The sequence below is a fragment of the Sturnus vulgaris genome, chromosome 3 (genome assembly GCF_052056855.1).
Source record: "Sturnus vulgaris isolate bStuVul1 chromosome 3, bStuVul1.hap1, whole genome shotgun sequence".
NCBI lineage: Eukaryota > Metazoa > Chordata > Aves > Passeriformes > Sturnidae > Sturnus > Sturnus vulgaris.
The window spans coordinates 97,311,406-97,599,763 of record NC_142245.1 but is presented as its reverse complement, the minus strand read 5'-3'; the positions used below and the strand labels follow the sequence as shown (position 1 = coordinate 97,599,763).

Below are 288,358 nucleotides of genomic sequence, written 5' to 3'. Positions count from 1 at the left end.
GGCATGATAATTGAGCTCATTTGGGCACGCTTCTCACTTCTTAGTCAAACCTCCCACCTGAGAATTGGACTTAAAATCAGTGCACGTTTCTTTATAATAATTCAAAATAATCTTTTCACAAAGAAAAAAGAAATGAAGAAGAAGAAAGCTGACTAAAGACTTCGGAGCTGGGAAGTCAGTTGTTCAATACAGCACCAGTGATTGCAGCACAGTAACTGATGCAAGCAGAAGCAACTCAGCTCCTTCATTTTTACTCTTCCTGCCACTAGATGATAGTATGGTAACACCTGTATGGTTCAGCTGCATGCCAGACCTTCTGTTGCTGAATTCCTGGCAGCATTCACACTTTTATATGTAAAGAATATCCAGAAGCTCATCAATACTACATAGCTAGCCTTTGAATAGCAGTTCTTAATTATATCCCCTGTGATTTCATGCATTAATATACTCAGAGTGTGGTGGATGCTATTATTTGTCCATAGACCCAAACTGGGCTTTATTTAGGCACAGATATTACGCTAAATTGGTCACCTCACTCTATTTTTGTGAGTTACCCATCCAGAGCTATAGTGAGACATTTTGACGGAAAGGGCAAGATAATTACATTTCCCTAGCAGGAAGCAGGAGAATGGCTGGAGGTAACATTTACATTCTGCCTCATGGGCATCCCACTCACTGCCAGTTCTGCACATCCACTCACTGCTTCTTCCACCCTTTCCATTTTGTGCTCTCCCTCTTGAGAGGATTCCCTCCTCATGCAATAGAAAAGCTCTGGGCTAGGAGGAGAATTGCATCTGGAAAAACACCTTGAGCAAACAAGTGTGTCCTCTCCACAAACCCCTTCTCTTCCATTTCACATAGTTTGTACTCTCCTATTACAGCAAAATTAAAGCCAAACTGTTCTTTCTCACAGCTACTCAGTAAAGTAAATAGTCAAAACCCTACACTGCACATTTTTTTCCCTAGGTAAATCTTAAAACTCTGTTTTCTTTTTACCCACAATAACATGGTCAGTTTTTCTCTTGGTAGGCTGGAGCGACTCTCCCTGGCCAGGAATGTGCACCCCAAGGAAGGGGTGAGTGGTCAGCTCCAGCTTTTCACAATATCTTTCCCATCACAGCCAGTTTTACAAGCACTTCCAGGTCCCCACAGTGGAAAAAAAATCCCATATCTTTGCACATAATCTGTGGCAGACATGTAGAGTGATGAAACTGTTGGTACCACAGGCAAGCCAAAAACTGAAAACCACAATTTCCAGTGAAAAGACACTGACCTTTGGACCAACAAGGGCTAAGGGGATGCAGTTCAGAAAGTACAAAGGGTAAAGTCACACATCATTGCATTGTTCACTAATTCTCTACTCAAGGATTTGATTCCACCATGACCATCACAAATCACTGAGTTTCCCATAAAAACTAGACCTGGATATAGACCTAGGAGAAACCTTGAATTCCTGCTTTACTGTAAATTTGGTTACTTTGACAAATTTTTGATTTAATTCAGGATGAAAGTAGATTTGAAAGATTTTCAGGCTTCAAAGGGCTTGTATTTATCTCATATAATGATTGGTTTGGACATTTGGAATCGTGCATAAACTACTAGTTATATGGGATAATACTTAAATGAAAAATTTTCATAATCAGTAAGAATATCTTCTATGTAATGTAGGTTGAACTATCTATTGTTTTGTACTCAAAACATATTAAGTGTCATAGGAGGCTCAGGAGGAAAAACAATTCCATGTCACAGTCTTTCAGCATGGCAAACAGAAGTCTCAAAAAGATAATGTGTTCCCATTGGAAATCAAGACCTGAAGAATAAAGTAAAATATTTCAAACATTATACAGATAAGTGCTACTGACATGGTGTGAAGCATATGAACAATATTATAAAAATCAAATCCCTTTATGGGCCAAAATAAAGCTTTAGAACTTGGAAATTAAATTCTGAAAAATTCTAAAAGTAAACATCTTGAAAAATGTCTACTTCAAAAGTCTACCTCTGATGTGAATCTTCATCATATTTTATAATTAAAATTATTTTAATATCATCTTCTTTCACTTTTCATCAAGAACTGTAACAAAAAAGGTCCAACCAGCTGCTATTTTGCAAAGCATATTTGAACTGGCATTTCCTGAGCTTATGAAAAATGAAGCACTCCATTTTACTTGCATGAATAAGGATGCTCTATATCCCACATATGAATATTAATTTTTTTACAGTTCCTCTCTGTGATATAAGGATGTTTAAAACTCACAGTCAGGGAGAAGTTCTGCTGCTAACAAACCTGTAACAAACCCATATTTCTAGGGATAATCATGTCAGCTGTCAGAGCACAGTGAGGAGCAGCTGGTTCATGAGGGATGGTGAGCCAGGAGCTGAGCAGAATAACAAGGCAAGTGGGAGCAGCCCTTCCCACCAAGCAGTGAGGTTGTGGAGTGGCAAATCTGGATGGTGATCAGGATCAGACATGATCCAGTGCTCTCCCAAGATGTCCACAGTGAGTCAGAGCTCTCACAGGCAGTGGAGTTCCCCTTGGACTCAGCCCTGACATCAATACCACAACACGCAGCCCTAGCAGCTAAAGGTGCTGAGTACAGTTGAATGAAATCCACATTTTATGGCAAGAAGTCATTCAAAAACATGAATGGGTGACTACATTAAAAAAAAAAAAAACCTGCTATTGTTGCCTTTTTAAAATGCCACAGAATGCCCTTTATTCAAGAATAAAATTAATAAGGGCTATGGAGATATATTTATGAGGAAAAGTATCCACCAAAAATAGAGCATATAAGAATAGTCTGAGAAACAACTGTACTTGCCAGGCAGACATGTTCCAAAGGCTTCTGCAGAGCTACACAAAATGAGCAATTATATTACAACGGCAGGTTTTAATGCACGTAGAAAACACCCCAGGTAAAATTAACTTATCACTCATTTCATTTTAAAAAAGAAACAATAGTTCCAAATTCTAGGGAGAACAATGGAAGCCTTACCAAGCATGTCAGCAGGCTTCATGCAGGCTAAGCACTACATGCAACATTGATTTCTGCCTCCAGCAAGGGTCTACCTACAGGCATCAGCAACTAGAGAGTGAAAGAAATTATGAAGGGCTCGTTCATTTCCAATGCCTCCATCATTTCTCACTCAGTTCCTCAAAGGGGTAAATATTTGATGTGCTGTTGTTGCCCCTTGCAGGGCAGCTAGAGACCTTACACACCAGCCTTGCTCCTTTTGCCCAAATGGTGAAATAAGGGCTGCTGCAGCCAGTGTACAGGTATCTGACAATGAAACTAATTTAGTTTGTACCTCACATATCATGCATTGCAAAAAAAAAAATATCCTGAAGAACACGAAAAATAGGAAAAATAAATGTTTTTTCCATCACTTTTACATTTTATCCTAAATTATAATAGAAATTGAGGCTGTTTAAATGTTCCACATATCAAGGCAATCTTTAAAACGTGGTGTGGCTTCAGCTAAAATAGGAGCATTTGGCATCTCAAAAAGCTTCCCATCTCCCTAAAAAGCCTCTTTTCATCTTTCTGAGGAAACTGAACAATATAACAGAAACTTCCAAAACCTAGGTGAAAAACTGCAACTTCAGCACACATAATGAGGGAGCTTCAAATATCTGTATCTCAGGTTTAGACTGTTTTAATATAGCAACAATGATTTGACAAAAGTATGTTCGGGATTTAAAGGGTTTCTGAGGATTTCTATAGCAGGCAGGAAAAAACCATGATATTCAAAAGGCTCTGCTCTAAACAAATTGCTCTACTGGAATTGTTAGCTCCCTGCAAATTCTATAGAGTCTTTGAATATTAGCATAGAAAGAGATTCACATTATTTAATAGATTTCAATATGCAGTTGGAAGAATGACTAACACACAGGTATCATACCTATCTTTATTAAAAGAAAATAAAGCAATCGAAGGACCCATTCATTTTGAGTGATTGCTCTGGAGCTGGGCTGATAATGAAATACTATAGGATACTATAGTACTGCTAGTGATCTTCAAAATTAACAGCAAACATATATAAATATATATAGAAAGGATTGAGATTTACAGAGTAAATATAGCAAGCAAAAGTTCTCTTAGGTATATAAATCAAATAATGTCAGCATCTGTGGATATGAACAGCATTGTGTGGTCATTGATTGTTTACATGCCACAGCACAGCAGAGTTGACAGGAGCTGGTTTCCCTGTTGTAAGGAAATCTCTGGGACCACATGCCATATCCACTGTGGGTATCCTGTATGCCAATCTGCCATAATGATCGGATATGCATTTTGATCAGAATGTTATGCAGGGATCATTTATCCTTAAAAATCATCTTAAAACACTGTGCAAGGTATTGCTAAAGAAACATAGAGATTTTGTAGATTTTTCTGTGCCTAACAGTGAGATGAAGTGGCATGGAACTGGCTCCTGGGAAGATTTAAAGTAATTCATCATTTCTTTTGTGAAATCATGCTGGTTTGGTTTTTTGGGTTTTTGTTTTGTTTTGTTTTGTTTTTTGGTTTTTGTTTTGTTTTTAATGTACATCACATTTTCCATCACATGCAATTGTAAATTTGGTACATAAATTATTTGTGCAAAGTCATTTATTACTGCTATATACATAATCAGGAAAACTGCAGAAACTTTTCTGCTTTTCAGGGGATTATTTTAACAATGTGTGTAAACATGAAAGTTGTTTTCTTACTAAAAGGAACTGATAGCTAATGTGCTTTCATGAGCTTAGTTGCATATATATGAAGTCTGCCTTAGATTGTGGAGGGCTGGTATTTGCTTGTTGTGTAACAAGATGCACCAAGATTATCTTTAAAAAATGTGAAATGTTCACTTTAGGGAATCATTTAGGGTCTGAAGCACTTCATGCACTGAATCCTTTTCAACTAAGGAATGCAGAAAATCGAATTGTTACTTTTACGTTTAGCCAACCCCAAAACACTATCTGGGTGGAAACACTCTAAGTACTAAACTATAAGAATTTTCATAGCTTAGGATCATGGAATCATAGAATAGTTTGGGTTGGAAGAGACCTTAAAGATTACTTAGTTCCACCTCCCTGCCATGGGTGGGGACACCTTTCACTAGACTTTGTCCTCCCTCAGCACTAAAATTCAGTTTACTTAAATGCTTTTTGGTCATACATCTGTGAACCATTTAATAAAGAAGCATTACAAAAATTGGTAGGAATCATAACTTTTTGGTTTGATTTGGCCAGTTAAAAAAAAAAGAAGTATAACATTCAAAACACCTACAGCAATATTTGTATTTATTAATTGGAGTATACAAAATATTTGTCTTGTTGCCAAAATATCCCTGTAGCACTGCCAGTAATTAGTATTTATAACTACAAATTTTACTAAGATAAAAGAATATCAGAAATCTAATTCTAACCATTCTTACAACTAGAGGCCAAATTCTGCCTTCCTTTACAGTCGTTCATGTAATCACATTTGTTAACTGTTGTAAGGGCAAAATGTAGCCCAAAAGCATATTTTTATCTAAATAAACTTACTTTCCTACATAAAAAAAAAGCCAACCAAGCTATGCCTTATTACTGCTCTTCCCTTCTGAAGGGTAAATTCTGATATTCGAAACACCTAAACTGTATTTACAGCTGTACAACTCTGATGCCGCGTACTTGCAAAATTCCACTTGTACTCTATAAGACGTGGAGTAACTCGTACAATCGCCTTAAACATTTGTCTTAGAACAAAGAAAGGGCAGAGCAGCTTAGACATTTTCTTTGTCAAATTCGCACACAAAATACATGGTAATGTGGCAGGCCACATCGTTCCAGCCCCCGGACGCCACCATCTCCACACAGTCCTCCTCGTCGTAGGCGTTGTTGGGCTCCCCGCTGCGCCATTTGTTGAAGGTCTGCATGGGAGACCGGTCGGAGTAGACGAAATTCCCCTCTTTCTCCAGGTCGTTAATCCCAATGAAGACCCTGGTGAGCCCAGCTTGGTTGATGTAGGAGGCAATCAGGTTGTTGGCAGTCTCATCCTTGGGCATGCTCAGCGTCCCTCCTCTCCCGTGGCAGTACAGCTGGGCTTCCTTGTACCTCTTCTCCTCCTTGACCAGCAGATAGATCTTATTGTCTGTCTCACGCACGCCGGCGACAGCTGCGGGGGAGGGCAGTGCTGAAAAGTGAGCACTCGCATTTCTATAAACCAACTCACTGCACACCCCGACACGGCCGCACAAATCACAGGTGGAACGGCGACGCTCCTTGCGAGCGATTACACCGATACAATGAGGCGAAAAGAAAGGAAAACCGTAAAATTAACCTACCATTTTTTATGAATTTTAGTTCTGTCGTCAGCTGTGCTACTTGAATGTCCATTTCACCAATAGCCTTCCTTAGCTGACTGCACTCACAAGGGATGCCTGTGAAATGATATAGATACACCCAAATCAAAAAGCTACCTCATTTCAACAGTTGTCTCAAAAATTTTAAGAAAAGGCCCAGCGTGGCAGCCCTGGGAAAGCTGTCTTGCAAGTAACAGAAAATTAGAGCCTGTGCTACCCTGCACCATTATATGATTCTCAGGGGTGTCTGGGCCTGTGCAGAGCAACTCAGTTCAATTCCTACAAGTCTTCAGCCCTTAATAATTAGCACTAAACTAAACATAGACGAATATTCTCTGCAAAACACCCATTACATTTTTTAACTAAAAATATTTTCCAAAAGTTCCCACTTTCAGAAAAATTATTTTCTTTAGTTTTCTCAAAGACTTCTTTCACAGCAAAAAACGTTCGCAAGTTTTTCCCAAGGAACATATCACAGCAGATCCAAAATTCCAACCACATAATGCACATAATTACCTACAAAATGCAGTTCTGTGTTTTTGAAAGTACACAATTTACAATTCTTCTGACAATAAAATTAGACAATAGAAAATCATCTATTAACCCAAATTGGTCTCAGTTTGACAAAGATAATCTGAATGTGAGTACTAAAAGGGTAATTGTCACATCTCTGACCACAAATCTCAAAACGAGCATCAATTACCATTTGCATTTATTCAGTTTGCAGTTCTGTATGTAATTATTAAAATCTGCATTGGACTACCAATTACTCAGCTCAGTTTTGTAAGTCAGTCAAAGCACAAGGTACTTGCCCTGCAAAACTCGGCATGCTGGCCAGGTGCATGGTATGCAGGCTTAGGAATTAGAGAGACAAGTTGTTATTATTATTATTCATGAGAAATCTAATCTGTGCACCTCCAATGCACTCTGCCAGGAAGGGATGAATTCAGACAAATCCAAACCTGCCACTCTTGCAAGGCTTGCACTTCTTATGCTAGGCTGTTTCTCTAGAACATCTGTATATTTCTGGAAGATCCATATACCTCCATATAAGAATATGAGGAGGGGCTGACAAGAAGACCAAGCCAGGCTCTGCTTGGTGGTGCCAGGTAGTAAGACAAGAGGCAATGGGCAGAAACTGAAGCACAGGATGTTCCTCCTGATCATGAGGAAGAACTTCTTTACTGTGTGGGTGACTGAGCACTGGAACAGATTGCCCAGAGAGTCTGTGGAGCCTCCCTCACTGGAGATAATCTAGAACTGTCTGGACACAATCCTGAGCCATGTGCTCTGGCATTACCCTGCTTGAGCAGAGGTTACACCAGGTGACCCAATGTGGTCCTTTCCAAGCTCACCCATTCTGTGATCTGCATTCTTGACAATCTCCTGCTCCTATAACCATAATCCATGAAGGGGCATGGAAGGCAAAGTGAGTATGCAGAGATATCCCTTTGCCCTGGTGATGAATGATACAGACAGTTTGACTTCACTTCCCACTAGACTTCTGGAGAGATTACTCCTCTGACAAAGTATGAGATACGGTTTTAGCACATACAATACAAGTCCAGCAACCGCTGCAACTTCAATCATTTTAAGTAATTTAAAAATATCACAGTGAAATATTACAGTATCTATGAAAAAAATTATCTATTATTTCCCCCAGTATATAAACAGATGCATTTTTAATGATGAAAAGTCTTTCACATAAACAAGTGGTGTTATGGATTACCTGGGTCACCATTAGGACCTGGTGGTCCTATGTCACCATTATCTCCTTTTTCACCTGAAGACACGAAAAACAACATAATGTTAATGCAGCCTTTTCTGTCAATAGTCCATTTAGCACTTATCTATTTTTTTCTCTAGTAAAATTCAAATGTGGAAACTAGAAATATGCCCAAGCAAAAATTAAGATTTTTCCATCCTAGTCATTCCACACCAAAGGCCAACCAAAGCTATGAAACTTGAACCCAAATAATATGTACCAATATCTGCCTCTGCCTACAGAAGCAGTAAATTCAGATGCTGTAGAAGGCAAAGGGCTGGATATACCTAAATTTCGAATCATAATCTAGATGATTAGGTAAAGACTGGTCCAAATGACCTAACCAAAGTCACATAGGAAGCCTATGGAGTAGTCAACATAAGAAAACACATCTTCTGACTCTTCAAAATCTGCAAAAGTACATCACATCTTCCCACTGCTTTAACCGTCCACACTTGTGTGATAGTGCAAAGTTCTTTATTTACCCTCAAATCAGGATACTCACAGTGCTTTAAGAATAAATATACTTTTGTCACAGCAAAAGGTAACTGGTTGAGAGATCTCAGTGACCTGGCTGACTACAGTGTGAGAAAATTCATACTAAGGTAAGTCAGCCATTTTCAAGCCCCTAAACTTTTCTCAAACATAAATGTATGTTCTCAAACACACATTTTTCACCTGAAACACAAATGGAGAAACAATTGAATTAAACATACCTTTTGAACCAATAGGACCAATTTTTCCATGCCGTCCTATGCTGCCTTTCTGTCCTTTGTCACCCATTTCTCCTATACATAACAGAGGGATGAAAGACACAAGGTAGCAATGTAGTCTGATTCATTCTGATTCTGCTGCGTTTGAAATATCAGTTTTTACAATGAACAAAACCATGCTATATCCCAAATATTCACTGAACTCCAGAGATCTATCTCAATCCTTGTGAAGAACTTACATATAGCAATCTAGACAGTGATTTTATCTTTGCTAAACAATTGACATTAACAAGGCATGAAGGTGTAATTGTCAACAACTCTTGGCTGAAAACCACTGGAAAAGCTTTTGCAAACTTTTTTCAGCTAATCATGACAATTATGCTGCAAATACAGAGGATTGTTGCATTCAAACATGGATTATGGAGTTGAGAAGACATAAAGGATCCAAGCACAACTGATATTTCATCTCAGACAGTGACTCCACTGTAACTGAGGGCTGGCTTTGGGCTTAAGGACTCATTTATGCAATATAAATACTGTCATAAGAGATAGGTTTCCCTCTGTACCACACTACGAAAGGAGAGGGGGTATGGAGGGACTACAGGGATGAAAGCCTTCTAAGGTTCCCATCTTACAGAAATCCAAGCCCAAGACTGCTTTAGGAAATATTTATGAAGTTGTTTTCAATGACTGTTGAAAAGATTGCTTCTTTGCTGAAAGCAACGTCTGCTATGCACAGGTCGACTACACAGGTGCAAGGAATCAATGAGACAAGCTAGGAGGAAAAACTACCATAAGGATCCAGCAAATGGACTTGTGCAAACTGTCATAGCTCAGACTCAGTTGTGGATCTACGACAACAGAAGATCTGTTGCCCCTTGTTGCTATGCAGCTGGACAGATATACATATTTTTGAAAGCTGGATAATTTTATGACCCATTTTGTAATCATTACCTTTAACTTAAAAGTTAAATCAATAACAAGTTTCAGAATATAAACTGATCATTGCTGGGTTAAGAGATGTTACCTCTATTACTCCATGAAGTCTCAAGCAACCCTTGTCATTGATGGCATGAGCCAGAAAGAAACAATTTCCTCCGAACTGAGAGAAGCTAAATGTATGTGGTTTGTTGGTCTAATTAATTATTGGCAAGTCCTACAATCAATGATTTTTCCTTTGTTTCTAATAAGTATCAAATTCAGACACTACTAGACACAGTCTTTCACCAGAAACCAAAAATATTTTTCTCTTATCTATTCCTTTTGGAAGTACCAGCTTGTAATCAGTTTATCAAGTTGCTCTGAAAATGATGTCTCTTGCTTTGTATATTAATGAATTGGGATTACCATTACAGATTATGAGATGTTTGAGTGCTTTCTCTTTTCATGCTGCTACACCTGAAATTAAATAAAATTGATCTAATGCATAAATAAAATAAAATAAAATAATTTAACTTTCTTTCTCATAGAAACTGCCCAGAAAATGAACTCGTTCTCAGTCACAGCCAGTAAAACCTATGTGCTCTGCTCAGAAGTAAAAGGAAGGTTGTTATCTCAAGCAATGAAGACATACATTAAATCTCCTTTCCTCATTAAAAGAATTGTTCCCATTTAAGTTTCTCTTACAGTGACTAACCCCTGCTTCCACTTCAGGGGCTTGCTTATTCTGCTTCTTCTGCAGAATAAATCACAAAGTTTCAAGAGACACCCATCTGCCTTGAGGGTTTCAAAAATTTTAATACCTTTTGTAAAGCCCTTTTTAGTGGCCCTATGGTTGTCAAAAATGCAGTCTGAGGAGTCTTAATGAAATAAGGAAGTGAAAGCTGGAAAGAAATGGGGACAATAAAAGAAATTAAGTCTCCATAGACCAAAAATAGGAAATCAAACACAAAGAGTGAATAGAGAACTGAAGAAAGTCATCTGTCATCTCTCAGATGAAGTTGGCATACACTGAAACCAATTATAGAAGATTTAAAGGATTTGGTAAGGAACTGAAGGGAAGGAAATTCTAAATTATCTTCTTGGTGGCTTTTTCAGGCCTACAAACAAGTGAAGAAATAAAATTCCAGAGATGAATGGTGGGCTGCAAAACAAGTGAAAAAAAGGGGGGGCAGGTTGACTCTGTGCATTACTATAAATTGGGTTCAAAGAGTATGGGTAATCTCTTCAGGATTAGTTGGAATAGACAAGAAGGTATGAAACTACCTAGAAACAGAAAAAGGCATCAAAAAGACAAATCTAGCCAATATGCAAATTCACCACGACACAGACAAATTTAATTGAGTCATGTTATAAAGAAGAGAGCAGTAGTTTTCGTCAAAAACTTAAGGATTTTAAGACAAATCAAATCAAATTCATGATTTGACATAGAGGACATAACAGACACCTACCAAACAAGGAAAGTAGAAGTGTACCAAACCACACCAAAGGCCTCTTGAATCTAGTGCCATCTTTGACAGCAATCTGCAGAGGATACTTAGAAAAAGAACATAAGATATAGATGAAGATTAAAAAGCCTTTCCCCCAGTGCACCTCTATAGTCTTGCAGCAGTCAGCATTCCCAATGCAAATAGCTAGCCTGACTTGAATGAGAATGATATTTTTAAAGGATATAATGATGCTATAGTAGTAATCTACATTCAGGACACTTCATTTAAAAAAAAAAAAAAAAACAAACAAACTATTGGCAAATGGAAATCAGAAAATTTCAAATATGTCAACAGGCTACAGAACTGCTTTACATTGAAAAATCTGAATTATCCACACCAGGGAAGGTCAGTGATTGGTGTGGGAACAGTGGCTACAATAAGTTACATCGTATCATAGAATCATGAAATGGGCTGGGTAGGAGGCAACTTTAAGATCATCTAGTACCAACTCCCTTCCATAGTCAGGGACACCTTCCACTAGACCAGGTTACTCAGGGCTCCATCCAACATGGCCTTGAACACTCTTTGAGGGATGGAGATAGTTTCTCTGGAAAACTTGTTCCAGCATCTCTCCAAACTCACAGTAAAGAATTTCTTCCTTATATCTAATCTAAATCTGCCCTCTTTCAATTTAAAGCCATTCTTCCTTGTCCTATTGTTACACGCCCTTGTAAACAGTCCCTTTCCAGCTTTCTTGTAGGTCCTCTTTACTGGAAGATGCTCTAAGGTCTCCCTGGAATCTTCTCTTCTGCATGTTGAAGAAGCCAAACTCTTAGGCTGTTTTCAAGGCAGAGGTGTCCCAACCCTCTGACCATTTTTGTGGCCCTCCTCTGGACTTGCTCCAGAAGGTCCAAGTCCATTTCATGCTGGGGGCCCCAGAACTGGATGTAGCACTCTAGCCAGGCTTCCCATGAGAGCAGAGTAGGAGAATCACTTTCCTCAACCTGCTGCCCACGCTGCTGTTGATGCAGCCCAGGCTGTGGTTGGATTTCTGGGCTACAAGGGCACGTGGCTGGCTCATGTTGAGCTTCTCTTCAACCAACAACTCCGTGTTCTTTGCCTCCAGGCTGCTCTCAATCCATTCTCTTCCCAGGCTGTATTTGTGCTTGGGATTGTCCCAACCCAGGTGCAGGACCTTGCAGTTCGTCTTCACGGGCCCACCTCAAGCCTGTCCAGGTCCCTCTGGGTGGAATTCCTTCCCTCCAGTGTATGTTCCCCGTGCCACATGGCTTGGTGGTGTTGGCAAACTTGCTGAGGGTGCAATCGATCCCGCCATCTGTGTCACCAACAATGTTAAACAGATACTCTTATATGAATGAACAGTGCATAATCACAGGAGGCATTTCATATAGCTGGGGCAAATCAATTTCACCCAGCATTAACCATCTTAAAGTTAGGGTTTTTAGTCTAAGATGTTTATCTTAACTCCCACGGTAGGCAATGGAAAAATAAACACCTCTCAGTAGTGATCCATCCCATTCGTGTTAGACAGGTATCACAATGATAAACTGAAATTTTTAAAGCCTTGCATAACAAACAGGAGGGAAAAAAAAGAGTAAACTATTATCAATCTATACTAACTATAAATTAGAATACTTGGAAAATTTGCAAAGGAAACTAAAGCTAGTGAGAAAACATCCAATCAAGGAAGGCAGCAGAAAACTTTAAAGGATTTAAAAGTACATTAAAAACAAAAATGAAAATAGTATGGTACATTCCTGAATGGATGAGTTTCTATTTGGAGGCAGGCAAAGAAAAATAACTGCCCTCATGAAATACTGTCTTGCTAGAACTATGTTAACAATACAATACCAAACTTCTTCAAACCAGTGGTCCCTCTAGCCCAACACTTTGTTTCCTGTGGTGGCAGCAGAAGGTGCAGTATGGGAAGACCCCACAACCACAGCCACTATCTGCAGGTGGAATTGCTGGATCTGTTCCCAGCAGCTTCAGAGAGTGCCTCCAAACTCAGGTATGATGGCATCTGGTGATTCTGTAATCTTGATTATAACCTCCTCAGAGTACTCTGTATAAATGTAAGAGTCTCAGTCTGTCCAGTTTCTCCTTATGAGGCAGCCCCTCTTTTTCACATTTTTGTTTCCTATCTGTCACCTCTCAAGTCCTTCTTGAGAGACAGAGGCCAGAAGAACATTCTTGAGACAGTGCATGTCAGGCTTTTGTACAGAACAATATCAGCTGCAAAAAGAAGCTTCCTGTTTTGTCCTTTGTCCTTTTGCCATCCTTTTGTGATGATGAGCAGTGGTCTGTTGGCCTTGGGACTCTTGCTAATGACTTCAGAGCAGTCCTTGAGTTTTAAGTGACAGTTTGGGGTTTTGGCATCATTTAAGTATGGATTAAATCATGCATCCCTAATTTCCCTAGGCAATATATTTATTTACATTGAAGCCCATCTGCCACCTTTTTGTCCACTCAGTTTAGCAGGATTTTCTCAAAATCCTATTGAGTTCAGGTGAAACTGAAAGACAGTTTTGAACCAGATACCCACTTTGTGAATTCACAGCTGTCAATGTCAGGACTTTTATATGGAATACTGCCTGCAGCACTCCTTAGCGAGCAATAAAGTCATGTAGAAATTGACTCAGAAATGCAAAGGATTGATTGATTACATATTAATGAGCAATCAGTAATAATAAAATATAAATTAAGATATTATTACCTCTTTTTAGAATTTGATTATACAAATGACTGAGCACTCTGGCTCTAATCCAGTTAAATTAATGAGTCTTCTCTTCTACTTAAGAGGCTGTGCTTGTATTAGTAAACTAAATGCCCGGGACTATTCCCTGGAAATGGGTACCAGGTAGTCAAGAATGGGACACTCCATGATTCTAAATTGTCTTACTCTTCAAGCTAGGATAATCTTGCAAGCTGCTCTTTGTGTTAGCTCCCAAAATATACCCAAGAATTGCCTGAGAAAGTGCTAGTTGTCAAAAGCCAAAATCACTGTGCTAACACTGCAAAGGTAGAGACAGTTGAATTCCAAGCCCAAGAACAGCAAGTGACTCTTTTAGCACATATCATTGTAGTTGTATATAAATTAAGTACAATGTATAAAGGCTGAAATTAAAATATTAAAATAATATACATTTTAAATGGTTATGGGGCTAAGAAAATTGAAATATCTTGAAGAACGTATTTTTAATGTTCTATTCCTTTGATGTTATATTCCAAGTGTAAATCCACTTTGCCCTCCTTATTTTGATTACTATAAGGCACTCTGGGAATATTCACAGGACAGTATTGTTACTGAACTATTTGTGTGGAATTTGAAAACATGGAAGTTACAGCCTCACAGACTGCACCAGGACTCAGTTAAATAACTGAGTTTACTCCCAACATGGGAGAGCACAGTACAGCCATCAGTGCAAGTGGGGAAAGTTAATTCTGTGAACTTCACAGCCCAAAATGTGCACTGCAGTACACACTGCTTTCATCTGAAACTGCCATTGTACTTGACCCAGTGCTCTGTGCTTTACATAAGGCCAACACAGTTTTATATTCTGCTGACATGCTATGCGTCATAATTGACCTATACAATTAATTAAAAGCAATGAGGAAAGTAAGTGGAATTTAACCTTAATCAGCACCCAAAGACATCAGTATTTCTGATGTCACCCTGAAGCATCAGAACAGCCAGAACAAGATTTATTTCAGGTAAGCACCAGAAAGTTTTAATTTTTAATTTTTCTGAGTTTCCAAATCTGAACATACCATGAGGAAAGGATATGATAAAAGCATTTACAGAACTTTCTGATCTTGAGCTGTTCAGGTCAAATATGCCATAAGAAGATAGTTTCTTTTGTAAGCTATTCTATGGTTATTATACACCTATGAAGTTCAAAGAAACTAAACATATTTTCTTGAACATGATCTTGCTAGAAAAAAATGAAACAAAGAAAGGGGAAAGAAAAAAAAATAAAAGAGATTAGTGTGAGTTTGATAATGTAAATTAAGATCAAAATTAGAAAACTCTACAAATGTTGCAGAAAGATTACAGTTTCTCCCTCATGTAAACCATCACTTACTTAAAGAGGAGAAAAATAAAATGAAATTTAGCAGCTTTCATCAACAGAAGGAGCCAAATATTAGACCAAGACAAAAATTATCAGGCTTCAAGAGAAATACAAGGGGTTGAACACATGCTAACACACTGACTGAAATTCAATAGGCTACTGCATAGAAGCAGGGTTGCTGTCCGTGGGTGTTTTTAGGGGTAAATGCAAAGTGAAGTGATTTTTGCCAAACATGTTGTTATATTTTATTTTTATCAGAATGTTCCATCTTCTGGATAAGAAATAGGAAAATCCTTAGTCTGCTGGAAGAGAATATACTCAGTCTCATGCTGCTTGAGAGTATAGAAAAGTATTTATGCATGAATTTACAAGTCTGTATACTACATACGGTCTGTAGAGGTTAACCAGAGACTGAAAGGTTTTTCCAGTTCAAGGCTGGATATTCTTCTGTGTCCTTTCCACAGACTAGAAATTACATCTGTGAAGTCTGTTTGCTTATCCAGTCAACACTGTGACATTCAAAGTATACTGGAATAGTACCATGATGAAAAGTGATGTCATATAGTCCAAATTGTTCTTAAGGTATCTGTGTTTTTTCTTTGATGAAGCACTTGTGGAAAGGAGTTGATGAAGACAAATATCTACAAAATGTACAGCATTAATGAAAAGACTAGTTAATTAGAACTTACTTTAAACAAGAGCTTGTTTGTAGAAATTTCAGGATGCAAAAAGAAAAACAGAAAAATATGTTGCTATAGAAGTAATAAGAAATTTTGCCTGTGTTTAGTTGAAAGTACCACCTGGAAAAATTCCAATACAGTATGCATTAATATTCAATTTTTTAAAATCTCTTTTCTGTTTAATTTATGTTTTCTTGCAGTGTTTCCACTTCAGTGTTTCTTCTTTCAGTCTAATCAGAATTTTTGACTTTTGCAGATATGAAAAACTAGAAAATTACCACTGTTATTAGCATTTATCAAGCATACCTTATGAGAGCTATTTTCCAAACAAATGCAATTTTGCAGTATAAAATAGATAAATGAAATGCTACATCATGGATGAAAAAGAGTGTGGAATGGTCCTTAGGTGGTCCAAAGCATTTTGAAGTGACATGATGAAATGCCAAGACAGAGAAGCATGCAGGACAGCGTGATGAGAGGGTTTCTCAAGAAGTTGTCAAGACAACCTCATGCTGAAGGACACAGAGAAGGCACTTAGTGCTTTCTTTGCCTTTGTCTCTGCTGGCAAGGTCTGCTCTCCCAGTTCTGCATGTCTGGTAGCAAAGATCTGGGGAGGACAAGCTACTCCTGGCAGCTGACAATTGAGTGAGGGACTACACCTGGAGGTACATGAGCCCATAGTCCTTCCTGCCCACAAGGCATCCAAGGGGGCTGAGAGGGCTAGCTGGTGCTGCTGCAAGGCTGCCAAAGTCTAACCAGCAGCTGCTAATGAGTCCTTCACTCATTAGGGAGGAGAGGGAGGAAGAAGTAGAAGATGCTCCACGCTGGCAGGAACAGTTGGTGCATTGGAGGATGGCCCTGCCAGTCAGGAGGAGCTCAACAAGCTGCAGGAATGTGTGGACAGGAATATCATGGGTTCAGCAAGATCCTAAGTTCCTCACCTGTGATGCTTTGATGAAGTCTGGCCAATGGCTGGGTAAAAAAAACTACTTTGCCTAAGAGGATCCAGAGATTTTTGGGCCCTCATACATGAGAAGGAAACCGAAATCCAGCTGAAGAAGATGGTTTTATTTAGCTTGGAATACAGAAAGGTAAGGAGGAACTTAATTGCAGTCTTCCACTACTTACAAGCAGTTTCTAGAGAAGATGTAGCGTTTTCTTCTCAGAGACACACAGAGAAAGGGCAAAATGCAAAGATTACAAGGTACAACAGGTCTTTCATGATTATACCAGTGAAATAGACTGATCAAAATGTATGTGGAATCTCCATCCTTGGAGATTTTCAAAAGTCTACTGGATAGGGCCCCGAGAAACCTCCTCTGATATTGAAGTTTGCCCTGTTTGAAGTCAGAGATTGGACTAGATGAGCTCTTTACAACCTTTTAACCTAAATTATTCCATCATACTTCACTTCATGCTCCATTGCTTTGCAAGAGCGGAATTTTTATTTTCCAATATTTTTTTACAAAGAGTCATCCTTGAAAGTGCATTTACATAAGAGAAATACACTGACTGGACACACACACCTCATGGAAGTTATGAATTTTTCAATGCATTGTAGGAGGAAGAGCTCTAGCTATGGATTTTGGTCCCAGGGTAATCAGTATCAGACTTCCAAAAGTGCCTAAAAGAACAATATAATGGATCGTGCATCATCCTAAGGAAGTATAAATTATCACTACAATTGCTTTGAAAGAAAGATTGTCAACTCAGTTCAGCAAAAACTAACTCCAACCTTCTAACGACAGGAATGTCAATCTTTACTTTCAATATTGAAATCAAAGGATTCGACGACTCCTAATTTGAACCTAAGAGAACACAAACCTCCCAGAAAACTTATGAAGGTCAAATTTGTTTTCAGGAGGAAAACAAATGTGAAAAGACAGAATTTCCTGCAAGACAGAAATGCTGTGCCTTCTCTCAGCTGCGTAACTGAACACTGCTGAGCACTGTTTCTCTCAAGAGCTCAAAATATTTTTGAATTACAATGCAAACAAATTTATCACCATTTTCCCATATCCAAAAAATGTGGGAACACTCATGTTCATCTTTGCCTATTATGGCCTACTGACTTCCCTCAATGGTTTTAATTAAGATATTTTGAGTGATCAAATTCACCAGAAAAAAGAAAAAAAGAAAATCGAGCCCTGTGAATTTTTTCCCTCTGATCTAATAAGAGGTTTTCATTTGCAGCGGGCAAATTATGAAGGAAACATTATGATGCCTTTCTTCACATATAACTTTCTTTATATTTGAGATTTGTGACCAAAGCAATGTTGATAACACACAAACATATTCATTATTGCTGAACAGTGCTTGCACAGGCTTAAGGCATTTTTTGCTCATCACCCCACCCCACCAGCGAGGAGGGGGTACAGAAGAAGCTGGGAGGGGACACAGCCAGGACAGCTGATCCCAACTGACCCAAGGGAAATTCCCTAACCTATGGCATTCTGCTCAGTATTAAAGCTGGGGTAAGAAGGAAGAATCGAGGGCATTTGGAATGATGGTGTTTGTCTTCTCAAGTTACTGTTGTGTGATGGGCACTGCTCTCCTGGGCATGGCTGAACACCTGCCTGCCTTTGGGAAGCACTGAATTAATTCCTTGTTATGCTTCACTTGTGTGCATGTGGCCTTTGCTTTCCCTATTAAACTGTCTTTATCTCAACCCATGGGTTTTCCCACTTTCACCCTTCTAATTCTCTCCCCCATCCAAACCAGGAGATGTGAGTGGCTACATGGGTCTGAGCTACTGGCTGGGGTTAAACCACGACAGCAGTAAACAGAAATGCCTAAGGAAGAATTAGTCACCCAGATAAGGGAGCAAGGATCCCCATCATCATCATCTCACAAGAAAAAGCAGCATTTTCTCAGGAATGACTTTCAAGACACCTTTATCAAAGTTACCTTTTTCTCCTGGAGGTCCAACTCTGCCTGGACGACCTGGAGCACCTTTCTCCCCCTTTTCTCCTGCCTCCCCTGTAGATTAAAAAAGTAAACAAAAAGAAGAATCATATTAAACCAGGACTATTTTCTGTTGGCAGAGTGACAAGAATGCCATTCTCTCCAGTGAAAAAAAACAGAAGCAGATGTGATCTGATTTTAATAGCTTTACTTGATGGACAAAACAGATTTTTCTTCAATTGATGTAGACACTGGTAAACTTTGTCAAGGCATTACTGAAGTTTTATACAACAGGTCTAGTTGTGTGGATGTTACTCAAATCACTGACCTCCAAAAAGCCAACAGCACAACTCACTTAAGTAGAAGCTTCAGAATTAGACCCCAACTTAGCACATAAATTTCTGTGTTCACCAAACTCTTTCTGAGCCTCTGCTAAGACAAGTTAAGTCTCAAGTGAAAACGGCTTATCTATTTAAGTCAATGGCTTAACTACGACCTCAAATTAACAGAAAAAAAAAAGCCATTTTTGAGACCTATAAGAAGGCACTGCTACCTCCATAATTAGAGGACCATTTTTAAACATAGAAGCATAAACTCCTTACTCCATATCCTCAGTTATATAGTTTTAATCTCTGAGGTATGAACCACTATGTAGTATATTTACATGCATGAAACTCGTGGTGCATCATTATATTCAGCATATTTAAACATCACTTTCTGTAAAAAGTGTTTGCCTCCTTGGTGCCTTTCATTAAAAATTTGGGGATGCTTAGCTTGTTTTGCCCCCCACAACTGTACTACTACTGCAGTCTTCCATTGACATAAAATTAAGATCTCTGACAAACAGAAGTATAAACAATGATTTATACAGCCACTGTGACAAAACAGGATTTATATGATGAAGGAGAAGAAAATTCTATCACTTCCACAGAAAATAAAGTGGTGGTATTTAAATTTCAGACTTAGCACAGCAAATATGATGTCCCAACTCTGTATTTCTATGGAGGAGAGTGAGCACTAGCTGCCCTCCAGGAAGCTGATGGGAGCACCACAGCAGGAAAGTCAATGCACCTCACAAGCCCAGCTCTCTGAGATAGCTGGCAGCTGGTTCAGAGAGGAGTCACAGAGATAACATGTAAAAACATGTCACACCACGGCACATTTCAAATATGCAGCCTCCAGCTCTCTTTATTGTAGACCTAGGTGCCTGTGAGCTGAGCTCAGCCCTCCATCTGTTATATTTTCATTCTTCAGGCTGCTCCAGACCATCTTCCCTGCCTTCAGACATGCAAAAATAGGCCATTCTCTGACCTTAATGAGGACAAACTTCACATAATCCCTAGTGAATAATATTGTTAGTATGAAACAGGCTATAATTTGGCACATTTGGGAATGTCGCATTTTTATTATCAAGTAACCAATAGGCTTTGTATGATTGTCTTTCACCCCTCAGGGCTGGTTATGAGTTCTTTGCTTCCCCAAAGATAAATCCTGACAATGACTTTTCCTTGCTCTCTGGAGGCTGAGAGCAGGCTATTACAGCCTATTGCTTTACACGTTCTTCAGAGTGAGAGCTGTGCATTAGGGATCAATAAAATAGATCACTCTTGCTTCAGGCCATTACACTTGCCTGCATTTATTCTGATAATACGATGACACCGCATTCTTAGTGTGGGTGTTCTAAAAACTTTCTCCAGGAGGAGATTACTCCATTACAGGCCCAGCTACAGACCAGTCGACAGCTTTTTCTTATCAGCTGTTTTGAGGAGCAAGACCTTGGCCAAGAGGGGCCGATCAGTAGTACAGCTCAGCTTTGCCTTGTGTAAGTCCCTATTCTTGCTGTTTGCACCCTGACCATTGTGCAAATTTAGGAAGTAAAGCCTGTGCAGGTGTTATGAGCAACAAAACAGTTTTCTGTCAAGAAATTTCAATCAATTTAATTTTTCACCAATAAACAATAATTTTAACTTATTGATTTGTGATAAAGAAAGACACCCCTGTGTCTCCTTTCTGGTCTCCAGTCCCTCAGTACAGCCAGGTCCCTTCAGAACAGGAGGCTGGGATCTGTGCATTATGGTCCCTACCCAACTGATCTGTTGTGGCCTCTTGCACCAACCACAGTCCCTTAGCACTTGCACCTCTCGCTCAGTTTCCTCTCCATCCCTTCCTGGGTATTTGTTCAGCCCCACTGCATGAAACAGAACTTTCTTTGTCAGCACAATGCAGCACTGCCTATGCAGCTGAGACAGGGTGAGATGTAGCTCGTAATGCTCCACAATGTTGAGATGCCCCATTCTCCTAGAAGAAATTTACCCTGTCACCAAAATAAGCTGTGGTAGGATTATGGGTATCAGGCCCTGACACTACTACAAGTTCTTCCTACATCATCTCTAGGAGAGATCTTTCTTAATTCAGGTGATATATCCTAAAACTGCTGTTGATTTGCCTCCTTTTATGAATTCTTTGGGACAGGATTTGTCTATGTTTATATTTGCAACTTCCTACCATAAACTGTACCATCTACAATGTGCAATGAAAATAGTACACCAAATATTAACTATGTGAGGTATTAATCATTCCTGGCTGGTGATGACTTCTTTCCATTACTCATATTCCCTGTGTGAGTAGATGCATCAAATGTGGGTGTAAAAAAAATTTATTTTAACGTAGCATCTACTTTTTTATGTACTGAACGTCATTGCGACTATTAAGGCAACTCCTACTCTAGAAGGGAGACAAAACAAGATGGCAAACTGAGAATTTAAGCTTTGAAAGATTGTGCAGAAAAAAAAATATAAAACAACAGTAATAACTTCAATTTCATGTGCCTATAAAAAGAAACTGGACTTCAGGAAGAATATGAGTGAGCTGTGTAGTGAGGCTTCATCATCCATTGCTTTTTCACACACAGCACACTTTTCTTATTATTATTATTGCTAGCTTCTAAAACATGGTTCAGTCTGCTGTCTGCATTCTCAGAGCCATGGCTTTTCACTTTTCATTTTACTCCTTTATACATATATATATATATAATATATATAAAAATATAACCAACCCACCAAAACCTGCCCACCTAAAATAACCCACAAAAATAACTACAAAAGACAAACAAATGAGCCAAAAAATCCACACAAAAAAATCAAAACAAAACAAAAATGTCCCAAACATACAAAAAAAAACCCTCAACCCAAACCACTGCAAACCACCAAAAACAGTCCCTAAGACCTAAGCTGCCAACCTTCATCTCATTTGTGCTTCTTCTATTCTTGATGTTTTTACTGGCGTTCTTCCACATCCATTTCCACCTCCATTCTCATATCATGCCCCTTCTGATATCCTCTTTTACTCTGTGGGATCTTAATTGATTTTGTGTCATTTGACATTTATTTAGCTTCCAGTCTCTCCACTGAGTCTCATTCTAGAGCTCTTATTTCTTTGTTTTTTCCCTATTTTCTCTTTTTGTTCTTCAAAAATTCCTCCTTTATGCTCCCCTGCTTTTGCATACTTTTCCCTGATGACTTTCTCCTTCATCACCCCATTTGGGCTCCACTTTTTGCACCACCTTTTAAGTGTCTATCCTCTGCCATTCACATATCCCATGGTCTCCCTAATTTCTTGCATTTTTCCCTTCTACCTGTTTTTCCCAAATTCTGACAGAGCCATGCCCAGCAGCAATGTGGCACTCTGTTTCTCCACCACTGGAGATGTTGCTGGCAGCCCAGCAGAGGAGGAGAAGGTGCAGATCTAAAAGCTGCAGTGAGCAAATCCTGCTGCACAGGAGCTGAAATTTGGGCATGTGGCCACACGTGTGCTCAGTTTAAAGGAAGGCTTGGCCAGTGAAACGTGTTGGAGTTGTGCCAGTGGGGGACAGCAGTATCTCATCACCACATCTGAGTCCCCCTGACAGCATAGTTGGAGCATTGAAAGCTTTTTAGGGATTTTACATTAACTAGGTCTGTATCAGGCATTTTGTGCTTCACTGAATTTGTACATCAATCTCTCTCAATTTTGCAAGGCTTATATCTTATGAAACTGAGTGAAATCATTAACACACAGTGGTTTTCAGGCCTCTCTCTGGTTTCCAGGCTCAGAATTGTCTTCTGCCAAAGGGTCCTGAACAGTTTACACACCCTAAAAGCCTCTGCTGCAAGGATCTTTTAATGCAAGGATCATTATTATTAATGACAATAATGATTCTTGCATTAAAATGATAATCATGGATGCTAATTTTGACCGATTACACAAATAAGGAAACCAATGCAAAGAAGTCACAAAACTCATCCTGTCAACTTCTTTGATATGAAAAATATTTTCAAAGCTTAGGGCTGTGGATCTGACCTTTTGGCTGATCTTTCATGCAAATTTGGACAATATAACTTGGTTGTGTTCTCCTCTGTTGATCACATTAACAGCACTATCTTATGCCTCTTACACAGTAAATATATCAAACAAATTAAACAGTTTTGCCCAAGCCTTAGTCAAACCTCAGAAGGTCTGGATAAAGTGTTGTTCTTTCTAACTAGAACATCTGCAGAAGGTCTAAATAGTATTAAGATCAAAGCCACATATTGAAGTAAATAGAAAAAAATAGCTTTTGGTTGAGTTCAGGCATCTAAAGCGCCATTAATGATGATGATGATAATAATAATAATAGCATGCAAAACAATAATAAATATTTTAAAATAATCATATTCTTAAATATGTTTATTTTAAAATAAAATTTTTAAAAATTGGCCAAGCCCAGCCCGCATCCCTGTAGCCCAGCTCTCTTGCCTCAAGCAGAGGGCAGCCACACACAAATTGGGCAATGTCTGGAGAGGGCAGTTTACACCTCAAACCCATGGCCCAGCTGGGCTCGCATTTAGCTGTGTGAGCAACTGTGGAACAGAACTGAGCCTCACCCTTCCCATCAGTCACCCAGAACAGACAATGCCTGCAGTCCACACTTTGCCCTCAGGCAATTCGGGAAAGCCCAGATTTGTACAGATAAGATTAATGGCACCAGTTCTGGTTAGATGGGTTTTGTGACACTACAAGGCATAATTGCAAGGAAAACTGAAAGGTTTGTTGTGTGGTTCTTACACTTTTTTTGTTGTTGTTGTTTTTTTATTGTTGATGATAAACTGGTGGTTTTCATGGGGTTTCTTTGCCCTCAGTTAAAACGTATTTCCCCATGTTCAGAAGTGTTATATTTCAACAGAAATGTCATAGCATCCACAACGGGAATTATTGTTATTGACTAAACAGGGCTGGGATTTCAACAACCATAATAGATGCTATTGCTTTAAAATGTTAATTCTTCCCAGTGGTTGATTTCTTGTGCAAGATATATTTTTTCCTATGAGAAGACCAATAATTTATTACACCATCTTCTTTGGGCAAGAGTTTGGGGGCATATTCTGTAAAAATGTTGCCTTTTCCCACAAAAGGTATAGAAATGCCAAAAACCTAACAAATGTTTGCTTTCTTCTACGAGGTATTTGAGCTTTTAAAAAAATCAAAAGAAGACAAACAAAAGTCAAGAAAACACAAAATAATTCCGATTACATTGCAAAATGGAAATGAAAACCTCTCCAGGTATAAAGTAGTGCCTGCTTTTACAGTTTTGGGGTATGTGTACCACTGCTCAGTATAAACACAGAGAGAGCAACCAGACGATGTAGAAGAGTAACAAGCACTAGTGATCACGAGTAAATCTGGGAAACTGGCATGCATTTTCTGAACCATTTAATTTCACTTAATGGACCTTAAAATTCCATTTTTAAGGAGGCATTTAAACAGGGGCAAATAAGAGGACAGCTGAGAGGCACCTTCTTTGTCACTGTTAAAACTGTCAGTTATGCAAATAAGCCTATTAGAACTAAAAGATTAATATTTGAATAATAGAGTAGGCTTTCACATTACCTTTGAGGCCTGGAACAAGAATCTGAACAGAGCAGGACTCCTCTGCAATGTGTTGAGGATATCCAGATCTTAGCAGTGACAGGAAGGCAAGGCTAATTAGAGTCACCAAGAAAACCAGATCTCTCTTCATAATGAGCACTTACAGGTCACTGACTCCTAAACAAAAGAATGAATAAACAGTTATAAGAATTCCAAAGGCTATCAACAGTTTCTGAATACATGTAGCATCCCACTACACACCCAATATATATTTGTGTGCCATAACGCACACAGCTTAAGAAGCACATGTGCAGCTCCTCCAAGCAGGTTATGTGTTCCTCAGACACACATGAAACAGGCAGCAGCACATTTAGCAGGTTTTCCTGATGTTAGACTGGATTGAGATAAGCTCAGGAGAAATTTAATTAAACAAAAAGGAGATTAAACAATGCTAATAATAGGCAATTCTGCGTTCATGATTTCTCATTGGAGGCAGCAACCTGCAAAGGTGAAAGGAGATAATACAGCATGCAGGCTTAGAATCACAGAATTGCTTAGGCTGAAAAAGACCTCTAAGATCATCAGCCAGTCATTAACCCAGGACTGGCAAGTCCACCACTAAGCCATGTTCCCAATTGTCACATCTACATATCTTTGAAATATGTCCAGGGATGGTGACTCAACCACTTCTCTGTGCAGCCTGTTCCAGTGCTTGACAACCCTTTCCATGGAAATATTTTTTCCTGTATACAATCTAAAACTCCCTCTGGCACAACTTGAGGCCATTTCCTCTTGTCCTATTTCTTGTAACCTGTGAAAAAAGACCATCTTCACCCTGGTTACAACCTCTTTTCAAGTAATTGTAAAGAGCAATAAGGTCTCCCCTGCACCTCCTTTTCTACAGGCTAAACCCCACTCCTCACAGGACTTGTACTCCAGACCCTTCACCACCTCTGTTGTCCTTCTTTGGACACACTCCAGCATCTCCATGTCCTTCTTGCAGTGAGGGGCCCAGAACTGAACACAGGATTTGAGGTGTAAACTCACCAGTGCAAATTACAGGGCAAATCCCTGCCCTGATCCTGCTGGCCACACCATTGCTGACACAGGCCAGGATGTCATTGGCCTTCTTGGCCACCTGGCCTTGCCCTGAAAGTTCTCAGTACTAAGTTCCCACTTAGAGTGGATCCTGCTTTAAAGAGGCAATTCAGTAAGAGATGAGACCAACTCAAAGGCCTGAAACTTCACTTCCCATCTACCTGAGCACTGGAATTGTGCCCAGGCAAATTGTCTGATAAAATAGCCCTCATATAAGTCATTGAGAGTGGAAGGCAGGTAATATTTCACTGTATCATTCAATAAAGTTGAATCAGAGTCTTCAATAACTCCTGAAGAGAATCACCTTTGAAACATATCCTAGTCTAAGCTGACAAGTGAAATGGCTTGCCTGAAATTAGACTGTGAAGAGATGTCTCAGAAAACAACCAAACAGAAATGGAGTGTGTGTGAAAGGACTGTCAAAAGACAGTATTTAGGGGGCCTGTAAGAATACCTTGACAAAAGTGTTATTTATGTATTTCTGATATGCTTTTCCAGTCTGTCCTTAACCAGAGCTCTGTACTACACAAATAAGCTGAAAGTCATAACAGGATTTTTATCATCTTTTATAGCCACCATAAAGACATGTTCATTTTACATCCAGAGCAAGAAGATTGGGCTATATTAATTTCCACTCCCTGAATCCCTTAAAAATAAGTTAAGTAGGATTAGGCACAGGTGTGGGACCAGTATGCGGGTCTGTATGTCACAACATATTGGGGATCTAGGAGAGCCGAATTGTTATTTTTGAGATGGCCTGAAGGTATTTACTGGCATAACAGATGTCTTAGCAGCAAGGCCAAGATGATTTTGGAGTTGGGGGAATAAATTGTCCCTCTGAATTACTGTCCTGTTTGTGCTTGCATTATCCCCTAGGAGACCATAGCAAGGGAATCTGATGGGAGCAAACTTTGTCTCCTTCCTCATGTGTGGAGGGCACTGTGTGAGTTACAGGCCAGGTTTCTCTGCCTCACAACCCCCTTGCTACACCATCTGTTGTTAATCCACATTGCAGGACAGGGGGATGCCACAATACACCCCTGAGTTCTTACTGATCATCCAGATCTGGTGCAAAGACTTGTATATGCTATGAGCCCCTTTTGACCCAAATCTTTTCCCCAGGTTTCTTTCCAAAGGTGAGAGACCTGCAGCTGGACAACCACACCTTAAAAGGTGGTATCTATGCTTAGAGCTGGGAAGAGCTGTTGGGTCAAGAGATCTCAATACAGTCATAGTCTAATGGGCTACAGCAGGGCAGAAAACCCTAGGGGAAAGGTAATCGGGTAATGCTGGATAATTTTCCCATGCACCAAGGGAGGAGCAGGAACTATCTGAGGATTTCCACAACCTGCCATGCAGTCCTGTAATGGGTCAGGCATAAAATACTTCATAGGCAAGCTTTACCAACCAGAAAGAATACCTAGGAGAGTGTGGAACTGCTGCTCAAATATTTAAGCCATTATAAGGTTTGTCACAATTGCAACAATTATCACTCGAGGCTTCTCAAGAGTACAGGGCAAAGTTGACTTTTACCACCCAAGGATGAGGAACAAGAGCTAGAGGAGAAGGTGCATCATAAAGCCATGCATGGATCTGTTAGAATGTGTCCAGAGGAGGGTCACAAAGATGATCAGAGGGCTGGACCACCTCTCCTACAGAAACAGGCTGTGTTGCAGCTGCTCAGCCTGGAGAAAAGAAATCTCAGGGGAAACATCACTGGGGCCTTCCAGTACTTAAAGTGAGGTTATAAAAAAAGAGGGCTAGGACAAGGAAAAATGGCTTTAAACTGAAAGAGGAGATATTTAGATGAGATAGAACAGGTTGCCCAGAGAAGTTATGGATGCCCCATCCCTGGAAGTGTTCAAGACCAGATTGCAGAGGACCCTGAGCAATATGGTGTAGTGGAAGATGCCCTGCCCATGGCAGAGGGGTTGGAACTAGAAAATCTCTAAAGTCCCTTCCAACCCAAGCCTTTCTATGATTCTATGGGAAAGGTGGACATAAAGAACCACAATAGTCAGGGAGGAAAAGTAATGGAAATTTGGATGCCATGGAGAAGCAGCAACCAGGCCAGCTCCCCAGTGCTCTGACAGATAAAACCAGCAGGAAAACATTTGCCGTATTGCTGAACTCTGCTTTTCTGGGCTACAGCCTCCCTTGCCTCTGCACAAGGGCCAGTCACAAGCATTAGAAACCAGGTCAGGTCACCAGCTACTTTACAGCTATTTTCTAAGGTTATGCAAACTATTTGACCACAGTTTGAGATAGTTTCTTCTATTTCTTCTTTCCAAAATACCTTCATGTGCATACTAAACTTACCTCAGAAACATTAAGCTAGAATCTGGCTACATCTCCCCAGAAAGAGATTCCTAACCCCAGGATACAAGGAATTTGTCCACAGTGGACAGTCCTGCCTCTTTTTAGTGTCTCTGATTCACAACAGTCAGCTAGTCAACAAGAAAGGTTGAGGAAAAGGGTGTTTTTCCAGATCCTCAAAGGTTTCTAAGGCCAGTCTTGGCACTTGAATAGTCAATACTGATTAAATGCAAAATGAAGGGGTCCCTGGTAGGAGCACAATTTGCAATGCCAAATGAGGAACCAGTGCTCCCTTATGGAGGAAAGCAGTGAGTTGTGGTTGCCTGAGCCAGCCAGGAGGATGTGCCTGGAAGTCTCTTTCAGACACCCTCAGCAGCAGCCACTCTTGAGAGACAGGGTTTGCAGGCTGAGCAAAAAGAGGATGTGGGTCCATCCTGCCTTCGTCTACAGGACCCACCCTACACCCCAGGAGAACCCCTGGTCACCAGCCTGCAGGACATCCTAGGCAGGATATCCCACCTTTTTTATGTGGTGGGAGCACTTCAGGATTCAGAATATCAGACAAAGAGGCTTTCAAGCCAAGTGGTTCAGATACCCAGCTGAAAGCCTGGAAATTAGGCAGCTCCAGCATGAGCACCTGGCAGACTGGTGATAAGGATTCTTGATGGACAAATTGGAGAATAGAATGAAATGGTCTGAGATGGAAGAAGAAATTGAAATTACGATGGTGCTCCAGTCTCTGCATTAGTGAATAAAAGGCAACATCATCTCTGTCTGCATTTTATGAGGATTTAGATATATCCAGACTCCAACTGAAAGATCAAAGGCTCCAGGTGTGTTAAATATTAATCTGCCTTTACAAATTCCTACACACCTCAGAGATGAGACAGACATCAAGCAGCAGAGAACTGTCAAGGCTGCTTCTTGGCTCTGCTCAGCAGCTACATATAAAGGCTTTTCTGGGGAAAACAAAATCTCCAACAAAGCTTCAGCACATTCCCTGCTGTCTGCTGTTGGGCTTACGTGTCTCAGAGACAGAGGGGATACAACCCCACCCTACCTTGTATTAACTCACAGAGGAAATGGACTTGTTCTAGAAAAAACAGTTTCTTTAGTGTCATTCAGGTAACAATACCCAGATCCATAAGAATACTCAGGGAAATTACCTTGGGCTGAGAAGAGCCACTAACAGAAGGAATCTCTGAAGAGGTTGCACATTAAAGACTCCAGAGGAATTGTGGCTGCAGTAAAGGGACACATTAATAGTAGAAATCAAATCAAAAGCACTTTGTATATAATTTTATCCATCTCTCCCTGCTTTCAAAAGAAACCTTCTGCAGTTAAAATTTCTTTCTATGACTGAAATAACAGTTTGATCTCCAGGTATGTGCTACAGCACCTTTCACTTTAAAATCCTAGAAAATTTCTTGTTTCTGACCTACTTTCAAGCCCTTTCAGACCCAGATGCATAAAGTCATTTGAGAAAACTAAATCCCACTGAAACTGGTCCTCTGATAAAGAAGGACTGGCCTGTTTTTTCAAACATTATTTTGGCCCTGGTATTGGGAGTATCTTTGCATCAGTAAAACCAACACCAGTGAGAAATCTAGATATGCTAAGCACTTGTAAAAGTATGAATATTTTCTCACTGCCTATACAGGGGTCAAAAGTCAAATTTATGGCCATTAAATCAGTGAAAGTTGAAAGTATTGGAAAAAAAATTAGAAGAAAGCAGCAGCACTTACTTACAAAATAAAAATTAATAGAGTGTCTCTCTTTCCATTAGAAATGAAAACATATCAATGCAACCAGTACAATAATTTCAAAACAACTTTTGAGACCTCTCAGCTTTAGGAAATCTGCCTCAGTCATCAAGAGAGAAGAGGTTTCTCAAGCCAAGCTCCAAATGACAAGTCCTTGAGAGGTCATTGGAGAATCCCAAAGGCTCACTCAAAACTGCTGCAGGACAAGCCAGGCCAGCTGGCACTCACTGAGTTCCCACACTTCCTCCCAACTCTGGATGGAAAGCTTGGAGATCACTTGAGCCAGCTAATGCCTCATGCATGAAGTCCCTGTATCTACCAGTGGCTCCACAAGTGCCAGGGGCTAATTCCACGCCAGTATTTTGGACCTAGAAGAAACAACACAGATGATCTGCCAAGCTGAAAACAAATGGATGAAAAATGCAGAAGACAAATGATGCTCACTGGCATTAATGCTCAGCCAGCCAACAGCTACAGAGTAACTGTAATCCTCAGTATAATCCTATAGAACCCATCTTTGAGCTGGTTTTTCTTCACTGAGGAGTTTTCATGTGATGATTTTTTTCTTTTTTTGCCGTTATTTTTAAAACTATGCTTCATTCTCAGGTGTCTGATCCAAATTATCTATATTCTGAATTGAGTATGCTTCTGGTACAAACACACAAATCTGCAGAGTCACAGCCAAATTTGGTGAGTGACTTTCCCAAGCCAGTTTGAGTCAGCACTACAGACGCTGCAATAACTTTCAAAAATTTTCACTCTCCTGACTTTTCAAGTCTTCGTCATCCAAATCTCAACACCTCCCTGGCAGAACTCTCTGGCAGCTCATGTATCCTCAAGCACCTGCAGGCCCTAAGCCGAATTCTAGGGGATGCAACACATCATCAAATCATGCCCACAAAATAGCAGACTGTGACACAGCCCTCATGCTATTTCAAACATTTTGAACAGATAAAAGACCAAAAAAAAAAAAAAAATTAAGTCCCAGGGCTACCACCAGGCCCACTGCAGACCAGGGACAGGTTTCTGGGGGAAGTAGGAAGAAGCAGAAAGGACAAGCTTCCATCACTGTTGACACAAGCTGTGTTTCACCCCTTGGCCCAAGGGATGTGGATCATTCCCTGGGGAAGAAGCTTTTCACATTGGAGATGAAACCTGTGTCACTGACCTCATCTTTCTCCATTACAACCTTACTAATCTTCCTAACCTACAGATGTTTTGTGTAGCTATGCTTTTACTTTATCTAAGCATTTTCTCATTTGCCCTCTCAGTTCCCTTGCACATTACCTTGGGTAATCAAACATTTGCCATTTAGCTAGACTATAAAAATCAGAATCAATTACAAAGCTGCTTAAACAGTGGGTGATCATTATCATAACATTGCAATGCTCTCAAGTTAAATCCTATGTGTTGATTTAAAGGTTAAAGCAATGGACTTGAAAGACTGAAAAAAATCCGTAAATATTAATACTGTAGAATTGCAGAAATGAGGACCATAACTGCCATGGTTACCAAGTCTCTGTGAAATCTATGGAGCATGGAGTAGCATAAAGCAGAGACATAACACATTTCAGCTCCTGATCATGCTGAAGAACAGCGAGGTTTGCTGTAGAGGACAAAAGAGTGAGTCTAAGCTGATGGGAAGCTAGCATTACCTAAAACCCAAACTGATAGTAAGTCCTTGGTTACTCCCCAAAGTACACTTAATACTGGCACAACAGAGCCCTTTCCTCAGACAATGCTTGTGAGGTGTAAGGTACAATTAGTTTATCAACATAGATGCCCTTATCAAATGTAGGCATAGTAGTCTCAGTTTTCATCAAGAAGAATGTTTTTTAAAATTGGAACAAATTTCTTCCTGATGCTGTTCTGCTGTCTCTGTCAATGAGTTCATGTTAGAATTAACTGTCATCTGTACTGAAAATATAAAAACAAGGCTTCAGCAAGAGTGAGACGAAGCAGTTCCAAAAAATGGCAAGTTTTCAAAACTTTTAACTAGAGGGATATGGGACCTGAGTGCCAAACCTTTCACAATAGTTCTCTACGGATTTTTAGACAATCTACAGATTATTTTGTAGAAAATAACATTCAAGTACATTTTTATTTTTATGTAAGTTGGTGGTCAGAAACAACTAGAAATACTAAACAGAATTTCTCATGCAATGTTTCAAAGTCCCGGCTAGATTACAAGATCTCTTCTGCCTTCAGCTATATTTTACAAAAATAGTAAAAAAAAGTGTTGAGGGCTCTAATTTAAGTATCAGGTCCTCTAAAACCGGGGTCTAAAATGTCTCAGTTCATTCCCACTCCTACAAAGCATTTACATGAGAGCCTCATACTATCCCCACACAGCTATCTGTAGGAAGTAAAAAAACAAGGATTCACCTAGAACCAGTGAATGATGTGGAGAATGCTGCAGGGAACATTTCCTTACATGAATAAATACATAATGTGAATTTAAAATGCATGTGTAGTTTTATTTATGAAGCTTTAAGGCATTGCTTTTCAACCCTTCCCATCCACAGAGACTTAGGACTAGCTGCAGAAGTCGAGATATCCGTGCAATACTATGCCCACTCTACCAATTTACACTTTGCAATATGTTCTCACTCTTGAGGTGTTTGGAAGTTTTCCTTGGTGGGCCTGACCATTTTCTTCTTGACGGTACTGGACAAAAGAGTGAAGCAAACTTATTCTTTGAGCAGGAGAGGGTTGTCCCAGTCCTGCAGCTACCTTTTGGGAGGTGTAGAGAAGAGGCAGAAAAGTCTCTCAAGGCCCCAACCAATCATCCCAGCCATGCCAGCAGTGGCACCTGCCTTTAGCACAACAGAAATGCCACTCATTGATCCAAAAGGTGTGGAGTAACAACTATGAAACAGCCTTAACTTAAAAGGATTGAAACACCCAGCTCCAGCTTCCCAAGAGTAATTGCTCACATTGGATGGACACAACAAGTGAAATTAATTACACTCAGGCATGCTACAATAAAGGATGAAAGGAAGCAGAGAAGAAGCCTGATGATGAAGCCAGCTCAAGCGTAGTGGTAGGACACTAGACCAAAACTGGGTAAAATAAGTATTCTGATTTCTGCTTTTTATGTCCCACAAATGAGTCATGTACAAACACAGAGACAGGTCAGGAATATCCAGAGAGAAGACAAAATCTAAGAAAAGCAGTTTATGAGGTTAGACGAAGAATAAAGACAAGAGACAAGATATAGGATATAGACTACTAGCAGACATACAGCAGAAGTGAAAAAGCAGAGGTCTGACCAGGGGAGATTAGCAGAAAAAGGACAGAGGAGCAATGGCACCATCCCAGAGGGCAAGGGGACAAGAAAAAGGGTTTTTTTTTTTTGCTTTTGGTTGTCACAATATTCTACTCCTCATTGAGGAGAAAAAAAGAAAGAGCAGAAACAGCTTTTGACCCCCTTTTCTCACACATTAGATAAGTGAAAACTACATTTAAAGAAGGTTCTAAGAATAAAGGGAAGCCACTTGACTGCTGCCCAGTTCTTCCCAATGCTGCAAGTATGACACCTCAAAAAGTGAGCCACAAGACAGAGCACAGCTGCCATTAGCAGAAGCCTATTTATCAGGACAACTCCGCTGAGGTCCCGACCCCAAGCTAGCAGAGGTTAGTTTTAAACAGACCCTTGGGGGGATTAAACTGTTCTGGCTTAGGAGGGCAGTCTGAGAAAGTCATTCTGGGCATTCTGTGTAACCAAGTCAGAAAAAGGCACCTTGGCACAGGGATTAATTTCATCCCAGTATAGAACAGACTCAGTAATTGACTCTGAAGTAGCTATTCATTGCCTAGTAGCACCAGTTCAGCCTTGCAGGTATGTGCAGTTAGGTCAGGGGTATCCCATCATTGCTAATTAGCTAAGTCAATCTACAGGAGGGATAACAGCAGCCTGGCTTCCTGCTGCAGTCACACATTAGCCTCCCCTTCTCTGTACTGTCACCAATGGCCAGCTGATCCCAGCTAGCACAGACTGCTATTCCAGCAGTAAGGTATTCCTCTGCTTGTAATGCTGTTTTTCAGTTGATTTAGTTCCTTGGTTCCCGGCGAGGATAAAATGGCCATAATTCCTGTGAAAAATTATGTCAGCCAAGGAAAGGAATGCCCTTGGCAGCAGCTGAGATGTGTGTTATAAAACTGTGCCATTGCATGCCAGCAGCATACAGAAAAAAGGAAGATGCATAAGTGAAAGAATTCAAGGGACTATATTACCAGACAAACAAATAAACAAACAACAAAAACCCACAAAACCCCCCTAAAAAAACCCCTAAACCAAAACAACAAACAAAACAAGACAAAAACCACACACACAAAAAAAACCCAAAAAAACAAAAAAACAAAAAACACAAAAAACACAAAAAAAAACCACAGAAAACCCCCACCAAAAACCAAAAAATAACCCAGCACATAATTAGAGTGGGAACATTTTAAAAGAAGCAAAGATATGGCAAAATACCAGGCTGCAATGGAAAATAATGACCAGCAAAAGATACAGAACATAGGAAATAAAACAATATCAGGCATTTCTACTAGCATGCAAGCCACCAAGAGCTATGGAAAGGATCCAAGAGTGTTATCCTCAAATGACAAGGACATATTTCTTGGACTGATATCCTCAATATAACAAAACACTGTGGTACGTAAGCATTCATAATCAAAATCTTGCATTTGAAACGGGGCAGTGTCAATGCTATTTCAACAAAATATTATTTTTACTTTCAGGCTGAAAGACCAACACTCTACACATGATCCTATATGTGACTACACCAGTGGACAATGGAAGAACTATGGATGTAATTTATCTGGTCTTCTGTAAAGCCTTTGACATGGTGCCCCACAACATCTTCTCTCTAAATTGGAGAGTTGGATTTGATGGGTGCAGTGCTTGATGGACAAGAAAGTGATTGGACAATCACATCTTGAGGGTGGTGGTGAACAGCTCAGTGTCCCAATGGACATTAGTGATAAATGGTGTCCCTCAGGTGTGTGTATTCAATATCATCAGTGTAATTAATATCATCATTAGTAACATGGATGAAGGGATCAAGTGCACCCTCAGCAAATTTGCAGATGACACCAAGCTGGAGAAGTGGAGCAGTGACACTCCTGAAGGACAGGATGCCATCCAGAGGGACCTGGACAAGCTGGAGATGTGGCCCATGGGAATCTCATGAGGTTTAACAAAACCAAGTGCAAGGTGCTGCACCTGGGTCAGGGAAAAACCCCCGGCACCAACACAGATCCAGAGCAGCCCTGCTGAGAAGGATTTGGGGATGCAGGGGGTGTGAGGGGCTGGACAGGACCCAGCCATGTGTCCATGCAGCCTGGAGAGCCAAACGTGTCCTGGGCTGATCAAAGGCAGCGTGGGGAGGGGATTCTGCCCCTCTGCTCTGCTCTGGTGAGAGCCCACCTGCAGTGCTGCATCCTGCCCTGGGGTCCCCAGCACAGGAAAGACAGGGAGGTGTTGGAGAAAATCCAGAGGAGGCCACAAAGATGATCAGAGGGATGGAGCATCTCTGCTACAAGGAAAGGCTGAGATAACTGTGATTCCTGGAGAAGAGAAGGCTTCAGAGTCATCTAATTGCAGCCTTCCAGTACATAAAGGAAACCCAAAAGAAAGATGTGGAAAGACTTTCTACAAGAGCATATAGTGACAGGACTATAGTGAATAGGTTCAAACAGAAAGTAGGTTTAGATTAGATACTGGGAAGATATTCTTTACTGTCAGGGTGGTGAGGCACTAGAACAAGGCTGCCCAAAGGAAGCTGTGAATGCCCCATCCCTGGAAGTGTTCAAGGCCAGATTGGATGAGGCTTTGAGCAACCCGGTCTAGGGAAAATGTCCCTGTCCATGGCAGGAGGGCTGGAACTAGATGATTGTAAAGGTCCCTTCCCACCTAGGCCATTCTATGATTCCATAATATCTTCACTGGACAAGTGACAGTAATCTTGATAACAACAGTACTACCCAGTGTCCTTTTATTCTTAGAGCTCGGATACACTTTTCCAAATACAAATAAGGGAAACTTACCAAAACAGCTGCCCACATTAATAGAAAATATATGGTTGATACACAGAAATGGTTGTGGAAGCAAAATGCAGTGGGAAAATAAACAGGTTTCTGTGTGTCTGATATGACTTAGTTGAAGCACACACAAAGGCACTCAATTCCTGCACATAACTAGACATTAATAAAGTTCTTAGAATTCAAGGTATTCTTACACTAGTATACTAGAGAAGATTTTCACTAATCAGTCTATATCATTGGCAATAGCCAAGATCCAATGTAAAAGCTATTGCCAAAAGGAACCTAGCTAAAATATGTTTGAGCAGCAAAACCTCTCAGAGCAGTTCTTACACATACCACAACACGTGCACTCAAAATACTTTACCATGTACAATGAACTGGTTCACAAATATTTTTAAAATCTGAGGAGTACAAGGGATTGCATACAGTTTGAGATGCTTTTGATAATCTCATTTGAAAAAGAAGTATGAAATTCAGAAGGAAACAGATAGAAAGTGTAGAACACAATTTGCAAGCAAGGGTGTTTATCTGAATTCATATAAACTGAAAGTGTTGCTTCCCTTAACTGTATGCCATGATGCTTCTGCTACCAAAAGATTCTTGAGGATGACAACTCCCTTTGAAATTTTTTCATTAAAGTCCTTCCATCTAACCAACTGCCCTGAGAGATTTCTGTATTTTAATAATGTACATTTCTGGGGAATAATATAACAAGCTATGTTAAGCAAGTGATAACTACTGGCATTTCCACTTGCTTTGGTACTCAGCAAATTCTCTAACGATAGCAGCAGATGTACCTTTCACACAGCTAGAACATGACCAGAGGGCAGCTGTGCACCAATTAAGAAGCTGCAGAACAGCTAAGCAGTGATCACTTGAACCTCCATGCTTGCCTGCTCAGAATTTATAGGGCACTTACAGAAACAAAAGCTAATGCTACTGTTCTGATTGTGCAGTTACCAATAAAATAAAAAGCTTCGGTGGTTAAAGAGTACATTGACATGAAATCCCAACATCCACCACTTGACTTATGAAAATGAACAATGAAAACAAAACCAAGACTTGACACAGTTACTCAGTACTGCCAAAAAGATACAGAGACATCAGTTCTATACATAACAGAAAGTCCATGTACTCAGCACTTCTCTGAAATCACGGAACTGTGTGAATGTAATCACTTGTCATGAAGTGTAAATAGGCAAATGCACGTTTAAATACAGAATTGTTTAGGAGACAGTCTGTCAGACATGGTGGGTTGGCTGGATACCACCTGCCCACCAAGCCCCTCCATGGGCTTTGTACAACATAAAAGTAGAGAACAACAATAGAGACTTTTTGACTCTCCACAATTACATAAAAGGCAATTCTGACATATCATATCAATCTCATATCATATAATAAATAATATTTTTCTAATATCTAATTTAAACCTGCCTTCTTTCAGTTTGAAGCCCTCTCCTCCTGTTCTGTCACTACAGGCCTTTGTAAAAAGTCCCTTTCCATCTTTCTCTTCAGGTACTGGAAGGTCACCCCAAAGCCTTCTCTTTTGGCTGAATAAACCAAAATCATGAAGATACTAAAGAGCAAAGGAAGATAACCTCCAGTAAAGAGTATTTTCAGCTGCAGCTCATAGCATGGCTCTCATTACATCATCTCTACATTAACTTTAAACTGCACGTTCTTTGCAGTTTAGCTGGAGAGAAACACTGCAAATACATCTGTAGGTGCTGCTGACAGATCCAGCGCCCTGAAATCTTCTCAGCATGCAGCATTTTGTCCTTCTCTTGTTCTGCCACATGTTCTCAGTATCTGTTTCCTTAACATTTCTTGAACATAACTCCACTTCAGTGAGACATCAAGAGATGTTTTCTTATTAATACCACTCTGACAAGAAAGCTCATTGATACACATTTTTCTTTTCCTATTTAATAAGACACTTTTATTTTCCTGTTTCCTGTGTTAGGTCTTCATTAGATTCTTATCTCGTGTTTTCAGTTGATTGGCTATTATTACTGCACCATCTAACAATGCCAGTTATTTCATATCAATTTTTAAAGCTCTTTTAATTCCTAAAAATTAGATCTCTTACAAAACTTTCTCTGATGATAATAAAAAAACCTGTCTATATAAGCAAAATTAAAATTATACAATCACTTATATAATTTTGTCCTTCCAAAGAGCAACTTGACCCTGGCATTCAGACCAGGATGGAAATCAAATCAACATCTCATCCATGGTCTCTTGGAGGCCCATAGACCATTTCCAAAGAGTTCAGATGAATACATGCATACCTACTGTCAGCAAGTTTTAGTATTTGCTAAAATCATCAGCATCATCACAGGAGATTTTGGGGTGATCCACAATTAAGCCTGAAAATCACTCAAACAGATCTTAGAATACTGTCTGAAGGATTTTTGTTGTTGTTATTTCGCTAATTCTGCAATTAGCAAACAGGACAAAAAGAAAATAATCACAAAGAGAGCCACGCTTAAGACCAAAGATAGGAACTTAAGCATATCTGTGGGTACAGCTTCATTCTTCAAGGTCCCTATTCAAAATCCAGCCAAAGTTGAAACAGTTTTTCTTTCCACTCTCCATGCTTTTCCCCCATTTTTCACCCCTAAACCTCCAAATGAGAGCTGCTTAAGTTCAATACAGGTAACATTACCTCTGAATCACTCTCTGTAGCCTCATCCCAGGTTCAAACAAAGCATCCAGAACCATCTCCTAACAATTCAGCCACCTTAAGAGGTAGGAGGTTCCTGTGGTTTTACTGGAAAACTTGAGTGCCTAAGCTTTTCTTACCATACAGACCAGAGATAGTCAACATCTTGCCTGAGGAGAATAATAAGGCACACTTCTCCCACTTAGCACATTTCCATCAAGGAAACACATCCAAAATCATTCAGTCTCCTCCAAGCACACCAAATGACTATGTTGGTTAGTTACAAGGACACCTTTCCAGCAGATGGGAGGTAGAGGTTTGGAGCACTGCAATGAGCTGCATTTAGACCTCCTTCTTACCAGGAAAGTGGTCCCAGACAGCAGTTGTTATGCGACAGCTGAGTAGAAACAGTCTATTTCTCAGAGAACTGCAGAAAACACTTTTCCCAGAGCCATTTTTCAAAATCTCAGTGCTTGAAGGACAACTCAGGACACAAATTCAAGGTAAGCTTCCACCTCCATCACACACTTGTCTGACTGTGGTGAGTCACTTTCTTCAGCACTTAGCCCTCCTCCACTCACTCCATATTGCACATAATCATAGCCAGCTCTTGGTTTGGAGTCTGGTATCCAACTTGCAGCACTGAGAAACTATTTATTCGTGTCTATGTCTCATTCACATGCTGTTGGACTAGATCCTTAAAAGTCCCTTTGAACCCAAAACATTCTATGATCCAGTGCAAAAGGAAAACAATGTAAACCCTATAACTCCTCACCATTTGTCATACTGCTTTGTCCTGGCCTCTAGGACACCCTATGGACCTCTTAACCAATCTTCTGATAAAGTTCTGAGGAAGCAGCATCCAAATAGTTCCAGAAGCTAAGAATCCTTGTATCTTAAGGAAAAATTAAAGAGACTGGTACACTGATGAAGTGCTCAAGCAGACCAACTTCTGTTCTTCCCTTGCCTATAGACATCTTATACAACTGTAGGCAAATGACCCAGGGCTAGATTTTTCTGAAGATGCACCTAGATGAGTGATATGACATCTTGGTGGATTTTCAAAACCACCTCTTTCTAAAGCTTCAGGCTCCTAGTAGGTTGCTTTCCTTTTGACTTAAGAGTTCTTAAAAGATCTTTAAATCCAGCCATACTCCCTCGCATTTTTCAGTTCCAAATACATAAAATGGAACACTTTTAGCACAAAAGTTGGCAGAAGCATTAACAAAGCCATGTAAATGTTATTAAATGTTCTCTCCCTTGTACAGGTGTTTGCATGGCTAAAAACATCAAAAGAATTTAAACCTTGTGCTGACACGCTCTTGAAGGGACCTACTCTCATGGCTGAAAACCAGGATGGCCTGTGGCTTGTGCAGATCAGAAGAAAACGCTCGAATTTTAAGAAGCTGCCAACTAGTTATCAACCAGCTGATGCCTTATGAGCCCAGTCTGGGCCTCTTTCACGAGACTAACTTTTCCAAAGTACACCCTAACAATCCTTTCATCAAGGAAATTAAAATAGTGAGACCCTGACCACACAGCCTTATGGGAAGCATGGTTCAGCTGTGAAGTTCAGCCAGTAGTGAAATGCAGTGCATAGCACAAACTACACTTCCCAAGAGATACCATGAGAATATTTTTGGCTAAATTGTTCTGGTTTTCAGCCAAAATAATTTGACAAAAGAACTGAACTATCCCAGAAAACTGACACTTTTCTTTAAAAAGCTACTCTGCCAAAAGTCTCCCGACTTCAAAAAGATTCTGGTTCAAGAATTTTTGGACAGCCCTAGAGATGACTAAAAAGAGCTTTAGAGATAGTGTAAAATCACTCAAAATAATCAGAAAATAAAAGAGCCTTGAACATAACATACACTTAGAAATAACATAGTAGATTCCTGCTGCTTCCACAGAGCAATTCTCTATTGACTGTAGGACTATTCCATGTTTAAAATGCTATTTTGATTATGAATTTAACTTACACATTTTCTTTGATGTATGAATTAAAGCAATGATTTCATTTTAACAGATACATCTAAGAATTTTATGAAAGGTAGTCCAGACATTGTTAAAAGGAATACTCAGCTTGGAAGTCTTACTTCTTGTCTACAACACTGGCACACCTTATTTATGCGGCATCAGTAACATACTAAAATTTTAGTGATAGTATCATTGCATGATCTTTAAACAAGTGTTTGTTTTATATTTTCTGATTACTATAATACCTTAAATGTTCATATCATGTAAACAACCATATAGATATGAAATTCAAAGATCTCAGGTACTGAGAGGAAAACATAGGGCAACAGTTTTTACATTTGCAACATTTTAAAAATCTTTCAATACCCAAGAATCAAAGAGTATTTGTTTTACACCAATAGACAAAGTGTTAGTATTTCCAGTCCAGTTGCTCGGTTTCACTGTGTGACATGTAAAGTTAGGTATTCAGTTCTGCACAGTGATTTGATTTTGCTAGAAATCCAAATCCTCTCCAAAAAATCCTCTCCACATGGGTGCTTCTCAATAGAAAAGTCCAATGTTATCCAACAGACTCGAGCAAGCTCTTTTTTCCTTTACCTTCCCCTTCTATCTGGAGATTGTCAATCATATTTTGCCATATACAAAGCAGCCCCCTAACAAACATCCAGATTTTTCCTCTATATGTTTTTACAGAGTGAAAGCAAAAAGTCTCTTACCTTATGGCTGCTTAGAGAATGGGAGCTGCACAATGCTCTGTGCCTGCAGGGAAACTGCACAGATGAACCTCATTGCTGCTGTTTACAGAAGTCTGACAGTTTTTAATTTGAAAAGAGGTTGTCTTTTGCTTTTCGACAGTTCAACAAATCAGACAAAACAGTTGCAAGTGTTATCTGTAAACAGCTTCCTGTTTGAAATAGATCAGCTGTCCTGCAGGACAATAATTAGGGAAGAAGTGTGGGAAAACTGAAGAGATCCATGATGTAAGCTTTTTATTTTGGGAATGTACTTTTTTGGGAATGCACACTAACTTTCCCCTCCTCCTCTCTAGCAGAGAACCCCTTTTTAACCATTTACATCTACTCAGCTCTAAGCCATGCATGCACACTGCCTCAGCACAAAACTCTTCTTACTTTGCTTCAGCAGATAAGAAAACACATGAAACACAGCACTGAATGTGATCATCTTGTGTGGATAATTAACACACTCTCCCTTGCTGAAATTCTCTCTATTCTTGCAATTGCAAGAACATGCTGCAGCATTCTTAAGTAAAACAGGCAACTGTTTCAGAGCCATGTCTGAACACCCTACAACGAAAATGCTAAATTATCCACATAGCAGGCATCTTCATGAAATTTTGTGGAGTTTTTTAAACACCTTTTGATACAACTTTAGTGCTATTTCACTACAGCTTCTAAATAGTTGCACACCTCCAGTTTTTACCTTAACAGCTAGACTAGCTTGAGGTCTGGATAAACTGCAGTACTCCACAAGCAGCATTCAAGCAGCAAAAAACTGGGGCTAGCTGATTCTGGGAAGTGGGATTTTGAGAATACCCCCCTCAGTTACAGCAGCTTATACTTCAACAGCTTCACTCTAGATTTCCAGGGCAAATAGAGAGTACCACCAGTGACTAAATCAATTAACACCCTCTGATAAAAAGCTGCTGTATTTGTAAGACTGTAGCTCTGATAGCTACAAAAAAAATCCTGTGAATCATCTGTCTCTATCCGTATCATACTACGTTCCCTCTTCCCAGTTATTCCAGGTAATGTTTGAGGGGTCATGCTATAAGCAAGTACCCAGTGGTTTGGAAGTCTGGGTAACCCCCAATATGTGACCTCTTCCTGGAAAACCAGGACAGGAGCTAAGGGCAATAGTGGGAGGTTCTTTTCCATCTTCCAGAGTCCCAAGATCAGGAAAGTATCAGAACACAGAAAAGGTTTTAGACTGAGGGGCTAGCAGAAGCTGAAGCAGTATCATCTGTACGTTCACTTCTTTATCACTTTTCAGATCTCTTTTGAGGTGCAGGTCCACTCCATTGAGAACTTTGTGCTGTGGTGGGGCTCGCAGTACAAGCTGATGACACAGTACTGATGTACCCTCTTCCTGATTTGCTCTTGACATTACATATATCCTCTCTCCCTGAGTCTGGGGTGTGCAGCCTCCTTGCCCACGACAGCTCCTGTTTTGTTAGCCCACAACACAGCACATACACTGACCAGCTTTAACAGCAAAGACAAAAACAGGTACAAAAAGAGGTAGTGATGCCTCATACCCAGGACTCCCTGTGGACTATCTACATTCAGGTTTCCACGTTGGACTGGAATCTAGTCACCCTCCTCTGCTGCTGTGGACTCCTGTATTTTAACACACACCAAATGGTATGAGAAAAAGTTAAGAGCCAATGATCATTTGCAGATTACCTCAGAAAGAACAAAATGGTAGAACATGAAAATAACTGTGTAAGGACCATGCAACTCTAAAGTTCATTTTTTATGCATACAGGCCCCATCAGTTCAGTGGGAGCAGAAGGCAATTAGCAGGACTGGGCCCTTGCAGTACTCTGTTGGCAGAAACTTGCCAAGACAAACATTTTATTTATTTTATGTAAAGAATGCAGCAAAGTGACTGTAGTCCAAGCCTTTGAAGATCATATTACCATGGCAAAGACAACTCCATTTACATACATATCTACTCTCCCTGTAAACACAGGCAAATAACTTTGAGGCCAGAAACAGAATTCAGTGGAGGAACAGTCATTCAGGGAAAGTTGGTAGAAAAGGTAGGACTCAACACCAGGGAAGCAGAAGTGAAAACAAACATAAATTACCAGAGTTCAAAAGGAAAGGGCAAACACTACAAATTCAGTGAAAGTGCTTTCTCTAGGGAAAGGAAGAACAAGCAAGCACATGGTTTTCTTTCTCATGAGAGAAAGACACAGTCCCCATATAGAAGGGCATAAGTAACCTTTTCCGGCCCCAAAAACCAACTGGAAAATGTGTAGCCATATTGGTGCATCATCTAAATCACATAGGCTACTATGTGCAAAGTGGGGTACTGATGCATGGACCCTGTGGGAGTAGCTTAAGTCATCACCAGGTCACAATAGCTGCTGGTTATTAAGTTCTTTCTTATGTTAACATGCCTGTCCAGGACACTGTAGCACTTCAAGAGCTGATTCCCAAATCTTTCAGCCACCCTTGCTGGATAGAGAAGGACAGCCTTCAGAGGCCACAGTATACCAGTACAGAGGAACAAGGAGCTCCTGGATAAACTGATACACAGAAAGGAAGCCTGAAGTGTGGAAGCAAGAATGGGTAGCCTGGGAATAGAGATTGTCTGAGCAACAAGGGGATCATGTTAGGAAAGCTAACATGCCCTGAGAGAGTTAAATCTGGCCAGGGACATCTAAGGCAACAAGAAAAGCTTTTTTAGGTACATCAGTGATAAAGACTAAGGCAAATGTGAGTCCTTTCTGCAAGGAAACAGGAGACTCATTTAACAGGCTTGAGAGATGGGCCTGTGCAAACCTCATGAAGTTCAACAACACCAAGTGCAAGATCCTGCACCTGGGTTGGGGCAATCCCAAGCATAAACACAGACTGGGCAGAGAATGGATCAAGAAGTGCCCTGAGAAGAATAGCTTGCTGGTTGATGAGAAGCTCAACTTGAGCTAGCCATGTGCCCTTGCAGCCCAGAAATCCAACAACATCCTGCGCTGCATCAAAAGAAGCATGGCCGGCAGGTGGAGAGAAGTGATTCTGTCCCTCTACTCCTTTCCCATGATAGCCTACCTGCTGTGCTGCATCCGGGTCTGAGACCCCCAACATACCAAAAATGTGGACCTGATGGAATGAGTCCAGAGGAACGCTAATGAACGTGATCAGAACTTGGCTGGAGAACCTTTCTAATGAACACAGGCTGAAAGGGTCAGGCTTCTTCAGCCTGGAGAAGGCTCCTGAGGAACCTTAGAGCACCTTCCATTACCTAAAAGGGTAGGGCCAAGAGAAAGCAAGAGAGGGACAAATTTTTAGAAGGACGTGTAGTGACAGGGCAAGGCAGGAAGGCTTGAAACTGAAAGAGGGCATGTTTCTATTAGATACCATGAATTCTTTACTGTGAGATTGGAACAGGTTTCCCAGAGAGGTTGTGGATGCCCCATCCCTTGAGATGCTCAAGGCCAGGTTAGATGGGGCTTTAAACAACTTTATCCAGAGGTAGGTGTCCTTGCCCACAGCAGAGGGGCTAGAGTAGATCATCCTTTAGGTCCCTTGAAAATCAAACCATCCTATGTTTCTATACAGCAAGACACCAGTTAGGCCAGCTACCTCAGCTTGACCCACTAACATCTTGTCCTCAGCCTTTAAATTCAGGTTAAATATCACATTGACACAACTACAAGTAGAACTCTTGGATTCAAACCAAACCAAAACTAAGCAGATAAAATCCAGCTGGTTGTAAAAGGACAATAAAAAGTTTTTAGAAAACAGGAAAAATATGCTTATACATTTTAGAAGCATCCAGGAAAATTTTTCTATACTTTGCAGCCAATTGGCATTATCTTTGTATCTGTAAGAGGATTAAACACAGTATCTATTTAAAAACACAATGGTTATTTAAAAATCTTAAAGAGAAGATGGCAATGCCCTGATTCTCCTTTTGGTTTAACAAAGCATTCAATGGTATCAGCATTTCCCAATCAGATTTTTCCAAAGGATGAAAATTTCCAATACCCAAACTCTTTAAGAAATCAGTATCTGAGCTCAATTACGAGAGCTCAGTTTATTGCAAGCCATCACAAATGCTGTTCTAGTTACTGAAAGTAAGAACTGCCTCACTAACCAGCCCTTATTAGGCCTCCCAGGGCACCCTCAAGAAACTCCTAAAAGTGGCAAGGAGATTCAGCAGATAAAGGGCTCCTCCATGGTACAGACATGCACACAAGCACGCCAGGTACAACCCCTCTTCTGCTTTTGGGGCAGCACAACGATGTGTCCTGTTCCCTTTGCTTCACTTAACAGTATCTGTTTAGCCAAGAAAATAGAAAACAACTTTATTAAGCGTTAAGACAATCCTGGTAAAACACACCCTGTAGATCTGCCCCTGTGAAGATATCCATCTGCCATCTGTACATCTTAGCACTGCCCCCAGCACCTCTGCCCTCTTACTGCTGTTTCTGTGCAGTACATGAGATGTATGGTGGGAAAGATCAGTGTGGCCACATCAATACAGGATTAACTTTATTTGCAACTGTGTAAAACTTGGCCTTCTACTTCATTAGCGATATTGAAGTAATTCGGTTTTTTGTATAAAAATTTAAAAGCAGCATTCAGTGAAGCAATTGTGCTTTTTCTGTTAGTCATCTCTAAAACTGGAATAATCTCCTCAGTGCTTGGAGTTTTTTTGCTGCTCCAGGGGCAGATCATAACTGAGCCACGTTTAAGTCAATACGCAATAACTAAAAATGTTAGCTATTAATCATTTAGCAACACCAAGTAGCAACTGCATGACGCTAAGCTTAAAAATTATTTTCCTGAAATCAAGAAAGAGTAACTGGAAGGTAGAAGAAGGGATACACGAACTCATAGACTTAACAAATCCAACAAAGTTTCTCCTCTTGATGGCAATACCTAAACAAGGTCTTTTACTTGTATCTCTATAAGGAACAGAGTACTAGTACATAGATGTTCATGTCAGCAGGGTTTTCACAGGAGCACCCTCAAGGCAGTCAAGGGGCAGGGCAAAGGCACTTTCCTAAACAGCAGTGAATTATTCACGCTGATCAGTGCTGCAGTGAGCCCCTACTGGAGACAGGGAAACTCACACTCCCTCAGCCTGACCACCAGCCTTCATTTTATGAAGCTTCCAAACTTTCTGTAATCGACATCTTTTTTTCTGTCATTCTGATAAACGTCTAGTGGCCTAGAGAGGACATCCCACAAACGGGGAAAGGTCTAGCTTTTCAGCACTGCTCTGACCTTCAGATGCCCAGATCTCCCACTTGGAAAATTCAGGAAAAACAGAGGAATAGGAAATAGATTATTTCAGTCCACAATGCAGGAGTGATAGGATTTCCTTTGAATGCTGCTTAGCATGAGATGACTACACTGAAACTCACCAGTTGTTCCCACTTAACACTCAGGAGGGGCTACTCAGACATGATGTTATTATATATCAAGTTACCCTATTAATACAAGACAGGTCAAGCACTTACCACCCAACACTTTAAGCAAGTTCTGTTACACTAGAATTATGACACATCTACACACCTTTTCGAAGAAAAATCACCAGGGATCAGTCTTCCTCACAGGCAAAAATATTTGAAGATACTGTGAAAGGATTCATATGAACTAAACAATTGAAGCTCTAAGATCAGGTGAAAGTCTCATGAGCATTTAACAGATGTAAAGCCCTTGCCTCTCATTTGGAGCTATTACAGGAAAGAACTTCAATATATGGCTGTCTCTCCACATTGATACTACCCACATACTACTGCTGCACAGTCTTGGTACAGAATGCCCCACTGCTTTTTCACTCGGAGCAGCTGACAGAACTCGTGATCAATCCCATGTTCAGAGTTCAACTGTGCCAGCACATGAAAGGTATAGGAAAAGTCTAGCATCATCTCACATGGAATTTGCTTAGGTTAAGGTAACATTTGACACTAGCATTCCAGCAGCCTCATTAGCACTTGACCAGATGGCATCAAACTGATTTTCCAGATTGCAGGCATGCACTTAGTATGCTTATCAAGGGACAGAGGGAGTTGTCCAACCCTATCACTGACACAAACACACAAGGGAATCTGTAAATAAAGGCAAACTAAAACGAAAATCTTTTGCAAACACAAAGCCTTGTAGTTTTATGCTACAAAAATTCACCTTTCCTAGTAGCTTAGTTGATGTAAAAACCATAGAGCTTTGACAGCATTATCCTTTCCCTCAAAGAATTTGCTTAGGGGGCCATTGTGAGCCTTTGCATATCATATAGTTCAAGAGGGCTTGCAACAAGAGCCAAGAAAAATCTATAGCCAGCTGGCAATGCCTGGGAACGTTTGCAATCTTTATGTTCAGTTTACTGGATTTCTCTTCCCTCGCTTACCCCCCCCAGTGCTTCAAAAGAAACTCAAATGACATTTTTATTATTATGACAAGATGAAACCTGAGTTACATTTCCCTATAAAACAGGAAATGCTGTCTAGCAAAGCCTGCTGAGGATCACCTCTCCTTGCAGAGGTTACACAGCCCCAGCAGACTCACCCACCTCCAACTAAAGGTACTTAACATCTGGTAAGTCTCCAAATACTCCCCAAGCTGCTTCTTCAGCCCACACCAGCTAAGGTTTATTTGCACAGGCTGCCATCTGTGACTGTTTTAGTGGAAAGCTTAGTAATGTGTCTGACTCAAGACTGTATTTTGGGGTGACTAGACGAGGCGGCATTTCCAATCTGAGTAATACCCATTTTTACAATGAAAACTTGAATTCAAAAGTTGCAGCTCCTCTACTCTAGGATCTTTTACAATTATTCTCCACACAAGCAGATGGGATTTGGGATTATAAAATACCTACAACTCCTCTCGTCTAATTCTAAGGACAGGCGATGCATTCACTTCTGCTGAATCATTAAAAATGAACAATAAACAGTCAAGGAATAAATAAGGAATTAAGTTACACTCCAGAGACAAAAGTTTGAAAAGGAGATAGGAAAAGGCCTTAAGGTAAACAAACTTCTTCAAAGATACAGCCTGCTTTTTGTGCAAATATTCAAGCCTTGTCAGCAAGTAACAGGAAATTAACTACTAATTGCAACAGGGCACGTTTTCCTTCTCTTTGCATTCTCGGCACTAACAGTAACAGCACACGGCTATCCATCCTGCCCTAAGTCATGCCATAACTTTCCAAGTCTTCATTTTTTCAATGCAAAACCAATGAACTTGTTTTAACCTTTTAGCTCTCCACAGCTAAAGAAGAGGCGTCAAATGGGAAGCAACCAAAACTACTGTAAATGGAAAAAGGTACAAAGACCCTCAGTGAGGGGCACTTGTCCGCCATCTACTCTATACAAGTGTTCCTGTCACACAACTTGTTCCCAACTTAGCTCTCCACTTAATAGACTGACTTCAAAGTTGTCTTTTACGGTGTTAAACACTTACTCCTAATACCATGTTTAGTACAATCAAGTACTAAATTCATATAATTTGCTCAGAACTTTACATGACCAACATCACCCTGAGCTTGTGTAAAGTGTTCTTTAACACAGACACTGAAGTCAAAAATGTAGCGCTTCTGAGACACAATCAGCCTTCGGATGCTGATACAGGTAGTCTTTCCCTACCTCTCCCTATACCACTAAGCATGTACAGAACCATGTTAAAACATCACCTAAAAAAAAATAAACATTTCTGAAAGCAAGATCAATACCTAAAAGACTTGTAGTTTTTGTCCAGTGATGTAGCACTCAGAAGTAAAAATTCCTTCCCATTTTGGTCTGAAGAGTGAGAAGCTACAGAGCCTGCTTTCAGCTAAGAACTGATAGGGAATGTTGCCATTTAGAGCAAGTTAAGTTACCTCAAAATCAACCAATACCTCCCCCAACCTATTTCCTAAGAATTCAAACCCCTTATCCACATGTCATTTCTATATATTTCGTAAGTCACACACCACTTGCTGGTTGACTTCTTCCAGTGTGAGGAACATGTAGGTCTCCAACTGATACCTCGTGTGCAAATATGAGAAGTTCCACTGCTCTATAGTAATTCTGTGTATTTTCTCCAGGTGAGATTTGAAATATTTAGGTTTTTCAGTATGAATTCTTTTGCAGACTCTGGACTCTTTTGTTTAGTTGTGTTGAAACAGTGCCAAGAAAAATCTAAGAGGGTTACCATTAAAATGCTGGGGACTTAATACTCTGATTCACAGGTGTCACTCTCCAGACAGTGGGAAAGTCCCATGAACCAGTTAAACCCTATCTGTGTTTATGGAATTCAAAATTTAAATGAAATTACTCTGTTATATGAACAATTGTTTATTCAGCCATTTTTTGCATTTTACAGCTGGAATTCTGGAAATTCAAACACCACATCTTTGCCTGTGAGCTTCTTGTACACACCAGAAAATGTTTCCACCTGTGAAGACAAATAAATCTTGCTTATACATGCTGTGTAAATAAATAACTCAAAGTTAACATACTTAAGGTACTATACGATTTGCCAGTGTATCTTCACTCTCATGCCAATTACTTTCTTCTACATTAAGGCAGCTGAGGATTTACACAAAAGATACGTTTCCTCTTAAGTATTTGGGCCCTCTCTGATTTGCAACAATGTAAGACCCTGAGAGCTGAGCAGGCCCAAACACAAGCCTCCCATTTCCCCCGGCCAGAAAACATCTGTTTAAGGTCAAAACTAAGTGCTTCACTTGAAAAACAACAGAGAAAAACACAAACAAACAAAACAACCCAACCAACCCCTACACATACAAAAAACCCAATAAAACACTGTCTGGTCCCATGAGGGAATCAATAGCTACTTTTTAATCCAGGGGCTTTGGCAAGTTGAACTAGAGCTTTAGTTCAAAACTAAAAAAACTAAAAAATTGTTGCCTCTATTTCAGCACATTACTCCAAATAAAACCAGAAGCATCTCCACAAGCCAAAAGGCGAGGTATCCCTAAGCAGTCTCTTAGGGTTGTCAGAATGTTACCCATACCTGCATGAGAAATAAGCTTATTTACCTTGTGTTCAACATTGTTCTGTTGTGCTTTGTCCAGATGGACTTTTATAAGCCTGCTGCCGTCCAATTTTACGCGGATTCTCTTGCCCACGATTTCACTTGGGAAGACAAGGTCCTCAAGAATAGCATCGTGCACTGCAGTAAGTGTACGGCTGAAATGTCACATTTGTATCGTTAAAACACACCCTTCTGAAAGTTTACCTGTTTGACAAGGTTTAAATCTTCCATAGCATGCTTCGGCTGAAAATTCAGTGTTTTTTTCTCTTTAATGTGTGTGACAATACAACACTATCACAGGGCATGCAAAAAGAAAAGCTAAATTCCATAAAGTGCAGAAACTTAATGACTGTACAAGAAAAAGTAGCCAGGTTTCTGACCTTTTAGAGCACCTTTTAGAGTTGTTTTGTGGCAACAGCCCTGAAACATTCTTCCATTTCTACACATTTAATATTTAAATCAAAACGAAATTGCTCCATCTGCAATTCTGCCAGAGATACTGACTGGAAGAGCTAAAGTGTGCAAATATCCTCAGCTGCACAGAGTACATTCATGGGAGACCTAGTTTTAGAAACACTGGTTTCTTCATTTGCCTAAACCCAAGCAGCTTAGAAGACCAATGTAATACAGAAACAGACTATCTGGTCAATTGAGTCCGTGTTTAGAAGACTGATAGAAATCTACATGCCTGTTGCTGAACTGTAAAGAAGTGAGACAACAAGAGAAAAGGTGGCCCAGCTTATTTTATGTGAGCCTACAGGACTTACTAAGTAAGCCTTCTGATCTGCAGCATCCCGATGTGCAGTTTCAGGGCAGTATCACTAGCAACCAACACCTGTGTCTAGAGCAGCACTTCACACCAGCTGAGACTGGCACAGCTAACGGAGACAGACATCCCAACACAGCAGCCTGATCTCATCTCAGGCTGAGACAGGGGCACACCTGCCTTCCCTCATGCAGAAAGTGGCAGCATGCTACTCAGACACAAGTGCCAACTTCTCTAAACACTGCACAGCGCTAGTTTTAAAATAGAATACAGGCAGAGTCCTCCAAAGGCAGGACTGCAGCTAGTTGCGTACTATGAAACTGTACTTTTAAAATCCATGCCCAAAGACTGCAAAATACAGTAACATATGACACAGGTATAATACTGGGGAGGGGGCAGGGAGAAGCTACAAGACATGCCACATGTCATAAAGAAAGTGAACTTTTAAGGCATGAACTTACATAATAATATAGCAAAGTACAGATAGGGCACTGACATCCAGAGACATAGCAGTGTTGCATGTCTAGCAATCAAGTGACTAGATGAGAGCAGGGAGGCCATTTAACACAAATTACTATAACTACTGCTATCAAATTCATATCCAGAGGGACTAGTACTCGTACCTACACCCCTCCTCAGCCACTCTCTCCCTCATTGCATCCCCTTCAGTGTGCCAGGCTTCTGCACAGTCTAACATGTGATGTGGAAGAGGCTCTTCCTACAACTTAAAAAAAATAGTTCTTGTCAGCACACTGTGGTAACAGAGATAGCAGGTTGGGGTTCCTTAAGCCAGCACTGCTAGCTAAAAATTTGCTACAGCTGTAGCTGAAAATAAAAACTGAGTGCTAAGAAATGCAACACAGTGCCCAAAGGTGAGCTTTCTACCAAACACTTTAGCAGCCAAACGACAGATTATTTCAAATGACAGACTATTTCAAGCAGTAGGAGAAAGGACAAGACCACCCAATCACTTGAATGACTTTTCAAAAACTCAACTAACTATTACTTGACTAAACTACCAGGTACAAAAGAAACCCGTCATACTGAATCAGTATCATTTACAAACCTCCTCGGACGCTTTTGCTTGTTTTTTGTGCGGCTTTTTCTTGTTGGCTTGGGCAGAATCCTTCTCTGTTAAGGCAAGAGAAAAACAAAAAGGCATTTCTCAGTATCTGGAGGTTACAATGAACTCAGAAACATCCCCAGCACATGGACCGTCCCCCTGACACTAGCAACTAGAAATGAATGAAAAGCCAAGAAGGTAGACTTAAGTATGCCTAAAGTTACATTAGCATTAGAAACTAGAGAACAAGAGTTGCCTGCAGAAGATGAAGCGCTGTACTGCTCTATTTCTCAATTACTACTCCTGTATTCAGTGCACTGAAATAAAAGATTTGTACTTCATCTCCTCTCCCCAGGAATACAAGCACAGTAGTTTACTGCGTCTCAGCACTGTAAACACATTTCTTTGAGAACAGAAATCCCAGGGAATTTTAAACGTCTGGTAGACTGAGCCTCCGGTGCAAACCAGAGTTGTGAGCTCAGTTCCACAGACGGCTAGGTGACATCTGAGATTGAAATGCTAGTTTTAATAATAACTATTGTACAATCCAGATCAAACCCTGGCTTAAATAGAACCGGTTCCAAAATTAGGATCTAAATGTCAGGTCAGTAAAACTTAATTTTCTACCTCCGTACTGCAAGAGTAGACGTTTTAAAACATTCTAAACACAGTTTTAGCCACCTGCAATATTTTCTACCATCACATCACAGCATCATGACTGTATTCATGATGGCGTTACCATAATCCAAATTAGGTCAGGTCACACTCAAAAGCACGTTTCCTTCTAGAATACACACTACTGAACCAATAAGGAATCCTCTTGGGATTACAGAATCACAGAATATGCTGAGTTGGAAGAGACTGACAAGGACCAGAGTCCATCCCCACAAGTCACACCACACGCCAGAAAGTATTGCCCAAACATTTCTTGCACTCTATCAGGCTGGTGCTATGACCACTTCCCTCGGGGACCTGTTCCAGTGCTCAACCACCCTGTGCGAGAAGCACCTTTAGGTGAAGTGAGCCAGAGCACTTCCTTAAAATAAATCTTCTTGGCCATATAAAGACTGAGGATAAGGTCCTCTCGCTCTTAAAATTATACTAAAAATGTTCAGCTAGCTTCAGTTTAACCAACTGCCCACTCTGCAGATAGATTTCTAGTCTGTCCAACCCTTAAGTACTGCCCAGAGATCACTCCAACACCTTTTCATCCTAGCTCCTATCATATATTTAGAACTTGCATTAGTTTTTTTTTCCTCCTTTCTTACTAACTTAAATTTTAAGTGCCTAGATTGTCTAACTGTAACAAAGTTCCTATTAATACTTGCTCCCTTTTATTTTAAACTTTGTGCATCAAACTTCTGAAGGAGTAAGAGAGGCCAGAACAAAAATGTTATCTCCTCCATGAAAGAACTTTGCATCTCACCAAGTTTCCACTGTTGCCAGCTGAAAACATTTTAGCTAACATCCACTGGACACTCATTACATTTCCTGCTGGTACAATTACTATGACTGTTACCTTGAATGGGTAACACAACACTGGAACATGCGTGAGCCTGGACTGGACCACCTCCAGGTATTCCTTCAAACCAACATTTTTGTGATTCTAAAGTTTTTTTTTACCTGAGCAATGAACACCACATGCTTTCCACTAAATTTCTTCTCCAGCTCCCGAACTAGCCGCACCTGAATCTTCTGGAAGGACTTCAGCTGAGGAACTGGTACGAAGATAATGATGGCTTTTCTGCCACCACCTACTTCAATTTCCTGAAACAGAAGGGCAAAGTAAACATTAGATGGGGGTTGAGAAGTAATGTTTGGTTTGACTGTGAATCCTCTGAGCACAGGTATGGATAGTCTTGCTTATGACTCTGTGGGGCAGGGAGAGCATCAGCGAGCAGTACCTACCTTAATGCTGTACAGACAAAGCACTGAACAGAAGAGCTTTTATCACACCGCTTGTTTCACAGTGAAGGAGTGATTAGGCAATAAATCCCACCATTCCTTTCACAATCACATCCTCTAAACAGCAAAGCCCATTCTTTCTGCAGGATGAGACTCAGGTGCTAGAACTGTAACTATACTGAATGCTTACCAAGCACACCTGTAGTTGTGCTGATACAAACTTTCAAAAATTACTTGCCTCTAATGCAGACTTCAGACAAGGTTTAGGGGAATAAATCTCTTACTTTTCATCTACTGCTTCATGAAAATCACCTTCTGTCCACCACTTGCCTAGGCCTGCATCACTACTCAATCCAAACATCTGTCACCCCTCCAAATATCAACAGGATTACAATACACTAGGACAAGTTACTTCTCCCTTGGTTTATCTCTCCAGTAGCTGATCAAACCCAAAATCTGCACAGGCTTACAAGGCACTTCTCCCATGGAAGGATGGATTGTTTATCACCAGCAACCTTCTCATACGAGCCATCTCCAATGAGAGATTTCTCACAAAATCAAGCAGCTAAGTAAACAGCAAAGACGTTTCTAAAAGCCCTTCGATAAGGACACCAGGCATTGCTGTACTTCCAGAGATGTGGCTTCTTCTGAGGGCCCCTCAGCTCATACACCAAGCTGCTTTCTGCATGACCAGATTCTTTAACTCAACTCTAAGCAGTCAGGCTCCTGTGTGCTGGTGGGCCTGGGCAAGAACCAAAAGCAGACCATACAAATTTCTGATTGCAGCTTTACTGCTGCCATCCAGTCTCCCAGGCTGACAAATTCTAACACTAATTTTCTTTCTCCTTTTCCAATAATTGCCTTCTTCTTTCTTGATGTTTCAGCTGCCTGCATGATTTAAAATTGAAATGGACAAGCACGCTAAGCTACACGATCAAGTCAGTCTATTGCCTTAATCCACCTACCACCTATTAACTGCACATAAGAAATTCACAACTATTTTTTTTTTTTACAAAAGATATTGCAGTTTAAATTTCTGATTAAGTTTCTATAACACCTACATTTCCAGCCAATATCTACATGCGAACAGCCAGTTTCAGACCCCAAACCCAGTCTGCACACAAAGTAGAATCATCATTTTTGAACGCTTTTATTTAATACACTGAATTGCTATTTGTGCTTTTACAGTGACTTTTCAGACTAGTTCCTAATAAAAACATTATTATGGAATCCTACGTGCTAGCAGCAAATACCAGAAGATAAGCCACAACAGCACATAACAAAACCATCACAGGCCATAAGGGCTTAAGACATCATTCCCCTAGTACATTAACATCCACAAAAATTAAACGTACACAGAACAAGTCACCACCTAGTTCTTAGTGGAGAAGGTCCAGCCTACCTTAGCTGCTGTGATGTTCAACTCCCGCAGCTGAGCCTTTAAGTCGGAGTTCATTTCCAACTCCAGCAGAGCCTACAAAAATGAAGTTACAGAGTAATCCATTACATACACTTCAGTTCACGAGAACACTTGAGACCAAAGTGTGTCCACAGTGCCAAAGAGCAGATATAGGCTTTTAACCACAGTCAGTATCAAAGACAACTTCCTGGAAGACACATCAACATCCAACAAGTTTAACTGATGGAAACAGAGGCTAACTGCCTCAGTACTCAAGTAAAACTAGGAAAGAACACACGTTGACAGGATCAACCTCAAAGTTTAGGGTCTGCACAACTGTCTCTGTAACTTGAGGTGAGTCACCGAAAAGCACAAGGAAAAGCCACATACCTGGGATATACCAGACTCGAACTCATCTGGTTTCTCGCCATTAGGCTTCACAATCTTGGCGCTAGAGCTGAACATGGCCTTTCTGCAACGCAAAAGAACACTTCGGCTGTCACCAAGCACGTGTCACCTGTTCCTAACACAGCCAGGACTGCAATCCGGTTGCGCAGCCACACGCTCCAAAACTAAGCCAGAGAACGCCCCACGGGCCGGGCCAGCGCCAGCGCGTCGCACCAGAGGGTGCCGACCAGGCCACAGGAAAAGCGTCCCAGGGAGCGCGGGGCCTGCCCACCTCGGGGCCCGCTGCAAGGCCCCGGGTGCCCCGGGGAGCGGCACCACCACTCCCAGAGCCCCACGAGTCGCTCGACGGGCGAGCGGCACTCCTGGGCCCTGCTCCCAGCCCCGGCCCCCTCCTCCCGCGGGGCACCGCCGGCCGAGGGAGGAGGGAAATCCCGCCGACCGGTCACCGCCAGCCCCGGGCGCCCCGGCGGCCATCGGGTCCCGGGCGGGCGGTAATCGGGCGCATCCCCACGCCGCGGTGCCGCCGGAGACCCCGCTCCACGCCCGGTCCCATATCGCGGCGGCCCCGGCGGGGAAACGGCGGCCCCGGCCAGGGCACCCACCTCGCTCCGCGCCGGCCGGGAAAAGGGGGAGCTCTCGCGAGATCAGCGCAGATCGCGGCCCGGGAAAGCACCGCCCCGCCCCGCCCACTCCTGGTGAAGCCACAGCAGGAAGTAGGGCAGGGCGGGCGCTGCGAACACCCCGCGAATCCTCGGCAGCGAAGCCCGAGCGGACATTTAGAGTCCTGGCACAGGGCGGGGCGCGGGTTGGCACACGCGTAGTGCAGCGGAGCGTGGCGGGAGCAGCTCTGCTGTCCCGCCTCAGCTGTGGGCGCTTCCCGCAGCACCTAGCGGAGGAGAGGGAAGGAAAGGCTGTTCTGCTCTGTCCCTCGCTGTTACACCGAGCCTTTGCTGTGGGCCTCCCCCGCCGCACCTCTCACAGGCGGAACTCTCGGCCTCTGGTGTCGAAATGCCGCTCCTGTGAAGAGCCGCCAGAATCTCGGCCTTGGCACCGCGGTGCGCTCGGTTTGCGCAGCTCGCGGAGGAAGCGCGGCTCTGCGCCGAGGAGCGCTCTCCCTCCATCCATCCCTCCTTCCTTCCCTCCCTCCCGCCAGGGCTGTGCAGGACGGCCACAGCCACCGCTCAACAACAGTGGGAGTAGTGGATGGTGTTTTTCCCTGCCCTCCGTTTCATCGTTAATTTGGTGGTGTGGTGGTGTTCAGCCCTTTCAGGGTAGAAGAGACGTGATGGAGCAGTGCTGGCACAGTCACCCCTGGCCTGCAGCGAGGCGCTGTGCTGGAGAGCCATGGCCAAAAACACGCTAGGGAGAGTGCTGGCAACTCGGGAATGTGGGCAATTCGCCTGCCAGCACAAGACAGCCCGGCATTGGTTTTTGTTAGCCTCTGTAAACATTACCTCTCTGTTGCTTCTGCTAAGACACTGTCACAGTTGTCAAATGTTACATAGTGTCGTATGGAAATACACCATGGAATCAATGTAAACAAAAATACTGAATCCAAAGTAAAGCGTGGACAAGAGACACAGGGAAATCTAATTAATTCATTATATTTGTTTAAATAACTTTGCTGTAAATTGTTGGCTTTTTGTTTTTATTTATTTTTATTATTTTGTTACTATAATTATTGATTGTATCCACTTTTTAAAACCCGAACTTGTGAAAACATGAACAGACTTGTCACTGCGGTTACCTGCTTGCTAGGAGTATAACCTGAGAGCATGCCTTGTCCAGACCTTGTCAAACCTTGTCCAGACTTAGTGTGGACTTGTAGCCACTGCTGCCTGAGCGCTAGCCAACATGTTCGGGCTTGTTTGGACTTACACCCCAGCACAGTAGGCATGACAAAGCCCACCAGAAACTGCCTATAAAAAGGGCAGAGACCAGGGGTGGGACGGACGTGTTGGTGGAGCACAGACTCGCCGTGTCCCCAGTGCTGCTTGCCTGTTCCTTATCAACCAAATAAATTGCCTTATTGATTGACCAACCCGATTCTGGTGAGTAAATTTATAACACAGTGATCACAGTTACCAGACTGTTATTAGACTAGAAATAATGCAGGAGTCCTTCGCTATGATCAGGTACTAACTCAAGAGGAGTTCTGGGCTCAACATATTTTGTCATCAGTGGAAGCACTTTTTATTATATATCGTGTTATTATCTAACAAAGTAGGCTCTAATAACACTTGCACACTGTTAAATAGAACAAGCTGCACTTTTAATTTTGAAAGAAGTAACTTGCATGTTGTTCCAAGTAAAAGTGCTTGGCTATATATCTATCTGAAGTGGAGCTAAAACCTTGCCTTGACAAGAAATCCCCATCTTGACGCTCCTCTGTTGGCTGATTTAGGTTTCTTGCTCAAGGGAAAGTCTCACTTGGAAGCAGGTGTGCAACTCTTTGCACATACTATCCAGGGATATTAGGCCCAGGAATGGGGTTCAGAGCACTGATTCTGTGCTCAGATTCCCTGGATTTCCTTAAGAGTAGTCAGTTTAACCTTGTACAAACACATTTGCTATTACCATGTAATGCTGTGTGTAGTCTTTTACTTTACAAAATGAAATTGTGGAGTAATAAGCTCTTGTAAACAAAAAACTGACAAAGACACCAACATCCCAGACTTAACAACCTTAGCATCTGCAAAAGGCAGCTCATCGTGTTTTCTAACATTTGTGGATTTTTCACTAAATTTGTGATAGCCAGAAAAGCAGATTATTCAGTGCCCATTTTTCTCCCAAGTCACTCTTTTTTCCTAGTATTCATTCAATTAATGGGAAAAACTGTTCTACTCATACTGATGGCCAGGATTAGTATTTCTAGAGATTTGGATTGGCTAAACAACAGTGATTAGGACCTGATTGAAAAAAATGATAACAAGGAATCATCTCATCCGTCCAGTAGTATGCACTCAGTTTATACTGAGAAGCCATTCATGAGAGAGAGAAAGAACAGGGGATGTGTGGATGGATCAAAACATGACTGTTCAGAGCATGACTGTTAATGAAAAAATATGCAATAGGACTATCTGTAGCTTCCCATCTCCGTGCTGTGAGTGCTCCTGAACAGACTAGGATGCTGTATAACAGCAACGAGAAAAAAGGGTGTAGAGAGACGTTTCCTTTTGAACACTGAATTTATGTTAGGAGAAGGATGTAGAGTGGTCAACGTGCCTGGTACCCAATCATGCCTGGTACTCAAAATACCTGACAGGTTTTTAGGAATTACTGTGGACCTGTGATCCCTAAAAGAAGCTATGTCACCACAAAGTAATGTAATTAAGAAGGTTCTTATGCTGTGCAATCTCAGAATAGGCACAGTGAAGAAGTGGAAAGTATAAATTAGTCAGATTGTGTAACAAAAGTATCCCAACAGCAATAGGATGCTATGAGTATATAAAGTCTCATGAACATACTGGAAGAAACAAGGAAAATGCAGTAATTATATTTTCATACAACCCAAGTTGTTTCTCTGTTCCAATAAGCCTGGAAAAACCCAAAGCTCTTTGGGTTTGGGGTTTTTTTTAAGAGAAGCCTTATCTAACTTATATGCATAATATTGAACCAATTTGTTGGTTTCACAACAAAAGGCAAAATTAACGCTAATGTTTCACTTTCTTGGCATTTTACTGAGCTACCCTTGTAAATCTGAACACAACACTGCAGCTCTGGCACCATGTGGTCAGCTTTGTCACAGAGATCTGTATTAGAGGAAGTACAACAGCAGCTTGGATACCTTAGGCTGTTTCTGGAGGTAGCTGCACCAGTGCCCCCATCTTTGCTACTTCAATCTTGTCAGAAACTGAGGTACTCAATTTGGCATGCACCCATCTCTCAGCTTTGGTCTCCCAGTACAGATGCTAGGAGGATGGTGCCAGACTCAGCAGTGTTATAGATAATAAATAATAGATAATAAAGAGATTTAGCCGAATTGAGTATTATCAGAAATAAGTGATAATTTGTTTCGTGACCGGGATACGGTCCACGACAGCCACAATCGCGAAGTGCAACGCCAAGCCCGGGATTGGTGCGGGGTGCACATGCTATGATCTGAACTCAAAACCGCTTTGGTCAGTCCCGTTTATATACAGTTTTTCCTAGCCTGGAGCAGAGGTCTTTGTCTCCTTTCGTCGCTTCGCATATTCATGTAGTTTCCTTTCTCTGCGTTGGGCTGGACAAAACCATATTCTGGGAGACGATGAATTCTGATGAAGGCAGGTCTTGGTTTATGGGAAGCTGGTATTGAGATGTATTTTTCCCGATGGCTCTGGTCATCTTAATCCGTTGCCACGTCTATTCACTTGTTAATCTGGGCTGTCCTGCTTTTGTTGGTTGTTACAATATTGTGGTGAAGCAATCTGTGGTGGTTTTGTTTTTTGTTTTTTTGTTTTTTTTTTTTTTCCCGTTTGTGGTTTTCTTTTTGGTTTCTGAGTTTATTTTATTCATACAAACGCTGTTTATTAATTTACAACTTTATACGAATTACATCATATATTACAGCAGCAAGATGAGGAGTAGTGACCATAAACAAAAACATGAGAAGTTTCACCTCAACATGAGGAAGAGACTGAGAGTGACAGCTGCCCAGGGAGGTCGTGGAGTTTCCCCCTCTAGAGACATTCAAAACCCACCAACACATGCTCCTGAGTCACCTGCACCAGCTGACCCTGCCATGGCACATGGTCTCCAGAGGTAACTCCCAACCTAAGGACCCTGCGATTCCATGAAGGCGTTTCTCCTCACTCCAGAGGCCACCTCGACACAGGGCTCAGCTGGAACACACGGCGGGACGGCGGGATGAGAACCAGCTTAACAATCTTGTCCCGCTCCAGCCTTTTGGACTAAGTGCTAAACATGTCAACCTACCTGAGAGGTCTCCTTTGCCTGTTAGCAAATGGAACTTCCAGAACGAGCTGGTGTGTGCAAAGCCGCTAAAACCTCACACACCTCATGCCCCACCCCCAAAACAACAGCACATTTAGGTTTTCAAAATACCATTATTGGCGGGGGGAGGGAACAACACTAACCAAACAAAAAAGCCATACAAAACTCCGCGCTGTGGGATTTTCTGGTACTTTGGCCTCTCTGGCGGCCCGTAGGAGGCCCCGGCGCTGCCGTGAGCGCGGCGGCCGCGCAGGCGCAGCGGTGCCGCGGTGAGCGCAGGTCGGGGTGGGGCGGGGGCGCGGATGGCGGTGGGACCGCGCGATGCTGCGCTGGGTCGTGGCCGTGCTCAGCCACTCCTGCTTTGTCCCCAGGGACGCCTCCATGTTCTACGCGGTGCGCAAGGGCCGGCGGACCGGCGTCTACCGCACCTGGTGAGCAAGGGCCGTGGTGGAGCGGGAAGCCCGCCCGGCCCTGCCTCACCGCTGCCCGCTCTGTTGCAGGGCGGAGTGCCAGGAGCAGGTGAACAAGTTCCCCTCCGCTAGCTTCAAGAAGTTCGCCACCGAGAAGGACGCCTGGACCTTCGTGCGCGCCGGCCTGCCGGCGCCGCAGCAGCAGCAGCCCGAGCCGGCAGGTAGCGCATCCCGCGCCCGGCAGGGAGAAGGGGAAGGAGGGCGGGCGGGCGGCGTTCCGCCGGGGGCTCGGGACAGGCTCGCTGTTCGCTGTGCCAGCGCTGCGGCTGCTGCCGAAACGGGCACCGGCCCCTGGTCATTCCTCGTCACTGACGCAGCGCCATGGCGATGGCCTCCGGACACGGTGATGGATGTACCAGTGCAGTGAAAGTGTTTCTGTGGGTGTTAGGAGAGCGTTGCTTGTTCCTTGTTAAGGTGTAAGGGCCCTTGCATGTCTGTTTCCTCTTTTCCTCTTCGTTTTGATTTAGGATGAAGAATGACTGGTGTATTCTGTTTCGTTTCGATAATAGTTTTGGGTGGTGTCAGATAACGGATTAACCTTGTTAATAACCTGCTAATAATCTTTAGAAGCAGTCGTTTCAAATAAAATTTGATTTTGCTGAACTTCTTTTTGTTTTCTTTTAAGGGGCATTTGGTCTTCCATCTGTAACACAAGAAAGTGGTAGCCAAAGAGAGGAGCCAGAATTAAATACCTTGTTTTGCAGTACATGTAAAAGGCCATGTGAACAGTCTGCAAACGAAGAGCAGATTGCAAAGCGTGTAAAACATGATGAAGTGCACTCAGCGTGCTCGACACCAACAGTCAGTGAAGATAAGTTTTCATATATGGGTGAGGTCTATGATCATTCCTTTAATTATTTTAATTTGTTTTCTCTCTGTGATGAGCAGCAAGTGTAACTATTAGAAAGCTTTTAGGGAGGTTTGTATATGGCAACATCAGGCCCATTAGTTATTTTTGAAATGAAAACATGGACCATAATCTATTGTTCACATTGTGTTTCACTGTAATTTTTATTAGTTTTAACGGGTATGAATCTATAGCTTAATCATATTATTATAGGTGTGATTTTATGTGTGTCTGGGCTATAGATTATATTTAAATATTTGGATGTAGCTGGGAAGTTTTGAAGAAGACATGAACTGTAGTGAGAAGTATGGGCCTGGGGGTGGAAGTTCTTGAGGCTGACTGGTCTGACAGCAGTGAGAGTGTCAAGCTGCAGTAGGACTTGTGGTGTTCTGTGCTGCTAATTCACATGCCTTCTGCAGTTACCTTTTGGAAGAATTCTCTGGGGAGGGAAATTTTGGGGATTAAAGTACTGGCAAACATTTCTTCTATCTTAAATAGTGTTCTTGAAGAAGTGCTTGAACTTCTGATTTTCGGTAATTTTTTGTAGGTGACTTTGCAGTTGTTTATACAGATGGTTGTTGCAGTGGTAATGGACGTAACAGGGCACGTGCTGGAATAGGTGTCTACTGGGGACCAGGCCACCCTTTGTAAGTAGCTCAATGGCTTTTTTTTAATTAATATATTCTATTTGGTTTTTATGTGATTTACAATACCAGCCTCCTTTTAAATATGAAACTCTGTTGTTGAGACTCATAATGACATTATGAGACTGAGTCAGGAGGTACTGAGGGAAACTGAGAAAGCAGCATCTCTGGGAAAAATCAACTGGAAATAATATTTTCAGGGGCTGAAGCAAGAATTCAAGTAATGTGGAAAGTTTTAAAATAGCAATCTGTGTGCACAGAAGATGACAAATGTAATGTTATATTGATGTCAGGTCCAGATATGCAAATTGCTCTATGCAGGAGAAAGCTAGTGCTAGAATATCCATTCATAATTTTTATTTTAAAAAAAGTAACACTCTTGTCTTTATTTTTTAAATGTGTAGCCATTATACACCATTCTGAATATTTGGGATAACTAATCTACTATTTGTTCTTTGGACACAGAAATATCAGTGAAAGACTTCCTGGACGGCAGACTAATCAAAGAGCAGAAATCCATGTAAGTAGCAAATATCCTGAAATGCTTCTTCATGTTAGACTACAGCTGCACTTTCATGCCTATTTCAGCTCTGGTTTCCACAAACCAGTATTCTAAGGGAAGTATGCAAAGTATTAAAAGTTATGGCTTCAAACAGTTATCTTCAACTTTTATTGGTCTTTATTGGCTTTGAACTAGGTAATTCACCTTGAGAATTCTCAAATGTCACCAAGCACAGCTATTTAAACAGTCTTACATTAGGCAAGTCTGGCTCTCAAATCTGTATAGATTCCCTTGCATTTTTAATGTGTATGTTTCAGACCTTAGAGTGAGGGCTGCTGAGTATTGGTTAAGAGGAGAGTCAGCATCTTATGATGGCAGGATCAGAGTATCATAATCCTTAGATAAATACAAAAAACAATTCTAGGCTCCTAACTTCTGTTGGCAACAGCAGATTTAGCCCTCTCATCTCCTCTTAATTATGGTATTGCTGCTATCTCACTCCATGTTTGGAGATGAACTGAAATGGGCAATTGACCTGCTTAAAAACTAAAAAGTTCATTTCAGAGGTGGTATTGGTGTGCCAGTGGTCAAATTTGTCACTAAAGAGCTTTTCAGTTTTGCATTCACACCCAGCCACTTCTCCCTGCTGTATTTCAGAACACCAAAAAAAAACCCCAACCTGTTAAGGGTTCCAGACTGTTGGAACTGATATGAATTCTTCCTCTTCAAAGTTTTGGAGAAAATACCTTGGTGTTGATAGAGGTTTTGATAGTTAGAAAACAGGTTAGGAAGTTACTCCTTCAGCACAGAGATGAACATCAGAATGGTACGAGGAGTTGTTTACAACTGAAACTTAAATGTCTGCCTCTTTGCCTGAATCATAAAGTTGTCATCTGCAATACACAATTTTGGGATCCTCTACACTAAAACATGTTGATAACCATTGGTGGAGAGGTTATAGTAATACTCTGTAGTTCTGTGTTAGCATCAGGTACTTTGTTGGTATTTTAATTCTATGTGATCAAAATCTTTTCTGAACTGTGGTTATTTTGAAATGTTCTTAAGGCAGCCTGCAAAGCAATAGAGCAAGCCAAGAGTCAAAACATCAAGAAGTTAATAATCTACACTGATAGCAAGTTCACTATTAATGGTAAGTTAAGGATTTTAATTTTCCTGATCCCTAAAGACACACTGCATGCTTTTTCAGTACATAAGACCCACAGAACATTCTAAGTCCTGGAGAGAGGAATGTAAGGAAGACAGTACATAACTTATCACTCATGAGTCCTTGGAATAAAACTTCAGAGTATCAGATATTGCCTCCTAACTGCATGAAATAGAGGTAGAGTCAAAGTGTCTGTTACAGTAAATGCTGACAGAAGTAACAACAGGATTTGTGTCTTGAGGCGTTTAGTGTGACACAAAATCTAGAAACAATGTTGTTCATGTATAGGCTGTTAAGGCTGTACTTGGAAATTGGTGTGGTAACCTGTAGGGTTTTTGTTTTGCTTCTATTGGAGAGGCTGTCTTTAACACACACACTTGTAAGGCACAATCAAATTCTCTTGCTTCCAAGCTTTTAGGCTACGCTGGAAGACTAGCCAGAGATATGTGCTCAGAGTATGTATTAAAAGACCTGGAAAACTTTATTTTATTCTCTGTAAATACCATATGAAGCAGCCAATAAGACATAATTTCTGAGAAAAACTTCCTCTTTCCTCAAGATCTTCAGATTTTGTTCCTGTGATAATCTGGAACTGCATAAGTATTTTTTTTCTGGTTTTTTTTTTCTCAATTTTTCAAAGGCAGTACATGTTTTTGTTGTTTCCAGATCACGTTGGAGATTGATTTTGTGAGTTTTCTTTGATATAGCATAAAACAAAAACTTAGTGCAATTTATGGTTGAAAATTAAATGTTGCTCCTTTTGGTTTTGTCTTAGTCTCTTTGCTTCTGCTTGCAGTTTCATTTTCCATTTTGGGTCACTGAGGTGCAGGTTCCATTCTTGTTTAACCAAAGTTATTTTGTAGATGTGTCTAGGAGTTATTTTAAAATGCTAGAGAAGAAGGCTTGTAGTTAAGTACAAATGGATGTAATTTGGTTTTTAGGAGGTTTTGTGTGCAAGATTGGAGATTTCCTATTTGGTTCAGGTCATGATAGCACTAAGGATGTCTTACATTGTCCACACCAGCAAAGATATTAAAAAAAAAGAAGATCCTTACTTAAGGAGTAATACAGAAAATTCTCTGGCGAGCTGTAGGCTTTGCTTACTGTATCATCAAACAAACCCTTAGCGTCTAGTTTATTGAAGTTCATGAGATAATTTGTGTACAATGCATATATAAGATTGTAGTCTTTAAATTAAATATCTGTTTGGAAAAACATGGTTGGGTAATTCAGGTAATAATGATAAAATACAATCCTGAAAGACAGCAGCAGAGAACCAAACAAGAATTATCTTTTGTCTCCAGTGTTTTTGCCTGAGACTTTGTACAGAGGTAATGAATTGTTAAAAGGTTGTTGGCTGCAACTTGATCCTTGCTGGCTTCTTTAATAGCACTCTTATGGTGATACTCCCTTTGCATAGGTATTACGAGCTGGGTTGACAACTGGAAAACAAATGGTTGGAGAACAAGTTCAGGAGGAAGTGTAATAAATAAAGAAGATTTTGAAAGACTTGATAATCTAACAAAAGACATAGAAATTCAGTGGGTAAGTTCCTTGTTTCTTTTTCTTAATGACATCTTAAACATGTCTCTGGTAGAAACTTGAAAGCATGATCATAACTTAAGACTTTCGTAGAGCAATAATATTGTACATCCTTAAGTAAAACTGCAAATACAGAGAAGTTGCTTGTGTTTAAAGCAAATTAGCAACATAACCTAGATTCTTGGAACCAGTATTTCATTTATTTAAATTAATATTTGTATTTGTTTCCTGTCTCTTATTACTTCTTAGAAAATGCCTGCAATAATTATTTTTAGTTTGTTAGTGCTGTTAGTAGATGCGATTTCCATTCCTGGAAATCTAACCTTAGAATATAACGTTTTTGTGCCATAGCTGAATTTCTGTATTTGCTTTTCAGAACTCTGTAGGATCCTTGTTTGTTGGAGTAACTCAATCACATGAGTGTCTTTAAACTGGGAAAACTGAGTGTGTGTAGCCTCAAATAAACTAACTCTAGTTTTCTGTGCCTTAACTGTATTTCTTCTAAGAAAAGTTGATATGACAAGGTCTTTAAAATAAAAATTTTTAAATTGTTTTGCTCTCTAGTAAAGAAGTAAACCAACTTCTATAAAGGTATTTCTGGTAAAATGTATTTTTCTGTAACCTCTAATATCAGTGTTTAATACTTCAGGGAATCTATGCCTTTGCCTCTTAAATTTTAGCCTAATTATGGTATAAGACCACTGATTTGAGAAAATGTGTGTACAGTTGACTTTGCAGCTGCTAATGGCAGGTTTACTCACCTTCTGTCTTTACTCTGTAGGAAACAGGATCATGTTGATATTTAATGTGCAGTTTTTTGTTGGGAATTTATTGCAGGTATTCATGTTATTCTGTGTTACAGAGTTGGTGACTGCAATTTACAGGCTGACTAGATTTTCTATAGCTACTCCTATTTCCTATTGAGGAGAAAGCATAAAAATTTAAAGACTAACTAAGTTCAGCTGTTCTTGGGAATGTTTTACATAATTATAATATATTCTTTTATGCACACTTCTTAAACCTGAATCTCTTAAAAAAGGTGGGAAGAATTTTGTTTCAGGGGGAGTGTATGCATACAGAGTCCTCCATGGGCTGCAGGTGAATCTCTGTTCCACCATGGCCCTCCCTGGGCTGTAAGGGGGAAAGGCTGACTGACCGTGGTCTGCAACACAGACTGCAAGGAAATCTCTGCTCAGGTGCCCGGAGAACCTCCTCCTTCTGCACTGACCTTGGTGTCTGCAGAGCTGTTCCTCTCACATATTCTCACTCTTTTTTTCTCTGGCTCTTGTGCAGCATTTTTACCCTTTCTTAAACATGTTATTGCAGAAGAGCCATCAGCTTTGTGGATGGGCTTAGCTGTATTGAACTGTGGGTCCCTTTTGGAGCTGGGTCTGGCCTTCTCTCATGTAGGGGCACTGCTGGTATCTTTTCACAGAATCTACCTACAGCTCCCCATGTGGTACCAAAACCTTGCCATGTAAATCTAAAGTCACCTCACACACTCTTCATCCTCTCAGATCTTGTCAAATAGCAAGCTTGACTTTCTTCTTCACCTTCCTACTCCACCCTTACTTCTGACAAGGAATGCTTAGAGTGTAAAGTTCTTTTCAGTTCCTGACTGATGGATGGACAATTAAGACATCTGAAAATTAGAGGATCTTTTAATATCCTATGTATGTATCCTGAGTGTTGTAACTACTGAGGCTTTTAGTGGAGTAGAGGTCTTTGGCTTTTGGGGAAAGATTAACTCAGTTTAAGCACTGAATGCAGGAAGGTGGGAATTTTCAATTGGAGCTGTTGTCTGCATTTCTTAAAGGATAGGTTAGCTAGTCCTCATGCTTTTCACTAATTCCCATAAAGATGATATTCACAGTTTGGCAGGAGTTTCCCTAGAGGAAGAAAGACAGTGAGAATCCCTGGGAAGAAAACCTGAGGGCTAAATATTAGGTGAGGACCTCTGAGGAGGTGCTCCTGTACTATCAATGACAGAGCATTGCTTGATCAAATTTCATGTATCTACTTCTTCCTGATTTCTTCCATATCTAACACTTCTATATTTTGTCCTGACAGATGCATATTCCTGGTCATGCTGGCTTCCGAGGAAATGAAGAAGCTGATAGACTAGCAAGAGAAGGCGCTGGTAAACCGAAGTGCTGATGTCCTGGGACTAGAGACTGTTCCATTGGGAGGAAAAGGCCTAACATGACAACAACAACTTGAACTGCTGTAATTGTTTCAGAGTTAAACTTTGAGCTGTACTTCTTTCTGGCTTGAAGCACTAAATATAAACCAACTTCTGGGAAGGAAAACCCTATATTTTCTTCTATTGCATTTGTTTTACAATTGAGACAATATTTAGTTGATGATACTGAGTATTTGTTTTTTCTCCATCTATTAGAAGGGCTGTGGTCAGTGTTTTTACCTGTCTTGTGTACTTATGAATTCACCTTAAAGACAGGCTTCTGAATAAGAGATTTTAAATCAAAGTGTTCTGTATTTTCCTCTTAGTAAAATAAATATTTTTTTTTATTATTTTCTTTTTTTGTACAGAGGTCTATATTGCAGCCCAAAATAGCTGGGCCTGGGGCAGACTTTGGGGTTGGTTTATTTGGTAGGAGGTCACTTAACACAGATGTCCATTGGTCTGCTCTGGCATTCGGGTACTGGCAATAAGTGCTCCACGGATGGGCTTTGTAACACTGACCTGTGTGTGCCTCACAATGTCAGCTACAGCACCAGTAGGTTTCTTTTATCATGTTATTTTGCAGGGTAGATTGAACAAAGAAAAAGCAAGGTCACAAGAAGACTTGAACAATGAATCTTTATTGATTCGTGTTCAAGCTCTTAGTCTCTGGCTTCCTATTTCCATTAAGTAGGTTTTGGGGTTTTTTTATGCATACTGTTTCTCAGTTAGCATTGTAAGTTCCTCTTCAGTGTTGTCCCAAAGGTAGTAATTGACCATTTCACCTGAAATGGGATTAGAAGATGGTAAGCTTCTCCATATCTTCCGGATCTCAAGTGTTTGACTGTGTTTTCCAGTCAATTATGAGATTAATGGAATGGCTAATGTGCACTTGAATTGGAGAGTAATTACCAGCAATCAACATGGGTTTATTTTCTATGCAAGTATACAGGAAAAGCAAACAGGTTTGTTGTGTTATTTGTGTCGATGTCTCTGTATTTTTACCACTGAATAATAGGGCTTAAGCTACGAGTCACTGAAATGTTTTTGTATTTGTTAATTTCTGTACAGATGGTTAGAGTTGCAGAAATTTGTTACTTAATAGTTCTCATGCATTACAGTATCTTTCCTGAGGCAAAGTGTGAGGTTTTACGTATTTAGTCACTTGATTGTAGTAGGAGGAAACTGGCTATCCAGTAGTTAATAGATCCATGAAGATTTTTTTTTTCTCATCCAAAACTGCACATTGAAGCTCATTAGGGGTTAGGAGGGCACTGATTGAGCCCCCTCTGCTTCTTTTTATATATGCACACAATTATCTATTTACTTTAGAAGTCTGGCTGCAGAGAAAATACCACCCTAATCAGTAACTTACTTGCTTAACAGAGTATGTAAGATAGGCAAATCCTATTTACTATATGGAAATTGGGGGGGGGGGGGTGTTGGTTTTTTTTAAGCAGGAGTTTTGGAAAGCCTTTAAGACAGTGGGTAACTCATAACTGTACTGAATTTAGGCCACTTGATTACCTACATCTAATAGGTAGATTATAATAGAAAATCTAATAGGACAGAGTTTTATATGATATGAATGTTTATTCTTATTCTGGATATTCAGGACAGAAGAAAGCCAAGAGGAAGGTGACAAGATTAAAGGATGGAAAACAAACAGTACTTCTCAAAAGCACTTAACAGGGGCTCGAGGGCCTGCAGAGGATGGTGGATGTCCAAGTCATCTTTTCAGAGAACTGCAACTTTAGGAGAATATTGGCATTTAGCAGCCATGATACTCAGTGCTGGCTGTCCAAACACCTACTTGTCTTCCGTATGCTTAAGCACAGCTTCTAGAGTATCTGTTTGATAACCAGTAGTGCTTAAACATAAATACTGTACATTAAAATGATCTGGTACCTTTTAATGAGAATTGGAATAGTAGTGAGTTAGACACTTTGGTAAGTAAACTCTTTTTAGGAAGAAAAAAAGGAGGGGTTGTTTAAGTTGCCTGGCCGTTCTTACATTGTGCTTAGCTGGCTGTTGGTTTATTTGCCATATAGAATCAGGGGGAGGCTGGAGAGGACACACCCCAGGGTGTCTTGTTCACTCCAGCTGGGGGAGGGTGCTGAGGCTGTATCTTCACGGATGGAGACAACACAAGTTATCTGTGCAAGTATGTCTTACCACTTTCTTTATTTTTCTCCTAGTTCCTTCTTTATTTTTCCATATTGTGGGGTTGCAATGCAGGCTCATACGTACCAGTATGTTCTGTCAGAGCAGACGCAAATACCATGGCCGTTCACTCGGGTTACCCCGGGGGGGTGGTGCAGGTGAGAGGCCCCGAGCCCCGGCCGCTCTCTCGGGGGGACTCTCGGCTCTCAGCCTGGCTGTTCCCTCAAACGAAAGCTCCGCACCGCTGGGAGCGGCCCATGGCGCCTGTACGGCCGTGCGCCAGGCCGCGGGGCGGGCCCGTCCCGCTCTCTGCCGGGCCCTGCTGCCCGCCGGGGCGGGACGCGCTGCCAGCCCGGCCCCGCGGGCACTGTGGCGGCGGGATGGTGGAGGCCTGGTACATGGACGAGTCCCAGGAGGACCAGCGGGCGCCGCACCGGCAGCGGCCCAACCGCGCCGTCAGCCTGGAGCAGCTGCGCCGCCTCGGCGTGGTGTACCGCAGGGTACGGGGGGCATGTACCGAGGGTACGGTGTACCGCAGGGTACGGGGGGCATGTACCGAGGGTACGGTGTACCGCAGGGTATGGAGGGGAGGGTACAGCGGGAATGTACCGCGGGGCCGGGCTGAGCCGCGCTGGGAGCGCCTTGCCGGGCCGGGCCGGGGGCCGTGCAGACACCCCCGTGTCCTTGTGGCTGCCCGCCCTGCAGCGGCCGGCGCTCCCGGCACCTCGGGATTCCCACGAGTGCCCTGAGTTCCGCCTTTAGCAATGGCGTCCGAATGTTTTTGTTTTTTTTTTTTGTTTTTATTTTGTTTTGTTTTGTTTTGTTTTCCCCTCTCTCTGCCTATTCTTGTAGTTGGATGCTGATAACTATGAGACTGATCCATGCTTGAAAGAGATTCGGAGGGCAGAAAATTATTCTTGGATGGATATAGTGACCATACACAAAGACAAGCTTCCAAATTACGAGGAAAAGGTAGGCGAAGCTTTGCTTTGAGGGCCGGTTTCCGCGCCGTCTGCCGCTGGACACTGCACAGCGGGGCACGGGGATGAGGCTTCCACGGCTAAAACACATCCTGTACCGAAGGCCTGAACTTTAAAAAAGAACTTTTGATATTATTTTAAAGATAGCGAAGGTCCTTTGCTTCTGTAGATTGCCTTCAAAGGTTTTGAGGATCAATTCTGTCGCTGTCATTTCAAAACTAAGATTCCTACCAGGAGAGTTCTGCCAGTGCTGACATGTCCTCAGAAAGCCTCTCTGGGATGAAGGCAAGTGGCTGCCAGCTGAGCCTGGGCTTTGAAGGCTTTTACATTCTAATGGCTGCTTGCATAATGCCTCTTTTTAAAGTGAGTGTTAACCCCATGGAATTGAAGAGATATATTCTTTGTGCAAGAAGATTTTTTTACCGTAGGGAGCAAGTACCTTGACAATTTCATAACAGCTCAACATTGTTCAGGTGAGCCTCCTAGAAGGAGCTTTCTCATCCCAGCCTTCAGGTGCGGATGGCTTGCTGCTCTGACTTGGGGACAGCAACCCAATCATATTTTTATTAAATTTCCATTTACCAGTTTGTTTTAAGCCCAGTGTGTTCTAGTGGTTTTGTCTTGGTGAGAAGGTGAATTAGGTAGTAACTCATTAGGTAGATGGCCTGGCTAGGTTCTATCTGACAGAAAGATGGAAAAGACATAGGGACTTTTGCTCATCTTGCTATGCTGGATCACTTCTGGCTCAAGGATATCTGCACAAGTGTGGCTAAATATCATCCAGACCTGAGCAGGTGGTAGTGGTACCTGGCATTGCACTGCTCACTGTGCGCTAAACCTCTCAGGTCATTGTTAATTGAACTTTTAAAATGTGTTTTTTCTTCTGTGCGTGTACGAAGAATTCACCATTCCAGAAAAAAGAGAATGTTGCTGCCACTGTCATGAATGAGAGACCCTGGAGCTGAGTCTCTGTGTGTGGGCAGGCATGACACACTGTGTACATCAGATTGCTGTAGATGGGCCGTGCTTGGCAGTAACTGCATTTTCACAGACAGTAGTAGTACCCTGTACAGCTATTTCAGCTCTACAAAGAGTAAAAGAGGAGGGATAATCTGTGGCTTTGTTTTGGTGCTGCATGTTGGGGGGAAAAAAAACACAAAATGATCAAACTGAGCAAGCACAAGGACCAAATCCTGCAGTAGTAAGTTTTACCCATCTCTCTTTCAAATAGGTGTAAGCATTACTGTTGTTCAAAGAATGGTTATGTACAGCTAGAGCTGCTGTTTCTTGTCAGAGGAGTTCCTGCCCTCCAGAGGAAATGTAGGAGCCTGCTTAGATGTGCCCTAAGACAGGGGCTGGCTGGTTGGCTTGACCATCTTAACCTTGTTGGTCTCCCCTGTTAGTTAAAACCCAGTTACCCTCTGAAAGCCATTCTCAGCTTCCCTGTGTTTTTACTAGATTTCTTTGCAGTTTTCCTGTGTTCAGTAGTTTTACAAAATATTTGCTATTCCTAGATAAAAACGTTTTATGAAGAACATTTACACCTTGATGATGAAATTCGCTACATCTTGGAGGGATCTGGCTATTTTGATGTTCGAGACAAGGATGACAAATGGATTCGGATTTCCATGGAAAAGGGAGACATGATAACCCTCCCTGCTGGCATATATCACCGATTTACACTGGATGAGAACGTATGTTGTTGTAGATTACCATAAACTCTGATGACAAATCCGTATGAATGTATATCACATTAGTAACTACATGCCCCAAGACTTGCAGTTCATTAGCAAAACATATTAAATATGAAGGAAGAGAATGAAAAATATTAAATAATTCACAGCATCTGAACTTTTCATCTCCAGGTCACAAATTCAGCTTCTCCTCAGCTATAAAGTCATTCCACGTGGTATCTGTGGCATATCAAGCCTGGGCTGTCCCTGCCACAGTTGCCCCAGCTGTCAGTTGAGGTGGACAAGGTCTAGATGGATCATTCTGTATTGCCTTGTTGTGTATTTTTGTGAGGATAGAAGAGCATTTCTGTGTCCAGCAGTGACATTTTTCACAAGTGTTAAATTCACCTTCGGGGAAAGAAAGATTTAAGGGTCCAGAGCCATTACTTGCAACCACTGTATGCTAAGCTGGATGCTGGCTTCACAAGTGGTGACCTCCTTTGGAAAGATATTTTTGTCATTGGGAGTGTAAGATTGGCACTTACAGTCCTGGTCTGTATTTCTCGTCGGTTTTTACAAACCTGTGTGTCACCTTGGCATTACCCCTGCAAAACGGGGAAACACGTGCTGTTGTTTCCTGTGTGATAAAATTGCACCTCTGGTGAAAAGAATGGTTTTGAGAAGGTTTTTGTTTTGTATCAGCTGCCCAGATAGCAGTGTTCATACATGTGAAAAACGGAGATGCTGCTTTGGTGAAAAACACTACTTTTCCCATTTTGCATCTTGAGATCCACAGCAAATAAACTACATTTACTATTCTCGGGCTTATTTTTCACATAGACAAAATGCCAGGGGTTATGGTTGAATCCCCAAGAAGTCTTAAGTGTTTGTTCACTTCAGGAGCTTTAGTCCAGAAGTGCAGTCTTCAAAGTAAAATCTTTAGGTGCTTCTAGACCCTGGCATTTTGCAGCTAAGTTCTTTTGGTACCTGACTTTATTCTTACCATTGCTGAATAGTTGGGTGTAAGATAATCATCTCTCCGTGTTTTACAGAGTAGGTAGGGTCTAAATCTATAGGATAGTGGACAGAAGAAGAAACTTCCCCATAACCCCATGGTTGGAGCACTTCTGCAGGATGTAAAATCCTGTTTGCTGCTGCTGCAGCTGTACCTTGCACCAGGCATACTTTTGTTTAGCTGGTGTTAGAGGCTGTTGCTTTTCCTATTGGATTCTGGGGACTCTTCACTTCCTGTAAGCATTATTTTCTGGGTAGTTCATGCAATCCCCATTCAGTTTTTATGGCTGTGACTTTGACACTTCTAGTATTCCCCAAAAGTATTGTGTAAACATCTAGGGTACTCTGGCTGCTGCTGTTTAACTAAGCAAATAGGATTTAAATGTTGCACTGCTGAGTATTGTGGATCCAGTGTGGCTTCTTTGGAATGGGGAGAAGTACTGTTTCTGTCTCAGCTGAAGGCACTGATCATGACACAGTGTATCTCTGCATAGGTGCCAGAGTCTTCCACTGCAGACATGGGAGCAGGAACAACAGTATAGTGCTATTACATTCTGGAATGTGAAGTTTTCAGTCCATCATGAAATAGTTTCAAAAATTTCTGCAGAAGTGCAAGTGAAACCTTAACTTTGGAATGGAGATCGCTTGAAAAGGAGCTCTTAAATTGTCACTTCTTGTTCTTTGGCAGAATTACGTGAAGGCAATGAGGCTGTTTGTTGGAGAACCTGTCTGGACTGCGTACAACAGGCCGGCTGATGATTTTCCTGCTCGGAAACAATATATGAAGTTTTTGGCTGAAGAAGCACATAATGGTGTCTGAGACCTGACAGGTGGAACATCCTGAAGCCCTGTCAGAATAAATGTGCCTTTTTGCCTCTCACTGATTAAACTTGTATTTACATAGGAAATTGGAATCACAGAATCATAGAAAAATTCAGATTGAAAGGTCATCTGGAGGTGATTTAGTCCAACCTTGTGAATTACTATGCCAGTTTTAAAGCTAGACCAAGATACTCAAGACCCTGAAGTTTGGAAACTTCTGGTGGTGGAGGTCCCACAGCCTGTCTGGGTGCTGGTTCCAGCACTTAGCTGCTCCCATGGCCAAGCATTTGTTCTTCATGGCCAACTCTCTGGTTGCAGTTTGCAGTTGTTGCCTATTGCCCTTTCTCTGCATGTCTGAGGAGAGTCTGGCTCTGTCTTCTTCACAGTCCCTGCTCTAGTAGGAAACTGTAGTTGGGTCTCCTCTGAGCCTTCTCTCCAGGCTGTACAAACCAGTGCCCTTGGCTGGGCTCTCTTCTGTTCACTAAGATGTTCAACATGTTTTGCCCTAGTTCTAGTGACTGAGGGATGTAACTTGTAACCACCTGATAGTTAAGGTTGAACCACAGACTGTTTTGAGCCCAACGGACCCGAGGTTCTGCATCCACCCAGTAGTTTGTATCCCCAGTCAGGCTACAAGGCTGCTGTGGGACAGACTACAGAAAGCCTTGCTGGAGTCAAGGTGAATGGCACCTATAGTGTCCCCTCTGCCACAGAGCCATTGCCCCTGGCAGTTGGTGTCAAGCAGAATGTGCCCTTGGTGAATTGGCATTGACTGGCTGCTCCCCATCACCCATCAGGGTATTTCTTGTGCCTGGAACACCTTCCATAATGGCTGATTCTGTAAAACTCCTGGGGACTGAAGCAGGGGCTGAGCAGCCTGCAGTTCCCCAGATCTTTCGTGCCTTTTTGAAGGTGATGGTATTATTTGCCTTTTTCCACTCAGAAAGGTTTTCCTGATCTCTGTGACCTTTTAAAGATGCCAGCAGCCTTGCAGTGACATTAGCTAGTTGCATTTACAGTTGCTCAGGAATCCATTTTCTAACCTTTTTTTCTTGGTATTTCTGGCAGGTGGAATTGCGAGAGGTGGGCTACATTAATATTCATTTTGCTCAGAATCCATGCTAATGAACTACGTAGGATTCTGGTTTTAATTAAAGAAAATAAACCCTCCTTCATTCTTGTCTAAAAATGTTCATAAGATAAATTTGCATAATCGGCATTTTAGTATGCAGCTTTCCAAGTTCTGCCCTGGTACATAAAGCTGTGGTTTTCTCAGTAAAATGTAGCAATTTGTTCTTGTGAGTTATTAATAAAATTACTTTGACCTGGGTATGTTGATTTTTTTATTGGTTTGTTTGGGGTTTTTTTATTCCTTTTGCTGACATTTAGGACCCATTGAACAACAGTGTTACTATAATTATTAATCAGCTTTTATTCCTTGTGCTGGCACTGATTGGCTCTGTAACATGGGACAAATCACTGACTGTGACTCATTTGCTTGAGCTGTGGAGTAGGCTTAGGCACACTAGGCTGGTTTTCAGTAAATGCCTTGTGCTTACACAGGACATGGAGCTCCCCAGCAATGGGCACTGGAGCGTTTTGCTCTTCTCAATGATGAATTATGTCAGCTGGGCAGGTGTACTGCTTGCTCCAGCTTTCAGTGGATGATGAGCTGACTGCAGCTTGTGTGCTGATTTCAGCCAGATATAATACATGCTCCTGCCTTGCAGTCTCCTAAATAAACAAGTGTAGAAGAAAGTTGAAATGGCCCTACCTGGGTCTTCCTAATGTAGCAGATGATGGATAATTGAACTTTCCCACTGTTCTTTCCTATGAGTGTGTACACAACCTTTCTTTAGTAGTTCTCACTTTATAGCAGCATTGCTGTTAACCATTTCTAGGTGTTTTATTTCTTCAAGTGTTTCTGAAAGTGAAGTTGTAATTTTGAAGTGAAATTGTACTAAACTTACAAGTTGGAAAGGGTGAAGAAAAAAGTGTTTCCTAGGGTTTGGGTTGCAAGCTAAATGAGATGTGGGGACACAGCTGACCCTTTAAGTCTGCCATTGTGGGCTCAGTTTATGGGAGGGGGTACAGGTACAACCCACGCCTGCAAAACTGAGACTCACCGAGTTCTCCATGCAGCCTTGACTGGCTTTTGTGCCGTGGTCCATAAGCTGTCTGAAAAATCCGTGTTACAAACAAATAGGAAGTTTAGCTATAGTCAGACACACGCAGGGGAGGCTGTGCTGTGACATGTGCCTTACTGGCTCAGGGATTTGTGTGCCACTTGTCTGAGGGGAGCACTTAAATGTCCTCTTGTACAGCACACTGGGGCTTCCTGCTCCCAGAACAAACTTCGGGGATTTTTCAAGGTACAAATACAGGAATAAATGACAGTCATTGCCTGCAGCAGATTTTATTCCTTTGATTTATATGCCACAGAAAATTTGGTTTCTGAATGTGAAGTAAAATGACTGCTTTCTCCTGGTGCTGGTATCGGTCCCTGGTATCCCATCTAACTCATCCCCCTTCTAAGCTTTTGTTTCCTTTTTTCCTAACAGAAGTCAAGGTGAGACTGTTCATTCCTCCTATGGGCCTTCCTGTTTTGATCTCTCTCTGCAAAAGGAGAGGTGGGGCAGTAGCACAGGCGCTCAGGAACCCCCAATTACAGAGCAGCCATCCCCTGCCAGGCTGGGGGAACAGCCAGGGAGAGAGAGCAGGTACTGCTTTCTCCTCGGGTGAGATTTACAGTTTGGAGCAGTGATGAGGGACGGACAGTAAAGTGGCTGCCCACAGCAATTGCTTTCAGCAGCCTGCTGATGTAGGATGTGACCTGGGAAGCAGGACTGAACCACCTTGTTTTGTTGCCTCTCTGGAGGAATATATACACCCAGTACAGCTCCCATCTCCTGGCTGTCAAAATAACACACGATCACCCCACTGGAGATCGTTCATCATTTTCATAGCACAATGCATTCTGCTGCTGAGAGGTGGCAGGGGCTGTGGGGGTCTGACTGTCAACACTTTGGAGTCCATGCCCTTTAGTACTATAGGTGTCTTTGAAAGGGTGAAAGCTTTGCACTCTGAAAGTGGTTTTTGTCAGCTAGGAAAAAAGCAATTTGGGGCTAGTATAAAGATTCCACACCTGCAAAGAGGTTATGTGGGAAATTACAGTGGGAGGAAACAGCCAGGCAGAAAAAAAATGTTAATATTAATAGAAAACATTCCAGAAAGCAGAGAGATGGGAAGGAGACCATGCCATTCCTTTAGATGAAAAATGCAGTTTATTTTCATGGTGATTTTAGTGGTTTTTTTCCTTTTTTCTCTCTCCTTCCTTCCCACTCTGCCCACCATCCCCCGCCCCCCAAAGTGCAAAGTGAAACTGATTTTTGGTCCAAAAACATGGTTCTGTTTTAACGCAGCTAGTGGAAAATCTTGGTATATTGATGTAGAATGAAAATTCATGTAAGTAGTTCCAGCAACATCATATTGGCAGCATTAATTCAGGCATGGGAAATATTTCAGCTCCTCCAGGATTAGAGTTTAAAAAAAAAATAATAGGAGAAATGGTACTGAACTGAGATGTTTAAAAATAGCTTTTTTTGGTACCTATGTATTATTTTCTGCTTTAATCCAAACTTTCCCAAAGTGCCATATATCCCATTTTCTCATGAACGTCTTGAGAGAGCTTTCCTGAAGGGGACTCAGTGCAAACTGTGGATGGACAGTAAGATCTTTAATAATTTAGGTGAGCAAATTGGTGGCTGCACTCCCTTGTTATATGTCCTTGGGCAAGTTTCTTTGGCTGGATTTTTTAATGAAAAGACATTTCATGGCCAGCTGGTAGTTAACTAGTAACATCCACTTGGGGGGGCCTAAAAATAGGTGAAGGGAAGTGCTGCTGGTGATGAGTGTCCTGCCCTGGGCTGCCTGAAAGCAGGGGCTGTGCTGCTACCTGCAGCTGTGGGAGCTGGTAGCTGCCTGTCCTGGCTGCTGCACTTGACTAGCATAAATCTTCATGTACTCAGAGCACCGAGTCCTACTGTGCAGAACAGGCACCCTCCTGCCGAATTTCTGGTTCCTGAAACCAGAACTTGAACTGGGAACTTAGGAGAAGGGACAGTTTCCTGACAAAGGCAGTCATTTAATATCAGCTGGCAAACACCAGCACACATAAAGACTGAGATGCTTTGAAGAATATTTCTTTGTGGCCAAATTGTGGATTTAGATATTTGGCCAAGCTGTAGACCTGACTTGTGCTATGCTTGAAAGTGACATCATTTGTTTGGGACTCCTTCCTGGGAAAATGATAGAAGTTCTCAGATTCCCTCCCTCCCCTCCAAATAGGGGAGGAAGTCTGAGAATAGGGTCTCTGCCAGTTGTCTTCTATTTCCTGAAGCCAAATAAACATATCAACTCATTGGGGGATTAATTGGTGTTATAATTTAAATATCCCTGGCTCAAAGATGCAAATTTCATCTGATTTACTGTACTCATTGTGATTTTACAGCTTAATTCCCAAAACATTTTGTGTGGTTGCAAAAAGGTAATACTCTGCTATACCTGCAATTTGAAAAACCTATTTTTGTGCAACTGAGTCATTAGCTCTCATTATTTATTTACTGTATAAATATCCAGATAAGGCAAAGAAGCAAAATTTCACAAACCAAAATGCTTGGGGAAAGATTCAACAGTTAAAGGACTGTGAATCTCTTTCAATTCTGGCCTCCCCTGCTGCAATTCTCTCTGGGATACCTGCATTAATTTTGTTTTATTCTCTATGCTGCTTCTCAGAGTACCAATTAAAAACTGTTGTGCCTGTCAATATTGGCTGGTAGAAAATTGGGCTGGGTATGCTCTGGGATTGCCTTTGGTCACAGACACAGCCCAGAGCAGCCAAGCTGAGCTCTGGGCTCTGGTTTCCCCTGTGATCACAGGCATTTGAGCTGGGAGAATTTGATTCGGGCCTGCCCTCAGGCTTATTTTTTTTCCCAAATGATTCAGACAACTTAAAGCTGACCTGCTGTTCATGGGAAAGAGGTGAGCTGTCCTTGGTGACGCTGTAACAAAACAAAGTGGTGGGGCATAAACAAAGTGGTGGCCGGGTTATGCACAGGCTGCTGCCCCAGCCTTGGGCGGGGGCTCAGTCCTGCTGCCTGCCACTGGAGCATGTACCAGAATTTGAAGTACTTGCTCACATCTTGCATTGCAAATAGTGTGGTTTTGTTGTTCTGTTTTTTTGTTTTTTTGGGGGAGGGGGATTGTTGTGGGTTTTAATGAACAGCTCTAGTTCTTTACTTCAGTTTTTTCTATTTAGTACTGAGAGTTTTGACAGTTTTTCAAAGCCAAAGAGGAACCTTCTCCCCACTTCCTTTGTTGCCTCAAAAAGGTAACATCCAATTTTTTCCTCTCTTTGTGGGAAAATTATAAGCCTTTCAGGTGGATTCATTTTAATGACTCTCATACATAATAAACATCTGCAGATGACTGCTCAAATCTAGGACAGAAAATTTATGTGTTGATCCAGAATAGCTTGGAAAGGCAGCACCTACTTCCTCCTCCCCATCCACACCATTCTCTTCCTCCCTATGATCAGGGTTGTGACTATCTCTCACACCTCTTGAAAGTGAGACTCTTTGAATTTGTAATCCCCAGACTGGCTGGGGGAACTAAGTGGGAAAGCAGCTTTCTGCTACCATTTCCTGAAAGTTAGTGCTGGGGCTTGTTTGCATCCAGCACTACAGAACTGCTGTTCAAATGCCAGAAACTGTGCAGGTTCCTACATTGTAAGGTACTCACTGGTAAGAAAAGTCCTTCCTCAATGTTTAATTAAATGGGTAGAAAGCAGGATGGAAGAAGTGGATGGCATCTTCCTTTGAACTCTTACAGTTGTGAGGTACTGGATAAACTCACTGTTTTAACATCTTTAATTTCTCTGGCTTCTGCTCAGGACAGCAGCAATATAGGTTGCTACCTGAGCAACCTCAGAGAAGTTGACCCTGCCTGCTGTGGGTCTGCCTGTCTGAAATACATTTACATCTGTATTTGATGCTTCAGTCCCATTTTGCCATTTGCTTGGTCGCAAGTTGAAGTGGCGAGGGAATGTGTTTCTCCCTGCAGCTGGTGATGGCAGAACCACACATATCCTGCACTCCTCTTACAGATGACTCCAGCACATGTGGTTAAGTGTCAGCTGACACTCAAATGAGAGCGACAGAACTTAGCTGCACAAAGATCACACCTCACTTATCCCCGAGTGGACCTGCAAAACACCTGCAGCAAAGGCTTCACAGAGGGGCTGTCTGTGCCCCTCTTATTAGGCCTATAGTGCAGAAAGCCCAGCAACCTACCTGGGCAGCGTGGAAATTGCCAGCACATCCTTGTGTTGAAAGGCTCAGGATGAAGATGTATCTGAAGAGGGTGTTAGCTGGCTGGGAGTTCTTCACCAGGTCAATGAGCTCATCCAGCTTGTGCAGAGCACTCCTGCTGACATGAAGGATGGGATAGGTGAAGAAACGACCATCCTTTCCAGTACACTGGCTGAAGTCCATTGTGGAGTTTCAGGCATGTCTGCACATGCCTTTGGGAACACTCAATGTGTCCAATCTGAAAACTGAGGCACCAAGATAGTGTCAGTGACCAGCTGGTGAGTTGATGCCATTGTCACCTGGACAGCAGTTAGTTATTAGAAATGCCAGAGAGATGCTCAAGTTCTTTTGAGGATCAGAGTTTCTGTGCATAATGTAATTATCTGAATGTCTGAAGTACAGCTTCTTTTCTCCCTTTAATAAAAGTGGGAATTTAAATGCAAAACTTCTGTTAAGGCACATTAAGCTTTAAGATTTGAATACAACAATCAGTGCATTCAGGCTCTGCTTTCCACAGCTTTTCTCGCTTAGCCAGATGACATATGCATGCTGTTTTAGGACTGAGCTCTGCCCTCATTTACACCAGGAACCCTCATTAAATTCAGCTGAATTCATTGAATTTAACAGGATTGCCTAGTGTAATTAATGTTTTGAGGACAAAGTTTGTCCTTAGCTTTAATGTTTTAACATCATATAGAGCATTCAGATGTGTAACAGGCAGAATTTAGGGAAGTCGAACACTTGACTTGTATGTATGTTACATCCAAACCATAAAGTGACATTGAGTCTTGCCTGCATTTCATAAACAGTTAACAATTTGCATACATCCAGCAGTGATGGTATGCCTTTGCATTTAAATTTTAATTATTCTGAAAGTCTACCAGGATGTCACTTGTTTAATGGCTCGCTGAGCTTAGAGGTCACCCAGTCCAAGTCTCTCCTCTAATGGCATTTTTATCTGAGTAAAAGCTTATACTAATAAGAACACAGCAAACATGCTGAAGTGAGAGCTACGCAGTAATACACATGAATTAGAATGTAGAGAAATTTGAAGAACAGGGAACTTTCAGAGTGTTTCTTTTATAATGGTTATTTGACTCTGACTAGGATAATAAATTTTTATTCTTTGCTGATGAGAATACAGACTGTCATTTACATGTGCAGTATCAGGCACTACAGAACCAAAAAGGAAGCTTTTAACTTCAGTTTTAAAGAGGCAAGCGGCTTCAGCATGCTGAATGATGATGGATCATGCTACCTTCACTTAGCATTGGAACAGACAAGTGACACTTTTTGGAAGTGCAGGCAACAGTACAATACGACATGACACTTCAGCTAAATGTGTGTGAATCTCTTTTGTATTATTTTACATATTACTTAAAAAAAATTAATGGGAATTACAGATAGCTTGGGTTGGAAAACGCTTTTGAAGCTCATCTAGTTCAACCCTCTCCAAGGGCACAGACACCTTCCACTAGAACAGGCTGCATAAAACCCATCCAGTCTTTGTCTTGAATGCATCCAAGGATGGGGTGTCTCTCTGGGCAAACTATTCCAGTGCCACACTAAGAGGAATAGTATTTTCCTTATGTCCAAGCTAAACTTATCCTTTTAGTTTAAAACTGTTGCCCCTTGTCCTATCACTACATGTTCTGGTAAATGTTCAGTGCTCCCGGCATCTTTGAGAATAATGGTGGTCACATACCAGGAGTTCTTTTTATCTCCAAAGAAACCCCATGACCAAGAAAACAGACTTATGCTGGAGAAAATATACTACTAGAATTAAAAAAAAAGAGTACAGGGAGTAACATACCTGATCAGATTAACAGCTGTAACAAAATGAAAATGACAGTGATTTCAACTCAGTTATCAATGTAAACTGAGAATCTGTCTAATTATTGTTAAACCTTGTCTAAAATCCTATCAGCAATTAAACAAATGTAAAACCTCATAAAGAATAATGCCAATATAACTAATTTTAATTTACTATTTTAATACTCACTGAAGTTATGTAAATAGTGTTTAAGCTCAGCTGAAGCAGGTGGTGCTGAATATTTCATTTTTGAGTTTGGTAGTACCTTAGGACAAGTCTGCCCATTGCTGCACAAGTTTAATTCAGATCCAGCTGTTCAACCTAGAGGCCAAGTCAGAAACAGAAATACCAACTGTTTTAATTTTTTTTCAGTGGAATGGTACACAACTAGCTGTTCAGTGTACAAATATGCCTGTCAAACAGAAATATACTGTAAAAATGGAGCAAATTCTGTTTCTGTATAAGCTGTAGGCTTATGCCTTTTCAGGTGACCAGCAACTTTGAAGCAACCTTATGTCACTGCACGTCTAGACTGCAGAAGCTTTCAAACAAGCTGATTTTTGAGGACAACTGTTTGGCCCATGTACAGTATCTCCAGATGGGCAAGCATAAAAATGAGTTATTGGTTACTTAAAAATACAGGTTGGGGTATTAAAAGGGAGTGAGAATTAATTGATGGATATGGTATTAAAAAATGTAACACATTTACAGAACTGTCCCATGGCAGTGATTTATGACAAGGAACTAGTCCAATTGCTAAGCATTAAATCTCAAACAATAAAACACCCCTAGGAACAGATGCATATATTGTATTCATGTATGAGTGGGAGTATCTGCATTGAATCTTTACAATACAGATGAAGGGAGAAATGTGGGCAGAGTGTGAAATACACTGGTATCACAGTGGTACTCTGATTCCAAAAATCTGTGTTCTGAGGGATGCCAATACCAGTGTATGCTGATACTGCTGCATCACTGATAACTGCCTTGTGTCCTGAACCCCATTGGCTTCCACTCTGTGTGGCCTAACCCTTAGATACCTCTGCCTCAGGCTCTGCATCATTTTCCCTCGGAAATACTTCATGTTCAGTGTTTTTGCTTCATAATGGGAGAGGAACTGAGCTGAAATCCGCTGTGTTTCCACTCCAACTGGCACTGCTCCTTTCTCTACCCAGCAGAATGCCAGAGTTGAGCAGCTTTGCAGATTCCACGTGTTTTAATCTGAACGATTTAACAGTAACACAAAACCAAGGAAGTACAGGGAGATCATTTAATACATTCCCTCATACTGTGGGAAATTGATACTGTGCAGGACTCCGTGACTCCCTCACATGCTCTTGGACATATCCCTGTGTTACTGGGACTTGGACTAGATGGCCTCCAGCACTTCCTCCCAACCTCAGACATGCTGTGACTCTGAATCATGGTTATCAAGCAGCCTTCTCTGACAGCTACAAACACACAAAGGTGTAAGATTCAAGAGTGATGGGGACAAAACGAAGCACACACAGTAGAAGCAAATGAAGAGAAGTTCATTCAGAATTTCTGTAATACATGTACTGATATTGTGTCAATAACTCCTAGCTGATGAAATAAGCTCATGTGGCTTGCTCACTGACTACTGAAAAATCATCAAGACAATATAAGGTTAAATTCAGTTTTTCTCATAAAAGAATCTGAGTAGTTGATTGTATATATATGTGTATAATATATATATTATGGTACACTGTAATGAGGAGTAACTGGACAGTAACAGACCTGTAGGGATGAAGCTGGCTCTAAGTCAGCACAGTTTTTGCAATGACAGGCCTGTTAGAGATGAGGGGTTCTGTAGTAATGCCACTGAATATTCATAATTGAATAGATTTTATTGCACATTTACACATTGGTGAGAGTATATACAATTTAAAAAATCAGCCTTGCTGGAAAAAATAGTTGGAAATGATCTATCCTAACTTGAGACACTGAGTATTAAAGCTATCGCCCTCTTTGATAGCTACAGCCTCCAGAAGTGCCTGCTTCTTCTGCATACTGCGAGATGACTCCAGTTCATACATAGTAGTCAGGTTGAAGAGGACACTCTCGTGTAGGTAGTGTTGAGGGTCCTGCTGAACCATTCCTTCCAACTGCCGCAGGGAATCCTTCAGTTTCCCCAGGTAAAGAAGACAAACAGCAGCATTGTTGTTAGCCTAGTGAAAAACATATTGTAAATAAATAGTGTGTTTATAAATATATATATATGTATTTACAAGTGATGAAAGAGAAGGAAAAGAAGCCTAGCATCTGCAGTTACAACATATTTACTGTATGCTAAGAACTGCTATTCTGCATGCGTGTGCAAACTAAAATATATTATTAATTATACAATGCTATCCTTTTCTTCTTACAATTCTCAAACTTCACCCTCTGCCAGTACAACTTGCTGACTTCTAAGAGCTCAAACTCTAAAAGATGGAGTCTAAAATGAAATATAAATAGTATAGGACATTAGTCAGTTAATTCTGAAAGCCAAGTGAAACAAATTTCAGAAACCACATGAGTCTCTACATGCAGTCATTTTCATAGATTTTTTTAAAAAATTACTTCACTATATTTTCAGAAGTGTTTTTCTCTCTCTCTGGCTCATGTGTCCACATAATCAACAGGAAGATTCTTTCTTATCCCAAAGGCATCTACAACTGGCTTCACACAAATCTAGCAGATAGGGCAGTCTAAATACATCATAAATGATCAAGTCAGGTTCCATCTTCCTTACCACACAACACAGGTTTTATGAGTTAATGAAAGATACTGTACAGAAACAGTACAAAGTGAAATAACATGTTTAGCACCAGAAACTTTCATATTTTCTGAAAGCTGCAGATAAAGGAAGAATATGGCCTTTTAGAAAAAAATATTTTTTGTCCATTCAGGAAACCTTACTGATCTTGTGTGATTTACAATACACAGTATTTTACAGCCTGCAAAATAATGCAATTCATGTGTTCCTTAAACTCAGTCCAGTCTGCAAGTGGCCTTGGAGCAGATTACTGGGGGTAAGCTGTCTGACTTCTCAGGAACACTCTTACATGACTGTGCATTGAAAACTGCCAGGTGTAGGAAACCAAAGGTAAATAAACAGCTCTTTGATCTCAGCTTGTGACAGGAACCCAAGGCTCTGATATGCAATGTGTTAAAAATTTCATGTTTAGAATTACAATATCCTTTCAATGTTGTGTGAAATCAAGTTAATTTTATACACGTTGGCAGCTACTGTTTCTTTTTCTGACATGCAAGTCTATGCTAAAAACAGTGAGTGTAAAAAAAAGTGCTTTTGCAAAGATCCCGTTAAAGAAGAGTGTCTCAGAATTTCTACATGCATGCCTAAGTATTCACGCCCTTCACACAGACTGGTTCTTAATTTCCCATCCCATTTCCCTTATGTATACTGAAAACCTTTTGGCACATATGCCACATCCCATTTTTCTGTAAAGCTCTGAGCATACTCTGGATATTAATTAAATCCATGCATGAAGTATTATGAGAATAATTTAGGTGTTCATTATATATGTAGCAATTTGAAGATTTACCACAGCATTTGATGAGTCGATCCTTAAAATTTCTGTGAAAAATCGATGAGCTTCTGCAAAATTATTCTGACCAAGGTGGAGAAATGCTCTAGAAAGTAAGTGACATATAAATGAGTTCTCCTCAAAAACCCAAGGTAATAATACATTTAAAAAAGAATGGACGCCATTTTTTATTTTTCCTATTACAGATGTGAGAGTTTCTGACATTTGTTCTTCACAGTGTGAAGGAGACGCTGATTTACAGACAAATGGAATGACAACTTGGATCACTCAGCTATTATATTTTCTGCCTACAAAAACAACAGTCTTCATTGTGTTTTTATTAATTCAAATGCAGATACTCTCTTCCCAGAATTATTTCTCTTCATGAAATCAGCCATAAAATTTTCAGAGCACTTTTGAATAGTATCTTCTAAACATATTAAGCCAATGTGCCAACCATTGCGAAGTGTGTTCCCCATCACACAGCTCGATTTACTACAGTGTGTTCAAGCATCCTTTGAAGCTACTGGGTGGTACTTTCCTGGCAGATCTGATTGTAGGATAACTGCCCAAAATAACTTCTCCTCTCCTAAGAGTTATTTATGTAAATGTATATTGAAAAAACACAGTGAAAATATGCAGTGCCTGAAAGAATGAGAAAAAGCTTTGTAAAATCAACGGAAAGGTCACAGTTTCAATGCAGGATAATACAACTGTACCAAGTTATAGAGATCTCCTGAGTCTGTATGCCATTCAGTCTCACTTATGACAGATGAAGTCCCATAAAAGAGAGAAAGTGAACAGGATTGTCTCAAAGGTAGTTTAACAATCACCTTGCATACTTTTAGAACTACATTTTAAGAAGTTTTATTTAGCTATTAAGTTATCTACCTGTTCATTAAAACCATAATTTGGCTCTGTAGTCCATCCAATTTGTGAGCTGCTTTCTCAACGTCTTGAAAATATTTTTCTGCAGTTTTTATGTCTCCAATCTAGACAGAAAAATCGTAAATAAGTAACCACAATAAGAAGAAAAGAGCTACATCATGATTATATCTTATAAGGACACAAAAACATATATAACGTATCAAAGTCCATTATCAGTCTCTTTACACCAAGGTGACTAGGTAATACCTGTTACCAAACAATGCATTTGAAGAGCCACATAAAGGTAATAAAAAGCACCCTAAAAGCATGTTCAGTTTGCCCAAGGCAGTTTTCTCAGCTGGGGACTGTGGAGCTCTCAAGGACTGTAGGGCAGGGAGGCCCCATATCCTCATTTAGCTCCTTCGTTGTAACAGTTCAAAAAAGTAGCTGAAAATGAGAAAAGGTCAGAGTTACTTCCAATGAGATGGGGTATTAGTCCACGGGAAGGGAAGACAGACACCAGTGGCCTTCTAGGTAGCACAGGACTCACACCTGGTCAACCCACAGCCTCTGGGTCATAGCCAGGGCCCACCAGGCAACTTCAGTGCATCACACCACGTGTCAGAAAACAACTCCACTACAATGGGCCACCGAGGATATTGGGAAGGTGGTCCATTTGCATTTACCAAAGAGTGAGTTGAGCAGGATGAAGGAATGAGAGATTTGAAAACTGGCATAAAGAAGTATAGATTTGATGGGGAGTGGAATGGGGAAGGGGATTCCTGAAACAGAAGGGGTATTTCACCTAAAGGTGTGTCACATATATTGCTCTTTGAGATGAAAAAAATACTTGAAGAAGGCCACTTATTTGGAAAATAAGTTAGCAGCATATTTTTCAGGCTGGAGATATGGAAGAAGATGAAAACTTACTACTGGGCAAAATAAATCTATCGGAATATATCAAAAGGAGTAAAATTAAACTAGTTCAGAAACATAAAGCCATGGAAACCAGGCAGTCTTCAGGTGGGGGGCCCATTTGTTTAGGAACATTATGAAAAATGTTTGTGACAAATGTGTTGAAGTCTCCTTAATGCTCTCAGATGGTGGATATTACACATCTGAGTTTTACTAGGAAACTTAATCCAGAATTCTTAAATTGCTCTAGCATTAGAAAATACCTTCTATCTTACTGCACTTTTTACTTCAGCTTTTTGTCCTGGCCATAGTGGTGGGGAAGGGTTGTTTTTTTACAGTCTTTTGCGTACTTGAAAATTTTTTTCTTCCCGTTCTAGAATGAGAATCAATTTTCAGATGAAGCAGTATTTACCCCTTTCTCATAGATAATACTGAAACATTATGTTTCACACGTGAATATGAATTTTGCTTTTAAGCCAAGTATCTGAAAGTCCAGTTTGTTTACCCTTGTGTAGTTTTCTACTCTCAGTTGTTGCTTCTTATTTTGTATTTGTACATTACTCGCAGTCTTTGGTAGCATTTTGCCTTTGCTGTTTGAATCAAAGCCAATTTAACATTTCAGCTTCTCAACTTGTCAAGATTATTTTGCATTCTGATCTCGCCCTTCATAGTGTCTGTACCACTCCCAGCTTTGCATCATCTGTACCTTTTACAAGCATGCTTCACATTTCATCATACAAATACTACCTAAACAAAAAATACAAACCCTACAAATCCTAAAGAGATCCTTGTGGAGAAGATCATCTAGCACTGACTTCTAGTCATCCTCAAATGACTTTCCAACTGTACTTTTCAGAGACAGCAAACATCCATCCATCTGAAGGCTTCATCTACATTTCTTCCCAATTTGCTTATGGGAATATCACAGTGGCAGTACCCAAAGCCCTACTAACACCACTAATATAACAGATACTGCTTCACCTCTAGCCATGAGACTTATCCCTTGTCAACATAAGGAAATTATTCTTCTTTACATTTAGGAGATGATCCAGTTGAAGACTGCAGTCAAAGATGCTACTGTTCACCTACCAAGCCTTTCTGGAATACCCATTAATAATCTTTTTCTAACAAAACAGATGCATTTCGCCCAGATGTAACTGGACTCAAAACAAAATGAGTATTATTCATTCTAAAATAACAAACATTCAGTTATAATGACAAAGGATACAACTTCTCTCTATAAGTCCCATTAAAGATGTCAGCCACCAAGAAAATAATTACATTCAACTAGAGGATAATGCTGGCAAAGTGTAAATGAATCTGTCCTCGAGTATTTTTAGCCTGGGAATCCCTTAACCATGAGAACAATCAATTTCTAAACCAGTTTGCTCTCCTGGGAGCTTGATGAGTCCAAATCTACTTTGCTTTGATACTAATCAGACATTATTTGTGATCATGAATAGTTCTGATTTCTTAGCATCTTCTCAGCAAACATGCCACACTCTTAAAATCTCATTTTCCCACAGAGGGGAAAGTTTAGTTTTTAAAATTTTTTGGTGGGAAAGATAATTTAAAAGAAATAACTAGTTTTAATTAGTAATTAAAGGAATTTAACCAATTTAAGTGATCTTTATCACTTATTAACTTATTTATCACTTTATCACTTATTTAACTGAGTTCAGAAAGTATGACTTCAGTATCTAATAACAATTAAAATTTTCAAATGAAAATGGAGATTCTACTGTTAACCTCATATAATCATATTCTCAACAAGGAACCTCCAATATACTATGTGCTTAACTTTGCTGTTTGTCTGGAAACCAAGATTATTTTTCTTCTAGAAATTTTTTATTGCTTTTTACTCAGTTTTGCAGCAATTTATTGCAGAGGTTAAGGTCAGGCAGCTTTTAAATTTTTTCTTAATGTACTTATTCAAATGGAAATTTTGCATATGTTGGATAGTGAGAGCTACACAATATAATCCTAGAGACTAAAATGTATTCAGTTTCTCTATTTCATGCGAATTTCTGTTTTACAGTCAAGTGAGTGCTGACAAAATTACAGTCCTTATGAAAATTTCTTTGTGATAGCCTCTGTCTTTTCCTCCATTCTGCACTTCTACAATTCTCATTTCCCACTTTTTAAGGCAAGAGCCAAAGGCTGGGCATCAGATCTAGACCTCCTTATGTTCCACTTACATGTGAAGATAAAGAGGACATGATGCCTTAGACTAGTTAGCTCAATTTAATTAAGAAAAAATAAATCAAAGCAGAATAAATAAATAAAGCAAAGTTTTACATGTTGAAAAAGGTTGCAACTTTTTTCTGTTAAACTCCTGAATTACACTTTATTCTACTTTATTGCTTTGTTTTATAAAGCAGTATCAAAACATAAAACAATATCAAACAGTGGGTGTGACTTGTAAGCAACTGGAATCTGGCTGCCTTATGCCTCTCTTGGTAAATGTTCAAAGTTAGCAGCACAGTCTGAGTTATTTGGGAATTACTACTTGTTTTTGAGAAGTTGTGACATTTGAATAAGAGAAAATTGTTTTTCTATATTACCTGCAAGACATTTTGTTTTTTTTCCAGAGAATGCCTTGTCAAGAGTGTACAAGTAGCACAGAGTGATCTTACCAAAATTATGATGCCCAGGACTGCAACACATATATCTTTCTTTAATTCAAATGGCTTGGTTTTGATTACCTGGACACTGCCTATTTCTTGTAATATATCAAAATCTTGCTTCTGTTGCACCAGTACCCCCCAGACAGAGCTAAAAATTTTGTCACAGAAAAAGACAAACCAAGCAATAAAACCTTATCTCCTTAACGTGCTAGAAGAAAGGATGTGCATTTAGAAATTATTCTTTTTAACTTCTATCTAGGTCACATGAAAATATCAGGGACTCCTCATAACCCTTTTTGCTATGTCCAGATCTGACAGTAAAACCCCTTGGAACTGGAGTCTTGTTGTCACAGCCAGCATTGTGGAGGTCAGTGCTTTCAAATGATTCTGTAAGTTAGGAGATGCTTTCCTCACAGGAGTGAAAATTTCTTCATAGCAAATGGAATGACAAACAGACTTTGGGTGTGACATCACAGCAGACACTCTTGTCAGAAAGGCAGTGCCAGTAACATACCCAGTCATTTTCCCAGTAAGACCAGAAGTATTAATAACTTGTACTTCCTTCAGAATTTTGCATACTTACAGTACCCTTCTTTTAATATGCATAATTATTATGTTCCCTATTTAGGTAATAATTAATGCACGCAGCCAGTATCATAAAATTGCTCCATAGTGAAGGAGATCCACTTTAAACTAGAGACTATTAAAGACAGACATGTCTAACACATTGTGAAACTATGCTCCTGCTGAGAACTGAAATTCCATAATTGAATTTGAATGACATTCTATGATTTCAGGCAAGCAATGTTAATAATTATCTACTAAGAGTAAATTTCAATATAATTTTATGACAGGAATGTCACAAATAAGATCATTTGTAAATACCTGACAATCCAAAATTAGGTTTATCATTAATAATAAAAGTAGATAAAAGAGGAAAAGTTTGTATTATTAGTATCAGAAATATGAAAGGACTGCAAAGAACTTGTGAAATACTAAAAATTTTAAAAATCAGATAGCTAATTAGCATCATTTAATGAAAAATAAAAAGACATCTATTTTTATTTGTAATTAAATACAGTTACATGGAAATAAATTATACTTTCCTGTATACTGCTTTTTTCTTTTAAGGTGCCCTCCCCTGTTTACTCAGGGATATGATCTGGACAAAAGAAGGACACTCTTGAATTTTTTCTAGATGAAGATGGCAGTTATACAGTGTGACTGAGAGTTGCATACAGTTCGAGGCAGTGAGATGTGATTTTTAGTGATATTCTGTCTCACTGATGTCAATGGGAGCTTTACCCTTAGTTTTAGGGAAAGCAGAATGTCACTTTTTGAATAAAATACTATCATAACTTTCTACAGCATGTTGTTTGCTAATGCACTTTTAATACTATAGGTGCCTCACGTTTCCTAATTGTACCTAAAATGACATAGTAGAAGGGTTTTTGTTTTGAGTATTGCCTCTACCATTTGACACGTGCCCTACATAAACAGGTGTAGTTTTAAATGCAACGATTATTCTCTATGTTGCTATTAACAGCAGTATCACCTAGCAAATTTAGAATAAAATGCATACCTGAAGGAAAATCCTTCCAATTCCACTCAGCAACTGAGGCTCTTGCTGTGGGTAATATTTGATGACAGAGTGGTAAGCATCTACAGCCAGCACGTAGTCCTAAGGGTGAAAAGCAAACAATTAGGTATTTAAGCTCAGAATGCTTCAGCCTTTGTGTCACCTTCTTTGTAAAGACATAGTCCAACAGAAGTAAAGTATTTGCACCTTGTCAGTGGGACAGAATTTCTATCAATCACTGTAGGCACTAGCAGCTGACTACATTGGTCTCAGTTATGCTGGAACTGCATACATAGGGGATCTTTTTTTTTTTTTTTTTTTTTTTACAGAATCATATTCTTTTTGTAGCTAAAAGCCACAAAATAAAACTCTGAACATTTACTCTTCGTCTTAGATTATGATTTAGGATGAAAGTCAAGCACCTTCTGTGTGACTGGGGGTATACATACTTGAGAAATGTCTCATGATCCAAATATGTGTGTAATTTACATGGTTTAACAAACTATATTCCAAAGCTTTGTGAAGTGCCTGTTCACATGATCTTGTAAAAAATATCACATGACAGAAATTGCAATTCCTGCACATCTTCAGATGACAAACTACCACTACTACCAAGGGAAACAAAACATTTTTCCTTCCTCCACCAAATTGTTGGGTTTTTCACTACGTAAAAGCAGGTAATCTGAATAGAAAACGTATTTGGGCTAAAACTAAGTGAGGGCAAGACTAGTTCTGATCTGCAGAAAGCTTTGCAAGTGACACCACGTTGGCACGAAGGCCATGCTGGCAGGGGGCAGCATTGAGCTCAAGATGGAATGCCAGGATACCTTCCAGCTAAGGAACAGTGACAGAAGATTAAACAAACGGGTCCCATTCCCCACTGGGAAGAAATGCCCATATGACTGGTTCCTGCAGTTCGGCTGTTTCATGGCTGAACTGCAGGAATTCAATGACCTCGAGAGGACATGACTTTCAGAGCCTGGACACATGGTTTGGCAGGCAGAAGTGAGAGGCACTGCCCATGCTCTCTGCTGAGACAGGCTATAGCTGTAGGAATGTCCACTGGCCCAGGGCTGTGCCAGCCTCAGTTGCTGCAGGAGAAACGTGAGCAGAGGAAGAGAGCACCTGCCTTTGCTTATAAGAGCCAGGCCAAGCAAAGGCTGAGGGCTCTCTGTGCTGTAACACTTTGGTGCTTCCCAACAGTCCTGCCCTTCAACTTAATACAAGAATTAGAAAGCAAAGGACAATGTAGAATTATCTTTACAAAACTACACAGACATCTTGGGATACTCTCTGCCCTACCATTGTTCTTAGTCAAATTATAGTATTCATTTAACTTGTCCCTAATGTGATCACAGCTACTAGTAAAGGCTGGTTTTCTTCATCTCCTGCTTGGTTTGAGGAAGCAATGTTCCCCAGATGTAATGAATTTCTTTTCCTGAGGATACACTTAAAAGGAGTAAACCCTGTATCCAGTTCTGAAGTCCTCAGCACAGGAAACAAATGAATGGAGCAGATCCACAGGAAGGCAACAAAAATGGTCAGAGGACTGGAACATTTCTCAAGAAGGAAGACGGAGAGAGTTGGGGTTCTTCAGCCTGGAGAAGAAAAAGCACTGGGAGACCTCACAGCAGCCTTTCAGTACCTGAAATGGGCCTATATATCAAGCCTGTTGTGATAGGACAAGGGGTAGTGGTTTTAAACTAAAAGAGGGTTCATTTAGACTAGATATAAGGAATGAATTTTTTACAATGAGGGCAGTGAAACACTAGAACTGGTTACCCAGAGATACGGAGGATGCTCCATCCCTGGAAACATTCCAGGTCAGATTGGTTGGTGCTCTCAGTAACCCAATCCAATTCCTGAGGTCCCAGCACATGGCAGGTGTAAGTTAGACTAAATGACCTCTAAAGGTCTGTTCTGACCCAAATAATTCTCTTTAAAACATATTGTTTCATACAAACAAAAAATCAAGATAGGAGTCTGGAGTCTGATCTGTATATGAGAGAAATTACATGTCCTGCAATAGTAGGAGATGAGTTAGCCCAAGAAAACCCTCTGCAGGACCTTTCTTTTGCAAACAACTTGTATACTGTGGGTATAATGACTAATTCTGAACAATTAATTATTAGCATTTAGTTTATTACAATTCTAATGTGCCATGACAAGTTCATACTTATTACTGGTAATAAAAAGAGTTCAGAGGAAAACTAACATGCCACATACACAAGTACATTTATTTAAATGCTGCTGTATTTATCATTCACAACTCAAAAGTGATGAAATTCTTTAAAGGAACCCCAGCCGTGATTGTAGTACCTATTAATTCTTCCAAGAGTATAATCTACTAAATCTGAAGGATTGTCTAGGGCTGTGATTTTTATCACAAGCATCAAACGCGTCACTAGAGAAATAATTTTCTTGTATCAAATTCTGTGGTCTAAAGCTGCCCCTTACCCAGTGCTCACTTTTGTGCACACTCTAAGGCTCTGGCTACAACAAAGATGCACAGCACAACCACGAGGGATTGGGACTCTGCAATGACATCCCCAAACTGATGCAGAAACAATTCCCAGGACACCATGCAGCAGGTTGATAGAAAAATGCTTCTGCCAGCTTAGCATGAACTGACTGCAGAAAAGCCTCAGCCACAAGAAGCTGCACGAGTGGGCAGTGTTTGCACCATCACAGCAGCACAGGCTCCCTCGGGTACACAGCAGCCAGCCTTGGTAGGAACAAGCAGCCAAGTCTTTAGAAGCCCATGCTTCAGGGGCTTCACGGGTTTGGCCTAGTCAGGGAAAGAAACCCTCCTCCTTTTTATATGTACTCATCTACAACACCATATGCATTACAACTACAGGTACCTAAACACTGACAGCTCCTGAAATGTGAGACTCGAGGTGAACATTAAGAGTCTATGCACTCTGTTGGTGGTGACTGCATCCTCTTTCCATACAACAGCACAGCACATCACAGCACATCACATCTGTGCTTACCCATCCCATGCCTTGCCGTACGTGTCACAGGAACAGGACCCATTTCTTCCAGATGACAATAGACTAAATTAGATGTCCAAAAGCAAAAACAAGGATGGCCCCAGGATGAAACTGTGAAACATCTTTATTCTAAATACAATCTCATTCTGTGGTCATCTGTGGATCCCATAGTGAGTTTAATATGCATTTATTATTCTCCCCGCACTATGCTGAAAGCATTAGGAGATTTCTTGAATGTATTACATGTGATACAGAATGATACTATTCTGTGGGAAGTTATAGAGGCATCTTATCTGACATCTCCTTCTGATAGAACACATTGTAAAATAGATGATATTTGGTCTCACTAAAGACTGCTGTCATTCACAGTTTTGCTAATGTGGCATAATACAACAAAGATTGTCTGATGGAATGATAAATACACACCGCCTCTGAGGAGTGAAGTCTTGATTGATACAAGGTGTGGTTGTGAGGAGTAAATCATACTAAGTATTCCCAGTAAAAACCCCAACAACTACAGCTTGTGATCTTAAGACTTAGAGATGGGGATGACATATTGTCATGGTCTTTAATCTAAAAAGATTAGGAGCCTTCCAGTTTTCCACACCTTAGTAAAAAAAAACAACCCCAAAAAAGGTATGAAGTTACACTATTTAGGATATGAATGAGAATTAGCCTAGTGTTTTATAACTCAATACCTCTTTTATTACAAAAATTTGGGGCTAACATTACATATACTAATCCAAAACAGTTGTAGTAAGCCACTGGACCTACTTGCTGCAGTGTGTTTTTCCTTCAATGCACCACAGTATAACTGTACTTCCCTTCATGGTCACTGCATTACCTATTTTCATATTTTTCTCACCACCACCTTAAGTACTTAATTAGAAATAAATATGAAGGACCATGATGTGTAGAATGCTGAGAGTAAGTTCAAGAAATCTTAGACTAAAAATCTTAGTTACAAGGAGTGGAGAGTTCATAAATACTTTGTTTTGGGGAGAGAGGACAGGAATAACTTATCCTTCTTCTCTATCTAGTGCAGTTGTGGAAGGGTTATGAAAGCAGAGATTCACAGTGCTATGAATCCAGAGAGCTGTACTGCAGCAGTCAGGCAAAAGACATGATGATTCATGCAGTCTTTCTCCTTTAAATCAGAGAGGAACCAAAGTCTTCAGGCATCAGTCCCTTGTGTCACTAGCACAAGCTGTTACCTCCTTCTTGGTACCATTTTAATTGTATTATATACCCAGATGAAAATCAATTCTAATGCTTTTGTTTTACGAAGGGCAAATTCTACAAAAGCTAACACAACACTGAAGAAAACTAAAAAGCACAAAATGTGTCTTTAATTAGAGTGCATTTGTAATATATATGGAAAATACTTAAGTGTTTATTCCTTAGAGAGATAAAAATCTGGTAAGATAATGTCAAAAGTGATTTTAGCTTTGATGAAAAGAACTTTAAAAGTTTTTAAGACACTTCCATGGTGATTTAGTAAAGTGACAGGCATTTTGCAGATAAGACTTTTGAAATGAAACAATGCACACCATCAGCTGTATGTTAAATTAATATTCCCCTCATGCTGCTATATTCAGGATATGCTTTCATAGTGACATAAGCCCTTGTCCAGTTCTTGTAAATGGAAGTCTACAGTGAGAGGTTACATGGTCTCCCCTTCCCCTCCTGCTGTATTTCCACATCTTTCCTTAAGTTGCCCCTTGTTCACAGGAAATGGGAAAGCTGTTTGATATCAATTGATACAACTGCAATCCACCATTTCTTTGTCATTTGCTTAAGTCCAACAGTGGTGCACAGAAAGAAGGTAGAACCCATTTAAGAAAGATTATAAAAAGAAAGGGAGATGAACAGGAAAGAAAGATTGCCTTGAACTGCAACCAAACTGTCACTGGTCACATGGATACAGGGACACAGCAGATAGAGTTCAGTACCTAGGAAAGATATTCCCAGGGTGTAGGCAACATGACTGATTTCCTGTGTCTGGGTGAATCAATTTGCCTTCACTCACTACCTCCAAAATAATATACCTCTCCATCTCAAAATTTAAAGAGATATTTAACTGTGAAACAAACGAGGCACATTTAAGAAGGCAAAAATCATTGTACTAGATGAAGAGAATTTTTTTATTCAGATAAGTAATGCAGAAAAGATATGACATGAAATAAACTTAATAATTAAGAGTTGAAGATAAAGAAAGTAGATTTAAATAGTTATAGAGTCAACATCTAATCAAACTGGTTTTTTTTTAAATTTTCAAGTGTCAATCCTGACAAGATTGTTCCTTGTTAAATACTACTGTTGTTTTTTCGGCCAAAGAAAGAGGTCAGTGAAAGTAAGATAATATCTTTGGGGTTTTTTTTCATACCAAAGTCATACATTTTTACTTTAATAATTTATTATTATTGTCATCATCAACTACTTGCCCAAGGTATTCTATGACCTAACAGTGCCTGGGGATGAAGCAGTGTTGCAATATTGTAAATGGTCACTAGATGGCAATAGATGGCGCTGGCTCGGAGAATGAACTCGTTGGGTCTTTCTCACATTACATGCACTTGAAACACTCGAATAAAAACAAATGCAGTTTTTAAAGTATATGGTACAACAGCAAAAAATGGTGGAACCATGTTAAATTAATATAATTGCTCATGGGAGAACTTATAAAAGTGTGTTTAAAACTTATTTGAATAGATTCATGCTGAACATTCTAGAAGGTGGAGATGATGACAACAGTATGCTGCATGTTAGAATGTTCTGGGGATATTCCTGAAAACTGAAAGACTCACAAGTACCCTACAGCCAGTGCACTGAAACGCAAATTTCAGATGGAAGTAATTATGCATTAACAAGCAATTGTGTGTAATTTGGAAGTTAATGTGAACCATAAATTTCTAATTTAACAGCTGTAAGATAGCCCTAAATGCAACTAATCTTAAGGAGTATCTGACCTGAAGTATTTCTGAAATATCATTTCCAAAAAGATTATAATTGGTATTTACAAATATATTTCTGTATTTCTATATTACCCAAAGAAAATAGGACTAACAAGACCAAACCAGAGGAAGGTGAGAACTGAGTGTGCATGTAAATTTGTGTGTACATGAAAAACATATGAGTTAAAAGAGAATTTACAGCAAAAAGTGAAGTTCTTGAAAATATATATACCAATATTTTTTTATTTATATATTCTACTTTGTTTGGTATAGCAGCTCATGCTTTTCTTCACTTGTTTACAGAAAAAGAGAATTATTTAAAAAATGAACCTATGTCATGTACCTACTTCAAAAGACAAATTGTTTTAATGAGTAATTACTTCTATGCAAGATAGAAATGTTCTTACTACAATATAATCATGAAAAGTGTGTTTCCCCTAATTCTCATAACAAGAATACTCCATTTCATGTAAAGGTGTCTCTTACATTAAAAAAAAAAAAAAAAAGAAAAGAAAGAAAAAAGAAACCATATTTTTGGAGGTATTGTTATGTTAAGAATGGAGCCTTGTTTGGGAAGTAGCTCAGTAAACATCAGAGGATCAGATCTGGCATGACCTTCGGCAACTGAAGTGCAGGGAGCCAGGAGTGCAAATCTCGGCCTGTGAAGATTCTACTGCTGACAGCCCTGCTCCAAGGCTGTTGCTGCTAATTGATCTGTAAAGCACAAACAGGATAACAGCAGTGTGCCGCAAGAATGGCGACACCCCTGCTTTCCTGGCCACAACGCCATCGGCAGAAGTCGTTTGTATTTCTATTTCTTGAATACAAGGAGAAGCTAAGAGTGTTGCACCAAACGGAGTACAATTGGTTAAAAAACTTGAGGAATGAAGGGGAAAACCCCAGCAGTGAAAGCTAGTCACTTTTGCTTTTATTGCTTTCTCTTCCACCCCTACCCACTAGTGAGGATTTAAACTTGAAAGAAGACATATTACAAGTGAGATCAGTTGACAAGGGAGGACGTATTTAGATGTTTTAGATCTCTATCAGATACAAAAGCTACGGCGTTATTAAACCTCACAAACAGAGCAACATTCCTAGTGCACAGTTTGAAAAAGGCAGAGCACATAATTGCTTTTAATTAGAGCATTTAGTTAAGTGTTTGAAAAATTCAATTTAAAAATGCAAATTCTGTATTGTTATTGCATGTTCTCTAGGATGATTTGGGGAGAAATAAGTACAGATATGTTCCCAAAGAATATTACTGCAAATAGCTATCTATTAAATAAGACATTATTAAGCCTAATTAATTCTTCACTAAGCAAAACCTTCATGTACTGTCAGGTAGTCTTTCCTTATCTCTGCACCAGTAATTCACTTGCATTTTCTCTGACATTCTATTCTGGAATATACGGTACCTCTGCAGTTCTGCCACCCACGTACCTTCATCATTAGCAGACAGTTTGCCATGGAGTACATCACCCGGCCCAGACGTGACCTCCACAGCTGAACAGAGGCTGCAAAATAAGAGCAGCTTGTGAATTTGCACAAATAAATTAGAGGTTCTTTCTTGCCATCAATTATTGGTCCTATAAATTACGATTTTGAAAGGTCCCCCTCGTTAACACTACTGGGTTTTAGCCTAGAATTTTTAATCCTTAGCCCTGCTGCAGCATCAGAGAATTCTGCATCTCTCCATGGGAATTGCTCAAGCAGCTCTGGGTATCATACACAAGGCAACAACGCAGAGCATTAGACAGTCACTCAGCTCAGGCCAAATATTAAACACCAAAATAGGCCACACATTTTCCAACATCAGAGCAAAAGGTGCATAAAAGGATTCAAATGATAATGAGCAATAGTTTAAAAACATGTAATCTACAGCATTAAATGTGATAAATTAAAAAATCAAACATAGCTAAAATGTCATTTCAGAGCCAAAACAGGCTGAGTGAGAAATGTCTGAGCCTGGGACTGCTTGTGCTTGCCTCTGGCTGAGAGATACGCTGAAAAAAATCTGCCAAGCTTGTCTGCTTTCCCTATTCTCCTGGAGCTTGCAGGCATTAAAAGCTGCAGCAGATTTCTCCCTCTTGCTTTGCAGACTCCTGATGTTGTAAGAGAACAGTTACACAGACCCTTATTTTCTCTTGTGTTACAGTACCATAGATCATGCTAGAAATATTTCTCTAATCCTCAAAAATAAACATTAGGACTATTCATTTAGTACATTTGGAAAATACATGTATCTCAGTCAATCAGCTGTCAAGGTCACTGTAATGATATGAAAGAGAGTGGGGGGAAGGGAGAAGAGGCTATTTCAATAAAATTGTGATAACTGAGACCATTCATTTGTATCATTAATGTAGTCACTGATGAAACCATGGCAGATTACACAGATAATTCTTTCAGCACACAAAGAAGTCATTACAAATAAGAAGGGCTTGGTGAAATGTCTACTGTCTTTCCTAAAAGGAAAACTCCTTCCATCCTCTTCAACAATAAAAGAGAACAACAAAAAAAAATCCAACCCATGAATATCCTCAAATTATCTTTGTCAAAAAGAGGGTTATAGTGTAGGGTCCAAGACTGAACCGAGTATTTCATCCACTATACCTTACAATCATTAATTACTCCCAGCTTTTGTTTTAGAAATTCCCCCATGACCACACACCCTTAGTGTTACTAATGGAGACAATACTGTAAACCATGAACAAATATTTAATGATACATTTCCCTTTTTTCTTTCTTTGTGGGTATCTGTAAAATCTGAACATAATTAAATGACTGGCCTTCATGATTTCACTTTAGTAAATATCTCCTTTTTTTGCACATCCTCATAGTTTGGTAGCACATTCAGGTTTTTAGGACTCAGGTGACAACACACTAGATGTTGATTCCTACACCGGAGACATCCCGGTTTCATGTTAACAATCAGACAGCACCAGCTACAGTTCTCAGAAAAAGACTGCAACGCAGGCAAACTAGATGTCTTCTGCCTGTGCTATAAACTGAACAGGAACCTGGTCTGGAAATTCTGTAGCTCTGTGGGATGAGGCTTCTTAGCACTGGCAGAAAGGGGTTAAAAAAAACCTGCAAAGCAGTAAACAAAACCAAAACCCAACAGCAGATAACTGTGTTTCACTGAGATGCCTAAAACACTCTCTGTAGGTCCATGCAGCCATGCTTCCACTCTAAGCATTTGCTTTTCCTTGTTTTCATCAGGGCTCTGTACTCCACACTGCCATTCATTTCAATAGGCACTGTGAAGTTACAAAATTGGCATCTTACAGAACGCATTACCAGGCAAGTGGTGCAATGCTAAATCTCTCTGCCTGCTCAAAAACTGGCAAATGAGGTGCTCTATTCCAGGCTAGAGCTGCACATGGTAAATTGATTGGTGTTGCACCTTCTTACATCAGCAGCATGGAAATTACATGCTAAGCATAATCCCCACAATGAATTAGGGCTGTCTTCACAAAAAGTTAATAAGGTTTGCTTCAGCAAGTCTCAGACGAAAAAAAGCAAACCCATTATTAAGCCTCCTGGAGCTCCAAACGCAGAGATGAAGCAGAGAGGGAGCAGACCTGGCTGACCTCTACAGACAACAGCAGCCAACAGCCTCTGCAAAGGTCCCGTGGGCTTTTTGGCAGTCTTAAACCTAGAGGCAGCTGCATAGTAGACATGTAAAGATCTCTCCAAATTTTCTGCAGCCATGTCCCTTGATAACTACTAGCTGCTGCTTTTCTAACTATGCCTCCTCCTGAGCCCATCTGAGCTCTGAAGCAGAAGCAGAGAGGAAAAGCAAAGAGCCAGTAACTCATGAGTGAAGCAGACTGGCGGACACAGGATTATGATACAGCTAGGAAGAAGTCCTTGAACCTTAAAGGAGGATCAACACTTTGGTTTTAAAGTTGTAAAAAACAAAAGATGTGGAGATAAGGATGAAAATTCTGGCAGAAAGTGCTAACAAGGAAAAGTAAGTAGGAGAACTGAGGCAAAAAGAATATTAGATACAATATTAGGTAAAAGAACAGAGACTCATGAAGTGCTGTGTCTAACTTCAATGTAAGATTATTTCCCTTCTTCCTTAACCTTCTGAGAAGAGTAGTAAATGCATTCTTTTGACTATATGTGCAAATACCTTTATCATATACGCTGCTCACGTGTTCATGTTTTTAGGACGCATTCAAAAGGTGTATCAAGTCAGGTACAGTGACACATTAAAGCAACTTTTACATCCAGTAAAATTGAAGACTAGGTAGAAAAATAGTTCAGACAGGTCTGCACCTTTCCATACAGACACAGTTTTAAGGAATTAGTTATAATTTTTTTTCTGCTATTAATTCTATCCTTCTCTAGCCTCTTCTATCTCAGAGCCAGACTTTTACTCTCCATGGACTATGTGTGAATGGTCTCCTAGAAAGAACTTGGTAACACTCCTTGGACTAGCTAAATGTTAAAGATTTTTGTTTTCTTGGTGTGTGTTTTGATCTTGCTAGGCATCATGAGGGGCCCATACAACCCATAGCAATGCCTAAAATGTCTCCTATTGTCTAATTTTCAAGTATACTCAAGTGACCTCACAAGTATAAATTCTGTTAAAAAAAAAAAGCTTGTCCTCATCACCCTTTTTTTGTGCAGTAATTTGCCCTATACTATCACTAAGATATCACTTCTATCACTAAGATAGAAGGAAAAGGAGAAAACAGGATATAAAATCATAAAAATGTTGATGTAGCTCAAAAGAATCTAAATATTATTCTAATAAGTGCCTTAGATATTTCAGGAGTCTAAGTACTATGCAGCTACAGTGAGACTCAGCCATCTGTGCTGCAGCACCCTAAGCCAGAGTAGCCATGGTTGTAGTTCAACTGAGTGGATGGCAGACATGAGGTTTGAGAGGAGTCAGCCAAGGCTTAAGATGAAACACCCATCTAGCTGCAATAGCAATACACTTATATATTCATCACTAAAGGATAACAGCCATGTTGTTTCTCCTAAGTAAGAAAAAGAACTGATTTATTGCATGGGTTTGATCAAGGGCAAAACTGTGAAATTAATTCCAGCAAAAAGTAGTACGAGGTGTATCATTTCAGGGGCTGAGTAAGCTATAAGATTACAAAACTACAGTTTTAACCAGTCTGGGGCAGTCTTGTGAAAACTTCTGGCACATTTAGGCAAGTAATAAAAACACAATGTCTGTGAAAAAAATGTTTAAAGAATACCTACCTTGTCTGTTCTCCTGTGTAATGTTAGTCATACTTCCATCTTCAGCTAAGCCTTGTTCCAAATTTTCTAGTATCTGTAGTAATTTTTTAAAGTAACCAACATGAGTTTAAACGGCACTACATATTTAATGCAAATTATCTACAATGAACAGTCTCTGTGTAAACCAGTTCATGCAGAAATGCTTCACCTAGGTATAGTTCAAAATTACTGGTTATTACCATAGCTAGATCAATTGCACAAAGCAAGAAAGTCATTGTACTGTCTGTAGAAGGATGTTAGAGTTCAGTTTATGATACTTACAGAACATTAAATGTCAGCACACTCTAGGGTCATACACATTTTGTTAAGTAAAACAGGGAACATGCTCCACCAGAGAATGAACATTAATGACCACAATGAAAGTCAAAACCGATTTTTTTCAGAGAAGGACATGGCCTCCTGACTTCTTCACCCTAATATGGGCTTTAGTTTCTTTAGTTTCATGTTTTTGTCTTTAATGAAGTATTCCTCTTAGTTCTTACTGCTATTTCCTTCTCAAACTTTGGGGTTTATTGCTTTTTAAAATTTATCGTAAATTTTAAATAATGTAAATTGTTGAGTGAATGAAGCATTTGTAGTTTTATTAGAAGAATGGAAATATATACTTAATGAAGATTGTGTCTGAAGCACTTTTAAAATATGCATGCAAGGCTCCATTTGAAACAAGTCAACTTTCCTTTTCCAAATTAATTTTCCAATTCCCACAGATGACCCCATTTTCCCTGTTACAGATGTATAACTTTAGTTGTAGAATGATGCCTAAGACTTCCTTCAAAAAACTATTAGGGCCACCTGCTGTTTAATCAGCCACTGTGGTTACCCAACGAAGGAAATACAAGGCACAGCCTCTTCTGGGGGCTGGGCGCACTTCCAAACCAACAACTTTGTTTCTGTCAGTGTAAGAAGTAACTGTGTTTTCCTAAACCAATGAAGTTCACTTTAAATCAACACAGGAAGACATGGAAAAAGAATATGGGTAAATTAATCTGGCCTTGGGAAGTGTGTTGGTTTTTTTCTATAGCCAATCAAGATAATCTGTACCTCCAGGAAGCCATCTTATGCCACCAATTTAAGATTATTAAACTGGATGAAATTGCCCTACGAGATACTAAGCCCTTTTCACAGACTAGAGTGAAGTTTTGATGTCAAGTTCATAAATTCAGCTACAAAGAACTTAAGAGCATGGAGAGACATACAATGAATGTAGAACATTTACCACTTGCCAGCTGGGCCAGGCTAATTTTCCTGGTAAGAACTGTTAGGCCGTAACAAATACAAGGTCATATGGTTTGCTGTAGACTTTGGTCAGAGAGCTAGACTGAGCTATCTTACCTCAGATTTTGAGAGGCTATGAGCAAACACCAGTAGATACTGCAGCTTAGCTGACAGGTGGCAATTTATGAGCTGGCAGTGGCACGCCTGCAAGACTGACTCTCAGTCCCACTTTCAAAAGCTGTGCAGCCACCTAGAAATCACTTAGAAACCAAAGTGCCACCTTTCAGTGTTAAATGCCTAGTGTATAATAAGACACCTTTGTCAGAAAAAACCCCACATTCTTCTCTCCCACAAATCCAAACCACTTTATAATCTACTTTCTGTGGTATAAAAGCCCTGATCTTTCTCTTCCCCTATAAAATACCTAGTGATTTCCTCTCAAATTCAGTAAGGCCCGAAGTTCCATCTCTTGAAATGGTATAAACACAAGGGGCCTTCATCAAGGTGACATGCTGTCTTGTTTAAAAAGACAATGGATTTCTCTGGAAACATTTTCACTAACATAATCAAAAAAGAAGAATTAGATATTAGCATACAATTAGAGTATTGCATTAACCATTCTGTGACATTACTTGGGGATATCTAGCTGTGACCTCAAGCTCAACATCATTAAAACAGAGCTCAGTAATGATTTGAGGCTAATTGTTTTATTCCCTAGGTTTATCTCTCTTTTGCCCTTAAGTACAAAAACATCACCTGCAGTTCTCCAGTATTTGGGCATTTCTCCATTTCCCAAGAATTGTTTAATAGTAATATTAATGATTCTGACAGTTTCTCAGTGTAAGTTACTGCATTTAGTCAATATGAAATATTTAGGTGGTAAACTGGTAATTCTGGCAATGTCACATGACACAGCTCTAACCACCCATGTTGTTACTATGAAGAACAATATGACTGAACACTTCTACCATTTAATTCATCAGTTTTACATATGACCTGTGCTTTTTCTTGTTTTGAACACTTATTGTTATGCACACTAATTAGTTTTACTGGCTAGTACTACTTCACTGAGCCTTCTGTTTTACTCCCTATCTATTGCCTGTATGCCAGAATCACTAATATATGCATACCACCATTCAGCCTTTTTTGGTGCTTCTGGAACTGTGTTTTTTTGGCTACTCAGACTGGTACAGGGTCATCATAGTTTCTATGATCTTAAAAAACAAAGTGTAAAGACAAACAGCCTCTAGATTGAAGTAGCATATGAAAAACAGAAAACTTATGTCACCTTAGCAACTAGAAGCTTATAGTAATCAAGCTTATAGTAATCAAACCTAAGAGACCGAAAAGTTCACCAATTTGGAAGTAAAACAGACATGGAAGGCCAGATATGAAAGAGTGTGCATGAAAGGGCCAGGAAGGAACATAACTTCAAGAGTTGAAGAAGAGTGATGGAACTACAGAAGTTGTGGCTGATGGGCAAATGGCACAAAGTATTTTTGACAAGTTTTGCAGAGATAATACTTGCAGAGGCCTTTTAGGAAGCAGGGCTTTCAACCCACTTGCTGCTGCTCCACCCACCTGGTAGAAGAGCCCAGTATGGCTCTGGCAGTTGAGGGATTAGGGTTTAAAAGTGAAATATACTATGAAATGTGTAAATTTCCAAGACCTCTTCCTCAAACATCTAGGGAAGCATAGACATGAGGAGTTTAGATTTAGCCTGACAGTTGTCCTTTTCATATTCTGGTCTCCAGTTAAGCATTTTTTAGCATGTCTTCAGCATTATTAGCACTCAAGTGATTATGCTTTTAAATGTTTTTAAATGAATGCTTATAAAGAACAAATCCTTTTGTGATTTAAGTTACTATTGTTACTCTTATTGCCTGGCTGTTCAAAGACCATTTATTTCAAGGAAGACTTAGAGGTGCAACAACTCATTGAGGCAGTTCATGTTGGGAAGACCAGGAATAACACAGAGACAGCAACAATTTCACTGAATTCCTCTCCCAGGCTTTAACACTCATTTGGCACTACAGATAATTTCTTTCCCAAATGCTGTTCATATGGAAAAAGATGCAGAATACCTAACCAGATCTTGATTAGACACTTGCAGGATTACTGAAAAAGGTAAAAACATTATTGCAGGAAAAAACATATATGGAAACATTAAAATAACATTTTTGCACCCAACCTCCAATCCTGCTTCAGGTACTGGAGATGTGTAAGTAAATGGAGGCTGTAAAGACCAAGTAACCAAAATAAATACAGTTTCATCTTTAAGTGGAGTGGTTAATCTAAAGTTGACAGGTGTCTGTAGAATATATATAACAAAAAGCAATAAAGAATTTAGCAGATTAAAAGCAAGTATTGGATAGGAAAAAACCTCGCCATTACATTAAGGAAAAGAAATGAAACAGAAAGACAAAGTTCTTATGATCAGAATGCACTACCATTAGCCTGGAATAACCTCCCAGAGGATGTGGCCTCAGCACCATAGGCTGGCTCATTAAAAACTACAAAACAACCTTGCATTGCAGAGACAGACTAGGTGAGCTAATAGGTCTTTTCTTTCTTCTAGCTTTTATGACTCCAAGATCATCTCATTTACATAATGATGATTCGTATGCCCTTCTGTAAATACGGATGACCAAAGATTATTTTTCCATTTTTTAGAATACAGAGGTAAAACACTAAAGGCTTTTGGTTGAAAGCTCCCCAATTAATTCTGTTATAACCCAAATGGTTCCCAAGTGTCACATACAAATATTAAGACTAATGAGTGTACATCCTTTATATTATTTTCTTGGTTATGCCATGAATTTTTTTAAGTATTAGAACCATATTCTTGAACATTCCAGTTGAGATCGAGATTGTTAGACAAACAGCATTCTAAAGAAAAATCAAAACACATAAAAACAATGTTTTTTATCAGCCAGTCCTGACTTCAAATGGTTAAATTACCACCAATTTACAACCGTCTTTTAAAAACACAGTTATATTTACACTTTTTTCACACTCTTCTTTCTACAGCTGGAAGAGTGTGTTGTCTACAACTGCCCTTGAATTGCTCCAAAACCGAAGCTACTTAAATGAAGGCTAACAAATGGAAGTAATCTGAAATGAGGTATCTACAATAACTGATGAGAAATATTTCCAAGAAGGATGTTTTATTTGTTAGTAGTTATCTGTCTGTTGTAGTTTAAAAAGAAGCATCCATCAGCACAGACAATAGTTTGTCCTGGCTACCATATTCTGGTTCTAGAGGAAGCTGTCAGAACCAAAGGGATATTGTTGTCTTTCTTGCTGCAGCTGAACACGCTAACACGTTTGCAAGGGAAACCTTGCAAACTCAGACACAGGAAGGCAGAGGCAAAGAGGTGACAATCTCTGAACCAACATCAAGTGCAGAAAACAAAAGACTCCTCAGAAGAGCTCGTGGAAGATGTAGAGCATCTTAAAACAGCTTTCTCCAAGGGAGAACACAGAATTCCCAGTGACCCAGATTACTAGCAATTGATGGACTTTGTGAGAACACAAGTAAAGAGACCTGTTCTTTAAGAACTTAGTGGGCAGGGAAATATGTATATATCAATTTGTAATTCTCCTTTATTTCTACTTATTCTTCTCCATCATATTCAGTTTCCCTTATTTAAACAAATAATCAGCCTAGTTCATATTCAAACAAAATCCTGTATTATACTTTAAAAACTGCCTTGGTACACTGGATATGCTCTAAGGATATGCACTTGTAAAAAAACATCAGAGGCCTCTAGAGCCATCTCAAGGCTGTAGATGACTTGAAGGGTCTTGTAAAGGAGTGTGTGCGTGGGGATGGAGTTAATTTCCTTTTATTTCATTCCCCTATTGACCAGCAATCTTTAATCTGCAGAGAATCATGGCTGATCACACTGTAACATGGCCATTTCAATCAAGTCTGCCAGACAGTTCATGCATGCCCTGCTCACCAGTCACTCCCTCCTTCACACTCAGTTTTCTCTCTTCATTACAAGATTAAGGAACTTAGAAACCAGTTTAGTTTTGGAACCTAGTGGACCCTTCATGACTGAGGGCAGACAGTGCAGCACTAGATTGCATAAACCCAAGATGTGAAACAGCCGATCTGCTGCACACCGAGGCAGGCAAATGCCAGTAGAAGTTCCATGAAATCCTGCAATAGAGATGTATGGCATTCCCTAGAAGAACAGAATTACTTGAAATTGAGGACTGTTTATGAAGAGGGCTGGAGAGAATAGCTGGCCAGTGATATCAGGTGAGGTATTATATATTAGAGGCAACAGCAGCTGTCAAGTGCTAAGAAGTACCACTTCTTGGCCAAATTAGATGTATCTCTCAACAGTTTCCAAATCAATTCTTTCCAACTTTATAAAAAATGCCACTTTCATCTCTCTCTCCACTTCCCTTATGCCAGTTATTTTAAGGAGGAAATATAGGAAACTTGCAAGGAATACTGAAAATGAAAAGTAATTACACGTGTTTATCTTATGTATAGTTTTGAACTTTCAAGTGTCATAGATAAAGCAATAATGTTGCATTTCTTCTACAGTTCATCACATTGTAAAATTCATGGTGACTGGTGCATTAGACTACTAGGGAAAGACTTTTGTGAAAAAAAAAATTAAGGATGAATGCTTATGGTTCAAGGTTGCTGGTTTTACTGGATAAAGTAAGTGCTCACAACACCATGACTCCAATTTCAGCACCGACAAATCCCATGTTAGAATTTAGGCCATAATTTTATATTATAGCATTTGACAAAGCAAAACAAAAACCCCAACCAAACTCAGCAGGTTGTATTTATATTCCTAAATGACTGTTGTTTCTAAAACCAGTTATTTGGACCATTTCTGAAGGATCAAGGTCATTAACAGCTGCTTTCAGCAAGCTGGACGCAGCTCAGTGAAGGAAAGAAATCTCTCCTACTCGTCCTTAAACACATCTGCTCTACTGTGCTCCACATCTTGCCTAGCAAAAGCATGAAAGTTGTCCTCTGTTCTGCTCAATTGAGCCAGACCTACCACAGAGAAGGATCTCTCTCAAAATGGAAGAGGCACTTCATTACTTTTAATAGTAAATTTCTTATTTGCATCAAGATGGAGTAAAAAATGTCATAATTGAAAATTAATGTTCTTTACAAGGATAATAAAATTCATTTCTTAAACATTAAGAAATGTTAGTGCCTAGAGATGCTGTTACCTTGGTGCAGATTATCTTCATACTATGCAGTCTGTCAAGTGATTCCTGAGGATTTCCTAGGTACTGAGGAAGTTCAGCATGCAAAATCCGCATGGAGAAAGGAACCATGGAACCTAGAAACACAAGTAATTTTAAGTGTGCTTGCTATAATGATCAGTTTGTGATTTGCCTACGTTAAAAAAGGTATGTCTCACTAGTGTTTATATCACAAAGTCCATTTTGCCTTCGTATCTTTTTCTTCCCCAATGAAAAACGTGAAAGATGAGAAAATAGGAAACTTGTTCTCAGCTATATCATGTGACATGTTTAAAACATTTTAAATAGGCAAACACAAGTAAACCATAATCAAGAAGGCAAGAAGAAGGCGCACCTAACTCAAATTTTCAAAAACAAGTTGTACTGGGACATGCAGTAAATACAGTAAATTAAGACTACCTTTCAAGAAAGATTTCTTCAAACTAATCAAAATGAAGGATTAAAAAAATGAAGTTTACTCAAGTTGCAGCTACATTACAACTAGCATTTAATAATTATGTGTATTTTACAACCAATGAAGAAATAAGATGAAATTACTGGCCTTCAAAGTATGCTTGTGAAAGAGATATAACTGGGGTATGCAAAAGCTCTTGGTATATTTTTGTGTAACTTCTGGTTTATTCAAAACATCAAGGAATAGGGAATTTTAAGCAATATTTGAGGAGAAAAAGAAATTCATACTAGTTTAGCACTACTGTTGTTGTTATTGCTATTATTGTTGTTATTATTAAATTAATTGTAGTAAAGACCTCATTGTCTACGTCTATGGGCATCCTGGCTGACTTCACCGGCAGTTTCAGGAGTTTACCTGAACCCTAATGTGTGCAACACCTTGCTTTCAGGTAACTGCATAATCCTGATTCTCAGACAAAATACCAAACATAAACTAAACAGCACTATTGAAACCAAATCAGAGCTGGCATAATGGGGATACAGGCCTTTGAAAATACCATGCCATTGATGCCTTAGGATTTAGCTTTCGTATTTTTCAGATCCTGTACTGCTTTAGTGCATAACTAAAACTCCATAGCCTGTCAGCTACTATTCTCACAATTTCTTCAGGCAAAACAATTCCTCTCTATGCCTGAAACTCAAGGACACCTTATTGTCTCAAACCTTATTGTCAAGTAAACAACAGTGAATTGGGGGGACAGGGGTGGACAGGGACAGAAACTTGGAATAAATTACTTCATTACCTGAAACTGTAATTGCAGGATTAACACCTGACATGTAAATGGACCAAACTTGTATGTCTGAAAAACTCATGACCATTGTCTACCTTGTGTGAAGCCCCTTGGAGGCCTTTGACTGCCCAAGGTGTACCTATTGAAGGCCTTCAATAGCATCTCTTAATTTTGTCCAGCCTCTGCTTTAGGTAACTACTCCAAGCCATCACCACATTTATAATATTTTAATATGTACATTTGCTATACACATATTCTAAGGGGATTTCTCTCTCAAGTTACCTCTTGCCTCATCTTTTCAGGAGCTTTCTAAATAGATTTTTGCACCTGTTCTTAACAGGCTTGTATGTCAAAGAGGGAAATGTTATACAAAATGAGTTACTGCCTCTAGACTTTTTTTTAAAGGTTGACAAAATTTTAATCACAAGACTCACTAATTATGACCTTCACAGTAAGCCACTTTCATCTACATAAATTCTCTTTTGCTGATGCTAACTATTCCCAATGGCTTCCCTGGCTGCTGTGTGCCTGTAATGGACGTACACAGGAGTTTCATGCATCATCATATGTGGAAAACACATTAAGAAAACTGCCTTTGAAGTTCTATTAAGAGACATATAGAAGTTACCAGTCACAAATGATGCAAAATATTTTATGTATGTGTTCTGAATAGTGCCTAGCATGACAGAAGATACACAGTCAGTGTAGGCAGTGAACAACAACAAAAAGGAAGTTGAAAATAATTTAAGAGTAAATTCTGTGCCAAAATACCAGAGAACTGCAAACTTATATAAGCAAATCTGAACTAAGGCTGGTTCTGTCTCTACCACCTCTCCAATGCCCAAGTTCTAATACCTCCACGATCCAACAGTAATCCTGGCAAAAAAAAGCAGTGCCTAGAAACAGTTAGTTTGGTACTGCTCTTTTGGATAAGGTAGTCTTAATTTACTGATGATGCATCTTCTGCTGCGCTCAATGGAATTTCTGAGGCAAAGGTAAACAAAGGGGGGAAAAATTTTGTAAAAACCTGAAAGAAGCTAAAGGTTTACCAACATTTTGGTTAATGACTATGTTGCAGCATTGTCAATTCTGAACAAGTTTGTATGTTTACATCCTCTTGTAAAATGCAACGAAAGGTAAATTCAATAAACACTGATACAGAAAACTTGAATACCAGAACTCAACATACAAATAGACAGGTATTTAATGAAGCACAGATGAAACATCTCACATTATCAATTTTTTATAAAATTTACATAATGGTTTGTGATACAGTTTTTTGGAATTCTGTATTTTGTAAAGTATTGATCTTATGTATTGCTGAATGAAACCACTCTTACTACAACCCCTGTGAGAGGAAAGAATAACCCACTACCAATCTACATCATCAGAAGTGGCGTTGGAGGATGTCAGAATGATGAATGCGACTCCAGGTCAACTTAGACTCTGTAAGAATCTGATTTATTTTCTATTACAACTAAATCCTCAGTTGTAACAGGCATTCAGAATTGTATTACTTCAAAATGTACTGTTATGGATGTATTATTTCTCAACCGCTTAATATTTCCTTCACAGCTTGTGACCAAAAAACATCCCAGTGAGATCCTCAGTAGCTCATCAAGTGTGGTGACAGATGTCTCAAACAAAACCAGAAGAAAGCTGCCTCAGGGTGTAAGGTTAGTTACTGTAAAGAATTTTCAAACCAGAAATTGTATCACAATTCCTTACAGGAGGATCTAAAACTCTAGCATCTGTTTCTTCTCTTTCTTTTTGAAACTCATGATATAAACAGAAGAAATTTTACTGTAAACATCCAGCAAATCTATCCAATCAATGTCTGTTACTTATTGCTTATTAAGCAAGCTACTAACTTTATTTAAAATACCAGAAACACTAGCTCTTTCTGCGTTCTTCATTAGTTTCCTTGTAATCCTTCCGAATAGCAGGAGGTGGGTTTTTTTGAGAACACACAAAACTACACATGCTCTCATACAAATATGACAACTGGGGAAAGGAGAAAAGAAATGCCCTTTTACCACTGGTAAGGCTTTCTTACCAGTCCATGTGAACAGTATTGTGTAATTTCAGGTCAAATCAGATGAGCAAATGGCTCATAAAAAACCTGCAGCACTTATTCAAGCCACTCAGTCCAAATATAGACCTTAAATACACTGCTTATAAATTAGAAACTCTTTGAGATTTTTGGTTAAGTGCATTTCCCAGATATGTTCCTGTCTACAAGTAAACTTCTTTTCAGCTAAATTATATGAGGTATGGGTAATGTATCTAATTCAGTTCCTACAGTAATAGACTGATTTTGTGGTTAAAATAAAGGCCATGAATTTACTTAGATTTGGTAAAGTTTTCAATGAGTGCTACTTATGTAAGTTGCTAATACAATTTACATACACTTCTCAAAAAGAAATACATGGCAGTTATAGAAAATGCACGTGAAGAGACCTGTTCACCAATGTAATTCTGTAACTGATTAACAACTGTGTTAGAACTGACAAGAGGTGGACTTAAAAAAGGCAAAAGATTTTCAGAAAACACTGTGATTTTCATTTTACATTGCCTAGTTTAACAAGAAAACAATTGGGAAGAAGTAAATGACATTTAATGATGACTCAAATATATCAATAATAATAGTATTAAGAAGGTCTGAAAGGCAGATTGTAGAATTTGGAGTAGAAAATTTAATGAAAAAAAAAAGGTTAGCGGGGGAAAAAAATCCTGTATTTCCCTCAATTAACATACTTATATTGAGGGGAAAAAAAAGCGCACAAAACCAAGAAGGTACGACTGACTGCATAAACACTCAGCTGTAACAGAAATAATACATGTGCTTGTTAGACTAAGGATTACATGATCTTTTCTGAAAAGTTTCACCTACTCGCTTTTAGGCCACTTAAAACATGCAGGGAAAGACATATTTCTTTGTAACAGGTTTCTTTTATAAGCAGGCATACATATCTATTCCTGTGGTATCCCACAAGGGACAAGAAAATTTTATATAAACACTGAATTTATCAGAGACTGCCTTCTGCAGTCTGAAACTGAACAAACTACTCTGAATTAAACCAGTGTACTCTGTTATATTTCACTTAGTACTGAATTTAACAGGGCAACATGTCAAGGAAGTATTTAAAACAAATAGCATACCCTGTAATAAAAATGTTAAGAGCACAGGAGAATGGATTTTGCTCTCTACTTCATACTTCTGATTTCTACAGTAATGTCCTCTTACACAGTAAAACAATGCCAGCTAAGCTTAGATAATTTCCATAGAAGGCAATACCTTACAATTGCTGCTATATATTGAAATTTTATCTTTAAGTTAAACAGGTCTTGTTCTAGCTTGATGTTTTACAGTTGACCTCTGTTGCTCCTCTTTAGGGGTTTCATAATAATATATAAAAAAATTATAGTGGAAAATGGTTTAAGACAATTTTCTTAGCAATCACTTTTAAATACACTGGAGATTTTTTTAAAAGAATGTGACGTTTGATTGTCACTTTCACATGAATTAATATCATTCGTATGTATATATATGTATTATCATCATACAAAAAGCAAAACTAGAAAGTAAAAAATGGTCTGCTGAAAGGAAAATGGATACACTGAAAGCATGGGAACAGATGGAATAAAGAGCAAGATCAGGTAGAATTTTATAAGACCACAAATTTCAATTTCTATTTCTTTATGAACAGCTGCACATTTTCATAACTGTCAAAACATAAACATCACCTCATGTCAATCAAATTCAAACTGCAGTCCTCATCTGCAGCCCTTTTGGAGCAGAGAAAAGACTCCAATGACCAGCTATGTTATCTTTGAATTTTCTTGTTGCAAACCAGTAACCAGAAATGTTTTCTGATCTGCCTTCTACAGCTTGTTCAACAAATCTCAAATGCCAAAAAGCAACAGAAGAGCAGATTATCAATTACTGACAGAAGAGCAGATTATCAATTACTGAAAGAATAAAGTGGGATCTTACAATAGTAAAAAACCTCAAACCGAACCAAAAGAAACAATTCCTTCCTTCACTGGGTAAAAGAGAAATACACAAAATCGAGTTTCTGAAAAATATTTTGCTTTACATATATATATATATATATATATACATGGAGAGAGATATATGCACAAATATACTTCTACAAACAGTGTATTTGTATAATTCATAGGATTTTTAAGAGGGTTAATGTAGCGAACTTCAAATCCTACCTTCATGGACTAAAAATTAAAAGTACACTTAAAAAAATTCCAGTTCAGCAGACTAATTTCCAAGTTTTTGTTTATTACCTTCAATACAGAGAGACTGAAGATGAGATAGGAGACCAAATGTTTATAACCATTTAAAGAAAATGTTTTGAAAACTTGATCTGAAATTACCATGCTTGCATATACTTCACAATTTAACTGCACGTGACCTAGGAACAGAAACTCTGAATCATGATATGGTTTTAAAAAGTTTCAAAAATACCTTTTCTGTAATTTGGAGTTACTTGCACTGAAGAAAGGAAAACATAACAAAAAGAATGCAGGAAAACTCTACAAAAATTGCCCTGCAGTAAAGACATCACCCTAAATCTTACCTACTGATAACTGTAGTTAGGCAGAATTTAGAAATTAGTTACTTGCTCATAGTATTAAGAATTCCTGCGTAAAGCTGTCTACAATGAAATTATGTAGCCTTGGGAAAGAATGCACAACTAAGTATTTTAGCAGCACTCTACCCCCTTACATTATACATACATTTCTTAACTGAAATATCTGTATTATTTCAGAAAAAAATCTATTTGCATGTCTGAGTAGCCTGAATAACCAAGTGGAACCACAACATTTGAGTGGTATTTCTTCAAGCTGTATTTAGCTGATTTTACAGGTAGTAGCTCTGAAGCAACAGAACAGTGAATTTAAAGACAGAAGAGAGGTACACAATCATGAAAACAAAATAATGGGTAACCAGTTCCACTAGAGGTTTTTAAAGTTTTTAGCTGCCAACACAAACTTGAATGAAGAACTCTCCTGACCAACTGCCAAGACTGAATCAGTTGACATGGGAGTGTTAACTTAAGGCAGTATTTGTGGTAACACATGAGAAAAAAATACAGTACCACGTGTAACAATGGGGTAACTTTTTTCTGCTTTCTTGCAAAATTTGTGAACAAAGAGGAGCACTCTAAGACATCGTTTCTTTAGCCTGTGCATTTCTTCTCTTATCTTTGTTTTCCATTGATTACTTCCTTTTCTTTCTCTACCTACCACACTCTTTTATCATTAATCCTTTTATTATTAATAATCTTTTTTCCCCAGACCACATTCTGCCACTGTTATCCCACTAACCAAATCTGATGAGGGTAAAAAAAAAGGATGATTTATAGCATCATCAGACCCCATAAATTAAAAAAGGGGCACTTCAGCCAGCCTGCCTCCTACCAGCATAAACAAGTAGAAGAGAAAAAGAAAGAAGACAGTAAACTCAAAATGGCCAAACACCACTGTAGAGGCATCACATAAAGGAGATAATTTCCCCAATCCAGGTCTGTCCTTACTTATGGCATAGGCTGACATTCAGAAACAGGACCAAGCTTCAGGTAGACCTTGCAACTGTACTGAGTCCTCTGCACAACATACAGTACAGACACATGTAACATGTCTTTTGTGGGTATTAGAGAAATACTTTGGATAAGTGTTTTCATAGCTAACACAGTATCTCCGTATCAGAAGATATAAAACAAGTTTCTCACTACAAATTTTGCTATTTTATAAGCTTACAAAATGTAGTAACAATTATTACAGTTCACCTTAGACATCAGCACTGAAAACTTGCTAACAACATGGGTTAGTGTGACAGCTCTAGACCATGTATGATGTGATTCCTCTAGAATGACTGGAATTTTAAAAACTGAATAAAAGAAATAAATTAAGACCACTGCTTGAGCAACTAAGGACACATTAAAAATGAAATAACACACAAATTTTTTCTATCAATTTTTTCATTATTTATAATAAAAATTCTAAATACAGTGGATATTAGTAATGTCATGAAAGTATCAGTAGTGTAAAGTGCTAAAGAAGTTGTGATATCTAGACTCACACTATTTTATACAGGATAGAAAAAAAATTATATATATATTATTTATGTTATTTTTTTAAACTATCACTATCCATCCAGAAGTGTCATCCTATTGCAGGACACACTAATGTATCCCTAGTCCCAACACTGCCACACTTTTCAAAACCTTGTGCTGGTATTGAAACTAGAGCTCAGGGAAAGGAATACACCATGAAGTAAGGTTCTAGAACATATACAGCTAGATATTTAATGCCATGTTCCTTATTTAGTCCCTTCCCACCAGAGAATAGAAGACTGATTTCATTTACACTAATACAGATGATGTTGCATCATCACAAGGAGGATGAAAAGGGGAAAGAAACTCCACCCCATGTTATATAAACTTCTGGTCAGGGGAACAGAAGTTCCATTTTTACTTATGCATAGCTTATTTTTTTTTCCCTTTTGCAATACAAAATGAATTATTCACAAGTTTTGTAGCTTTAGAAGACTGATTTTGGTAGCATTAACTTTTCTGGAACTTACTGCTCCATTGACCAGAAACAAGACCAAATTGCCTCATAAGAGAATGAAATAGCATTTTAATGTTCCATTTTAATTGTTGGCTTTCACAGGTTCAGCAACACACTGGCATTAACAATGGAAAGGCTGTTTTAAGTTAGGCAAGTTCTCATATGAGAGTTTATTATATATCACAAGGAACACAGACACAAATGGCATGAATAGAAGTGGGTCAGACTGTGTAAATATAAAGTTAAAATCCTTAAAAAATTCCTGAAATCCATCTGTCATGAGGACGATGACAAAAATTCAGCCTTATATAATGCACACAGTACACTGAAGATGTGCAGGAAGCCATCTGAAACAGGGTTCCTGACCTAAGGACCTACCTATTATGAAAGAAAAAAATTCTATGTAAAAATAGGACTTTTTAGCATCTTTACGCAGATGAATTTAAAAAGAAATAAATCTGCAACTAAAGAATTTTAAGATTTTACTAGAAAATGAGAACAGTTTGTTCTCTGCTTGTCATCAATCAGGAATGATCTATGAGTGCCTTAACCAACCCCACTGGCCAACACAAGGATCCCAGCAGAAACAACGTCCTGACAGGCTGCAATCCTACAGGCAATGCAGATAACTGAACAAAGCCCATAGAAACCTGGAAAGGAAGATTCCAGGAGAACTACATCTCACAGCCATGATAAAGACAACAATAATGGGATCAATGCACATCATGGCTGTAAATACCATACAAAATAGGAAGAGGAAATGGAGATTAGCAGCACTGCTGAAACGGAAACAGCTTTAGGCGAGTTTCAGACGGAAATTAAGAGGATATGTTGGCCATGTTAAGTTAAATTAAGGGAAAAGCATAGAGTTACTTGTAATTTAAATTCTTTGAGATAGATTTCTCAGAGATTAATGGATGTGGGGCTATTCTCACTGCTCTAAATTTCGAACTTTCTCTACTTCATGTATAAAACCCAGAAAACTTCCTCATGTACTTAATTTTTTTTATGTATATACTGAATAGAAAGAAATTATGCACAGTATTATCTGTATTACAATTAATGGGTACATTATTTATATCTGTACTCTCACTTTTTAAATGGACTTTTAAGTGTTTACTCCATTTATATATCATGAATCAAAATTAAAATGTTGAAATAAGCCCTTTCTTTTATGCTTTTACACCACAGAATGATACACAAAATTGCCAAATAGCAGTGGATTGTACATTCATACTAAAATATTTCAACCAAAATATAGGAATGATTTATCTGTATTTTATTATTTAAATTAGCTGGTTAACAAGGCATGTATACTAAATTTCTTTATCCATAATCCAGCACAGCGTAGTTTAACACTAGATGAAAAAGAACTGCTTGTGTTCTTCTACATCCCTGCAAATGGCATTTCTCTCTCCTCAAAACTATGTAAGGAATGATTATGATGTGGAACAGCTATGAAACATGTTGGATGCATATGAGATATCTACAACTAGCAGGTCAGCTCCATTCAACCTTGATCCAATTTTCCTTACAAATTATCAGATTATGGTCCCAGTTGGTATGAACAGCTGTTAAAAATTAACTGAGGCATGTAATTATGAAATAGATTATCTTCCTTAAGATCACCTTTTTTACCATCAATATCCTCCCAACTTGTATGAAATAGCCATAGTGGTTGAGAGATTGCTCCAGGATCCAAAGCTCAGTCACAGGACAGGTGATTGTAACACCTGGGCAGACTGTCCAGAATGGCTGCTCCCTTCATCATTTTTGGCACAAGCACTCAAGTGCCTCAAATATTGACATGATCTGCAAGGATTTTTCTTAGACAAAACAGCTTATTTTTAATATTGAAAAATATGTGGAGACATACATATGGCCTGCAGAAGACTACTACTGCTGGAGCATCATGTGTGCAGCTGCCCTAAGAACACCAGATCCAAAAAGTTGTTCAATCTGACCAGGACCTCTTTCACTCTTCCTACTGACACATTCCTTCCCAGTGGATTGCCCGTGATTACCTGAAGGACAATTAGCAGTGTTGGAGGGAGTTTTTCTAGGAGGTCCACATTGGCCTTGCTGGGCTGCAACTCATCTTTTGCATCACTAAGCAAAATAATCTGCAAAAACTGTGAACTTTCTGACTCCCACTTCCCTTCATCAATAACCTCAAAATCTTCTGTCTTTCTAGGTTACCCCATCAAGGCTATCAGAATCACATGTAAAATGGACTGTAATTTTTCAGAGCTGCACTGCCTGTAACAACTGCTTTTTACAAATGTTTTATTACACACTGTGGTTCAAATACGAAATCCAAAGAACTTTAAGAACACTCAACAGTGTACTTGCATCAGAGAGTTATTCTTTTCTAAATAACAGATACAGAAAAAATAAAATTTCAAAATAGCCTGAACAAGAGCAAAATTGCTCTTAAAAATAGCAATTTTTCAAACCCAGACTTCTGGAGAACTACATATCCAGAGTAGGTGAACTATGTGGTTAACCTATGGGCTATTTGGAGCAGTGGGAAGTAGTATATTTGTAACTTGAGACAAGCTGCTTAAAAAGAATTGAAGAGGTTGCTGGTTTTTTTCTCTTCAATAATGAGACACATAGTACATCTCTGATTTTTACTTACTTTCAATTATTTAGCAAATAACATTACATTTTATCATGTTTCAATTAAGGAGAATTATTAACTAGGTTCCACATTTACATTTTTTTCTTTTAATCCTAGAAACCAGGAAAGAGTGCCTGCAGTAGCATATAGGCATGCAAGGGTTAAAAATAGTATAGTGATACTACCGGGATGAACTGAGGAGGAAAACGCTTATAGAGACTGTTCCCACAAACTCTCTGATCAACTTTCAAGCCTGTTTTCGGGTAAAATGAACTATGCAAGTTTGGTAGTTTTTAATATCAGTATCACAGAACTAAAATATTGTATTTACTTGTTAAAAACATTCCTTTGTAGCAGCATCATGAAATACAATGCCTACCCATATGGCTCTACCTGCTGTTACTTCTTATTGCTACCTCCATAATTCAAGCAATACTTTAATGTACTAATCAATCATGCTCTTCTGGGGAAAAAAAACCAAACCAAAACCAACATAATCCAAAGCTCTCCAATACTTTAGGCTTAAAAATTCCCTGAATCCAACCAATATTTTATAATGACTGGTAAAAACGGAAAAAAAATAAAAGCATTTCATAAATCAAGTGTTTTACCTTTACGTCCAGGGTATACGTTAGGGTAATATTCATAATAAAGATCAGGCTGGTCTAAATTTCCAAATGGTTCAAATTCCATTTCTGCATTTTGGAACAGATTCAGTTTTACCAGCAGTGCTAGTCTCACAAACCACAGCTAAAAATTAATACATATAAAAAAAGGGAAAGAAAGGTCTGTTATTAGCTTCAATCAAAAGCCACATCCAATACAATTTCAACTTTTCAACTTTTTCTGATAAAAGCTGAGTAAAAAATTTCTCTATTACTGAAAAGAATCAGGATTTATATTTACCTGCCCTTTTACATAATACGTTTCATCAAATCTTTAAAACAAAACTTAGAGGACCGATGCTTGTTTTTAAAGGTACTAAAATTTTGAAGACCAAGTTTAAAAACTAACCTGCTTCCAAATTAGAACACCTCTCTTTGAAATGAGTTGGCATGTACAAATTATCAATCTGGTATTTTAACTGCTTTTTCAACTTTATGGTATTCTTTAAAAATCTTTTGGTGAAACTCCATGAGCTTTATCACCACTAGGCTCAAAAACATGAGTTCTCATCTGGTCACATCTGAATCACTTGCAGTATTTTATTAATTTGGATTCTTATCTTCTAAGCAACATGAAACACATTTCTAACATGTGGAATCTTACTATAAAGTTCACAATCTCGATAGTTTCATGAACTTTACCAGAGTGAGTCAAAACATACTCCATTTTACTAGTGTAAAAACCTTTAAAAACATAGAATTGAGATTGGATTTTCACATAAACAAACAAAAAGTGACTCGCTAAAATACTTAAATAACCTCAATTTCTATGTTACAATTAGGAAAAGGAGTTTGATCATGTTAAAAAAAGAGCCACTATGAATATTGTTAGGAAAAGTGACAAGGGCACCTTTAAACATACCTGTAGAGAATCTGTTGTATGGCTAGCAGGTAGTCCACTTTTTTTATAGCCTTGACCATGTGCAGTTAGAAGCCGCCCACACAAGTCAACTGCTGCCCTCCAGTTTTTACTGCTCTGGGAAGAAGAACAGAATAAGCAGCAAAATCATAAAGTCCCTAAAATGCACAACTGCTTATTTTGCCTGCAGGAGCGACATGTACCCCTCAGTAATAATGACAAGGTCAGAGAGCTGGCTGGTGAGAAGCAGAATGTCATTTGTCAAAGCTGTACATCTAATTAGGCAAAAAGGGAAATCAACTATTAATATTGCCAGATCACTAAAACTAAAGGATATACGGAATTTTAAACTTAAAACTAGATAATGTTTGATTATATATATTAATATACTATAATATTCACAACTTTGGGAAAAAAAATTGCCAGTCATGTATTATCAATAATATCCAAGTTACTCTACGATCATAAAGTATTCAATGCCAATTCTCGTCTCACTGACTTCAGTATCAGAGATTAATACCCCAGTACAGTTCACTTAATGAAAAGAAACTTTTAGCATTGTCCAGGACACAAAATTCCTATTAATCAAAAACAAAGAACAAGGAAGAATACAATGCACAAATGACAAATTCAGAACAATAACAACTGTTTCACCTCTAAAACAAACATCTGGATTTCCACTGCATGACTAATTTCAAAACACTCTTAAATTTATTTTTTTATTCATAGAACAAAAATATTCCTTGTTAGACAAATCAAACTGTAGTCTCACACTGTTAATCAGTTTTTCAACAGAAATACTCCAATAGTATTTCTGCCTTGTATAGTCTACAAATTAAAAACTTAAAACACAGATTAATACTTCACAGGTTTTAAGCTATCATACTTTTCTATTATACAGAGAAATTTTAAAAGAGACATGTATCCAGCAGGTCATTCTGAAGTATATGTATGTTATTCCTGAAAGTAATATTTGTTTCAAAGAGTTTCTTAATACATAAAAAAAATATAACTCTAATAGAAAACAATAATGTTGTCTGATGAAATGTAAAGGAATAAAATACATTTCTATTGGTGCTTGCAAAGTTCAGATACTAATCTTGAATTGGTATTCTATTAATTTCTCTGCAATGTTTTAGAAAATGTGTGGATACAGCAGTCACATTGAAAAACCAGTAGTAACAACCGAAGTTTCCCTACTTTCTGGCCCCCATTCTGCAACCACACAGGCTGCAAACAGGCCACTACAGAGATCTCCATGCACTAAGCACCTCAACTCTCCTCTCTGCATTGTCAAATGCCAGACAAAGTTGAGTTCCACTGGAAATGCAAAAGTTGGCTGACAGCAAGACCACGAAACAGCATGGCAGACTCTGAGCCATCTATGCTCTTATGGAAGAGCAGGAATTGATAATGCATTATAACATCCTTCAACATCTACCTTTATTAACTTAGAAAAGCAGAAAGATATTGACATGGATTACCTGAAATTCATTCCCCTTCTGGACAAACTAAATTCTTATTATTCTTAGAACAGGAGCACACACAGACTCCAAAACTGCTAAATTTTTCTTCCCAAATGAGAGTTTAGGATCAAAAAATAATAATGGATCATTTATGACCAACTTAGTTGCTACAACCTTTTAAATTCTATTTCAGGCAGGGACAAAAAATACTTTATTGAACAAGTCAGCCAAGAGAAGCAAATCTGACAATTATTGTGAAAACAATCCTTGCTGGAAAGTGAAACACAGTATTTGCAATGATTTCAAAATTAGAGCTGCCTGCTGGTCATGGAGCATAATTTGCTGTGGAAGCTTAATAGAAGGCTGCTGGCAGTACAACTTAATTTGACTGGACACATTATTGTCCCAGGCAAATTGTACCAGACTTAAGAGCTGCCAGTCTACCAGAAATCTTTATCCATTTCAAACATCCCTCAAAACCTTGCAGGTCACTTTTGTGCTGCCTGTGGTCTCCAATCACACAGCTCTAAAAATCCAGGTTCTTTATACCTGAATTTTGTTTCTAAGTTGTTAGTAGAGACTCAAAGCAAATACGGTCACCACAGCTTCAGATACAGCATAAAAAATACTGAAGAACATTCTCAAAGACAAAAATAACTATTCTGTGATGATTAGGTTATGGTTGTCCAGCTGTAATTGTGTGAAAACACCAGTTTCTCTAATAAAAAATACTGTCAACCAAATACTATTGCTCAATAGTTCACTAACACAGCAGCAGCATAGAAGAAAACTCCACACGATGTTAGTATCATCTTTCCACTACTCTCAAAAGTTAAAGTGCTGCTGTTCTCTTAATGAAAGGCACCAGCTTGCATGATTTCTGTACTTTTTGAACACTATTAGACCAGATGTTTATGTAGTGAAAGGATTTTTTAAAAAATCCATATATATAACCAAGACTCCAAACTATCTCAGTACTGACTGCTGTACACACATCAAAGCCAGGCCAAGCAGATCAGCCACCCAACAGACAATGCATCATTCCTTGCAGAACTTCTCTGTTCTTCAAAAAAAACCCAGAAATCCTGGGGGAGGTTTACATAGAGACAGGGAAACTGCATAGTAAAACAGATCTCATATGTAATTCTTCTGTCAAGCAAAGAGAGGCATGCAATTGGAAATCTACAGAAAATGTGGTCAATGATGAAAAGGGAACTCCTCTGATACACAAAGACAATTTATAAGACAATTCAATCTCTCAGGAAAAACACTGAAATTTTATCCAATAAATAGCTGCTTCTTAGCACAGAAATGCAACCTCTTCACAAAAGCACACACTTTATAGCTTGTGCTACTCCTACCTTCTCTCAAATCAGCTATAAAAATATAGGAAATTGCTCACTGATTTAGAAACAAAAGAACTATCCCCTCCCCTATCTTTAAAGATACTTTCTAACTTATTAAAGTGAATAGACATGTTATACCATTGTATCCAGATGTGCTATATTTGAAAATATATGCAAAATCACAACACTACTCATGTGCAAAAGTAACAGTATATGACTTTTTAAAAATAGACTCAAAGGGAGTCATTAACTCTACATGTAACACCATTAAAGTTATTAAAATGTCCTTCTCCACTAGCTATGACATGCTTCTCCCCTGTAAATTACATTGGTAGAGCACTTACACATCAGTTAAGAAAATGTAGCTAGTAACCCTTTCTTGGTCTAGCAGCTTGAAGAAATAATTCCATATTTAGAGGAAACATTACATATTTATAGTGGCAAGATAAAGGAGTCTTTTTTTTGGTATGATAACTACAAAAGACTCAATTTTCCTCTGGATGCAGGCACCTTACAACTGAAGACATCAGAAGGGCTCCTGGTAAGCAAGATTGTGCTATTTGTTCAAATGAGGGTAAAAAATTAGTCCAAAATATGGAATAACAAGAACTAGCATAATTGCATCTTGCACCTTGTATTTGCTGCTGTAAAACAAAGCAACACTATGACAAGAAGATCTTGCTTACATTTATTTGCTCTAGATGTAAATGCATGTTCCTATGCCAGATTGATAAAACTTTTTAGAAATTGAAAAGCCAGATTTTCTCAGTTAAAAAATACAAAAACGTATCCAATACAGATGCTTAACTCTATTCACAAGTTATTACAGAATTATTGTGCAGAACTGCTCCAGCAGCTCCGTATCTCTTTAAAGCCCTAAAGTGGCAATACTCATTCACCTACACACCCTCCACACCATTTTGCTACCAGTAGAACATTTCCAATTCACTTCTGCCTATCCCACAGAAGAAACTGAAAATGTGAAAGTACAGTTGTTCAATAAACCATCTTTGCTTTACTGGCAAAAATCTCATTCAAACCATCTAGAGACCAAATTGATGCTGAACATTTTTGTTAGCAAAGTTTAACAACTTCAGTTCCATTCCTAGTGAAAAACTGTCTTAGACATGGTACTGCTGTTGGTGATTTCATGAGAAAAGATGCACCTTTGAATGTTCAGCTTACCAATTTCTTGATAAATTTTGTTCTTTGACAGTTAGTTGTACTTGAAGAAGCTTTTGCAGACTGCACTATGACGTTCCCAAAAAGACATTAGTCTCCAACATTCTTTGCTGCAAGCACCAACTGCATCTTACCCACAGAAGCTCTTTAACTTCAATAATTTTTACTTTTACAGGAATGTGAGAAGGTACTATTAGAGAATGCACACTGGAAACAGTCCAATATAAGGTATTCCTTTGTGGTCCTAGTTAAAAGAGGTGGCATGTTCATTTGTAGATGTAACCTAGGAGGTGGTACTTTCAATATGTTAGGACTGCATCACTACACAGGGATCAGATGATTTACAATATCAGAACAATAGAAAAAGTAGAACACAAGGCAAGTCATGTAATTTACATTTTAATTATAGTCACGTGCTGAGTTCTGAGCAGTGATAACAAGAAGGCATTAGCTTCAATTGGGAGAGAGTCTGAGAAGAGCTCCAAAGATGATTATGAAGGCATCCATGACAAGATGACTAGAGAAAGGTTATTTTTTCCTTTAAAAAGAAAATCTTGAGAAATGGAAATGCCATGGCTGTCTACTCATACAAAGTAGCAGGGGAGAAGAAGCAAATAATAAGGAAAATAAAAATTACTTAAAAAGCAACATAAGACCAAAACACTTAAGTTATTGTAAACAACTTCAGCTTTGATTAGGAAAAAAGATTTTGAGGACTGATTACAATGCCTTTGATTAACAACCAAAGGAACCAACTTGTGGAATAGCCCTTGAAAGTAGAAGCAGTGTATCTGTATTTACTAAAACAGCCAAATAAGCTAACAGAATTAATCATATGGTAGAACAGAGAATCTTCAGAACTGCCGCTGAGGACCTGTGGTTTGAAGATTTGGTATACTGGTGAGTGTATTTTTCCACCCACACAGGATTAAAACAGTGACCAGACACTAAGGAAGCAGCTTCCTCTGAAGCAGACAGGCTTAGAATACTGATTTTATTTTTTTCCTTTTTTTTTCCCCCCATAATACAATGGAGTTTGCCCAAGATCATCTGAGAATTTTATCCTAACAAAATTCTTCATAACAGGACTAAACATTCAACTTTTGGTTTCAGCTGCCACTAGCGTCTTCCTATAGCATGTGATAATTGTTGGGACTTTTAGATGGAAACACATGTAAATTGAGCTTATGATCAAGGACTGCACTATTAGGTCTCTATTGACTTAAGAGTTCAGACAATAACTCATATGTAAACACCAAAATAATAGCTATCAGTCTGAAGGTGAAATTTATCCTAATTCTAAGCATTTCTCTTCTGCACTGCAGACACATTCAAAATACACTCTTCTAAGCTTCTGCAAGGGATTGAGTGACAAAAAATGTCATGTACATGTGTAGTACAAAAGGACACCAAATAAATAGCTAAGGAAAAAAATCTTTATAGAAACTGCACAGCAATATTCTCAATATTCACTAGTTTTTAACTAGATCTTAATATAAATATTGCCTGTAAGTTGTCCTTTGCATTAAAAGATTTATTCACTGAACATATTTTGTCAGGAATTCACTCATAAACAAAGTAAAATTCATGACTAGTAACGGAGTACTTATTATATGTCATTCTGGCTTATTATGTACGTAAAAAGCACATATATTTTTAGTTAATATCATCTAGCACAGGATTTTAATTAAGTCTGAAATTCCTTTATAGTCAATCAGAAATAAATTTTCTACATTTAGACTTTAAAAAGAAATGCAATGTTTGCAAGGGAACAAAAAGAGACCAACTAATTCTCATCAGAAAGAGTTCTACAAATGAAACTGAGAAAGTTATTTTGCATACTCAAACCCAACCAACAACTAACGATTGAAAGCCTTGAAAACCGAAGAACATTCTGACTTCTACCCGAATGGTTTCTATTTTATAAAAAACTCCACCCTTCTAAATAAGGCAAGTTTTGTTGTTTTTTTTTTTAAAAAAGCCCTAAGTAACATAAGTAACCATAAGTGCCATAAGCAACAAAAAATCCTGTAGCTGCAGACAGCCTCCTACCTTTACTGCCTTGGGCCTAAAAGCTTTAGCACTACTCTTCTGAAGCTTAAGAGCATGCTCAAAGCAAAAACAGCATCAGCAGCAGCCTTGTAATTAAGGTACAAGACAGTCTGCAGCATAGAACATCTTGCATAGACACTGCTACCAGGCTACAGAGAAAAGCATTTCCCACATATCAAAAATTCTCTTCCAGAAGATGGAAAGGAAATGTGAAAAAAAGCTTTTCCTACTTAAGACATGCACGGGTACAAGACTTTTGCTTGAGATTTTTTTCCCTCTCTAGTCAAGCAAAACATTGAGAGAAACAGAAAAACACGTGTCTAGAATGGAGATCACAATCTGTTTTTTCATGTTTAGTTTCTAAAATTACCTCTGAATTCCTTTAACAGTGCTTGCTGAGAACTCCTAGGAGATCCTAACATGACAAAAAAGTTATGTCTTTTGGAGACTTATGTCTTTTACATATAAAGTCACATGATTAAATTAAAAGCTGTTAAATATTAAATACAGCCTGTCCTGGTAACTCCTCACTACTTTTGCTCAGTAATTTTTCATCTATTTAAAAAAAAAAGTCCAAAACATCTTGTTATGTCATCAGATTCAGTAAGGCTCAGTCATGCAATAGTAATTAATTCTATGCAGGAGCACAATGGTTAAAGGAACAAGGCAAGGTTTACAATGCTGCTAGACAAGAATTTTCAAAACAGAAATATTTACACTAATGAAAGGATTAAGTTAAGCTTTCTTAATTTGTAATTTGCTTTAGTTTTCTGCACTGAAGTAAAAAATTAGGCAGGGGCAATTATCATACCAGTTTGGCTTGCTATTTACAACTTTTATGTCTTTTTCACTCAGGTGAAAACATAAATACATACACAGGTAAACAAAAACATTATTAAAATCTGTTTTGCAACCATTTGTATTACATAAAAACTCACAGTCACTTAAAATAATTTTTTATATCTTTTGCATGTTAAAAAAAGTTTACTATGTGCTTTAAACCCAAATAGTTAAACCCCACTGTCATTCCCATTAAAGACTACTGCAGTTTGGCTAGTACTATAGAGGGATCAGGAACAGACTAATACACAAATATTTTTTTCCAGTTCCTCCTCAGTCAGTAGCTCCCAATTATCTTGAGGGAAATACAATATTAAATATATATTATATGATGATTGTTACTTACAATTAGCTGTTTCAAGCCTACAAATGACTGCTCTACAGAGTTGGCATTTAAAACTTGTCTCTTCACTGCAGCCTGCTCCCCCAAGAAGCGAAGCATTAGGTCTTTTACTGCATCTCCCTTGGTAAATATGGAACAGAAAAAGAAAAAAGATAACAAGACTATTTAAAATATTATTTCAGCAAAATAAAATGTAGAATTAAAACTGAACAAGAGTTCTCTCCTCCACAGAAATACATATTTTCCAATACATTACATGTGAAATAAATATAACTGCACATGTATGTACAACATTGGAATGAAAACTTCTACATTTACTCCACATAATTTGCTATGGGTTTTTTTCCATGTATAGGTTTCAGTTAGCATTGACAAATTCAAGTTTATTTGCCTCTTATACTATTATCATTCAAAGATCTCATAAAATATTCCTTAAAGATTTTATAAAAACCAGAAAGTTTTACAGGTTTTTGTAGCATATGTTAACATTGAAAGGTGCGATCTACTGATCAAAGATAAACATGCATACAGTAAGTTAACCTTAAATATCCACAAAAGAGAAACTTTGAGAAATCGTAAACCAAAGTAAACAGCAAACCTTCAACAAGTGTTTTAAATTTCAAAAGAAATAGCTGCAGGTATCAGTCAGAGAAACTAGGCTATCTGAGCTCAGTAGCTTTTTGCCTAAAAAGAGTGAACTGCATACAATAACAGCTGAGCTTAGCTATGTCAAAGACAATTGACATTAAGTGTTTCAACTTTCCCCATGGACAGTGATGGCAAATATATTTGTGTTTTCCGTCTAGTTTCTTAAGGAATGAGAACTACTGTTTCACTACATGGAAATTTTTTACCTTTAATGATGTCACTTACTCTATGCATAAACATCATATCTGCCTCTCTGACAGAAGAGCCCAAAGAATTAAGAAGAGACAGTGTGTGCAAAATTACATAAATACAGAAGAATTTTTAATTCCCCCTAACAGCACTTTGGATCCAACAGTCCTTTAGTGTAGGAAACAGTACAAATGAATGTATGGAAACAAAGGACAATGGCAGAAGAGAGCAACTCATGAAAAAAGGCATAATGGAAAGAGCATAAAAAGCAGCACTCAGATTTGTTCTGACACTTGGAGTACACTGGTACAATCTTTACCATACACAAACCAAGATAAGTTTAAAAAACTTTTAAATGATTGTCAAAAAGTAGCATGCAGCTGAAATAAAAATCATTCAGTGTTTTTCTTGGTGTGATTTATCAACATAAGACTTGTCTTACTATACCCTTTCAGAGCAAGCAGGGCAAAAAATCAAGTCCCAAGCTCATCAATACATCATGTGAAATTTCAGTCCTTTCCTGAAGCACAATTAGAGTTCACATCACTGCAAATGCATTTTTCAAACAACTTCTCTGCCCACTCCATGTAGCTTGGTTTAAGATCTTGCATTAACTTTCAGCATTAGCAAACTACTCATAGCAAAAGTGTAACAACTGTTGTTGGAAGCCGCTTTAATATTTGAAAATATACCTGCCATAAGGTTTCAGTTTACATTTCAAGCACTCTACAGTTACAGTTTCAGGCAAATACACAATTTGCAATACTATGGAACAATGATACCAAACTAGGGGATGTCAAATCAGTCAAGACATGCACTCAGGACACAGAAAAGCAGCGAGTGAAAGTGAGGAAAGTTTTATAAAAATAAAGCACTTCAAAACTTGTCCCCATGGACATGTCTAGGAGACTCTTATAAATTATAAACAATGAAGAAAGCGGTAGGTTTTCCTTTAATTCCATTGATGATTTTACAACAGGTCTTTCGTAGAAATGGACATTATCAAACATCTTCCCATCAATTATGTACCAAAGGATAAATCTGCATATTTGCACATGCCCAGATTTAGGGAACCATCGCAGAAACCAGCCTTTAATCCCTGGCTGGGCTGAGGACAGTGAAAGAGACCTCCTGTAAAAAAGGAAGCTTGCAAAAAGGAGACCATCATCCTTGGAGACTGCAGAAGGGATCGCTCCATCTGCCTAACTGATTAGCTGCCAGGAGAGAAAGTAGACACTGGAATAACTCATCAAGGTCTAAGGGATATTTTGGGCATAACTGGAGGAGGAATAGCTTCCTGTTACAGTGTTTTCTTTCATGCTAATTATTTGGCACTGTGATAACAAACTAATGTTTTAAGATAAAGCAAAGCAGCAGTAGTGTGGCATATGTCTAAACCGGTACTTATTGCTTGTGACAGAAACCAAAGATTTTTCAGATAATTCATCTATAAATCTGGACCTGATTCACTCCAGAAACTCTTCTGCTATCTCCTGCAGATTGAGAAGTTACTGCAGACTGCTCTTTGCTTGTACTTGACTATTGACTGATGGTCTTTGTTATGCACAATTAAGGATTAAAGCATCCAAACCCTCAACACCATCCATCTACACAACAATTCTATTATCCAGAGGCATAGACATTAAAGAGTAGGATTAGCCAGTTTCAAGAAAAAACCGAAACATTACAATAGTTAAGACTGGCTGAGCAGCCAGGATAAAACTACTTCATGAGAAATCCTGAAGAGATGTGAGTAAAATTTCCCACATTTTGAGAAAAAATGCTTTATGCCTTCTAACCTGTTAGAAATTGATAGATGACAAAACATTACTTTTCATTACTATGTTGTTTGCTTTGTAATCGCCTCTAGTCTTTTTCTGGGTGTTCCCAGCAGCTTGCTGCAGCACTCAATCCTTCTCAGAAGTTATAGTTTTCCATCGCTTAGGGAAGATGGAAATGATGCCATTTCAGTCAGTGTTAACATTATTGAGACCACTGTGAACAGGAGTGAAATTATTTCCCACTCAATCGCAACAGGGAATTCCACAAAGCTGTCTGCTCTTAGACTCTGTAGCACAGCTTAGAGGTTGTGTATATATTCCAAATGTGAGTATTATCTTACTAACTCAGAGGACCAGAAAAAAAATACAAACACCTTAGAAATACAAACAGCTTTGGCCTCTATGGAAACTGTCAACACTGTTGACAATGCAGCAAACAAATGACACTATGAATAAATGAGACCTGGTTTTAGTCTCTTCCCGCACAAGGCAGCAGTGACAGTGCATTTTCTAATTAGGACTGAAATAATATACACAAGCTGACCATTAGCAACTGTGTGAAGCACTATGATACACAGATTATGGGACAACTCTTCTACAGTATTTCTAAAACATAATCATAGAGGAAGATAGAGTAATAGACTCTTACCTGGATATTATCAAATTTTAATCCAGGCATAGTGAGATTCTCTTTATCTATGAACACAGCGCTGTATTGTTGTGTAGCAACTGAAATGAGAACATTTCTTGTCTCCTCACTAGGAATCCAAGCATCGTTTCTTCGATCTAGTTCACTCATATTTAAGGCTGTGGCAAATGGGTCATCACTCCCAGCAAAAACAGCTTGGATTTGTGAGAACGGCTTGGGGGATTGAGTTATTTCTAGAGATGATGGTGGACCACCTGCTTCAGGTCTCCCATTTTGCACAGGGAAAGTAGTGTTGGATGAAGAACTATCTCCACCATTGGAAAGAGAGGACATTTGTTCTGAAACTGAAGAGCTTGCATTGGGATTACTAACAGAAATAAAACTGGATGTGGTAAATGAATCAAAAAAATCAGAAGCTAAAGTATTAGTGTTAACAGTGTCACCAAAGAATTTGCTTAGACTAGGACTTGGTTGAACCACCTGTGGATTAGACTTCACTGGAGTCTCTATTATACTACTAAAACTGGGAGATTTCACCATCTGAGGCTCAAAACCATCAGGTAGGAACAACTGTGGCTGAGAACTAGCATTGTTTGCTTGGCTGAAGATTGTGCACACAGGAATGGGTTCAGCCTCAGAAGACAGTTTGGTAGTACTCGGTGACAATGTTTGGTCCTTAGGTGTGCTTTCATCAACATTATTTGGTTTTGTTTCAACAGGAACGTTGTTTCCCAACTTTGGTTCCTCCTTCACTGCTTCCTGAATTGATTCTTCCTTTAAAGATGCCTGATCATCTGTTCCAATCTCAGAAATGTCTTTAGGAGTTTCTTCATGTTCAGTTTCACTCTCATTACTTAAAAACTCTTCTTTATCCACTTCTGTTTGTGTTTTTTGATTATCTTTAGCTTCCATTTGGTCTACAATTTCCTGAAGACATCCAAGTTCACCTGTGTCATCTTCACTATTGTTTGGAGAATCCGAAATAATAACACTCTCCATCATTTGCTCATTAAGTTTATCTACAAAATTATTTGAATCCTCTGATACAGTCTCATTCCCTTCAGACTCAAATTCATCTCCACCAAGATCAATGGTTTCCTCATGAAAGAGAATTTCTTCCTGAGTTTTCTGCTGAACTACGTCTCTGGTGTCATCTTCATCTGAGGTGCTCTTTGCATCCTTAGCATTACTTTCATTATTCTCCATAGTAACTGAAAAAGGAGAAGCCCCCACCAAAACAAAAATTAGTTTTATTGCTTGTATATTGCTCAGGTGTCACAGTTAAACTCCTAAGTATCATACAAATAGTGAAATTCTTGCTTTAAAAACAGTAATATCACTACTTCAAAAACATAGTAATTTCACTACTTCAGATCTTCTCTTTGACATTTTTCATTTAATGTCCAATCACAGAATTCTGAAAATATTTTCTCTTTATCTTTTCTGCAAGTCGTAAAACTATTGAGATTGAAGACCAAATGCCTCCCACTAAACACATAAAACAATATCGCAGAATCGTATCAGAAAATGGTTTGGTTTGGAAGAGGACGTTACAAAATCATCTGATTCCAAACCCCCTACCATGGGCGGGGACACCTTCCACTGGACCAGGTTGCTCAGAGTCCTATCCAACCTGGCCTTGAACTCCTCTAGTTTTGGGACCTCCCCAACTTCCTCGGGCAACCTGTTCCAGTGACTCGACATTTGCTTTCCTGGTGGCAGAGACCCGCTAGGTCCCGCTTTCAGCAACGGGAAGCGTGGGCTCACGGCCATCACCAGCGCAGCTGCCGAGCACGGGCCAGCTAAGCAGGAGCAACGTTCGGCGGCGGCTGAGCCGCCTGCGAGCCCCCGCAGCCTCGGGCCGGGCTTGGAGCTGCCTCCGGCCCGGACACCCCGCGGCGGGGGTGGGCCCGGCCTCCCTCACGGCCTCCTCCTGGCACAGCCTCGAGACCACCCCAGTGACCACCCGGACACCCGCCAGGCCACACGACCTCTCTGCTCTGTTTCATTTCATCCCGTGCCACCCCATCCTATCCCATCACCTCCGCGCCGCCGCCGCGTCCGCCGCCGCTCCCCCCGCACTGCGCCTGCGCCCGCTCCGGGCCGGGCGGGGCTGCGCAAGCGCAGCTCCCGGAAGCGGCCGACGACGGGCCACGCCGAGGGCCAAAAAGCATCGGACGCGACAGGGGGTGCCTGACTGGGCTGGGGGGGTCGCGATGGAGGACGACGCACCGGTGATTTACGGGCTGGAGTTCCAGGTGAGGGAGAGGGGAGGTTTAAGGGAAGGTTGGTAGGTGGCGGTCCTGTCTCCGCGAAGGCGCTAGCCGTGGGGTCGAGTGTGTGTAGTGGGGCAGAGCAGAGCCCGCCCGGGAGAGACCGGTGTCCTCCCTCCTCCCCCGAGCTGGGACCGGGGGCACCACGGGCACCGCCGGGTTGTGGTGGCTTTTGGCAGCCGCCTTGGGGTGTTTAAGGGTGGCTGTACAGCGGCCGGGAGTCGTTCCCCGCTCCAAAACGCGCTGTTTGCAGGGCGGCTGCGGGGCCGGGCCAGGCTCCTTTTCCCCGTGCCTGGGGGGCTCCTGCCCGGTCACCGCTCCCTGCTCCACCTCTGGAAAACGCTTTGTCTGGCGATGGAGCAGTACGAAAATACTGCCAAAAACATCCCTGATTCTGCCTTGTCAGGAAAAAAAAAAAAAAATTGCTTTTCTGGGGAGAAAGCATGAAACTGTTTCCAGTAAATTACGAGTTTTACTTGGTTATACCCTACCGTAAATCTGCATGAACTTTGTGGGACCTCTCTGTGAGGTCTATGTATGTGCATTTGTCCCATGAGACGAATCTGTCCATCACATCAGTATTTTATGGCTGTAAGGAAATGGAAGTGTCTAACTTAGAAGCTTATTGATCATCTTCTTAGAGGAACACAGGTGTTGAGTTTAATGAGGTTTCTGGAAGTTCTGGGAAAGCAGAGAGAGGATCCTAATTCATTCTCCCTCCACCTAAAGTCTTTGCTTAGCTGTTTATGTGTTGTGGTGTTGTGTTTGGCAGCGGCTGGCTTATCATCACTAGCCATTAGAGCAGTAATGCCTGCAGAAGCAAACCAGCACCTCCTAACAAAGCAATTCATTCTACAGTTGATGTAGTAATAGAAATGTCTACACATGCACTTTTTTTTTCTTTTCACACCTTTGCTAAAGTGTTCGTGAAAAGTAATGCACAACGGTTCCTTGTAACAAATGTCCTGCGTACTGAGTAGTGTGCTCTGTAGTCCAGACTATATCAATAGATTTCATTAGCACATTTCGTATTTGTTTGGATTTCAGCTTGTATAGGAGCTGCTACGTAATATTACCTGCATTAAATGTTGAATCTACTGAAATCTGATAAAATCTGATAGCATGCTGTCTGGTTTGTATGATAGTGTTTTGTGGTTAGCTTGAAATGGTTGTAACTTGTACTTCAAAATTAATGAAACTTATACTTAAATCTCTGTTGCAGAAGAGAATATATATCCTGTACTTCATAAAATTCATTTCTAGTAAGTCACATATAATCCATCTTCCAGGAATTCGGGTAAGCTAGTGTGTGTTGTCTGGGACCTCATGGACCTGTGTATCCTGCCTCCTCCCATACTACATATCTCCTACAGATTTCTTCTCTCCTGTGAAGTATGTAACTGGCAGGAGGATAAAGTAAATGGATAATGGAATAAAGTGGCTGTAATAAAGGGAAATTACTGTTAATACAGATCACTTAGGGAGAGGGTGAGGAGAGATGATTTGAGCATAAGTCAGAAAGGGAGTGTAGAGATGAAGGCTCTGTTGCTGATCTCCATTAACTCCCAGTGTGGCTTTAAAACAAATTGCATCTCTGTGTTTTTTGAAAATGGAGACACTAATATAGAAACTTAAACCTAAAACTGATCTGATTTATCCAACTTCCATCTCTAAGTCTCATAAGGAAGATTATTATTTTTTAAACGTAGTTTCTTCTGCATTGCTAGATAATAATGGTTAGCTGTATTATCACAATTACTGGTTTTTGTCTGAAAATATCTCTTCAGACTAATTTTTCAGCCAAGTTTTAAAAGTTTTGGCTTTGCTTCCTGTGTTTGGGCTCCAGCAGTCAGTAAAAGTACATATTTGACCACTGATGGAGAAAGTGTAGTCATGTAGATGTGCTTTTCATCTGATCTAATGTGACCATGTTTATAGGAACATAAAGATGATTTCTTCTAGGTGCTGTCCACCAACTAACTTAAAATTATTTCTGCATGGTTTCTGTTCATTTCCATGTACAGAATGTGTTCTGATGTATTGGCATACATAAGGAAACTTAGAGTAATGAACAAATACATTTTTCTCTCTTTTAATCTCTTGGGTGTGTCTGTGAGTGATATGAACGTTGCACAGACATGCAAATTATGTGTGAATTTTAGGATGTATGACTCTTTGTGACTTTTAAAAAAGACAATCTCACCACAGTTGCTCTGATTGTCCAGCTGCAGTGAAAATGAGAAGATTACAGTGGGTGGTGAATAAAAGTGTGAAATACTGCTTGAGTTAAGGTACTGAGTGATGTTACTGTGGCTCATTATGATGAATACAAAGCAACTGCAGCAGCTGCAGAACATTTCAATACCAAGGTGGTTCTTTAAAAGGAATCTTAGTAAAAATAATATCCTCAATTATAAAAAATGGATGCATGAGATCCCAGGAATATCATTAAGTGCTGATTTTTTGTCAGTGAAATTATGTTGTTTTTGTTCCATGCAGAGTTGACCTGGGCTTTACTCTCTAACCTGAAATGTATGGTATGTCTGCCCCATGTTGAATTGGCTTTCATTTTCAGGGAGTCACAATTTTCCCCATGTTTTTCTTGAGGGTTTAAGCAGTGACATTTTGAGCAGGTGTGAAAGCACCACTGAACATCTCAAAATACTGTATTTGCCTTAGTTTAAGGTTGACTGGATAACATTTATAGCCCTGGAAATGTGCAGTGGGGAAAGGTGCTTTCTGTGATAGGCATTTGACTCAAGCCTACATATTGCTTGTTTAAAAGCATGCAGAAGCCAGCCAGCATCATGAGATGAGGGAGGAGGAACAGGACTTATGCCAGATAGTAACCATTTTGGAGCATGTGTGGGGCACATTTAATGTATTTTGGGGATACCACAACACTGAGCTGAATGCTCCTACTGTATGTTGCATGTTAAAAGTACATAGACGTGAGGGAGAAGGACAATGAGCAGGAGGCAAGGACAGGAGAAAGCTGCCTGGCTGAGCACAGGGCTGTACTGCTCATGGGCAGCTCCAGCAGCACCCTGAGATAGGGTCTGGCTGAAGCAGGCTTGAAAAAATGCACTGATGCTTTGACAGAGTTAGTGTTCTATGTTGTGGTCATCGTGCTGCTTGGATACGCAATGCTCTGTCCATTTTGTGTTGTCTGTTTGTTGTTAACTGGTTTTATGAATCTAAACAGACACTTTATTTTTAGGACTTGCCCGCTTGCAAGAATAAGACAAAACTTAATTTTCCCAAAGCCAAATGTGTTTTCTTAGAGTAAGAAACTTAAAGCAAAATACCAACAGAAATAGATTGTAGAAGACTGTGACCTGTTGTCATCAATATGTATTGAAAATAGCTCAGTTTACTTACCTGTGATGAAGTAAAAGCCAGGTGTAAATTTACTAGAAGTGGTATAAAGGGTCTTCCCTGGAAAATGTGTGTCACTTGTGAGCTACCCAGGGAAATCTGAGCTGCCTTTCAAACTCAGCTCTGTTCCCAGGATAGGAGTGTGGAGCCTATAGCTCCTATTGGCAATGGTGTTGTCTTCCCTGGGGGAAGCTTTTGTGGTCTTCTGTGGGTTCAGAGAGAGTGACCTAAGCAGAATGTACTTAATAATTTTGGTCCAGCTTTAGCAATGTCTTTGGAAGATTTACTTTGAAAATTGAATCAGTTTAAGAAACTGCATGATAATGTCTTACTAAAATTCCTAGTTTTTGTGTCAGTTCTCTTTCTTCTCTAAGATTACTTGCCTCATGAGTGTCAATCCAGTATATTTGAAACCTTTGTGAAGTGTTATAGAGGAACAAAAGTAGCTAAGTGACAAAGCTCTCTTAACTAATCCCCCAAAGATCTTCATAATGTATGAAGTGGAACAGTTAAAAAGTATTTTTTTAGGACCCTTAGGCAATTATAGCATCTTTCTAATGTTATGTATGGTACAGAATAATGACAATTTAAAGATACAGTTAGGTGAACTTGAAGGAACTTTTACATGGTGATTGTTACCTTCATAAAGAATGAATTTCTCAGGATGATGGTGCTGTGCAGGTCTTTGTGTGCAGATTGCATTCGTTGCTGTGAGGGTTTACAGAATCTGTCAATTTTTAGGATAGGGTCAATGCACTAAATACGTCAGTGATGGGAATTCTTGTGCTGTGAAAGACTCAGGGAAAGCAGCTGTCTGAGAGCATTGAAGGTCAGCTGGGCATGTGTGCTGCCAACCTTTTCACTGATAGCCACTGCAGCTTATTAGAGTCACTGAGAGAGTCTCCTACTGTGGTGGGAGAAACAAGGCTGTCTTACCTAAGTAAAAATCAAAGTGTACTTACTTGAAAATTGAAAATGTGCCAGAAGGCAGAAATAACATTTGTGACATTAGCAGCCTGGGGCTTGTCTGAGGGAGCAGGGAACTTGTAATCTGCCTCCAGAATGAGGCATCAGCAAATCCAGCTCCTCACCCCAAGTAGCAGTACACTAGTCCTGGTTTTCAGCATAAGCAGATGGTCAAATAACTTTAAATTCAGATTTAGGAATTGCAAGCCAAATACTGTGTCCTTACGTTTTGCATTGCAAGTTCGTGGTTTGTTAGTACAGATTGATTGTATGAATTTCAAATGATGCCTAGTTTGCTGAATATTTTTTGTTTGTATTAAATGTAATACAAATATTCAAATGTTGGGGTCTGTTTGTTTTCTTGTTTGTAATACCAAACCAGTGCAATGCATCAGCATGACAACGTATGTATTGAACAAGTACTTTTTTATTTGTCTATTAATGCCCTAAATAGTAACAGTCAAATTAACAAAACAAACAAAAAACCAAACCAAAACTTTGTGCATTTGGCTGGTATTTCAAAAGATGTTGAGGAGTCAAAGTTTTTCAGAAGAAATGATGAACGAAGTATAGAGAATCAGTGCATTGCAGTTCTATAATGCATTTAAACTGACCTTCTTTACCCCTTTGAGGTTTGTCATTGTGTTCTTCTGGATCATCTCTTGGTGTTGTCAAGTACAATAGACTATTGTATTTCTTTTTGTCCAAGGTTTTTATTATTCTGCAGATGGCCTAAATTGTCAAGGGCAAGGTAGAAGGTAATCTTTGCCCAGCATCACGCTGAGCATAGTGTAGGCATAGACATGATGCCGTCTCCAGTTAGTCTTACCTGCATTCTGCTACAATGATTGTTGTTTCTTTTGCTTTATCTTGATGCTGCTGTCTGTCATGCTTGTGTTCTAGGGTTTTATATGTCCTTTGCATGTCTATTTATTGTAGTGGATTTGCAGTTCAGTTGTTCTCCTGTTTTGTAAAACTGCTTACTTTAAACTATGCACATTTCCTCATAGGGCTATTGATAAATATGAAATTTGGACGTGTAGCCAAAAAGTTCTTTGTGGTTCACAGTGTTTTAAACTTTGCTAATATTTTTTTCCTAGAGTTAGGCCGCCTTTAAAAATGAAGTTATGTAGTTGCATAGATTATTGCATTGTCTAACACTCTAAGGTGGGACGTTGACAGCATGTGTAAGGATGACTTGTTTTCTTGCTGCTTCTATCTCTCAGGTGTGTATTATGGTTATTTTCTAAGCATTATGGCAGGTTTTTGGGTAAGTAATAGTTAAATACCTTGGGTAGGATCATAAAACTGTTTGAATTGGAACAGACCTTAAAGATCCTCGAGTTCTAACCCTTCCCTGCCATGGGCAGGGACACCTTCCACCAGACCAGGTTATTCAGAGCTCCATCCAGCTTGGTCATGAACTCCAGGGACAACCTCTCTGGGCAACCTGTTCAGTGCCTTACCACTCTGACAGTCAAGAATTTTTTTTTTATTATTTTAATATCCAATCTAAACATGCCTTCATTCATCTTAAGGCCATTCTCCCTTGTCCTGTCACTATGTGCCCTTGTGAAAAGTCCCTTTCCACATAAGCCCAGTAGTAAACTCTTTTTGGGCTGTATACAGTTCTGTGTTCTGTGGGTGCAGACTTAGAAAAATAATAATTTCTATTGGTTTAGATGAAGCAATATTCATATTACTACACTTTTTTTTTGCTTCTTTTCTGTCTATAAGCTGCAGTCGTAAGGCAGGATTCTTTATGAAAGGTTCAATTTGCAACCTGCTCTGACAGGTTACAGTATATGATGACAAAGTTAAGGCACTCCAGATTCAGGTGTACTGTTCATTACAAGGATTACTTGGTATCTTCATCTGTTGAAAGAAGTTCTTTTTCTCTCAAAGTAACTCAGAGTAGACCATATTGCACATATCTTTATGCTGGAGACAAGTGAAAATCAATTGTGCTGAGAGTGATATTATGAATCAGAGACTTCCTGATTTATGAAGGTTTGATGAGTTTGAACTTTGTATCCTGTGTATGGATGGTGCAGGTCTTTTTTTTTTTTTTTCCCAGGGAATAAACAGCAGTGTGTTTCTTCTTGTGAGATGTGTCTAAATATTATTTCTCATGCCTTTTATTTATTTTTTTATTTTTTTTCTATAGAATTGAAAATTATTTTAAGGAAAAGCTTGAGAAGCCGATGACATTAATGTTACTATTTATTTACACAACTTTATTTTGGACACTTTGTGTCTGACTTTATGCATTTTTGAAAGCAGCCTGATGAGACCTACTTGAAAAGCTTTGAAAGGGCTGGAAACCTCTTTTATTTCTTTATTTTATTAAAAATCCTGGTGGTCTCTACTTCTCTCTGATGTATAGAGACAACAGAAACTTCTTTGATTGAAGGAGATACATTGCTGTTGGCTCATTTCTAGTGTTTTCTCAAAATAATTCAAAGCAGATCTTTTAAATGAAAAGAAATGCTTGCAAAGGTCTGCAAGTGTAAATTCTTTTTAAGACAAAAGCTTTTCTGCAATCATCTTGGTGGATTTAAGTTGTGTCTATCAATCAGGAACACTCTAGGCTTGTTGTAGATGAGTGCTGCATAAATAAGAAAATAAAGCAAATTGGTATGGATTCACACTGATCTTTGATCTACATTTGAGTATTTTGAACACAAACTACTCATTATATTCTCTAGTTCTTTTTTTTTCCTATATAGATATTATACATATTATAAACGTTTATAATATCTGTATAGAGAGGAAAAAAAAGCTTGTTGCATTTTAAATTTTTTTATGGTCAATCTTACAAAAAATATTACACTGTTTATATTACACATTTCAGATGCCAGAAAAGAAGTACATTCTCTGTAGAAGTCCAGAGATTATTCTGAAAAATTAATTTTTTCTTACTGCTATTGCTGGACAATGGCTTGCACGGCTTTGCTTTATTTAGGAAAAGTCAAATATCTTTAAGTTGCTTTTCTAGAATTAAATTGCTCTAAATTTAGGTATTGGGATCTAATATATCCCAGATATTCCCTTCCAAGCTCTTAGGGATCTTTTTAATATCAATTTTAAAAGAAGTTTCAAATAGAATGATGTCGAAGTGTTTCTGAATCCAGAGGGTAACAAGCTGCATGACAGGATGGCAGTAAGAAGGGCCATTCAGCTGTTACCTGAGTCCTTCAGAACTATTTGCTTGCAATATTTGCCTTAGTGTCTGGAGAGATCTGAGCTGTTTTGTGCCAAATAGCATGTGAATTGCAGAGATTTATTTTTAGATGAAAAAATTCATATTGAACAATATTATTAAGAGTATCTCTTGCATGGAGAAATAGCAGATATTCCTCACGATATATAGTTGCTAAAAATGTCTTTGAGTATTAGTTTACCTTCCATTTACTCAAAATTATCTAAGAGCCTCTACTAATGACTTCTGCAAACTGGTGATTGTGGTTTTAGTTCAAGCTGTGCTTTATTTATCAGTGTCTCCCATGGCCCTTAACGGCCTTGTTTTGCTTCTTCCAAGACTGTGGTTAGTATAAGTTGAAGAAGCAAGGCAGAGACTCTAGCAGTGTCATTAGCATAATACAACAAAGAAATAACATTGACAAAAGTTTTTAAGATAAATAACAAATTACTTTCCCATCCTTCAGTCAATTCTTATCTCTAATGGACTGCAGTGGAAAAGAGGAGGCTTGGTTTTTAATTTGCATCTAAACTTGGTGGTTAATGGTAAGAAAAAAATATTTTTTCCAACACAAGTTCAACCTGAATGGTGTGAAAACTTCTGCAAGAACAGCCTCTTTCTGGAATGTCTTAATGTTTTTTAACAATAGTTAAAAATTTTCCACTGTTCTATGGAGTTTTTTCATATGATAAACAAAAATTAGTTTCGAAGAAATGCTGTGTTTAATGTTATCTGTGTTATAATGAAGATCAGGTAATGTATTTAGCACCCGTGTTCCTCAATCCTCACAAATATGAGAAGTTGCACAAAAAAATGTATTAAGCAAAATGGACATAAAGGTCAGGAAAGTCTGCTGTTTGTAAGAATGTAATGCTTAAAATGACAATTGATATAGAAGTTTCAAGATTTTTGCTGAAATTAATGGATTTTATTAATTGTACTTTTCTAATGGCTTTCTTCTTCCCTAGGCACGAGCTTTAACACCTCAGACGGCAGAAACAGATGCAATAAGATTTTTGGTTGGAACACAGTCTCTTAGATATGATAATCAGGTAATTTTTCTGTCAAATGTTAGATGTAATTTTTGCCACTTTTTAAACGTTGTTCCAATATCATCCCTCTTCCTTTATCCCCCCTGTTGAATATGAACATTGATAGCCAAGTTGAAGACTTCTGTGAGTAGAATGTAAAGATATTGGTAGGGAATGTAAGTGAATGAAAGCTGTGTGTGTTTTCTGAAAACTATATTGCTCTTCTAAATTGTATGACTAAATCAGATTAGTTTAGTCATATTAATTTAATATTAATATATTAAGTAATAAGATTGCTGTATTTTTGTTAATTTGAATCTGTACATGCTCTGGAGCTATCTTTAAATCCCTGAAGAGATGCAAAGTAAAACAAAAGTCTTTAAGCCTTAATTGCTTCTAATGGGACTCCTGGTACACACACAGTTCAGTGTACATGATGCTTCATAAACTGAATTTTTCAATATTCATTATCGGCAATCATTTGTGTCCTTTCTGATCATGAGTTTAACAATTCAAACTAAAATTTGAGTGACTTTCATGGCTCAGTTTCTGTTAGACTGTTTCTTCTGAAGTTAAGTTTATGAATTATATAATTGTACAGCAATTTTAATTTTTGTGACTGACTTTGAGTAGAAATCATACTGGAACAAATTCTTGAGGCTAAAAGGGTCAGAAGGCAGTACTGAGTGCTGTGGACACACACACACTTAAGAGAGCTAGGAAAATTACAGCCTGGAAAATCTTCTCAGGCCACAGCTTCTCCTGTTCTCTCAGCTTTGTTCCCAGGCTGATAAACTCGTTCAGCTTCAGTTAGGGAGAGTTTCTCCCAGGATGATAATCTGGTCAAAATAGAATGGAATTAACAACATTGATTAACAGCAGTTTTAGTGTGTGACCATGCCTGGGAAAGAGGTGTCATTCTCTCTGCACCAATCAGTTTTATTCTGCCCTTGGAGTTGAGTCATTCCACTTAAGCAGTGTGTTTCTGAATAAGCTTCTCTCTTTTTCCTGTCTGAGAGGGGCCATGTAGCTGTGTCTTATTTCTGCCACGTCTAAAGGGTTAAATACCCTAACCCACAGCTACAGAGTGCAGGTGACAAGGCTTGGGTAGCAGGAGAGCTGTAGCGGTGGCCTCTGGGAAGAGGCCAGGGGTTACCTGTGCTAGATGTGGCTGTTTCCAGTGAATCCACTTCAGGACACAGGTGAGTCAGTTTGCCATAAAGGCCCTGTGCTGAAGCAGAGGAAAAGAGTGAGATGCAAAGAGCATCAGAGGGAAAACACCCATAACCACCACTGCCCCACATCCTTACTTGAATGGGTCAGAGGAGTCTGGGATGAAGTTCAGCCTGGAAAGTGGAGGAGAGAAGGTACTTTTTTATTTTCACTGCCAATGAACTAATTCATTCATCCAGGTCAAGTCTGTTTTGCCCAGATTATTAGGTAGTAAGTGACCTCCCTGTGTGTAGTTTGGCATATAAACTATCTCATTTCTATTCTCCCTGGTTTCTCCCCCTGCCTTTCTTGGGGAGAGCAGGTGTCTGTATGGGAGTGTGCTAGCCAAGGCTAACACCCATCCCAGAAGTGCCTGGAATTGAGTAGAATGACCAACTCTTTTGAAATGGCCTGTAATGGGCTGCACAAAATGACTTGGAACCATGGCTTTGGGACATGTAAGCTGTCAATTCCCAGTGAGGTTTTGAGTTCATTACTCAGTGGTAATACTGGATGAGACTCAATAAAAGTTATTCCAAGGCATAAGAGGGAATGAAGTGTTCAGTTTATTTACATTTCAAGTAGTACTTGAGCAAAGAATAACAAAAGAAGTGGCAGACAAACTTAGTTGAAAGTTCAATACACACAGTTATATTTTTGATTATGCTGTATCCTGCTCTTCGAATATTTGGTAATAATGTTTGATTTTTTTTTAACTGTGATTTCTGTGATAGTTTTCAACTTGCTCAACTAATTCAATTCAGGTACAAAATTGTTGTTAAAGAGTAGCTCTCACTTATAAGTTGATAGCCAACAGATCTTTAATAAATTTAAATTAAAATTAATTTTTTGATTTTGCTAAGTTTACTGGATATATACAGTGTATTTTAGGAATGTTTGCGTATGTTTCAAGTTTGAGTATGCTTTTCTTTTTCCAGCGAATAACATTAACAATGGAAATGCAGGGCAATTTCTGGTGTATTCACATATGTTTGGAGGTTATTGGCCTTTAGCTGTGCCTCAGGCCATCATTTCTTCTCAGCTAGTTCCTCAATCCCCAAGAAATGCCCTAGGCCTCAGCTCATTATAACTTAATTCAGCACTAGGTTCTCTTCATTTGCTTAAAAACTTTTTTAGTTACCTGACCAAACTTATGAGCTTTCTTATAACACTTAATACTTTTCTAAGTCCTGCACAGTGAGAGGTTTTATCATGTGCAGGTGTTTTTTTTCCCTCCTGGTCATGGGCAGGTGTAGTGCAAATGAAAGAGCAATAATTTTACTGCTGGCATGATAACTTTTGCCTCATTGAGATTTATTGCTGTATAAAGCAATTTTAGATATTCATAGGAGAATATATTTTAGGTGAAAATATTTTCCTATAAATACTAATATTTCAAAGGAAAGGAAAGTTTTTTTAAGATTTTACATTATGTTAATATTTGACATATTAATAGTGTATAGTAATTGGCATTTTGTCCCCATAACATGCTGCAAATGGTTTAAGTAGTAGCACTGTGTTCTACATGGTGTAGTTTTGGAACTTTTGTCCTCAGTACTTTCATTGTTGCTAAAATTCATGTGTTTATTGTATGCATTGGAAATATCCAATATTTATTATATTCTTATCTCATTCTCAGAACTCTACAAGTTATTTTCAGTCTTGTCTTAGAATTTAAAATACTAATTTTCATAATTTATATAATGCATTGCATCTGCTGTACTTGGCACCTCAAATCTTGTGTTCAGTTCTGGGCTCCTCACTGCAAGGAAGACTTGGAGGTGCTGGAGTGTGTCCAAAGAAGGGTGATGGAGATGGGTCTGGAGCACAGCTGTTAGGAGGAGCAGCTGAGGGAGCTGGGGTTGTTTAATCTGGAGAAAAGGAGGCTGGAGGAGGCCTGGGAATGTCTTATCTCTGTCTACAGCTACCTGAAAGGAGGTTATAGCCAGGTGGGGGTCGGTCTCCCAGGAAGGAGACAGGAAATAGCCTTAAGTTACACCAGGAGTAATTTAAGCTGGATATTAGGAAAAATCTTTTCATGGAAGGGGTTGTAAAGCATTGGAAAAGACTACCCAGGGAAGTGGTAGAGTCATCATCCCTGGAAGGGCTCAAAAACTGTGAATATGGCACTTAAGGATATGGTTTAATGGTGAACATGGTGGTGTACAGTATTTGGTATTAGAATACCTTCTATGAAATTTCTGTTGTTCTTAATATTTAGTGAAGTATTTCATATATTGTGTATTCAAATCAAGTAGGAAGATTCTTTTGAACTTTTGCTTTTCTTTCTGTGATGCTGATCAGTTTATTCAGGTAGTTGATTGGCATAGCTGTGGAAAATGTAGCTTTTCAACTCACAAGGTGTAAACAATACTGCTGCATAAGAATTAAATTTCATATTTCCCAAAAACCTCAGTCTGGGCCTTTCATGAGCTACCTGTGTTTTCCACCAGGTTACAGCTGTCCGTGTTGGCAGCTGAATCAGAAACATAACAGCAGAGAGAAATTGGTTATCTGTGCCTTCAAAGGGCTTCAGATGGGGTGAAGAGCACTCCCTTATGTGCTGAGTGGCTTTTAACCTGGTTAGTGTGGGAAGAGATGTGTGTGACTGTAGTTAAATAGGGTTTAGATTTATGGTTCACTTTCTTGGATGAGAGACTTGGCCTGAGCTGCCAAAGGAGACTCCAAACCAAAACAAGGTATGATGTTAAACTAATCTTTTTTGTCACTCTTTAAGATGGATATGCAGCTCTTAGGGTAGATGGATAGTGTTCTGATCCTTGAATAGATTTCTAGGTTCAAGGCAGCAAATGAAGTCTCAAAAGACAACTTGCTGATCAACTGCAGAGGCAGTTCTATGCCTGGGATGACAAAATCGAAGAATAATATAGGTGGTGAGGTCCAGAATTATATTTGAAGGAGGAGTTTCTGATGACTGTTTGGGCAGTAAAGAAAAAGGAAACTTGTAAACTCATCCCCTTAAAAATAATAGTGTTTAGATGAAGTTGAGACCTATATTGCACTTCTGTATTTTAAGAAAGTCTTCTGCATTTCTGCATAGCTAAGATTTTTTGCAGTGATTGAGTAGTTAATTTAGGTAACTTGATTCAGTCATGATGATAGGATAACTCGGCTTTTTTCCCCTCTTCATTGTTCACCCAACTTTGAAAATTTATTTTTAATGAGAATACAGTTCTTTAAAATTTTTGAGTCTTATAAATTTATTTGTCCACTGTTGAGCTTAGGGGAATTAGTAAACAAGTAAAGTTCCTTCTGTATGTTATGCCAGGCTAAACTCTTCCTAAATTTCTCGTATTTCTGCAGCAACTATAGAAAAACAACTGACAAAGAAAGGGAAGGAAAAATGGTAGTAATGTAGCCCTATTAAAAAAATAGCAAAAAACCTGCTACAAGCAAAAATGAGAATAATAAAAAGCAAACTTGGTTCTGTCTTTTAAAAATATTATCTATATATTTAAATATTACTGTTTTTCTTCATCTTTGCATACTTCCATGTTTCCATATAGTATAAAAATAGTAGATTTGTATCTTGGTAAAGATATGTGACTGCTAAAGTGAACTCTCAAAAAGTTTCTTACTGAGTATAAACTACTTGCTTCAAAGAAGAGTCCTTTCCCTCTGTCCTTCATTCTTTGTAGATGGTTTGAATTAGATGATTTGGATACAGAATTGGTACAGACATTTAGACTAAGGATTGTAATGTTGTTATTTCTGTGTATTGCTGTAAGAAGTGTTGAATTGTAATACGTGACTTATTTACTATTAGCCATAAAATGAAAAATCACCTTCAAGCTTTAAGTAGAAAATTGAGAATAAGCACGGTATTTCCTTATTCAGGGAAATTGCTTGTGTTTTCCTTGAAAAGTTAATCCTGCATGAAATCAATGATATAGTAAATTGTTAGTATAACAATTAATTAAAGTAGATATCAGTTATAAAAAAATCTCATTAAATTGTTCCATGTAGTCATTATGTATAATTAAGACCCACAGGAAAACATTTGAAACCCTAATGTTCTATTTTATTGTATTTGCAGATTCACATAATAGATTTTGATGATGAAAATAACATTATAAACAAAAATGTTCTCCTTCATCAAGTGGGTGAAATTTGGCACATAAGTACAAGTCCTGCAGATAAAGGTGTGCTAGCAACCTGCTACAATAAAAGTAAGTCCTTTTAAAATATGGTCAACTTGTGCAAGTGTTTCGATGTTTTTGAATGTGTAAAGTTTGAACCTCTAGCTGTGTTGGACACTTTCTATTGGAATTATCAACACAAGAATTTCTAAGCAAATCAGCAACACTTTTACCTATACCTCATTTGTGTCATATCTTTAGGTTATCTTGGTTAGAAGTCAACTTCTGCATTCATGTTAAGAAAAGCGGCAAAATAAACCTTATGCTTGGCTGATGAATGCCAAGCAAGGCAAATAAAATATATTCCTCTTATTTTAAGCGTAATTTTTATTGGTTTATATGTTTGCTTTTGAAAGTGCAAGTAAATGTCTTTCAAAATCTGCTGGCATCAAGCCTTACTTAAAACTGCAGATGAAGTTTGTATATAATGTTATTTTTCATATGTGAAATGCAGGTATTCCCACAGAGAGCTACAGCTTCTTATCTTAATATTTCCTCAGTAGGAATGCTTCTTGTCTAACCTTACCGTAAGTGCACAACTATTGAGATTAAAGGTCTCTGTAAAATTTGTGAGTGAGGCAGATATGAAGATTTTCTGTCATGAGGCTTGAAAAATCCACTTGTGTCCCTTGGGGAAGGTGGAGATTTTTCTCTCTGACAAGAAATCTGAGGTGTCAATTGAAATAAATGTTATTTCTTCTTGTAAATATTAGTCTGTTCTTTCATGGAAATACAGTCCAAGAGTATAACAATTAAGGAGTGAATTTCAGGCTTTGTACATCTGTGAACAGTTGTAGAGATGTGTGTTCCTGCTGTTCAGCCTTCTGGTTGTATTTGGGAGAGGATTCCAGGATTGCTTAGTTCTCCTAATTCTTTTGGATTAAAATAAAACTGCTAAAATTTGAATTTCTTTCACAAACCTCAGGTGATTTTTTAAAATCAAATGATAGAAGATAAGTTAAGTAGATTTTTCCGTTGAAATGATCATGGGCATCTTGATTGAGAGCATTTCTTTGAGATTTCCAATTTCCTTTATTGGACCTAATGAATCATATAAATGTTTTCTATTCCAGATTATTTGTGTTCCAGATTTAGTTTATCTGATTTCTTAATATTAAGCTCTATTGTTTATTCTTCGTGCATCTTACTTTAGAATTATCATCCAGTAACATTCTGCAGAAAACAAGATCCCATTCTCAAATGGTGATTACTGACTCTAAATAGCAATGTATAGAAATGAAAGCACACAGTGTGGGGTTCTGTAATAAGGAATACTGAGTTTAGCAGACAACTTATTTCAAGTAGTAATGCAGCCAAATTAAGCAATCGAAACCTTTACAACACTTAATATATTGCATTTCTTTGTTGTTTTAAAAAGACTTTAACTCATTTTCTCATTGAACTACAAGTCAAATTAGATGATGTTTTCAGGAACAACTGTAAGTCTTGTGCCCATCCCTTGTGTCTGGGCCCAGCACTTCTGCCAAGTTGAATTCACTTCTTGAATGTTGTTGAAGCTGGGAGATTGAAGAAATGTGATGTGTGTCCTTTATTAATACCTGTTTTTTGAAGTTGCTTAAAGAAGTGATAAAATGTGGCATTGAAGAGAAGTGGAATTATGTACATTTTCTATTTCCTAGCTCACTGGATAGGCTAATGGAATAGGGTAAAATTTCCTCCTTTTTTATTGGGAAAAATACTGAGTTTTCTTTTACTCTCTCACATTTGCAAAGAGTTATCATAACTGAGGTATGAAAAAGAGATGTAGGAGGTACAAGTAGAAGAGCACTTTGTCACAGTTCTCCTGATCTTTGATTTTTTGTTAAGAGGAATTTGCCTTTTATATAGGAAGTTTGGGGAATATCAATTTATTTTTTCAAACGTAGTGAAAAATCTTTCCATGGCATCCAGTTGTTATCATCCTCTGTTATGTTATTGAGACATTGAGACTCTTGTTTATTTTTTTACTTATTTACTGGATAGTTAATACTACTGCCTGAAAGTCACAGATGACACCAGCAATCTTGCTCTGTGTTTTGAAATACGAATGAGGTGCTGCTGTTTGCTTCTCTTTTCTAACGAGGGGATAAAACATAGCAAAATAATGTAATATGCAAAGCTTGTTGATAATTTCTGCTGAGTGCTAAGAATTCTGCATGAGAAATGGGTGTGTGCATTCAGCTGGTAAGAAGGGGTTATTTCTGGGGTCAGGGTTCGAATAAAAAGTTTGTCATCTCTCTGTTTGAGAAGAGGGCTGATGTAATAATGCTTGGAAGTTTAAACTGTTGTGATTGAGAGATGCCTTGAATTGATATACCAGAAGTCTTAATCAAAACTCAAAAAATCATCTTATATGGGGAAGTTCCTACATTTGGTTTGGTTTTGTTGTTGGCTTGTTTTGTTTGATTTTGTATTTTTTTTTAATTGCAAAGACAGTATTTTAACTACTTCTGTAAAATCCCACACCATCATGCTTAGATATGAAACTTTTTTTCCATGTGTGGATATGTAAATGTGTATGGGTTGTTTCCTCCTGAATCATACAGGTAGGAAACCTCATTCAGAAGTAGAAACAATCTGGCCCTGTCACTCTGGGAGCATGATTTTTTTTTTATTTTTTTTTTTCCTGCCTTCATGGATATATGAAATATTTTTACTTGTCCTTGACTTGTAAGTGAAAGAGGCATAAAGAGGTAGATCTTAAAATGTATTTTATTATTATTACACCTAGTGAAGAACTAAGTCATGTGCTCACGAGTCATAATAGATGTGCTTCTGTGTGAGTAAAAAAATAATTTCCTTGCTGTCCACTAGATTATTTTCTTTAAGTGGCTTCTTCTGATAAAATCAGGTTTTTTTTGCCCATAAATGGTTAAACTTGAAGCAACCACAGTTCAGTCATTGTTTTGAGATTAAGCTTTTGCTTTCAGAAACTCTAGGCAAAATATGTCTAAAGTGCCAAGTATAGCACATTTCAGTGATTGGGATGCAGACTCTCCACTCATATTTTTGGCTTTATTGCCCTTTTATATAAAGTCCCTCAGAATATTTACTATTTACAATTGACATTGATTCTGCATATGTTTAAATTCTGTGCTTGAAAGAAAAGAACGTCCCCCTAAAATGTAAAAAGATGGCTCAGATAACTTTCTTATTCACAAGAAGTCACAGAAAATTTTAAGTCCTTGCTGAATATGGAATTTGGGAACTATATTCTCTAAACAGTCAGTAAAGTTAAGTTAAATGGTGCTCTGTATTCTTTCTTCAAGATATTTTACTAGAGTATCAATGTACAATTAGGTTTTAAAAAGAAAAATACTTGACTCTGAAGTCAAAATGAAGGAAACTGCCTTTTTTTGTTAGCTTCAATATTTACAACTTTGTCTAATTTTGACATGGAAGAAATACAAGGCTTTGTTAACGATGCATTCTCAATTATGACATTAACTGGAATAATAGTGGTTGCAGTAGCATTGGAACAATGGTGTCTTTGGATATTAACCAGAAATTCCATTTTCTAGGACACTTTGTCTTATTAGAAAGAAAAAGTTGTGAAACTGTTTCTCCGCCCTTCCTCATGCACATACTTTGAAAATAATGACTTAATCTCATAGTTATAAAGAGAAAACTTATTAGACTCAGTTCCTGCCTCGATTTTAGTCATCTCCCCCCTCCTCACTGATCATGAATATGCCTCTTAGGAAATTTTATACTGTTACAACTGGTATTATAGGAAGATCATTTTATTCTGAAGTGATAGGTTTACTAGTTATGTATAATCTTGTCTAACCTCCAGAAAAGATCAGAAAAGGAATTTACTATGCTGGTGGCACAGCACTTGCCTGTGCTACACACTTCTAACTTAGGCATCAATATTGTGTGCTAGGAATGTATTAAGACTTTGAAGACCATCCCAGTGTAACTGACATCGCTAAGAGACAGGATGTGTCTTGAAGAAACAGAGAAGTAGCTCCTCTTTTTGCAAATGTGTTTGGCAGCTATTTGATGTTGTAAGAATAAGGAATGTGGTATTTTATCACAGATTTCGTAGCAGAAGAGGAAGTGCATAAATATGTGGAAGAAACTAAGTATAAGAGGAGAAAAGAAGGATTATAGTCTAAATATCTCAGAAGAAGGCTTTGCAAAATTAATATCTGAGGTATCCAGAAGAACTCTTGCACTATTACTTAGTTTTGTGATGTGTTGATGCATCATTTTTCTCTTCAACTACACCAAACCAACTGAATTAAAACAGGAATGTTTTATTTTTTTCCTCTAAGATTGTTACTGACAGCTTTAAAGGAGATAAAAGTCAAGGGGGGAAATTAGTTTGGTAGTCTTCTAGCCTTAGAAGTTAAATTAGATTGTTAAAGTTCAGTATGAGACAAATTAGGCCTTAAAAAAACTAAAAGGTTGGATTCTTGAGAGAACAATTTAGAGACGGTTTTTGGATGATGATAGTAAAAGTGACAATAAGCTAGAGTGCTATGATTGCATTGTAATTTGTTTAATGACTAATCTCTGAGAATTTCCATGTGCTTATTTGCCTATGATACTTACTACTATCTTAAAGTTATGTTCAGCAAAGCAGAAATCATATAATTTGCTTTACAGTAGCCCAGAATTAAAATGGAGGTTGCTGTATTTAGTGGAAAATCCCTATTAGAACAATCCTGCGAACTTCACACCTTTCTTCTTTTTTGCTCTTCTGACTAGATGTAGTCACTTGACTATTCTCTTTTTTATTACTTTCATTAAATTAAAATGGGACAGGAGTGGCACTTCTAAGAAGTGAATAAGAAAGGTGACAAAGTAATTAAGGAGATCATATAATTTCTTAGTAGAAATGCACATTTAAATGTTGGAAAAGAAGGATTATGGGGTGGGTTGAGGGTCAAGAATGTACCCTCCAAATAATGATATGAACCAATGAGAATGATGGTACACTAAATATAACAAGACTAAAAATGAAGATAAATTAGTCTTCAAGAAGTTGGTAACTAACCAAGTGCTCTCTTCAACTGCTGTGAAAATAATTTTACATGTGTATTCCTACTGCAAGTCTGAAAGAAGCTTGCTTCATTATTCAGAAGAGCATCCTAGCTTACTCTAGGATAACTTTTTCATTGTGAAAAAGTGAAGTCCCAAAACTCTATAAATCACACTGAAGGGGAGTCACTTGGGAACTACAACAGTGGAGACCTGACAAAGTGCTAGACTCCATTGGAAAGTTATCTGTATCCAGTCTCAATATTGCTCAAGTTTCAGGCTGTAGGAGGGGAAATCAGAAATCCATTTCATGGACTTTTAATCGTGTTCTGAGGCAACAAGAAACGCCAAAAGTCAATGGACTAGGGTGTGTCTAATAGTTTTTGTATGTAGAGTAGGTGATGGAAGCCTCAGCTCTAGAAATGGCTGATAAAATTTGGATCCCTGCATTGATATGATGATTAATATGATGTTAGGTAATACTTGGAAAAATGGTGATGATGCCCTTTTTGTTGTTTCAGCTTATCATACACTGAGTTGTTTGAAAAATTTCCAAATTAGGTGGATGTGCAGTGATAGGTGCAGATTGTATGTGGGTTTGGGGGCTGGGGGGAGTCCTACCTTGTGTTTGCTTTGTTTTGTACAGAATTTCTTTTTAATCTCTTTCTTGTTTGTACATCCTTCCTTGTCTCTCACCTTATGGTTTAGGACCCTGTTAAAATGGAGGCAGGCTATTTCCTGTGGACTTGTAAACTTCATCTACATCATTAAAGCAATGGGGAATTCAGGGAGATTTTTCTGTAAGCTTTTTAAAGAGTTTTGCAGCCATTTACCAGTTTGCCAGCATTGGATGGCTTCTTTCTGAGTGACTCTTGGATCTGGTCTCTGTGGACCAGAATACTAAGTAAAGAGATTGAAATGAATGATCATGGTGACGAATTTGGAGAAAGCTGTCATTCTAAAATAATGTTTTATAAATATAGTTTATACAGAATTATTTGCAAAACCCGAATATAGCTTTCATTATATCCTGTAAGCTAGAATTAACTCTCAGATTTATGCATTGCTCTGAGATAGAGATGAATCTATTTAGCATATCAGTGAAGAAACTAATGGTTGGTTTGGATTTTGATACTGTGTAATGGCCAGCTACTTGGGTAGTTCCTGTGTTCTCTTAGATGTTCTACAGATCCTTAGATGGTAACATTGAGAAGTCAATTGTTAAGGCAAACTGCTGGTGGGTTTGCATGACATGATGGGGCAATAAAGGGAAGGAAATAGAAAAATGATCCAGACCGAAAAGTCTGCACAGGTGGAAAATTGTTTGCCTGCTGAACCTGCAGTTGGATCTGGGTAGTGGTCTCCGTTATTACAAAGGTGAATTTTCAGGTTGTGATTGTTTGCAGCTACTCTGGGTGCAGGAAAAGATACGCTTGGAGGGGCAAAAGTAAAGGACTGTGTCTTACAACAGAATTGTAGACAATTGTACTGTTGCTGTCACAGGTCTAATAGGGGAAATATAGTAGGACCTGCAGCTGATCTGTGGGTTAGAGAGCGTTAATGAGTGAGGTTTGTTTTGAGAAGTATTCTCTGACCAAGGCTGTTGGTATGGAGACCAAGAAGAGAAGAAGGAGAAAAGAAGATGAAAAAGAAGAAACCTGAGTTGGGAAAACTATTTTTAGAAAAGTTTTGTGGAAAACAGAAGCGTAGATAGCTTTACACCAATCAATGTTATGTTGATCTATTGTAACCAATGATGAAAGTGTAAAGGGTATAAGAGACAGTGCATTGTTGTAATAAACAGGTCTTAGGCTTCTGAAATGTAGTGTGCCTTTTGTATGTCACGCCTGCCCCCACAGCGACAGGGAAATGCTTGCTTGAAAGACAAAGTGAGGAAAATAAGGCAATGGTAGATTTGGAGAAATAAGGAGATCCAAAAACAGCTAAGGGGTATGTGAGAACACAAGAAGGTATGAGATGGTAAAATAGCTTTTGGGCAGTTAGTTCTGTGAGAGGCTGGAGAAATGTTAGAAATAAGATATGGTACTTAAGTGTTAGCAGACATTTAGTGTCTGTCCATACAACAATAGATTTTTATGGTTAAATGCATGTTTCTGATTTTTGATTAGCATTTTTTGTTTTGCATTTTGTTTCTTCTTTATCTGTGGCAACTTCCATTGTTTTCCTGAGACCTTGTTTTTCTTCCTTTCCATGGCATTTGCTGAAAGGACCAGTGAAATAATTTGCCAACTCTTATATTGTTGGATCTAACTTTTTGTTTTGATGAACAGTGGTCTAGAGACTTCAGCTTCTCTTTTAGCTGTTTTAAACTGTGCCAGCAAACTAAACAGAATGATTATGCTGATTGTTTTTGCAATTGTGAATTGGGTTGCAAGGGTATTTTCACGACCACAAGAGTACTTTCATGTAATTGAAAACCTGAAAATTAGTATGTCCCAATATAGGCGATAAAAATAACAGCATTAAACTCTGATATTTGGAATGATTTACTCTAATGATGTCAGGTGGGGTGGAAGGAGATGTGGAAAGTGTGTATGTGAGCTGTATCAACCCAGAAAACCATTCAAGAAAACAACTCTTACCTGCTAGTTTGTGAGCATTAGAACCTGCTGGCTATGAAAGTCTTAATGATGAATAATCAGGTTTTGGTATCAGTCAGCTCACTGCATGTTTGTTGGGTCTTGGGTTTTTTTTGTTTGTTTGGTTGTTTTTTTTACGGCAATATTGCTATAATGACATTTTTTGCTGGAAATTGTAACCTGTAGAATAAAAGAAATAATCTCAGGATATTAGACTATTATTTTAAGGTTATATATGTATTCCAATAACTTGTAACAGGGCCATGTCATTGACCTAGGGACTGACTTGAAGTAGAGCCTGCTGTTAAACTATGAGGGTACTCCCTGAGCAGTTTTGGGGTGTGGGCCAAGTTACAGTGTACTTTTAGACAATATGCCCAGACATAGTCCAAGAAATTCATGAGTAGTTGGAGTAGCCTCCTTCTTTTAACTTAGCCTGCCAAAAAATTCGGCTAGATTGTGATTTCTGGCCTCAGGGCTGGAGACCTGTACCTGACATTATTTTAAGTAAATTGCCAAAAAAATACCTGTTGTGATTCTCCATTGCAGACTTCTATAAGGTACAGACTGTTTGTTTTGGAGAATGTATTGAAGGGAAACATGCAAGTACTTCAGAAATTACATGAAAGACATGATAAAGATGTATATGAAATAAATTACGTTCAAGAATTTCTGTTCTGCTGATCTCGGTAATTTGGTGGTTCTCTTGTATGGCTTATTCCACAAAATTAAGAGTAATAGTTTTAGAGATAATTTCAGCCTTCTAGAGAAGAGGACATTTTGAAACAGTTATCCTTTTTTGTATAGCATTTTTACAATGCCTAGTGCTATGGGGTGGTTTTGTTGTGATAAGGATTAGTAGGTGTTGTGTAGGTTTGTCTTAAAGAATCTTGATGAATTAAAGCGAAAGCTTCATGCTGCTCAATTTGAAGAGAATGTTTAATTACTGGGTATTTGGTGCACTCATTCATTGAGGCAAAATTAAGTTTCTAGGGATGATAATAGTCTTAATTTGTGCTAGTTCTTTTAAAGAAAGTACTTTTTTCGATCTACTTTCAGGTATCAAATGCTGAATCAGATCAGTTTGGTGATTTCTGAGTTTATAGAAAGACTTACCAGGTTTTCATGGGACTGTGAAACAATCACTTCTCTTTTATTCTCATTGCCCTTTATAAGGATGCTGATGTTTTGCTGACTTGTCCATCTAGTGCTGCACATAAGACTCAGAAAACTGTCAGTCTTGATATAAAGAGCTTTTTCCTGAACTGTAACTACCACTTTAGAGTACCACATCATGTTGGGATGGCTTGAACTCTCTACATGCATTAACTAACTTTTGTAAACAGAGGAGCTCATCTTTTGAGTCCTTCTATTCTCACATTTTGCATGGCATGAAATTACCTAAAAGTGTCAGGTCTGCAAGACTAGGTAGCTGACACTGTTACAGTAATAAGGCTGTTTCAGGAGCTCAGAGTGGATTGCCTCCTCTGATTTTAACTTTAGCCTTTTAGATAAATCTTTGTTTTAAATCCACGAGATAAAGCTAGATGAATTCCTTTCACTAGGAAAGGTGAAACTAAATTTAAAAATAGAATATTTATCTAATCTAAATTTAAAAGCATGATTAGTAAGTTTCTGTGTTGCTGTCATCTTTTGTAGTTGTGCTTGCCCCTGCTTCTTCAAAGAATTCAAATTCTTTTTCAAATCTGTGGAAATGTATGTGGAAACTTATTTATTGTCCCAGTTCAAATGTATTTTTAAACTCCTACAAATACAGGTTCTGCACTTCTGTTTCATGTAGGGACATAGAAATCCACCAGAGGGCAAAAGGAAGTGTGATTGGACAAAGCTATTACCTGTAAATTTCTACATGCAGGCAGGCATGTGTGTGGACACATCTTGGTTTTCACTTGGATTTTTTCAAACAAGACAGGTGCCCTGGTGCAGTGGTTATGAAGACTTCATATAGATAGCTAGCATTTGTAGATCCAGAGCATACAAACACAAAGCTGGTGTTTAATTTTGTTGAATATAGTTTAGCTTTAAAATCCATTATTTCAAAACAGTAAATCTGCAATGAGTTATGGCTGTCTGGTACATTGCACTTACACTCAGTGAACTTGTGTATTAATAAAACTTTCTGCAGAGAAAAGTCATCTATAAGGATTCTGGAAATAATGCTGCTGGTGATGTTTCATCTGCTTAGTATTGAAGGCTGCAGGTGACATTTCTGCTTTACTGTAATGAAAGCACTCCGTGTAGGGAAATCATTGGTACAGCCATGGGATATGCTACAGTCATTAAAATTGGCACAGAAGTGGAATGCATCTTTAAATATTCTCTCTTCTCAGTGGTAGTGGTGGGATGTACAGAAGATTTATTCCCATAGTTTGAAGGAAGAAATAAATGTCCTTGGTGTTCTCCTAATGTTCTTTTAATGTTTTTTTCCTAGGAATTCTAGCTGTTATATATAATTTGTGTTACTTTACAAGTAGCTTGTAGTAAGGTTTTAAGTGAAATGGTTGACTATCTGATCCAGGTGATTTAAAAATGCTACACAAGTGATGAATAGCTTGAGAAATTGTTCCATGTTAATTCTGTTCAAATTTGAAGGCCTCTATACCTAGATGTATATTGAGTTCCATCCAAATGAGAGGTAATGTAGCTGTCATATCATAGTCTGTGTTATAATCTTACTTTTGTGTAAGACTGCTGTAGGAGTTAAGCTCAGTGGTGTTTCAGACAGTGTATAAGAGCAGATGCATAGTGAAAAGTGTAAGAACTGGGGGAGCATGGACCATGTGTAGTATAATTAACTTGAAGCCCTGATCCTTGTTATCCCTTGATTTAGGATTTCATCTTTATTTGACAGAGATTATCAGGATAATTGCAACATTTTTGGTACAAAGCAAAAGAGAATGAATGTCAGAAGAGGAAGGAGTGAAAATGACAGAAATTCAAGTATTACAGAATGGTCATGATATTGAAAAGAGTGCTTTAAAAGCAGAAAGTGGATAAAATGCTTCTGAATTAGTGCTGTCACTGAGGGATAATCTCTTGAATTATCAAACTGCTCTCTCTTTCATTGTTAGAAGGTTTAATTTTCTTCCCCTTTTTAACTTTTTTTTCTTTTAGCTTAGAACAAAGTAAGTGTTTTTCTCTAATTTGAAATAGTGTTTTAACTCTTCTTTTCAAATATCAATCTGAACTAATATAAATGACTGCAAGAGAATGTGTTCTTTTGCCATCTCCAGTCAATGCTATTGTTGCGGTAAATAACATTTTGCAGAAACACAAAATATCTTACAGTTTGTATTTAGGTATTCTTGTCCAATGAGTTTGTTACGTAAGTGAAAGTTAGTCTTGCTTTTCCCTGTATTGGACTAGTTTTATATTAGACTTCAAAGTTATTCTCAAATAATGCAAGTGAAGCCAAGTATACTGAGCAAGTTCCTTCTAGTAAATGTTAAGCTATTTTGCAACCTCACTTTTTTTGCGCTTCATATTTTGTGACCTCCTTTCTACCAGGAAAAGATAGACTGCTTTTGTTTTCCATTATCCCATCCTTATTGGAAAGCTGGAGAGGCTGAGGGAGTGTCTCTTGCTTCATACCCTTAAGAGAATGATGAAGAAATAAGAAAAAATCTTTCTTTTTTTTTCCCCCTCTTGCTGAGTAATCTACATCACAATTCCAGTGCTAGTAATATTTTAAATAGTTAGCAAAATGACAATTTTTTTATAAAGTAGCAAATCTTGAGTCACTGTAGTTATCTGATGACATCAGTTCTGTTGCATATTCTCTTATCTTCATGCCCTCATATGAAATATTTAAATGTTAAAATGTTTTGAGGACTACTTGAATTTGAGATTTTTCTCTTGGTTCTGGGTGATAGTTTGCAACCTTAATTCTCTTGTGTGAGGGCTTTTTAGTTTTATGTGTCATCAAACAAGCATCAGTGTTTGACCATTAGACATAAAACTTAGGATGTTTCTGCTACTGCAGCAATTTGAGTGACAAAGCTACAGGAAGTATGAGAATTTGAGGTTAATATCTGTGTCCCTTTTGATATCGTGAAGACTGTTTTGCAGCTCAGCATAGTTTTATGATACTCACTGTGGGTGCACATGCCATCTAGGAGATTAATAGCACTTCTCCACTGTTCCTTAAGCTCAAATTAATGTCACCACAACCTTCAGGGCCTTTTCTGCAGAGCATTGTTGGACTTGGAGGTTCCCGCTGGTTTGTTTCTCCAGCCTGTGTCTGTGCCTTTGCTGTTCCCTGAGGTCATTAATGAAGATGCTGAGCAGTGCTGGCCACACTGCTAGCTCCTGAGACACACCAGTAGTGACTGGCTCCAGGTGACCTTTATGCCACTGATCACAGTCCTTCGAGAATGGCAGTTCTACCAGTTTTGAACCCAACCCTCCTGTGGTTCAGTTTGTCTGTGAGGATGTTATGGACCAAAGGCTTGTTAAAGGTAAATAACATCAACTGCTCTCCCTATTTTTACCAAGCCTGTTTTTAATTTAATTTTCACTGCAGAATGCCATCGTGTTTGTCAGACATGATGTCTCCTTCATAAATCTGTACTGAGTAGTCCCAGTCATGTTATGTTTAGAAATGTTTTTCAGATTCTCTTAATCTGTCACCTTCCTGGGAGCTAAGGCAAGACTAACTAGTTCCTTCTTGCCCATCTTAAATATAAGAATGCCATTTACTCTCTCAAAGTCCTCAGTCCTCTCTCCAGCACCGTGACCTTTCAGAGTTAATTGAAACTGGCCTCATGAATACATTGGCCATTTCTCAATTCTTGTGGATGCATTACTAGGATCCAATTTCTTTAAATATTCCCTAACCTGACTTTACCACGTAGCAGCCTGGGATCCCTCAATCCTGAGGATAGCTGTCACGGCGGGCCCTGGGGCGCTGGTGGATTGCTGCAGCCTTCTAGAGAAGCGTCCTGGCAGGGACGTCCTCCAGGCACAGGCACGTCCTCCGTGCTCGCTCTGGGCAGAGAGTGATTTCAGCTCTCTTGTGAGCTCGCCGCTTCGGCCGGCGTGGGAAGAGATGGGAGCCACGTGTGGTGATCCAGGCGAAGTTTTATTCTTCTTCCTTGAAGGGGTCCCGGGACAAACTGGCTCAAAGGGGGTCTGAGGGAGCAGGGGACAGGGTAGAGCGTTAAACCAATCATCTGAGGGCACAGGGGCGGTACGAGATGGGAAGGGCCAATAGAGTACCACAAATTAACGTAGAACAGGGAGGCATGTTGGGAGTAATTTTTCAGTAACCATGACAAGGAGGGAGTGCCTAAGGTCATTCCCTCCAGGGGAGAGAAGCAGTCTCTTTTGTTGTGGGGCTTTCGGCCTCCACAGATAGCGAAGACCCTTCCGCTAGACGCTGAGCTTATTAAAGTCTTACACAAGGACCAAGACTATAAATATGAAACTCCTCCTCACTGTCAGAAGGTTGTGTTATCCTTTGTTTCATCCTTCTAGCAGACACCAACTGTGTTGCCGCTTGAGTCTAACTTCTAATCCTCAACTATAATTTCTCATTTGAGTTGGGAGCTCCATGCACTCTAGTTGCTGATGTTCATAAAGGGTGATTCTCCCTTCTCACCTTCCTGGTCCATACCTCTAATCCCAGCAGATTTTACACACTAATAAGATTCTGCATTTGAAATAAACATGACGAGTATTTGGTCAGTACTAGCAAAGGAATTGTATCCCATCCCTGAGCTGAAGATTTGACCACCAAGGTATTTCTGGGTTTGTTTCTATTTGGTTATGTTTTCATAATTACTTTTCTTAGATTGTAAGCCTTTTTGGGAAGAGTTATACATCTTTCTCCACCTGAGTTCAATAAAAAAAAATGAATTGGGGTTTCTGTCATGTGAGTGTTTCTGAGATGTAAGCAAATGAGAATGCATAGTTATTAGGAGCCAATTAACAGCATGATATATTGTTTGAATGCCCCTAGTTGAGAAAACTGGTGACTAGCAGAGGGCAAAATTCAGTCTTTCTTTCTCTAGACTTTTTGGATGTGCTAGTTGTTGAAACTAAGAAAAATCCCAACCACAACTTATTTTTCTTGTATTAATACAAATACCTGTCTTATTGTAGCATTTGTAACTGACATAATGAACAGAAAACTGAGTGTATCTCAAAATAACACGTCTAGCTGGTAGTTGTTTATAATTATTTTCTTCCATTAATTACTTTTGCTTGATGTGTGAGCACATCTGGAAGCTGGCTATTCAAATTATCCAGTTAATGTAAAGATACAAGCAGATTATGATTCTGAGGTCTATGCTAGTAATCCCAAGTTATTGGTGGAAAAATTTTGTGTGTCTTGGTTGTGGCCACACATCTGGATTTCTGGTGAGGGGAAGTACCAAATAGAGACCGTGGAAAGCTGATGTAAGGGGTTGTGAACCTACCTTTTCCAGTTGAGCTAGTGGTTAGAACTTGGTTCGTCAAGCTTGAGGCAGCCACCTAAACTGCTCATGTTGGATGCAGTGGCATTTGTCCTGCTTGAGGTAGACTTATTACACAAGTTATATTTGTCTTTGGTACTCCTATGGAGTAGAATGGGAAGGCTTGAGGTTATTTAGATATACTCTTGAATATATAACTGTCTATTAAGGTACATGATTCAATGGGGAGATAAGTGGTCTACAGTTCCCATCAGCTTGTTAAGGAGCAGAGTTTTTAATACTTTATGAAATATCAAGTCAGAATTTAAGTGCATTAGTTTCATTTGACCTTATTTCACTGAGAGCTGCCATGGTTTTGTTGGTGATGAAAGTGAGTTACCTCCATGAGACAATTGTTGCGTGTGGAAAAGTAGCAATGTGGACAACGCTGTTCAGCTCCACTTGCCTTTGTGATGATGGAACCCAATATGTAAATAATCCCTCATTAAGTTTTACTGGGGTACTGTGCAGCTTTCCTCAGCACAGAGTTAAATCTCACAAATTATTTTTATATGGCCAGCCAATACCTTTTTTTGCCTGTGTGGCTCTCACTGTTGCAGCTTTTACATTATTGCAGCCAAATTCTGCCTGAAGAGTATCAGCTCACCAGTATAGCCATGGTTGCAGTTCTTTGCTTGGGCTGCCCCATATGGCAGAGTTCCAGAAGTGCAATCAGTAAATTTTGATCTCCCCTCAAGCAACATATCTGTAGAGTATGCCATCAAAAAAGGCCTGTGCTGAAACATTGTCTCAAATCACCTGGGGATAGCATAAGAATCATCAAACTATACAAAAGTTCAATTTATGCCTTTTCCAATTTGACTGCCTGCTTTCTGCACATTGTCTCCTGTTCTTCTATAGAAATAATGGGTTTACCTATCTCTCCATGTCATACCCCACACCTTTGCAGACCTTAGATCGTTCTATATGTGTTAGTGTGCAGTAGGCATGGCTTTTTAAATCTCCTTGGACATCTGTATATACAATGCACACATATACTAGTACTAGGACAAAGAGTGAGCTGCAGTGTTTCCATGTTTTTCTTTTGTTTGTTCTGTTTTTATTCTTTTTTTTTTTTTTTTAATCAATGTCTGGTTTTGGGTAGCTAAAAAGTGCATTTAAGTAATGGAAAGAAAAATTAAACTGCCTGTAGCTCTTTATTTCTACATGTATCTCACCCTGTGTATATCAGAAAAAATGTAGAATCAAAACTACACAGGCTTTCAGGGTAAAAGATGAAGTTACTAACCCAGAAAACGAATAGTATATTTTCCCCCTCTTTTTTTGCCTATGGAGAACATGATGTTGAATAAATAGAATACCGTTTATTTTTTAATTAATTTATTAAAAAAGCTGAAAGGCATATTCTTTTTTAAAACAAAATAGGCATACCTGAGTAATATGGTTTTTTTTTCTTAATTCTATTAAACTCGAAGAAGGATGCTCACATTGATTGCTAAGGAAGAGTGCTAACTGTTTGTCAGTGGAAGGGAGGAGGGGTCTGGGCATTAGCTGCTTGTTCCTGTCATACCGAGAGCACTAATGGGCACCAGCTGGGCTGTAGCTATAGCAGCTTCACCACTTCAGCCTTGCACAGCACGAGCTGCTGTGGCAATGCTGCAGAAGGGCCTCCTGTGCAGATTTAGGAAGTACACACTTCAGTTGTTGTTCCCTGGGCAACAGAATAACTGCAGACAGCTGGCTTTGCACCACCTGAGCTGATCAAAGAGCAAACCCTGTCAGGCACTGATACTTCAGCTCCTCCAGCTTCAGTGTGAATGTCTGCAGGCAGTGATGTCGGAGGCATTATCATTCAAGTTTCAAGGTTAAACACAGGGGAATGAAGTAGAATGACAGCAAAAAGTAATATGAAAACATCATTCTTGTAGATAGTACAGTCAGGTGTGTATAGCTATTGATGATCAAGAATTAGCTTTAAAATAGTAAATTACTGGTGTACATGTAAAATGTCTTAGAATTATTCAAAGAGAGACTGGGAGGCTAGCAATAATTGGCTTGAATTCTGGGAGAAGGAAGAACAATCAAGGGTGATACATCACGTGTTTCATTAAGAAAGACCATAAAGAATGGTTGAACACAAAGTTTAAAGTGGTATGTAAAATGATATGGCTATGGAGGAAATATCTGGTCTGCTGTAAGCTTCTGACAGGTGGTCTGCAGCAGCATGCTGGGTTTTATTCAGCAGGTGACACCAGAAGCATGAAAGGTGGACGATTGAACAAAGTGAAGTGTAATGTGGTCTGATGTGGATCTGTATAATTGGGATTAAGATCCATTTGAATGTGTCGGATAAGAGTGGAGGGGTGGGAGGGACAGGTGGTAGCGTTTTGTAAATGTCTGTTTAACTCTTTCCTTGTACTTCTTTTATATTATAGTAATATTCACTTAACATTTTGCTTAAGAGGGGTGCTAACTTCTTAAAATACGGTTTTAAACTTTGTTGTGAAATTTAAAGATTATTTGTAATTACTCCTCTTAAAATAAGTTTCTTGTTAATTTGTTTCTAATATCTGTATTTACTTCAAAAGATAGTAGTGTCCCTTTTGGAGGAGCAGCTCCAGTGAGTGAACATGGGTGAGCAATAATACTGACTTCTAGCAAGTCCTAAATGTGCATCTGTCCACATCTGAAAGAGAAAAGTGAGCAGAGTTGGTGTGTTTCTGAATGTGCTCAGTTCTCGTTTGCTGAAACTGCAGAATACTGATTATTATCCACACTTCCATTGAGGGATTGGTTTTTATATTCCATATATTCTTTGGATTTTTTTGTATTTCATCTTTATTTTAGTAATATTTGATGAAAGTCTCTCTAAACTAGTTTCAGGTGGGTTTTTTTGCCTTTTGTTTTGTTAGGGATTTTTTTGGTTTGCCCTGGGGAATAATTAGTCTTCCTTGTTTGGCTATTCTGATTTAATGCATCAGTGGTCCAGATATTAACTGGTTTCTCAGTTAGTTTACTGAGGTTGCACGTTAAGTCCTTTTTAAAGCTGTTATTTATTAAAGAGAATTAATGAAGAAGACTTTATAAACAGATTTTATGATATCTGATGTTCAGTTGCTTTCTTTGTAGTTTTGCAGTCTGTATTGTTTTCTGAAGGAATCTTTATAATAATTCTGAATTACTTAAAATTTTAGGTTCTTCTGTCTAAGTCTGGAAATGTGACAAAGCTCACTTCTTTCATTCTGCAAATCTTCAACTGTAGGAATTGCTGGTGCAAAATCAAGAGCAGTGTGAAGTGCACAGGCCATCTAGCTTAAAAATCTACCAGGTCATAAAAGACACAACAGCAGGAATGACTTTCAGTGTCCCGAAAAACTGTATTGCATCTGGAATCAGCAGTGTTCTTATATCCACAGATTTTCCTTTTTACATCTAGTCCAGAAATGATTGTGTAGTTTTTCAAGAATGTCTGCTGGCTACTGTGTTCCAGCAGCAGCAGTGAAGTGAATTGATTTGTTGTGCATGAAGGAACTCCATCAAGGAGTAACAGGTACTTTTAGTTAACCTTGCAGATCTGTTTCTCTTTGAACTCTGGTTACTAACTTCCTGTTATTTTTTAAATTTCAGGCAGATATTTTTTCACCAGGCTTATTTCTTATAACTTAAGTTGGAGCAATTCTCCAAGGGGAACAGTGTTTGGAGGAAGATAAATGGGATATCCCACCAATCTACAGCTATTACTTTTTTTTCTGTGTTGGAACTACTATTAAAATTGTCATGGAAATAGTCCTCATTGAGAAGTCCTTTTGAGTGCTGCAGGGAAAATTGGTATTGATTGACCATGTTGTGACCCTTTGCAAATTATACACTCTGCATGCAGAGCATTTTCTCACTTGCTCAACTTGTAAAGTAGATACCAAAGATGGCCTCGTGTTCTATAGCCACGATTATCTCTTAGGGTTTGACTGAACTCAACAAAGTTTGAACTCACCAAAGTTGATTTCCTGCATTTGATTACTATACCCTTATTGCTATCAGCTTTGTGTGTTGTTGCTTCCTAATTCAGTGCTGTCAAAGTATGGGATTACTTATGTCTTCCTTAAATTCTGTTTTGCTTGTTTGTATGCCTGGATCATTTCAACAAAACTAGGTAGATGAAACTATGTGCAGTCACTCTACCAGATATTATCTTCTGCCCAGGAGATAATATTGGTGGACTTGGGGAAATAATGCTTAACAGAGGGTTGTTGCAGTTGGAACAAGTACATTTAGCTCCATCCTTAGCTATACCTAGCAAAAGATATACTGAAGATGTATGATGAATTCAATAAGGGATGAGGAGGAACAAATATTTCCCCCTCTTGAATGAGGAAGAACAAATATGACAAGGATTCAATAGTTCATTGTCTCATTTCTGTATCATTTTATGTGAACATTTTTCTTAATACACTCAGTGATAAAACTGCAAAACAACCTTATCTGTTCTCTTCTGCGTTGGTGCTGTGACATAAATAAAAAATCTTGTTTCAATATGAAGTAGGGATGCAAAAGTGGTTTCCAGCTATATAAAGAGTTTTAAGGAAGGCGTAGAAGCACAACATAGAGACACTGTGTTTAGCTTGTTTCTCTTTCTTTTACAGAATAACTGGCATTGCCATTTAAGTATTAGTTTCATGCTTGTCTTTTAGCATTTTAAAGTGATAATATGAAAGCTGGTAGATAAAAACATTATCATTTTATATGTATATGTGCAGTAATGTGATGTGAAGATAGTAATAGATGGGAAAACCTGGAGTTTCTCTTTGCCTGTAGGCATTCTAGCTAAGCAATGGCACTACAGAGGTGGTAGTGAAATAACCTAGTAACACTGGATTTTTAAATTTTAATATGATCACTTGGGAAATAAGGCTATATGGATAATGCCACAAATACTGTATATTGTTAATGAGTGTTTCATGTGGCAGTGGGAAGCTTCTTGTGGGGCTTTGGTTTCTGTGTAGTGAGAGCTCCTGTTTATGTTTATGGATTTCTGTAGGTTTGTAGCTTGTGATTATTAGATTAAGAGAAATTGTGACCCAGAAAAATCTCCACTTCAGCTATCAGAAGAGTGACACTTACACTTAGATTTGCCCTCTCTTTTACAAGAGAGAACATGGTATATTTTAAAAAGTTCTTTATATAAAGGTAAATTAAGCCTTCCTTAAGGCCAGCCATATTTAAAATCACTTCTCGGGGTGTCTGTGGAAATTATATTTTGGTTTCACACATCTGGGAATTAGCCAAGTGTCAGAACTGTTCAAGGAGAATTTCAGCCATGTATCTAATTCCAGAGTTTCTCCAGAGGTTAAAATTAGAATATTTGCAATGCACATACAATTGCTTGAGATGGATGGACATTGAGCAGCTGGAAAGTGGTCTGTTACTTTCCCTGAGCATCATCAAACCCAGCTGAAAGCAGAGGATAATGTCTGTGCTGAGTGTCGAAGTTTTGTGCTTGTTGACTTTTAGTCTTATCCCTTTCTGATGTGCAGTTTGATTTATCCCTCACCAACAGTCCCACTGAAGTAAAACAGGCATGGAACTGCACAAAATTCTGCATATAAAATTCTGCACCAACCTGTATTTCAGTTTTCAAACCACCAAAGTCTTATAGGAGCCTGGATCACATCAAGTCTGGGGGATTTCTCCCTCTGAATAAATACACATACATATACATTTATGCCTCTCTCAGTCTTCAAAATCCCTTACACTTTGGCCTCCTTCAATCTTCAAAATAATGCTTGTTTAGTTGTTTTAGGATTTTCAGTCTGGAAATATGATTGTGCAGGGAACTAGTATTCCAGTTTTAAGAAGCTAAATTGTCATTTCAAGGCTATCTTTAAGACTCTGGTGCTGTGGTAAGAGGAAAATGTCTTGAGACTATGTTTGTCCCCATCTCCCTCCATCTAAAGCCTTTGCTGCACAGAGCAGCAATACTTGGAATTTCAATGTTTTTATGGAATATAAATTTTATGTTGCACTTCTGTCTTTGGTTTTCAGTCTTCCCTCAACTGATTTGGCCTATGTGGAAGTAATTTATTGTTTGTTAAGGATGAGGATTCATATTATATGATGCTTGTGTAACTACACATTTCTCTTGCTTGATAAATCAAGGAGAGCTCAGTACTGCAGAGGTTATTACAGGGATTTATTTCCTTTCTAATATTCCGAAGAAAGTTAAATTTGTTCATTGTATATTTGCAGGTTTGTTGCTTTATGGTTGTGCGTATATGACACATTCTCACTGCTTCTTGAATAGATGCAGGACAAAGAAAATGTTAATACACTTACTCCATGTTTTACCAACCACAGTTTGACATCATTTTGGGACCACCTAGCCATCTACTAGCAAGAAAAGTTGAAACCATAAGAATGTGGTCTACTGTAACTTTTCAGAAAAAAATATGGTGTATGAGGTGATCATGCAAGTTTTACAGGCAGCTTCACAATTATCAGATAATTTTAAGAAAAGTGGATTAACAGCAGATTTTTGTAAATGAAACGAGAAGTCTGAATTGCAACTGAACCAGGATAATGAAACATCAGTGTTAGATATTGCTGTATATGTCATATGTGATAGTAGAAAGGGCCTCTTTGGTTTCTGTATTCAGATATTTGCTGTGTAAGATGGGCTTCATAATCTCATTATACTTACATATATTTTAGTAGGAGTAATTTTAGTTTTATCAAAAGCGAACAATAGTTAAAATCAGTCTCAATCCTTTTCAAAATCTGGCTGCATAAACATGTCTATTTGCTATCTAGCTTGTAAAAACAACAAAAACCTCCCAAAAAAACATTGAAAAAAACCTCCAAACCAAGCAAATCCAAAGCACACCTCTCCATCCCAAAATTACTTCAGAACTGATAGTTGATTCTTCATTTTTAATTATGTCATTGATTGTATTGTAAATTTTAAGAATTTATGTCACCACTGATTACTAGTTGAGGCCTTTTAGGTTAAATTTCAACTAAAAAGAAAATGGTAGTATTTATTAGGCAATTCTTGGGGAAGATAAACCTATCAGTGCATTGAAAAATGTTTTGTGCAGGCTACTTTTTTTAAAAAAAAGTGTTTCCTGAATATTAGGTTTCTTTGTGAAACTTTGTAAAACTTAAAGTTCTCTTAAGACTTGTAGTGCTGTGCTGGAAAGATGACTTGAGGAACATGTAGTTTGTTTTCCATGATTTGCTTTTGTGGTTCTCTGCCATGATCTTGATAATAGTGGAAAAGGTAATGCTTTATATGCGTGGTACAGACCTTTTAGTTATAATCTACCAGAAACTGTTCATTACTGTTCTGTCACATTGAAGTGAAATGTTTGATAAATCTCCCCTTCTTTAGCTATATTGCACTTTAAGTTATTTACTTCATGCATGGTGTAGAAAGCACACTGTGTGTGGGTTTGCCCTTTGCTGAGGAAAGGTAGCCATCCACTGCTGCCTTCTTCTTTTCCTTAGTTGCACATGGATCTATAGTAAACAATTTGCCTGAAATGATTCAGAAATAGCTGTTTAGTTAGCATGTTCTACAATTAGCAAAAGTTCAATTCAGTGTTAATAAATAAGGGATTTTCTATCATCTTTAGATGTATGGTCTCTTTTTACTTTATTCATTGATACTTTATTTTGTATATCCAAATTACTGTAGAACAGTTATGTGCATCATGTATATAATTTATGCGCAGCACAATCTATCGAATATCCAGTGGTTGTATGTTCTGAATTCATATAAAATCCTCCTATCCCTGTTTGTTGTTGTAGAAATGGCCTTTTTTCTTATAGGTTTGACCTAATTACCTTTTTTCTTTCATATGAATGCATTTTAAACATGTCTGCATTCTTGTATTTGGGACTTATTTTTTATCAGTTACTTTTTGTCCTATTCTGTGTTGTTCGGGTGCCTCTTTTTTCATATGGAATATCCAGATTGACCTTTATAATACATTTTTTTTCCTCCATGAGTACCCTTTCAGCCTGAGAAGGCCTTTTCAGTGTCCTTCCTTCCTCTTGAAAACACTCTCATTACAGCTGCTGCCACTTTCCTTTCCACTGATGAAGTTGGTCATGTTTGCTCACGGCTCTGTAATCAGACAGTCTTGACTAGAATCAGCTAAAATGTACTTGGAGATAGAGGCCTCTAAAATGACCTCAGAGCAGAAAATATATCACTCGTTGCTGCTTATCCTCTGGACTTCTCATTCAGCTCATCCTGCAGCTGGCAGTTGCTTCCCGTGGCTGTGGCTGGTTCCTTTGTTCCCTCTGGAGTGGATCTCACCGACCCGTTCATCCTCGGTGAACGTCGGACCAGTGGCTGGAGCAGCGTGAACTTGTGCACTGCTGCTCTGGTCTCCTCCCATTCTGCACTGCTATAAATTGCTATATTGGATGATGGGAAATGCCCTATGTGTACAGACCATATGGTATTTTCTCCTCAATCTACAGTTGCCATGTTTTTCATACATTGTAATACTTTGCTGTATGCATGTAAGTTCAGTTTGTCCTTTGGAAGCTGTTTTTATTTGCTGGGGTTAGAGCTGTGTACTTACACATGAAATCTAATTTTGCAATAAACAGTTACTGGTAGTAAAGGATTTGAGAGAATGCTCTGGATTAAACTGAAGAAAGCTGTTAAAAGTGTTTAAATGATATCTGTATCTTTACTGTTAAGAAATCAAGCAATGTAACTTATGGGTCATTTTCATTAACATCAGTATGAGGAATGAAACTTGGAAAACATGTCCCAAAGAGTTTTCATGAGCACCTAATTTTACTTTTGTTCAGGGAGACACACATTAAATATGTGCTAATTAATGAGTTTTGCAGCAACTTGACTGCTAACTTGAGGTCTGTGTCTGTAGCCATGTTCTGCATTCTTTGAATTCATCTTGGTATAATATTTTTAAATATTTCAAACAGCAGATGTGCATTGCTTATAGATTTGTGTAAATGTTGGTGCAGTGTGTACAAAATACGTCTCCCATACAATGATCTGTTGACATTATTCTCTGTTGCTTAGCTTCAGACACTAAAGTCATGACATGTGCTGCTGTTTGGAGGATGCCGAAGGAATTGGAATCAGGCAGTCATGAATCCCCTGATGATTCATCAAGCAACACTCAAACCCTGGAGCTACTCTGTCACCTTGACAACACAGCCCATGGCAATATGGCCTGGTAGGATTCTGCATATTTTATATTCCTAGAAAAAGCCTAAAGGATAGACCCATGCTGTTAGGTTTGTGCAAATTTATGTTGTAGAAGCTATGCTATGCACTTTAAAAGTATTCTGTCTTAAAAAAAAAGTATAAATTGGATTTTTAGTCCCAGATGTTTCATAGATTAAAAACATTTATTATAGTCCTGCAAACACATAGGGAGTAACAGCCTGTGTACTGTTTGAATGTGTTTTTCCTCACCTGCCCCCATCTAAAGCCTTTGTTGCACAAAGGTACAATACTTAGAATTTTAATCTTTTAATGGAATATAAATTTGATGTTGCACGTAAGGTTTTCTTTTTTAGTCTTCACTCAACTGATTTAGCATGCGTAATTTCTTGTTTCATAGGGATAAGAGTTCATTATGTTATATCGTGCTTGTGTAACTATTCCTTATCTGCTGTATAAGTCAAGACAAGGAGAGCTGCAATACAGCAGTGGTTATTACAGAGTTTTGTTTCCCTTTCTGTTATTTAATAGAAAGTTAAACTTGTCCATTGTGTATTTGCAGGTTTGGTGCTTTAAGGATGTGTGTATATGACATGTTCCCACTGCTTCCTGACCAGATGCAGGGCATAAGTTTTAAGCATCCGTTTCTAGCCACAGATTTCTAGTTTGAGCCTTACAGATTAAATTTTAACCAAAGAAAAAGGGTAAATTGAAGTTAATATTTATTAGGCAGTTCTTGAGAAGATACAACATGTCACTGCATTCAAAAATGTAGAGATGATTTTTTTCTAAGATACAGTTTTCTGGGTGTTAAATTTCTTCATATCATTATCCTTTAATTCTTTGCTATGTGTTTTCATATGAGTACTACTACTTGTAATTCTTTTATTATTTTAATTCAATTTTTGCTGTTGAAACCTTTTGATAATTAATATTCCCAACTATATTGGAGAGATTTTGTTGTTTGTTTTAATCTTTACTTTTTACCCTTTTAAGCTTTGTGCCTTTTGTCTTATAATTTTCCATAATCGGTTTCTATCTGATGCTGGAATGCCCGAACTTTGTACAGTAGCCAGACCACTAAAGGAGGAACAAGATGCACATCACTGCTTTTTACCAGGATGTGAATTATATGAATGCCCAGAATAGTCTTTTTTTCCTCCAATAACAGCTTATAACAAGCTTATGCACTATTTTCAGTCATCTGCTATCTAATTTCGTTCAGTACTTAGTGCTTACAAATATCTGCTGCTATTTAATACCCTTTATTTATGTGCATGTGTGTATATATATGCACAGAGATTTGAAAATTCAAGTTCTCTCTGTGTTACACAGAGATAAAAGGTGTAAACAGAATGCTTGGCATTAGTACTCCTCACATCATCTCAAGAAAGCACAGCTGAGTTAGAGGATCTTGTTTAAAGCAGACTTCTCTATTCCTGTCTCACTCATATTGGACACAGCTCATAAATGAGTAAATTAGGCCTTTTGTGCTAAATGTGTAACATAACAGGCCACGCCCCACTGAGTGGTGTGTTGTCTACAAATAGCAATGTAAATGTTGTTTGTATGACACTTCTTAGGTGTTTAGAAAAGCATTAAGCTATTTAGACACTAAGGGTTCAATTCTTGGTGGAACCAAATATAAATCAGAAAAGCAATTTTCTTCAATGCAAAATGTAAATACTTTTCAAACCACAGTGTAAGACACAATCTCTATGAGATCAGTGGTGGTGTGGCACCATGCACTTGCAGTAAGAAGGATCTGTCATTTGCCTTGCCATTAGAGCATACACACCCTTTATGCTTAGTGTGGAAAACCACAGGCTGAGCACTGGACCCAAGTTCAGTGTGACCACGTGCATTTTAAGGATGCTGTAAGTGCACTTACAGCATGCAGTAGAGCAGTGTGAATGCAGCCATGAGTGATTGGATACAGGCTTCATTTTTTAAGTTAATTTTGAATATTATTAGTCAGAATGAATGCTAAAAAAATTAAATTAAAAAGTGGGCTTTTATCATATCTTCATATGCTGGGCCTGGAAGAGTGGGCAGAATTGCCAATACAGTTTAAAGATGCAATGTGTAATGTTGGTGTCAACCTTTGTGACAGTGGCTCCAGGTAGCAGTTCATACGAAGATATTTTTTGTGTGTCTTGGTATTCATAACAAAGATGCTTCATTAGATTTATGGATCTGATTGCAGATCATAAGTAATTGAGTTTTGATTGTAAATCAGGAAAAAAAGCAAAACTCTCTTGAACATGCTCCTAGTTATGTACCCTGGCATCTACTACCCTCCTCAGGGCTTTATTTGCTTGTAGTTTTGCTCATATTTACCCTGGTCTGCTTCATTCCTTATCATGCTTTTTTCAAGGTAAGCCTGGTAGCTGAAAAATTAGTGCACAGATTTTTCTGTTTCTAGGATTGTGCACTAGAAAACACATGGGGGGACGCGGATTTTTTCCAGGTCTGGTGTGTCAGGTATTGGTTTTGTTCAACTCTGTACTGATGTTAAGAACTGATTCTTCATTTTTTTACCTTTATCTCATCTCCTTTATGGAATGCTGTGCTCCAATGTCTCTGAAATTTCTTGCTAAAAAATGGCAGAGACCTATTTAATACCAGTTCTCTTTTGTGAACCAAGACCAAAAGAGTGTTTTCAATTGATTGTGACTAAAATCTTAAACTTTGTTGGTGTGTGACTGAACACAGTACTCCTCCTGCTCAAGATCTATTGAAATAATTTTCTAGTCTTGACAAAACCTTTGGCAAAAATCTAATCTCCAAGATATTACAGGCAAGCAAAAAAGAAATTTGCTTTTCTACAGTTCCATTTTATCTGGATTGCATGGGTTACTGTGTTTAAAAATTAGCACAACCATTCATTTTTAGTTACTGAGATTGTTTACTGACTCCAAGCTTGGAATTTGGGACTGATCAGCATTTTTACTCAAACTCTTGTATGGCATAAAGAGTTCAGAAAATTAAACAGATGCTTAAATTAGGCCAACAAATAGGCCTGTTAATTGTTCTGTTAGATTCCAGCCTAAGACTTTTTTCATCCTCTGCCTGCTGCTCCTCATGTAAGCCAAAATGGAAAGATTTCAAGTGCAAAAATCCTGAGTGAATTACTTTCAGTGTGGAAAACCCCAGATACACACAGAAATTTGTGTGTTTAAAAAGAAAAACAGTCTCTGCAATGAACTCCTTCTATAGATAAGTATATGTATTCATACAGTGTAAAACCCACACCAACAATAAATATGTTGGTCTATGCAATGCTGTAAGATTCAACTAAAGGAACTTGCCCTGGTTATCTTGCAAGCAGCAGTCCAAGGTCCTGTCTGCATAGGAGAGGCCGAGGAAACGGGGCAGCAGTTAATGAGATTTCGATTATTCCTCTGAGTGCGGCTCAGAGGAATCCCCAGAACTTTTGTCTGTCAAACCCCTGAACACTTGCATTTTAGTATTTAGAACAGTAACCTACTGTTCTACTTCTCTCTGTTTCGCTGCAGACTTTTTTTGGTAGTAGACTTGACAGGATAGTCCTTGGAGAAGGAGGATACTACAGGCCATAAGAGAAAATATAATCTGTGCGATCTTGAATTTGTAACACAGCAGGGAGTTTCTCTTGCATCTGCCGGAAGCAGGCTTGCCTCTCAATGCTTAACATCCTACTTTTTGCTTTCCAAAGGTGACAGGTATAAAATATGGTAGATCCTGTTCAGTAGTAAGCTATGTACTTCAAAAGAGAGGGGAACAAGTGAAGTAAGTTGGATTATGATCCATGGAGTAAATGTGGAATAAAATGAAAATGAATAAGGGGAAAGTGTTAGATGAACAGTGAAATACAAATGAATGGAGGTTACAGAGACAATAAAAGTGGAGACTCAATTCTCAGAAGCCTGAAAGGTGAGGAATGAAGAAGTAATATTTTATATAGAAAACAAGAACTGCTAAAAATTTGTTTTAAGAGATTAATATATTAGGAATATTGATAGATTACGTCATTAGGCTGCTCTACTACTTCAGGTCGATTTTTTTTTTTTTTTTAAGTGTATCCCACTCAATCAATCCTAGATATGATCATGCAAATATTACCAAGTCTAAGAGAATGTAGAGAGGAAGATGAACTATAAATTTTTTTAGAGTCACAGATGTTTCAAGAACTCCAGGATGTTTATCACTAAAATATTAAATTAGAACTTTGAATTCAAAAAGGAGAAAGTTATTATAAATGAGCTATTCCCATAGATTTTAAGTACTTAGATTTTATTTGGTATTTCACTGAAGGTCTCCAAATAGAGTACAGAGAAGTACCATATCTTCCTTGGCCATACACAGTACGAATCAACCTCATTAAGGTTGGCTTTTTACAAAAATACAAAATTCACTCTTACAGTGCTTTCAACTTGAGGAGAAATTTACTTCATTTAAGAGAAAGAAGATGCTATGCATAACATATTATTGCTTCAGTTTCATCATGTTCATTCCATTAATGCACATAGTCACCTCATCAAAGTTAGGCTCATTCATAATTGATGCCCTGAAGACAGATAACTGAAATCCAGTAGTGTTTTACTTACTTTTTTGGCTTTTAAATTTATTAAAAAAAACAAACAAAACAAAAGCCCACAAAAAACAAACCACTCCAAAACATATTCAAGTAAAAAAGCCAAGTAAGAGAATCTGAAACTGAAAAGGAAACTGAAAATGGTGGTTTTAATAGCTCTAACATTTTCATGTGTTATTCAGGTATCACTTCTCTTTCCTGTCATGGTGTTGGTAATGTTATTTCTTCTTTAGTTCGCCTCTGTAGGCTTCAGGATATATGTGTAAAAGTTGTACATTAGAGTTTCATTGAAAAAAAAGAAAAGTCTAAAACAATTTAATAGCCTGTACTTAATGAATATAAACCTGAAAGTAACAATACTTTTAGAATGATCATATGGTCTTGAATGTCATGTTGAATTTGAATATAGATGTGTTTTATAACAAAGACATGTAATAAATGCAGTCGTAAGTTCTTAACCTTTTCTTATTTTAACACTTCATATGTCCCAGTACCAGAAATACAATTGTGTGGACAGAGCTGCCTCTGATATTTGTTTAGAGGTTTCTTTGAGGGTGTCAGGACTGTCAGTTGCATATTCTGGTGTATAAACTGAACTCTGTATTTTTGTGAGGGGGAGGGTTTTGTAACAGCTGCCCAGCAGATATTAATTGTATCTTCACATGATGCACAAAATTTCAGAGCTATCTGAAATTGTCAGCATTTAAGAATAATTCTTCCACACTTGGTTCATTCCACATATTTCATCAGCCACTTCTGATATTACAGTAAGTATAGGGTCGATTTTTTTTTTTTTTAAACTAACTTACTACGCGACAAGTTGTAATTTCACTGGGCATGTAACTTAACAGCTGCTTATCAGTACTGATAATGCCCTTTATAGTCCTTTCTAAATTGGTTTAACTGTATTTATGTCCCTGCTCTCTTCATAATTCTGTGTGATCCTGGATTCTTCATAGGATTTTGCTCTCTTGAATCTTTGAGTCTTCTTTATTGCAAATAAAATCATCTATTATATATAAATCCAGATGTTTAGTGTTCAAAACCATTAGTTGTTTTTCTTACATTTTCTCTCTCCTTTTCCATTCTTGTCATCCTGTAAAATATGTCTCGAACCATTTTCTCATTTTTATTCCCTTGAATATATGTGGTAATTTTGAGTGGTTAGTATTGTGCAATCTTAAAACTTTAAGCTCTTCATTATAATCACTTTTTCTAGGGAATAAATGCGATTCATTAATTGGATACTGAAGTAATAGAACTTTGTATTATATGCTCTGTTTATTATGTTAGCTTTTAATCGGAATTTATTTGACTCTACTCATGTAAAGCAGAGGGAAACTTAGTCAAACTAAAATCTGACACTGAAGCAAGTATTAAAGGGAAGAATATTTATTCATTTTTGTAAACTCACTATATGTAGTCAGTTAACTTATTACTTCTAATAAGTTAAATAAATTCCATATGCTTGAATGGAAATTAGTTTTTATGGGGTCTTTGCAGTTGTTAGTATTTCGTTTGTACTCATAAATCATGATGCAGAAAATAGTGCAGAAATTGTGTTGCTCTACAAGTAACACAAGTAAAAAAATAAGGGTTTGTAGAGTACGATTTCACTTCTCCCTCCCAACTTGAACATAGTTTAGTTTCTATTTTCGTCATGCTCTTATATTCCCCAGTTTTACTGCTAAAACTACTGCTAATTGAGATTTTTCCCCACTGAAAGAAAATTGAGCTATTTTCAAATTTCAATTTTTTTTTTTTAATATTGAGCTATTTTAAAAGAGGTCTTATTTGTAATGTCACTTAAGCTATTCATACCACTAAAAAAGGGAGGGTTGAAGTAAGTCTCAGCTGATTTTGCAGGTAAAATAGATACTTCTGTTTATTTACTACTATTCTATTTATTTTAATAGTTTTATTTTCAGTCTTACTGAATTGCTTAAAATGTTAGTGGGAAATGTTAAAGAAAAATGGTGTTGCAGAACTGTGAAAAAAATTAGTTATGCAGAAAAAAATTTAAATGTTCATGAGGAACTAAGTGAACAGGTGCCCCTGTTTTCTTGGTATCAGACTCCAGTTTGCTTTCCAAACCCTGTTAAGCATTTATTATTTATAATGTTTATCCCTTAGAGTAGAATTTTTTCCAGCATAATATTCTGGGATGACCATAGATGTAGCAATGTTGCTACTGACACTTGTTTACATAGTAGTTAAAAATTCAGGGTTTTGAAATGTCTTTTGGATGTCTTTTGGATGACAAAATTGACCTTGTACATTTGTGATTAAGTGCATCTATTTGCTAAAATGTCTGTGAAACCTGAAGGGGTGTCCTGCAGCCTCCCACAGTCCATCCATCCCAGTGTTCAGTCTCGGGCAATGGTGATGGAGAGGTAAGTTAGGGAGACCACATCAGTTACAGTCCCAGCTGCTTCTTGCAGTCTCTTAGCCTCAAATTTCCCCAGAATGAACAACTGCTGGATTAGAGGTGTAAACTTTTAGTGTTCTGTTCTTCAGAACATAAGGAGTGGTGATTTTCTTCGGCTATCAATGCAGATTTAGGCAATCATAATCTTCTCAGGCACATGTTTTAAAGCCCTAGAGAAATATACTCAGAGGAATATTCTGCTTTGTGAGGTGTTATTCCCCTGACCAACCATGCAGTTTGTTACAAACAGCATAAATTAGTAAGGATGTGCTCTATCCATATTTCCATCCTTGAAAAATCCCTTATGAAAATACTCCAATTGTCCCTCTCAAATCCAGATGTGTTTCCTCTAAAATAAGTCTGCAGAGGTTGTTATTGCTCACTCCAGCTGTTTTGCAACTAAGTTTGTGTAATAGTTTTTGCCTTAGTACATGGAAAAACATGTTGTTGTCCTGAGGCCTCCAGGGGCTGGGCAGGAGTTTTACCTGTGTGCTCTCCTGACAGACATTGATACTATGAAAATGTTTTTCCTAGGCTGACCACCTTACTGATCTTTGACAAACAAGCCAGTTACATGCTTCTTTCCTGACATGTCAAATATCTGTAATATTCACTTTGGTGGTTTTTTTAAGCCTTGTTCATGCAACAGAATGGAAATGGTGTCTGCAGCAGCAGCTGTTCCACAAGTGTTGTAAAGGCCTACACAAGGCTAATTTAAGGGAAAAAAAAAATTAGAAATAAGTGGTTTTTCTGTTTTCCCATCCTTGTTGGGATGTTTTTGTATTTGTTTGTAAAGCAGCTTAATTTTTCTGAATGTAAAAATAATGCAAAAGTCAGAATAAACCTCAGCTTTCTTTGGGGTTCTTGTCAAAAATAATTATTTGTTTCTCAATTCTCATTTCTCAGCAGCTTTTTAGCTAAAATGTTCACCTTGTCATCTTGGGCTTTTTTTAGGAAGACGTGGTTCTCATTTCACCGCATCCTTAGGAGCTGGAATTCAAATTAGGTCTCAATGTCTGAGAATTTTGAGATGAAGTGTAACCTGTGTTCCCTGCAGCAGACTTCAATACACTATGAAATAGCCAGATGTCATTCAGAAACGTGGCTGTTTTGTAGAGCACTTGGGTAGGGAACAAGAATCATGGGTTCCAGATTGTACTTGGTCTGATCTCCTGTCTCTTAGAATTAATGTCCAGATTATCTGATAAGCAAGATTCCACCTTTAAATTGGAATGATTGTAATGCAAAGAAGGCACAATATTTGAGTTCTTAATATGTGAGTTTTTCTGGTGGGCTACATGGAAGCTGCAGGACAGTCTGCTGAGTTAACAAATGCATGGTAATCCATTTTTCGGTGCATGAGAGTTTTCAGTCTAGCAAAATTTTTCCATTTACAGAAATAAATAGTTGTCACTTCTGTAATTGCAGTTAAGCAGTAGTTAATGCTTGTTTTGCCCAGCACTTGTGGCTTAACTGCAGTTCATGTCAATGAAAGTGTTTGTGTTTTGCTTTTTTCTTCCTTCATCTATAATGGAGGACTTTGAATTGTTCATTTGTAAAAGCTCAGTATGTTTATTGATAAAGGTGTTAACTATCTTTTCAGCATTGAAGATAATGGGGTCCTTTCATGTGTGCATTTGAGTGGAGATATTTTAAATACTCGTTTTTGCCGAGGTATTGTTCTCTGAAGGATTTAATTTTATTTTTTTTAATACCAAAAACTACTAGCTGCAAGCTTCGTTGAAGCATCCTGAGTTAGACAATTACAAAATAGGGTAAAATACAACATCTGTAATGTCTTGTTTATAGATTATTTAAAGAGCAGCCCTGAAGTTGCTACTCAGGTTCTGAATGGCAGCTGCGAATTTGACGACTGTCTTGTCCATTTCTGAAAACTGTAAGTGTCAGCAGCTGTTGGCACACTGAGTGAAATGGTACTGCCTGGTTTATCTGTTTTCCTTTTTAGACATTATCACCATCTCTGCTATGCTGGAAACTGTTCTAAATGAAAACTTCAGTTTCTCTAAAATTTGTATATTGCTTCAAAAGTAACATTTTCTTTTCATTCACCAATATTTCCTGCCCACCTCTTCTCCATAGTATTTCATGTTTAACATTCAGTCATCAGTACAGAACATAGCTGAACATGTTACAAAGGGTGATTTGAGTAACCTCTGCTTAAGATTAAAAAATCTGAATGAATGATCACTATAACCACACACATAAATGAGAAATGAAATAGAAGTAAAATGGGCATCTCACAAGGATAGAGTGAGTGTTGGAGAGACTTTCGTTACAAGGTATGTCAGCTCTGTTATAATTGGCTCTAATTAGCACGCTGTATTTAGCTGTAAAAATTCTTTTACCTTGAAGTTCAGTGATGCTCAAAGATGTGAAGTTTCTTTCAACCTTTGAAAACATCAAAGAAATTGTTTTCAATCTAGATTTTACAACAGAAAATGGAGTGATTTGTGTAGGCAAGGTACAGATAGATCAACAGGCTTAAAAACACTGATCTCTGGCTGAAAGGGCTATTAAAGGGTTAAGTGGTCAAACCAGATTTCATTGTCTCCAATTAAAAAGATATCTACATAGATCAACCCCAAGTATTAGTTATATTTTCAGCAATATGTAAGTAAAATGATAGATTTAAATAAATGTGATCAGAATCAACATGAAAGTTTCTTAGTTACCTGTTCAGCTGTGTGGTGGTCCTGATATCTTTCAATCTCACTTTGGAAAACCGGATTGTGGAAGATCAGTTGTGATCACATGCAGGTTATGGTGCATTAATTTTCTTTATCCTGTTACATGTTTTCATAAAATATTTTCATCTATTTGAAGGATCTAATTGATGTATCTGTACAGCACAACTACATGAAATTTTGGTTGGTTTCTTCATGTTGTTATGGGCAAAATGTAGTTGAACACAGTTAAAATCGCACATCATCATTTTTATTATCAACACTCATTTTCGATTGCTTTTAAGTTTTATTCCAAGTTGTACAATACAACTTTTCAAAAGTGTGTATTGCTAAATAAGATTGGCAATACTGCAGACAAAACAGTCAAATTTAAAATAAATCAGAGAATTGTTCTACTACCATGTCCTTGTTAAAATGCATTTAAAAACATGGTGGTAGCGTAATGTGCTCAATGTAGTGATTTTGTCCTAATACAAGAATACCTACCTATAAAAGCCCATTTGTAGTGAGTTATTTTCATAGACTGACAACACAGTGAGGATGCAGGTCATGCTTCCAGCAGAAGATAGGTGCAGAATCTAGTCCTTTCTTTATTCTGCTGCATTGCCTTAGGAGAAAGTTTGGTGGGTAAGGAGTCAGCCAATGCACCCTTTTAGTTATAGTTCCAGATTTTTCTTTACAAAACAGCAAACGGGTTCAGTCATCTGCTTGTATATCTGATGCTTGTTTTACTAAAAGTGCAGAGTAAAAACTGATGAAACTGTTTGCACAAGGAGCAAGAGTAATTTGAGAGGAAGGTATCAGCTGAAAATAACTGAGTTTTGTTGTATTAATGGTGTGAAAAAAGATACTCTGTCACTTATTTCTGTTATCTGCAACTTTCTATTTTCCTTGTGTTTTACAGCATAAGATTAAATGAAGTTCCATCAGTTGGATCTGGGACCAGCCAGGTTACATCCAGTGTTTTAGGAATACAGGAGTAAAGCAAAATCTGGGATAAAATAGAAGCATGCATAGTGTGCAGTGCAGGGTTAGGAAGGTTGCTAGTGGCTGTCTAATGTTGGGCTCACTTACCCAAGGCTGCATCTATTTGTGCAACCTTCTTTCATCTATTCCTTCTGTTACAATCTGAATTAACACAGAAGAATAAGGAAAACTAAATGTCTGTAAATAAAATGAATCAAACCTAGAAATATTTGAAATATACCCCAAAACTTGATTAAAACCAAACATTAGATGTTGGTGCCAAAACACTTGATATATTATATTTAATAGTAAAAGAGGCAAAGGGAAAACAAGGGAAAGGAATGAAAGGACTAGAAAGAGAAAAGAAAAATAAAAAAGAGGTGTGCAGGGGTGGGGGGACAGGGAGAGACTAACAGGGGTGAGATAGAAACATATCACCCTTCCAAGAGCCCCAATGACATCTCGTGGCTCCCCTCCATCTGGTGGGGAGGGTGCCCCACGACCTGCTGCCACCACAAAGTATAGAATCCAATGGATTAAAAAATATTCATAATACTGAGGTGGGAATGCCCACATGCCTCCCCTGGGGAGGGCAAGTTTGACATTGTCCCTTGCAGTACTGTGCATCTGTTGCATCATGTTACAGTGCTCTGGTGCAGGGTCTGGGGACCCCTTTGGGGGAGTCTTTGGTGGGGCCATGTCACCCCCCTCACCTTTCCCAGGTGAGGGGGTCCTGCAGCTGAGCTCCTCTGCACATTGGAGGATGGGCATTCACTGCCTCTCACCAGAGGTTTGTTCACCACACACCCAAAACCTCTCTGCCCTTTGGTGTGAGGGTCTGTGCAAGCCTGGCAGCTGTAGCTCTGGGGCTGTGGTCTCCACCCCGAAGATGCTGAGCATGATCCCTCTGTGAATATGTCCTTCTTCCCCAGCCCAGACCTGAGTCACTTTATCTTATCTCCATCAGTGTGCAGTCTAAGGCCCCATTCAGGGTTTGGGTGGTTTTCTCTGCAGCTTTTATACAGTTTTGCTGTAATAGGCAAAAGTCTTTCATGAGGATGTTTAAGTCATAAATTATAACATTTCAGTCTCCAACCATCCAGTTACTGAATTGATTCATGCAAAAAGCAAAACAAACTAGAAAACTTAAACTTCAAGCAGTGGGACTTCAAAAAAGCCCTGAAGATGAAACCAGTTTATCAAATACTTTTAGATAGCTGAAGTTTCAGTCTTCAAATAAAAATAAGTTTCTCCATTAACCTGTTGCTATTAAAGTTGTGATCTCTACCTTCAGGTATATTGTTGCTCTAAGATTATTGGGAGGTTGCAAAACATGGTTACAGAAGTGTTACAAAATTACAAAAATAGAAGCGTTTTCTCGTAAAACAACAAGTATTCTTTCAATCTTACTGTTACCTACAGCAAGTTTATTAGGGTTAGAGTGCATGTACTTAGCTGAGCTGCCTATACTTACTGGCTTAAATATGCTGCTTTTAGTGGACAGAATAAGAGAGGAGGACTGATTTCTTGCATTTCTTCCTGTATAGCAGGAGGTGAATCTCAGGTTAAAAGTATATGCTGATTAAAATCATGATGACAGCTAAAGTTTGCATCAAAACTAAGGCTTATAATTTTTGGTGCACCTTCAAGAAGTATGCATAACACTTCATATGAACAATTCTGAGATTTCGAACTAAAGCCTTCTAAAATTAGCATACATCAAGATCTCTGGTTGTATTTCTGTGTGTGCATACAGAATGACTGCTACAAATTGCTAGTTAATTGCAGGTTTTGGACTTGGGATATGTGACAGATTTCATCTAAAGGAAACCAGAAGGAATATGGTTTAACATATTTTGGTATAGATTAGATCCACAGAATTAAAATGGCTTTTTAGCTCAAATTCTGATGGATTTTAATGTTGGGTTGTTTATTTTGCTTTTCTGTTTCTGTTTTACAGTGTTATGTGGGAACCAATGGGAGATGGTAAAAAGATTATTTCACTTGCTGATAACAACATATTGTTATGGGATTTGCAGGAAAGTTCAGCCAAAGCTGTGGTAAGAAATTTTCTTTTAATAAAACATGCTATACTTGAATATAGTGCAAACTACAACATTCCCTAGCCTGGAATTTGCTAATCTTTAACTGTTCCTTCAGAGTATCTTGCCTGTAACGTAGAGGGGGAAATTAATATTCTACCACTGTCTTAAATAAGAGTGTTTAAGAGTTGCATTGTCGTAGCTGTTGCTAGTGGGTGTTTTCTTTGTTCCAGAGTTCCCCTTACTCTTCTACTGCTTTTATAGTAATTTTAGAGTAATTTATAATAAAGGAGTGCTGATTTGGTGAATATCTACAAGTGGAGAAATTGATCAGTAATGCCAAAAGCTACTGAATTCAGATAATGGTGTGCTTAATACCATACAGCCCTTTATTTAATTTACAACTCTTGATTGTGTAAGCATAAGTTTCTCAATTTGCTATGCACTGCTTTGAATTCTCAATGTTAAATTTAGTAATACAGAGTTTATTCCAATTATTTCACTTATTGTTAAAAATGTCTTATTCAGGAACATATAGAAAAAAGTTATCATGGCATAGATTTTTGTGTTATTATTCCATATCATAGAATGTATGTAGAAAACTTTGAATTATTCTGTATAGTCACTTAGAGCAGTGTCTGTGCTTAAAAATGGAAACTCGTTATGTCAAGGACATTACTATTCAATTGATTTGTTGTCACTTTTAACTCCTCAGGTCAGGGTTAATTTTTTTTTCCTAGATGTTGCTGAATCAGATTTTTCAACTTAGCTAAGACACTTTCCTAATGTCTGCGTAATACACAAACCTTTCTGCAATATTGAGAAACTTCTTTGGGGCTGGTACTGCTTCCATGCTATAGGTCCTCATGTCTGTTCTACTGTGACTCAAGGCAACTTAGCATTTCTCCTACTTTCACTCCTTGTGCAGTTCTGCCTTCACTTGCTGAGATTCTTTTCAATCTTAATTAGTCTCTTCAGTGTTCAACCACTTCTTCATAACTCTCTCAGTTTTTCTTAATCCTAAACTCTGAAATGTCCCTTCCCCTGGCAGAGGATTGGCATTAAATGATCTTTAAGGCCCCTTCAAACCCAAAGCATTCTGTGATTTCCTTTGGGATGCTGTCTGGTGTATTATTAGTTTCTCTGTGTGGAATTCTTGTAATGAATGCCAAATTTTGTGGGTTTTTTATTCCTCATTTTATATTGCTTGGGAATTATTTACTAGAATTCTTGCATATTGTGTCTTCCTTATACTATTCCTTTACTCAAAACTAAACCCCCATTCTGTCACACAAATATTTGTGCAGATAACTATGATTTCCGTTTTCTTTTCCTTCTGCTGCTGGTATTGTGATCTGCGTAATTTTGGAGAGGAATAGACTCTACCAAATTTTGTAATTTGAGCATGATTTGGGGAATCAGTATTTTGTCCTCAAAGCAACATTCAGCTTGCAGATCCTTTCAGTACTTCAAATAACATTCCTTCTGTAGAATATTTTTTAAATTGATACTTCTAAAATATGTTTGTACTGCATCAAATGTTGATGGCACAAAAGGACTCTAGAAGGCAAAGTAAGTGATAAAGTAATTAAAGAGATTTAACCTGTGACATTTGTTATATGCTTATATTTTTTAGAAAAGGAAATTAATAAAACCAAATGTGAAATTCTGTATCAAAGAAACTGCTTCACCTAATGAAGTAGATATATCAACCCTTGACTGATAGGAGCATTTAAAAATGTTTGTTAAAAACCTTTATTTGCAGCAGTTAAAAATGTTGTTTGGATTTTACAGTCAGGCTCTCAGGAGTCTTGATTTAGAATTTGACTGCTACTCTATATTTCCATCTAAAATAATCTAGTATCTCATGTAATTGCACTGTAAACAATATTTATTTGTGGTTAAAATTTTACCTGAGAATAGCTGTTTAGCATAATCAGTCTTCTGCTCCAGCAATTTTGAGTTGTTCTTAGACGATACTTCAATACCAAGTCATACACTCCTTTTTAAAGTGAAGTTTGATAAAGTTCATTGAAACTTGACTCTCAGAAAATATATCTCCATGCATCAAAATCTTGAACCCAGTGAATCACTTTTGAGATGATTGGAATTCTTGCAATTTTTTGATGTTGAATTTTTGTCTGCAACAAATTTGTCTTAAGCATGTCTACGGATTCCTGAGCTAGGTGGAGTCCAGCTGAACAAGACTGAGGAAAGCATAAGCATCTCTTTAAGAAGCCTTTCAAGTAATGAAAATTATGACAATCGGAATCATAGGGTTTTTCAGGACTAGAAATAACTGTGGTGAATTACTGAAATCTTGGAAGATTACCTCCCTACTAAGATTAACTCCCTGTTAAACTCTATATATGGCTGAAAAATAATGACTTTTATTCTGTAGCAATTTTATATTTGCAAAAAATATGTAGGGCTGACAGTTACAAAAAGCAATAAAGAAAAAGCAAGCAATGTTTGTTATACAGTTGGCTTTCTCTTTAAAAAAAAAAAAAGAACCAAATAAATAAAACTCTTCTCCATAAATCAACACTCTACCCCAACTTTTTGCTGCTGTAGTATTTAGAATGTGAGAGAAATCTGTGAGAACAGGTTGGTTATAAACCAGATAACATTAGTAGGGGTAAGAAGTAAATATATTTTCTATTTGTTTATCACAATGTACAAGGAGTGTTTGTAGGCTAATGAGGTGTTGGTGAAACAGTGATTTCTTTCTGTGTATATCCTGTTTATAAGGGATTGTTGCATGCATAATATATAATAATTCTAAAATGCACATGATTTGTATTTTAATGGTTTTTTCGTCAGAATGCAAAGAGCAACTTTCCTGAGATATTAATAAAAAGAGCTATTTTTTTTCCAAGAAAACTGATATAGAAGCGCCTAAAGCAAAGAAATCAGGTCTTGCCACATTAAAAAAGGGGCATGTTAAGGCAAATTAAAAAAAAAAAAAAGAAAAACAACAAAAAACAAACCCCACAACATTTCCTTTATATGCAGATACCCTCCCAGTCTATGCAGCAAAAGTCTGGGGTCTTCCTTCTCAATCCTCTGCTCCTGCTGTGTCTCTGAGTGTCCAGTCAATTAACTGGTGACACCCAGGCACTCTGTGCCTTTTGTTGAGCAAATGGTCAGTTCTTCTACCTGGCCTCTTGCCTCATTTTTCTCCACCATCCAGAGCTCAGTCTGCAGCTGGTATTGTAGCTGCACACTGAGCTCTACCTCCACTGAATGTTTTCCTCAACACTAGTAAACTTATATATTCTGTAAGGATTGCTAGGGGGAGAACATCTTCACAAAATATGCATGTTGCTACAGACCCATAAAAAATATAAAAATGTACTTCTGTGTGTGTATATGTGTTGTTATAACTGATTAAATCAAGAGCCTGGGATTAAAATAATAGAAATGTCAGTGTGTTTGGATTGTTTTCTCTTTTTGTGAAAAACACACAATGGTGTTCAAGTTGAATAATATCATCATTGTTAACTAAAAGGAAGATCAGGTCCACTGTATCTATCAGGTAATAGAGGCAAGGAGGTATTCATTACACTGGTGCATCACTGGTCTTCCTGTTTTTACAACACATTTCAATTGCTTCCTCTTTTTTTGCATAGGTATGTATTATAGGCCATTTTAAGGGCAAGAGCTAAATGAAATGCTACTCTTTATGGACATTTCATATTTATGAAAGTTTATCTGAAAACCAGGTATAATAGATGAAAAACTGAAAATGTATGTCTTTAAAATTTTGTATCAGCCAACATTTCTGCTTCTCTACAGTGATCAAAACTTCAGTCTTATTTGTTTCCTTTTCTGTATCTGCCTGTGATTTACAAGTCACATAGTTTCATTAAATTTAGCCTGAAGAATTTTGGAGTTCCCTATTAATTCAGAGCTTCTTGGTAATAAAATTATTGGTGTGTTCATTCTCTGAATTATCTAGTCAACTTGGGATAAGAAACATTTGCTAACTGCAATTTACTGTACAGTTCAATGGGTTTGTTTGGGTTCATTTCAGTTTTGGTTTGGGGTTTTGTTTTTTATTTTCTTTCAATGTTTTTCTGCTAACCTGTTTCCTCCTTACAGTATTCAATTTGCCTGTATTTACATTAAGACAAGCTTCTTCTGTCCTTTTGATCACTCCCTTTATTATTGTTTTGAGGACATTACCTTCTGGGGTGAAACTAATCTTATGCTTACTGCATCATTACCTTTTGCAATTAAATTAGCTATTCTTTACCATTTATAATCATTAGCTGGACCCAAGAGAAGCCCAGACAATCCACAAGGTGTGGATAGAGTCTGCTGAAAAGACGACAGTTAATATTTCTGTGTGCAGATTTGAGGTCAGATGTCAACAAATTGCTAGAACTCTTCCTTGGGCAAATGCAGTATGTTTAGCATGGCAGATGAATGCAACAGAGTGAAATAGAGATCTTAAAACCTAGATATTTTTTTGATTTTCATATGTTTTCACAAAGGGGATAAATAGAGCTGTGGTTTTGATCATTTTAATCCAAACTATTATAATTATATTCCTTTTAGATTTCTTGTCCCGTCTGGATTATTTAGCAGCATTCATGTGGCCTTGGTTCAGAACAACAGATAATATCAGGCAGTGGCATTCCAGGCAAAGCAAAATATATTTTGGGGTAGACTTCACAGGCTATCTGGATAAAAGTGATATATCCAAATACAGAGGATGTTAAGAATAAGCATGAGATGCTTTCTTGGCAAAAATAGCTGCTGTTTTTCAAGGCAGGAAACACCTTGTGGAATTTAGTAGAGAATTTTTTTGTGCCCCATTATTACTGCAACTAGAATCAACATAGATTAACTATAGGAAGGCAGAAAACTGTCTGAAGAAAAATAAAAGGGAAATTACTGAAGCAGAATGAGAATAGAAACCAGCTCATAGACTTGGAATCAGTTTTATTTAATGATCTCCTTAACGATAGAATAGAAGTAGGAGTTAAATAATGAAAATTATTGCTGGCAGAACTTGGAATGCATCATCAGCAAATAGGACGAACAATATATTTCAGAGGATGAACGTGATGTTTAGTTTAATTTTTGTAGTATAAAGCAGAAGACTTGAGTTTAAGGAATAAAAATATTTTCTTGCAGTAATGTAGAAACTCAGCACTTAAAAAATATGTGAATTCTGTTACTTAGCTATTCTGAGAATAGCTCTGAGCTACCAATGTGATGAGGCCATTTGAAAAGGCAAATAATTTTAAGATTGTTCGGGAGTCAAGAACAGTTACGAAAGGACTACGTGGCATGGTTTCCTGCAGTTGGAGGAACTGAACTCAATTTACAATCCTCATCAACCTTTCTGTTTCTGTCAATAACAAGTCAGAAAAACTCATGCCTTTTAATGTCCATCTCAGAATAGTCTGCTTGGGTTTGTCTACTTAGTGTAGCCCTTAATACATCTTTCTTCCAAGTACTTCCCTGTTCTGTTCTTGGTCACATAGTTCTTTTCTTGGACGAGAGCGTGAACTGTTGATTCACTGTCTCCATGCTTCTTGTGGTTTTCCTAGATAATTTCTGTACCCTTTAACATTTAATATATATAGGTTTTTGGGTTTCTTTTGAAGGATACCGCCTGTCCTTTCCAAGTCAGACCTTACGTAATGAAATTTTGAAGCAGGAAAATCAACCTCAGTTCTTGATATTTTGACAAAAATAAGTTGGAGTAATTGATACTTTAATTTGATTACACAGAAATCAGTCCTAGATCCTAGATCTAGGATATCTTAGGAAAGATTTTTTTTCATATTTTGGTACTCGTTTTTGTAAAACCCCTTCCTTTATTGAGGATAACACAAACAGTTCTATTCCGATAGTATTACATAGTTGAATTTTTTTAGAAGATTTCTTATTTCAAAGTGTTGCTCTCGTGCAACTGTAGTATAATATCATGCTCCCCTTCTATTTTTCTTCTTGTGTCACCAGATTTAGGTATTGTTCCAGATAAGCATTTAGGAATAATGTAAAGTCCATCCATACTCTGGTAACCATTTTACACTGTTCAAGATTTCATTTTCTCCAGACTTCTTTTCTGAAATCAGTGTGATCTTTGTGCATTGCAAGAGTAATTCCTAATTTTGTTGTCTAAAAGTAGACATTCGGTCTTAGTCTATTCCTTTCCTTTTTCTTTAATGCAAGTCCCATTTTGTATTTATAAGATAATACCATTAATTGTTTGCCTTCAGTTTCCAGTGAGGCCCTCACACCTGCATGTCTTCTGGGCAGCACAGATCCTAATCATCGTGCAAGAATAACGTTTAAAATACACCTATGTCATGTTTTCCTTCCCTTTTGTCGTTAACTTTTCTGCATTTAAAGGAGTGGAGCAAAGAGTTCAAGACAAAAAGAGCACTTACTTACCTGTCCATATATTCAAATAGGAATTAAAATTACAGCTAAGGTATTTTTGAATCTGCATTTGTGATTCAGAACTACCAACTCTGTTTCCTTTATTTCTTGGATTTCCTTCTGTTACATAAGGATTCATTTTTATGTATGAAAATTTATCTTCTTTGTCTCCAAATTGCCCTTTAAATCCTTGCAGTTACTCTCAGGTTTATAGACAGCATGGAAAAGAAGACTGAGTTGATCAAGAACTTGGCTGTATATATAGCCGGACATTTATATATATAATCTATAAAATATATATATATATATATATATAGCTGTATAAGGAAAGATGCCATTTAACTTACTTATGAATTGCTTGTGAAGACAAGGATGAATTGGCCCATCTAGCATATAGGTGATTTTTTTCATATGTTGTTAAGAAATATCACAGTATGTGTGTGCTGGCCTCAAATCTAAACTTTTGACGGCAAAGAAGAAAAATATGATCTTTTTATAGTAGCTTACATTATAAAAGTTCAAATGAGAAGACTTAAATATATATACATATATATATATAGGTAGATACATACATATATATATATATCTCTATATACATATATATAGATATATGTCTGGAATGCTGGAGAAAATGTTGTCTACTGCTGGCAAAGACCCTCTGCCCTGAGTCATATTTTGAAGATGTGATGCTTTCCATTTCAAGAGCAGATTTTTTTAAATACCTGAGAAAATACACTCCCTTCGTTGGTTGTCTTACTGTCAGTGTTAACACTTGCTTCCCTCCCCCCAGTCTAAGCTTTGAATGGCCAAGTCTACTTACTAAAGTAACTTACTTAAATTTTTTAATTGACCTACACAAGCTGTGAATATTCTGTTGTGCCTGGAAACTACTATATATCAAAAAATAAAAAGTGAATTTTATTATCCCATGTCCAGTATCTTATGCAGTGTGTTTTGTCCCTATTAATAACATGGGAGTTGTAGAAAGGCCTTCAGACAGTATTTGTTCCAGATGAGGAATGGTATTAGAGGAGTAGGATTGGCCAGTGTTTCATTATTCGTTTACACATGAGAAATATATGATCTTGCTGAGAATTCCATGTTCTTTAAAAAAAATTCTAGTTGTAATTTCTCGATCGTTAATCATAATGCTAAAAAAATATGATACTGAGTAGAGTTTTAGTAATAAAAATTTAGCAAAATCACACACTAACATTTTTACAATATACAAATAGATTTAGGCAGTTTAGTATTGACAGCATATTCTTCTGTTGATGTCAGTTAAAGTGCATGTAAAGAGTTTGTGTGTTTTAGTCTTTTTCATCCATCAAAGCATAATATTTGTGCTGAGAAATTTACTATTAAATAGAATATTGATGTTGCATTAAGATCCAACAGGATCCAGTGCAGTAATCTGCTTTTGTGAAATACCTCATAATGAAACATTTTGAAATATGAAAGTTGTGTGAAAGACAACCAAATAAGTCTGCTGTTTGTGTAGCTACTTGAAATTGGTGTAAATTTTATATCTGATTAAATGCAAATATTTTGGTTTTCCTCTTCCTCTTTAGGTATTAAACAGTTTCAGTAAGTGATTAGAAGTAAAAGTAATTTGCATCGTTGGCAGCTTTGATTTCCCTCATGTTCAAATGGAATTGGGGGATAACTTGCTATACAACTTCCAAGAGAAAGTGGATTACTTTGGACCTTCTTTTCATTAACTGTGGAGATGCAGAGTTGTCTGCTCCATGATATGCAAGCCTGTTTTTGGAACTGAAACCTTTATATCTCACATATTGTAGATTTGTGATCTAGTATCTACTGTTATTTTAACAGGCATGTATGTGGTGACATGGGCACCTGGGCCTTGAGTTCTTTATTTTTGAAAGCTGCTATACATTTATCAAAAAGAGTCCTTGACACCATAATTCCATTACTACAGATAAAATTTGGCATTTTGACATGGAAAAAATCTTGTAAGACTGTTAATGAAGCTAAATGCATTTATGTGTGTGGCAGTTACAAATCTGTGCAGTGTGCCCATATTGTCTATCTGCTATTTCAACAATGATCTGAAACTGTTTTAGTTTATAGAATATAAACTGTAGAATATAGTACCTTTAATATTTTGGCATACATTACACTGCATAAGCTTTTTTTAAAACTAGTGATAGAAAATCAACTCTAGCTTTTATTTGTTGTTTCTTTACTTTTTTCTTTTACTTCAGATTTGGTATTGCACTTGGAGCGATAGGCTATTGAACAGTTTTATCTTCATTGCAACTAATTTCATTTTAGTGTTACATTTAGAAACATTGCCAGCTTTGTTTCATTATTTTAGCTCTCTAGTTCTGCAGCCTTGGAAGGGAAAGGACAATTAAAATTTACTTCGGGAAGATGGAGTCCACACCACAATTGTACCCAGATTGCCACAGCCAACGATACCACTGTCCGAGGGTGGGACACACGGAGCATGAGGTAATGAGAGCTTGCAGTCTTGTTCTCTAGAAAAGACAACCTCCTTTGGAGATAGATTTTTGCATTGCTCCTAGCATAATTTTTTTGTTTTAAATGATAATAAGTGGCAAACCTATAGTTTATGAAAGGAATAGAAAGATTGCATAGCTGATACAGTTACAATTTAACAAAGAGTTTTCTCTGGTATTCTTCCTCAGCTTCAATTCTAACTTGTGTATTGAGTTTTACTGAACTATATACTAGTCTCACAAGGATTTGTTCAATACCTAGAGAATACCTGAATGAAACTGTTTTGTAATTCAACCTGAAAACGGTTTCAGAACAGTTGTGACCATGCTATGAACTATCTTCATAGCATTTAAGGGTGACTTTAATCTTTGAAGGCAATTCACAGGTTAAGTTCACCTTCACTTCTGATTTTAACAAAGTGCTCTATACTGTATTAAAGATAGTAGCCTACTACTTATAAGAAATCACTGAATCTATCAAAATCATAAACAAATAAAAGCTTTGAATATACCTAATAAAGCATTTCCCCCCTGCTTAGTTGTGATTTTGATAAGCAAAGGAGTGGTGTTGTGCACATCTGTTGCCATGACTACTAAAGCCTCTTCAAGCTTTTTTAAAAGTACACTTTATCCCCTTAGTACATAGTAATTTATCACTAAACCGAGAAGACTGATGTCTTGTAATAACTTTTGTTGCTTTAAAGGGCGATGACTTTAAATTTAGTTCAGTGGTTCCTGCCAGCTCAGAGTTGTAGCAATAAATCCCTTGTTTGCTAGTCTTGTGTGTTTTTGCCGAAAAGATTTATTTAATGAAGGAAAGTTAAAAATACAGTAATTTAAAGTCACTTCCTGTATGCTTAGCATTATGTTTGAAAGTCTTGTTCTTTGCCTTGTAAAATTATATGTAAAAATCTAATTTTATGTAATGTATATGCTTAGATTTATAAAAAAACTTTATAAAGACAAGACTGGAAAGAGAGGACAAAGGACAAGGGGTTTTATTAATTTGCTTTTATGGTAATGTTTTTGTAATCCAATTTCTAAGATATAGCACACAGATCTTTACCATAGCCTGTGTTTTGAAGAGAAAATATTAAATATCGTAACATCTGTTTTATGCTCTATCTCATTAGAAAAAGCATCTCTATCTTGCATTAAAGGAATTCTCTGAGTAACTTCCTTGAAGGCTAGCTAATCTGGACATTATAGTCTGGATCCTCAGTGAAAGGGGTAGCTTGGCTAACAGAAACAAACCCCACTGTTCTATTTACTTTAAGTAAAGCTCAGAATAGATAATCCTTAAACCAGTTTGATAACTAGGCTATGCCAAAGGGCTGTTGGCAATACACTCAAAAAGTATGTGCAATAGTGAGTCCCATCTTCAATTACACTGTAATATGTCTATTATATTAATATTTTGTAATAATTAGTTAGGCTAGAAGTAGGAGTTTAAAGTCAGAGCAATATAAACTGTGGCAGTATAAGAAGCATAAAATGAGGGGGGAGGAAGGAATCAAGGCAGAAAACTGTCCTACCAGCAAAGTGAAGAGAAGTACTAGAAGAAGCTAGAATAGCTGCTCCTACACAGTGTGGTTATGATAGCTGCGAGATAAAAGGAGTACTTTCTCTTGGACATAGTAAACAAAGAAGGGGAGAAGAAAAAAAAAGATTGACAGGGAGAGTCCTAGACTAGACTGAGAAGCAATCTTAATCAGAGAAGAGCTTGTGAAGAAGAGAAGACGGACACTAGGTTGATTGGATTTAGAGAGAGAACTTTATCAGGCAAATTCTGACTCCAAGGCTGAATTCTAAATAATATATAAGAAGAATAATATGAGAAAGTGGAGCCAATAGCTGTAGAAAATGTTCACGTGGTCTAGCATTAATCTTATGATGTAAGTGGGAAATTTAGTGCACATATTATTGCTGTAGATAGGGTGAAAAGTATATTCATATTTGGGGAGGAAAGGGATCAAATGGTCAGAATAATAGTTAAGTTGGGATAAAGTTATTCATGGTGAGTAGTCCTGAATATACAATGGACAGTAGTATTTTTAAGCCCTTACACACTTCTAAGCAATGCAAGAAAAATGTGAAAAGTGTGGTGAAGGAGGAAAGAAGTGTTTTACTGCAGCAAGCATGCTTGAGACTTAAAATTTTTGCCATATACATATTCTAAGAAAATAAGTGGAAGCTTGAATTCCACTCCTAGAATATGTGGTAGAAGGGCATACCTGAATGATACCCTTAGCCTCTCATATTCTGAGAAGAGCATTCATGCTAGATATCTTAGTAATTTCACTGGTGACTGCCAGAGCTGTCAAGATAGGGCTTAGTACAGGCCTGAAATACTTCGAATCTCTAATTCTGGAGTTATTTTCTTTCTATTAGCAGTTAGATATTAACAGCAAGAGACTGTCTGATCGTGACAGAAGACCATAAGAATATGTAGTTTTCACAAGAAATAGGAAGTTTTGGTCAATATGTTTACTGAAGAGAAACACTTTTCATTTAAAGAAAAGCATAAAGCTTATGAAGTGTTGAAAATTTCTAGTGAAGATTGTAGGGGACGGTCAAGTCTAAGCAGAACTTTAGATTATATATTTGGTGGCTTGGAGAAAACTCCAATACAACAAAATAGCAGAAACAGAAAAAAACCTCCAAGTTTAGGAGGCAAAGTAGGGAAACAAACTGATGGCATACGATGTTTTGAATAGGTATGCTAAGTTGTTAACAGTACTACAGATGTTTTCTAAAGTGGTCCAGATGGCTAAGGTTGTGTCTGACTGAGTAATTTAAGGGCTACAGGTAAATTAGTGATAAATGCAGGAGCTCAAGAAAGTAAATTCAATACAGAGCAATGTTTGCATTTCAGCTTTTCCTACAGGTGAAGTAGATGTCATAAATAGGCAATTTATATTACTATTTAGAGGTGAAGAAGTTCTTTTCTGAAACTTGTGGTTTAGTAGCAGACATAACAGTTGTAACAGAGCTGTGCTAGAATCATCTGGAACTACTGTTTCCTTTTAACTCCACACGATCCTAATGGAAACAAACATGAATGAATCAAAACTTCGAAGCAAGCTGAGAAATCTGTTCAAGTCACTGTTGTTAACAACTGGGAATTCCCTAAATTCTGCACTTGCAATGGGAACTCGAGGTCTTTGTGTGCTAAGGGGATTGTACAAGTTTCCAGGGAAACAGATTTCTGTAGGTGGAGTGCAGACAGCTTTTTATAGACCATTTAATTTTTTTTATGTTTTACAGACAGATATATTGTATAGAAAATGCACACGGACAGCTGGTACGAGACCTGGACTTTAATCCCAATAAACAGTACTACCTGGCTAGCTGTGGAGATGACTGCAAGGTGAAATTCTGGGACACGAGAAATGTCACTGACCCAGTGAAGACACTAGAGGAGCATTCCCACTGGTAGAACAAATTATCTGCATGCTGTTTTGTGGGTGGATGACTTATATCATTTATTCAGCTGATTATTTTATTGTTTAGGAACAATGCAAACTGACTATGTTTGTGCTATTGTGCATAATCAGTTTTTGCACAGAGGAAAAGTTTCAGCATGTAAATGTTCCTTGTGCAATTGTAAATTAAGCGTTTAGACAGCATTAGTCTAATTGGCAAGAAACTGCTGTTAACATTGTTGGGAGGTGGGGTACACCTTTGAGAAGCACAGCACAGAACTTGGCCCGTGAGGCCCAGCTGGGACACAGGTGTGCCTTCCCAAAAGGAGCCTGATGTGCTGCACCTGATGTGCAGTAATAAAGCAGCTGCCATCCATCCTTCTGTTGTCAAATGGTTGAAATATTCAGTAATGCAGTTCCACTTTTTTTATGTTCTTCACAGTCCTTAAGTCAGAATATGCAAGTGAATAATTTTACTCTCTGAGATAGCATTTAGAACCTGTATTTGCTTCACTGGCCTGTGTCTGGAGTAAGGAGAGAATCCTGCCTGATTTGATGCAAATTTCAGTGCTTAAGAAAAGATGAATTATTTATATTTTATAAAAATTTGAGTTGGAGTAATTCTTTCAAAATAAATCCAGACCCTAAAGCTACTTTAAGGGAAATGAAGACAGAATTAACAGAAGCATAATGTATACTTTTTTTCTTCAGAATAGTCAAAGAAAAATAATAAATCAAGAACAACAATTGGTATTGATACGTAAAATGTAAAAAATGAAGAGAAATACAGTCCTACATTAGTTTTAGGATCTACTTTAACCATCCCTGTAAGAATGTTGTGAGATGTTTGTTTAAAAGGCTAGTTTTAATTCATATTTTGCTTTGGGGAAATTTTTGTATTTAGGACTTAAGTATTTAACTGGCTTACTCAACAATGAATTGACATGTATCCTCAAGGAATGATACCATTGAATGGTGTGATTTGTTGTGTTTTTTTGGTTTTTGGGGTTTTTTTAATCGTTGAATTTTAAAGACACCTCACAGAAAACAGATGACACGGAAGCTTAAAAGTCAATGAAGATGGCAAAAAAACAGTCTTTGGGATGAGGCATGTCACTTCTATGCACATTCAAAACATTGAAAAGATGAATTTTTAGTGCTGCTCTTAAAAATTGTTTAACAGTGATGCACTACCTACCATAAATAGTCTCTTGTTCTCTCTGCTTTAACTTTTTTAGGGTATGGAATGTCAGATACAATCATTCTCATGATCAGCTGATCCTTACAGGAAGCAGTGATAGCAGAGTTATCCTGTCTAATATGGTATCAATTTCTTCTGAACCATTTGGCCATATGGTAGATGATGATGAACTCAGTGACCAGGAGGACCAGCATCAGGAAGAGAAGTATGAAGTTTCCTGAGTTTTATGTAGATGCTTATAATTTGTCTTTTCATTGTAATAATTTACATGCTATTTTTTTTGCTGACTAGGATTTTTGTATACAGGCCTTTCAGGTAAGTAGTTAGAATTCCCCCTTTGTTCTTCTTTATTCAGTCTTGGGTGGAATGCACTCTTTAAATCTCATTGGCATGGTCACTCCACGTTCACTGGTAGGAAGGGAATGGTGGTGCTGAGGATGAGTCCTAAAGTCCATTGGGTTGGTGAAAAGATGCACTTTAAGGGAGCTCTGGTTCAAGTCAAGCATGTAGAATAATCTGGGTTAAGAGAGAATGTGCAAATACGTTTTTGTATTTTCTATGTATGAGTTAGGACTCTTAGGGAATGTTACCAGTCTAATGACGAGCCTTTGCACGGGCAGAAAAAAGAAGTATAAACTTTTTTGGTTTTTTTTATGTTGCTCTTCATATCTCTGGCTGCTCTGGAACCCAGTAATTCAACAGACCTAGATCAAGCAAACAAGAAAAGCTTGGTTTCAACACTCTTGGTAGAGAATAGTGCATGCTATTTGCAAACGTTTGTAAACCCATATATTTGGTTTATGTGGAATCACATCCTCTTGTGAATTTTTAGAGGGACACAGGCTGATTTAACTCCTGAATGATATTTTAAAATAAAGAATAGTCAGATTTGATAAGGAACCAGGAAATTACAAAACAGATCCCCTAGTTGCTCAGCTGTGTTTGCTGGATGTTTCAGCTAAAATTCTAAATAAAGTTTAGGTTACTTCTCTAGTTGAATTATTAAGGTTGCTTTTGAACCTTAATTTTATTAATACATATGTAATTTTGCTTCAAATAGTTTTGGTGTTTTTGCTTCATTTAAAAGACCTGGAAACGATTCTTTTTTAATACGAAATAAGAAAGTTATTTCATATATAGAAATGGTTAATTTTAAATGTGCAAGATTTCTTTAGATTTCCTCTATGTATTGTAAGTGCCTGAAAAATCAGGGAGTATCAAATTAAATACCTCAAATTTTGCTTACATTAGCAGTATATACTTACTTTCTAGAATGTAACTTGGGTCACAGTGTTTTAAATATAGAACCAAAGAATGGTTTGTGTTGAAAATGGATCTTAAAGATCACCTAATTTCAACTCCCCTACCATGGGCAGGGAAGCCAAGTTCCATAAGAAACCATTAGTTCCTTATCTTTGACTGGAGATTGCAATTTATTCTGTTCTGGATGGAAGATAAAGAGCATTAATGGAAATGAGAAAAAGGCCATCTTTTTTATAATATGGTGGGAATGCATTAAAAATATCATAAGTAAATAGCATTCTCACAGACATTGTGTAGTAGGTTATCTGGAATTCTGAATTTGTGTGGATTGTAGACTGTGTAGGTTGCCTCATTAAAGCACAAGTCATGGTGCTAGAATAGGAATTTTTGAAACCAAGGTCATCCTATGCAATACAACAAATATAATGCATCTTTTGCTATGGCTATGGGATGTATGTAAACCACATTATTAACTACTTGTATAATAATGATCTAGATCCATTGCCTGTTCCCAGAAGCTACAAGAGTATCAATTCTACATTTGCTTTTTAAATATGGGCTTTTCAGCTGCTCATCTGTTTTCTGTAAAACCCGGGAAAGCACATTAGCTTTTGTAACCTTTGCTTGGTACTGTGAAAGTCTTGTTTTAGGCTCCCCCTTCTGCCCCCTTGTTACAAGTTGAGTCAAGGATGTTTGCAAGCTGCTGCAGCCTTGAACTGTTGCCAAATGAATGTCTGTTTAGTTCTGAGTGCACAAGTGAAGTAGGGCTTAACAGCTGTTGGGAATACTTCTTAGGCAACCACTAGTGCCAAATATTTCGGCTCTGACACCCTCCTAGAGACCTCTGTGAAGAGTCTCTTGCACCATTCCATGGGTGCTGTCTCTTGTAAAATCTAGGTTTTCACTCTGTGGTTTAATGGGGGAGGGGTGTGGTTTTTTTTTTTAGTTTTGGTTTGTTGGGTTTTTTTTGTTTTATTTGGGTATATTCTAGACTTTCAAGCAAGTGTTATAGTTGCACAAGGTTCACTTATCCTGTTTTGGAGGACATCTGATTTGTTATTAAACAGCACACAAATACTGATAAAGAGAATTTCAAGATACACCTGAAAAAAAGACATACACCAGGAAGAACATGTATTTGTACAACTGGTGTCTCTAGCCAGTCACCTTCAGACTGAGTACTGTTATCTCTCTTAGAAGGTTAAAATATCAAATGGAAAGAAAGGAAAAGACTCTTTCTGCATTTTATTTGTCCTGAATACAATCACCTGTAAAAATCCTCCTTGGATTAAATATAAAAATGAATACATGCCAGTTTTATTTTCAAAGTTTTATTGTTTTATCTATGTAGAAAACCCCCATATTTTGAAAACATTGATTTGTAATACTGTCCTAAACAGTTAAAACTCCTTCCTGAGATCTTAAAGACGTGTTAAGTTTTAATGTCTTTCAGAGTCAACTTTATAATTTTTACTGTATTTCTTGGTTGGAAACAAAAACAAATACCCTTAACCCTTCCTTGTTCAACTGTGTAGAGCTATGCATGAGTCTACCCACTCAATTATTTGTGCCAATTTTACTGCAGTAGTTGCCTGGTTTTTAATTTCTCAACTGTAAAAAATTATCTGGAGATAATTTTTTTTCAAAAGAAAAGAATTCAAGTTCATTGCATAATTAAGAGATAAACCAAAATTGCTGTATTCCATTCTTACTAAGAATTTCTTCTTAGTGGTTTCTTCCTTCAGTGTTTGTCTGTGTTGACATCTTGGGCCAATCTGCTCCCATCTTAGAAATCCGAACATGCTTGAATAAGCAATATAACTAGGACTGCTGCCTGAAGATCTGTCTCTTGTTGAAATCAAGTGGCTGCTGGTTCCTCCTGCTGGTTTAGATCAGACTCTTAAATAAAGTCTGTGTTTTTCCTACTTTTTAACTGCTGCTGTTGTTTCTCTCAATCAAAGAAGGTAAGAGCAGGCAGCTTCCCTGTATCGTGTAAAAGGTCTCCCTAGCCTGTATCATGTGTCTCATAGTAGTCAGGAGGAAAAGTAATAGAAATAGGAAAAGGAGATGTACTTCCCCTGGATATGCTCCTAGCCCCTGACTATTTGCAATTCAGGGACATATACTGCCTTCTGAATAATCTTTGAAGACTTCTGATTCGTCCATGTATGGTTTTCCTTTGCTATGAGCCATATTCTTGAGTTTATCTGCTCTAACTCTGTTTTTGTTTGTTCTAAAACATGCCAGCTGTGCCTACATGGTTTTTGTGAAATGTATCTAGAAGAAACATGCCAACTGTGTTTGTTTTCTTGCACTGAATTAAGAAAGGCTTCAGTGCTTTCTGCATGGGAAGCATGAAGCCACTGTTGAAAATGGGTAATCTAAGAAGAAGCTGGAGTTGCCCTCAGAAAAGAGCTACAGGCATGTGGCCAAAGGACAGCTATGCTATATTCTGGTCAAGTCCATGGTCTGGATTAATTAATATTTAAATATGGAAAAAAACCAAACAGCTGAGAATGAAGTGTTGTACTAGTTCAGTTTCTAGCACTTTGATCCAGAGGTAGAAAAACGTGTAAGAAATAAATGAAAATAGAACAGATGAGGGTGAGTACTTGAGTTCATTTGAGTTTCATCCCCAAAACAAAGCTCATGTGCCTGGATAAGAACATGAGGAGTGATTTTCAATGCCTAAGTTTGAACAAAACTTTTAAAACATGGGATCATTCCGTATCTGTGGATGCAATTGCTTGTCAGGCTTCTCCTTGACCTCTTTCTTTAGTGGCTTTGCACTTTGTTGTTGCAAGAACTTTCTTCCTGCAACACCGTACTTGCCTGAGTTCTAAATCTCCTAAAGCTGACTGTCAGCTCCGTGTAAGATACTAGTACAGCATTGGGAGCTGTCTTCCTCCTAAGGAAGGTAGTTAGTGTCTTATATCCTTCCTTTAGTCTTTGGTCATCCAAAATCCCGATTTTACTAAGTGAGTCTATATGTTACTGTATTAAATTATTCTGATAGTCATTTTAATTCTACATTGCCCTTTCTAACAATAAAAGAAAGCTACTAGGTCCTTGCAGTTTAATGTGGTCATCTTTACTTGCCAGTCAGGATTCCTTTTCTTCAGTTACTCCAACATGTTTGTTTGCCTTATAGATTTAAATTATGAACTGTGTAGGTCTCTGTTTGGTATGCTGGTGATACACAGCATGAGAAGAATATTTGGTGTCATAGGAACACTAGCAGCAAGGTACATGCTGCATCTACAGCAGTGTTTTTATTCTTCATGGCTTCTGTGGCCAGAATTTTGTGACAAGGCTCAACTGGTAATGGAGGACTTGCTCTTTAAGAGAAAAGGCTTATTCTGTATCTGTAACAATGAAAAGATTTATATGGTCAATATCATTTTGAGTTTATACTTACCAGTTCTGGAAAGGAAGCCATCCTAAAAACTTGAATTTTGCAATATAAGCTACCAGCTCCTTTAGTTTTCTTTGGGGTTTACAGGCTTAAGATGTTTGCTCCTTTCACTGGCATAACTGATTACTAAAGTCATTATGCTGCCTTTTCCCTTATGTTACATTTCTTGACGAGATGTTCTAAAGTAATGTTAATCTTTGTTATCCTTTGAAGATTGTACCAGAAATTCCACTTTCAGTGTTTTTCCTGAAAGCTTATATTACCATCTTTTTTGTCATAGATGCTAGCCATAATGTCCTTTGATACAAGCAAAAGATCTAACGGAAGCACTTCTCAACATTTTATATTTAAAGCTAAGAGATGTAAATAATTAGTTCTTCCAGTATCTCACTTGAGATTGTGAAGTTCACTTCAGCTATCAGAGTGGACCAGAGAGAAAATGGTGGCTGCCCTCTCTGTAAAAAGAGACTTTCTTCAAAATTCTAGCTAAAGAAGTTGGTGGTATATACTTTTCATGATAGAAATGTAATTTAGCGTTTTTTGAATAATAAATCATGTGGTTTCACAATATTACATATGAACTGTGCAATCTAACACAACACCTTTGTATACGCATCTGTGACTTCAGGAGAGAGATTTGTCAGCGTTGATATTTTGAAAAGTATTTGCCAAACATGCTGAGGCAGGCTTTCAGGATATTTTCACACAGCTGTCATCAGTGTTAAATTTGATGCTATTTTGCTTTTGATATTAATGTCTTGGAGAAACCTAGAAGTCATAGGATTATGCTATGAAATCAATCAAGAGACCTAATTAATTAAAACAGGTTAAATAGTTCCTATTTTGGGGAATACCAGGATTCAGGACGACTTTGTTGGATGTGTAAGAAGCTGGGCAAAATGTAGTGCAGCAGCACTTTTCAGTTTCAGGACTATTTTCTTTAAAAGCTACTTATTTTCCTGTAGTACTTTTCTTTAACCCTCATGAGTAAGTATACCTTCCTTAATTTATTTTTCATATTAGGACATCTCTGAAACCTGTTATATAAAAATATTATTTTCCTGTTTTCCTGGGGAAGTAGTTTAGAAAGCTCTTTTTTGAATTAAAAAAATTTTGATGTTTGGAATAGTATGAATGACCAATTATTATCTATAAAAAATGTGTTCAAGAATAAACATACTTGAATTCAGGTTTTAAAGTGAGTGAAAAAGCAAGTAGTGTGTTGTCTAATCTTACCAGAAACTATTTTCTCTTGAAGTCAAAAGGAAAGTGCATCCATGGGTTTATTCCAGAATCCAGTGCTATGCTTTTCAGGATTCATTTTTGGATGCTGCAGTACATGCTGCTGCTCTATTGATTTATTTCTATTTCACAGTGATTTTTAGAGTAAAGAGGATTTAATTTTGACTATGATAAGGAATTAATGATTTTTGCCGACTGAAAACCATATTTTATTGAACATTGTGGTGACAAAACAGAATTGCAAGCACTGCAAACTTAAGTGGTTGTTACCATGAGAAGTAATTGGAAATAACAGCTTTCTACATGAAAACAATTATCCAAGACTGAAACAGGCTTCTTTCTTGAATCTGATACACAATTAACCTCAAAGTTATTTAGTAAAATAAAAGCAGCTCTCCTTTTGTAGAAGCTGGTTGAGGTCGTGCTATTTGAATAAGACTACAGAGAAAACACAGTCCATATTCAGCTCTGTGTGGCACAGGTCTGAAATTTATGCATGGTGTAGTTAGAGACTGCACATTTCATACTATGATTTCTTGGTGGCAAAAGTAATGTGGTGCATTGTCAGTTGATGCAGTGCAAGAACATAGAGAAAAGGTATTCTAGTCTGGTCAGAATAAAATCTTCGAAATAGATAGGAAAGTAAGAAACTAAAGAAGCATATTAAGGATCAAGAAGATCTGGGGCAAGGAAGAAAATAGCTTACTAAGTGTTGGATCTCAGGAAACTGGAGTTTCTGAGCTTTCTGTGCTTCCAGGCACAGACCCCCTGGAAAACACTGCACTGGACCTAAAACCTTGGAGAAAACTTTTAAATATAAATAATGTGTTAGAAATCATAAATGTGTAGTGGGTTAGATGTGTGTATTTTCACTGGGTGATGGGTTTTAAATTTGAGTTTTTTACGATATAGTGGTAGTTAGGGGACAAGATGGAGAATTTTGGGTGGTGTCTTTCTTCTCGTTCATCTCTTCCTTCTTCTTTACGGATCTTAGGTAGTTACCTTTGGATTGGTCAGTTGAAAGTCACTCTAAGGGTCATGGGAATCTATTATTGGGTTAAAAGTATAAATAATATAGGTGTAAACTTTTATTGGTCTGTTTAGCTTTAAAAGGCCTTGAAACAAGCTCAGCTTAGAGCCATTCTTCCTACTTCTAGCAAGAAGCTAGAAGTGCTGCTATGCTTTCTGTAAATTTTGATAAGGTATAATAAACAACCAAGTCCGAACATGAGAAACTGGCTCAATTGCCTTTCTAATAATCCTGGCTCTGAACAGAAACAGACGAGACTGAGACAAACCACTAATTAGTGGTGCAAAGCAAAGCCTGGCTCACTCCTAACAACTAAGCTTGCCAGATGTAACAAGGGATTACCAAGTATGCTATCAAATACAGTCACAGAATCACAGAATAAGCAGAGTTGGATCCCGCAGGGATCATTGAGTCCAACCACTGGCATTGCACAGCACCTACATCCATGGTACACTGAACTAGCTACATAGCATAGCTAGCCATGCTATACACAGCTGTTTTGTACACACGTGCATGCTCTATATATAGGTATACACAGCTGTTTTTATACCCACAACCTGCAGCTTTTAAGTAAAAACGGGTATCTCTGTGTTCTGGCAACAATGTGAATTATACATATTAAAGGAGCATAGAAGAAAGTTTATTTCATATCCAGCTCTGTACAGCTATTCTTCTTGTTAATCTGAGATGATTCTTTAAAAAATAAAGATGTGTAAAATTTCATTTGGGGTAGATAAATCATTGTGTGACTCAAAACATAACAAATCTAAGTACCCTAGATTGATATAGATTCAAAAATGGTGTCCTCAGCCTATTCTTGGGTTACCAAAAAAGGCAAACACAGCCAAAATATAGAGAAATCTGATGTGTTTTCTTGAAAATCTCTTACCTCAAGTAAGGTGTCTGCCTCTGAGAGATTCCTATTGTGAGGAAAAAAAACTCATCACAAACAAGTCGGCTCCTTATGTTGTTTTGTTTTTTAGTTTTGGGGGGTTTTTTGTTTGTTTTGTTTTTTGGGTTTTTTTTATTTTAGAAAAGTCCTTTGCATGCATAAATGAATTTTGCTTTTTATTCTGCTAGCAGAATCCTTCTGGGCTCATTACCCATTGCATAATTTAAAGGCTAATCTGTTTTCATTCATGATGTTTGTAAAGTATGCTCATGGACAGTTTCTTTTGGATGTTCTGTGTTGTTCCTGAGACCCATGTTCTTTTGAGATGATTTTTTTTCCATCCTGATTGTATAGTATCTAGCTCTTTTACCCTAAGTGATTGCTTCCATAAGGATTTTCTCTGACTTTCAATAACTGTTTCAAGGCTGTGCCATTGGCCTGAAGAACCACGTGGAATAATATGCTTTCTTTTTCTGGGAAGGCACAAAATTTGCTTTCATGCCTACGTGGGAATTCAGTTTATAGACAACAATAAAACACAGTTAAAAACTGTAGTTATAAATGGAAATGCCAAACAGAAATTCATCTACAGCCTTGTTTCCTGAACACTCATTCCCCTTATGACTCCTGTAAATTAAATTAGATGAGCTGTGTTATTTAAATGAAACACTGAAACAACTCTGAGCATACAGAAAATAATGTTATCTAGAAGCTTATTTGACCTTGTTTATCCAAGCTTCGGTTAACTGAGATTCCTGGTTAACTGAAAGTCGGTCGTGTCCCCTGACAGCCATGTGCACTGTGCATTACTCCCCTGCTTATCCAGAGAGACATCTGAAACCTTCAGAATAATGGAGTTGTGGGTAAGTGGGTGAGCACTGCATGAAGCACATTGCTGTCTGGGGACATGACCAACTTTCACTTAACCAGGCATGTCAGTTAGCAGGAAGTTAGAAAAACACGTTGCAGGAGATGAAGTGTTTATATGTGTTTGTTAGCTCGCTGCTGTTAGATGGTTTGTATCATAGTTCATATTCAGAAGAACTGTGAAACAAGTTTGTTCCTTGCAATTAACCAGGGGCTGGGTGTTGGTTGTGCTGTGACCTTTTTTTGTTTAGTTGACCTTTAATGTAGCACAAATAAGTAGTAAAAATCCTTGAAAATTCCTATATGAAGCTATTCTACAGTATGAGTCTGCTTTTGGTTTCTTCATTAAACTCAATTGAATTTTAATGGCAGTGTTAGATTAGCAGCTGGCTGGGTGGGGCAGCAATACCCTGCAAAAAATCCTACTGTGCTTCCATCCAGGCTTTGTGATTGCAGAACTGCGTGCTTTCAGAGAGCAGCAGGAAAGGGCAAAGGCAGCCTATGAAAACACTTCATTTCTGTAGTAGCAGCATCTGTTTAAATGATTGAGTGGCATTCACAAGGCTCTTTGGCTTTGCTTTCCATGAGGAGGGTTGCAGCTGTAGTACAAGGCTGTTTTAGGAGGCGAGCAGATACCTCTGAAGGGCTGACTGATTCTTGTCAGACAGAGACAATTCTCTGTGGCTGAAGGAGCTCTAAGGTCATCTTCTGAAAACTGCCCTACCCTGTAGCTACAGAGTAATGTGCTGTAGTGGTGTTCTGAGACGAGAGTCTGGCTTTGGGAATGGAGGGAAGAAGGGCTGTGCTCAGTTAGCAGAGTACAATCAATGACTCTTGAGTGGTTTGAACTTCAGAGTTTCCTGAATATCTTGAATATTTACAATGCAGAAGGGAATCTGTGTCTCTCCTATGATGTAGGTGACCAGGAACTTGGCTGTTGCAGTAAGAGGTGGGGTATACAATAATAGATGAGAATCTGGAGCTGATACAAACTCTAGCAGTGGGAGATAAAAATCAGTGTTCAGAGTGGTGGCTCCATCCCCCTTCCATAATTCTGGAGAGAATGGGTCCAGGATGGCAGCACAAAAGAGACTGATGTTAGGGTCTACAACTTCTTACCCATCTACAAATCTCTAAGATTGTGTATTATTTTATGCATTCATTGAACAGTGAAGGGGGAGAGGATGGGATGTAACATTATGAGAGAAAAGATGCTTGTTAAAAGTTGTGCATTTAGATCATGCCACGTAGTTTAACTTGCTTTAGAGAGTGAGAGATGCTTAGTGTAGGTACTGAGAGGCAGGAATTGCACTGAAATTTAGAATGAGTTACTTTACCCATGTAAATGGGGTCTTTTGCTGTCATGTAAAACATTTAAGTACACGCAAACATAAGGTCTATTTCCTTACAAGCTACTACTGCATTCTTATACTTTAAATAGGATTTTATGTATCTAGATGTTAATGACACTTAATATGATCTTTAAAATCAAGTGTGTTCACAAGTCCTTACTATTTTTTTTGGTGTTTGTTTTCAATTTTAGGATTAAAGAGCCTCTTCAGGACAGTGTAATAGCTACCTATGAAGAACATGAAGATAGCGTATATGCAGTTGAATGGTCCTCAGCTGACCCGTGGCTATTTGCCTCTTTAAGCTATGATGGGAGACTGGTTATTAACAGGGTTCCGAGAGCCCTTAAATACCATATACTGTTATAATTTGTTTGAATTATTCTGGAGTTGTTAACTTGATGTACACAACTGGTAGGTATTGTTAAAGGTTTTTTTCAGGATCTGTTTTTTTTAAGTAAAAAAGTTAAAATTTTGTTAGGAATATCTATACTGATGTAGACTTGTAATTTTGTCTTTTATATTTGCCTTGAGAAACTATGATGCATTTTCTGAAGGCTGTGCTACCTAGATAATTTTTTTTTTCTTTGAAGGGGCTAATCATTTTGTGAACTCTGAAGTTTCTGGAGATAGTGGGTACATTCCATACTATTGCTTTATTACATCAGCTTGATGCAAAAATAATGAATTACAGAAATGTTACTATGCTGATACAAAACTGGGACAATGTAGGGTTCATGTAGCAGAAGTGATCTACATGTTTTCAAGAATAGTATTTTATATTTCTTGTATAAGCAGTCTTCTGCTTTTTTTCCACTTACTGTTCTGGCTACAAATAGAGTTGGGGGTGGTCTTAAAAGGCTTTCTTAATACTTACTGTCTAATATTTTAAAAGCTTCTACTCCCATTTTTGCATGCCTTCAGAAGGAATGTTTTTTGTGAAAGTGAAACCTTCAAAATGTATTTTTCATTTGAGCCTTACGGTAGTATCAACAAAGTAACATCCTACAATTTGTGAACTAAATGCAGTTCTCAGCTATGTATTGTTACTGGAAACAATATTAGTCTTTACCAAAATCTCTGATACAATCACATAATGCGTTATCCCATATTTATAGGTTAAGTTCTGCTGTGAGGGACTCTGGAGCTATGCTGCTGCTAGCCTGAAAAATCTCTTTAATATTTGTCTACTTGGAATTTCTTACCCTTCTGGATCCATGCTAATCTGCAGTATCCTGGCATGATGTAAGAGGCTTGCAACTAAATACAAAATATCCTTTGCTATATCCTACTTTTTGCCATAGGTGACCTAGACATTGGTTACTATGTTGTTACAAATGCTGAGAACAGGCAGATGCTGCGCTGTAGGAGGATATGCAGGAAATTTCAAACGTAGGTGGAAGGCATGGTGAAACATTCCTGTACATATTGACATCCTGTCTTCCCCTGGCATAGCTTGCACTAAGATGAAGATTCGCTGCTTGCCCTTTGTATACCCAGGCTAACTGTAATATCCCTGCTGCCTTTTCAACACTATTATTTCCCTTAAACTTCAGAGCTTGGGTACGTGTGACAGTGTTGGCTGTGGTAGCATTGTGTAAGGCCACTCTGAAGAAAAAACAATGAACATGGGATGGAAAGATCAATACCAACCTCTTCCAGTGAGCCCTCCTGTTGCTATGGCAACTGTTGGTGTTAGTGGTGAAGAACAGCGTGCTGCTCACCTCTGTTTGTCCTTACCCACTCTTGGATCGAAACATCCAAATGTGATTTGTTGTTTACACACAGATGCTGCAGAGATCACGTTTGGAAAGCATGACTGACTGCTATAGGCCAAAACATCGAGAAAATATGACAGTTGAATTCCACTTCTGGCTTTCTTAAGGAGCTTATTTGGAAAAATTCATAGGAGTGGAGTAATTCAATTAAATCATCTGTACTATGGTTTGCATTTGTGTTAATGATGTTGCCTATCTGCTCCAGAACGAATGCTTTATTGGAAATTCTGATTGTCTGATTTTCTACATTTATATTTTAAACTTGTGCCATTTCAAATTGTTTCAATCTGTAATTAGGCATGAGCTATTTATCTGTATACTGTAAGAAGAACTACGTTTCCAAATCAGTAGTGTTTCAGTTGTCTGAACGTCAAACACCTTGGTTGTGCTGCTGCTTTTTATGTGGAGCTTTTCATCAGACACAAAATCCTGTTGGGTATCATATCTGTCCCGCCTGTGTGCTACCCTCCCCACCCACCCCTCTGGAAAAAAAAAGAAAAAAACACTGCAGTATGTGTTCGATATGCAGCAGAACTCCTTAAAAGTTTCTTCACATTAGTAATAAAGGTCTAATGAAACTTTGTCTGGTAGTGTATATGGCTGGCAGCATGAAGGTAATGGGGAAATTGTCTAAAAGTGTGTGGGATTTGACTTGATTTTTAACATGTAATAAATGCAGGATAGATTTCAGACTAATTTTTATGTGGCTGTATTTCCTTTACTATTGTAAGCTTATATAAACTGGAAAGTTCTGTAAATAAATAATAGCAAGAAATCACAGAATCACTAGGTTGGAAAAGACACCTCCAAGATCATCGAGTCCAACCCATGCCCTAACACCTCAACTAAACCGTGGCACTGAGTGCCACATCCAATCTTTTTTAAAACGCATTCAGGGATGGTGACTCCACCACCTCCCCAGGCAGACAATTTCAGTACTTTATTATTCTTTCCATGAAAAACTTCTTCCTAATATCCAACCTGAATTTCCCCTGACACAGCTTGAGACTGTGTCCTCTGGTTCTGTCGATTGCTGCCTGGAGAAAGAGACCAACCCCCATCTGACTACAGCCACCTTTCAGGGAGTTGCAGAGAGTGATAAGGTCACCCCTGAGTCTCCTTTTCTCCAGGCTGAACAACCCCAGCTCCCTCAGTCATTCCTCACAGGGCTTGTATTCCAAGCCCCTCACCAGCCTTGTTGCCTCCTCTGGATGTGCTCAAGCGTCTCAAAGTCCCAAACTGAGGGGCCCAGAACTGGACACAGCACTCAAGGTGTGGCCTCACCAGTGCCAGGTACAGGGGAAGAATGACCTCCCTGCTCCTGCTGGCCACACCATTCCTGATACAGGCCAGGGGCCCTTGGCCTTCTTGGCCACCAGGGCACACTGCTGGCTCATGTTCAGCCAGCTGTCAAACAGTCCCTTTCTGCCTGGGCACTGTCCAGCCACACTGTCCCCAGCCTGTAACGTTGCAGGGGCTTATTGTGGCCAAAATGCAGGACTTGATACTTGGACTTATTAAACATCATCCCCTTGGACTCTGCCCGTCCATCCAACCATTCCAGGTCTCTGCAGAGCCCTCCTTCCTTCTAACCGATCAACACACACTCCCAGCTTAGTGTTGTCTGCAGATTTACTAATGAAAGACTCAATACTCTCATCCATGTCATCGATAAAAATATTGAACAGAACTGGCCCCAGCACAGACCCCTGAGGGACACCACTGGTGACTGATCACCAGCTGGATGCAGCACCATTCACCACCACTCTCTGGGCCTGGCCATCCAGACAGTTCCTAACCCAGCAAAGAGTGCTCCTGTCCAAGCTTGAGCTGCAGCTTTTCCAGGAGTGTGCTGTGGGAGACAGTGTCAAAGGCTTTGCTGAAATCCAGGTCCACAATATCCACAGCCATTCCTGTATCCACCAAGCAGGTCACCTGATCATAAAAGGAGATCAGGTTGGTCAAACATGACCTACCCCTCCTAAACCCATGTTGGCTGGGTCTGATACCCTGGTCATCTTGTAAGTGCTGCGTGCTGACATTCAGTATAAACTGTTCCATAACCTTACCTGGTACTGAGGTCTTTTGTTTTAGTCTTGTTAAATGTGTGTATCACTCAATAAGGAAGAAGACAGTGGATGAACACTGGAAAGGAAGGGGCTAGCAGGTGAAATTTGAATGAAGATGCATTACAGTAGAATCAGGAGAGCAGGAAAGCTCAATTTTTAATTCTTTTCATCAGCACTCTGTAAAGCAGAATCTGAGCTATGTGTACAGGATGAGAGGAAGGGTTCTAAAATGGTTAAATAACTAATTAAAAGGAAATGGGAAACAGGAATAAATCATCAAAATTGGTGGCAAAACAATAAATTACCAGGGAAGTCCACAAGAATCTGTGCCTAGGCATGTGCTTCACACTATACTCGTGACCTTTTGGAAAAAGGGCTGCAGAAAAATATGGCAAAGTTTGTAGAGACTATTCAAAATAGTAAAAATGAACAAAGAGTTACGAAACGGCCTTATCTCATGGATGAGAAAACGGTAGATGAAATTCAGTGCAGGAAATGTTAAGTAACTAATATGGGAGAAAACAGTTATTTTGTGTACTGTAGGGCATAAATACCAATAGGGCTATTACTTGGAAGTAGGATCTTGGGGGTTTTAGAGATCTTTAAAAACATCAGCTTAATAGAGGTCAAAATTTAATTAAAATGTTGGGATTTACTAGCAAGCAAGTAAAGAAAATAAAGCATTGTTAATCCCCCCAAATAATAGGTATTTATAAATCTCTGGTGTATGTGCATTCGTCATACTGTGTGTAGCTGTGGTTTCTTCCATCTTCAGCCCAATATAGTAAAATAGAAAAATTTTAGAGAGTGTCAGGAATGAGGAATAGCATGCAACACCTGTATGAGGATAACTATATAATAATAAATATATTGAAAGGCAGATGGTTGAGACAGAATGACAAAAGTCCATAAAATCACAAGTGGCAGAGGGAGAGGATGAATAGGGAGTGATTGTTCACTGTCTCTCCTGATACCAGAAATAGAGGTTATTGAATGTAATCTGCATATGGTGACTCAAAGCATATGTAATAAAGTGGTCTTCTCAGCCATGAAGGTGACCTATGGCACTTCCCTTTAACCACCCTTTCCCCCAGAAAAAAATAATCAAAAAACAAAACCAAAAACCTGCGCAAAAGAAAAAACCCTCGTGAATGTTAAAGTTTACATGACTTGAAAGTAACTGAAACAGTACTTGAAAAATGAATCCAATAAAGGTTGCTAAATATAAAATCAGCATTCCTAGCTTAGAAAAATCCTTTTGAACCATCAATTGGTGGACACTACAAAGAGTACTGGCAGACAATCCCCACGTGGCTGTTCAGTCTTTAATTAGCTTCCTGGACATGTGGTATTTACCAGAAAAGGTAGAAAATGGAAATTAAAAATAATAACTTAGTCTCTAAAGTTTTGTGTCTAGAGCTACGACAGCACATTGCTCCTGTGTGTTTCTCTGCATGTTTCTCTCTTTAAATTTACTTTTGTTGTGAGTTGTGTTATAGGAGATTTCAGAAAACTCTCATGTCTCAGGTGAATTTCTTACAGAATCCTAGTATTGTGTTTGGAAACAATATTGTTGCAAAATACTCCTTGGCAATAACACAGTGAAGGCAAGCACAGTTCTTTGACAGCAAGGAGTCCATCACTGCTTTGTAAGTTCAAATCATGGTCTGACAGATCTCACAGCTCTGGGTTGCTTTCAGTGTCTCAGAGAATTCTGTTTATACAGTCATACAGTAGCATTGGTAAGCACAAAATTATTCTGTTTTCAAACACCTCTTAAATGATTTTTCTTTCTTTGCAGATGGTGTCCAGGTAAGAAACTTCAGTAGGTCTGGATTTTGAAAAAGTGAGTTATAGTATTCCTTAAAAATGTCAGTCTTTCTATCTAAAAATTTGTTTCTTTCTAGGTTTGGTGCTGAAAATCTTTCTCTTTTCACAATTATGTATTAATATGTCTCTGGTATGGAGTTACAAAACTGCTTGATATGTAGTATTTTTACTCCACAGAAAATAATGGCCATTTAATGGAAAGCCTGAAATAACCATCTGTTTAACTTGAACTAAAGTGGTGCGAACTTAATATTAAATATTAAGAAAAAAACCCAAAAAAACCTAACCCACCACTAAACACCAAACCACAGTACTCAGTACTGAGGTTTAGTGCTAAAATTAGCTTGATCTATCCTGAAGCCCATGGAGTTAATGAATAGTATGTCAACATCAGAATGAATGAAGAACATATATTGGATAGCTTAGGTAGACGGGGTATTTGCTCCAGGCCTTTGGTCCTTACCTTGTACCTTGAAGCTGAGTGGAAAGAAGAAGCCATATGATCTGGATTATGTACAACCCTAAAATTAATTTAGAACAGTGCTTTGTAAAGAATTAACCTTCCAAAAGGTGGAATTTTCCAACAGGGAACAGAAAGCATTAATTCTGGACTGGCCTCTGCTTTTGGAATTCTTAAGCTTTCAGCCTGATACCTCTGGCAGTATATGAGACCGGAATTCTTCAGGTGATCTAAGATGGACTTCAACAGTGCTGAGTAGTCTGACATGGTAAGACACCACATTGTGTCTTATATGCCTTTGATTGAACTAGAGCAGTGAAAAGGAAGTAATCATCGTTAAGATCAGCATTTGGATATGAGTTTCAGCTGCTATAGAGTTTCTGTTTGGCTTCGCAGAGGATGTCCAGGATAATTTTTCTTTTTTTAGAGGATATGAAGAAAGTGCTTAAAATTGTGATGCCTGAGATATGAATGCTGTTCTGAAGCTGCAGAAAGCCTATGATTTCTGGAATAGCATGTGAAGTGGCTGAGAGAAAACTGCAAATCAGTTTTTCATGAAGCCTGGCCTTTCCATAAAGGGAGCTGCAAAGTGTGAAGCCATGGATACATCACTGAACAATTTGCACATTGCTTCTGCTCATTCCACCTGCCACTTTGGTCAGTGAGAATCTAGCAAAGTGAGAAGAAAATGGCATAAACAGATTTGGAGTAAGAGACACAGGAGAAGAAAAAGGAAGACTGACAAATGCAGAATGAAAAGTGAATTGAAAAGGACAAGATAAAAAAAATTTGGATCCCTTGGAAAAGAGAAATAAGAAAGATGAAAAAAATCTGTAGGAAGTGAAGAAAAGGATACAGGGGTAAGGATTAAAAAAACCCCAATGATATTATTTGCTTGTTTTGGCTATGATATAAAAAGTCCTTAAATTTCTACCATGTTACTCTTTCTATGTGAACTTATTTAAGTGTTAGAGAATTGCCATTTATGTTACAGCATTTTAGTTCTGATATTGAAGATGGTTCATGCAGGTTAGTTATTGATCCATAAGTTATTAGTCCAGGCATACACATTCTAGGGGTTTAGAATTTTTAGCTGTTCATTATTCTTTCCCTTTCGGTTCAAAGTTATCAGACAGGGTAATTAACCCAAGCCAGCAGTAACGTGAGAGGCAGGAAGAAAATTTCAAATAGGCTGTTAATCTTGAGTCACACTAGTTAAATCTGCAGAAATAGTTGTTCATGACACTCTTTATCCCCCTGTTTATGACTTCAAGAGAGTGTCATAGTCAGAACATCTCATGATATTAGATGTGATTAATTAACTATTAATAAACAAAGAGAGGCCCTCCCTTCCATACTGACTTACTTTACAGCAAAAGAATTCTGAACTATTCGTGAGAAAACTTGTTTGATGTTACATCTTTTGGTGCTATGGCTGCTCCAACTTCAGTAGGGAGTCTTAGTGCTCCAGCACAGAAGATAGCTTTGGGAAGAAAGAGATGAATGAGTCTTACTAAATCCAGGAGTCAAGTGCCCAGTGTGAAGATGCCTGGCAAATGGTTGCCATTGCCCTGGAGCTAAAGCACAGCTGCCAAGCAGCTGGGCTGAGCAGGGAAGACCCTCTAATGTACCTTCTCAGCAAATTGTCCGTTTGTTCTGATGCTGTGCTGAGTTCAGGATTTTGGCAGGAGGGATGTGGAAAAGTTCCTAAACAGAATGAGTTGAGGAGAGTGTGGAAAACCTTGGAAAACCCAAAGATACCACATACTTAGTAATCGGCAAGTCTAGATGAGCTGAATCCTGGGGTGGCAATAGACTTGGCAGACAAACTCACTGAGCCACTGCCAGCTTCTAAAATTTTGCACAGGACTGAGAAGACAAGAAAGACTGGCAAATAGCAGAAATGGTACTGATATTTGAGCTTTGTGGAACAGCAGTGCACAGAGTTGGATAAGGAAACGGGTTTCAAAATGAGGAAATTTTAGCCAAATTATGAATGTTTTATTTGTTTGTTTACAACAGAGAGGTTTTTCTTATAAATACCAGTCAAAATACTGGCAAATATCAGAACTTAAGAGATCACATTCATGCAACAAAGTGGGGATTATGCATTTTGTTACAGAGAAGAGCCAGAATTCTAGCCCAACAGCTGATATGATTTCCCTTACACCACTCTGTTTTCCAAGGAGGACGAGTGGAACATAGTATATAATGGTAAATTGAACTTGCCTTCAAACACACTTGAAGGAAAAAAGAAAACCTGCAAGTGTTAGTTTTCATCATTTGAAAGAGTTTCTGCTAAGGCCAGTAATGAACAAGTTTTGACTCTGCCTGGAAAGCGGTAGGTGGAGAGAATGCCTGGAACTTGATTTTACAAAGGTTGTGAATAGGAATGATCTGTTTTCCAGCATGCAGTTTGTGGGGTAAAGCACTTGAGGACTTCTAGCTGTGTCTCAATATATGCATATAATATTTTGAGAAATTACCTATCTAAAGCTGCTTCCAAACAAAGGATTATGCTATTCAGGATATTAACAGGAATGCATCTTCTTAAGAATGTTTCTGTTTCTTTATCATCATGAGAGTGGCTGCATAGCACATTTATTTTCAAGTACGAAAGAGTTAGGCTTGGGTGGATACTTGCCTGCCAATAGCAGCTGGTCGGTGGATAGAGCCATAGATGCTGCTTCAATGTTGCTTGGGGGTTTTTTGGTTTTTTTGGTTTGGTTTTTTTTTTTTCTAGAAGTCAGTCTGGGTGAAGTGGAAGAAATCTGGTGCATATTAATATTGGAAAGTCTGTTGAGGAAGGCACAAATGAAAGCATCACAATGGAAGTTGTTTAATCCATCACAAAGCAAACACCAGTGAACTTCAACAACTTCTGACCATCCTGTCACTTGTGAGGGGTGGTTACTTGAGTTCAGTTTCCTAGATGGATGCATAGTTCTGATCTGTGTTTTAATAATCTATTTTCAGCAATCATACCATTTGAATATATTCAATCTATTTTGTGAATGACTAAGAAGAATGTTCTACATTTTTCCTTTTGCAGTTCACAGACACTTCTTGTAAAGAGAGAGAAAAGCTTTTGTTTTTAAGTCTTCATGCTGCTTTTATTGAGAGGTAGACTCGTTTCTTTTTCTGTGTCCTACACCTCAAGGCTCAAATCACAATTTAAATTTTGCAGGTTTTGGACTGGTCATTGCTGAGGGCTGAGAAGGGATGAAGGCTGAGCATGACTGACATGTTCATATTCATCAGAAAACAGTCAGCTGGAGAAAACGAGGGAGTAATTGCTGCAGTGCTGCCTCCCTCGCTGCTTGCGCAGAAAGACATAGGCTGTGGGGAGGAAGCTACCTGAGGTTATTAAGATTAATACTGCTAGAAATTTCAATCAACTCACACAAGGCTGCTCCTCAAGGCTGTCAGATGCCTACTGCCTTCTCTGAGTCAGGCGGGGCCACATCAATTTTGAATTTCCCAACAGAGATTGCCATGATTTATGACTTTAGGAGGCTGATAAATATGGTTAGTTGAAATAATTGAATCAGAATAATTTCAGTCAGCTGTGCTCAATTTATTTTGTCTGATAACCACAGGAGGGTGCAGTTTGGGATAGGGAGTTTCATTTCAAGGATTCCTATCACAGGAAAACCATTTTTGGACCTGGAATAAGAGCAACTTAATTCTGCTGCCAGGTCTGTATGACAGCCTTATGACCTGGCTTGAGACCTGTCAGAACTAAAGAGTAAGTACCTAGAGCTCTTCTGGTATTGCCCATGACAGAGGCTGAATCAGGTCTGGTTTATGCATTGTGGGGTAATTTCTGCTGGGAAAGGTAGTGAGACTTTTACTACTTAGTGTTTGAAAACCACTTTGCTATTCAGTTGAGAGGATGTTGTTCTTATCACTTGTTTTTAAAAAATTGCTTTCCCTTTTATGAAAGATTTTCACTTTTTCTGAAGTAGTGATGAGCATCAATTTTATCCTTACAGTGAAGAGAACACTAGCAGCCCTGAAAAGAGCTCTATGAAACTTTTAAAAATAAATTTGTCCCTACAGGTTTAGTATTTGTCTTTGTAACTTTGCCATATAGGTGAAAAAAAACGGAATTTTGGGTGGATTGTCCTAGGAGGAGTATTTAATATAAAGACTGCTGTAAAACCAGAAGTGTGAGCAGTGTTGTGATGACTGGCTGAGGTCAACAGAGAATGGGCAAGCCTAGCAAGCAGAGCAAGGTGGTGTGTTTTGACAAGTATTTTCTTGTTGTCATGGGCAAGAATATTGATGATAATCTGAGAGCTGCAAGCAGGGCAAAGTATGTGGGAAAAAGCACTGGCCTTGTGCCTGTCTCAGGCAAAAATCTAACAGGCTTCTGGGTCTAGCACTAGTGCATTCCTCATGTCTGGAATACACCTGAAGTGAATTTTCCTGGCTAGGAAGAGGTTATCTTCTTTGCTGCTTGGAACAGAGTTGTAGAGTGGCCATCTTCCAGCTCCGTTTGTCCCATTAGGATTTTAGACCTTTGCATTTTGGTATCTTTTCCCTATTGAACCCTTCAGCTGCTAATGTTTCCCACCACAAACAGGGTTACCTTTATCTGCAGTTTTATATTTATTTTGTGTGGCTTTTCCCCACAGGCTTTCACACTGCCTTTTCTAGAAACCCATCAGATTTCTCAGAAGTTGTAACCATAGCCAGGCAGCACACCAGAGGTGACAGAGATTGCTGAGGGAGCAGCTTTCCCAAGAGTGATAATCTGTGTAAGATAAAATTGGACCAGTTTATTCTATGGTTAGCCAGGAATGTAGGCTGCTGCTAGAGATAGTTGTTATCCCAGATGGTTTGTATTGGCATGGATATAGCAATGGCCAAGTGACATAACCTGGCCTGCACTACATCAACTACTCTGCTACCCATGGCTGAAGAGCAGTAGGGTAGGTCCTTTAACAGTGTGGTGAGGAAAAGCCATACTTGCATAGGAAGAAATCTCTCTGTCTCTGACATGTTATTCTCAAAGTTCTCTTGCCTTAGAATTTAAGCATTTTAGGATTTTTCATTAAAAAACGCTAGTGTTTTTTTTTTTTTTTAAATTCTGGATATGATCATCAGTTTGGGGGAAGGGGATGTCCAAATATTGAGGAACCAGTAGGAGTTGGAGGTGAGGTATTCTGATGGTATAGAAGATTTGTGACCCTAGAGTAGTACATGCTTTAGGGTGCATTTTGGCAATCCAAATCTGTCAACATCAGACTTCAGTGTTTCAGATACAATAAAGTGCTGTATTGAAAAAGCTGGTGCACTCAGTTTTTATTGGAAAACAGTAACAGAGCAATTTTTTGGATAACAAAGTCCTGCTAAAATTCAGCTACCCAAATCTGGTGTACACTTTAATTCCTGCAATTCATTCATGATGGTTCTTTTGACTCACCTGGTTGCTCCTTTTGTCTCCAAATAATTTGGTACCATCCCTGCCTGTTGTAACTTATTTCTGTACATCATATAAAGGCCTATTCTGTCTAAAGAATGTCCTATGAGGTGCAGGATCTCTTAGTGGTGTGCTCTACTGTGGCAGCACTATTCTATCCAGGAGTACAGCAGAAATAAGTTAACTTAAGAGAAAAACATTTGCCAAGGTTTTACCTACTTCCCTTTTTCACTGCTCAGCACTTAGGAAGATGGTTCAATGAATAACTCTTACTGCATCTTGCTGAGATCTCCTTGCCATGAAGTGCATGTTGTGTCAGCGGAGGGGGAAGGATATTGTGAAAAATCTGCTGCTTAGTCAGGATGTGGATATAAACCACAGAACATTTTCCAAATCAAATTTGGATTTGGGGCTTAGCATAAAATGAGGGCACGAAATAACTACATCCTGTGCAGAAAATCCTAATAGAGAAAGTCAAGATTACAGTAATGCATTCTGTGTGGTCTTCGGTGAGTAGAGAACAGCAGAATGGCATGTGGCAGGACTGTCTCACTTGTGTCTTTGCTTCTGCTGCTGTGAAAATCATTTTCAATATTTGCATAATTTAGAGCATGACATTATGATTTTCAAAGCTTCAAATTAGAGTAAAGCATTTACATAATCTAATTAAATCATGTAAATGTTTTATGATAATATTCAAGTAAGTGCGAAACTTGTTCCACAGATGCATCCCTTTCTTAGGCCATTGGGGAAACTGAATTTAGGCATGCAGATATATGTTTCTAGCCCTGCATGCTCTGGGAGGTCAACAGAGTACTTAGTGAATGCTGTGTTCTTAGTATAACCTCCAAAGCCTGCTTTGCAGAGTGTCATCCTTCCAAGAAGCTGGAAGGTAAGCTGGGACCGGAGGGAAAGGCAGAGCAGATTTAAAAGGCTGCTTGCAACCTCTTATAATTTGAATGAAAGCGATGCTACTGCAGTATGTAATAAATTGCTTCCATTTCAGTGAACATTAAAATAATCCCATGGTGACCCTCTTAGCAGCAGCCCTGCCACATTTGGTATCAGATCTCAGAAAGCATGCATCGTACTTGGATGGGAAGCTACCAGGGGAAGCCCCACAAATCCTCCTGGTGACTGTTGGGTTTGTTTTTGCCTCTGGCTGCACTAACTCACAAAATATTTGAAGCACTTGGCCAGCATCCATGATGAGAGATGCTGTCTTATAGTGAGATTATTTAAATAATATTTTTTATCAGCACACTCTCACTAAGCTGTCTTCCACAGTAGTTCTTAGTGAATCCTGTCTTTGCCAGGGTATACAACTGCAATAAGCAAATGGATTGAATCCTGATTTTCCAAATGTAGCCAAGCTAATGCTAAGCCAGTACTAATGAGATTCTTTTAGAAAATACCACAGCACTGCTTTGCTAAAATGAATTTGTGTAATTGACAAAAAGGTAGGTTCTTCAAGACAAGGCCCGTCTGTTCTAAATAAATTCATTGCCATTGATTTTTATCAGTGCCACACTAATCTGCTCTAACTGGTGACAGAAATGTGTGTGTATACCCTGACACTGTTCTGTGCTCTCACAATAATTATAATGTTTAGGTTAGGATGTTTCCTGTGCCTGGCTGTTGATGAAGCTGGTGTGCTGTTAGAAATAAAGGACTGTCTGCACACACAATGTGGAGCTGGTTTATGCCTATACTATGACTGTGTTGAGCACAGCAGCTCTGATTTTTATCTGAAAATGTGGCTGTTGTAAGGGGAGCCTGTATCTAACATAGTGCAAAATATGGGGATTCTGTTATTTATTGTTAAAACACATTACAATATCCAAAGGTTGTAAATTAGTTTGGAGCTCAGCGGTATGGAAAACTCCAAATATGTGAAAGTCACTGCTAAACTAGCTGACAGAAAGGTGAAATATATCAGTAGTGAATTAAGTCTTCTGTAATTAGACATAGAAATCTAATTACTTTGCAAATTTTTCATCTAATTTTTAAGGGAGTGAAGCTAGTGTAAATTTAAAATGGAAGCAGAGATGTTCAGCACGTAGTGTTAACTGCCAAGGAGAAAACACGGTCACCTTATTTGCAGCTGCACATGCATCATGTGTAGGCATGCCTGTCATAGCCATAATGATTTAACATCAGGGCAGGCCAATATTTCTTGGTTCTTCCTCTGCAGTGTAGGCAGTTTCCTTTATAGGTGGAATGGGAAGCTGTAGGTGTTTCTGGTGAAAAATGGTAATGCTAGAGAGGTGCCCTTTACTACAAATCCAGCACTATTCGCTTTAGTTCACCTCCCAAAAAAGAATTTGCAAAGTCACAGCCTGGGGAATGAAGTCACAGGTGGGTGAAGTTTAAGTTTTGGCATGCTTGAACTCTGTTTATTTGATTACTGAGCTGATTATACAATGTTAAAGCATAGTAGGTGACACTGGGGATGTTTAAAGCTGCTGAATTTTGTTTTAAGGTGCCAAGACTATTTCATTGCAGGAAAAAATCCTTTTAGTTTAAAACCTGCAAAATTTTGGGCATAGTAGGTATTTTACATTTGGACATGAAAACTCACTGAGCTGTTTAACTCCAAACATGAAGACATTTTCCTTAGAACAGCTTTTCATACTTAAGACATTTTGTAAGATTACGAGTCTTAAATGCCACTAAATATCCTGTGTGAATTGCTGTTCTTAGTTCTATAATAAAATCCCTTTTAACACTATATAAACAGGGCTATAGTTGAAGCATTTGGACATTGAACACTTTCTGTGTTCAAAGAGTAAGGACTTGGACAGTCAAGTATAAAATATGAAAGGTCTGACAGTGTTCAGATCAAGTCTAAAAGGATAACAAATTGATTTTAAGAAAATCCATGCTAACCCAGCCTCATGGCCCCATCTGATATCTACTTGCATAGATTCAGTCATTCTGAATGACTTTTATTTCTTTCTCTTGTTTTCCTTTTAACCTGCTCCAGTCCACCACTGCAAATAACGTTTACTTCTCGTATGGATATGGCCCCATTGCAAGGGAACAATTTTGGGATTTAATTTCCTAGTCTTTGTCCTTAATATTTATGCATAGTCTTGCAAATGAGACCAGCATTTCCACAGGGGAAGAAGAATTCAGCTGAACCTTACAAAAAAATTTTGCATCCAGCTCTAGTGTCTCTGGCTGCATACCTGCATGTGCTTAGACACTAAAGAAGTCACAAGCAAATACTGCAGGAAAGTTGAATATCATAGCAATACCTGACAGCCCTCAAAAATCTCTGAAGGAGAGCATAAATTGGGTTGTTTTGAGAAGAATTCTGCAATTCTTAAGCTCTTTTTTCTGGCCAATAATAATTTTTAACCAGCAACATTCCAAAGTATAAACATTATACTTTGATCATATTTATATAATGTGATCACATTATCTGTATTTGCCTTTGTATGTTGCTCCCAGCATAAGAGAGCCTGATTACAAAGGAAAATCTGTCTTGCTAGGTTCATGCAGTACTTTTTCTGAAGGTTTTGGTGTTTGTTAATGCAACCTTTTAGCAAGTTCAATACTTTTCCTTGTCTTTTTAAATTATTTTATAAATGCTATAGCTCATGTCACTGTCAGCATGCTTAAAATGAATGAAACAATGGGCCATAGTCTAAGTTTCAAAAAACCTCAGGTCTAACATGACTCCTCCCTTGTCCTTGATCAAACTGATTCATATGTTATTCTAGTTGACTGTAGTTTAAAATAATAACTGTATATTTTTCTTGTGTCTTGGGAACACTCTGGGTCCCCTTAATCTCAGTATTCTGAACATAGAATCAGTTTTAGCCTCTACAGCGTCTGTACACATAACTCAATTAATTTTGTTTATATAGTATCTAATTTTAAGGGAGAGAAAGAAGGACCCTTATTGTAATTGTAAGAAACAAAGACACAAGATGGTTTAAGTTACTCATTTGAGTAAATTGAAGAGGTATCTGTGGATGTGCCTGAAAATCTTTGCCAGAGTCTTGAGGTTCTGACCAGAAATTCACTTTTTAGGTCATTGTTTTTAGCATTATTGAAACATTGGTTTCTGTTGATATTTATTAATGCCCTCACGATTAAGTGGAACACCTGTTGGTACAGTTTTATGTTAGATAAATGTATAATTGGAAGAGAGTACTTCGACAGTTAGTGTCCAGATCTTACTTTTAAATGCCTGAGTCTGCTCAGGAGCCAAGATCACATCCACAGGAATGTCCTTACCAAAACACAGTGTCTATGTAGAGATGAAAACAAGCTGTCTTATGTGCACCACAGCTAGTTGCAGGTCATGGAGCTGTTTGCCGTGTTCTACAGTCACAGTGCCATCAGTTTTTCTTTCACCCTTGGAAAACACAAAGGTCAGCTGAACTGAACAGAACAGCAGCAGTGCATTATAAGAATAACACCTTTGCACTGAAATTCAGAATTAAGTAGTTTTCATGGTCTGCTTCTTGCAAAGTATAGTGAGTTACTGCTCCACAATGGTAGCATGTGATCCTAAGTGTTGGGAAGGGAGTTTAATTTAAAAAAAAAAAATTAAACCCCCCAATACCTTCAATGCATCTGGTAATGGAAAAAAATTAATTTTGTTTAATTTTTAATCAGACAGTCTGAGACAACCACTGAGCACTACTTGATAATTAGAATACTAATGAAGTGCTCAGTGGGTTAGTCTGTTTTTAAAGGACAGGAAACAATGCACTCAAAGTTGAGGGATTCTATTTCATTCCAGTCAAGTCTTCACATATTTACCTTCTCACTTTGTAAGAATTCAGGAAATGTTTGCCTTGTTTTCTTCTTTAAAAATCCCACCCCATGGTTAATTATTTCTTAAACACAGAAAGAACAGAAAGTGATAAGTGGCTTTCTTGTAAAACATTAATCTTCACTCTTGGAGGCACCTTCTTCGATTCCTAAGTGTTTTCTGTTTGTTTGTTTGTTTTTATTCTTCCACTAATGTATTTGCTTTTGTCTACCATTCTGCAACTTTTTGAAGTCTTTGGTTTTCATGCTTTCTATAAATCAGATGTTGTAAGTATTTTTCAGTAGTGTGCAATTTCACAAAAGATAGTCTGGTACACGAAGAAACAAATTGCCCATGCCTAAAGTGTTTATTTCTTATAAAATTTATAAGCAGCTATCTATATCAAGGTTGAATATAGTAGACAATGCTTAATGAATTCAAATGAGTTCTGAGTCATAAATTAAGAAGCCTAACCATCCATAGTAGCCATGTCATTCTGGCCTCACTGTGAAATGGGTATTTCATTGCCCCTGCTATGTCACATTGTGAAGCAGAACCATATAATTATACCCTAGCTGAAATGAAGGATTTGCACGAGCTTACAGTAGGCCCCCTCTGCCAGTTCCAGCTTAAAAAGTTTGCAGAGGCTGTTGGTGACTTACCAGGGATATAATTTTTTTGTTGTCATCCTTTCATACAGAAATCTAAACTCCAGTGCTTCCCTGTGGCCTTGAGCCAGGGCTCGTCTCTACTGTTGAGGCAACAGCACTGAGCCTGGGGCAGATGTTTGCCACACCTGCAGCATCTCCTCTGCTGACAGAAGAGAGTTGAGGAGAGGCCAGTAGTGCTAAGAGGGGGGAGACCAGTGTTACCCAAAGTACAGCCATTGGCCTTCCAGCAGGGAGCAGAGCAACAAGGGCTTTTGGTCCTGCCATGACATGTTAGGGATCTTGGTCCTCTTTTCAATTAGCTCTTTGTTCTCCTGTCCTTGCCTCACAGCAGGAGCTGTCAGTAGCCAGCACCTCAGGACTGGGAGGCAAAACTCAGCTCCCTACTGAGCTCTGCACATCCCTGTTTTGTTTTACCTCATTCCTTGCTGGTTACTCTCTGCTCTATATTTGCAGTATCAATTTCTTCCCTTTCTAGCTGATTCTGCTCCAGATCTGAAAGTTGCTGTGGGAGGCAGAGCCAAGTCTGCAGTAGGGAGTACCATTTCCCAATCTGTTTCATCCCACTAGGGATGGAAATACGTTTAACATGAGACATGTTAGCATCTTTCATGAGTTGTTCAATGACTGGTGAGGAAGAGGCATGCCTGAAATTCTAATGACATGAATAAACGTTTGTTGCAATGCTTAGCAAAGAAATTGAAACCCAAATTATCCAGGCCAAACTGGGATATACCAAGCCAAGAGCTGGTGATCTTTTAGGAAAGATTTATGTACCAGTTGTGGATTTGCTTATGAGACAATGCATAGAGAAGTTTTCAACTTAAAAAGGAGCTGCTGCTTTGTTTGGGTTTTTTTTTGACGTTGTATCAATATTGTCTCTACATTGCAAAAAGAGCATGTGGGAAAGTTCTGTTCCATATCATCATTCTCATATTTTTTCCATAATACTGTGCTGAACTAAAAAATTCTAATAAATGAAAGGAAGAATTTTGATTTTTTTTCCCCAGGTTTTCTGTAAAACGTAAAATTTAGAGCTTTCAAAATTGAATGAAAGAGTTGAAATCAAACCTCAAAACTAAATCTGTTAAAACAACACAGGTCAATTTGTAGCATACCAGTATGTAAAAACAATCTGGCTTATATTTTTTCTGCATTTTTTTCTGTTTTAAAAATACAACCTTTATGTAAGAACTTAAAATGTCTTTTTTAATGCATTCCTGATGTCAAAGGGTTGATTTGTTAGGATTTCTCCTTGCATAATTCCCAGTTCCCAGGGCTATAATTGGTTTTACAGTTTCTTTGAAATGCACAAAATAGTCTGTTATTGTGGACTGGGAGAATTAGTAGGGAGTACTTTTGCTGTAGATAGTGGTTTTATATTTAAAGGGAAGATGCATTTTTAACTGTTGGATTGATGTGGAATCCAGGCTGTGTGATAAAACATGCATGTATCAGTGAAACTCTTCTCCTTGAGGTGGCCATGAAAGCTTCATTTCTTTGATTAGATAAATAATGTTACCAGTGTTTTTTCATATTCTTTTTTTTTTCCTCCAGATGACATTACTTCAGGAATAGGAGATTGCCTGAGCAGTTACTCTATGGTATCAGTATTATTGTGCAGCTAGGTAAGTTCTCGTGCAATGAGGAATAGCTGTAGTTTTATGTAGTAAACAATTACTGTATATACTAAACAATTAAAAGAAAAAAACCAAACATAAATGGAGGAAAGAAAGAATATCTTACCATCTTTTGGAATATAGAAGCCCTTGGCCAAACATTGGAAATAAAGCTCTACCCCACTTAAACTGCCAGCACAGGTAAATTAAGACTACTGTGTTCAAAGAAATATTAAATACCCAAGACAAAGTATGAAACTAAAATGTGTAAGTTAAGAATCTTTCTGAGATCTTGCTGGAGATCTGAATAATCATGTTGATTATGAACATTATTAAATGTTGAAGGTGCAGTGTAAAGAGTACAGAAAAAATTCTGAGGAGAATCTGAGTTGCTTAATTGAAGCATCTGTTTTAAACAGGAAAGCAAGGCACTGGTTGTCATTCACAATTTTTCTTTACTACATTCAGATCTCTTAGCAAGCAGTACATTTTGCTAAAGACTACACCTTTTCATAGGAAGATACATATCTGAAGTGCTCATCATAAGATACTGGGGTGCAGAATGAAGCCCCCAGGATAATGCAGGGGGAAATGGTCAGTGACCTGCTACTTCACTTTGATAATCTCAAGACTATGGGGCTGGATGGGATCCAGCCAAGGGTACAGAGGGAGGTGCAGAAGTGCTCACTGGGCCACTTACCATCATTTATCATCAGCCTTGGTTAACTGGAGAGGTCCCAGAGGCCTGGAAGGTAGCAAATGTGATGCCCAGCTACAAGAAGACAGGAGGAGGATCTGGGGAATTACAGGCCTGTGAGACTGAACTTGGCCATCCTAAAGGTCTTCTTCCAACCTTAATAATTCTATGATTCTGTAAACCCATTATCTGTTGTTAAAATCATGTAGGAATCTTTTGCTTAGAAAAAAAATTGTGTTCTTTATAAGAACAAGCTTAAGTTTGTCATATCCATACATAAAAGTAAAGGTTTCTCTAGAAGTCCCAAGCAGACATTGACTGGAATATGACTGATTTTATCAAAGAGAAAATGAACAAAATAAGAGGGAGACTATTTTATATCCCAGGTCTCTCTAATACCCACTTTCAGGCATCATTCAGGTTATCTTCTAAATGGAATAAACAAACTTACTTTACTAACCAGAGCAGCACAATACACTCAAAAGCTCATTCAAATGCATGCAGATAAGAAAGAGAAAAAAATTGTAGCTAGACATAAATATGATTTAAATAATACAAGCATAATATCACATCTCCTAATCACATCTCATATGTAATGTTGAGTAAAGTTACAGACAGTAGTTTGAACACTGAACCAATATTCTTTGGATGTTGTGTTGGTTTAAGTTGCTTGGCTTACTCCACAGCTAAGTTTTAACATGCAGATTAGGAATGGCTGTTCTAGGAGAATGATGAATGTGTAAATAACATCTCAAAAATGCACTTAGATGTCTCTGTCCTGAGCAAATAAGATTTTCTGGCTAGATGTAAAAAAACAGATTAACAAACTCAAAAGATCCACCTCTTTTTGAGAGGAGCTCCATCAGGCTGTTGGGAAAAAAAAAAAAAGAGAAGGTAATTCTTTGTTATTTGGAAAAATGAGCCAGGTTTTTTCATTCAGTAGAGTGAAACTGTGAGTTTTGGGCAAGTCAAGCATGGTTTCAATGCAATCAAGTCTTGCATCCACAGACAGATGCACAGAAATGTAGCCACTATGCTTCCATGGCTGAGGCCACTGTTAATAGGTGCCAAGCACAGGCAAGCACGATCTGTTTCCAGGAAAGGAAGTGCAGTAATTGGAAATAATTAAGAGACCATACACTGAATACAAAGTAAGTTGAATAGTTAGACTCCTTCTGCTGTTAGATAGTTTAATATTGCTGTGAGGCCTGGAGAGAGCATATTCAGCCTAATAAAATTCTCCTTGAGTGCTTGGGAGTTAGAGCTACATCACTTGACACCTTTAGTTTGCTTCTTCCTTCTGACCCTAAAGGCAGCCAGGAGGAAATATGGGGAAATTTGGAAGCTAGCTTCCTTCCTGTTACCCAAATGTAGGTAAATAATATCTTTCCCTCATGGCCCTGTTTTTCACCAGGCATAGGATGAGTGAGGAGCTGAGGCTACTTCTGTTCTGTGTTCAGTTAGTAAACTAACTGAACTTCAAGAAACCTATTCCTTGGCCTCAGAGGGAAGCTCAAAGAAGACCTCAAGAGCAGTGTTAGCAATTTCAATTAACAGCATTTAAGTAAAAAAATAGATTCAAATAGGAGATAGGGATTTAAAAGAAAATCTTGAGTTCTGTAAATAAGCATGCTTAATGAAAAAAGTTAATGTGTAAAAGCTGTATAGTTACACTTTTGGAATTGCTCAACACTTTGGGCTACACTGCTTGATCAAAAAGGCATCATACAGCACCATTTGTAGACTTGTTCCTCTTGTTGCTTGTGGTTTTAGGTTTACACTTTATCTCAAGAGGTAATTTTTTTCCCATTTTCAATTGTGCCATATTTATATAACTGTGGGAAAGAGCTGGACTTTTTCTAATGTATATTATTATTTCATTGCCATTCTGGTAGCAGTTATTTGTCAATTTCACTTTGAAAAATGACTAGGAGAAATAGTTTCCAGGTTATTTATTAACTGTTTATAAAACACTCTAAAATCACATATCTATGTTATTCCTAACATGTCTGTATCAAAGACTGATTTCCAGATTACTGTCTAAGGATAATTTGCAGTATGAAGACATAACCTGTTGGATGAGGTTTTTTTGTTTGGTTGGTTGGGTTTTGGTTTGGTTTGGTTTGGTTTGGTTTGGTTTGGTTTGGTTTGGTTTTTTAAGTTGAATTGGTGACATTGGAAGGGACCACAGTGGCTCATCTGTTCAACCTCCCTGCTCAAGCAGGGTCATCTTAGAGCACATGGCATAGGATTGCAACCATATGATTCTTGAGTTTTTCCAGTGAGGGAGGAGCTCCACAACCTCTCTGGGCAATCTGTTCCAGTGCTCAGTCGCCCAGAGTAAAGAATTTCTTCATTGTATTCAGGTGAAACTTCCTGTGCATCACTTTCTGCTCATTGCCTCTTGTCCTACAGCTTAACACCATACCTGGCTTCATCCTCCTGACACCCTCACTGCAGTGAAACTGTATCTGAATATGTTTCAGGATTGTCAATAATACATAACATTCACTGAAGCCAACAGTTACTGTGAATGAAAAGCTTTTGGTGTCTAAAGACATGCTATAGTCACTTCCCTATTTAAATAAGTTGAATAAGTGATTTCATAACAGTGACTTTGACAAAAGATTATATAGTTTTGCCTTTGACAAGAGATTTTATAATAATAATAATAATAATAATTTTATATATTACTTAGGCTATTAGAAGAAAAAAATCCAGTTGTCCTCTTTTTTAAATCAAAATAGAAAATTATAAAAAAAAAATCAGTTGTCATCAGCAAAATATAAGGCAAAAAAATTGGTGTCTAATGATGTGGTTTTCAGAAAGAGGCTTGCTACTCAGATCATTCATGGGAGGGAAAACCACTATGAGAATAAGTGTGTGTTTGTGACAGGGCATGTTCTAGTCTGATGCATTATAAGCAACATAAGCAATTATAAGCAATAGCAATTCTTTTACCTTAGGATTCTTCTGCTCTTCAGCAGATGCTTTTGGTGGTGGGTGAATAAATGAGTGCAATTGTTTTAAGAATCTCTGTCTGGAGACTTCACCTGTCATATCTTCTCTGTAATTCATTTTCCATCTTCCTTTCTATTATTATCTTGCATTATTTTGAATTGCCATGCTATTGTTTGCTTGTGATGTATTCAGCATGGGTGCCACAATGCAGAATGGTGTACTGAACTTCCACGTATATATATATATACATGTATATATGTATACATTTACACTATATATACCACACATTTAATTGGATATATATCACAAATTCTCTGTGACAGAAGTTTTGAATCTTAACAAGGAATGGTACTGTGTCTCCCTGATACTTGGAAATTATTTCACAACTATTTTAATGAAGTAAGGGAGCTTTGCTGGAGCATCTCATCACTGCCTCCAAATTCCTTTGGCTTTGATGCATTTCAAGGACTGAAGTTAGCAGTTTTTCTATTGCGTCTGTTCAGTTCTTATTTTGTGTTTTCACTTGTAAAGTGAATAAAGCACCTATATATTTATAGGCTACACTACCACGGCCTTCAGCAAAAGTTGATTAAAACATTGTTTAGAGCAGGTCTATCTGACTCCATCAGCATCCAGAGGTTATAAACCTCAGCTTATTAGGGCTGTGTTAGTGATGTGATTAATGATATAATACTTCTTCCTTCCAGTTTTGCTCTGAAAGTTGACTTCTATAGCAACAGGTCATAATCCGAGAAAATTCTGGGGTGAAGTCTATTAATGATCCCATTTTACAGCTGGAAACTTTGAATCATGTTGGAGATTCACACTTAACAGTTAGAACCAAACCCTTACTAGAAAACATATTCCATAAAAGGAAAAATGGATGGGGGATAAACTCAGTTCTGCTAAAAGATCAAAACTAAAATGTGTCTCCTGCTTTGTTCATTTTTTAGGGTAAGGGGGGGTTTCCCTGCTTTCACTTTCATAGAGACCACCAGTGTTTACACGTTTGGGACTACCACATCCATAAACTAGTTTAGAACAAGAAATGTTGCATCAGTGTCTGTTGTAAAACAAATTTTGTTTATACAAAGGAAATTTAGATATTTGATAGGATGTCCTTAAGAGAGGAGACAGTTGCTTATTGTTTTGGAAATCTGCCTTGGAAGAGACTTGGAGACGCCACCCTTGTGCCCCATGTAGAATCAGATTTTCCTGATCAGTTCTATTTTGTAGATCATCAGTGATGGAAAACCCATAGCTACCCTTGACAATCTATTCCAGTGTTTCATTATTAGTCTCAATTGAGTGATTTTCCTAAAATCTATGCTGGATCTTTCTGGTTGGTATTTGAGCCCATTATTGCTTGTTCTGTCCATCAATGGTATGGAGAACAGATTCTTTCCTTCTTGGTTTTTTCTGTTTTGTGCCTTAGGTTTTCTACCTCTGATAGTTCCTGTTGATCTTCTTTTGAATATCTCCTGTTTGTGCATTTCCTTCAGTATCTAAAATCGTTGTGCACTGTGCTATGATTATGATTCAGAGATCAGAAATAACCCCCATTTCTTTTAGTTACTAACAGAACTTTTACTAACTAGCTTATTTTTATCTTATCTTGAATAAGCACTGTTTCTTCAGTTTGTTAAAACCTGGTTGGCTCTTTCACCAACATATGTCCTCCAACATATTTGCAATCCCTATTATAGTCAGAAATGTTTTCTTATCTAGATTAAGAGAAATGCTGAAAAAAGACTAGACCCTGGACAGACCTCTGAAGCACATACAATGCATCTTTCTATTTGACAGTGAAACATTGGTCCTCTGTGGTACAGTTATCTAATTTCTGTTTTCAGATTTCATTGTAACTTACTGAAGTCAAGATGAATGACAATCACCCCTTCTAAAAAGGCCTTTTAGCCACAACACAGGAAGAAATTGGATTGTTTTGTCAGTTTGTTCTTAACAAATTCATATTGATTGTCACTTATGTCTGTGTTATGATATAGCTGAACACAATTGCTTCATCCAGAAATCTTCCTGAATATGAGGTTCAGTTTGACTTGTCTGTGGTTTCTCAGCTCATCTTTCTCGTTGTTCTAAGCGTGGACATGAGACATCACAGAGTTGCTATCAGTCCTCATGTCAGTTCAACTATTTTTTTATATATCTTCACTCATACTTGTCAAGCCAATTAAATTTGAAAAATGTAATTAATTATCTGTGTTCTCATTTGAGCTCTGACTGTTGTTGCTGTTAATTCAGCTTGACACCAATAGATCTCGTTCATATAGACTAATGCAAGCAGAGCTCTCTGGCTCTCTCTCCATCTTCTCTGCATTCTCTCTAAGTTGTTGGCTAATGTAGTCTTTCTAGTTGCAGAACCTGATTTATTTGTTCACAGCTTACTGCCTAGATACTTTGTGTTTAAGAGCTTGCATAATTCTTCTGGTTGCTTGAACTTGGAATTATACGGAAATTTCTGCAGAAGGATATTGGTCATTTCCTAAGAACATGCTTAGAAGGGATATGTTTCTTGAAGGTATATTGTGGCATCTTGATTTTGAAACAGGTCAAATGAGGAGAGAGAAGCTTAGGAGACAGGCAGGTGATAAGGCACAGGGGTCAGAAGGAGGCTGGAGTATTCATACATCTAGGAAGGGCAAAGTGGCTGCTGGATTAAAACAAGACTGAAGAGGAAAAATGTAAAGATGTGGTAGGGAAAAAGGGACTTAATTTTCAAAGATTTTTTGTATCTATCTTATTTGACCAGTCTGAATCTTTCCTATAAAAAAAAGAAATATACTGTTCTACTTCATGTTTAGATATTGCAAGTTCTTCGGTGTTTTGGAGCACTCACTTTAAGGGCAGGCTATTGGCAGATCGGCTTCAGAAGTTTGCCTGACCTGATCTCTGCTCTGCTGTGATCATAGGGTTCCTTTGTTTCTTATTGTCATGTTCTGTGTCTTGACCTCTTTGCTTGTGCTCCAGCTGTTTGTGCCATTCTTTTCTGCTCTTCTTTAGTGATCTGACCTAGTTGGTAAGCTCCTTTCCTGTGTTTGAGGTCAATGAGGAAGTCATGATCTAGCAAGGCTAATCTCTTACAACACTTCTGTCCTTTTACATGGAAATAGGCAGAATTTTTGTCCTTAGTTATTAGTTCTCTCTCATTCCATCAACTCTATTTTACTTTTTTTGTGCATTGGAAATGGCATTAATGCCTGATTTCAAGAATGAAAGGTCAGGTATGTCCATAGGGTACAGTCCCAACTTTCTGTAGGGTAGAGTATTGCTCTTAAACTCATGGCTTCTGGTTGTAACATTGCCTGGCTTTCACATAATAGTAGCAACCAGCTTCTTCCCTCTGAGTTGTTGGGTTAATCTTTATGTCTGGGTGCTGTTCTCTATAGCTGTTCAAGTGATTTGTTGTAGTGACTTTTGTGTCCTTTGGCACCCTCCTCATCACAGATATACCTCAGACTTATTTTTCAGCTCTCCTTGCTTTATACCAACAGGTATCATCATATCAAACATCTCCTTCACTGCCTTTACTGGAGCACAAATGTAAATGTCTCTTCTTTCAAATACAGCTCAGAACTATGGGCAAGATATTGATATTCCTATCTGATGGCTCACAGCTGCAGGTAGACACAGAACAGAGTGGTCACTGCTCCTCTGTGTATTGCAACATTGAATGACCTCTCCTTATATCCCTTTTAGGCATTCTTCCATTATTAGCTCAAACACATCACAGTATGAAAGATATTCATAAGTTACTGTTAGTTGCAAACTGATTAATTTCCCTTTTTCTTCTGCTCCAAACACATAATGAGATATACTGAACTCTACCTGTGTGTATTTTCAAGAAGAATTTGGAAAAGAAGATCTGACTGTACCAGTGAAGAAGGATATAGAAGACTTTTACTTAAAATTATGTATAATTAGCCTATTATCATCTAAATGTTCATGTATGATCTTGGAGGTGAACTTCCAGGCATAAAAGAACATATTTAGACCTACAAGTTGATTATGTGATAAGGAACTGTACTTTAATTACTACAAGACACTCAAACAACACTTAAAGGGCTTTTACTGTGCAAACTCTTTTATTTTTAAAAATACTTTGGCTTCACTGTTGTGATGATTATTATTTGATAAATTACCAGAAATTTAGAGAGTACTCGAGGTAATCTGAAGCAAATTTAGAAAAATATGATAAAATATTCTACTGCTGTGATTTAATTTCTTGTAATATATTTATCTTAGTAATGTAACTCATTGCAGGAGCATATTAAAACAGGGACCGGAAGTTTATTACTTTTTTTGTAGAAATACTGGGAACATTTGTACTGGATAAATTCTTTTTCTATGTCCAGACACAAACAACTAAAATATATATTTATAAGGTAGAGATTTCATCTGTTGTTCACTGAATGATTGATGCTAGGTCATGTCCAGAACAAAATATTTAATTAGATGAACATTATTTGTTGTCTGGAATGATAGTCTGTATATTTTGTTTGATATTTCCATGAATGTGTAGAGGAATCATAAATTGTAAGTTTTGTCCCAATGTAAAATTTTACACAAATTTGTTTTTCTGGTGGCTCTTTTTCCTTTTATAAAATATAGCAGTTCATATGAAATCCAAAGAAGGGAATTAGCAGAGGTGAACAGAAGTCAGAAAAGTTGAACATTTTCCTGGTAAAATTTTATGTGGTCATGAAAATGATGGATTTCATGATTTTTTTTTTTCAGTGTAGTAACAGTACTAATTGTAGTTTACCATCAGTGTTGAGCTAGGATTTTGAATTTAGCCCGTGGCAGTATAACAAGAACTTATGCCAGCTTGCTGAGCTGTGCAGCTGATTAAAATCTCCACACTAAGAAGAGCCTTGAAAATGTGTGAATGCAGAACTCCAGCTCTGTTGATCTTTGAAAAACAGTGGAGCAGTTTCTACTCTGATATGTGCCAGTATAAACCTCAAATTATTTCATTGATGACTGTCGAATAGTTTTCATCAATGCATTTGAAATAGTGGTTGTTTTTTTTTTCATTTAAATGGGCCTGGATTGGTGGGCAGGGTGGGGCTAGGAAAGTTAAAATGTCTTTTTAGCATCAGGCAGCCTAGCATACTGCTTTTACTTTGGAGCTAGATCTGTCCCTGTGTGGCAGTAATGCTGTATTAAGCCTGTAGTAAAGCGAAATAAGAGGGTCTTCATTTATGTTGGTAGATGCAGAGATTTTTGCACCACCTACACTGCCTTTGTTGTTTTTTTAAAAGCACAAAAGTTAATTAAGAAACAAAACTAACTAATTTGTTTTTTTCCTGAAGCTTCAAAGTCCATTCTAAGCCACTGTAATTCAGTTTTCCATTAAATTGTGGAGATAAAACAGTTCAGTGGTAATATAATTGATAAACATAGTGGACCTAGCATATCTCTGATGTAATTCTTCAGAGGAAAACTGAAATCAGGTAAAACAAGAACTAATAGTCTGAGGAGATATTAACGGTGCACTTGGAGTTGCCTCTATCAGTATCTTTGGTGAATTTAACCCTGAAAATTATTTTCAGGGCAGATAAGGAAGATGTGCATGTTGTAGCTCTGAATAGTTTGGCTTTGTAATGTACTCACAGTTAACACTTTACAAGTTAAACCCACAGCAGCCATGTTTCTTCCTTCTACCTCTAAATAATGGCTGCTTATAGTTCTTGGGTGGGATTATATTTCTCTGCCACCTTCAGAGCTGTGTAAAGGAGAGGGATGGAGACCATTATTCTGGTGAGTAATCACTGCTTCCTCCCTGGTCAGTAACTTATGGGATTTCTGTCATTGAGTTTGGTCTGTCTCTTATCCAGACTTTTGGTCTGAAGTAGTTTTCTTTTCCTTGTTGTCATCATAGAGGAAAGGTCAGCTGGACAGAGCAAGTCATCCTACCTATTTTAGGATGCTGATGAATTACCCTGTGAAAGTACTTATTCGTAGAGGAAATTTAGGTAATGATCTCAGCCTACTAAAAAGGGATGAAAATATTCTTAAGGGGAAGTTGTTTGTAATCAAATAGTAGTCCCACCTGCCTATATGCATTGCTCCCAGTATTGCTATGCCTATTTCTCATAAATTGTTTTAAATGGCACCTGACTATAGACAAAGCAGCACTTTGATAAGACTTAAGTATTGTAACTAGAACTACTTTCCTGTTTGGAGGCCTCAATCTTTGGTACCTGTTACTATATGCTCCCCAGAAGAGAGCTCTAGAGATCATCTAGCTTAACCTGCCCAGAGCAGATCTGACTTTGAAGGCAGATGAGATTGTTTAGGTCCAGTGGCACGTAGAACATCTCTAAAATGAGCCAGAAAAGCTGTCATGTATGGGATGTACAAGTCAGCAATCCCAATCTTCATTGTTATTGTTTCCTCATCCTTTTTTCTTCCCATCCATAGTAAATCAGCTTCTTCAGAGTTCCTATTTTGGAATTACCATCTGAGCTGATTGCAAACTCCCAAAGGATGTGATTCCAGTAGCCTAATCAGGTGCTACATCCTTGGTGTATAGCAGTGTTTGAGGGATACCCTCCAAAGGCACTGCCAGCCCAGTATATTTTGCTGTCTTGTGAAAGAAAGCTTTTCATTCTTTTTAATTTCATTTTGGATTTAATCAGTTCTGTAAAATGTGTAAAGGTGCAGAGTGTAAGTTTTCTCTATTTAGTTTGTTTCCAAAGAAGGTTGTTATCTTGGAGATCAATGACAGGCATTTGGATAAAGCTAAAAGTGATACTTCACATGTGTCCATTGGATAAGACAGATAGCAAATAACAGAGAACTTATATTTTGAATGTATTCCTTCAACCTATGTTATTTCAGTCTTTAAAAGGCAATGCTTTAGTTTCAGATACTCAGCTAAATCTGGAGATACAAATATGCTTTCTATAGAGCTGAGAAAGTACACAGAACCATTCTTTTGTCATCTCCAGGTGAAAATCAAAGGCTGTTTCTTCCTGTGCAGTCTTACGGTTTTACAGGTATTACTTCTGGGTATGTCAGTGGCATTTCGTGGCTTACCTTGCAATTTTGGCAAGTTTGGTTCATGGAGACTTTTTGTATTAACTTCAGTCAATTCCAAACCCAGACATTAGGGTTTTTTTGATAGTAGGAGAATTCCTGACTTTCAGTGTTTGAGAATTGTCGATTCTCAAGCACTACAGACTCTTAGAAGAGTCCTGACAACTTTGTGTTTCTTAGGATTAATTTTTGGGAAGTTGTCTACTGTGGTGATTTTTTCCCCCTGGATATTAAGGCTACTCTATTCTGCCTCTGCTGTGGAACATTACGAATTGCTTTCATATGACTTGTGTTTCCCACTGAGTTGCAGATACTTTGGATTTAAGAGCAGCCCTGTAGAGATGAAGCTTTCCTAAGAATTTTCATTTCTATTAAAGCTTACAATGTTAATATTTTTAGCAAGGCTTTTCAATTCCTGTTACAGAAGGCATGCTTTCCTAAGTAGATGAGGCATGTTACCTCTCTGTGGGAATCCTTCTAGTGTCATAGCCAAAAACTGGCAGTTTAAAAATCTTCTATTTGGACTTTATTACTTTAGGCAGAACCTTTCAGTGCAAAAACCCAGATGTTTTAATGCATTAAAAAAAAAGACACTCTGTTGCATACACCTCGCCAAATCAATTATTGGGTAAAATGTTTGTGGTGAAGCAGCAGTTAATGGAAGAGTGGCAGATGTCAGACACAGAAGTGTCCATTTCACTATGGTGCTCCATGGTCTGTTGTGACAGCTAAATGAAGCAGCTCAACAGCTGTCAGCATGTTAATGTTTTGGATTAAATAAACACGCTTGGAAGAACTTTCCTCTGATTTTTAAGACTTAATGACTTTGAAGGCAGCCTTGCTTCTTTGCAGATGAAGTTTGAAGTGTTTTGTAAGTGAGACCAGATGCAATGAGGAATAACTTTGGGCTGTGGGCTAGACTAATGTATTTTGATTTCATTGGAGCTGTGTAACTGAACCACAGTGGGGCATAGAAATTCCTACTCAGTCTAAACATCAGAATTAAATCAAGGTTGCAATGAGATAGATAGTTTTCTTCCTTTGCTTTACTAACCATGGAGAAATCATAGAGAAATAAGCATGAGGCAAGAGTGTGGAGACAAATCAATCAAAAAAGCTGGACACATAAAAAACATAAACCCAATATAACATCTGTCCATTTCAGTCAAATACAATGCAGAAGGCTCAAAGATGAATGTGTGATCATTTAAATATATTTGTTTGGGGTTTTTGTAGTGGTTGCTTTATAACATAGTCAGCTGATTCTCCAAAAGCTTCTTTTGTGCCTGAGGGTTTTCTTGATTGCCTTTCTGACCTCAATTGATTTGGAGTTTCAGTGTGTGAGAGGTGTAATATATGGACAGATTCTGCTGTGTGTAGCTGGCCTGTTCTTTTTCATTTCAGGATTTGTTTTAAAGTAGCTTATCCATTTCACATCTGTTATTGTAATAAAAAAACAAACAAAACAAAACAAACACACAGCTGTTGGGATTCTCTTTGCCCTGATACTTTTCATGGTTGACCGTCAGACTAAGTATAGGCATATCTTTTAGCACCAAGGCTGATGAAGGAACTATGATGATAATTGATTGATCATTAATTTATTCTCTTTATCTTGAATTCTGCTGCATTTTTTCTCCAAGTGTCTGCTTTTGACTGTGATTGACTCACTTGTGTAACAAAACAAGAAAACCAAAGTTCTAGATTATTCATCAAGGCTTGAAGGAATGAGTGAAGATTTAGCATCATGATTGTCTTAAAAATTAGAAAGAATCATTTGTGATGGCATCTGGGGTAACCAATAAGGATGTTACATCTTTAACTGGATGGAGCAACAATCACTTATTTCCTGACACTCCCTGCCATTCCCAGTATCTAAATTTCAAGGAGTGCAAGCATGAGCAATTATTGAATATCTTATCTTTCTGTTCAGTCATTTCCACTCAGCAAATGAGAGTGGAAGCTTAGTGAGCTCACTTGAGGAATGCACCAGGGCTATGGAAGATCAGAGAAGGGGTTTGCCTGGGAGGTCTACCAAAAAAATAATTTTTTCTCCATTAACCCTGGGAGCTTTATTACATAGCTTTCATAAAGAAAAGTTAAACCAGCAACAGTTAGATGCTAACTCTTCACTCTTCTAATATATATTTCTTTTTATGCCAGTGTGTGTATGACAAGCATTTATTAATGATCATTGTAATGATAAATATTAAAAGCATTTGTATGAAGTAAGTGAAAGTAAATTTGAAAAATGAGAGTTGCTGAAACTTAAGCATAGGAATTTGCAGACTTTTGTTACTTCGGTTTTTCATTTGGTCACTGTTTCCAGAATCTTGGGGTTTAAATTCTGTGGCAGTCACCCCACATGAAGGATCAGAAGGGAGGTCTTAATAGCCATTGTTTCAGAGCCTCGTGGCAATAGGTCTGGCAGACTTTTTTTATTAAGTCTTCTGCAGGGGAAAAGTCTTTACATTTCTCTATATAATTTATTTTCTTTCTGGAATTATTGCAGTACTCTCATCAGTTAGCAGACAGGCCACCATGCCTTGCTCAGTGAGCTTCTAGTACACCTTTCTCTTCACTTCTGTATCTCAGGCCAGAGATACCCCTTTCAGTTCTCACAAATCTGTCCTTTCTTCTTTGATCTAAACAGGTGTGGCTGTGGTATTTTGGTGTGGATTTTATTACATTATTACATTATTTTGGTGTGGAGCTTGGTTTGTGGATTTTATTACATTTTCTTGGCAAGCTTAGACAATCGTAGCCATAAGTGTAATTGTAAAATATGTAGAGAACTGGAACATCTGAAAATCAGATCCTTAATTCATGGTTATGACTGTCAAATTCTGAACTGTTTTTTATGCCATAATAGAGTAAATATGTGCCATTAGTTGGTTTTACTTTTGGAAGCAGCTCTAATCACAGTAATATTTTACTAACTCCTCTTTCATGCTCACCCTCAAATTCTCAAATAGAGCCTTAGCACATAGAAATTATAATTTCCATTTTTGAAACCTTTAAAAATTTACAGCTGCTTTTTCCAACTCAAATAAGAAGTTTTTCCCTAGAAAATATTTTGTTACCTTTACTTTTCACCCATATGACAAATGAATGAGTTTTAATACTGTTTTTGTAGGGATTGAATCTCTTTCTGGTTTTGATTTCTAAATTGAAATTGGGTAAATAAAATAAGTGCAATCTCCGCGTCAATAGAAAGCAAGGAGAGTTATAAAGTAAGATTCTGCACGTGAAGCTTTGCAACAATAGAATAAAAAGTGGAATAATGAATTGTATTTGTATCTAATTACATAAATAATGCATTTGTGTAATTGTCTAGTAGGGGTGTGCTAATGAATAAATTACTTTAAATTGCAGGTTACTTGATTGTTTCAGAAATCTAATTGATTGTAATCAAGAATCAATTAAATGCTGGTAGTAATTGTATTTATCAAATTCAATATATTATTATAGTTTAGAAACATTTTCCAAAAAGGAAGTATTAAAGGACTATATTGGTGTTATGTGTTCATACCATTGGGTTGATGGGGTGGTGATTGCTATAACAGTGCACAACAAAAAAGAAATGTTTATTTTCTTCTCATCTTTGTTTCTGATCCTTTCTGATCTGTGAGAATAAACAAGGGTTTAGACTTGCTCAGTATTCATGACTCTTAGCTTGCTGTGTGAAGTGGGCTTTTATAGAAACCAAGTGCTCCCATGTGAGACTCCTTTAGTGGTGTGATGCTTTGCAGTCCTGACCAGATGAGAGTAGTGCTCTGCACAGCAGGGTGCTGATGCTCAGGGAATCCAGACCTGCCTGCCTTCTCCAGGTGCCCTGTGAGCAGTCAGCCCTAGATACACTTTCTGTCCTGGACTATTTTTTGATTGTAGTGTGTCTTGTGGAACTGTTAGCTTTTCCTTCAAACAGTTTATTGTTCTTTTTGTAAATAAAGCTTTATCTAGTGGTTTCAGTTTGAAGAATCTTTACGTGCATGATGTGCACAGAAAAGGCATTAGGTCTGCCTTCCCATGGCTCTGCAGACTTTACAAATATGAAAGACAATTAAATGAAGTCAATATGACTCTAAATAGATAGTGACCTGACCAGGTACATGAAGAGGGCTCTGTTTTAACGTAGACCTCATTTTGCTGTCATATGCAGATGCTTTGTTAATGCTGAACCATTTTTGGCCTTTGTAGGTCCCACTGTAGACAGGAGAGTGGATTCTCCATTAACTGCATAAAGTGCAGACCATATGTGCAATTCATTTTTCCACGGGTTTGCAGGTCCTAATCAACAGACTTGACCAGATTGTGTGCCGTGGGAAAACTGAAATCTGCACTAAGAGGAGGTAAAGCACAGAGCTCCCTTCTAAGGGAAGATGTCTAAGGACCTGTGATCCACTGCAGTTCCAGGAGAAGCAGTATTTCTTTGACAAGCGTGAAAAACACGTAAATATAGAGAGTGCCATCTACTGACCTGTAAGGGAGAATATGTATATATATATATATATATATATGCAGCATTGTCCAGAATGAGTCAATAAAGTTGTTGTTGTGCTCCAAATGGCTTCCTGACTAGATGCATGAGTCTAGTTTGGGCTTGACTTTTAGCATCGTAAAGGGATCAGTCAAGCTGTCTGATGTAATCTTGATGTCTCTAAAACTTGTCATTGTAACCAAAACCCCAAGACTTAGAAGACTTAGGTGCAAAATTTCTGTGGAAAAAGTTGTTTGTTTTTTTTTAAACTATTGTTTTTAAATCAGTTTGGGAAGTATCTAAACTGGGTATTTGCTGAAGTTTTTACATCTAGTGTCGCTGGAAATGTGATGGAATCTGTATCTTGTCCTTGGATCTTTTGCTGAATGAGCTGTGGAGTAGCTGCAGAAGTAGAAGCTGGGTCACCCCCCCGCTAGTTTTTTTCCTGAGAAAACTGAATGTTGAGTTTTCATTTAACTACAGAAAAGTGCTCTATCAGGTGATGTCTGACTATCACTACAAATCGCTCCTTAGTGCGACAAAGAGAAATTATCAGAATTACTTGCTTTCCTGCCTGTGGGGGCTGTTATTTCATTATTTCAGTAGAGAGTTTTTGAATTTGAGGATGAAGAGAGTATTAGACCTTTTTGTTTTTTCTTTTTGCTCTAGCAATTTTTTTCTAAACATAATGTGTATGTGGGGGGGAGGTGTGGAAAAGAGTCAGAAAAGGGAATTTTGGTCTTCCCCTTCACCCCAAGAACTGAACTTATTACTCAGAAAAGGTTAAAAAAGACAGAAACTTAAAAAGACAAATGTTAGGAAATACTCATCTGTGAATGAAGAGCAAACCAAAAAACCTTATTATTTCACTGTATAAATCTGCATTGTAGCATATCTGGAATGCAGGAGTCAGCTTTGGTCTCAATAGAGATGCTCCATAAACTAGAGAAGGGTAATAGAGATGATCAAGAGTTAAGGAGCTACTACTGTGCTTGACAGGGTCCTACAAAAAGAAAAAAATGGAAGGGAGGAAAGGGGTACTCTCCACTATTCATACTTGAAGAATTGAGAGGCAACCAAATTTAGAAAAATGTTACTGTGTGCAGATGAAATTGTGAAACCTGGTCGTATATTATGGTCTGAGAGACAAAACAATGGAATTAGTGAAGAATTTATGAAGAGTACTTTGGCTGTTAAAAGTTGCCACAGTTGCAACCTTTGACTTAGAAAGTCCTTTCTCTTCTAACTTGGGGCAATCAACACTATACGGTCAGGAAGGATCACTTTATTCTCATCCCATTTTTTATATTCTCCCCTAATTATAGTCTACTGAACATAGCAGGAAATAGATTATTAGACCAGGTGGATTTTATTCTAACCCAAAGCAGCAGGACCCAGAAGATAAGAAGACCTTGCCTCCTACTGTGTGCCTGCAGAGCCATGCCCTGTTTTCTGACTGCTGTCTGTGGCCCAAAGAGATGAATTACTTTTACACAAGTACCACTGGTAGGTACTTGGGGGTGTCATTTGGGGTGTCTGGTAGGCTCTGCTCAGGGTGTCCTTCAAGGAGGGAGGGAGGTGTGCCCAGAGCCAGGTTCCCAACTCTGCTTTGTAACACAGGTGCCTAAAATAACTGGGGACTGTGGTGCCAAACTCCAAAGGCACTCACTGGCTCTATCCCTTAATTACAAACCAAAGACAAAATTCTTCAGCTCATGTGTAGATATATCTTGAGGTTGCTTGTCAAGAGAATTTTTTCTGGCTTTTCAAACTCAAGTGAACCATTTTGATTATAAGATAGCATAACATAAACATGTCACTAATCAAGTGAATATGTTTGTATGTAAATACACCACATCATTCCTATTAACTGTTTTAAGAGGAAAATAATGTACAAAAATGGCAAATTTCTACAATTGGAACTCCTCTAGGTGTCCCCAGTTTCTTCCCAGGTACTTGCCTGCCTTTCAGACCTGGTATGCCAGTTCCCACATTTCCATAAAAGCTTTGGTTGTCAAAGCAATTTTCCTTGTTTATAATTTTAACCATGTAATTTGCGTCATGTTGAATGTCACCCTTGGTCCATACCAACAAAAACCTTTAAAGGATTAAGTAACTCTTTCTTTCTGTCTTCTTCTTTTCTTGATTTTCTTAAGTAATTCTTTACCATTGAGGTAGTCACACAGTTCCCTGACTAAGAAAGAGTATGTGTAATCTTCAAGTGCACAAAACCCACCCCCAACAAATGACAAAACCAGAGAAAGATGTTCATATACAGTTAGTTAGCAAACGTAGCAATGATGCCAGCTTCCCAAATCAATTGCCAGTTATGTTCTGTAATTCCTTTGCTTCCTGTAATATAAAAATTCTTGTCGCTCACTTTGTTAATAGGGTTTCTTCTCTGGTCTTCACACTCACATTTACTTTCTGGGTTTGTTCTTTCAAATTTTTATCCTGCTGGCATGCAAGCTAGTGTGAGAATGTCTGTAGAGGATGGTTTCACTGAAGGAGACTGGCTGGAAAGGCATTAATGTCCTGATGCAGGTGAGTCTTGTGAGCCTGCACCAGAAGATGGGAATATTGCACTGATATATTTCTGGGTTATTTAATTTTTAAGTTGCAGTGCATGTTTAGTGTGAAAACATGTTATTTAGCAAAGCTAATTGTGTCATTGAAATAATTTGCATGAGAGTGGTAGTTGGATTAAAAATCTCACTCCTTGGAGCACTACAGTGCCACACCACTTGTCCAGGAGGTCACACTTTGGCAAACACAGAGTTCATGCATTTCTGTCTGTGATAATACTGTCAACTCCAATTTACAACAGCCCGGTTTAATGCAGAGCTTACCAATAATTTGTAGTGATCAGAAGATCAATGAGATTTAGTGTTCATGCTCTGAAAGATCAAGTAAGGGTTGAGTGGCCTCCTGGGGTTTTCTTTCTTGTCTTTGGCTGCGACAGCTCAGAGTCCTCAAAGTTGAAACTGTAATTAATTGATGTTATGTTAATTTTAGGATGTAAAAATGTGAACACTTGGTGTTTTTTACAGTCAGAAACTTGTGAAAGTTAAATCAGGGTGCTGTGTTAGTGATTGAATTTTATCCCCTTGGTTTTTAGCCATATTAATGTGAGCAAACCCTGGCTAATGGCCTCTGTTAGCAGCAGTGTGATTGTGTAGCAATCTTTCTTATGGGCTTTCTTTCCCCCTTGAGGTGACCTGTTTTCTGTCTCGTTGAGGTAAATTCTCCAAGATTCTTAACCTGATCTGATGGAGGTGGGAAACTGAATGGCGGTTTTAAAATCACTAATCTCCACACGAACATTAGTGCACCTTTAAAAAAATGAAATAAATAAATGCTCTCCAACACCCAGAGCTCAGCTACTGCTGTAGCATCTTCAGTCATAGAGGCATTTCTTGCAATCTGTTGAATTAAAGGGATTTTTCCCTCACTCCTCATATCTAATTTTTATGTATACATCACTGAACTTGTTGAAAAAAAACTTAAAGCAGTAAGGCAATACAAATAAATTGCTGAGACCTCCAGTGAGAAATGTGTCATGTGAAATCATGGAGGAAAGAGCCAGCAGCTGTTACTGTGTTCCTGGGAGAAATAATCCCTTCACAGTGAAACACAAGGATAAGACAGAGGAAAACATATTTTAGCTTTCCTAAGCTCTAGCACTTGATGTAAAGCCAGTTCTGATTTAGAGGGGGTAAAAGAAGGGTATTGGTTTTCTGGCAAGAAATGCAAATTACTTGTCATACTTGTTGCTAATTGTAATCCTGTAGACTGGTCAGTGTATATAAGTTTTTTTCCACTAAATTACAAGATCAGTTTGGATTTTGGCATATTTGCAAATAATCATTATGTTTATTTTTGATGCACATCAGATACATGTATGTTAATATTTGTACTTTTAAAAGAAATCATACATCAACTCCAATTTCTACTCTAGGAGTGATACAAGGACATTCTTATCCCTAAGTTTTTGTGCTCAAGACTAGTTAAGAAAGCCAAAACAAATTCACAGTTTAAAATAGCATATTTCTAAGATTTAGGGGTTTGTCAAGAGTTGACAAGTTATTTTTGCCCCACATGAATGACACTAGGTGCAGAATAGTTATGGTAAATTTGGGAGGTTGTTGCTCAGAATCCAGTATCTCCTAAACTCTAATCAGTTCAGTCTCTGGATGTGTGGATTTTATTAATATTCCTGAACTGAGTCATATAGACATGAGTTATTTGAGGTGGCATTGCAATTTTTCCTTAGCTACTCAATAATTGCTCTGGAAAAAGTGTTCAAATTCTGTTCTTGCTGCTGGAGGAAGCTGGGATGTTAACCCACATTGCTTACTTTGCAGTTATTTAAATTTATCACTTTGGGGAGGACTTTTTTCAGAATCATATCCTCAAATTGCAAAAAGCTCATCTCTGGAGGAACTTTTATCATTGTTTCATCTGCAAAGGAAGTGATAGTGTAAAGGATTCTTCTGCTTCCTGGCTGCATTTTAAGATTCCAATAGCAAATGGTCTGAGTGGAGCAGGATTGTCTCAGACACTGCGACCAGAATTCACAGCTTACCTATCGAGGGCTCTCTGCATTCACTATTTCTTTCCCTGTCCCTGCCATTTGTTGTTTTCAAGTGCCTAACTGTTCCCCATAGCCTGTAATTGCAAGGTCAGTCTAAGGTGAAGCTGTGCCTTGTTTAGGAGAAGATGGGAACAGTCTGTTTAGGCCATATGTTGTTGCCTTGTCCTTTTCTTGAAGCCTTTGGGTAGCTCAGGATGTTATGTACAATGATTAGGAGCATCAAAATCTTTCAGAGTGAACAACTGGGGCCAGCTTAGCTCCAGTATGCTTTGTGGGGTTCTCTGCTTGAGTCTTAGATGGGTAGAGAAAGAAAGTTGTTCTGGTCTGGTATTTCATTTTAAGAGTTAGTTACTACATATTCCCTGGCTTTTCTTGCTATCTTCTGCATTTTTATTCAGAGAACAAAGCCCACTAGGTATCTATTTTTCCCATTTTTTTTTTCAAAAGCATAGTATTTCCCACATCCATGGGCATGGCTGCTCTGTGTTGGCCAGCAGCCAGTGTCTGGAGGACATTTTTTCTCAAATAATTTTTTTGCGGTTTTTTATTTTAAGAACTGAGACTTTCTTTGCCATGATTGCAAAAATGAGGAAAGGGTCAAACATGTAAGGATGCTTCTTTGAAAATCAGCTTGCTTGCAGCCTTTCACTGATGTTCAGTCTAGGTGTTTGCTATCTATTTATTTGGTAAGAAGCACATAAGGACAGAGATCTATTATTTCCTTGCTAAAAAAAAGCACAGGCTACAGCTTTGTTTTAAAAGAGAATATGGTTGCTAAGTAACAGTCCCCTAAATTGAGTGTCTTCCCCGAAAACTAACCCCAAAGTCTTAAAAAGTGAGAAATTAAAGACGCAATAAATCTTACTCTGTCCATGTGATTAACAGATATTCCGAGTTAAACCTTGGTCCCACTGTTGGTGGAGAAAGCTTCTGCTGACTGCAGGATATGAGTATTTCTGCACTGATTCTCATCCAGAGTAGAGAAATTCGTAGTATAACACACTTATTTGATTATTTTTTTCTTGTTAGTAACTAATCACTAGATTTTTCCACATTGCCTCCACCTTCTCACATCTGCAGTGTTGGGGTATTTTTGGGGTTTTTTTTGAGGCAAATAAAGAAGTACTTAAATATGGGAATGAAACTGGACATTGTCTATAATTCAAAAGGAAGAATGATTCAGATGCAGCTAATGATGGCTGCTTCCATCAGTGCATATGTTTTGTTTCCTGGTGGATTATGTTAGCTACGTAGATGTGGCACAGCTCTGCTTTTTCTTGCAATGCTCACAAAAAGACAGGAAAGCAGGTCTAGGTTTTAGGCTGAGGACTAGAATGACATCCTTCTCCTTCACAGCCAGTGCTTAATAGTGTAAGTCACAACACCTCTTGATCAAGTCAATAAATCCCCTGCAGTGCAGAGACACCCCTGGTTATGTCTGAGATAGTACCAGGGGTGGGAGTGGAATGGGCATGGAAGTGGGCTCTGCACCTGAGCTACTGAGCTCTGCCAGAGGAGGTCTGGTGGCTGAAGTGCTGCACTGACACTCCTGGACCAGGTTAGTTCACTTGGGTGTTGCTGTGCAAAGTAAATAAATGAGCATGGTCAGGCACTTGCCTAGATGTTTAAGCCCTATCCACTCATACTGTAGACATGCCTTCCAGTAATTCTATTTGTGGACTTGGTTATGTTGTATGCTTTCTGTCTATTTCTTACTCATTTGAAGATTTCAAACTGTTGACAGCTTACAGAAGTTGCCAAATAATATTGCAATTAATACTACTACTTTTATGTTTGCCAAGTTTAGGGACCTTGTAAACTGACTTAGAATGTGAATTTCTCATTAAAGTATGTAGAAAGCCACTTTTTCAAGTCTCTCAGCATAAAACTCTGTTCCGCAAGTGTATTTGTAAGAGCGGTACTGATGCCAGCATGCACAAGATGATTATTTTATGTCTTTGCAATTAACTAGACAATACAGTAAAGTGAAATTTCAAGTATATTGTTTCCCAGTCACTTGGTACTTCAGGTGTCAGGGCCTAATGTACTGCAGGGGTATTTTTTTGCCTTTGACATTGAGCATCCCTGCCCATGGCAGGGGGGTTGGAACCCCCCTCGGTTGGGTATGGTCTTTAATTCCACACCAAACAATTGTATGATTCTGTGACTGAGTTTTGGTGTTGGGCCTCCACACGTTGTTCATCCTGTCCTTGTTGTGACATGCTTTTAGTGGTGGTGGGCTCCTGTGCACTCCCCTTGAAATGCTCTCAACTTGTCCCAGGCTGAGCACTGGCTGGTTGGGAGCCCTGCTCGTTGAACAGGAAGTCTGTGCAGAGTTCTGTTCTCAGCTGAGCATCTCCTGGCTCTTCTGTGGCTGACAAAAACACAGGTATAGCTAACCAAAGTTTTAAAAAACTTTGAAAATGCCCATTTACCTCCTCCCCGCCAAAAAATAAAAGTATCATGAACATCACCAGACTTAGGAAAAATGGGAAGCTCGGGAGACTGCGTTGTTGAACAGGGACTATTAAATTATTCTTCTTCTCCCTTCAGATTTAAGTCACTGAGGGTAGTTTTTTCCTTGTTTGTCTAAATGTAATCTCCTTGCAGGCAGTTTGATTTTGAAAATGAGGAAAAAACTCACCCTGTAAAACCAGATCCTTACTGTCATCCTCAGTAAAAGGAGTGAACTGAGAAAATCCTGCCCATTAACTGTAACCTGTGTTGTTTCTTTAGAGGAATTTTGTGTGTGTGTGTGTTGGGATCTATTTAAAGCATTTTCATGAATTGTGTCCACTTAAGCAAGTGATTCAGATTGTTTGTAGCAGTAAGCAGCTCCCTCATTACTTACCACTCCGTGAATCTCTGTCAACTAATATATTTAACTGCCAAAGTTTTCTATTCTCATTCATCAAAAATATCCTCAAATTATTGATTAAAAATATTGATGAGATTTAGACCTAAAAAGATCTTTGAAGAACTTCACTGTTTAGTTGTCCAATTCATTGATGCTGATAAAGTAGTTTATGAGACCCTCAGTACAAGTTAGCTGTTGCTACTTGTGTGTACTGTCATTCCTAAAACAAGTAAGATTTTGAAATCAAGATGTCATGTAGTACTAAGCAATTTCATTTCTTATCTAAGTGTTTTATCAACAGAAATGTTATTACTAAACTCATATCTGTCAGAAAAAGTTAGTGATTCAATTGGGAAGACCTAGTTACCATGGAACTTGTTGACAGAAATAGTTTTATATTTTAGCATCTATTTTTTTTTCATAGTCTCTCTTCTTGAATCATCTGTTTAGATACCTTAGGAGCCATATCTGCACCATCTTCCCACTTTATTTTTTTTATTTTACTTTTTATAGACTTCTAAAATTGCAACCAATTTTTGTGTTTTTGTAATCATGTACAAATCACCTTATTTTTCCAAGAGATTTATCAATAATTAATAACATTTTGGAAAGCCCTGTATCCTTTAGAAAATAGTAGATTCTACTGCCATTACTTTCTAATTATTTATCTATTTATGACTTTCATCAGTCCTTTCAAAGTAATTCTAATATTAATAATAACAATAATTGTTATTTAAATATAATGATCGTTTACAAGTTCTTGCTATATTCTTGACTATTTGCTGTCAGTTTTTAACTCCTTTGTCAATGGAACTCAGCATTGCATTATCTCTGTTGCTGCTGCATATGCTCACTGAACAAATCGTGTGCTTTTAAAAAAATCTTAGTGTCAACTGTTTTTTAAAAATCTGAGTGTAAACTGTTTATTATCGAATGACATTCAATATAAGAATATTTTTGTCCAATCCTCCCCAACATGGGCAGCCATTAAAGAAAGATTTTATCTATTTTTCTGGTGATAGTTGCTACTCGAAAGGAGTGAATGACCTGCACTATCCCTGTTTGAGTTTGTGTGCTGTAGTTCTTAAATTCCACATTATCTGCTGAAAGGCTGATGTAGACACAAAGATGTACCATGTCACTGGGAAATTTGAATTCCATAGTCTTAATATTACAATCCATTCCACTGGCTTTCAGTTATATTTCCAATACCTTGGGATTTTTTCCTCCATATGTGAATATCTTCAATTTGTGTCACCTGTTACTTAGGCACCTACTGTTCGTTGTTGGGCAATTTTTTTTAAGTATGTTCTTCGAAAAGTTCAGTGGAGTGGATTTATGTTGTTAGACTAGCTTACATAGCACAGTGTTTGTGCCAGTTATTCTACTGAATGAAAAGCCTTTTGGGCTACCCAGTCAAGTTTATGACTTTGGAGGGGGAGATTTGAAAAAGATGGGGCCAACTGAAGCATGAAACTCCTTCTATTACAACAGACTTTTCAGTATTTCTCAACTCAAACCCGCCTCTCAGTCCCCTGGTGACATTTCAGCCCACCCACAGCTAGCCTTACAGATTTAGCAAATTCCTTGTTCTTGAGGAAAAAAGGAAATTTATGACATAGCTTTCCAGATATGCCTCTCCTGAGGTCTTCCAGGATCAGGGAAGCACAGGTTGGTAAGGTGTCAGAGGCTACCAAGGGAAGCTGCTGCCACAGGGACTCCTCTTTATCACTTTTTTCAGTACTAGAATGAAGAAAACTGTCCTGCCTGTGAAATGTCATGCCTATTCAGCTGCTCTGGAGCCTTCTCTTCCCAAGTAGGCTTTCATGACCTTGTGGTAAGTCAGTGTATTTGGAGCTGGACAGTAGTTCAGTTCTGTCCTCTGGCTGCTTTTTCCTTTCTTTAGATGACTCATTCTGCATATTGACATACCTTAGGTCCATCTGAGAAGAGAAACCATCAGTCAGATAGCTTGCATATTGACATTGCAACTTGGTACATTAGTGAAATACATAACTTTAATATGTGTATTCAGTCTTTGGCAGGTGACAATTGCAATGATGTCTACATTGTCACCAAAATATGAACATTAGAACACCTTGACCAATTTTAAAAACTATTGAAGTAATAAATACCTTCATTATATTTTTTCAAACTCATTTCTCACAAATGAATGATTTGTCTTTAAAAGTAAAATTGCACTGCACTTATTTCTGCATGAATTCAACAATTACCCTGAGAAGGTATAATTTTATAAGATTGATAAGAACAAAAAAGTTTACAAGAATGAAATGGTCCATCAGATACAAATTATATTGTGTTCTGTTACCTTAGACTTGCAAACTAGATATCTGCTGAATTTAAAACAAAATGCTAAGTAATTTCAGTTGGGCTTTTCCCATTTTCTCAGATTTTTGCTTTTCTTTCTTTTCTACTGTCACTTACCTTTAAACATCCACTTTTTATGTCTTGATCAAAGCCAGGAAGATCACTGTTTTCATTTGAAAAGAACTAGTACAACATGAATCCGTCCTCTCTTTCTATGATGTGCTTATTTGTGATCTGCTGTAATAATTTACAAATATGCTTATGAGAACCTATACTCATGAGAATAAAACTGGCTAAACAGAAATCCTTGGTAATATGAGAAATAACTTTCTTTCACTTAATTTAACTGCAGTGTTGAAATGAAACATTAGTACAAAGAGATTTGTGTTTTAGAGATCACGTTATTGTTCTATTATGGCAATTATAAAACATTTTCATAGGTCATCAAACTTATGAAGAAAATAGTTCATCGGGTTAGGGAATCTATACAGAAAACGAAGGCTATTTAAAGTATTCATGATAGACCCCTGAAAATAACAAGTGCCTTATTAAGAAGTTCTGTTGCTAGGAGACAGTAACCGCAGTGTCAGAATAACATGTTTTTATTTCATATAAGGAATGCTGGTTAACACACCTAGGTAGATAATGAGCAAGGATAGCTAGGTGATGTAAAAGACTAAGTGAAATACTTAGTTTGTGAGATATGAAGCCAATAAAAACTGCAGGTCTCTAAAGGCTGCCTTAGAGTAGTGCCCCCAAGAACAGACAAGTGACCAAGACCTGTTTGAAGCTTGACTGATTTCATATTGTATCAAAACTTACCAGGACATCTGTGACAAATTACACTTGATTGCCATAAGTGGCTGACACAATGGCTCCTGCCCTTGCAAATAAGGGAATGTTGGTGAACAGCATGAAAATGCTTTCAGATATTTACTTACATTCCATGTTTGTGTCCCTCCATCCACTTTGGACAGTCTTTTGTGCAAAGCTTTGCTGGCAGAATTTTTCATAGAAACAGTAAATGTTAAACACATGTAAGTAAGTATTTGTGGAAATAGTTTTGGGGGAAGGGGGGTGTTTCTTTCAAATGTAAAATTATCCTACTATGTTTAACCGTTCAGATAACAGAAAAAACAACTCAATGAGTGAATTTTTGAACTTGCTCAGAATCAAGCTATATATCTGATATGGGATTTAAATGAAAACATAAAAACTGTACGATACTCCTAGTTAATTTCCAGAGGAGGGGAAACAACAAAATACAAAGCTTAATTAATTAAAAATATGTATTCCCCTACAAAATCAACCATTCAACTTGAGATATATTTTCAACCTGTTCCTCAGAAGATACAGGAGCAGCCAGAGAGGGGGGCATGTTTTGCACCATAATCACATCATCTTGAGACAAATTCTAGTTTGACTGGATTCTTACCTGACAGCTATACTGAACATGTCCTGCACTTTTTCTCTGGACATGCTAGCAGCAGAAACTGAGGCAAATACCTGTTGTTCAGTGAATCCTTTGGAAATATTTCTTGTGATTTCAGTATGCTTCAGAATGTATTCTTGGTATGATGATATTACAATTAATTATAATATATGTGATGTGGGAGGTCTTGAAATAAGCTCTCTTCCCAGTGATTGGCAGGAGAGATGAATGGCTTTGACATAGAAAGCTGAGAAGAGTATTTCTGAATTGGTTTCACCTTTATTTCAGAGAAACCAGAAAAGTGGTAATTCTATAATTTCTTAAAAGTTATCAAGATCTAGAGAAGAATGCTGCTATTTGAATTTGGAAGAGAATCCAACTGAGTGCTTTGCATCAGTAAACTTCAGAGAGCTCTATTAATTCGTCATGCTCGACAGGAAGAAAAGCAAATTGAAGGAAGTGTGTGTGTAGTGCTCTTAGCCCAGTTTTGGATTTAGCTGAACTTTACTCTTCAGTTCACTGGCTTGCGTGACATTAAGAAGACAAGAAAGGTCAGTCAAATGGCAACTTCAAAAAGGTTCTTAAATTCCAAGGGTGGCTCTTGACTGTGGCCAGGCTGGTGAATCCATAGTTAACTGCCACAGTATGCCAGTAGACAAGCACTCTACTCTAGATGTAAATTGTGTTATTTTGATTTTCAAATAACTTGCAGTGATATAGCAAAATTCCCAAGTTCCCACCAAAATAAAACAAAATTGATTTAGTGAATTTGTTACTTAAAGTTTTTAACAGGTTCTAAAAGAGGGAGGCTTTGATTTGTGGAAAGCTGTTTATGGTGCTATTTAAGATTTGACCTCTCCCTTGATACGATTAAAAGTGGCAATATAATTAATACTTCTTCCTGACACTAGGGCTAGCAGGTCAGTTGTTGCCAAAGAAGGAAAGATGTTATTTCTAGGAGCCAAATAGGAGCTCTACTTTTTGAAGTTCTGCTTGTACCAAATGGGATTTCAGTTTGGTAGATAAGGGAGCTGTAAGCAAAATCTCAAAAGTGCAGAAATAAAGGGTTCTTTGAACTACTTAAAATTGACCTACAAGTTTCTTTAATCTCTGTGGACTTCCTGCATAAACCTGTAGCCAGTTTGGCATACATTTATTCACTGTACCCACTCTTCACATGTAGAGTGCTGAAAATTGGAGTAAGGCTGGCAAGCTTCCAGAGTTAGCAAACCATTGTAGAAACACCTTCACTCTTTGAAGACCAAACAATAAAGAATTAAGGAGTGTTGCTAAAATGTCCACAGATGGAAATTAGCCCTGATCATTTATAGATAGCTGCTATTAGAATAGTGGCATAAATTAGAAGTACGAATTAAATACTGTTCAGGTGATTCAATCAAAGACATCAAGGCCAACTAGGTCAAGAAAGAAAGTGAAAAGGAATAATTCCAGAGATGACTGCTGATTTAACTTGTTTCAATTTAATATACTTCAGTGCCCTGAAAATGCCTCCAATTGATGAATGCAATAGTAATGACTACTGAATCCATCAAAAATAAATATGTTCATTGTGGGTGACTTTTGAATTTAGAACAACCAGAAGAGAAAATTAAGCCATTGGGCTAATTCGAGGCACCTCACCATTGCAGTAGATAGCACTCTCATTTCTTGGGTAAGACATGCCTGTGTGCATGGAGTAAGAGGAAGCTGAGTGGATGGGCAACACCTACAGAGGTCACAAAACCCATCATGTAGCAGAGAGTGTTCTGTGTGTTCCAAAGAGATATTTATACATCAATTCACTTTCCAGGCTAGACATATTTTGCAAGTGTGGATGTGCTTGACCGCTCAGAGCAACTCTTCTGTTCATCAGTACAAGCTGATTGTTTCTAGGTACTGCTCCATGAGCATTACATTTGTTCTCCCAAGACAAAAATCCAAGTTACTCCTTGGAAGTATTTTTTTGGATTCTGTTGACCAGCATTTTCCTCTGCATTGTAACAATTCAAGCAGCTAAATGCTTGAATGCTTGCTGTGTGAATACTGGGCTTAATTTTTTGTTGTGCAGTAGATTTATAAGTTTTAATGCCTGTGAACACCTGTGAATAGACCCAACTGTGGATGCAAAACACATCTTAAAGCTGATATCCCAGAATTCCCGATTATGAATCAATAGCAGTTTTACTGCTGACTTCAACCGGGGTATAAATACATATATAATGATTATAACAGCATTGCAATAGCCTGTCTAATAAAAATTATAAAAAGAAAACTAGATGTAGGATAGGATATTTCATTTGGAAAGGATGTACAAAGATCACTTTGTCCAACTGCCTGGTGGCTTCAGGGCTGACTGAGAGCTAAACATGTGGTTAAGGGCACTGTCCAAATGACTGAAATACTGACAGGCTTGGGGCATCAGCCACCTTTCTGTGACTGAAGTGCAATATGGAATCCAAAAGAGCCCCTTATAGTAGCTAACTGCTCCAAAGAGTTGCACCTTAATCACCTTGCTGTAGCTGGTGTTTATTACATGGTTACTGTTTTTTATTTGCTGTGAAAAATGCATAGGGTAGTTTTGGGCAAGTTTTCTGGGGGAAAACTGGGGGAAAGACTCCTTTTTGTCTATGTAGTTACAATCATCTTAATTTAAGTTATGATGGGCAAGTTCCCATCTTTCTGGTATTCTCTGTTAGAAGGTAATCCCAAGCCTGTCACCATGATGGCAAGGAACAGAGTCTTTGGAGAGGCAGCATCTCATTTGCAGTGAATTCCTGGATGACTTTTCTTAAATTGGCTCTTCCCCAGGAGTAACTTAAATGTGGTTCTCCATTAAATAGTTTACTACTGGGGAAACAAATCTCTATAAAGTACAAGATCTCATTTGCAAAAGGGGTCCTGGGGATGGAAAGTGGATATACACGTGCCATGTGTTGCAGCCTCCATTCTCTGCTTTTCCTGCTGTTAGGAAATAACGTGAAAATTATATAAAATAAGAGCAATATATTCATTCCATGGTTGAAAAAGAGGCTCGGATCTGTCTCCACAGCAGAACCTGGAGTGTAGCCTTCAGCAATAGTTCCTGTAGTCCACAGGAAAAAAAATAAGGGAGTAGTTATTGGGAGGAACAGCACAAACTCTTCCCAGGAGGGATGTCTCAAAGAAAAGCCTTGGCTGGGGTGTATGGGGGCCTCTGGCCATGGTTGTACTACTAAAAGGTAGTACTACTAAAAGAGAAATTTCCAGGACTGATCTTTGGTCATAAGAGCATCTGCATATAGCAGCTTGTGTCCATGATGATTAAAAAAAATAATAATAAAAAATTAAGAAGTCTCTCATGCTCTGAAACAGAGAGGCTGCCTCAAAAATTTCTGGCTGGCTGATGGTGCCTTGAATCATGCCTGTGCCCAGCCTATGACAAGGATTGGTCTAAAAGCAAGAAAAGATATTGCTTTCAGTGTAACATCTCAGAGATCCCTTGGAATTATATAATGAAAGGGCTTTCTTTCCCCTGTATTGGGTTTGTGTGGCCTGTTTTTCGTAGCATAGGAGGGCCACAGAGGTGGCTTCTGTGAGAAGCTTCCACAACGTCTGGCCAATCCATGGTGGCTCCAAAGACACATGTGCTGCTGGCCAAGGCTGGGGCAATGAGAGAGGCTGGTAAAGCCTCTGTGATAATGTAGTTAAGAAGAAATCAAGACAAAGGTTTATTGCACAGTTGGAATTTCGGCCAGAGAAGAGCTGGGTGATAACATGTGATAAGAACAGCTCTGCAGACACCAAGGTCAGTGCAGGAGGGGCAGGAGGTGCTCCAGGCACCAGAGCTGAGATTCCCCTGCAGCCCATGGTGAGACCATGGTGAGGCAGCTGTGCCCCTGCAGCCCATGGAGAACCACAGGGATGCAGAGATCCACCTGCAGCCCATGGAGGAGGCCATGCTGGAGCAGGTGATGGCTGAGAAGAGGCTGTGACCCTGTGGGAAATCCCTGGATAGAGGGCAGAGAAGTTAATGAACTGTCCCCTGTGGGAGGGACCCCACGGTGCAGCAGGGGAAGGACTCCTCTCCTGAGCAGCAGGGGCAGCCACAGGTGATGAACTGACCAAAACCTCCATTCCCTGTTCTCCTTGCATCACTGGGGTAAGAGGTAGAGCTGGAAGGAGAGAGGTGTGGGGGGAAGGTGTTTTTAAGGTCTTCTTTTACTTCTCATTATCCTGCTTTGATTTTGTTGGTAATAAATTCACTTTACATCTCTAAGTTGAGCCTGTTTTGCCTGTAATGGTATTTGGAGAGTGATCTCTCTCCCAGGTCTTGTCTCAATTCATGAACTCTCAATTAAATTTTCTCTCCTCTGTCCGGCTGCAGAGGGGAGTGAATGGTGTGCCTGGTGTTCCTTGGGTGCCTGGCAGTGGGCCAGTGCCAACCCACATGCCCTAATTTAGGGAGAGAATAAACTAAATCCTTGAGTCCAAACCATGAGTGATAGATGCTCTAAGGAAACAATGCTGCTTTCATACATCCAACATTTCTTCACTTGAAATGACAGTTTTGGGAATGTCTTTTGGGAAATATGCTCCAAAACCCTCCCATGCACAATAAATTACCATGAAAATAACAGCCATCTTACTAATGACAAATGAGCACTGGCCCTTAGTACTTATGGGCTTCTTTGAAAAATCAGAAAATGTTTTAAACACTATTACAAAGTCCATTAATGTAATGTTTGTTGGAACAGATCTTGGTATCATCTCTAGTTTTAGTTTTACTATCCAACAGAATTTTAAAAAGTCTCAGAAATAATTTGCTATATTTGGTTCAGTTTGAGTTAATTTTTTTTTACTTTTGAGTAAAAGTTTTTTGTTTAATTTTAAATAAATTTATTTTACTCAATGCTCAGTCTCTTGTGTAGTCTGGGTTTGGCTGAAGTCTTTTTTGAGAGTTTAAAAGACCTCAGAGACACATCTAAGAGCTTCAACATAAGTACAAAGTGGTGGGGAAAAAATTGGGGGATCTTTAAATGTGGTTTGGTTCTCTTCTGTACTATAGTGTATGTAGTAAGTTAGTGGTACATGCTTTTATTAGCATACTATTAGCATTAAAATTTAATAACATATATGGAATGTCTGGATTATTATATATAAATGCAGAAGACAAAACTCCTTTTCAGGTAAAATACATAACTTCAAAATATGCCTATTTCTCCTACATATTTTTCATTTTTTTCTGCTATCTCTTTTATCATAAACATAAAAACTATTTACAGTCCCCAAAGGAAGACATAAAATTTAAAACTGCAGGTACCACTCCTAGGTTCTTTGAATTCTCTAAAAACCAGTTATTTCGATTTTCTAAGTAGAATCACAGTTATTATTTTCAATACATGATCTTTATTTATTTTTTGAGAGGATAGCTTGGAGAAGACAGCTGAAGTTTCATATACCTTATAAAACCAGCATTTTATCATGTTGATTATTGTCTTCTGTAAACAATGGTTTCCATTAGTGTCTTGTACAATTACATCTGTTTGATTATTAATGCATTAATAAAAAAGATTTTTTTACCCTATTTCTATTTCATTCTTCATTCTGGCTGGGAAGGAGATTTCTTTCTAAAAAGACAAAGAGTCTAGTTTCCTGAATCTAATTGTATTTTCAGTTTACTTTAAGCAGAGATTTTGGTTGATCTAAAGTAAAAAATGTTGGTTTTTGCTATAAGGCAAGTGAAGAGAAGCTGTGCTTTCCCATTTTCCCCTGTTTTTATTACCTAATTGTTATTCCTTATTACAAAGCGTCTGCCCTTATGTTGTTTATTTATTTTGCAGCAGGTTCCTTTTGCTTCACACTTGTTGCAACTGGTAGTAAACCCTTAATGCCACAGTGACCAATGGTAAATCACCGTGTCTGACACTGGGAGACAAAAGAAGCAGGAGGGATTTGTGAAAAATGCCTGCAAGAAGCAAAGCACAGCGTGGAAGGAGATGATTCACGTCTCTGCAGTGAATCTTCAGTAAAAGGTAGCAGAGCAGAACCAAAGACCATTTTCACTCATCTTGAATTCATTTCACCTGATCTCTAAAGTATTTCCCTGCTACCCACCAGAGCTTTGAACCAGCCTGCATGTCTGAGCACTGCTTTTTTCCTCTCTCTCTTTTTTTTTTTAATTTTTTTTTTTTATTTCCCGAAAAAGTGATTGCAAAAAGAGCAACAGAGGGAGAAGCTACAAGCAAGGAATGCAGAAAAGAAACCAATTTGGACGTTGGTCTGTCCAGCCCTTGAAACTTGCACAGATTTTTATGCAATCTGATTTAGAATAAGAAGGTTTGTAAAAACATGTAATTGATCTTGAGTTCTCAAGTTACCTAAATGCTTTTGGAAAAGTTGCTGGAAATTGATGCATCCATACTTAAACAAATAAATGCTTCCTATTTAACAAAGCCTGCTGGTAAATTTTTATCTATTTTTATTTCTATTTTAGATGTTTAGTTGAAAAATTAACTTTTTTTCTCTCTTTTGCAAGTATTGTAATGCCTGTTTGATTTAGTAATTTAGGGCTATCTTATTCCTGTACAAGTCTATATAAGTCTTCCGGTTACTTTTAATTAAGCAGAATCAAACCTGTTGCCCTTCCTCCCGAAAAAAAATAGCAACATGCTTATATGAGTCACAGACTCAAAGTAAGTAAATTTAAGCCTGCACAGATAAAATGATACTGAGTTGAAGGTGACCTCATGTATTGTTGTGTTCCTTCCTAGCACAGACAACTATAACCATCATACAAGGTGATTTTCAGTGGGTTTAAACCAGTGATAGGGCTAGCCCTGTCAGTATGACTGAAAAGACACTGTATTTTCCTGCCTTCCTGGCTTTTCTGGCATTCCAGTGATTTCTGCAGGACAAAATACTTGGGATGCAAGTCTGAGTGCTCTCTGATTAACTTCAGCTGAAGTTTACCAAGATTACCTGTTAAATTCTTTGGGGAGGTGCCTGTATTTTTCCTAGCTGCAGAAGCTCTGTGCTTGTTTCCTCTTCTGTCCACAGCTGAGACTTTCAATAGCCATCCCCCCAGTTCCTTCTTATCTTGTAAGAACTGTTGGCTGTTTCTCACTTTTATGACTGAATTTTGAATACTTCTAAAAAAAAAAATATCTTTTTCTAAAAGTTTTGGCCATGTGGAAATGATGACATTGTTACTTGTGTGGTACTACACTGTTATAAGATTAATTCTAAGTATACTGTTGAAAGTTTAAGAGTGAGCTGCTAAGGCCTGTGGACCAGAATCTGTGCTAAAGAAGCAGTCATTTCCTACCCAGAAAGTGTTAGACAATGAGGGTTGGAAATCATAATGCCATAGGAAAGTAAAGAATGGCCCTTTTCTTCTTGCTCAATCAGAACAGAATCTTTTTATGCTAAGTGGTCTGCTTTGCAAACATATGCAAGAGCCCCTGTGCTTGCATCTTAAAAAAATAAGCCTACAAATATATTATGGTCATTGATGCTGTATGTTGTAAGGTTTTTTCACTATAGAGGTGCTTTTGATTTGCCTGGGTTATAAAAATATAGCATCAACCTTTTTATATTTCTGCTATCTGTGATGTTCCAGTCCCTAATACCTAGAGGTGGGTCTCCCTGCATGTCAGGATAATAGCAGAGAATACAGAGTTCTCTCCCTGCCCTGTCTCAGAACTGCAGCTACAGCTCAAGGTGGCAGACAAAGGGAAAAGAGAGAGAAAACATGTGCATGTGTTTGTGCAGGCGTAGGCAGTGTTAACAGAAGGGAATTAGCTGGCTCAGAGCTTTGATTATTGACTACAGAGAGTTTCAGCTCTGGTCTCTTGTGTGAATCAGTCAGATCCACGATATCCAAAAGTGGTTATCGGCTGATGATTGTTTGATTGCCTGTGCAGTAATTAGTTTGAACTGGGCTCCCCCAGTGAGGCTCACCTGGTGTCTGTGCACCCTTCCCAGGTACTCTGGGGCCAGATGAGGAGGTGATGCCTCCAGGCAGCCCCAGCTCCCTGGAACCCTCTCTTTGCTGACAAAAGGGCTGCCTCTGCCACAGCACTGCTGATGGCTTGCTCTTGTAATTGCATCCAAACCCATCTCAGTAAAAATGAGCCAAATAACCCTGAGAGCTGAAATAATCAGTATTGGCTAACCTGGTTGGTTCTGCAGGGATGGTGGGGAGACGGCCACACAAACCCTTCTGCCAGCAGGCTGCAGGAGCTGGTGGGCTGTTAGCAGTGGGACTGGCAGATGGGGCTGGGGCAAGCAACCTGTGCAGCTGACACAGCTTCGTCTGCAATGGGATTGAAGGAGATCTAAAAATACTAATCTGTTTTCTTCACTCTTGTGAAGAAACCCATTTCCAGGGAATAAATGAAAGTAGGAAATCACCCACTCGGCCTTACTTGCCATCCTTTAGTTTTCCTGTTATAGACACCAGTCAGGTAAATCTAAACCTTGGTCACATTATAAGAACAGCCAAACAACCATTGTTTTCTTTTAAATAAGAAGCTAGTTCTTAAATGATGAGAAAGTTTGCAATTCTTTGATCTAAAACAATGTAAAGGTGCTCAGTGCAGCAAGTATAAACACTTGTCCTAACTTGCCTGATAAGCACTGCTGTGCTTATCCAACCACTCCTGTGGCCATTCCTTACACCTGGTCAAGTGAGAGTTTTGTTTCAGTTTATTCCACTTCTGCAGCCAGGCTGCCTGACCTGTGTACAAAAGGACTTCCAGCAATTTTGACAAGCATTGAATTCACTGTTAAAAATTTTAAAAGAGAAGTAGAGATTTTCTTTTGATGCTAACATTTATTGGGTTGTAATTTTGCATTACTGATGTAGTATAAATCATTTACTGTACTAATGGGATGGGAAATTTCTGTGGGAGGGAGCAGCAGCAGGTATCCTAGAGACACGTGTGAGGTGTGGCCCTGAAGTTTGCATTTCTGGAGCCACTTCTCTCCATGAGCTCTAAGTAATAACCCTGTGATGGAAGTTGTCACCCTTTGGCCTCTGTACCACTAACCCTCAAATAATGACCAAAAATGTAAAGTCTTTCAAGCTAAAAGTTTTGCATCCATCAAGTTATTAATACATAGAAGAGAAGCTCTGTTATTCAGTCATGTTAAAAAACAGTTGAAAGCTTCTAAACTGGAGCATGTTTGCCATTATGTAAGAATATACTTTTAAAGAACATATTCTTATTTTAATTAAATCCTCAATGTAATCTTCATTGTTTCCTGTCTCATTATTTGACATGCAACATATGTTAACTCCTCTGAAACCAACCCACTGTCACAGTTTGTGTGTGTTTTACACATATCTCCCTCAGCTGTATCACCTGACAACAAGCTGGTCACCTCTAATGATCTGTTTAGTCATCTGCTTCCCATTATTTCAAATCTAAGTTCTTTTTCTGACAGTAGCTGGAAATGTTTCCTCCTGAGTGTGTCTGCTCCATGGCCCAGCGGGGAGGTGCAGCATGAGGGGAGCTTCTGAGGGTTGCACCTTGGTGCTGCCTGCACTTCTGGAAGGAGCATCAAACCAGAGCAGTGCTGGTTGAGCTAACGAGAGCTCTGAAGGGTGATGTGCCTTGGCTGGGTCAGACATCCCAGACAGATGAAAGGTGAACCAGGGTATTTCCTCTCAACGCTTTACTGGGCACTTGGAGCTATTTATACACAACATGGAGTGACAGGTTTGCTGATTGTTTTAATTTAAACTCTGGTCCTCTCAAAGCATTGCTTGGTACCAGCCACACAACTCCACCCCACCTGGTCCAACTAGTTTATAGTTTAAATAAAGACATGGCCAGATGCAGCCATTCTTGCTGCAGCAAGGTTGGCCCAAGCAGTTCCTATCCATCCCACTCTATGCTGCTCATTTCTTCTCATGGTTCCAAAGGGCAGCTTTATGGTTCTGCAGGCTTAAAAGAGGTATTGTGGACAGAAATTGGGAAAGGAGGGAAATTAATTACAGCTGGACTGACAATTCCGTCACAATGCTCATTGCCCAAAATCTGGAGATGTTGCTGTGGTGGTGTCCTTTCTGAAGAAATGTTGTAGGACAATACCATCTGTCCAGGATCTGTAAAGTTCTTTATTGATTTACTGAAGTCAGTATTATTAAAGTTTTATTTTCAAGAATTTATTTAAAGTTATATCTACTTGTGAGTGTTCACAATGCTGTATGCTTATTTCTTTTTTATGTTTACTATGTCTAGACAAAATCATGGATCAACACTTACCAGAGCTGATGTATTATGTGGTATTATTTTAGCACAAATGCTTACCGTTCAGCACCTGTATAAGATCAGCCATGACAGCTGATGGTTTAAAATTTATGATGCTTCATGTTGACAATATGATTTCAGCTCCAGAACATACAAACTCTATTTCAGTCTTCTTATCTTTGCACATATAATTTTAAGCAAGAGAGAACAACTCTGGGCTATTCTGACAATTTTATATCTTATTGCATCATATAATGTGGATTATATACAACAGAGATGGCTGAAAAGTGCAGTTTCCCTGCAGATTCTGCCCTGACAGATTTGCAGTCTGCTGAACCCTGCAGAGAATCGAGGATGTGCATTGCAATGCCTCATCTCCTGCAGGATACTGTGAGCTTTCAAGTTGTTTTCACTGTGTAATTCCTACAGTTTTTAAAGTCAGGTAAGACCAGTAGGCAACAAAGTGAGAGATACAAAAAATGCAATTTATGAGCAGTGTTTTCACATTTAGGATAATAACACATTGTAAATCAGATCGTTGTCCAGTTTGCTAATACATGGCACATTGTGCTGTGATGTAAAGCTGGAGCAGAGCACTTACCACACGTGGAGTACTATTACTTAATTGAATGCATATCACGTGCCACAAAAGCAGACATAATATATATAAGGACAGAAGTGGAATAGGATGATGTGATGAAGAAAGGCACGATACTTTTTGCTTTGACACCAGATGATGAAGTGACTGCAATCCATATATCTCAACTCTCCTAATTCACGTATTTCATGCCAGCAATGGTATTTATTAATTTATCTCCAACATTAAAGTATTAATATTATAATTTGTGAATAATATAGTCATATGCAGAATTGTATATTCAGTGGTGAATTTACCCCAACACTGCAGTAAAGAAACCATAGCTTCAGGATTTAAAACCAAAATTGGTAATGAAGTGAAGAAATTGTTAGTGTGTTGGTGTCAGATTTGGCAGGGCAAAGCTGAGCAGTTTTGTAAATTTAATCTCTCCTCCATAAAGATTACCTAAGATAACTATTAGTAATTTCATATTTACTTTTTAATGAGCTTGGATTTAAGCAAATAAATTTTCATCTTTGTGTTTATCCTTGTGAAAGTATAAACTGATGTATTATGCAAATAGCATCATCTCTGGTAAACCCATCAGCTTCCTTCATTCACGCTGACTTGTCTGTGTGTTCCCATGTTGACTCCTTCATTTTGAATATCCCTCTAATCCTTTATTGATTGATTTATAGCTGTCTCATCAAGAAAATACTTCCTTTCCGCTTCCTTTCTGTTGACTACAAGATGTTGGTAAAAAGCAGCCTCTTCCCAAACAGCTTTGGACTCGCTGCACTTGGGTTCACAGCTGGCTCAAGGATTTGCTCTTGTGTGCAAGAGCACACTGTGCTCACAGGTACTGTGAGAGAAAATCAGGTTTAAAATAGCCTCAGGCAAACCATCCCTGTTATCTGGAGTGAGCATGCCAAGCAAATTTCCATGTGATGTAAAGAAACAAGTATAGTAAACAGGTGATAGTGATTCTGATGACTACAGAATGTGCACAGAAAACAAGTATGTCTGAACTGGGTGAGTAGAAGGAGGAGCATTTCAGACCCCTTTGAATTTGAGGGGAGGGATTGCTGTAAGCCATTAGCTCATTAAATTAGTCAGTATTTAACCCCAGCCCCACATAGCCACTCAGTCACTTGTCCAGTGGGATGGAGGGAGAGAATCATAAAGTAAAAGTGAGAAAACTCATGGGTTGAGCTAAAGAAAGCTCAATAGGTAAAGCAAAAGACACTCACAAGCAAAGCAAGACAAGGAAATTAATTTACCATTTCCTCTGGGCAGGTGTTCAACCACCCCAGGAAAGTAGCATAATGGAGACTTGAGCAGACAAATGGCATCAATCCAAATATTCCCCCCTCACCTTCCTCCTACTTCCCCCACCTTTATATCCTGAGCATGAAATTGTATGGTGTGGGATATTCCTTGGGTCATTTGGGCTCAGCTGTCCTGGCTGGGTTCCCTCCCACTCCTTGTGCACCCCCAGCCTCCTCGCTGGTGTGGTGGAGTGAGGAGCAGAAAGGTCTTGACTCTCTGTGAGCACTGCTCAGCAATAGCTAAAAAATCTCTATTATCAATGCTGTTTTGGTCACAAATACAAAACACAGCCCATTAATAGCTACTATGAAGAAAATTAACTCTCTCTCAACCAAAACCAGCTTGACTTACCAGCTGGCTGTCTTTTCATATTGCTTCCTTAAATCCAGGCAATACCTTTTCATTCATGTACCTCATTGTAAACTCTCTAACACAGTTGTAGGAAGTGGGACAAATAGTGCAGCAGTATTAAGACAGTATAAATAGTAGTGTTTGCACCATTCTTTCTTTAGAAGCATGCACTGATTTGCCCATATGATTTTTTTCTTGTTTGAATAAGATAATATTATAAAAATAATACTAAAACTGCAAAAATTAGGGCTTCTGACTTAAATGCTCCTTACTCCAGAAGCTTCTGGAAAGCAGATGCAACTGTCCATTAACCATACACACAACAGAAAGGGCTGGGTCTAAATTATTGATGTGGTGTGCTCAGTGGGAGGCAGAGAAGCAAGCACAGACAGCAATTGCTGCTGTGGGATGGTACTGAGCTTGTCACTGTCCCTGGTGTGAAGAAATGCTGCATGGAGGAGTTTTAGAAGAGCCTGTGGATGAGAGCTGAGGACCCTGTATTTGTTGTGAATGTTTCTAATTCCTCTGATAATGGATTGTTATGTATAGTGCAAGGAAGAGAGAGCAACTCTCACCTCTCCTTCCAATGAATAGCAAGTCACCTTGTTCTGTGATGTACAAGGCAAAGTAATTGCATCTCAAATGCATGGTGCATTTTTGTTTAGAAGGTTAGTGCAAAATTGATTTATGAAACAATTTTCCCTGTTTCATGTCAGAGAGCCCATTTTCTACTGAATAATTAGATATGGGTTTTTCCTGTATGGTGACATACACTTTTGTGAAGCAAGGTATAGTTGCTGCTTTTCATTAAATAAATCTCAGAGGAAATTTTGTCTAGTTGTTCATGAGAATTTTTTTCCTGTTACATCATTTCATAGATTGATTCTAGTTGATTTTGGAAGAGTAATTTTTTGAATTGTGTTTACCTGTGCTCACCATGACACGCAGTAAACAATTATCTTGTGCTACTCTCGAGGTTGCTTTTCATCTCAAAATCTTAATCCTAGATCAACATATATGAGAATATCTGTACCGTATAATTGCACTTGACATGGAAAAGAATTGTCTTGCTGGTCCTCAAACTATCTCCTGAGCTTGCAGCTTGGTAGTGAGCACTTCAGGGAAAAAATATTCTCCTGACCTGGTGTCTTTATTTTATCACAATCACGTATCAGAGGCTGCCACAGTTTATGCATACCGACTGAAGACTTTTTCATCCTTTAAGGTAGATTTTTAGGTAATTTTCAAACTTTGGTACCTAAGGTTACATATACAAATTATTGCTTGTTTTTTATGGGTATCCATTTTAATAATGTAAATACTGACTTGAATTCAGATGCCCAGTATATTTAATCTCCTAAATGTGAAATAGTGCCCTGCCTTTTATTAGATATTGAATGGAACTAATTTTTTTAGGAAATTGTAGGGTTTCCAATGAGTTTCCTTACAATGTAATTCAAATCTCATCAAGTTTAAACAAGGAAAGTTGAACATTAAATGAGCTATTTACTTTTTATAGCCTTATATTTAATCTGGGAATACAGCAAAACTTACAAAATATATTTATTATGTTACTGTCATATTAATACCAATTTTTTTTAAAATAGTATTTTTATAAATTTGTTAGATCAAGTGATTTTAAACCTACTATAAAAGAAAGAAATCATCATTCATTAAATAAGCTGATGCTGGTACTCCAATTTTAAGAAACTGTAGTGATTCTATAAATCAAAGATCATTGTTTGAAAGATGTTTCCTTTTAATTTGTAGACATTTTCACTATACTCCATTTTGGATCTAATTTCTGAATCTGGCTTTCATGTCAGTGGAAGTAATCTTGAAGTACTTTAACACAAATGAAACCTGTTTTATGTGTGATGATTTGTTTATTGTTTGTTGAGACATACCTTTAACACTTCAAGATTTTTTTTTTGTAAGCTTAATATTAAGATTCTTTGGAAGAGAGGAAGAGGAGAAATGGATTTTGTTCCAGAATATTTTGAGTAGTAGCACCATGGATTCTTTTCATGTGGTTTTATAGTTATGCAGTTTCTCTAATAAAAGTACTGTACATATTGGATTTAATGCCTGGAATTATATTTCTTAGATGCTGTTGTGTGTTAGGCAGAGTCTTGTATGGGAATTATGAAAAAATGTAGATTTTTCTAAACATGTGGAGATGAAGGAACTATATCAAGTCTGATGACTATAGGAAATATTAATAGAAAATTCTGCTATGGATAGGAGGGCTTCTGGAAACCCAGAACACATGCAGAGTAACGCAGGGTCAGATCTGTAAAAGGATGGGAAGTTTAAAACTCTTCAGGCAGATGATTTCTGGCAAGGTAGTCCAGAATTTAAACCTCTGTGACCTTCTACCAAACCTTAGATAACAAAGGAGGATTAGAAATAGTACTAACTGCTGTCATAAAATTAATTCACCCAGACTGTAATCTTCCCTAAAATAGAAGTTACAGCCTTCTTGGGAGGACCACTCCTAAAGATTAACAGAGCATTCACTACTTGTGGGGGAAAAAAGGGGCCTAAAATTGGAAGGCATCATTTTATAAAGCGGATATGGCAGGGCAGACACAGTGAGCTGTGTGAAGGGAAGCAAGACCACCCTGGCATCTCAGAGGAAGTCATTAGGAGGAACTTGGTGTAGGGGAAAAAAATTTCTCACTTAGCATGAACATTACTGAGAAACTGGCTGGTCCCCACACTGGCTGGCTCTGCTGACTGGAAGTGAGACAGACTCAGAACTCTGATTATATTGATCTGAGTAATAAAAAATTTAAAAAGAATAAGAAAAAGATTTTTTTTTTTGTAGGAGCAGAAATGAGTTAGGACACTGATTGCAGCACAGAGTGGTAACTTATTGATCACTGTTCAGGGCAGCTGGAAGTAGAATAAAGGACATGAGGATGGGAAAGCCTGCAGCTACCCCACAAACAAGTGGATAACCTCTGGCTAGCATATGGGAAAAACGGGATTCAGGTACATAACCCCTTGATCATGATATATGGCAGATTTTTCAAAGAGAAGTAGAGATAGGAAATTCATCTCTGTGAGCTTGTAATTATACAAATTCTGGTACAACCTTTCACTGCAAGATGAGTTTTGCCTGCTGTTGTACATTGCAATTCTTTACACATGTTGCTATAGACAGCCATGTTGATAAGTAGATGATTGAGATCAGTGTATTTGTGGTGCCATTAACAGACATACATTATAGCATACAGAGAGGTATTTATTCATACATTGAATAGTTCCCAATGGACGTTTTACAATCTACATGGAAAATAGGATCTGTGAGATCAAAATATAAATGTTAAAATTGAAATGGGAAGGTTTGCAGAGGGAAGAAAGTGTAACTTTCTCATATATTTGTTCATTAAAAAGTGTATTTCACTAAGAAATTAAACAGCTGGCTGCCATGCTGCCCTCAGTCTCAGTGCTATTAATAGGTTGACAGGCATTGCAGCAGACTGACTTAAGTACAGTATTGAAGAAGATTGCTTGTAGATTGCTCCAGAGGATGTTCTAGATCCTATTGTGTTCTGGATTACTCTGCTGGAGGATGATTTGTAAAATATGCACTTAACTCCATTCTACCTCACCAGTGTGTGCTACAATCTGAATGCTGTTCTTTAGAAATTTACATGGAAAATGGCCCTAATTTGCTGACCTACTCACTGCAGAATTGTTCTCAAAGAGGTAACTCCTGCGAGGTGGGATACTGCTTTTCATCATGTTAATGTCCTTACACAAGTGGCTTAGCTGTGAAAACTCCCCTCAAGGAAGTGTCAGGACATAAGCCTGAAGGTGTCCACCCCTTCTGAAGTGCCATACCTGCAGCTGACATGTCTTAGAAGGGGTCAAAGACTCCTAGAGTGTCCCATGATCCACAGTATTACATCATCCAGTGTAAAGCTCTGCATCCCAGGAGAAGCATCTGGGCAATCCCAGTGAGCCTGGGCATAATATTAACCCATCAACTTTGTGTTTCATGGGTTTTCCCCACCCCAACAAATCAGGACTGCCCCCACCAGTTCAACCAACAACATCAAAATTGCAACAATCAAGTCTGATTTGTGGATCCAATGGTGGAGACTATATACACTTCTACTCTTTTCTCTCTTTCATTTTCATTATACATTTTCTTAAGCATTATTTTTATGCTTTTATGTTGTTGCATTTCTAACCAAAATGGCTACATTTTAAAATCTGCTGAGTACCGTTTTGTACCTCAATATTCTGAATTTGCAAGTGAAAGTTTGTTATTGAACATCTTGAGAATTTTCAGAGCAGGGCATAACACCTTACTTGGTTAAATTGCTGCTTCTTGCCTTTTCATTTCTTAAAAAGAGCAGCCCAGTGAATGACAAATCACACAACCAATGCACAAGTGACAATTCTTAAAATGTAATTCAACTTCACATGGGATGTAAAATAGTGAAAAGATTGTTATCTTTTCATATACATGAAAACAAATTCAGCTTTGCAAGTACTCTGGGGGGCTTTAGAAACACCATAATAAAAGACTTGACCACTTCTTAATGATTTTGGACTGGTAATGGCATATAATATTCTAAAATAGTAGTAATCCATCTTTTAATGATTTAAGCAAAAATTATTTCCAATTTTCTGCAACTACATAAGTATATGAGAAAAATCTTGATGCATTAAAAATTGGTGGTGAATAATAAACTATACCTTTAATGTGGTATATTTAGTAGTATCTCTTTACATTTTCTATTATGTCTTCGTTTCAATGCAGGCTCAACTTGTGCTTTCAATCTCTAGTTTCCATACACCTAGTCTAATTTTTATATAGGAGTTTCAACTGAGATATATTCACATTTCTTACATATGTCCTACAGCTTTCTATTCTCATACTCACTATCAACAGAAGGGATTGCTGCACTCAATAAAAGAACCTGTCCCAAAACCATTTAATATAGTGGCTTAATATACCTTAGATTTTTCTAAGGTCTATAAGAAGATCTTGAGGATATTTTGAAGTCCTCCTCATCCTTCTATGCAATGACAATCAAAAGTATCTGTAGAGACAAATTCTGGAGTTGTGGTGTAACTTCCACCCTCAGAGATACTCAAAAGCCATCTGAACATGGTCAAGGGCAAACAGCTCTGGGTGACCTTCCATGAATGGGGGGTTGGACCACACAACATCCACAGGTCACTTCCAACCTTAACCATTTTATGATCCTCTATTTACTTTGATAAAAGAAATCAAGATTTGTGTGGATATAAATTTCACTACAATACTCTTATTTTTTTCATCAAGTATTGTTATCTGTGATTGTCATCACTACAGAATACAATGAGAGTTTTTCAGTGAGAAAAACTGGGATTTTCTTCTAACATGTAACCAGACTCAACTTTGTACTTTTTTGAGTTTTCAGCTATAACTACATATTGAAGGTGTACATTTTATTAAAGCTAACATTCTTACAGATTTCTATACTCACAGGATATTGGTTTTTGACCTCTTTTTCTACCGCTTGACTTTCTGGATTTCTCATACGTCACTACACCCTTTAGAAAAAAAAATTCTATTTCTGAACCACAGTGCAGTTGTTATTGCCCTTCTTATTACTTCCCTCTTCATTTCAGCCATCTCCAGCTTTTAGTATTCAAATGTTTCTTACCCTTTTCTTTTGAAAGGAAATCTTTTGAATCATGTTTGAATTTCTTGAACGAAGGCAGAGTTCTGTCAGGCACTTCTCATGAGACTGGCATTTTGCTCTCTCTCCAAATAATACCTGGTTGCTCTAACACTGTGAGTGTAATGTATTAAAAATAAAGCAAAGTCATTCTACATTCTGCAAACCTACAGTAATACTTTAAGGCACCCATTTCAAAGTTTTTTATTCAATGATATCTTCATAGATTTTCAGGGAAAAACAAGAAAATAGGAAAAGGCTGAAGTATTTACAGGCTATATACTTACATCTATCTATCTATCTATCTATCTATCTATCTATCTATCTATCTATAACTCTATATAGGTATCTATATCTATTGATATATATTTATATCTACCTATAAATATCTATAGTATCTTTATAGCCTTTCCTACCTTGATTGCTGCTTTTTGATTAAAACAATAATATCATGCCTGACTCAGTATACCACCTCCCCTGCACACACACATATGCTTATAATGACTGTATCTGTTAGAAACACCCCAAATTGCTATATTTAGAAAATCAAACTTCTTTCTATTACTTTGTGTGTAGAATATCATTCTCTGGTTGAAACCTGCTGCTTGTTTCCACATACACATTCAGCTGGACAACAGTTACTTGAGTAGTGATGAAAGTTAAACGTTAAGTGGTTGGTTTTTTTTCTTTTTCCTGCAGGGAATAAGATTCATAACATAGGTCAGAGAACAGTTTACAAAAGCTTTTATACAAAATTTCACATATGAAAGAATAAATTAAAGAAATCACTCATTTCCCCCCCTTCAATCTTTTCACTTACATCTAGATTTATCTGCATATAAATATATAGGACATTTTCTCTAATTGCTCTGCTAGTAGAGCAGATGACTTGTCAGATAATAGATAATAATGTACTTAACACTTAAATAATTCCTTCATGCATATTATTAGAAAGCATGTTAGAAATGCACTCCCATAAATGACCATTTTGCAAATAGAGAAAGGAGAGATATATTAATTAATTTGTTAATAACTTAACAAAGGATAAAAACAGATTAAAACATAGGACTGTTGGATAAAATTCTTATACGCTTTACATCAACAAGAAGTTTGCTGCTCATTTTATGAAGCAACAATTTTATTCTGACTGTCCTCCCTTCTCATCTATTCCATAGCCTAGCACAGGTTGCTTTTACCTATACTTGACATGATTGACCTGATGCAGGGAGTTGAAACCCTAAAAGAATACTTTGTTTTGAATTTTTATCATAGTATGGCCTTCTTTGTTCATGGACGAGATGTCTCTCACTTCAGCTATCTGCAATTAGAAATTTAAGCTCGAGCTAGTTTTCTGAGCTTCTTTTGCTGTCAATGGGTACAAGATGCAACTGTAGAGTATGCTTTTTTTCAACTGTTTAAAGAAAAAGATGAATTATCAGTTTAAGGTGGACCTGCTGACAGAAGGAACAGTCTTGGAGACTTCCCCCTTCTTCATGCATTCATCATGAAGTGTTAGATGCACCATGTGGTGAGTGGATCTGAGCTAAAACTAACCTTGGGTGAAAATGGCTGGTTTTCAGCCAGATCAGCTCCCTGAACAATTTACCATATATTCATACAAATGTTTGGTATCAGCACAAGACAAATCTCTGCAGGACTGGGGATAGGGCATGTGAGAAAAAGCCTTGCAGGCTGCTTTCTTTCCCTAATAGCACAGGGTTAAAAGATCTACTGAACACCAGTCTTAGCCACCTAGGCTGGTTTTGACTGGGCCAGGATTAATTTTCTTCATAGTAGCTGGTATGGAGCTGTGTTTTGTGTTTGTGACCAAAACAGTGTTGATAATTCAGGGGTGATTTTGTTACTGATGAGCAGCACTTGCACAGACCCTAGAGCTTTTCTGCTTCTCACCCCATCCCACCAGAGAGGGGTCTGGGGTACACAAGGAGTTGGGAGGGGACACAGTAGGGACAGGGGACCCCAGCTGACCCAAGGAATATCCCACACCATATGGTGTCATGTTCAGCATACAGAGCTGGGGGAAGGAGAAGAAATAGGAGGACATTCAGAGTGATGGAGTTTGTGAGGTTTAGGAACCTCCAGGTGCTCTGAGGCACCCACACTGTTGGGTTATGTTCTTCTTCAAAAAGCGAAGCAGCTATAGTTGCTATAAAGTTATTTATTGTAGAAGCACATCAGTCTCAAAGGCAAAAACAAAGCAAAGCAATGGTGTAAAAGCAATGGCAAAAGCAATGGCAAAACTGCAGTGGCAAAATGCAATGGCATAAAGCCATGGCACAGAGCCCCAGCTCTCCCTAATGCATGTTCTTTTATAGAAACTTTCTAACTAGCTAAGACACAAACCCGGACCACTACTTCTTAACCTATTAGAATTCTGGTTTCTTAGCACGCCAGACTACATATAGACTGTGTTCATGGCCTATCTTGTTCTAACTGAAAAATGTAAGCAATATTCTTAACTCTAACTCTATTATATGTGAAGCTAGGTTCTTGGAGCCTCTAAGGAAACACTAGTATGTTTTGCAACCTTCACTAGAACATATAGTACTTCTCAGGCATCTAAGACCTTTTACTCATTAAAAGCACTTAAAACTTATTCCATTTACTTATTTACTAATTCACTCCATCTATTCACTTACTCATTCCATCCAAAGACTTTAATTCAATCCCTGCACTCTGATTTCTCTCTGAAGAAATCAGAGAGACTCCTGACTTACTGACTCCAACAGAGTTTGTCATCCCAAGTCACTGTTACTCGTGGTGGGGCCCTGTTTTCCAGGCTGAACACCTGCCTGCCCGTGGGAAGTGGTGAATTAATTTCTTGCTTTTCAGTGCTTGCATGCACAGCTTTTCTTTACCTACTGAACTCTCTTTATCTCAACTCATGCTTTTTCTTACTTTTACCTTTCAGAGCATCTCCCCCATCCTCCTGGGTGGGGAGTGAGCAGCAATGTGGGGCTGAGCTGACAGCTGGGGTTAAACCATGACACCACCTACCATATTAATGATCAATCTCACCAAGATTAATCTCATCTAGAGTTTATATGCAATCACTGCTACCTGGCATGAAGTTTATCAGCTCAAGTTTAGTGTGATATTAGTACAACAGGCTTTTTTGAACTCTGCCTCCATAAAGGAATCTGACATGCTTAAATAACAATTAGATAAATGCTAAATGGAAGTGGAGATGATGAATTCTCTGTTTATTTGTAATATCTTACATGCAAAGATGTTAATTTCCAGATATCCTAATTGTGAAAATTTTAAGAATTATAAAATTGAAAAAGACTGAACAGGTTCAACCCATGCTCTGATTTTACACTCGATCTCGTTATAATTCTCTTATATACTTGTTTATTTTACTGAGAAGGCAAGCCCAAAAGGATTAAACCTTGCCTGCAGCTTTCTTTTTGTGCAAAAGTCAATTATGGATGGCTAAATATCCCTGAGGTAAACATGTGTGAGGTTGATAATGTGGTTGGAATAGCAACAGCAGTTGTAAAGGAGACTGGTGTTCATGGAGTTAACACATTCCATATTGCTATCATGCAAAAAATTACAGACACTTCCAGTCAGGGAGCATCAATCAATTTTTGTTAACTTTCAGGATTTTTTCTTCCTGATGGAGCTAATATTACATCTAAATATTATGTGTGCTGCATCTGTAAATTTCATTCCATTTGCTCAAGGAAACCTTCTGTATGAAAAATGTGAGTTAAAAACTATGTTATTTACCTGGTGCCACTGGATTGATTGTGGAATGGGTCAAATCCTGCCACCCTTAATGAGGAAAATATTGACTAATGGCTTAAGTAAATATTATCTGAATTCAATGAATGTTTGTCTCATGTATTAAATATTCAGAGGAGCAGAAAATGGTTCATAGCTTTTCCTCCCAACCGCCTAACCACCATGGCACCTAACCAGCCATGTTCATGCTTACTATTTCCTTCTGTATTTTAGCAAAATGTAGCAGTTTCAACAGACAGTGCTACAAACATGATATATCACCACAGTATGAGACCTTGGAGTAAAATGATTCAACTGGGAATTGCAAGTTTCTTGCAATTAGAGAAAGGAACTGAAAATAGGTTCTCACAGGTGAGTGGAGCACTTTAACGGCTGGCACTGGATTAAGGGAGCCAGAAACTGCCCTACAGCTGTATTCCAAGTGAATTTTTGAGAAAAGGCTGATTTTACTCCAGGAGGAGGTAAAGGAATCATGACATGCAGTCAGAGAGAGAGAGAATAACATTCCTTCATTGGGGCTTACCAAAATTGTGCAGCATCAGCAAGCTTGAAGTGACTCCTGACTAGGACATTCTCAGCATGGCATCCCAGGCTCTTTCCATGCATTGTTTAGGAGCCTAATGCCAAACTTTGGCCTATGACATTCCAGGAGTGATAGAGCACCAAACTCCTTTGTCCCTCTAGTCTTCTCAATAAATTTTGTTGCCTGGTCTATAAAATGGAAATATTTTTATCTCTTGGGATGTTGTGAATAGAGGAGTCACAGAATAGATGCAAGACCCTCAGTTATTGATGTGAGCCATGGTTAAAATGATCAAACATTAACAGATAGCAAAGAGGCAGGAGAAACTTGAATTTTAAAATGTTTCTGAGTGTGTTAGACCACTTTTGTTGAGAGAGTTAGCCTGGCAAAGAACCAGTAAGACTAATGGGTAGATAATTTTCCAGCAGATATTACTTTTTATTCCTTTTCAATCTATGAAATGTCATGCTTCAGGAGATAACCTGACTGCCACATATGGTAGGCAATTAATTCTCTCCATCCTCTAAAAGTATTTTGCTTTTACTTACAAGACAATTTGCTTTCCTCTCCTGCCTGGCCTTCTGAAAATTTTATGTTAAACAAAAAGGAAATTGGTGACTGATATGAGGAGGTATTTGACCACACATGTTCATCTCACAGATACAGAAAATAGTATGTTACCTCTTAAGTGTGGTCTTACTTACTAAAAGTCTGAGTTACTCATTTAAAGATCAATTGTAGAATAAAAACAAAAATTTAAAGTCTTAAATTTTCCAAGTTATTCAGGTGCAAAATCCTTGCAAAATTATTTCAATGAGAAGTAGGAATTGGAGTGCTTTTGCAAATACAGATTATAGCATTTCACTTTCCACTAAATTACATTGGTGTACCTCTATTGTCATTAGTATATTCTATTTGTTTAATAGATTACAAAAGCCCAATTTGGCTGGAATTATTTATGTTATGATGGAATTTATTTATACTTGTTGATTAAAAGGTGTTTCAGTTCCATTATGGAAACACTTTGAACATGTGATAAAGAATATCAAAGTACTCTCAACTAAATTTGAGATATAAGAGCATAAAGACTTTCTGTGAAGGGTTGACATCCCCATCAGTGGAAGAAAGTTGATTCTCTTGGACTCTGAAATAAATGATAAAATCTTTTGCATTCTGAAATATTTCATCTGGAGAATTTTAAGGGTGCAAAATCAAAACCATAAATAATGGAAAATGCTAGAAGTCTTTGCAATATTAATGCAATCCCTTGCACTGCATGTTATGCAAAAGTGTCTTTAATTACAAGATCTCATATAATTTGTGTCACAGTTACTGCCTAGTTTACCACTCTGAATGGCTGGTATCCACAAAATGAGTAGTAATTTGATATTTGCATTAGTTTCCTTTTTTTGAAGCATGACCCTCCCTTTTGTTCCTAAGATTAAAACATAATCCCAAATGTAAAAATACTGACCATGTCAGTATTAGAATGTAGAAATACTTTCTATGGTAGTCTTGCCTAGTGTCCTACTGGTTCTTATCTGCTCATTAAAATAACTTCAGTGTGTTCCTGTGTTAAAGGATGTCACTTTACTGTTTAGCAGAGTGGAGAACTAAAGTAAAGAAGGACTACTCTTGATTCCTAAGCTTGCCTAAAACAAGGAAGGAGGTGTTTTTTTCATAATTTTCATTCATAGTATAATTTCATAATTTGTTTTCATAATTTATATGTGCTAGTAGCAGAGATTCCCTGGGTGTTGGGAGTAACACGAAGTACTTAACTCTAAAACAGGTTCCATGGACCATGTGGAGGCCATGAAATTAAGAGAAAGATATGATCTAGGAGACTTCTGATATAAGGGACCTCTGTAATTGTACACTGATAGTATAACATAAAAACCCCATAGGAGAAGTAAGGCTTAAACTTAGCTCTTCAAAGTAATGCATAAAAAATTATTTTTCTTTCTTTGAACCCCCTTTTCCCACTCATCACACAGATTTTGTGTTCAGCTGTGAATGATGAGAGTAGGAATCTGATTCACCCCACAGTCCTCTGAACTGATAGAGGAGGTGCCATTGGTGGGAAGAAAAGTGCTAAATTTTTCATAATATGAAATTCTTTATACTTCTTTCTAATATAACACTGTAATATCATGTGGGGGTTCTTCAAATGTCTGTAAAAAAGCACAGTTTGTGTAGAATTGTTTTATCCAAAACAGGCAATATGAGCAGTGTCACAGTCAGGAAACAGCATGCAGATGGCAGTAACAGACTCCTGCCACATGTCTGGGGCTGACAGGTGATGATTTTCAGTGGGCTTCACAGATAGTTGTTAATAGTAGAACAAAGCTTGTAACTTCTAACTTGGTTATTTTAGGCTGCCTTTGTCTTTCTTTAACCACTCTGTCCTTGGTATTGAAAAAACCTAGATATCATCCCATACAACCTCTGCCTAAGACATCATCTATCAAGCCTCATCATACCTTAATTTCACGTGCTCATATTTTCAAGATACCAAATACAGTAGGCTAAAAAGATCATATCTGTCTTGTTGAATTTAATACTTTCAATACAAATCCCTAAGTAAAAACGTCCACAAACTGAAAGGAATTCCAATATCTTGTCTTTCCCTTTGTTTACTCTAATTACAAAATTTAAATTTTACAAAATTTACAAAATTTAAATTTTTTTTGTAAAACCCCTTTCTTGTCAATGAAAACACACCACCTTTTCCATTTTGGCAAGTTTTTATTTAGGATGTTCAAAGAGATCAGTGCCTAGTCCAACTCATTTTAAGACGTTTATGCTAAGCTATACTCATAACATGGGTTCCAGCTCTCTCATATTATTTGATGTGTATATAAAAACATATTCTATCTTCTGCTTTTATATGCTAGTATAACAGACAGCAGCTGATAAATATGCAGATACTAAATGCAATTCCTTTAATTGAATTGAAACATTTCTGTCAGAAGCACAAAAGAAAGACTTGTGATTTTCATGCAAGTAAATGTAATAAGGCTGTCTTTTTGGATTTTTTTCCCTCCCTCAAATGTCTGTGGCTCTATCATACCATAAGGCATAAACTGCCGTTTTAGTAACCTAAGGGGTTGTTTCTAGTAGTGGTGGTTGCCTTTGGTGAAGAATATATTTGGAAAGGATTTGAATGACCTTGTACTTTTGAGCCAGACTGGTGTTATTAATATGTTTTTGCTGAGAAATTTCTAAAGAGGCAATTATGTTGTCTGTCACTGCAAATACAAGAACACTATAGGAATATCCAGAAATTTGCCATTGCACAAAAATAACACAAGTTGTACTTGCAATATTATTGCATTAGAACTGTAGACATTTACAAACTTTTTTGCTACCATAAGGTTTCAAAAGTGTGTAGGTCTTCTGTGCTCTCTCATTCAGAATGCCAGCACACGTGTGAATGCTGAGCTACACTCATGGCAGGTGTTCTAGGTCTCTCTGAAGGGGACACATCACATGCTATGTGAACAATTTCCATTTGGGCTCAAGACTCAAAACCCCAAGCTCCAAACTCAACCCCCTTTTTGAACATGTACAAAAAATAGCAGCACAATGTATACTTCAAACTCCATATTCACACACGTGGAATTTGTTAGACTGTGTGCTTTGGCAGTGACAAAAAAAAAACCAAATTAAGATGAAGGAGAGTAGAAATAAGGACAGACACCAGGGAAAAGAAGACAACTGCTAAAAGACAAAACAACAGCATGAAGAACAAGGCAAAGGTATTGGAGGAATTTTGTAGAGCTTTATTGGAGGATGTATTTGTTTCTGTCTCTTCTTGACATTGGCAGTCCTCTCTACTTCCATCCTTCTTGTCTTATGATGTGACTTCTTTTTTGTTGTCAACATGAGGTGGCAATTAGAGAGGATTCTTTCTATGATAATTTACCTGTTTAGCTCAAGAAGTACTTCTGTATCTTCTCCTGGTTGACTAGGAAAACCAATTAGTCCTTGTTAGTTGTACTGAACTCCATGCTTGTTGATTTGTGGTAGCATATTCTCAGACCCTAATGTCTGACAGAAAACATGGACACACATTATTTCTGATTTACCTGCAGCTGGTGGGTTCAACTCTTAACATTTATATTCCATTAATATTATCATTTCTGGGCTGAGTGAATATGAAATCTAATTTGTGCTCTCCAGTGGAAATCACTGTAACACTTGAACATGTTACTGTTAAATGTATTTGGGTCAAATATTGATTTTTTCCAGTATTCCAGTATCAATCAGTGTATTTTAATTTAATTCAAAATACAAAAACCAATAGTTCATGGAAATAAGTCATACCAAGATGGGCTCATTTCCTCAGGGCTGCTATCTCAGTCGGCTGATACAGTGGGCAACAGAAACAATTCTGTACTTTAAGGAAGAGTTAGGCTGCTGGGTTGTGATAGCCTGTATTTGTACTCATTCTGATAAAACAAAGAAACAATCTGTTAAGTGAAGTCTCTCCAGAGGAGCATGAGCAAGGTGGCTGTCAATGAATGGTGTTAAAGCCCACAGGATTGGGTTGGGGTGGTTGTGGGAGGGAAATGATTTAATAGCATATTTTATAGTGCATAGGTGCAAACAAGGGTGTATGTCAGAGACTCTCAATCTAGAGTATCTCTAGCAGTGAGCCTCAGCAAATAGGCTGGCCATGGCAAAAAATGCATTTGTAAGTAGAGAATGAAAACAAGCTAATGTTGCTTGAATGTGAACTCCTACCAGATATTTAATACTTCAGTAGAACTGTGGGATTCAGATATGTGGTGGACCCCTCTGGACATGGAGCAGAATTCCAGATGATTTGTGTATATTTTCTTTTGGGATGTCTGGATAATACAAGGAGACAGTTAAAGATGTGTGAATATATCTCATTGATTAGCTTACAAAGGAGAAATTGGGAACTATGCCCCCAAATTTTGGATACACAAGTCTGAAAGTTTCATACCACTATCTCAAATGCAATGGTCTGCAAAGGAATTGCTGAGTTGGTTCATATAAATCCTGTGAACTTGTAGATTTGTAATTTCTGTAACTGAAATAGATTTTCTGGGGTCCAAGGTGCTGTATCCCCAGTGCAGGGATTCTAATAATCCTGGCCGCAGACTGATTTTCAATAAGTAGAGTTCAGATTATGAAATCCTTTCTCTTGCTAACAAACAAGTGCTCCTGCAGAAACATCCACTAAGACTAGTGGAATTTCTGGAGTCTTGACTAATTTCAGTGAACCTGCCACAGTCTTGGTCCACTAGTAGGTAGGTAGGTAGATTTAATTGCATTTGAAAAGAAATGGAGCCATACCAAAGTACAGGAGGGGAGAAATGCCAGTGGTTCCTATGGATACGCCTTCATAGTAGGTGAAATCCACATTCTTATCTGAGGTTTACTCAGAATCCCACCCTGCTATTCACATCCCCTTTAAATCCCTGCCTGTCTGTCCACTGAAAATTGACACATTTGCTCAGACGCAGCTACAAGATAAGTCTGTGCTGTGCTTAAAGAACAGTTCTAGCCTATCTACTTAGCAGTGAACATGTGAGTGAAACTCATTTTGTATCCCCAATTCTATTTTATATCCGAGAATTTCTCACCTTTTTCCTTCCTCCTGCACCAGAGACTGCATGCATATGTGTTTGTGTATGGTTACCATTTAAATCCTCATTTCAGATGCTCTGTTTCATATCTGACCAGCAGAATCTGTCTCAGCCCAGAAATTTAAAAAGAAAAATATCTGTTTGAGGTTGGTGATTGCTGACCAGAACACTCTTAAGTCAGTCACGGTGATATTCATAGGTAGAGGATGTGAATTAATGTTTCCATCTCTGAAGGAAAGACAAAATTGGTCTGAGTGCTAGGCACACATAAGCACATTTTGAAGTATCTTATCTATGCCATCTAATTTAGAAAGCTGAGTTGGAAGCTGAGTTCTTAAGTAGAAAATCCAGAAGGAGATAAGCAGCAAATGAGGCAGAGGAGGGAAGAAAAAAAAGAGTGACAGGGAGGACAGGGAGAATGAAAATACTTTTTGATTAAATAAATTGATGCAATTTACTCCCACAGAGTATTTCATAGCAAAATGTTTTGAATTGTCCTCTGAACTATATTGTACAGGAGGCCATGATTACTAATTCACAAAGTAGGGACCTGAGGAAAATTTGTCACTGTGCATTCTGCTATGGCCTACAAGAAACCTCTGGAAAGGCCAGCATGCTCTTTATTAACACCCCCTTATCTATTGAATCATGACCCTGACATGGCTCTTGCAGCACAAATTAATCTGCCACTCCAAGGAGAAGATTTCTTTCCTCCCCACTGACTTTCTATTGGTCATTGCTCTTGTAGTCTTGCTGTCTTTTAATAATGAAAACTAGAATTAAATGTCCTTTCAGTGCATGCAATCAAGTCTACAGTTATTGTCTTATTCACTGTCACTTCAACTTCAGTGTCCTGCTCTCTTATCCTGATATTCTTGTTTATCTCTGTGTGCTCTCAAATCAAAGCCAAGTGTTATGCTAATCCATCTATTTAGTGAGAGCACAAAAATGTATGTAGATGCTAAAGGGGCTTCAGTTTAATTCAGGACAAAAGAAACGGTGGATGGTGTAAATTCTGAAAACCACAGCAATGGGCAAATTTGGCAACAGACCATCCCCCAAGAGTTTGCAGTTTTTCCTTGGTGTTCCATGAACCCTCATCCACAAACTCTGAGGTTGCAGTCTCTTTCAGATGAAGGTTTGGAGTCAGCATTGGTGAATCTCACAGTGAAAGGAGGAAGGAAAAAGAAACAGCCCCAATATGACCTCATGACCTGGAAGTTATTCTGAGCAGGATACTGAGGACCTACTGGAGATGAATCTATGGGAGAAAGAAGCAATAGAGTTGAAGTCAAAAACAGTAAATGTTATATGCTGGGTCACCTCAGGTGGAATTGCAGGGAGATACTGGGGCTTTCCTTTTTGAGTCCCATCCAACCTCTGCCATGTACAACCCAAGACAGATTTACACATGTGAAAATTTTAAGATTGGAAGTACAAGTTCACTCCAGCTACATCTGAACTTATGAAACCTGCAATCCATTTTTTTTTCCATTTTTCTGTACATAAATCCATTATCTGAACAGACTCTTATGCTGTTATGCTCATAACACTGTCCCAGACAATTAAAAATCATGGAAACTGTGATCAATGAAAATGTCTCTTGATGTTTTTCATACTTTAGATCCTTCTGTTTTATGGCTGTGTGGCTAAGAGTCTTGTTTCTGGCTATGTGGCTGAGAGTCTTGTTGCTTGCAATTTCTCCTCCTTAGTTCAGCACCTTATTCATGTGAAAATTTTACCTTTTTTTGCAATTTGTGCTTGATAATATTTTGTTTATTTTCTTTTATGAGGAGCTGAAAGCAAACACTAAGTTTCTTGGTTGAAAGAAGGTTCCAATAACTCCAGTAGCTACTAATCATGGTCCTTTGGGGGCCAGCTTCCAAGCAAGAAAGTCATGAAATATCTCTCTTTCATGTAGATAACTGATTTCTTGATGAGAGTTTGTAAAAATCACCTTTACTACAGAACTGATCTGATTTCCCTGCTGTACCAACCTTTTCTCCTTCTTCAACTCAAGCCTCATCTTTTCTTCCTTGGAGTTTTATTTCATTGGCTTTCTGAGGTGTGAGCCACTAACAGTTCTTCATTGTATCTTTTCAACATGTCAAATTGTCTTACACATTTTAACTTACAGGTCCTTATTTGCAGAACATTTAAAGCAATTCATAAGTAAAGTCAGATAAGTTTGCAGCACTATTTCTGCCTGGCTTTGCCATTAATTGGTTAGTCAAATTGCACTCCTACAATTCAAGAAGAGGTGAATCAATCCTTTATTTCTGTTTATTTGACCTTGCCCACTACTGAAAGACACAGAAGGTCCCTTAAAGTCCTACTAGAAGCACACATTTTGGCATAGGCTCCATGCAATTTATTCCATAAGGAATCTAAGCTTCAGAAGAGTCACTGGGCCTCCAAGAAGTAGAATGTGAAGGATAAATGGGTTGGAAAAACAGTAGGGAGGTAAGGAGGTTGGTTACCACATACTCCTAAACAGTGGTCCACACCAAAGAGTCTGAATTGCCCTCTGAAGGCTTGACTAACTCTCAGTGAGAGCAAGTCCCTGTATCAGCATATGGCTTAGGATGTTTGAGGTTCAAGGGAATTCCTTCTCACTTCTCCTCTGCTCCTTGTGCCCCTTTAATAAGGAGAAAATTGATTCCCTGTTTCTGAACAAAGGTCTGTAGCTGGGAGAGATCATGGCTGAGTAGCAGCTGGGGAAAAAAATGAATAGACCATATGCTGGGAGAGCAGTCGCCAGAACATTGGGACGAAGCTGTGGACCACTGCCAAGCCTTGCAGCTAAAGCCACAGCAGCCAAGATGAGGAGTGGGGGGAGACTGTTCAGAAACACACTGTCAGGGACCCTGCACTGGGTTACTTTTAGGAACTGCAATATGTAAATCCTGAATAGACAAAAAAACCTGCTTGTTTTCAGAAAGGTCCTTGAAAAGGAAAGTAATTTACCCAGGTGGCCCAGAACATATTTTTGAAAACTTCCCTAGTTCCCTTATGCTTTCCTTTTCTTTTTTCACCTGCCTGCCGATTCTCAGAAAAGCCTAGACCACTGCAGAATTTTCTCTGAGGGAATCAGTGCCTCCTGACTTCTTTGTTCCACCTTCCCACCTTTGCTTCCCGTTCTCTAGAAGCAAGTTCTACTGTTTCTCTGTCATCTGGGCTCACTGACAGGACGAGACCTGCTCAGGGGTATGTCATAAACAGCTGCAACAATTCTGCAGCCTCTGAAAGAGGAGCTTAATTTGTGAAGACTTCCATGCAAAACAAATCAATTGGCAATATTTTCACTCTGAAACTTTTTCCCCTCCTACCCACAAACTATATATATATCGTTTATTATATGTATAGATTATATATATGCAAGTTTCTTGCATGCCCAGAGAGGATGCCCTTGGTGGTGGAGGTATAATTTTATTAGAAGTGGACTGGAAAACTATAAATGATGAACTTTTGGAGGCTCTGTGAGAGAAGTAAGGTGGGAAGCATCAGAAACCCTCAGGGAAAGAAAAGAAACTCAGACCTGGAACTGAACTACCAGCCCACAAGCTGTGGGTCACAGCCAGCTTTTCATGTGAGTTACCAGTGTGAGCTGGGATAGTTGGGAGCTGCTGGCCCCTTCTATACTTTGTGCTAAGTTTGTATTGGGTAATACACACCTGATCAGTCTTAGCCTGTGCACGTATAAGTCAACAACCAAACTGGTGAATGGGAAACGAAATAGAGTCTTGTCTAAGTTTTGGTTTAAAAATTTAAAAAAGGAAGTTTTAAAGTAGGGAATTTTTTTTACCAAAAGGATATATGTTTAAAAACCAGACTTCAACTTTCTCGTATGAATCACACTCATTATAGTTCTAATTAAATTTATTTAATCACACTCTTCTGAAATTTTTACTTTAAAAAAGAGCACCTGCTTAGACACAATTAAGCAAAAATAGGGAAACAGTTCACATTAATTGTTTGTGATTGATTTAAGAGAAATCTAATTGCTACAATGCTGATATTTATTTCTCTAACAAACCTAAATGAAAGCAATTGGAATAAAGTCCTTATGCAGTGTTTTACACCTTGTTGGTTCTTCCCCTGTAATTATTAATTTTAGATTCTAGATATCCGGTTCAGTGTAGCTTGTCATATATTCGCTTATGATGTTTAAGGGGAAAAATAAATGAGAATATACTTCTGGAATGGCAGCGATATCTACCAAATTTCCTTTTAAATATGCGCAGCAAAATGGATTGTTAAAAAAAATCCCCTGAGGATTGTGCCTCTTTTGTCAGTTTTCTACCAGAGTGCATCCTGCTCTCTGACAGAAAATTGCTCATTAATCTCCAAGGAATGACCAGTTTTTCAAAACAGTCACTCAGCTCTGCTGCCACTGTTAATTTTTAAGCATTATGGATGCCATTAATTGCCTGATGTGGTTGATAACAACAGTAATCCTTTTTGAATGGGACATTAACTCCAAAACAAGTCATTAGTTTTTGTCCACATACTGTAATTAACACTTACCTTCCAGGAATTCACAGAAATTGCAGAGGCCACATGTCACTGGAGATTTGGCAACTCGGTCTAATATGTATATTTAGTCTAAAGATGATGGCAGAGTGGGTTTTTTGGTAATCACTCTTTTACTAGCAACAATTTGCATTCTGAGTGGTGTACATATTTAAGGTAACGGATCTGACCTGCAATTTCAGCCTGACCAGATTTTTCCCCTTCTTTTTCCCTCCATTTTTTTTCCCTAAAATAGGAGAAAAGAGTGTATGCCTCAAATTGCATCTTCTCAGATGTGTGAGATAGCACCATGTCTGTCCACCCAGCAGGGACATATTGGTACACATCTTTTTGAGCAGAGCAGAGGTAGTCACTAAACGTCTGTAAAGGGAAGCTTAAGGATTGTTGGGATGGAAAAGATGAGAGGCATCATATTTTTTATTGCATACAAAACACACTTTGTCCTTGCAACCTCTGCTCATGTCCACTACATCTCACCCTAGTGCTGAAATGAGTGATGAAAAAAGGGAATAGTTGAGCATTGTGGAAAGGAAAAACCTACTAGAACTGGAGCTGCTTGGATGTGAATTTTGTCAAGTAAAATCATTATTCAAGCTTTAAGGTAGACATGCAGGGTTAAGTTTTCATTGTCTGTTCCTCACTGTGATATTTTTCTTGGTAAAAGATGCAGAATTACAGGTGACTGTGCATGTATGTGCATATACGTGCTTCTAATTCATTATGGTATGACTTTTGACTCCATTCAATTTTACAGCATAGGACTAAACTTAGTGTGTTGAAGTACACATACATGGGCAGAAGGGAGGAAAAGCATAAAACGTATTTGGTTTTTATACTTAACAAAACAGTTCTTTCTTTGCTCCATGTTTTAAAAATAAGCAAAAAACCAAAACAAACCAAACAACTTTAACCTGCAATATAAACCTCTAGTAAGTCTATTTAGTTGAGATTTTTTAAAGCACTACATAATTTAAGATACATGCTGTCCCAGAAAACCTGAGAAGTTTGTGCTTCTAGGCTGCTAAAGCATATTTGATATGCCTGTTTATATTGGATCCTTTATATTGGATTCACTGGTAGCTTAGCTCAAATTGAAGCAGAGCTTTGGTTTATCATTCCTCCAGGACTATAATGTCAGCTACTGACACCATCTCTAATATTTCCTGTTTAAGGAATGTGCTTTTTTCAGAGCAGTGCTTGGTGGTATCAAAGGGCACTTCCCAGTGGCAGCTTCTGCTGGTTGAGAAATTAGTAACCTGGAGATGCTCACAAGTCTTGCCTGCTTTGCTGAGAGATAGCAAACACTCAAGCAAAATTACACACAGTAATACTCCCTGCAGACACACCTAGCAAGGCTTTGGAATTTCCCGAATCTGCAGCAAAAATGCAGCTTACTTAAACATGTCTTGCTTATCTAACTCTTCTTTATCTAGTTGTTCCCATACTCTGGCCTACAGGTGTTTTCTCCTCTCTGTCCCACTGCTCCCCCCAACAATTTGCCTAATACCATGGAGTGTGTAGAAAAGGCAGGTATGAAGTCTCACTACAGATACTTTATCCATAAGGTCATTTGTGTAATAATTTGGGGTGATGTGGTTGTCTAGCAGTGCTTTATATTCTCTCTACATTTGCAAGTATTACAGAGTCTGTAGGCCCCCTTTTTCAACACATTTTACCTCTTCCAGATTTTGGGCATCTTGCATTATTTTGACCCATAGTTTTCTAAGCTTTTTTTTTCTTTTTTCAGCTGGGGCTATATTATTTTTGTTGATAAAAATATTTTGAACCATAACAATGGCAGAGATGAAAAATGCTAACACTTGAGTCAATACAACTGCATACAGTTAAAAGAGAGAGTGCTTTTCACTTAGATCAGAAGGATTTTGGACTTTAGACTTCATTTATCCAATTTTTATAGGGGTTTCTGATAGCATTTTCTGTAATAGCCATTTTGACTTGTATATATGTGCCATGCACTCTAAATTACCCTGGAAAAGATTTAAACTATATGTATTTAAAGCTATGCAGCCAAATGTAAAAGGATTTGATAAGAACTTGTATTAAGTAGATGGCTGGCCCAGGAAGACTATTTTCACAGGGTGATGATGAGAATTGAATATTGGCTATTGTTATTGAATATTAGGATAATTTTTTTTGAGTATAGAGTAAATATAAAGACTCTATATTCAATTAAAAATGTGCAGCTACACCTTTGTAACTGAAAGTCATTTGTCAGCATCAGTGTGTATGTTTTTTTGAGGAAAGTGCTGAGCTCTAAATAAAATCTTTATGGGATTATTTTCAGATTAATTGACTAGCAC

The 288,358-nt window shown here is 38.3% G+C and overlaps 6 protein-coding genes and 1 long non-coding RNA gene across 12 annotated transcripts; 4 read left to right on the top strand and 3 right to left on the bottom strand.

Annotated features, from left to right (window-relative positions):
• Nucleotides 1–3,895: 3,895 nt before the first annotated feature.
• COLEC11 (collectin subfamily member 11) lies at nt 3,896–43,022 on the bottom strand. 4 transcript variants are annotated; one of them, XM_088162379.1, is made up of 8 exons: nt 41,325–41,421; nt 24,760–24,915; nt 18,859–18,930; nt 11,199–11,283; nt 8,812–8,883; nt 8,060–8,113; nt 6,313–6,408; nt 3,896–6,143 (listed from the first exon to the last, which is right to left on the bottom strand). In XM_088162379.1, the coding sequence occupies exons 5-8, from the start codon at nt 8,876–8,878 to the stop codon at nt 5,752–5,754; spliced, it is 609 nt and encodes a 202-aa protein (XP_088018505.1). In that variant the 5' UTR covers nt 8,879–8,883; nt 11,199–11,283; nt 18,859–18,930; nt 24,760–24,915; nt 41,325–41,421; the 3' UTR covers nt 3,896–5,751. The 4 variants fall into 4 exon arrangements, with proteins under 4 accessions (XP_088018505.1, XP_088018504.1, XP_014739214.1 ...); XM_088162378.1 differs by lacking the exons at nt 11,199–11,283; nt 41,325–41,421 and adding an exon at nt 42,884–43,022; XM_014883728.2 differs by lacking the exon at nt 11,199–11,283 and having other exon boundaries at nt 41,325–41,573.
• Nucleotides 43,023–49,617: 6,595 nt separating this feature from the next.
• Nucleotides 49,618–56,887, bottom strand: RPS7 (ribosomal protein S7). Its single transcript, XM_014883722.2, has 7 exons — nt 56,480–56,887; nt 55,860–55,941; nt 55,473–55,544; nt 53,789–53,932; nt 52,169–52,233; nt 50,341–50,491; nt 49,618–49,733 (listed from the first exon to the last, which is right to left on the bottom strand). Exons 2-7 carry the CDS (start codon nt 55,932–55,934, stop codon nt 49,656–49,658), a joined length of 585 nt encoding a protein of 194 aa, XP_014739208.1. The 5' UTR covers nt 55,935–55,941; nt 56,480–56,887; the 3' UTR covers nt 49,618–49,655.
• A 4,111-nt stretch (nt 56,888–60,998) lies between these two features.
• RNASEH1 (ribonuclease H1) lies at nt 60,999–68,514 on the top strand. The gene is made up of 8 exons (XM_014883724.2): nt 60,999–61,243; nt 61,313–61,443; nt 61,908–62,111; nt 62,677–62,776; nt 63,239–63,293; nt 64,341–64,425; nt 65,861–65,985; nt 68,053–68,514. Exons 1-8 carry the CDS (start codon nt 61,134–61,136, stop codon nt 68,137–68,139), a joined length of 897 nt encoding a protein of 298 aa, XP_014739210.2. The 5' UTR covers nt 60,999–61,133; the 3' UTR covers nt 68,140–68,514.
• A 2,043-nt stretch (nt 68,515–70,557) lies between these two features.
• ADI1 (acireductone dioxygenase 1) lies at nt 70,558–76,146 on the top strand. The gene is made up of 4 exons (XM_014883723.2): nt 70,558–70,827; nt 71,180–71,299; nt 72,822–73,001; nt 74,683–76,146. The coding sequence occupies exons 1-4, from the start codon at nt 70,585–70,587 to the stop codon at nt 74,812–74,814; spliced, it is 675 nt and encodes a 224-aa protein (XP_014739209.2). The 5' UTR covers nt 70,558–70,584; the 3' UTR covers nt 74,815–76,146.
• Nucleotides 76,147–84,846: 8,700 nt separating this feature from the next.
• Nucleotides 84,847–134,733, bottom strand: TRAPPC12 (trafficking protein particle complex subunit 12). The gene is made up of 12 exons (XM_014869548.2): nt 134,677–134,733; nt 132,635–133,845; nt 129,371–129,487; nt 122,142–122,255; nt 121,226–121,364; nt 110,181–110,293; nt 103,713–103,785; nt 99,927–100,000; nt 92,540–92,638; nt 87,440–87,540; nt 86,567–86,654; nt 84,847–85,186 (listed from the first exon to the last, which is right to left on the bottom strand). The coding sequence occupies exons 2-12, from the start codon at nt 133,838–133,840 to the stop codon at nt 84,944–84,946; spliced, it is 2,367 nt and encodes a 788-aa protein (XP_014725034.1). The 5' UTR covers nt 133,841–133,845; nt 134,677–134,733; the 3' UTR covers nt 84,847–84,943.
• A 21-nt stretch (nt 134,734–134,754) lies between these two features.
• EIPR1 (EARP complex and GARP complex interacting protein 1) lies at nt 134,755–210,850 on the top strand. Of its 3 annotated transcripts, XM_088162375.1 has the most exons (10): nt 134,756–134,892; nt 143,422–143,505; nt 148,754–148,886; nt 171,941–172,097; nt 184,723–184,822; nt 193,548–193,684; nt 196,960–197,127; nt 198,356–198,523; nt 208,571–208,790; nt 209,495–210,850. In XM_088162375.1, exons 1-9 carry the CDS (start codon nt 134,851–134,853, stop codon nt 208,743–208,745), a joined length of 1,164 nt encoding a protein of 387 aa, XP_088018501.1. In that variant the 5' UTR covers nt 134,756–134,850; the 3' UTR covers nt 208,746–208,790; nt 209,495–210,850. The 3 variants fall into 3 exon arrangements, with proteins under 3 accessions (XP_014725035.1, XP_088018501.1, XP_088018502.1); XM_014869549.2 differs by having other exon boundaries at nt 134,755–134,892; nt 208,571–210,850; XM_088162376.1 differs by lacking the exons at nt 134,756–134,892; nt 143,422–143,505; nt 148,754–148,886 and adding an exon at nt 166,118–166,432 and having other exon boundaries at nt 208,571–210,850.
• Nucleotides 210,851–215,384: 4,534 nt separating this feature from the next.
• LOC148224496 (uncharacterized) lies at nt 215,385–262,644 on the top strand. Its single transcript, XR_015802722.1, has 2 exons — nt 215,385–227,008; nt 259,230–262,644. It is a non-coding gene; the product is annotated as an uncharacterized LOC148224496 (long non-coding RNA).
• Nucleotides 262,645–288,358: the final 25,714 nt, after the last annotated feature.

Coding starts and splice junctions, on each gene's coding strand:
- COLEC11 (XM_088162378.1), bottom strand. CDS start 24,889: ATGAAGAGAGATCTGGTTTTCTTGGTGACTCTAATTAGCCTTGCCTTC. Junction 18,931..24,759: donor TCTTGTTCCAGGCCTCAAAG/GTAATGTGAAAG, acceptor TTTAATCTACAG/GGGAGGCAGGAGAAAAGGGG. Junction 8,114..8,811: donor TGGTCCTATTGGTTCAAAAG/GTATGTTTAATT, acceptor TCGTGTCTTCAG/GTGAAAAAGGAGATAATGGT.
- RPS7 (XM_014883722.2), bottom strand. CDS start 55,934: ATGTTCAGCTCTAGCGCCAAGATTGTGAAGCCTAATGGCGAGAAACCA. Junction 52,234..53,788: donor ATGTGGTGTTCATTGCTCAG/GTAAAAAAAAAC, acceptor TTGCCTTAACAG/AGAAGGATTCTGCCCAAGCC. Junction 50,492..52,168: donor AAGCAAAAGCGTCCGAGGAG/GTTTGTAAATGA, acceptor GTGACATTTCAG/CCGTACACTTACTGCAGTGC.
- RNASEH1 (XM_014883724.2), top strand. CDS start 61,134: ATGCTGCGCTGGGTCGTGGCCGTGCTCAGCCACTCCTGCTTTGTCCCC. Junction 61,244..61,312: donor ACCGGCGTCTACCGCACCTG/GTGAGCAAGGGC, acceptor GCTCTGTTGCAG/GGCGGAGTGCCAGGAGCAGG. Junction 63,294..64,340: donor ATCAAAGAGCAGAAATCCAT/GTAAGTAGCAAA, acceptor AATGTTCTTAAG/GCAGCCTGCAAAGCAATAGA.
- ADI1 (XM_014883723.2), top strand. CDS start 70,585: ATGGCGCCTGTACGGCCGTGCGCCAGGCCGCGGGGCGGGCCCGTCCCG. Junction 71,300..72,821: donor TTCCAAATTACGAGGAAAAG/GTAGGCGAAGCT, acceptor TGCTATTCCTAG/ATAAAAACGTTTTATGAAGA. Junction 73,002..74,682: donor GATTTACACTGGATGAGAAC/GTATGTTGTTGT, acceptor GTTCTTTGGCAG/AATTACGTGAAGGCAATGAG.
- TRAPPC12 (XM_014869548.2), bottom strand. CDS start 133,840: ATGGAGAATAATGAAAGTAATGCTAAGGATGCAAAGAGCACCTCAGAT. Junction 110,294..121,225: donor CGTATACCCTGGACGTAAAG/GTAAAACACTTG, acceptor TTGTGTTTCTAG/GTTCCATGGTTCCTTTCTCC. Junction 87,541..92,539: donor TTGGAAGGATTTTCCTTCAG/GTATGCATTTTA, acceptor TTTTCTGTCTAG/ATTGGAGACATAAAAACTGC.
- EIPR1 (XM_014869549.2), top strand. CDS start 134,851: ATGGAGGACGACGCACCGGTGATTTACGGGCTGGAGTTCCAG. Junction 197,128..198,355: donor CTAGAGGAGCATTCCCACTG/GTAGAACAAATT, acceptor TAACTTTTTTAG/GGTATGGAATGTCAGATACA. Junction 198,524..208,570: donor GACCAGCATCAGGAAGAGAA/GTATGAAGTTTC, acceptor TTTCAATTTTAG/GATTAAAGAGCCTCTTCAGG.